Source organism: Aquarana catesbeiana, linkage group LG04 (genome assembly GCF_042186555.1).
Source record: "Aquarana catesbeiana isolate 2022-GZ linkage group LG04, ASM4218655v1, whole genome shotgun sequence".
In the NCBI taxonomy this organism is placed as follows: Eukaryota; Metazoa; Chordata; class Amphibia; order Anura; family Ranidae; genus Aquarana; species Aquarana catesbeiana.
Window position 1 is genome coordinate 458,518,207 of NC_133327.1, and position 288,358 is coordinate 458,806,564.

Sequence of the window (288,358 nt, forward strand, 5' to 3'; positions counted from 1 at the left end):
TAGTGATAATTGTAGACATGCACCCACACTCTCTCAGGTTAAACTGGATGGACTGGTGTCTTTATTCAACCTTACTAACTATGTAACTATCTAGAAGGAGTAAATGCACATACCTTGGTACATTGCTCACAGTCAGCTCAGTGTCCAGCTAAAACAGCATGTCTGTGGTCTCAGCAGCCAGGAGGGATTCTTAGTTCAACAAAGTTGGCATGTTCCTCCTCCTCCCCCCCCGGGGGAACTAAGGGGCTGGGGGTACTGCAGCAGTTTGTACACTCTCTCTCCCCCCCCCCTCCCGGGGGGGCGCGGTGGCAGCTCCTTGTGTTGTATTTACTTACAGCTTGGCATACCTAAACAGAGTCAATGAAAGATTCCCCACATAGCCATGTCAGTGTTAGATATTGTCCTGTCATCGCCACAGCCCTTGTCCCCCTATTCAGTCATACTTTCTTTTTTCTTGATGATCAGGCAATCACAGAGCCTCCCCTTCTACGGGCCTGCACTGGCAGACCCGAATGCCATCCGCGGGTGCGAACTGCTGTTCATTTGAAACAAGGGGGGGGGGTTAGTGGTGAAGGGGCCTGGCTTAGGCGCTGCGCTATGTGCGGGACGTAGCGCCCACGTGGAGCACATGGCGTAGGCGCTAGGGACGCTGAGCAGAGCTCACACCTGAAGCATTTAAACAGACACTTCTCATTAACTGCAGAAGATCTCTATCAGCAACTGAAGACATGGAAGTGTGACGCACTGGGGCATGTAAGGGATGCATGCAGGCATTTCCAGTACAGGAAATACATTGTTACTTAGCTGAACTTTATTGCGGCATTGTATTGCTAGACTATTGCTCAGCAAATAGTGCATTTACTTAGTGCCTCTGCTTTTGTGCTTAGCACTGTGACTTCCAAAAAAGACACCACAAAAAAGGTACTAAAAATTCCACCCTAGGCACTGGGAACTCCAGTTGTGTCATTGGAACTAATTGGTGGTGCAACTGCTTCTCACATATCAGCCCCTGTATACGTGACTGAAGATGCATTTTCCTCTACGCTGCAGGGCCTAGAAGGAAGATTAGCGGCTTTAATCACATCCTCCATCCAAAAGGATAGGAAGCATGTTAGCTCCCCCCCCCCCACCTCAGACCCCTTACAAGGGAACAGTGGGTACAGGATGAGGTGATACCCTCAGGAGATCAGGGGGAAAAACAAACCGATTACTCCTCTGTGGAGGAAACACTGGTAGATGAACCCTTTTCAGCCTCGCAATCTGCGAAATTGCTGGTACAATCTCTTACAGAGAGATGGTTCTCAAATTTACAGTTATACAAGCTGTACACTTACTACTTTACATTGTAGCAAAGTGTCATTTTTTCATTATTGTCACATAAGATATAATAAAATATTTACAAAAATGTGAGGAGTGTACTCACTTTTGTGAGATACTGTATTTGTTTGTAGATTTATATTACTTAACATTTCTAAATGAGTCTTCATTCTAATTGTTATGATAAGGATAACATTCCTCTTCACCTAACACAACAATCCAATAGAAATTGAATTCCTTGATCTATTATTGTATTTAAAGGTGCTTTTGAGAATAATATTAGACTCACTTTAAATACTTTAATATTAGACTCACTTTAAATCTGTAGATATCAAAAATTACCTATTGTACAAGTGTCCAATTCTCATTACAAACCTTATCGCCATAATGTGCCTTATTGTCAATTTTAAAGAATTAGGCGTAATTGTACACGTAATTTTGAAGAACAAACTAACATACTGTGTAAGAGATTTAATGAAAGGCAATATCCTTTGAATTTGTTCACAGAAGCATTAAATCTGACTCAAAAAACTCACTGAGAATGAAAGTTTACAATTTAAACCTATTGGGTCTAATACAACTAATAGCAATAGAAGGAAATCTTTTAGCACTTTTATTAATTTAAACTCTCAACATAATGAAATTAAATAGATATTGTTATATACTACAGCAGGACAGAGAAGACAATGTCATCCTAACTATATGTAACTTCTTAAGATAGATTACCTTTAGATCCAAAAGTCTAGTGAACCACATTACACTTAGCAAAAGTATAATAAAATAGCATAAAAAATATCCAAATTAAATAATAAAAATAAGCCATTTTAAGTGTGGCCAAAGCAGATGTCTCTGTGTGACTGTGTTACACAGTCATTTCTAGGTCTAATGGCACCATGGCCAATTGATTTGCACCTGCATTGTAGTTCCCAGTTTATAATCTAGAATTTAGAATGCGCATACTAGATTTGACATTTTGGAAGTGCACTGCATAAACATCTAAATAAATATGGATTCAACATATAAACTCATTTTCAGCACCATGGTGTAGAGGGTAGCATTTTTCTGTATACCACAACAATAATTTCTCTGATTTTAATAATTAACCCTAATCAACCAAAAAATCCAGATTCTAACAAATAATAGACTCTATTGAATCTTATTGCCAAAATAATGTGGATATATAAATTGATTACTTTATTTCCTGAAAGGGTAAATTAAATTATAGAGGTGTTCCACAAAACAGATGGGATCATTTTGGTAACCTAAATTAGGTCAATACATACCACTAGATGTCGTACCCATCTTAAATAGATATATCTTGTTAATGGTAAAATGAGAGAAAAGTCAGTTTTTGTGGTGTAGATATTGGTGTATTTTCTGTACCCGAAATGAACAATGGTGGTTTTGTACCACCCACACCAAATACCAAAGCATGTTAAAAGTGCTTTGCAACTGTTTCTATAAATGTCTGATCTCATGTGCCAATAAAAGTCGTGCACCAAATTTATAATTTAAAAAGTGTTCCAAAACATACACCATTACCAGTGGGGTTGTATATACTGTAGTGAAAAAACTTTAGAATTCATTTTGAATATTGAACAAAATACATATTCAGACTCTAAACGTGTCTGGCTATATCTGTTAAGTTAATTATGATTCCTGAAACCCCTTAAAAGAACTCTTGGGGGATTACTGAGGAATGCGTGAATGTTTTATGGCAATGATTGACTATCTGATAAGCATATGTCAAAGGTTATCGTGTATCTGGCTTGTTTAAATTTAGTACGATATCTGATCTTTGGCAATCTGTATAGATTAGCTATGCTGTCAAGCTTTCCTGATGTCTGGAAATATTTTTCACCAATTTTATGTTTGCTACACTATATAAATACTTCTGTTACAAAACATGTCCCACACGTGTCAATAAACTTTCTTGTATTATCACAATTGGGCAAGTAGTCTGGGCTGAATTCAACAAAATTAGAAAGCAAACAGAACAGATTCTCACAATGGAAAATTTCCCCTTCTGGCAATCAAAAATTCAAATTTACCACTCAGTTAAACAATGGCCACCAGGTCCAGGGAAAATGTAAGGGTGACTATTCCCAGTGGGCAATAAAAACCCGGCAGAGGTTCTAACCATTTCCTACACTAAAAAGTGTTGTCTTTAGATACTCTTTAATATCCTATGATCTAACTGTTACAGTGCAGAAAGCCAGGGACATATTAGGACATTCTGATAGTGAGCATTTGTGGCATAGCTCAGTGATCATTGTGTGGGCCAATTTACTATACATTTGCAGCTTCCAATCAATTGTAGAGGTTGCAACAGCAGGCTGATGGTCACAGGAGACTTCTGGATCTGATGTGGGCAGAGGAGATAGGTCCTGTGGACCAGGTCACAGCTAAGACTCCACAAAAGCAGCAAGGCCACAACAGGGAACACAGGAGAAGTCTCTGCTTTTCTGGTATTTAAACTAGGATGTGACACTGTGGTCAGGCAACCTGATGCTTGGCATTGGGATGCCCTGGTGACAAGCTTGGCTCCCTTCCCTATGGAGTTTGGGGGTGTGCTGGGGATAATTAGGGACAGTGTTGTCCATAACATACTAAATCACAAGGGAGAGTAACTGCATCATTTGACAAAGTCACTGTTCTCTAATATCACCAGAATGCATGCACTTTTAGAAGAACAAAAATGTCTTTAGAGTAGTCATGGTTTACTTCACCTTGATTTATATATACAAAGTCTAACTAATGACACAAAGTATGAAAACCATACTCCTTTTGCTGTTCCACCTTGGTAATAGATAGGTGCTTGTAGCGATGTAGCAGATGGCACCATGTAAAACAAGGAAACATCACCAGCATTCCAACTGAAATCATATACACTCATTTATTAGTACGATGTCATTTTAAATAAGCCGATGTTTTGGGTCGCAAAGGTCCTTTTCTCAAGGTGAAATAGTGACTGTAGGCCTTTGAATGCAGCCAGTTACACTTCCAGAAACAAATTTACCCACATTTTTGCTCATGATAATTTAACAAACTGCTTTAGAACAAACCTTCCTTCAGACATCAACTTGTTTGACATCATTTTTTCTCAAATCTAGAACAATTTCAGGAATGCCATAAATCTATAGCTAGCATGTAAATAAAGGGTTTTGATTTTTATTTGGTCTGACTGTCCACAGCTCAAGTATACTGTATATATTTGTGTATCCATCTTAACTGAGATGTTATGGGAACAATTGGTTATGGCCCAGTGATGCAAAATTCAAAATAAGCAGCTGGCTGCCACTGATTATCCTATTTCAGGAGTCTGAATCAAAACCATTAAAAGGCATTGAAACATGAACTAACAAATCCATTTCTTACTAGTAAATCATGATAATTCAATTCTCTGTAACACTTGCATGCGCATTTGTCTATTCTGCACAGAATTATGCAAAATGTATTGCCTGCAAAACCTGCATGTAGGAAAATTAAAAAGAGATTTGCAGCAAATGATCTGATTTACCAACCTCTGTTTAGAAACATGTTCAACGCCAATATTTATTTTGTATAGTATGCAGTGTGATATACAATAAAGAAAAATCTGATTTTTAAAAGAAAACCTATGAATAATTCTAGGAATGAACAATATTTACAAAATTTGACAGGAACAGTTAAAATTATAGAAGCATGAAATAGTAACAATGACTGAAAATTTTCTATTTTTAGCTATTATTAAAACACAAAGCAAAAAAAAATAAAAATCACTCAGAATCCTAAATATGCTTTTATTTTTGTTACAAAAACTCCTTTCATGGAAAGGGGAGACATACAAGTCATACAAACAGGCAGTGTAGGAAGTAGTCATCATAAATCCATAAACATCGGCTGATACAAAGCAGTATGAAATAAGGCAGATATATTTGTTTTTGTACCAGTGTATTGCAACATTAACATTTTTATAATCAATTTGCAACATGCTGCAATACTTGAGCGATTATTTGTTTTTAATTTATCATATTCCAAAACAATGCATACACTGTGTTAACTATTCATTTTCTTAAACATGGGCAGAAAAAAATTCTTTAAAAGTTCCACAACTTAGCCTGCATTCACTCCTAAGCAGTGCATACGCATAATGTATTCCTAATTGTTTTAAGGCATTTTTGAAGAATTTGACAAGTTTTTCTTGGCTGGGCAAGGGGCGTACAAGTATGAACAGGGACAATTAGAAAGAACAGGAATCTGCATGAGGAGCATAATCAGGTGTAGGGAAACAAGCTGAAGAGTGAATGGGGGCTAAACGATAGGTACAGTACATCATTGGCTTCTGAGATACAGTACATCAGTCTATGCAGGATGGGTGCAGTTCTCATCTAAGATACACGGCAGCACTAACTTACAATCCATGGGAAAGATTTCACGCAAATTCAGTCTATGCAAACGTTTGTGGAAATGCTGAACTGGGCAGTGTATAATAATTAATTAAAACTAAGGACAACAAAATTTTAGTTTTTTTTTTTTTTTACAGGGAACCTAATCAGAATTCTTGTTTTATTTTTCAAAAATATTGGTTGCCATGAGAAACAACTCTAGTTTGTGCTTATTTACTTTACTTCAGTGTTATTCAGGAAGTCCTATACAAAGGTGATCATTGTCCATCCTGGATGTGTTAATTCAAAACCAAGCTAATCGAGGTATCAAGCTGCATCTCTTATAAATCAATCAAATTCCAGTGTTCACATGTTGGGGTAGTAACATAATCAGCTGGGAAAATTGGATTGATTCTCAGGCTGTTACCTGTATTTGTTAATCCAATTGCTCGTGTTCAATAAGATAAGTTAAAGTATTGTGATTGGTGCGTCTATACCTACTGTTGGCACAGCTGTCCCCAGGGTAGCAAGCAAACTTTGTGCAATTCCCATGCAAAAGATCCTTTGTGACCCTATATAACAAGAGGCCCAAAAAAGGTTGCAAGACAAAAGTGCTTTTACAGCTTTACTTTACAATACCAAAAACAAAAGGTTGTTAGGATTGTGATGTTATACTGATATAAAGTATAAGTAAAGGAAAGGGGGTTTGATGCACCTGCCCGATTTTTATTGTCTACATATAATCCAATGAGAGCACCAAAAAAACAAAAAAAAAAAAAACTTCTTTTAAGAGAACGTTTATTCACAACAGAAAATAAACACTAGTTGAGGGAGTTCAGATAATCTGATCGTGTGTACCAGGCTTAACAGTTACTGCATCCTATCACATGCAGTCACTGTTCAGGTATTCAGAGAGCGGCTGGTGCCTGAGTACAATAGCCAGCAGTGCAGATTCCTTCATCCACATGTTTGAGTCCATTTCTCAGCCGTGGGGCTGAATGAGAATATACAAGTGTGTGGCTAGCATATGTGAAGTTATTATTATTATAGTTATTAGAAAACCTTTATACACTTTAGCTGACACGATACATCATGTAATAATGTTTATCGGTAAATAATTGCAAAAATAGTTTATAAACCTGTGAACAGAATACAAAATTAAATAAAATTGACCAAAAAACATTATACATTTTCCTTTAAATGGGAAACTATTAATGTACAAGTCATTAAGATACCAATAACATGGAGAACTGAGGAAGCGCAACATTTATTGTAACCTGATTGAACAAGACAGTTTTCCTTATCTTCATTGGTGACTGATCGCTGAAAAGGAGTCTGGCAGACCGTGGTATAAAAACAGAAAAGTTTCTCATGCCGGTACTTCTCAAGATCATTAGAGGAGTTTACACTATTCCCATTTAGTTATATACAAATAAGGACAAGCAGACTGCAGTCCCTAACCCTGTAATCACCAAAAAGTCCTTAATATTGCTGTTCAGAGTTTCCATTTAAAGTGTAACCACCTTGCCATCGCAATATCAACTCTCTACATGTTTGGCCCAATGTTCAGTTGCACTTTAAAGCTATAGCTTAGGTATGCATATTATTGTTCCATTACCATGGAAGCTGGAAATCACAGTTGTAAGCCCCTGCTACTACAGTGATCACTGCTACCTTCTGGATCCCGTGCAGAGCAGCTGCCCTGTTGCATAGTGAATGCAGAAGATTGCTTGCTTGGCACAGGCACTATTTAGAGAACACTTTCACTTACGCGTTATCCGATTAGACAAAGTGAAAATCGTGAAAATCTCCATCTCATCCAATCAGAGAACACTTTGCATTCCCTCCAGTATTCACCAAGAAGCAGGGCAGCCACTCAGCACAGAACATGGAAGCTGGCGAAGGTCAATGCAGTGCCTACTACAGTGATTTCCAGCTTTGACAGGGATCTTCCATGTATGGAACATGCATACTTATATTGGTCCAAGTTGGACCAATGTAACTAAGCAAAAATATGCATACCTAAAATTTGTTGGAAGGACAACAGCATGTAATGTAAAGTACTGTAAAATATATACAATATACTTATCTATGCAGCAGGTGGCGCTGTAGTGTTATAGTATGTATTCTATGATATAACAGGATGCATTGTCTATGTTCAATGCACTTGTTTGTTCTCTTCCTGTTTCCATGATATAAAGATATGTGCTGCAATCCTCCATGAAAGTAAAGCATATCGCTGTATACAAGAAGCTTCCAGTGCATAATTCAATACCCTGCCAATAAAATTCAGCTTTAAAGGGAAAATGTCTGGCTTTCTTAAACATTCAACATTCTGTCAGGAAAATTCACATATTCTCTCATTACAATGCGTGATTTTCTCATAAGCTTTGTTTTTAAATAACTTGCATATACTTTATAAACAAACCTACACCCCTCAGTTGTGTTATAGGTTTGTGTTCTTTTTCTGCATTGATAAATATCCAGATATAAAGTAACAAGGTAAAGCCAAACCTTGAAAAAAAAATAGTGTTATAATCCGCATCAACACGCCCTAATTTGAACGTTAAAAAAAAAATACCTTATGGAATGGACATATACATATGAAGGACAACTGAACACCTTTACTTCAGTTCAAGACTGTGTATACGATAATAACCTTTTTAGATATATGCAGTTTGTTTCGTTTCAAATTAATATTCAGACACATTTTTCAATATACAGAGATTCGGATGTATCTGAATACCTGAATTACAATATAAACAAATTTTACTGAATGCTCCGAATAACGAAACAAAATTCAGACTGAAATTCAAATTTGACATCGAACTCCAGTCGAATTCTAACTGTACACATATTGCTGAAATCAAAGACTGTGTGTGTTATTAGAGTACGAAATAATGCCGTTTTAATTAAGCCAACAAGGTGATTAAGAGAGTCATTGTAATCATTTGATGAATTTTTTTGTTTGTTCACTTTGCCACATTCTTCAAAATGTATTGATTCGAATGTTTCAAATTGAAAAAAAAAAAATAAATAAAAAAAATAAAATTCGGTAGGTTCGAAGAAAAATTCCGAAAACTAATTCCGAATACAAACTGAACTAATTAACCAAATTTAACGAAACAAAATAACTGGATTAACAAATCTAAGCAATTTTTTTCGTCATGCATGTCTTAACCCTTTCTATTTGTGCAGAAAAGGATACCGTTATACAGGGTTTTTTTTCCTCAGAGAATAGGTGCAGGAACTCAACCATGCCTGCCACACTCACATACCTGCCAAATAGCATCAAATAGTAGCTCCTCTGCATACAACCCCCTCCCTCCACTGCCCTCACCCCCCCTCCTTAAAAGCTCCACCATCTGTCATATATCTTACCTTCATTGCTATATTAAGCTGAAACACCTATCCGGCTGTAGTACCTCCCAGCATACTATACTATACTTCAGTCACTTGCAAGGGAGATCATGCAGTAGGAGCATCAACAAATGGTCACCAGGGAAAAAATGGAGACCACAGAGGGTGCTACCTACCACGCACCCTCTCCTGCCCATGACTGCACTGAACCCTGGGCACCTGTTCTGTATTTCCCTTGTCCCTGTCCGGCACTCAGTGGGATCTGCGCAGGAGATCTGACCTGTGGGAGCTACTGGGAGATAAGCTATCACTTGTAAACGCAGAAGCTGGACTTCAGTGTTACCAAGTGATAGTGGTGAGCAGGGAGCAGAAGACCTGAGCCAGAGGTGGTGGAACTGAGTTCCCCCTAGTTCCTGCTGAAAAAAAGCCCTGCCGTTATACCTGCTTGCATGGAATGTTTTGGAAGTGTAAGAGGTCAAGTATTCCTGTTTTTGTAAACAAGACAAACATACAACACAGAGGGTGGGTGTCATATCATAATTATATTTTTAGAATTCTAAGAAGCAGCTATACTCCTTTAACCCCTGATTTTTAACTGATCTATCCCATATTACAAGCACACATTTTCTGCCTTGCATGTTCTATTTCTATTTAATTAACTCAAAATCAACTTGTATATGCAATTAGGTCATTATTGCATCTATGGTTTTCCTGTGAAAATATTGCAACAAAGCTGCTGGATAACCCAATTTATTCTCCAAATACCTGGGTATGCAGGAATCTGGATTGCTTAATGTACATATTGTAACAGTAAGAAATGTCTCATCTCCCAGGCTAGCAGTTTGTGCTTAATAAGGAACCAGCCATGCAAAGATTAAAATAGACCTATATGCAAAACTTTTCTTTCTGGATAGAGCAAGGGCTAGTTATGATCCCGGTCAGATGTGACATTTTTCTGTCATCTGTGTCACATTGTGGAGATTTCCCTTCTCTTTCTGTCCCATAGCCAAACAGGAAGTGAGAGGAAATCCCTGCACATTAAGAGAATTCCTTGGGGACCCCGAGGTCACCAGAACTAGTGTCCCCAATAGAAGATATCCCCTCTATTACTTTTCTGGGGACAACTCAAAATTTGGGGTTCTCTTTTACTTTCACGTTCAATGATAATGGTAAACAGGAGAAATAGAGAGGGTAAATCTCCTGAACAGGGGCACAGACAGCATTAAAAACGGACAAGCATTCTAATTCCTCTCCACTCTATCCAAAACTAGAAAAAAATGTTTTGCATTCAGTTGTACTTTAAGCCTTATATTAAAAAAGACCCCTGTCAGTAATAAAATGGTTTGCCTCAACACTAACTGCTACATTTGTTGGGGAGCTTATTCTGTTGAAAGATAAGAGGCTTACTGGCGAGAGCACTTTGTGAAAATAATGTAAAGAAAGCCTAAAATAGGAAACTAATACCGCCATCTAAGATTGTAAGATGCAATATAATAAAGGTTTGCTTCTGGGTTTAATACCGCTTTAGGGATGATTTGGAGCATGTGTTTATACCCCCTTACTGAACTGTGTTTATAGTAATTTACTATATAAAAAAAAAAAAAAAAAAAAAAAAAAAAAAAAAAGTAAAAATATTTAGTGGTCATGTATTGTATAGTGCATTGTTCATAACTAAATACCAGTACTTTTTCCCAACTGCTTTCTCTTTGCTGTCAATAAGCTGTGCAAATGCTAGAACAGTTATGTGCAGCTAGAACACTTCAATTACTTTTTTTCCCTTTAAACTAAGTACTTTGCACATCTGCCTTTTTCCTGGAAACAAAAAGTGAAAAAAAAGTAAAACCAGTAAATTAACTTACATGACTCTTAATTATTCAAACAAAATATTTACAGCACATTCTGCAACATTCACAAAGGCATTTGCAAGGCATAATCAGTAACAGTGCACATATGCATATTTAACCCATTACTATCTTGTTATACTTAATACCAGCTAAAGATGTGCAACATTTCTGGTGCATGACTAAGTACAACAGTTCATGATGCCTTACATTTTCAATACAACTTACAGTTCAAAAGATAGGTCATCAAATAGTACAATAAAGTATAATGCCGTGTACACACTTTTCGACTGACTCTACGACGGACTTTCGAATGAACGGACTTGCCTACACACGATCAACCAAAGTCCGACAGATTCGTACGTGATGACGTAAGACCGGACTAAAATAAGGAAGTTCACAGCCAATAGCTGCCCTAGCGTTGGTTTTTGTCCGTCGGACTAGCATACAGACGAGCGGACTTTTCGACCAGACTTGAGTCCGTCGGAAAGATTTGAAACATGTTTAATTTCTAGGTCCGTCGAACTTTTGGGGAAAAAAAGTCAGCTGGAGCCCACACACGATCGAATTATCAGACGGAGTCCGGTCTGCCAGACCAAGTCTGCCGTAAAGTCCGCTCGTGTGTACGCAGCATAAGGATACCCAAAAATGATATTTTACCATTGAGCACAGGCTAGACAACAGTCACCTACGGCATTCTTATATCTCAGGGATGGCTGCTATTAGAGTTCCAAGCTCTGCCCAATATTGTGGTCTCCAACTCCTGCCAGTGAAATTCTTGTTTTATTCATTTCAGAGAAAACGACAAGAGCAGTAACTGTAACACTTGTTTTGCAGATGCCACAAATATCTAAAAATGTCTGTGTGGTGATTTCAACACTGAAATCCCCAAGAAGTATAAGAAAAACAAAATTTTTATACACTTATACGCTTGCCTTTATTACCACTAACATTCTGTTCAAGTATGTATTCCTAAATCAAAAAGTACTATCTATTGCTCTCAGCCTCCCCCAAATGCTTAGTTTTTCTTCCTATTAAAGGATGACTACATTTGTTCTTAAAAATTCCACTGTATACAGGAACATAGCCATCCTCCCTTGCTCGCTCTTGAGATTTGTAGTATGCATAGATTTGTGCACATGACTGCAATGTGCACTGCTCATTCCAAACAAATGGAAATGAGGGTGAAAGGGATAGGTTCTGAATGTGGGAAATATGTCAAACTATGTTTGTAGTTCTGAAACTTTACTTAAAATGGTTATTTATTGCATTATAACACTGGTTTCTTTGTGTGACAAAACAAGTTAGGGGAACACCCATTTTATCTACTCAGAAAGTCAATGTTACTGCATAGATTTGTTGATAAGGTAAATACGTTATACAATTATCAATGTAACCATAACAAAGAATAACACTTTAGAAACAACAGCAACACCCCAAAGTTATAAAACAATAGTCTGGTGGGGTTCACATATGTTATAGTGTATGGCTTGTAAATGGGGGTTGACTGTTGTCATAGTTCTCCAACTTAATACTTAAGCCTCTCTATGATGATTAGACTTTCAGAGAATAAACTCCAGAAGTTGGTTCTCTCCTAGTAGATCCAATGATAAGCAATTCATGGACCTCTTTCCCAGTAACGTGGACTTGACCCTGCAGTCTGATGTTGTATACGTACAACTATAGTCTATTTCTTCTATTGCACAGCCAAATGTGTAGCTTTGGGATGTGTCAGAAGTAAGCACAGAGGTAGAAAAAGGTGGATGAGTCTCCTGGTAAATGCGCACATCATCCAAGCTTTGACTGTAGCGATCAGCGGAGTTTCGGGATTTTGAGTTATTCACCTGTGAAAGTGTAGCATTAAATTGCAAATAAATAATACGAAAGAAAATATTTAAAACATTTTTAAGCAGTTATTCTAGATCTGTAAACATCATAATATAAAATATTTGTTTTAATCTATGATCAATACAAAAGCATTCATTAAACAGAACAATCACTTATACCTCACCACCGTGGTTTTGGAGGTACATGGGATTTGCACAAAACATTTTAAAATGTTCACCAAAATGTAATAATGTTATTGTGGTAATGAGGATACATGTGCACTTTCTTATGCAACATAAGCGTTATAGAGCCCATGGGTTTTCAGAGTGGCAAGTAATGGAAACACAGGAAAGAATGATGGCCAAAAGTCTGAAATGGCTCACACTTTGCCATTTTTGTGTATTGTATTAACATGTTGTGTCAAGTGTTAATGTGCATCAGTGGTTCTCAACCCTGTCCTCAAGTAACCCCAACAGGCCATGTTTGCAGATTTTCCTTTATCTTGCATGGGTACTTTAAATTCTATGGCTTGGTATTTTAAACAGCTATTTTATCTAAGAGAAATTCCCAAAACACGGCCTGTTGGGGGTACCTGAGGACATGGTTGAGAACCACTCAATTACATTAAGGCAACCCATTGATTTTGAATGGGCTTCCAATGCACAAGAGCAGAGAAAAAATAAGTACACAACATTTTTTTCTGATGCAGTGCATTACAATGCACAGTCCTGCATTACAGAGTGTTGTGGTGCGCTGCATTGGAGTGCCATTCAAAATGAACAGCACTACAACATGTTAGCCCATACCTAATGTATATAGTTTAGCTGGCATAGTGAGACTATATTTGTCAAAGGAACATTGTCACAAATTATTACTGTATATAAAGATTTTTTTAATGTAAATTTCTGCTGTGCTACAACCACCACTACTGTTCTCCAAGGCTTGTAACAAACCCAATGCCATAAAGTACACGTGGTTCTTAGCAAAAACATGTATTTGAATATAATTTACACCCTATTATTTATTGCATTTAAAATACCTTATGAAAAGGATCCACTCTTTGTCCTCTCAACTTCACAGCTGAAAATAAAAAACAAAGACGTGCTTAAGTAAAATATTGCTTGATGCAGAGTTTAACTGTTGCAAACATTGTTCTTATACTAGGAATAGTCTTAAAGTGGTATTAAACCCCAAACCAAAAATGTAATATATTGCAGCTTACCAATCATTAGATGTGGTGGCTGCATCAGTTTTCATTTTCAGGTTATTTTCCCCTCTGTTTTCACCTGGTGATCTGGCCAGTAACCAACCTCCTGTATTAGAGTGCCTACATTCTGGATGAATGAGCACAAGGTGCACATCTAGACAACAGCATAGTCAGTCTGGGGGCAGGAGTGTTAGATGTACCATCAGATTTAAATACACTAACAAACTGAAGCCAAACTCCATCTAAAGCTTTAAAGGCAGAATAAAAATAAAAATACACCTCATACTTACCTGCTCTGTGCAGTGGTTTTGCACAGAACAGCCCTGATCCTCCTCTTCTAGGGTCCCCCGTCGGAGGTTCTTGTGCACATTGCTGGATGGACATTGGGTTCAGGTAAGTAATGGGGGGGGGGGGGGGGGCTGCTGCACACAAGGTTTTTTTACTTTCATGCAAAGAATGTTGCCGGATATAGCTGGAGGCACCGATCGTTTGTGAAAAACCTGACAGGCTGGTTGCACACTGCCCACTGCTGGACCAGTCAAATTTTGTTCTATGTATGGCGAGCTGCAATACAATATATGTTTACTTTTGGGTTTAATGCCACTTTGAGTCACTGCCAACAGTAAAGCTACAAAACATTAAAAAAAAAAAAATGGATCAATTGCCATTCAAATTGATTGAACCTGTTCCTGCACAGAAAATTATTTTCCACTAAGGGTTAGTCAAAAGACTTCCTTTAGGCAGAACAATTTTCAGTTATACGTGTACAGTTCATGTACAGCCTGCATTTTTCTGTGCATAATACCATGAGGCACGTGTGCCCTGGTGACTTCTATGGCTTATTTAAAAGCTGCATGCATAAAGTTACATTTGCAATTGCATGTACAGTATTATAGGCATCTTGTGTTTCTGTATCTACTGAATTGGTCTCATTGTAAACCTGAAGCTGTTTTTCTGTTTCAATATGTTTATTGAGTTTTTGGGTAAACAGGAGAATCAAACTAGCTCGTTGATCGCCCATGCAGGGGCTAGAAACATGTAAAAATGACCAATGATCAATATCGTTCACAATTATCCTAGGACATAGTGAAAATAGGGGAAGGTATCAATAAATGAATACTGCATAAAATGCCATGTCCCCAAAATCGTCGCCGAAGGGGAGGCTCTTCTCCAGGCAACCCCCCCCCATAGAAGGCAACGGCAGGAACCAGGACAGTGAGAAACCAGAAAGAAAGCGAGAAGAGCGAAAAGGCAGAGAGAGGGGGGCATAGATAGGAGAGGGGGGAAACTGAAGCCATTTTTCAAGTTATGTGTGTGTCACTGGTATCTGAAATGATGACGTGAGATGCACTTATTAACAAACATCATAGTTATGACATCTACTGCATTTGAGAAGCTTGAATATTTTTGTCAATTCTTTCACACTTCAGGGTGCAATAAACCTTTTAGAAACTGTGCAAGATTCCTGAAAGCAGTGTGGTGAAGGATATGGGATGGTTACTGGAAATCTGCTGTTATCTAGGGAGATGAACACCGTTTTAACCTACTTTGCCAGCTGTAATTATCCATTATGGGAGAATCCACACATTGTTCTTCAGTTTCCAAAACAGATGTGTCTGATGATTTTGGGACAGTAACTTCGGCATCAAGAGGCTTATCCACCGACAGCTCAACCTCTGTTGAAATACGCAAGTAGTATAATTATTCAACATGATTTTAGAGCAAACATTTTTTCAGCAACAGATGACTTCATTTTAGTATGAAAAAAAAAAAAACTTGAAATAGCAATTTCAATAAGGATAGCTGATGAGCAGAAAAAGTTAGGCAAATCACAAATCATCGATCACTGATATAACGTTTTCAGAAAATAATCGTGGGACCTCAAATCCCTTAAAGAGACTGCATTGCTAGGTGCCTACCTGCCACACAGCTACCATCTGAGCAAATTCCCTGTAACACACATTTTGTATATCATCACAAAACCCAACTTGGGATTTAGAATTACTAATCAAAAAGCAATTATTACCATCATCTTGAGAATCTCCATCTGTTCTTCCTTTGCTTTCATGTTCAATTCCAGAGGTGCTTTGACTGATGGTAGAGCTATAAGAATTCTTATTAAGATGAACAACCTCGAGACCAAAGGGATCATCTACAGACATCTCCTCTGACATCCTGTGGTGTGAATCAGCTTCAATCCCAGAGGTATGTGAGCTACTGTGACTGACAGTTGACTGTCTAGAAAGGCGATTGTTCTTGGCACTTTCCCTGCTGCTTCCACGAGAATATTTATCGGATGGATCTAAATCCATTTCCATGTTGTCACTTACATAGGATTCCCTGTAGAACTTTTTTTCTAGAGAACAAACAAAAGCATTATTAGTAGATATTCATAACCTCCATAAAACATATTGTTTTGAAGTTGAGATGTAATAAACACTCTTTAAAGTTGTCAAGTTTCCAAAAGCTAGGCACACATGGGCCAAAAATGGTCGGTTCGGCAGTTACGGGCCGAGTTTTGGCCCGTATGTACAGCTCCATGTGTGACAGAAGCTGGCCTCACAACCAGAATACGATAGCTCAGCAGGGAGATCGCCGCACTAACATTGAATGTGAATGGCGAACTGTACTTTTTTTTTGTTCAGCCTGCTGGGTTGAAAGAAACAAAAATTTCCGCGTGTACCCAGCAAAAGACATGGAACCCATTTGGGCAGAAGAGGACTCACCATGACAAATCTAACAAGTTCATTGTAAAAAGGTTAAGGCTTTGCAAGATTTTTTAATAAATCGTGTAAACTGGAGCCGGTTTATGAAAATGAACTTTAAAGTATATATGTCATCTCAAAATTAAATTCTTCGCATTTCGGTTTTTACTTCTTGTCAATGTAGTATATTTTGTTTTCTTAATTTCTGGTGATCCTGCCAGTTCCCCTTCATCCTGACCATGCCAAGCGCGGTATCACATCTGTGCTGGTCATGTTTAATACCAATGCATTTTTCTAGGCGACACAAGAAGCTGTGTATACGGATGGCATGTCTGTTTTCCTGTGGTCAGTTTAGCTGGCACATCCTATGTTGCAGCTGGAGTAAGGCAGGTGAAAGTGACTGAGTACCACTTTTGCAGCTGCAGCCTATAGCTATTTGAAACTTAAAGCAGAGCGAAGCTCTGCTTATCTGCGCCCCCCCCCCCGTGCCACATTTGGCACCTTTCAGGGAGGGGGAGTGGGTACCTGACTTTGACAGGTACCCGTTCCCACTTCTGGGTGATCTCGTCGCAGTGAGATCACCCGTAAGTTCGGCCCCTCTCCACCTTCCCTGCCACCGGGCCATTCACAAAGCACAGCGGTCTTAACGCATGCGCAGTAGGGAACCAGTTGTGAAGCCGCAAGGCTTCACTGCCGGTTTTCCCTATAAGCAATGGCAGCAGCAGCACCTGAGGGCTGATGAAAAAATCAGCTGGAGTAAAGACACCGCGGGATCCCTGGGCAGGTAAGTGTCCTAATATTAAAAGTCAGCAGCTACAGTATTTGTAGCTGCTGACTTTTATTTATTTTTTTAAGGAGGTTGGACCAGAAGAACTTCTGAAACACAGTGCACACAAACAGAGAAGGCACTTGCCTGCCATGTGAGAAAGACACTCCCAGATAGGGGGAAGAGGAGCTGAATAGAGCTGTGTGGTCACATGACAATTTACAGGCAGTCCCCGACTTACCAACACCCGACTTACGAACGGACTCCTACTTACAAACGGCCTCAATGCTGGCTGCTTTGTATCTGTGTGTTCACAACTACTTTTATTCTTTCAAATGAAACATGAAGCTTGTCATAGTATAACAGCTCCACACTAATTCCAGGTTTAATGCATCAGTACCAAGTTTGTCCTTTAAAGCCTAGTACATTGGCCGGTTCAATGCAGTCGGTCCGATAGAAGCTGGCCATTTGGCTGGCTTCTGTCGAAGGGGCATGGCTGAAAAAGGTCAATGAGCGTTCTCAGCCAATGGCTGAGAGAGCTGACAGGAGTGTCTTAGTGGGGGGGGATCCCCCTGTCGGAACACAATAGAGCATCAGGGGAGATCACTGTACTAACATTGGATACTTAGTACAGTGGCTCCTCCTGAGCTGTCAGTTTTTTTCGTTTAGCTCTGTTTGGTTGAACGAAAAAAAAAACTACCAGTGTGTACTAGGCTTAACACGTATATGAAGCAGGGTCGTTCTAAGCCTCCCCAAGCATTATCAGCTGCCTTAAATATATAGGGGGAGCAGAGCATTGTAGGTTGTGCTGCTATGCAGATAACTGACTTTTAAAAATGATTTTGCACCTAATCTGTAAGAGGCCTGTCATGTTGAGTTTAAAACTGTAACTCAAATAACATGGAACAGGACACATTATGGATTCAACTACATACCCCCAAATTTGGTGTTGGATTGAGTATAAAATATTTATATATATTGATACAAGTTAACACATACCTTCTGCTTCTTCCACTTTCTTAATTTCTTTTAGCACAGGTTGTATATTTAGATACAGTCTATGACTATTACTGAGCAGATGCAAAAGGTGTTGTGATCGGAAGGGACAGCCTGTGTAGTAAACCAGTTTCCGTGCTGACGGCAATCCATCAGGTTGAATCTCAAATTTCTTACCCTTCAAACAAAATTACATGTATTTTAGAAACTCCAGAAAATAAACAGAAGTAACTATACAAAACTATTTCTTAGCAAATGTAATGTCTGATAGAAAAGCCTTATATTCTAGGAATAGTTTATTTAAAGTCTTGCATACTGTACACACCAAAATACAAAAACAGAAATAACAAAGAAAATGTTCACTCAATAGTGTAAAACGTTAATAGTCAAGAACTATGTGTTATGTACATAGACTTAATGTGGGTCCAATATTCCTTTACTTTAACCATGAATAATGTTGACATGAACAATATAGTTAAAAACCATTAATGGTTTGGAATCCGTGAAAGCAAGAAAAAAAAAAAAAAAAAAAAAAAAACTAATATTGTATAGATACAAATCATCAGTTTAAGAAATTGGTATTTTCCTAAAAAAAATTAGCAAACTTAAAAAAATATATAAAATATATTAATGTTTAAATAAAAGGGAAAACTACTAACAAAATGCAACACATTAGACCTGGGTCATTAAGAGCAAGTAAAATCCACAAATCTAAAATAAGAATAAACTATAAGTTTCATCTACTTACAAGAAATGTAAGCTTCCCCACATTTGACCACGGGAAATCATAGAGAAGTTGACGAATATGATCAATTTCCTGCATAAAAATAAATAAAATAAAAAGCATTCACAACTTCAATACTTGACAATAAAAACCAATATACTACATATTCCCATATAACGTAAGGGCCCTAATTAAAAAATTGTCTGTGAGAATGTCTCATGCATTTGCACAGCCATCATGAATAATCCTTTTTATTTGCCCAATTTATTTCCTATCACTGATCGCTAGCCCCATCTACTATGATATTTTCCTGATTAAGGTATTTCAGGAAAATACCTGGCCACTACATGGAGGTGAAGCCCAAACTATAGACAAAACAATTTAAAATTTTGGATTTAGAGGTGTTTAACCACTTCAGCCCCGAAAGGATTTGCCACCTTAAAGCAGTTGTATACCCAGTTTTTTTTTTTTTTTCCCTACAGATAAGCCTATAATAAGGCTTACCTGTAGGTAAAATGAATATCTCCTAAACCTGTAAGGTTTAGGAGATATTCACTGTGCATGCAGCCACTGACATCAGCGGCATATGTGCTGTGAAGCCTCGGCTGAAGGTCCGGCAGGCGCTACCGAAACTTGCCGGAAAAAATATTCCCGCATGCATGCGCAAGAGTGACGTCATTGCGGCTCGGGCCACTCACAGCGCCGAAGCCGTGAACCCGGAAGAAACGCAGAGGGCAAGATGTCAGCTCCCTCGGCGTGGACCGGGATGTGATACAGAGAACTCGCGGCGCATACTAGCTCATTATGCCTTTGCCTTACAGGGGTTTGTGTTTTTTTTTTCCATGTGCGGGTATGCAACCACTTTAATGACCAAGCCATTTTTTGCGATACGGCACCGCGTCGCTTTGACAATTGCGCAGTCGTGCGACACTGTACCCAAGCAAAATTTACGTCCTTTTTTCCCATAAATAGAGCTTTGTTTTGCTGGTATTTGATCACCTCTACGGTTTTTATTTTTTGCTATAAACAAAAAAAAAAATTCTATATTTTTTACGATAATAAATATCCCAATTTTTTAATCTATTCATCAGTTTAGGGCAATATGTATTCATATATATTATATATATATATATTTTTTTTTTTTAACCAAAATCGCAATAAGCGTATATTGATTGGTTTGCGCAAAATTTATAGCATCTACAAAATAGGAGATCGATTTATGGCATTTTTATCATTTATTTTTTACTAGTAACGGCGGCGATCTGCGATTTTTAGCGGGACTGCGACATTACGGCGGACAGATCGGACACTTTTGGCACTTTTTTGGGACCACTGACATTTATACAGCGATCAGTGCTATAAAAATGCACTGATTACTGTGTAAATGTCACTAGCAGGGAAGGGGTTAACAAGGGGGGCGCTCAAGGGGTTAAATGTGTTCCCTGCTAGGTGTTTCTAATGTGGGGGTATGGGACTCACTGGAGGAGATCGATCGCTGTTCCTAACCTTTAGGAGCAGACAATCTGTCTCTCCTCCCCTGACAGAACAGGGATTTGTGTGTTCACACACACAGATCCCTGATCTGGCTCTCGTGCCCACGATCACAGGTGGCCAGTAGGCATCGGAAACGCCAGGCCACACGGATCGGGTCCCCCACTGTGCAGCGCGCATGCATGCCTGCTAAGGCTCTTAAAGGAGTCGATGTACCTGTACGTCGGTTCGCGCAGGGCTGCCCCGTGAGCTGGTTGGGAAGTGGTTAAACCTTACACTTTCCTGTTTGTCTCCTTTACCCAATTGTCAGGACATAAGAGAAGAGAGACAAGAAAATGCGGCACCAAATCCAAGGTCCAGCACCTGTTGGTGTTGTGAGATGCTACTGAAATCTTGAACAGTGGAGGGGCCTAAAAGGAGTCAGTCTGCTGTGCTGAGCAACAGTGGATTGACTGGAGAGGGACTAAAAATAGGTGAGAACAAAGAACCGTTCTTTGCTCCCATCTGTTTTTGTCCTGTCCTGCTGCAGGATGCTGCACAGTGAAGTAATTAACAGGACTCGGTATTCTGCACTAGGCAATGGAGGAGCAGCTGGAAAGGTAATAAATTAGGCAGGGGCGGACCCAAGAATGAGAGGGGTTCTGCTAGGCTGGGAAAAGCAGACTAAACTCCACCAGCATCCCAGCTTTGGATCTTTCCACTTCAGGCAGCACTGACGTGATGACATCAGCACTGTCTGATAGATCTACAGTAGGGCACCAAGGCAGTTTTATAATATACAGATATGCAACAATGTTTTGGATAAGCGTTCATATGGAATGGCATAGCTGATCTATTGCTCTTCCCTATCTAGCCCTGCCTGCCTCATTGGAGATGTGCTGCTCATAGCAAGAAACAGCAATGGTTTTGGCATTTACTTGTGGGCCCCTAGGACTGGGGGGCTAAGAAAATATTGGACAGAACGATTATGAAATCATTCTAAAGTTACATAATTTTGGTTTGAAATAGCAGATTTAAATTTAAACACCTTTCTTATTTCCGAATATATGCAATCACAGTATATGTTTTCTTGGTATTGCCAATGATGTAATTTCACAAAAACCTGGTTCTAAAACAGAATTACCATTCACTAAATGAACTTGTTGCACCAGATACGCACCACTCAGGATACACAAACTTCTGGTCAAAAAAGAAAAATAATAACTCCTCCAAGATATAAAAAACATATACCACATTTATTTAAAAGTCTGCTGGTTAAAGGCAAGATTGCTTGTAATGGATACTGTGTATTTTTAACAAATGTGACTAGCCCACCATACCTTTGTCCCTTTATCAATGTAGGAGATGAGGTTACAGACCTCAGGTTTTGACAAACAGTATGCTGACTGGCTAAGGCCCTGTGGCTTTGTTTACATCCTCTGCTGCCCCAAGCATGTGCTGGCACCTGCCATACAGCTATAGCATTGACTCAAGTCATTTAGGTTTTTAATATATAGCCGAAGGTAGTGGGCAGGGCTTTTTTTCCCCTTATAGTACATTTATCCTTTATTAGATACCTAAAGCTGATGTGATTTTGCTATTTCTAATTCCAGTGCAACTTAGAAAATGAAATTTTCCTTTTTACTGTATGGAAAGAGGTCTTATAACTGCCATTCTGAAAAAAAAAATGTATTACCTGGTAAATATGAATTCCTCGAAGAGTTACACCAAGAATAATAGAAGGTCTGTCTTCTTTCTTGTCCTATAAAAAAAAAAAAAAAAAAAAAGTCCATTTTAATGATTTAGCAACATGCATATCTATGTATAGATTCAACAGTTTTTCAGATATTGCTGGCAGAAACTAGAGGAGTCTCTAGATTGACAAACAGTCTGCGTAGATTTATAGCCATAGACTTCTGAGGCATAAATACCACTTGGTCCGTATGTATTATGGATGATATTACCTTGTTCAATCTTAGGGCCAAAACTTTAGGCAGTATTTTCATGTCAGATTGCAAAAGACATATCGGCCTATAGGAGCCAGGATCTAAGGGGTCCTTTCCGGGTTTCAAACTAGAGGAGTTTACACAATAGATTTGCCTGTTGCTCCAGGATGAACATGAAAATCCTTGCGCAAGTTGGCAGGATCCCCTTTTTGTCTTCAGACAAGTGTAATCAATTAGTGTGCTGCTACTGCTGTTTAGAAGACATTCAAATCAGAAAGTCAGCTCAAAATATACTGTAGGTAAGTGGAAGTAGGCCTTGTCTAGCTCCTCAATAATAGCAAGAACTAAGATAACAGAGGGAGAGAAGGCTACAGAAGTACAGGAAAACCAAGAAGTGGCAAGTACAGGGATGCTGGCATAGATTGAGGGGGGGGCGCATCACTGGTCCATATACAGCATGGGAAAAGTGAATTGAGAAAAATATGGTGCGGAGAGTTAGGCATACCCATTGGTTATTTAAATATACAAAGTATTTCCACACTAGATATGGAGAAACAAATATTTTAAGCAGCTGGGTGGCCTGGTGTAAAAAAAACAAAAAACAAAAAAAAAAAACAAAAAAAGAAACAGGAGCCCTGGGCAGGTAGGCTATACATCAAGTATGCATTTCATGAGATTTTACTGCAGTATACCTTTTAGCGGGTAAAGTAATTTTCTCCTAAAGAGGTCATTTTCCAGTGGAACAGCACCATCACAAATTTTTCAGTGCTCTACCACTGTATAGAATTAAGTTACATTTATTCTGTTGGTTTTAATTATTTGTTTTGTTTGCTCATAAAAAATGGAAGACAACATTTTCTATGCTTGTGTCTTAGAGTACCTCTTTATATATTCATAGCCATTCAGGCACGTTGTGAGGATCCAACTCTTTTGTCTTGCACATAATACCAAGTAGACAAGTTACTTTCCTTTCATTATCTATATAAGATTATGTTCCCCTAGGGAAAACATTTACTAACAAAGCACACTTTTACAATTCATGTCATGTGTGCAGTTCTATAATGCTGTCAGAATACATTTCAAATGTGTTAATGCTGAATGAAGTATAATATATTTTCATCGCTATTTGTTCTGGTGCCCGTTGTCATCAGGAGTAATGAAAAATCCAACATTTTGGAGTTGTCACCAGAAGTATGTCGAGCAAATCCTCCAATGTTTTGTAGATTAACTATTGGATTTCCCTCTCTCTTGGAAGAGATTTCCTTACTTTCTAATGAGTTTCAACGACAGGAAATGAAAAGAGATTTCCCCAATGAGTCAGACAGAAAAAAAAAACACCTGACGGGGTCTTAAATATTCATTACTCCCTCCAACATAAAAAAAGCAATGGTTTAGCCATAGGTTAATGTGTAACATGTTAACATCTAGTAAACGTAAAGGCTAAGTCCACCTTTAGGAACATGTTACACCTGTATTTACGGGTTAGGCAGCTACCCCTAGAGTCCCCCCTCCTGTGACAGCATGGTGGGGAAATATAGGCAGACAGCTGGAGGAAGAGTTTACAGGAGCCTGTGATTGCACATGTGGGTGCAATGCTTTCCAGGCTCCTGTGAAAAAGTTCAAGAAAAATATTTTACTGTAACTGCAAAAACCTTGGCTTTGTTGTCCATTGACGGACGTAGGACTTGTAGAGATCCTGGAACAGCTGGGACATTCAAAAGCAGTCCAACTGAGGCAGGGGAGTACCTAGAGCATTTGGCACCCGGGGCAGATCCTATATCTGGCACCCCCCCCACCTCGAAGCACTCAGCCCCCCAACACACCCGTAGACACTCAGATGCCCCCCCCCCCACACACACACCTGTAGGCACTCAGCCCCCCCTCACACCCGTACACAACCCCTTCGTCACACCCCTACGCACTCAGCCCCCCTCACACCTCTACGCACTCAGCCCCCAACACACCCGTAGACACTCAGCTGCCCCCACACCTGTACACACTCAGCCCCCCCCATACTATACCTGTACACACTCAGTCCCCCCCCACGCACACACCTCTACCTGTACACACTCAGCTGCTCCCACCCCCCCCACACACACACACCTGTACACGCTCAGTCCCCCCCCCCCCCCCCCCCACACACACACACCTCTACCTGCACACACTCAGCTGCCCTCCCCCTGTACACAAACAGCCTCCTACCTTCACTTGTACTCACAGCCCCCAGGTAAGGTGGTCTTCCTAGTCCCAGGTCCTGTTTCTATATGTCCCTCTGAGACAAGAGAGGAGCTGCAATCCAAAATATAGTACACACGAGGGGGCACATGCAGGAAGCAGCCAGAGGTGGCAGTAAAGAGCCTGACTGTGAGCTGAATAACATAGAGGAGCAGCCGCTGCTTACACGCACAAATATAGAGCCAGCACAGCTACAGTGCACCCGCCCTGCCTTGTCCCATCCCCGATAGCTGGCCTGACACCCCCCCCCTCCCCAATGTGTGCCCGCAACTCCAAACCCCCCCCCCGGGTGGGCCACTGAACTGAGGGGTGGGCAAAAGCCACTAAGAAAAGCAACACAGTGTACATCATACTGCAACAGTGCCTAAATGAAGGCCAAATGATAAACAAGCCCATCAATTTGCAAATTGCCATGACCAAGGCGAGAACAACCTGGTGCTCCAGACCACTGCAGATAAGTACTACTAAGTGGAGGAAAGTGCTATCAGAAGGAGCCATGGGTCTCAATCAGCAAACGTAGCAATGATCAAACAATCCATCAAAAGACAAATGAAACAGCACACCAACCTGAACAGGGGACAAAAAACTATGTGGTAGCATAAGTAACTTGGTCAACAAAAAACATTGTTTAACTGCTTCAATACTGGACACTTCCTGCCCAGGCCAATTTCTAGCTTTCAGCGCTGTCACACATTGAATGATAATTGCGCAGTCATGCAACGCTGTCCCCAAATGAAATTTTTATCATTTTTTCACACAAATAGAGCTTTATTTTGGCGCTATTTAATCACCGCTGGATTTTATTTGTTGCTTAATGGAGCTCTTGGCCCCTCCCGCCTGTTCAGTGCCCCCACAGCAAGCAGTTTGTTATGTGGGCACCCAAGCCGAGTCACAGCTCCATGTGTCCATTCAGACACAGAGCCCCGCCCCCTCTCTCCCCTGATTGGCTAGCTGAGTTTGATTGACAGCAGCGAGAAGCAATAGCACCACTGCTGTGTCTCAATCAGAAAGGAGAATTATGGATGGCTGAGACACTGGTGGACCATGCTGGACAGAGAGGGACCTCAGGTAAGTATTATTAGGGGGGCTGCTGCACACAGAAGGTTTTTCATCTTCATGCATGAAGATAAAAAACCTTCTGCCTTTACAACTCCTTTAATGCATTCTATGCATGAAGATAAAAAGCCTTCTGTGTGCAGCAGCCCCCCTAATACTTACCTGACTAGATCCAGCGATGTTGCAGGAGTGTCTCGGCTTCCTGGGACTCTCCTCCTCATTGACTGAGACGGCAAGGCAGTACAATTGGCTCCCGCTGCTGTCAAAGTCAGTTAGCCAATGAGGAGAGAAAGGGGACGGGACGGGGACGGGGACGGGGCCGAGGCTCAGTATCTAAATGGACACAGGGAGCTGTGGCTCGGCTTGGGTGCCCCCATAGTAAGCTGCTTGCTGTGGGGGCACTGGACAGGAGGAAGGGGCCAGGAGCACTGAAGAGGGACCCAAGAAGAGGAGTATCTTGACTGCTCTGTGCAAAACCATTACACAGAGGAGGTAAGTTGGGACCCTTACTGTTTAATATATTTATAAATGATATAGGGTCTGGGATTAAAAGTACCATTTCAGTGTTTACAGAGGACACCAAACTATGCAGTGGAATAACAGCCTTTACAGAATCTCCAACTTACAAGACAACCTCAATGCACTGTTTAATTGGGCGACTATGTGGCAGATGAGGCTTAATGTAGATAAATGTAAAGTTATGCACTTGGGGGCTAAGAATTTGCATGCCTCATACATACTAAGGGGAGTACACTTGGGGGAATCCATTTAATAGCATGCAATGCCAAACTGTGGTTTCCAAAGCGAGCAAAGTCTTTTCTTGTATTAGGAGAGGTATAGACTCCAGAGAGAGATATCATTTTGCCCCTGTTCAAATCATTAGTAAGACCTCATCTTGAATTTGCAGTTCAGTTTTGGGCACCAGTTCTCAAAAAGTATATCGGATAACTGGAGAAAGTGCAGAAAAGGGCAACCAAACTGATAAGAGGTATGGAGGAGCTCAGCTATGAGGGAAGATTAGAGGAACTGAATGTATTCTCTCTTGAGAAGAGGAGATAAGGGGGGATATGATCAACATGTACAAATATATAAGGGGTCCATATAGTTAACTTGGTGTGGAGTTATTCATATTACCGTCAACACAGAGGACAAGGGGACAATCTTTACACCTAGGAGGAAAAGAGATTTCATCTCCAAATACAGAAAAGGTTCCTTCTTATACCGCATCCTAATACCGACCATCCACATGATGTAAAAGAAAACATGATACATCAGACCAAGGCCACCTTCTTCCATTGCTCTGTTGTCCAGTTCTGATGTTCATGTGACCATTGCAGAAGCTTTTGTCTGTGTACATAGGTCACCATGGGCTTTACAGGCCCATTCACAACAAACTGCAATGCCCATTTTTTTTCTGCTTTCACCACATCAACTTCATGGACAACATGTTAACTTTCTGCCTAATATATCCCACAAATTTTCAGATGCCAGTGTAACAAAATATTACCTGTCAGTGGTCATAATGTTATGGCTAATAGGTGTATAATACATATACAGTTCTCAAGAGTCTGTACCTTCCATATTCTCCAGTTTTGCCTGCTTAACACATTTTCTGGCAGGTCAATCTACTCCTATTCAAACTTACAAAAAAGTATCCCTTTAAATCACCTGATTTGCGTCTTGAGTCCCCTTCTTAAAGGCCTGTACAAATGGATGTAAAAACATACTCAGCATATTCTAACAGCAACACTGCTTAATAGTACAGAAAAGGAAAAAACATCTCCCCACCATTCAAGCATGTGCTATACTTTCATAATGAATTAATAAAACGCATTTAAACCTTAAAGTGATTGTAAAGTCTCATTTTTTTTTTCTATGAAAATAACATGTTATACTTACCTGCTCTGTTGCAGTGGATTTGCACAGAGCAGCCCAGATCCTCCTCTTCTCGGGTGCCTCCTCTGTGCTCCTGGCCCCTCCCTCCTGTTGAGTGCCCCCACAGCAAGCAGCTTGCTATGGGGGCACCCAAGCCGAGCTGAGGCTCTGTGTGTTCATTCAGACACGGAGCTGTGGTTCGACCCCGCCCCTCTCTCTCCTGACTGGCTGACTTTGATTGACAGCAGCAGGAGCCAAAGGCGCCGCTGCTGTGTCTCAGCCAATCAGGAGGGAGAGTCCCAGATGGCCAAGACACTCGTGGACATCACTGGACAGAGATGGGGCTCGGGTATTAGGGGGGCCGAGGGGGCTGCTGCGCACAGACGGCTTTTTATCTTAATGCATTAAGATAAAAAAATCTTCTGACTTAACAACCCCTTTAACCACTAGAATCCATAATACAGAGACACCATCAAATATGGTAACTCGCTATACGAGTGCTTACACAGCACCTGGGATTCCCAGGTATGGAAAATATGTTGGAATTTGAGTTGCACTGCTAAAACACCAATTCACAACATCCCTTAATCTGGAGACCTTACTTTGACCAGACCTTCCTAACTCCCTCTGCTATTCCCTCTCATAAAAACCCCTTCTTTCCAAGTTATTCATCCACAGAACAAACTTCTTCAACCTCTCACTAATTCTTGTTACACTCAGACTTATTTTTTTTTTTTTTTTTTTAGCACCAGACAAATTATAGTTACATAGTTAGTCTGGTTGAAAAAAGACGCAAGTCCATCCAGTTCAACCCACAGAGCAAAACACGAAAAAAAACACACACACTAATAGAAAACCTCCATATGCAGAATCCTATATCCACAGTTGATCCAGAGAAAGGCAAAAAAAAAAAAAAAGAAAGCAGAATCCAATTTGCTTCAGCAGTGTAAAAAACTCCTTCCTGAGGAATATTTCATGGAACAACTTTATCTATAAATATTAGCATCTAGTTATATTTTTTTGTGCAGGAAAGAACGCAGGATTTAAAAAAAAAAAACAAAACAAAAAAACAAAAAACAAACAAGCTGGCCAGTACAGCTCTTGTGGGAGTCTATTCCACATCTTCGCAGCTCTTATTATGAAGAAGTCTTTCCATATTTGGAAGTTAAACCTCTTTTTCCCTACAGATGTAAAGAGTACCCACTTGTCCTCTGTGATTACCTTTTTGATCATATCCCCCTAATTTCTTCTCAAGAGAGAATAAATTCAGTTCCTCTAATCTTTCCGCTTTCCTTACCTGAGATCCTCCATACCTCTTATCAGTTTGGTTGCCCTTCTCTGCGCACTCTCCAGTTTCTGAATATAATTTTTGTGAACTGGTACCCAAAACTGAACTGCATATTCCAGATGAGCTCTTACCAAATGATTTGTACAGGGGCAAAAATAGGATTTTTTCATCATACTTACCTGTAAAATCCTTTTCTTTGAGTATATCATGGGACAGAGTTAGGCTAATATTCATTACCTGCTAAGTTATACTTCAATATCACATCACTATCACAAGGTGAATGGACACTGGTAGACCAAAGATCTTTAGACAGGAAGTGATCCCTATATAACCTCTCCCATACAGAAAGTACTTCAGTTTTGTAGCAAACACTGAATCCTCAAAAAAGAGGGGAGGGACTTGTGTCCCATGATATACTCAAAGAAAAGGATTTTACAGGCATGTATGATAAAATCCTATTTTCTTTTTCATACATCATGGGACACAGAGTTAGGCTAATATTCATTACCTGCTGGGACGTCCCAGAGCAATAGCCTTGAGGGGAAAGAGACACCCTGCCAAACAATAGCCATCAGAACTTATACGGCAGCCTGCAGTACATTGCGGCCAAAAGTTGAATCCTCGGCTGCTCAAACATCCACTTGATAACATTTTGTGAACGAATGCACTGAAGACCAGGTAGCAGCCTTACAAATCTGAGCCACAGATAACTGATGGCAAAAAGCCCAGGAGGTTCCTACACCCCTGGTAGAATGAGCTCTCACCCTAAAGGGAGGAGCTTTATGTTTCAGACCATAGGCCTGAATGACCAACTGACGGACCCAATTGGCAATGGAAGCTTTGGAAGCTGCCTGTCCCTCCTTGGGTCCTTTTGGTAAAACAAAAAAGGAAAATATGAAAGAATGGGAATCCCATCAGGATAGGAATATAGTAGTACTCACCACATATATTAAAGGGGGTGTGATCAAAAAACTATATATGAAAAGGAAAAATAAAAATAAAAAAACTAAAATGACCAAGGCACACCAAACAGAGTAAACTACAAAAAAAGTTTATTAAGCTATGCAAAGCTGAACACAGAAAAAAAATAGTACACAACCACCCCTAAAAGACATTTATGGTGGGAATACCGGTAGGGGATCCCACCAATCTATCTGTACCCTCCCTGTAAACAGTATATAATCCCTCCTAGAAAAGCTTTTAGGGGTGGTTGTGTACTATTTTTTTTCTGTGTTCAGCTTTGCATAGCTTAATAAACTTTTTTGTAGTTTACTCTGTTTGGTGTGTCATGGTCATTTAGTTTTTTATTTTTATTTTTCCTTTTCAAAACAAAAAAGGAGTCTGATCCGCAGATCTAGACAAATAATTTGACTTGCATTCCTTGACTGCCCAGGCAACGTCCAAGGAATGCAGTCATCTCTCTTCCACCGAGCGAGGCAGAGAGAAAAAAAGAAGGCAAAATAATTTCCTGATTTAAATGAAAGGCTGATACCACTTTTGGCAAAAAGGATGGAACAGGTTGTAACATGACCCTGTCATGGTGAAGGATCAAGTATGGTTCCCTGCACGAAAGGGCCGCCAACTCCGACACCCTTGTAGCTGAGGTGATGGCCATCAGGAAGGCTAGCTTGTGTGACAGCAAGTCTAATGGAATTTCCTTGATAGGCTCAAATGGTTGTTTCTGTAACACAGACAGCACCAAATTCAAGTCCCAAGGACACATAGGCGAAATAATGGGGGGAAGCAAACGAGTTGCCCCCTGCAAAAAGTTTTGGACCAGCGAGTGGGAGGCTAAAGGCCTTTGGAAGAATACCGACAGGGCCGAAATCTGACCTCTGATTGTACTCAAAGCCAATCTGATTTCCACAGCCAACTGTAGAAAAGAGAGAATTCTCCCTACATGTATTTCCGAGGATGACATTTTTTGGCTTCACACCAAGCAATATAAGTCTTCCAGACCTTATTATAGATCTTCCTAGCGACAGCTTTTCTAGCATTAACTAGCGTAGACACCACTGGTCCCGAGATGCCACGGTCCTTTAACACCCTGGCTTCAATAGCCATGCCGCCAAATGTAATGACTGTAAATTGGGGTGGAATATAGGACCTTGAGACAGTAGATCGGGGTGACGTGGAAGCGTCTATGGCCCATCTATTGTCAGTCTCACAATCTCCGGGAACCAGGGCCTTCTGGGTCAGGCTGGTGCCACCAGAATGACTGGAACCCCCTCTCTCCGAATCCTTGCCAGAGGATCTCTTGTTCGGGACACAAACGGCTGTAGCTTGTTGTTGAACCTGGATGCCAGTAGGTCAACCTCTGGCCATCCCAAAGGCTAGCAAACTTCCTGGAACACCCCTGGGTGTAGGGACCATTCCCCCGGGCAGATCTGCTGGCGGCTGAGATAATCTGCCTTTCAGTTTTCTACTCCCGAGATATGGGCTGCCGATAGAATCGGCACCTGTTCCTCTGCCCAGGCTAGTATGTGGTTCACCTCCTTCAGAGCTGAACGACTCCTGGTACCGCCTTGGTGGTTTATATAGGCCACTGCAGTGACATTGTCGCACTGAACCCTGATAGGGCAGTCCTGAAGCTTCACCGTCCAGAACCGTAGGGCCAGACATACTGCCCGTAATTCCAGGATGTTGATGGGCAGGATTTGTTCTGTCCTTGACCATTTCCCCTGATCTGTGAGCCCCTTTAGGGTCACTCCCCAGCCTGAGAGACTGGCATCTGTAAGCAGTACTCTCCAAGTTATCGGGAGGAAGGATTTTCCCTTTCACAGGTTCTGATCCTGCAACCACCAGTTTAGGCTTAAGCATGCCCGAGGAGATAAGAACATTGGATAATCCAGGGCTTGTCCTTTTCTGTTCCAAGCCAACAAGAAGTCTTGTTATAAAGGCCTGGAATGGAACTGGGCATAGGGCACTGCCTCGAAGGAGGACACCATCCTCCCTAGAAGACTTATGCCGCATACACAAGAGCGGACTTTACGGCAGACTTGGTCCGGCGTACCGGATCTGGTCGGACAATTCGATCGTGTGTGGGCTCCAGCGGACTTTGTTTTCTCAAAAGTTGGACTGACTTAGATTTGAAACATGTTTCAAATCTATCCGACGGACTTTGCTTTCTAGCGGACAAACCGGTCGTGTGTGTGCTAGTCCAACGGACCAAAACTCACGCATGCTCTGAAGTAAGTACAAGACGGAAGCGCTCGGTCTGGTAAAACTAGCCTTCATATTGAAGCTAGCACATTCCTCTTCTGTGATCTTTTAACACAGCGCTTTTTTTTCTTTACAATGCGAGAGGAATGAAGTTGTTTTGCTGCTTTATATTCACACAGAGTTCTCACAAACTACTTTCTTCATGATTTATCCTCATGCCATGACTAATATGATATTTTAATAAAGCCAGATCTCCATAAATAAAGTATTAAATTAGATTTTGGACTCATCTTTCTTTTTTTAGATTTAAACACTATCTATTTTACAATGTTTGCTAAATTATTCAAAATTTTTTTTTTTTTTTTTTTTTACTTTTGGAGGTTCAAGTTACCACAATAACCTTAATATTTTGTGTTGTTTTAATGAACCTTAATGAGGTTGGTGTCCCTTGTTAATTAGACATAGGGGGGTTTATTTTCCAAAGGCAAATTCATTTTTCACTACAAGTGCAAATTGTACTTGGAATTGCACAGAAAGAGCATTTGGAAGTGCATTCGCTGTGGATCCGAGGGGCACATGCAAGGAACCACAAAAAAAAAAACAACAACCTTTTTCTTGCACATGATTGTATGATAAAATCAGCAGAGCTTCCCCTCATTTCAGCTCTTCCCCTCAGATTTACAGCGACTGCACTTCCAACAAGTGCACTTGCAGTGCAATTTCTAAATTGCACTTTTCACTAGTACTTTGCACTTGATTTTCTAAATGATTTAGCCTTTTTGAAAAAACACACATAGTCTTTTTGAACTGTACTTGCCTACTCCCAAACCAAATGTCGTTTTGAAATCCAAACACATAGTCAATAATGTAAGGTAAATAAAAAATCCATTTATTTTTGGCCAAAAAAATGAGGAAGGCAACACTGGAGACACTTTTGGAATCTGTGAAGCCTTTCGTCCCCCAGGACACACATCAAGTTTTAGGACAAGAAAATTGGTATCTTGCGACTAGGGAGCACAGTCAGACCAGACAGAAGCCAGGCGATCACTTTCGACTCTTCCGTGGAGCCTTCCCTGCATGCTTCTCTGCAGCCTTCCTTCCACGCTTCTCTGCAGCCTTCCTCGGAGGCTGTGCCTCTGGTGGTGTACTTGGGGCAGGAGGAGGAGGAGTGGCTTCATCTGCTAGATGTGTTTTAGCAGTAAGCTCCCCTCTCAAGCCCTTCTGATAGGCCTGAAAAATCAAATCCTCACAGAGGAGGCTTTGCCCCTTTTCCAGTTCCAGCAATCTGCTGGCCAAATATGTCCCATACACCTCCTCTGCATTGGGTGGTGTGCTTATGATTTTGCTCGCTTCACGAATGAGGGCTAGGGATTCCTCCTCAGTTTGTGTCATTTTTCTTGGCCTTTTGGTGGTAATGCGGAGGGGAGGCACCTGACACTCCGTGCGACTTCTACTGGGCCCAGCCACAGCCTCCTCCTCTCTCCCACTGAGCAAGGCCTCCTCCTCTCTCCCACTGGGCAAGGCCTCCTCCTCTCTCCCACTGGGCAAGGCCTCCTCCTCTCTCCCACTGGGCAAGGCCTCCTCCTGGCTGAGCTCATCCTGGGTAAAAAAAAAGGGACATAGTTGTAATTTTGGGTTACGCAGTCACACACAATTTTAAACTCATGACTTGCAAATATAATTCTAAACAAATAGTAAAGGCTATCTATTTGACCCCACCATTATTCCAGCACCAATATCTGAAGTTAGTATATTTTTGGCCACTACTGTCTAGTGATATGTCTACGTATTAATATTTGTGATGAAGTCATTTTTTATGAAGCACTTAAAAATTTGAGACGTTTACATCATTAATATTTACACAATCACAAATTCAACAAAAAAGGATACCTGGCTGAAGCTGGGCGCATCCACTTCATCAAGGATGAAAAGGGCCCAGTTCTTCCTGGGACTCCCCAGCTGGGGTGGAGGTGGAGGGAAGGGTCGAAAGTGACTGCCTTGTTTCTGTCTGGTCATCTAGAAATCACAGTTTTTGGTAGTACAACAGCTTGGGTACATAAACTTGGTCGGCTGCTGCTCCGGATCTGAGCGACTCCTGGATCTTATTGTGTTCCCGCTTGTACATGTTGCGCAAGATACCAATTTTCTTGTCCACAAACTTGAGGTCTGCCTGGGGGACTCGAGTCTTTACAAATTCCAAAAGTGTGCCCAGTGTTGCCTTCCTCACATCTCTATTGAAATATAATGGGTGTTTGACCTCCCACAGGTTTTTGTTTTCCTGATACAAATCAATGAATCTTGACAAAAAAATCAGCCTCCTTAAAGGGATTCATTTTTGCTGAAAGACAAGACACAAGATAAAAACTGTAATGTCAGTCAGAACTCCCAGGATTATTTTTGGCAGAATCTAGGGGACACATATATACACACACACACACACAAAAACATTCAACACACACACACACACCCATGTTTAATCTTACCTTCGTTTCTGACGTTCGCTACTTCCGCACGGACATACGTAGGCCATTGTAATATATACACTGCGCATGTGTCATGCTCCGCCTGCGTCACCCGCCCCCGACGTTCTTTAGTACGGATTTGTCCCCGCCCCTTCACTCTTCATTGCGCAGTGGGAGTATATAGAGAAAGATGGCGGAGAGATTAAGTGGAAATAGCGCGGAGGAAAGCCCTGAGCCACAACCATCCACATCCAGGAGGAGATATAAGGCCACCAACATGGCTTTTGAAGAGATGGTGGAGATGGTGTCCATATTGAGAAGGGAGGACTACGATGGGAAAAAGGGACCGTACACACGCCCGAACATGCGGAAGGACAAAATAATGGCCTCAGTTGTCACCGCTCTAGAAGCAAAATTTGGCACTAAACGGTCGAAAGAACAATTGAGGAAATGGTGGTCTGACATCAAAAGTAGTGAGCCAGAACAATATTGGCGAATAAAGAAGCTGCTTAAAAAAAGTAAGTACTTGTGTGTTCCTACTGAGATACTTAACTTGCATGCTGATCCATATTTTTGTCGTTTATACAGCATCGTTCGTAAAGACCATTCTTTGTAAAATACATACGATACTATGAAAATGATGTATTTTTTTCGCCAAAAACGATGGTACAGGGTTGGACGTACATTTAGGTCTTGAGAATTTGTCGGATTCCAAAAATGTGGTGATGTGGTGTAGATGTGTTTGAAAATATAATGCTTCTTCAAAAATGATTCAGTGTAACGTAAGGACAGGACACAGCAGCTGGTTCCACATCTGGACTCACGAGCACTGTGTACTATGTGACCATAAAGAAATTTTTGAGGGGTAATACACATAGGATATCATTGAGGTGTCTGCATCTGTGAAACTTGCATGAAAATGTGTATTGTTTTTAATTGTTGTTCAGAGAGAATTTTCATCCTGTCTTCTAAATTTTTGTGGCCAAAAAATGTCAATTGTCCCCAACTCATAACCAACGTTTCATAATAATTTTTTGAAAAATAAATCTCACTGTGTTTTAACTATACCTTTTGTTTAATTATCATAGGGGAGAAAAGACTCAAACAGTCCAAGGATCCCAGGACCCCCCCAAGTCACCAGCCTGAAGCTGACATTACCCCAAGCCCCAGCCCAAGACCATGCCCACCCGACGAGCTGGAGGAAGGAGAGGTGGAGGAAGTGTGCGACATTTCAACCCCACCAAGTGAGTGGCTGACACCCCAGCTTAAGGAAATCTATTTATGCGTCCATATTTTAACCCATTTTTTTTTGCAACACATTTTAGGTGAGGTTCTGGTTGTGAAAGGCCAAGCGGAAGAGCAATTTAGCACAGACAGTGCACAAAGACTTATTGGCCAGATAATGTTGTGGAATGGCCAAATTGATCGAATGCGTGACCAAATTGACAGCATGAGGAATCGGCTGGACACCATGCAACAGGAAATGAAGAACATGATTGATGTTTTGGGCAGAATATAATAACGTTTAGCCTAAAAACATCAATCATGTTCTTCATTTTATTGTCAAGTTTGTGTATAGTTAAATTTTTGAAGTTTTTTCCTAAAAAAAGATAAAATTTGCAGATGCACACGGTGCTATCTTCCATCAGGCGATATCAATGTACTTGTTTTGTGTTTGCAACCCCTTCATCATGAAAATGTTTGTTTGTGAGAGGAACAAATGGATTGCACACACAAAACACGTACATTGCGCCCCCATGATGGGAGATAGCACATGTTGACTTGAACCTTTTTTAATACCCAATTTTGAGCAGCTTCAAATTGTCGGCTTTACAAGGGGGACATCAGCAGCACCGTTAACATGTTGAACATTGTAAGTTCTTTTGTTTTTTTTGTATGTTTTTAAAAACACTGTTGTCAATTATAATTTTGTACAAAAGGTCTATTTTTGAGGAAATATGCCTAAAATAACCAAAAAAAAAAAAAAAATAAATTTTACCAAAAAAAAAAAAAAAAAAAAAAAAAAAAAAACACCTTTTCAAAAAATGCACCTTTCAATGTGCACACAGTAAAATGTTTTTACTACTACAATGTGTGTGGCTGATTATCAATAAGATGTTTTGCTAATTTTTGTGTGGTTACAGTGACAAAGGGCCTTATTAACTAAAGGGAAATGCACTTGCCACTACAAATGCACTAGGAGACAGACAAAACTAAATGCAAACAAGAATAAAATCAAGATATTTTTGTAAAAATACATTTTCTTTATTTTTTAAAGAAATTAGAGCTCTTGTTGAATAGCAATGGCCCCCCGACCATTAAAATAATTCACATATCGGTCACGCACTTGACGTGTGGTTTGGGGGGCCAAGCCAATACGGCCAATTTCCAGGCCTGTGAGTGTTTGGTCAACTACAAGTCCGGCCTCAGGCCCAACAGAGGTCATATATGTAGCTGAATGTCTTCTCAAAAAATTATGGAGAATGCAGCAAGCCAGTATGACATGATTTATTTTATAGTCCGCCAGATTTATGGCCGAGAGGAACAAACGGAACGGGCTGGCCAGAATCCCAAAGGCATTCTCCACAACTCTTCTTGCTCTGGCCAGCCGGTAATTAAATACCCTCCTCTCAGGGGTGAGTGTCCTTTGGGGGAACAGCCTCATTAAGTGCTCGCCAAGAGCAAACGCTTCATCAGTGATAAAAACTGAGGGGAGTCCATCAACATTCTGGTCATCAGGTGGCAATCCCAGGCCACCAGTCTAGAGACGCTGGCACAGCTTGGTCTGTGCAAAGACTCCTCCGTCAGACATCTGGCCATTCTTCCCCACGTCCACGAACATAAATTCCAATTGTGCCGAGACCACCGCCATCAAAACTACACTATGGAACCCCTTATAGTTGTAGAAATAAGACCCCGAATGGGGTGGTGGCACAATGCGGACATGCTTCCCATGGATCACCCCGACACAGTTGGGAAAGTCCCAATGGTCAGCGAACTGGGAGGCCACAGTCTGCCATTCCTGTGTACTGGAAGGAAACTGTGGAGTGAAACAAGAAAAAAAATAATATAAAAGTACTTTTAAACATAACTTGGATATCAGATTACACAAAAACATTCTTGAACAACAGCAGTCGAACATTATTATGTGTTTTTTTGCTTTTAATTCTAAAAAACATAAGGCCCACTTATAAGATTACTCACCCCCTCTGATGGCCCATTGATCAATTTGAATGTGGGGGAAGGGGTTCTAATTATGTAAAAAAACACACCTGACAGTTGCTAACATTTGAGGGGGTGGGGGAGGGGTTCTAATTATGTTAAAAAACACACCTGACAGTTGCAAACATTTGAGGGGGTGGGGGAGGGGTTCTAATTTGGGTAAAAAAAACACACCTGACAGTTGCTAACATTTGAGAGGGTGGGGGAGGGTAAAACAGTACAATGGAGCTGACAATATACATTGTTCAAGGGACTATAGGCTAGAGATATAAATGGACCCAGGATTGCATGGTGGGGAGGTTAGTGAAGGTAAATATGCATGTAGGGCAAAAAATGATTAATGTAAAAAAACAGGCATGCATGAAGATAAAGGGGACATTCACAGCATATTCAAAGCATGGTAATTAGGTAACGAGGACATTTAGACAATACGTTAGCAAACATTAATACATATCATGTAATGTTAAAGGATAAAACTTACCTTCATATAGTCCTTCTGCAGGACCTGAATGATGGCAGAACAGGTCTCTGGGATTATGATCCACAGAGCCTGGGGGGAGATGCCTGTCGGGAACTTCAAGTCCTGAAGACTTCTCCCAGTTGCCAAGTAACGTAAAGTGGCAACTAGCCTCTGCTCCGCAGTGATGGCTTGCCTCATGCAGGTATCCTGCTGATATAGGGGGTCAGCATAGCCAGCAGACGTTCAAAAACGGGGTCCGTCATCCTGAGATAATTCCTGAAATCCTCAGGATTATTCTCACGGATTTCACGGAGCAAAGGCATGTGCGAGAATTGTTCACGCTGGCGCAACCAATTCTTCATCCATGAACTCCTCCTCGCCCTGTTCATGGACTGGACTCGGGTCAAAGTATTAACCCCAACACCAAGTCCCCACGCAGCACGAACTCGAGAACGAGTACGTCCATGCGACATGGCTTCAAAACGGTCGGCTGGTCAAACAAACTTATAACAAACGCACTGAGGAACAGCAAGGCCTATGAAGAGCGACCTGAAAATCAGGAACGAGCGGACCAGAACGGCCTGCTAGGCAGGTTACGAACTGACCAACACGCACTGAAAAGCAGATACAAACCTCACAAGCACAAACTGAACCTCAGAAAACGATCGAAATAAGCTGAAGTGTGAAAAGCGTGAATCGTCTCTAACCAAACTTCTACTAACACGAGATAAACATGAGATTAGTAGAAGGAGCCCAAAGGGTGCCGTGGTGGGGCTTGAACTTCCTTTTTCTAGTCCCGTCGTTTGTGCTGTACGTCACCACGTTCAAAACCATCGGACTTTTAGAGTGATCGTGTGTGTCCAAGTCCGTCCGTTTTTAAGTCCGACGCACCTAGCGGACAAAGTCCGGCGAAAAGTCTGCCGTAAAGTCCGCTCGTGTGTACGCGGCATTATACAGAGCCAAATGGAGGGTTGTCTGGTGCCCTTTATCTGACGCCCTGATCCTTCGGGGCATAGATCTTTACGGGTGGCAAAAATACCCTTGCTTGGACCGTATCTAAGATCAGACCTAAATACTTTAGACTTTGAGCTGGTCTCCAGGTTCATTTTTCGGTATTTATGATCCAGCCTAAGCTTTCCAAATACTGCCCTGTGCAAGTTATGCTCTGTTCTAGAGCCTGTAGTGAGTGATCTCTGAGCTGGAGCTCATCCAGATACCCAAGCACCAAGATCCCCGGGGTCCTTAAAAGACCCAGTACTGGTGCTAGGACCTTTGTAGCAAGCCCAAAGGGTAGAGCCACAAACTGAAAATGACGTTCCTCTACTGCAAATCGAAGGAACCTCTGATGAGGCTGAAAGATAGGTACGTGTAAATACACGTCTTTTATATCGATGGAGGCTAGAAAGTCTCCCATCTGGAGTGAGGCTACTACTGAGCGGACAGACTCCATCCGAAAGGACTGGATCAGTAGATACTGGTTCTGGGATCTTAGGTCCAAAATGGGCCTTGTGTCCCCGTTTGGTTTTTGAACCGAGTAAAACCCTGCGCCCCTTTCGGATATAGGAACCCCTACAATCACTCCTTGATTCATTAAATTATGTAGTGCCTGAAGCAATAAGTCTCTTTTTGAAGGATCCAAGGGAACGCTGGATCTTAGAAACCTCTGGAGGGGGAACTCCCCCCCCGCAACTCCAGCTTGTAACCGCGGGATATAGTTGAGGTGACCCACTCGTCCTGAACTATTGTTCTCCAAATGTCCGCAAAGTGCAGCAGCCCACCCGATACAATGGGGGCATTTCCCCTCAAAAGGAGGGCTTGATGCTGGGTTTAGAAGAGTTTTGGACCCAGGGCTTTTACTGGCCCTGGCCTTGCGGCTTTCCCCTGGCTCTAGTGCCCTGTTGGCGGCAGAACTGCCTTGGCGCTGAGACACTTGAGGAAGCAGTCCCTGAGGTTTTAAACGAGGGACGTCTGGTGCTTTTCTTCGTAAAGAACTCTTCCCTCCTGAAATCTTTTGGATATACTTGTCCAAATGATCACCAAATAAACGTTCCCCATAAAAGGGGAACCTGCCAATAACTTTTTAAAAGGAAGATCGGCTGACCAGTTCTTAAGCCACAAAAGTCTGCGCATATGTACAGACAAGAGAGCCAAACGAGAAACCTGCTGTATTGAATCCTTTAAGGCGTGAACAGCAAAACACAGCGCTCAAGAAATATCTGTCTTATTTTCAGGCAGATCATCCTCCCGGTTAGGCCTGTCAGGCCGTCTAACCTGATCCTTTATGGACTGGCAGGTACCAATTGCTGCAACAGCTGGCTGAATAGCTGAACTGGCCACTGAAAAGGAAGCTTTTAATTATGACTCAGATTTCTTGTCAACAGGGTCTTTCAAGCCCTGTGCGTTATCTACCGGACAAATTAAGTTTTTGTTTAAGGAAGAGACTACTGCATCTATGGCTGGCATACTCCACTTCTTAATGAACTTTTCATCCATGGGATATAAAAGGGAAAACCTCTTAGGAGGAACAAAAGTCCTGTCAGGATGTTCCCAATCAGTATACACCGCCTGTTCGAACAGAGGATGTAAGGGGAAATCCTGTGCGGTCTGAAGAGGCCTCAGGCACCCCAAAGAGGACCAGGGAGGCTCAGTAAACTCTGTAAGAGGCAACTTAAAGGCAGAACAAACCATCTCGGTAAGAGTCTCTATCAAAAGCCTCTGCGACTGAGAGGCAGACATCAATTGGATATCTTCTTGTCCAGATTGCTCAGAAGCCAGGCTCTCCACAGAATCCTGAGATTTTTAGCTCTTCCCCATCCTCAAACCATTCCTGCTAGGAGGCTCCGGGGAGGGGGATCTGTCACGCTTCTTGCCGCCCTGCAGGATGGAGGCAATCATGCCCGCAATTCTGTGCTCTAACCTGGCTATGGCCGAGGACAGTTCATCCTTGGTGATAAAGGGTGAAGCAGCAGCATTGACTGTACGCACAATACCAGATAGGTGCAGCGGCTCAGATTGCCCAGAAGCCTCTGGTACTTCAAGGGATACAAAACTAGGGATACGACTAGGTTCATCAGGAACTACTGACAACATAGGCGTGCCCTTCCCTCTAGTGTTAGTCCCGCTCCTCTTTTTTTGAGGACATTTACAAGCCACAAAAAGAGTACCTGGTTGTAGTATTAACACACCTCAGAAGGGAGATCCTTTAAATCGGGCTCACCAAGCCCCTATGCAACAATCCTGCTAAGCACCTTTAGTCTGCCAAGCAACACCTAGTGACTTATGTGACCTGGGAAAGGAGAAATGAACCGCTGCAAATGCTTGGTTCAGAGCCTGTTCTGTATCCCACAACTGCCTTCTGGAAGCACCACATGCTTGGCATACACAGCTTAAATAAGCTGGCTGTGCGTCGGAATGTTCTGAATGTTTCCAATGCAATGATTCTGCTTGCATTGGAAACCACAGCTTGGCACTGCATGCTGTTATGAAAAGTGGTTCAGAGATGCACGATTCCCCAGCCCCCCCCATTCTTACCTGAGCTTGATCCATTCCAGCGATGTGTATGAGAGCAGTGCCTCTCGGTGGGCCGAGTCGCCGGGTCTGTGTATATAGCCGCTTTCCTTGGGGGCACTCACCGAAGAAGAGGGGTCTGGAGCACCGGCGGGGGACCCCAGAAGAGAAGGATTGGGGCTGCTCTGTGAAAAACCATTGGCCCAAGCAGGTAAGTATATCATGTTTGTTATTTTAATCAAAAAGACGAAGGTTTAATGTTACTTTAACCACTTAAGCCATAGAAGGATTTACCCACTTCCTGACCAGGCCATTTTTTGCGATACGGCACTGCGCCGCTTTAACTGACAATTGCTCGGTCATGCGACACTGTAACCAAACAAAATTGATGTCCTTTTTTTTAGAGGTTTCTTTTGGTGGTATTTGATCTCCTCTGCAGTTTTTATTTTTTGCGCTATAAATATAAAAAGAGCGACAATTTTGAAGAAAAAAATGCTTTTATTACTTTCTGCTATAAAAAAATTTCAACAAAAAAAATGTAAAAAAAAACTAATGTATTAATCATTTTAGGCCGATATGTATTCTGCTACATATTTTTGGTAACAAAAATCGCAATAAGTGTATATTGATTGGTTTGCTCAAAAGTTAAAATAGGGCACAGATTTATGGCATTTTTATTATTTCTTTTTTTTACTAGTAATGGCTGCAATCAGTGATTATTAGCGGGACTGTGACATTGAGGCAGACAGATCGGACACCTAACTGACATATTTGACACTTTTTTGGGAACCAGTGACAATATTACAGTAATCAGTGCTAAAAATATAGTGGCTATAAAAAGTCTACACACCCCTTGTTAAAATGTCAGGTTTCTGTGATGTATAAAAAAAAAAAAATGAGAGAAAGATAAACCATTTCAGAATTTTTTCCACATTTTATGTGGCCTATAAACTGTACAAATCAACTGAAAAACAAACTGAGATTTTTTAGGTGGAGGGAAGTAACATTAAAAAACTAAAATAATGTGGTTGCATAAGTGTGCACACACTCTTAAAACTGGGGATGTAGCTGTGTTCAGAATTAAGCAATCACATTCAAACTCATGTTAAATAGGAGTCAGTACATACCTGCCATCATTTAAAGTGCCACTGATTAACCAAGTTCAGCTGTTCTAGTAGCTTTTTCCTGACATTTTCTTAGACGCATCCTACAGCAAAATCCATGGTCTGCAGAGAGCTTTCAAAGCATCCGAGGGATCTCATTGTTAAAAGGTATCGGTCAGGAGAAGGTTACAAAAGGGTTTCCAAGGCATTACATATGCCATGGAACACAGTGAAGACATTCATCATCAAGTGGAGAAAATATGGCAGTGACATTACCAAGAACTGGACGTCCCTCCAAAATTGATAAAAAGACAAAAAGAAAACTGGCCAGGGAGGCTGCCAAGAGGCCTACAGCAACATTAAAGGAGGTGCAGGAATATCTGGCAAGTACTGGCTGTGTGGTACATGTGAGAACAATCTCCCGTATTCTTCATATGTCTGGGCTATGGGGTAGTGTGGCAAGATGGAAGCCTTTTCTTACGAAGAAAAGCAACCAAGCCCGGCTAAACTTGGCAAAAACACATCTGAAGTCTACCAAAAGCATGTGGGTAAATGTGTTATGGTCTGATGAAACCAAGGTTGAACTTTTTGGCCATAATTCCAAAATGACATGTTTGGTGCAAAAACAACACTGCACATCACCAAAAGAACACCATACCCACAGTGAAGTAGGGTGGTGGCAGCATCATGCTTTGGGGCAGTTTTTCTTCAGCTGGAACATGGACCTTAGTCAAGGTAGAGGGAATTATGAACAGTTCCAAATACCAGTCAATATTGGCACAAAACCTTCAGGCTTCTGCTAGAAAGGTGAACATGAAGAGGAACTTCGTCTTTCAGCATGACAACGACCCAAAGCATACATCCAAATCAACAAAGGAATGGCTTCACCAGAAGAAGATTGAAGTTTTGGAATGGCCCACCCTGAGCCCAGACCTGAATCCGATTGAAAATTTGTGGGGTGATCTGAAGAGGGCTGTGCACAGGAGATGCCCCCGCAATCTGACAGATTTGGGGTGTTTTTCCAAAGAAGAGTGGGCAAATATTCCCAAATCAAGATGTGCCATGCTGATAGACTCATACCCAAAAAGACTGAGTGCTGTAATAAAATCAGAAGGTGCTTCAACAAAGTATTTGTTTAAGGGTGTGTACACTTATGCAACCAGATTATTTTAGGTTTTTATTTTTACTTCCCCCCACCTAAAAGATTTCAGTTTGTTGTTCAACAGTTCAAAAGGTGTAAAAAGTTTTGAAAGGATCTATCTTTGGCTCATTTTTTTTACATCACAGAAACCTGACATTTTAACAGGGGTGTGTAGACTTTTTATAGCCACTGTATGCACAGTTATTGTATCAATCACACTGGCAGGGAAGGGGTTAACATCAGGGGCAATCAAGGGGTTAAATGTGTTCCCTGTTTGTGATTTCTAACTGTATGGGGGACTGTGTGATTGGAGAAAAACACAGATCCATCTTCCTGCTTAGCAGAAAGACCAGATCTGTGTGATCACCCCTGTCAGAATGGAGATCTGCCTTGTTTACACAGGCAGATCCCTGTTCTGTCACTGCGGGGAACGATCACGGGTGGCTGGCGGACATGGAGTCTGACAGACCCACTGATTGGCTCCCCCGCTGGCCAATGGGAGCATACGCACCCACCCACAAAATTGAGTTCACAAGCCGACTTACACCTATGACGATTCGCGGGTGGTATAATGATGGCGGCTGGTCGGCAAGCGGTTAAGCTTATGATCCACAGGAACACCCAGATCCTTCTCCACCATTGATTCCCCCTGTTGCACTCCAGTATGTATGATGCATGCATATTCTTAGCCCCCACGTGCATAACTTTACATTTATTAACATTAAACCTCATTTACCACATATGCACCCAATTAAACAATACACGTAGGTCGACTTGTAAGTTGGTCACACCTTGTAAGGATGTTATTCCACTGCATAGCTTGGTGTCATTTGCAAAGACAGAAATGGTACTTTTAATCCCAGAATCTATCTCTTTTAAAAACATATTTAAAATAAGGATCCCAACACTGAACCTTGGGGTACACCACTAACAACCCTAGACCATTCAGAGTATGAATAATTAGCCACTACTCTCTGAATACGGTCTTTTAGCCAGTTTTCCATACATTTACAAACTGATTTTTTCAAGCCAGTAGACTAACTTCACATTAGCCGTGTGTGGGGAACGGTTTCAAAAAAACTTTTGCAAGATCCAAGCATACCATATCCACAGCCACCCCTCTGTCTAAGGTTTTGCATACCTCCTCATAAAAAGAAATAAGATTTGTTTGACAATTTCTGTCTTTCATGACTTTATACCATCTATTGCTTAAAAAATAAATAATTTCAAGCAAAAACGTATCTATGTGGTCTTTTATTAACCACTTGCCGACCGTCCACCGCAGTCAGGAACAAGCGTGATTTTGTGCGCGCTCTGCGACACGCAGTAACCTGAACCAAGCCTTAGACTGGGATGCCTTGAGACTAAATACTTTTCAAGGGCGCCCTGACTGCAAAAAGGTTGAGAAACATTGATTTAATACATTCAAGAGTAAACATACCTTCATAAGCAACACATGACATACAGTATATAGCATTTTTTTAATCTCTTACCTTTAGAAGTCTATAATAATGAACAGGTACATCTTCCAGGACACATGATTCCCTAATGAAATTTAGAACAGCTTCCTTCACAGACATTCCTTGAAGTTCCTTGTGCACCTCAGGAGCATGCTTCAATATATAATCAGCTCCTCTTTTTGCAATGATCTGTGAAAAATAAGAATATAGTCTACTTGCAAACATCTTTATTTTTACACTAAAACATCTCTCATGCAAACGACTAAACATACACTTGTTCGAGGAACCTATAGTGCCTTGAAAAAGGATTCATACCCCTTGAAATTTTCCACATTTTGTCATGTTGCAACCAAAAACGTACATGTATTTTATTGGGATTTTATGTGACATTTTTTTACAAATAAATGTCTGAAAAGTGTGGCATGCATTTGTATTCAGCCCTCGAGTCAATATTTTGTATAATCACTTTTTGCTGCAATTACAGCTGCAAGTCTTTTTGGGTATGTCTCTAACAGCTTTGCACAGCTAGAGAGTGACATTTTTTCCCATTCTTCTTTGCAAAATAGCTCAAGCGCTGTCAGATTGGATGGAGAGCATCTGTGAACAGCAATTTTCAAGTCTTGCCACAGATTCTCAATTGGATTTAGGTCTGTACTTTGACTGGGCCATTCTAACACATGAATATGCTTTGATCTAAACCATTCCATTGTAGCTCTGGCTGCATGTTTAGGGTCGTTGTCCTGCTAGAAGGTGAACCTCCGCCCCAGTCTCAAGTCTTTTGCAAACTAACAGGTTTTCTTTTAAGATTGCCCTGTATTTGGCTCCATCCATCTTCCCATCAACTCTGACCAGCTTCCCTGTCCATGCTGAAGAAAAGCACCTGCACAACATGATGCTGCCACCACCATGTTTCACGATGGGGATGGTGTGTTCAGGGTGATGTTCAGTGTTAGTTTTCCACCACACATAGTATTTTGCTTTTTGGCCAAAGAGTTAAATTTTGGTCTCATCTGACCAGAGCACCTTCTTCCACATGTTTGCTGAGCCCGCACATGGCTTTTGGCAAAAGGGACTTCTTTTAGCATTATTCTTGCCAAACTTCCATAAAGGCCAGATTTGTGGAGGGCACGACTATTAGTTGTCCTGTGGACAGATTCTCCCACCTGAGCTGTGGATCTCTGCAGAGTTACCATGGGCCTCTTGGCTGCTTCTCTAATTAATGCTCTCCTTGCCCGGCCTGTCAGTTTAGGTGGACGGCCATGTCTTGGTAGGTTTGCAGTTGTGCCATACTCTTTCCATTTTCCGATGATGGATTGAACAAGGCTCCGTGAGATGTTCACAGCTTGGGATATATTTTTTTTAAAACCTAACCCTGCTTTAAACTTCTCCATAACTTTATCCCTGACCAGTCTGGTGTGTTCCTTGGCCTTATCAATGCTGTTTGTTCACAAAGGTCCTCTAACAAACCTCTGAGGGCTTCACAGAACAGCTGTATTTATATTGAAATTAAATTACACACAGGAGGACTTTATTTACTAATTCGGTGATGTCTGAAGACAAATGGCTCCACTAGATTTTAGTTAGAAGTATTAGAGTAAAAGGGGCTGAATACAAGTGCACACCACATTTTCAGATTCTTGTAAAAAAAAACTGAAAACCATTTATCATTGTTCTTCCACTTGACAATTATGTGCCACTTTGTGTTGGTCTATCACATAAAATACATTTACGTTTTGGGTTGTAACATTACAAAATGTGAACAATTTCAAGGGGTATGAATACTTTTTCAAGGCACTGTAGTTAGGCCTGTTGCACACGGGAGTAAAAAATGCTTCTTTTTTACTGATCTGAAATGAGATGCATTGTTGTCTATGGAACACACTGCACACAGTAAAGATCAGTAATATAGTGTTGAGTACAGAGCAGTAAAATAAAAATAGAAAATTTTACATTTGAGTGCAGTAATTTACTCATGTTTTTACTCGTTTAATGTTTACGCGAGTATAAGTGAGTATAATAAAATACTGACCATGAAGAAGAAATTTACTCGTCAATACGTTTGCACAAATTTACTCGCCTATACTCAACATTACTCTTTACACACAGTTTTTGGCCCCTTGCACATGGGCTTCATAAGTTCCTGAGTAAACATCAGTGATGGTTGTGTGAAAGGGGCCTTTGTATATGCTCTAGTGACACCAGCTCATGTGGATATATATATTTTACATAGTTACATAGTAGGTGAGGTTGAAAAAAGACACAAGTCTATCAAGTCCAACCTATGTGTGTGATTATATGTCAGTATTTTATATAGATTTATATGCACTTTGTGGTCACATGCTCTTCCCATACATTGGTTAGACACCATCCAGTGGCTTGTTTCTCTCAGCAGCACTGATCTGTGTATTCTGACAGTGAGGCAGCCTCAATGCTGTCAGAATACAATAGTGCAACAGAGAATCAGTTTAGTTTTGGCTGAAAAAAAATAGAACCACGTATGGCTAACTTAAAGCGGAGCTCCACCCAAAATGGGAAGTTTAGCTGGTTTGCACCTTCTCCCCTCAGCTGCCATATTTGGCACCTTTTTTTTAGGGGGGGAGTACCCACTCCTATTTCCACGTAAGATCGCTGCAGCAACCTCTGAGTATTTCCAGCCCCTTTTCCCTGCTGCCATCTGGGGCACACACAGGTCCCAGAAGATGGTGGGACCATCTGGAAAGTGCAGCGCGACTCGTGCATGCGCAGTAGAAAACAGGCTATCAAGCCTGAAAGCTTCACTGCAGGTTTCCCTTAGTGAAGGGGCCTGCTTTTGAAGCCAATTGACAAATCGGCTTGCGTGCCGACTTCGCTGGATCCCTGGAGGGGTAAGTGTCTTTCTATTGAAAGTCAGCAGCTACAGTATTTGTAGCTGCTGACGTAATTTTTCCTTGCCCAGACTAGAGTTCATTGCCAAGTCCACCAATTTGGACTGAATTTAGATATTTTTTTGGGGTAAATAAGCAACATAGTGTGAATGCTAAACACATATTCTGGGGGAATAGGCTTCCCAGACCCAACACTATGTTATAGAGCTGTGCACATGTCTAGGTTTATTGCCTGAAGCAAATACGCCATTACAAAATTATGGGTTCAACCAGAACAGAACCAGTTAAATATACCACTACGGGACCTACTTTGGTTACCACACTCACAGAGCAATGGCGAAAGAAGACTCCTTGATAGGGGTAACCCTTCAAACCTTGATCCAAGAGGAGAGTCAAATAACACACACCTCCCAATTACACCCCAATTCTTGGTCTTCCCTCTTTTTCAGCAGGCAGCTCAGATCGAGGTTTTCAACCATTTTCACAAGCAGATTCAAAATCCAAAATTTTTTTAACCTAGGTGGCTGGACGACTATATTAAAAATACAGACTTTGACTGATCCCCTCTATTACTATAAAGACTTGTCCATATTAGAAATTTTCTCTCGTTACCCAAATCAAAAGAGCAAAAGAAGTCCGTTATGCCACATACACCCATGTCTGCTCCAATGTAACAACTATGTCCCACTATACCTTTTTAAATGGGAATGGGATCTTCGACTCTCACTGTCAAAAGATCAATGGAATAATATCCTTTATTCTGCCCACAAATCATCAGTAGCAAATAAGATACAAGAATCAGGTTTTAAAATCTCATTGAGATGGTACAGTGGGGACAGAAAGTATTCAGACCCCCTTAAATTTTTCACTCTTTGTTATATTGCAGCCATTTGCTAAAATCATTTAAGTTCATTTTTTTCCTCATTATTGTACACACAGCACCCCATATTGACAGAAAAACACGGAATTGTTGACATTTTTGCAGATTTATTAGAAAAGAAAAACTGAAATATCACATGGTCCTAAGTATTCAGATCCTTTGCTCAGTATTTAGTAGAAGCACCCTTTTGATCTAATACAGCCATGAGTCTTTTTGGGAAAGATGCAACAAGTTTTTCACACCTGGATTTGGGGATCCTCTGCCATTCCTCCTTGCAGATCCTTTCCAGTTCTGTCAGGTTGGATTATAAACATTGGTGGACAGGCATTTTTAGGTCTCTCCAGAGATGCTCAAGTCGGGTTTAAGTCGGGCTCTGGCTGGGCCATTCAAGAACAGTCACGGAGTTGTTGTAAAGCCACTCCTTCGTTATTTTAGCTGTGTGCTTAGAGTCATTATCTTGTTGGAAGGTAAACCTTCGGCCCAGTCTGAGGTCCTGAGCACTCTGGAGAAAGTCTTCGTCCAGGATATCCCTGTACTTGGTCGCATTCATCTTTCCCTCGATTGCAACCAGTTGTCTTGTCCCTGCAGCTGAAAAACACCCCCACAGCATGATGCTGCCACCCCCATGCTTCACTGTTGGGACTGTATAGGACAGGTGATGAGCAGTGCCTGGTTTTCTCCATACATACCGCTTAGAATTAAGGCCAAAAAGTTCTATCTTGGTCTCATCAGACCAGAGAATCCTATTTCTCACTATCTTGGAGTCTTTCAGGTGTTTTTTTTAGCAAACTCCATGCCGGCTTTCATGTGTCTTGCACTGAGGAGAGGCTTCCGTCGGGCCACTATGCCATAAAGCCCCGACTGGTGGAGGGCCGCAGTGATGGTTGACTTTCTACAACTTTCTCCCAACTGCATCTCTGGAGCTCAGCCACAGTGATCTTTGGGTTCTTCTTTATTTGTAACCTTGGCCAGATCTGTGCCTTGCCACAATTCTGTCTCTGAGCTCTTCAGGCAGTTCCTTTGACCTCATGATTCTCATTTGCACTGTGAGCTGTAATGTCTTATATAGACAAGTGTGTGGCTTTCTTAATCAAGTCTAATCAGTATAATCAAACACAGCTGGACTCAAATGAAGGTGTAGAACCATCTCAAGGATAATCAGAAGAAATAGACAGCACCTGAGTTAAATATATGAGTGTCACAGCAAAGGGTCTGAATACTTAGGACCATGTGATATTTCAGTTTTTCTTTTTTAATAAATCTGCAAACGTGTCAACAATTCCGTGTTTTTCTGTCAATATGGGGTGCTGTGTGTACATTAATGAGGAAAAAAAAATGAACTTAAATGATTTTAGCAAATGGCTGCAATATAACAAAGAGTGAAAAATTTAAGGGGGTCTGAAAACTTTCCGTCCCCACTGTACAGTCAACCCTACCCTCTATTTGTGGGTCTCTCAGCTATGCTGGTAATGTCAGAAGGAACCAGGTACAATACTACATATCTTCTGGGACTGCTCAATTCTTAGAGGGATCTAGGATGAGCTACAAACCTATTACAAGAGACTCCCAGACACTGACTTGGGGAAAAGTAAAACACAGCATATTTGCTGCATCTAAAACATTTGTCTAAACATACGTGCAAACACTCACTGTTGATTCACTTAAGGCCAAATTATACTAGTGTGGTGACTGGCATTTTTCCTTACTGGAAAACGCAGGTCACTGCTAGGGCACATAGAAAACATTTGTTTTCTATGTGTCCTCTTCGCACTGAAACGCAGCTCAGAGCTGCGCTGCAGTGATAAAATGCACAGTGCACTGGACAGAATCATGATGCGCTCCCCCACCTCCACCACTTTCCTAACTCCCTCTTACTTACCCCACATGCCTCATTTTGCTATCCCAATCCCATGAACCCTATATTAGTTTTTTTTTTTTTTAATGTTCAAACATGGAAGCAGCGGAGAGTAAAATTCGAAAGAACCATGAACATTTTGCTTAAGATTAGTACATAAACTGGTAAATCGATAGAGGAAAATGTTTAGTTGCAATGTAATACACTAAAAAGACATGAACCAGATACTGTATATCCAATGTGATACATACTCTTGTGCTTCTCTGCCTTCTTAAAAGTAGTACTAAAGGCAAAACTTTTTATTTATTTTAGATAGAACAAGGGAGGGTTATAACCCCTGGGAACTTTTTTTGCCATCTGTGTCCCATTTTGCAAATTACCCTTTATTTCCTGTATCATGGCCAAAACAGGAAATTAGAGGAAATTCCTTCAAAGCAGAGGAAATTCCTTCAAAGTAAAATAATCCTTCACTGTCACCAAGCTCACCAAAACTAGTGTCCCCATTGGAAGATTTCCCCTGTATTCCTGTTCTGGGGACAATCCAAAATGTGGTACCTTCTTTTACTTTTAATGATAACAAACAAAGAGGATGAATCTCTAGCCTGACAGGTGTTCAGGTGTTTTAATTCCTCTCCACTTTAATCTAAAGTTACCAAAAAAAAAGTTTTGCCTTTAGATATACTTTAAACAAAATAAAGAATTAAAAAAAAGCTGTTTGCCTTTCGCAAACAAGTAGAAATGCAGCAACACTGAATTTATGATCAATGTGCAGGCTTTACCTTTTTCCGTTGAAGCCTGCAAAGCATTGCACCTGCAATCAGTATGTAACAGTTGCAAAGCGCAGGCTTTACAAACTATTCCCCCAGCATACGGAGGTATGGGCCTGGCTGGAAAAGTGCAGGTGAAATACATTGCTAGCTGTTCTGCACAGGTCTCTTCTAATGTGGTGCTGTATGTTACCATGCTTCATGTTACACCCCAAATAAGGGTGTATTATGAAAATATAGTCACAAAAATGGGACTTGACCTTTAACAAAATTTTAATAAATAGGCTCTGAGACTTCATACTATACATCATCCTTGTAGATCTTGTAATTTATGCTGACATTTTCACAAAATGTTACCATGTGTAAGCAAACACTCCCTTTGTAATCGTTCACGTAACTTATTAAAAACTTAAAGTATTTCACAAGAACAAATATATTTAGAAAAAGTAAATTAAATAAGTTATTTAATTTGTTAATGGCCAACAAAATCTAAAATTATATAAATTGTATATATTATGGAATTATTGCTTAAAATCTCTAGATTTTCCTATCTCCCCTGACACAAGAAACATTTTTAAGCAATAATTAAATTAGATCCTGAAAATAACAGATGGTTTACGATGGGGTGGCATATTTACTGTACAACAAGGGCAATCCATGCAGATTAACTAGTTGCGTTATAAAGAATAGAATGATGCTTGTTTTTTTCTGGAAAATGTGTGATGAACATTGTCATTTAGGCTAAATGCACACAGATGGTGAAAGACTGAAAATATGCCCAGCATAGAATTCAAGGTATTTTCCCGCACTTGCGGCACACAGTCCGTCATGCAAGTTACCTGGACATACTTGTGTAAACACAAACTCTTCTTTGCATTGGCGTTTACCTGCGCATACATATACAATGTATTTCCTAAACATGGAAGTTTTGTGCTCGGGAAATACATCATACACACGTAAATTGCTGGTTTACTAATGAGATGTTTGTGCTCTGCAAATGAGCCACCTGCACAGAGGAGTAGAACAACAACTACTGCAGGAGAATCATAGACAGTAATGTGAAAGTGCTGAAAAACCTAAATACATATAGACCACTTTAGTCTGGCAAATAAGCAAAACAATAGCAAACATGGACTTCACAGATCACATTTATAGTGAATACTACCATAGCACCATGAAGAGCAGAGGATGGCAAATGCTTACAACAATGCTTCATTGAATAACATAAAACAACAATTTAACAGACATCTGGTGTAGATTTGACTGTTCCTTTAATAACTTTAAGTCTCAAGTTAAATGTTCATACCCAGTGTGGAAAGTAGGCCTCGGGTTCGAAGTAATTTTTAATAGGAGTTCTTTGGTTTCCACAATCAGCTTGAAGTGCATATGCTGCCAGCAAAAAATAAATCTCCTCTGTGTGAGTGCAGTGGGATCTCAAGACTTGTTCTTTCAGGTGGTAATAATACAATTTTCTGGCTATTTTATCACTGTGGTGAAGTAAAAAAAAAAACACAATGAATTAGAATAAAATGATCTTTAGAAAACCACCAACCAGATAACACCTCACCAGCAGGGCCTTCTTAATGGCATGGGCACCCCTGGGTGCGTGGGTTCCCCATGATAATCTTGCATTACATTGCACTTGCCAACTGTCGCAGATTTGCCGGGATAGTCACAATTTTTACTAAGTTTTCCTGGGAAGACCATGTCCCAGGCAGCATCCTGGAACCTGTACTGTGTCACTTCTGATCCCAGTATTGTGCCCTCCTGACCCCCCACCTGTACTGTACCCTTGATGTTGATTAGTCTTTGATTTATGGCATGTTTTCTTATTGTTAAAAATGTATTTTACTAAAAGCATTTATAAATATATATGTTTTAATTCTATCAACTATTTATACTTTAATTGTTGAGAGTAGGTGTGTAAATTGGGGAGGCTGGTAGGGGCCCCAGTGCATTACTTTGCTTAGGGGTCCATGATGCTGTTGAGGCGGCCCTGCTCACCAGGCTTTACCTAGACATAATGGGGTTGAATTAACAAAACTTGAGAGTGCAAAGTCTGGTGCAGCTCTGCATAAAAACCAATCAGCTTCCAGGTTTTATTGCCAAAGCTTAATTGAACATGCTGAAGTTAGAAGCCGATTGGCTACCATGCACAGCTGCACCAGATTTCACACTCTCCGCTTTTAGTATATCAAACCCTGAGTGTCTAGGTAAACGCTCAATAATCATACACATCCATGTATCTGTTTCTGCTCTCGTTGGCTCTCCTAACTAAAATGAATGAGCAAACAATCCTTACAGCTGTTTGTTTATTGAGGTTATGGTTTTTTTTCTTGCACACTATACAAAAATGCTCAATTTCATAAAGATTCAATGTAAAGAGCGTTTAACCAACAGCTGTAGCTTTAATAATAAAAAACAAAAAACAAATATCAATGGCAGTCATTCTGCTAAGGGTGCACATTGGTAGGGCAATAAAGTAAGGCTGTGAGAAAGAATAATATAGCAGCCAGCTGGCACTCTGCATTTTTGGACTACATATGATTTTATCCAGCGGATTGACACTCTGTACTTATTTCAGTGCTTACATTCAGAGAGCGAAAGTGCAATATTTGTGGTTATTTTATTAATAAAATATAGCAGTCAGCACTATGAGGTCGATTTACAAAAGGCAAAAAACTGTGCACTCTGCAAGTGCAGTTGCTCCATAGCTTAGTAAGTGAGGTAAAGCTTCACTTTGCAAAGAATACTTAATCATAAGCAAGGAAAATACAAAAAAACAGCATTGCTTGCTCCTGATTAGATGATGGAAGTTTTGGAACAACTGCTCTTACAGAGTGCAACTGCACTTTGCAAAGTGCACAGTCTATTTGCCTTTAGTAAATGCACCCCTATAGTCTTCATTTTGTCTTCCTTGAGCCTGACTTGTGTGAATGACTGAGCTTGACCTTGCCATCTACTAATCCTGTCACTACAAACTGGGAGGTCCGTGTGGAGCGGAATCCCTCCCTTCTGGAGGTTTTTGGTGTGGAACCCTAGTGCCGGGTTCATAATTTAAAGGCACAGGTTATCTAACCTTTGTAATGAGGGTCAGATATTGAAGGTGAGAGTAAACCCAGGAGGGAAAGTGAAGGGCCAGCATTTAGAGACAACTTAAAAATGTGTCTGCACAGGGGAATATGGACTGCATTTTTGCACTTTGGACAAATCCCTCTGGTACCTCATTCCTCCTCAGTTTTTCCTCTTTTTGATCTGACATATAGACTTCTATAATAAAATGCTATTTAAAAAGGACAAAAGGCAGCATTACTTTACCAAGGTCAGACTAATCTGATTGAATTTACTATATTACAGATGCTTTGGAACAGGGTGGTGTTGGGGACATAGCCTATTTTAATTTCGGCAGAGCATTTGATACAATTCCACATAGTGATCAAATTAAAAAAGGTTGTACAAGCTAAAAACTTGGTTCAGTGGATATGCAGTTAGCTAAAAAACAGATATCCGTCTGTGGCTGTAAATTTCAATGAGTTTCAATCAGAACAGACACCAGTCACTAGTGGTGTACCACAAGGCTCACTAGGTCCTATTCTATTTAATCTATATGTAAGTGATATAATGGAAGGCTTTCTGTTTTTAAGTGATATAACTGAATGTTTAGTGGGTAAGGTATCTATTTTTGCTGATGACACAAAAGTGTGCAAGAGGGTTGATGTTCATGGAGATTGGCATTGATGGAAGATAGTTCAAAGCAATAGAAATAGAAGCTAAACATTTCTAAATGCAAAATAATGCACTCGGTAAATAGAGTACAATATTGGGGGTACAGTGTTGCCTAGAAGTACAGAGGGAAAAATATTTAGGGGTGCTTATTTCAGATGATCCCAAAATGAGCAAATGGTGTGGCCTGGTAGTAGGGAAAGCAAATAAAATTCTGGGGTGCATCACTAGAGGGATCTTTAGTTAGACCTCATTTAATTATTGTATAAAAGAAAACACTCTTTTTAAAGTGATAAGTTAGAATGAATCCAGAGACAAGCAACACAAATGGTAAAGGTCTGAATGATAAAACATCATGAGATACTGCAGGAATTTTCAGCACAGCTAGCGAGTCAGTTGACAGTAAGTGAATTTAACCACTTGACAACTGCCCACAGTACATTTTTCATAATGACTGACGCCAGGGGCGGACTGACCATTCGGGCACTGCCCGAGGGCCCCATGCCACTAAGGGGCCCCATCAGGGTTGCCAGCCTCAATAAAACCAGGGACAGTATGTAAAAATCCCTAGATTATAGCTGCCCTGCCTCTCCAGTACCTTTTCAGTGTGTGTATGTGTATTCTGTGTGTATTCTGTGTGTATACTGTGTGTGTATACTGTGTGGCCCCATAATCTATTGCCTGGGGGCCCTATGATCTCCTATTGCCTGGGGGCCCCATAATCTCCTATTGCCCGGCGGCCCCATAATCTTCTCCTATTACCCGGGGGCCCCATGAGTTGTCAGTCCACCCCTGACTGACGCTAAATACCATTGCTATGGAAGCAGCTAGCTGCCATAATCCCGGTATTCTCTTGTTCTGCGGGCGATTGTCTACAAAATAAAAGTGGTATCAGCGGCAGATTCACTGCATGATAATTTTTAGATATTTGATGTCTTTTTGACCCCAGATCTCTCAATAAAGAAGACCTGTCATGCTTATTTCTATTACAAGGGAATGCTAAAAAAATAAATGTAAAAAAGGAACAGTGTAAATAAATAAAGAATAAAAAAAATTAAAGCGCCCCGTCCCTCCGTGCTCAGAAGCAAACGCATACGCAAGTCGCACTCACATATGTAAACGGTGTTCAAACCACACCTGAGGTATTGCTGAGATCCTTGCAGCAAGAGAGATTACGCCAAGTAAATAGATACCTAATTGTGCATGCTCATGGATTGGCGACAAACTATGGAACTTAAAAATCTCCACAGTCGACTACTGTGTGTAGATTTTTAAGTTCCATAGTTTGTCACCAATTTACTTGGCGTAAAATAAATCAATCTCTCTCTCTCAATCTCTCTCTCTCGTGACTTCAATCCGACCTTATATTCTTTAAGTCGCACTAATTTGATTTCATGCGACTTTGATGTCCAAGTGTGAATGGAGCCTTAAAGCTTTTATCCAAGTTATAAATGATTGTAGTTATGTTTTTTAATTTTTTTTTTTTCCTTCAAGCTTGTTTAAGGGAAAAGTAACAGTGAAAAAGCATTTGTGGTTCGAACAAATCATTTTTAGATCCCTTCTTTGTGGTCCCTGTAACTGGGGCGGTAAGTGTTCACTGCCTACACACTCTGTACTTAAAGATGTCCCTCCTCTCCATTTCACAGATTTGGAATTATGAGGATGCAAAGTGCACTCATATTTTAATACTTCTTCCTCTTTCACACTTGTAGACGTCTTTGATGAATATATGAGTTAAAAATAAAATAATAGGATTTTTATAACAGCTTACCTGTAAAATCCTTTTCTTGGAGTACATCATGGGACACAGAGCCCCAAGTAATTACTTAATGGGTTATGGGCCACCTTCAGGTGTTGACACTGGTATACCCAATACAGGAAGTTGACTCCCCTATATAACCCCTCCTCCTTCCAGGAGTACCTCAGTTTTTGTAGCCAAGCAATATACATAAACCCCATAAAAAGGGGGGCAGGACCTCTGTGTCCCATGATGTACTCCAAGAAAGGGATTTTACAGGTAAGCGGTTATAAAAATTCTATTTTCTTTATCGTACATCATGGGACACAGAGCCCCAAGTAATTACTTGATGGGACGTCCCATAGCAATGCTACTTGAGGGGAGGGAGACACAACCCATAGGGCACCCCCAGACCTGAGGACTTATACTGCTGCTTGCAGCACACTGCACCCGAAGGCGATATCCTTATTCCTCCTTGCCTCCACTTGATAAAATTTTGTGAATGTATGTACTGAAGACCAAGTTGCAGCCTTACAGATCTTAGCCATGGAGGCCTGGTGACTCACTGCCCAAGTAGCACCAACCGCTCTGGTAGAGTACGCCTCAACTTGAAACGGGGGAATTTTACCCTTTAAATCATAAGCTTGAATTATCACCTGTTGAATCTACTTAGCGACAGTGGATTTCGACGCTGCTTGTCCTTTCTTAGGACCTGATTGACTCCATGCGAAAGGAGCGGATCTTCAGGAACTGATTTAGATTCCTTAGATCTAGAATGGGTCTGATATCACCATTTGGTTTTGGTACCATAAACAGGTTTGAATAAAACCCCAAACCTCGCTCTTCTGTGGGGATCTGTATGATCACCCCCTGAGCCAATAATCGGTCTAATGCTTGAAACAGGGATTGCCTTTTCCCTGGGTCTTTGGGAACGTTTGATCTCAGAAAACAAGACAGTGGGAGCTCTCGAAATTCTAGTTTGTATCCTAGAGACACCATGGAGATTACCCATCTGTCCTGAATTACCCTTTACCAGACTGAGTATTTCAGAAGTCTTTTCCCACTCTGGTGAGGGGGGACGCCTCTTCATGATAAGGCTTTAGCATTCTGCTTTGTAGATTTGTGGCCCCAGGTCTTCTTTTGTGCCTGGGTCTGACTCTGAGGTTTTCATCTAGAGTCTGATGGCGGAGACCGTCGCCACTGCCTAGAGGCGGATGCTCCTGGCGCAGGAGAAAAAGTCAGTTTAAATGAAGGACGTTTATTACTTTCTTTTGACTGGCAAAAGGAGTACTCTTTCCACTAGAAATCGTCTTGATGTATTTATCCAAATCGATGCCAAATAGTTGCTCCCCATGAAAAGGGAAACTAGTCAAAAGCTTTTTGCAAGGTGCTTCGACTTACCAATCTTTTAAACAAAGGGCCCTAAGCATGTGTACTAGCACAAGCGCAAGGCGAGACGCCTGGTGAATAGAATCCTTCATAGCGTCTATGGCAAAACATAATGCTTTTGGTAGTTCGGCCAACTCACTGGCCTGTTGTGCAGGGAGCTCTTTAAGAGCCTCTGTGAATTGGTCCTTTAAGGACTGACAGATGCCTATTGCTGCGACTGCAGGCTGAGTAACGGTCCCTGCTAAGAAAAAAGGGGATTTTAAACAGGAATTCCAACTTCTTATTTGTTGGATCCTTAAGCATTTGTGCATTGTCTACTGGACAAGTTAGACTTTTATTCACACTGGAAATCGCAGCATCAATTGCTGGAACCTTCCATTTTTTGGGGAATTTTTCCTCCATGGGATAGAGAACTGAGAATCTCTTTGGAGGGAGAAAATGCTTATCTGGATAATCCCATTCAGCATAAATAAGCTTTTCTAATAATGCATGGACCGGAAACGCATGCAAAGGTTTCAATGAACCCAAGGAGGAAACCGGACTTTCAGCTAACTCTGTTAGGGGTAGCCTGAAAGTGGAACGAACCATCTCTGTAAGGATTTGTACCTTAGATTGTGAAGCAGATTCGTCAACTGTTGTGTCCTCCGCAGAGGAATAATCAGCTTGTTTTTCCTCTTGATCGTCTGAGGGTAATACCTCATCTTGTCCCCACTGTTCCCTTGGTAAAGGGTTTGGAGTGGGAGAGAGGGATCTAGCATGCTTCCTATCCCCTTGGATGGAGGATGAGATTAAAGCCGCTAATCTTCCTTCTAAGCCCTGCAGGGCGGAGGAAAATGCATCTTCAGTCACGTACACAGGGGCTGAAGTGTGAGAAGCAGTTGCACCACCAATCGGTTCCAAAGACTCACCCTGGCATGCCATATCTGGTATCTCCAGAGAGGATGACAGTGTGGAGGCATGGCTGGAGTTCCCAGCACCTGGGGGTGGAACCTTTGGTGCCTTAGTAGTAACCTTGGAAGCCATAGTGCTAGGCACAAAGCAGAGGCACTCTAAGAACTGTTCTACTTGCTGAGCAATAGTAGGAAAACCAATGGCAGCACAGATTAATCTGATGCTAAACAATAATGTCTTTTCCTGTACTGAAAATGCCTGTGTACACCCCTCACGTGCTCCAGCACTCCTGTGTCCTGTGGCAGCCTTGTTTCAGCTGCTCTGGTAGACACCTTTTGTTCTCAGAGAATCAGCTTAAGCCTCTCAGGTGTAAACCTGATTGTCTGTGTGCTTTCACAAGGACACTGAGTCCGCACACGGCGCCTGACCGCTTAAGCCACACCCCTTCCCCAACCCTCCCTCCTCCTTCTTCTTTCAAATGTAAAAACCTCAGCCTGTGCGCGTCGACGGCTTCAGGTCTGAGACACAGACCAGAAGGAGGAGAGGAGGCTGCAGCCATCATGCGGCAATACGGTCTCCTGTGCGTACACTTTGTGGCAAGTAAATGTTTTTTAGCTAAGAAGCCACCCTGCACCCCTCAAGGGGGGGCAGGGGGGCAGATGGGCACTTTAGCAGTTTGCCAGCCTTTAGTGTTTGTCACACAGTATCATAGCATTTCACAAAACTGTTACAAATGTAATGTACACGTACCCCCAGCCACTCAGTTTCCCCAATTGAGGGGAGAGGAGAACCCCCTCCAGCTGCTAGGACACACGCTGTTGTAGCACAGATTGACAGGATATATGCTTTCTTACTCCCTCTAGAGGAGCTTTAATTAAGGCATTACAATATTACATATTGAAAGAAAAGTGGACTTTGCAGTTCCTAAGCTTTTCACTTACCTTTTCCTTGCTGCAGGATACTGCTGAAAACAGACAGATCCAAACTTCACCCATCACGGCGGGCAGGGTAGTTAAACCTTCAAAGACCGGGTCCCTTTTAATAGGGGTTCCACTCCTTTGGACCTGTATAGCACCCCTCAGGACAACTTTAGGTAATGTAGCAAGACCAAAAAGAGTCCTGGTTCCAGCCAAAACCTCTTTCTTCTATGCGAGGCCCGGGTACCATCCTGTGGCTGCAGTGGCGTGGATGGATCCGGTTGTGGAGGTTTTTTTAAATCCAGCGTGGATCCCTCCTGGAGCTCCTCAGAGCACATCTTCACTCGTGCCCAACACCTTAGACACTGTTGAAAAAACTGAGGTAGTCCTGGAACCAGGAGGGGTTATATAGGGGAGTCAACTTCCTGTATTGGGTATACCAGTGTCAATACTTGAAGGTGGCCCATAACCCATTAAGTAATTACTTGGGGCTCTGTGTCCCATGATGTACAATAAAGAAATTGTAGTTTTTTTAGGACGCATCTCCTACATTCATAATCCTAAAGAGGTTAACTTTAATATTTGAAGATTACAGTGGCATTAAACCAAAAACTAAAAATGTAATACATTGCAGCTTACCAATCAGATGTCGTGGCGGCATTCATTTTCTTCTTTTGAGGCTTTTTTCTGTTTTCACCTGGTGATCTGGCCAGAAACACACCTCCAGTATTAGAGTGCTTACACTCTGGATGAAGGAGCAACAGAGCTACCTTTGGACAGTGGCATTGTCAGTCTGGTGGGAGGGGAGTGTGCCACTAGCACATTTAAATACACTAACAAATTGAAGCCAAAACTCCAGCTAACACTTTATAAACCGTTACAGCAAACAATTTTTAACCTTTTGGGATAAAGGTCTTACAAAAATACACAAAAGCTGATCATTGTAAGCTACCTCTATCAGTGATAAATGGTTTGTCTCTTCCTTGTAACTGCTTGTGCTTTTGAAAAAAAACAGACTTAGGCTGGATCACCAGGTGAGAATTAATGATAGAAAGCCTAGAAAAGAAAAAAATACAGCCACCACATCTAAGAATTGTTAACACGCAATATAATAAAGGTTTGATTTTGGGTTTAACACTGCTTTAAACTGTATGCATATTTAGTCCTCAATGCAGTGATATCCTACAAATATTGCTGCTTACATTTTTGTCTGATCAATTCGGTAGAATGGAAGCTTGAACTTTTGACTTTGTGGTTTCTAGTTAAAAACGTGCAAACAAAACATACTGTATATAACACACAATTAAAACAACAGCATAAAAGAAAGTGTCTTAACACTAAATGGTAATGATTAAGCACAAGATGTATGTGTGAAACGCGTCTACGTGACAACAATTTGGTGTCTTTGGTGTTATCAAAATATTATTTTTGGTGAAACAAAATAAAAGGCAATCAGAAGTTCTGGATGTGCAGCAATTTCTTTCTTCTGTCCTAACACTAAACCAAAGCATATTATAAAATAAAATAAAATTATTGTAATCGTGCAGTCACACACACATTTGTATTATAGTACAAGGTTCCTTATGAGTCAGCAGCTCTTCAAACTATTTTATATCCTAATCGCACTACAACTGACCAGTAATACATGGCAATATAAATATATCACTGTTCACATCTTTCCCATTCCTACTTCTCTGCCTCTACCATACTTTCCCAGAGGCAGTAAAAACAGTTTGAGCATTCCTGAAAGTCAGCAAGACCATAATAAATACCCCAGGGCAAAGCCCGATGACTAAAAAAAACAAAGCATTATGCAGCCATTATGAGTGGATTAATAGTAAGAAGAAAAAAAAACACACCTATTCAATATACATGTCACCAACAGATAGAGATCCAGATAATATAAAGGAAACACAATTTATTCTCTTACCTTATTATTTTTCCAGTTTCTACATAAAATTGAACTCTAAAAAAGGCAACGCATGGTGGACTAAATTTTTCAGTTGTCTGGAAAAAAAAATAAAAAAAAAATAATGTAAGCACATTAGTAATCAGAATCAAGAAACATATACCATTTTCAATGTAATTGTATCAAACGTCACAGCTATGGCCATGCACACTTTGAACCTAAACATTCCACATCTCAAGCAAAGCAAGCGATCATGATCCTGCATTCACTCCTATGTGCTTTTTGCAGCAGATTGCAGTTTTCTGGTAACAGACTTCAATGGAGTCACACCAAAAATGCAAGTGTTGAGTTTTTGATGCGTTTTGTGGTTTTTTTTACCCTTTAACCGCTTCAGCCCCGGAAGAATTTACCCCCTTCCTGACCAGAGCACTTTTTGCGATTCGGCACTGCGTCGCTTTAACTGACAATTGCGCGGTCATGCAATGTGGCTCCCAAACAAAATTGACGTCCTTTTTTTCCCACAAATAGAGCTTTCTTTTGGTGGTATTTGATCACCTCTGCGGTTTTTATTTTTTGAGCTAGCAACAAAAAAATAGCGACAATTTTGAAAAAAGTGCATTTTGTACTTTTTGCTATAATAAATATCCCCAAAAAATAATTAAAAAAACATTTTTTTCCTCAGTTTAGGCCGATACGTATTCTTCTACATATTTTTGGTAAAAAAAAAAAAAAATCGCAATAAGCGATTATTGATTGGTTTGCGCAAGTTATAGCGTTTACAAAATAGGGGTTAGTTTTATGGCATTTTTATTAATAATTTTTTTTTTACTAGTAATGGCAGCGATCAGCGATTTTTATTGTGACTGCGACATTATGGCGGACACATCGGACATTTTTGGGGCCATTGTCATTTATACAGCAATCAGTGCTATAAAAATGCACTGATTCCTGTGTAAATGGCAGTGAAGGGGTTAACCACTAGGGGGCGGGGAGGGGTTAAGTCAGTACTAGGGAGCGATTTCTAACTGTAGGAGGGATGGGCTAGCTGTGGCACGTCACTGATCTCTGCTCCCGATGACAGGGAGCAGAGATCAGTGACACGGTCACTAGACAGAACGGGGAGACGCTTGTTTACATCAGCATCTCCCCGTTCGTCCTCTCCGTGAGGCGATCGTGGGTATCCCCTCGGCGATCGAGTCCGCGGGACCCGCGACCCGACTCACGGGGCTCCCGGCCGGTGCGCGCGCCGCCAGCGGCGCGCACGCAATGGCACAGAGGGAAATTCAAATGGGACTTACAGGTACGCCCATTTGCCCAGCCGTGCCATTCTGCTGACGTACATACGTACGCCCCGTGCATGCTGGGGTGATGACGTCAGAAGAGGCGGGGCCACCCGGTGATGTGTGGAGCTTTTCTTTTTTTGGCCCGGTGGATGGCGTGATTGACAATGGATCTACATCAGGGGACAATATTTTTGGTTTTTAATAAAGGAATTGTCAACAACCGTGTTTGTGTTTTTTTTTTTTCCTAAGTGACACTGAACCCCATTACTCATTCATATAGGGGGGCAGTATTTAGGGACCCCCTTGTTAAAAAGGGGCTTCCAGATTCTGATAAGCCCCCGGCCACAGATCCTCACAACCACAGCCCAGGGTTGTGGGGAAGAGGCCCTTGTCCCCATCAACATGGGGACAAGGTGCTTGGTGTTTTGGGGTGGCAGAGCACCCCACCTCCCATGTTAAGGGCATGCAGCCTGGTATGGTTCAGGAGGGGCAGGGGCTCGCTCGTCCCCTCCTATTCCTGACCTGCATGCTCAGAAAGTGGTCTGTATGGATTTGAAGGGGGGCCCATGGCATTTTTTTTCACCAATTTTTTTGCCTGCAATTCTTTTTTTTTTTTTTTACATTCAGTGGTCACCTGAGAACAGGTTGTTAAGGAAGCGGCGGCCAGCTTCCCAGCCCGCAACCAGCTATAAAATACAGTGTTTTTAAAGAAAAAAAAAAAAACGCAGAACGCTAAATGCATGAAAATTGCATGCAAAAATGCATCAAAAACGCAGGTTTAAAAACCGCAAAACGCACCGCAAAACACGGCTGAAAATGCATCAACCGCAACTGCATAGATGTGAACCTAGACTGAGATTAAATCAAAGATAATGATTTAGTATTTGCTCACTATAGTAATAAAATCCCTAGTCAAGACTCCTGTTGCCCTTCAATCAAATCATACTGCAGCCTTGTCTGTCTTCAGTCCCAGGTGTTCCAAAGATGTGTATCATGTAGAAATGTAATTTTACTGTAATAGTGTTCAACAGGCTTTATACTATCTAGTGGTTTTGGTTATTACTACTAGCTTGGAAATTCCACTTTTGCAGTCAAATTTAAGTAAACCCACTACATGTTTGTTTTATTTTCCTGTTGACACAGAATACCTACAAATTATTTTAAACAATATTTCCTTTTTTTCTAGATTTTTTTTTTTTTTTTTTGGAGCAGGCTTTTGGGCAGACTGCAAAGCTATTCTGAACAATTCAAGTCCAGAGATCCCTGCTGAGCGGGCAGATGACAGGTCCGTGACTACTATGCAGAGCCTGTTGTTCTCTATGGGGCGGTTGGGTGGAAACCGATCAATCGAAGGACAGGGAACAGATCCCCAGCCATCTGTTTTTGGTGGCCTGGATCAGATGCAGGTAGGTGTAAGCAGACACATGTCCGTTTACATCCGCCTCCCTATAGAGAATCTTAGGTGGTAAGATTGGTCCGCTGGTGTGAAAGGGGCCAAAGTGAAAGTGGAGGTGGTCAAAGTGGGGACAGCTTTTAAGTACTGCTAGTAGTCTTATGCAAAAGTGGGGACAGCCATTGACAACGCTTCGTTTGGCAGTAGTCACAACCTCTAAATATTTATTTAGCTGATATACGAATGCATTGAGGTGAAAAACGCTGAGGGTTTACCACCCCTTTAAACACACGGCTAATAGTATTTTCAAAATTTCCATTTGGTACACCTCTAGCAGACAAGATACAGGAAATGGTCAGAGCCTGCAGACACGATACAAGAGATCAGATGCAGCCTCTCCAGTGCCCGTCAGATGCAGCCTCACCAGTGCCCAGATGAAAGCAGCGATCTCCCGCTGGGTCATGAAACTGGATTTGAATTTCCCGGGCCGGGCGGCCGCAGTAACAATGTGCCGCACACTGATTCGATGTCCCAGCTTTGGATCAGTGTACCATCTAGCACAAGAAGCGGGACATTGTTCCTATGCCCCTCGGACAATTTTGCTCTGTGACACAGGAAGATCGCTGCTTCTGCTTGAGGAGGAGGGGGGGGGGGTACTTCGACTGAGCCGCCAGGATGACACCCCCACAATGCACTTTTTTTCTTTCGGCCAAATGCAGAAAACACGGTTTTCCAGGCCGATCTGTTTTGGCGGCCGAAATTTCTGTGCACCTCTAAATGAAAACGCTGTCAGTTGTTTTTCTCCCATGTGTCTTATTGGGGAGATTTACCTTCACTTCCTGTCCACAATAATCACTGGATATAGCACAAACATGACTGGTCATCCTTAACCTGTCTCAGCCTGTGGCTGGACAATAAAAGAAGAAGCAGCACAGTGATCAGCTCATCTCTCTCTCTGCTTTCACTTCCTATCAGCATACAGTGCATCCGGAAAGTATACACAGCGCTTCACTTTTTCCACATTTTGTTATGTTACAGCCTTATTCCAAAATTGATTAAATTCATTAATTTTCTCCAAATTTCTACATACAATACCCAATAATGACAACGTGAAAGAAGATTGTTTGAAATCTTTTAAAAATAAAAAGGAAAAAAAAAAAAATCACATGTACGTAAAGTATACACCACCTTTGCTCAATACTTTGTTGAAGCACCTTTGGCGCCAGTTACAGCCTCAAGTCTTTTTGAGTATGATGCTACAAGCTTGGCACACCTATTTTTGGGCAGCTTCTCCCATTCTTCTTTGCAGGACCTCTCAAGCTCCACCAGGTTGAATGGGGAGCGTTGATGCACAGCAATTTTCGTATTTTTCCAGAGATGTTTAAGTGAAGGGCTCTGGCTGGGCCACTCAAGGACATTCATAGAGCTGTCCCGTAGCCACTCTTTTGTTATCTTGGCTGCGTGGTTAGGGTCGTTGTCTTGTTGGAAGAGGAACCTTCGCCTCAGTCTGAGGTCCAGAGTGCTCTGGAGCAGGTTTTCATCAAGGATGTCTGTGTACTGTTCTACGCCAGAAGGGAGATAATGTTACACTGGAAATCGGCCATCCCACCCACCCCTGAATCCTGGAAAAAAGCGGTTAACTCGGTATTACCCTTGTACCAACTCACATAAGAGAGCAGGCAATGTCCGGGCAAATTTGATAGACGCATGTGGGGGAGGGAATGTGGTTGGGTGATCCGAGGTGTATGGTTGAGGCATTTTCCTGTGGGCATTGAGGGCCCCTCTCTCTCGCGCTATAAGCCTACAGTGTCCCACAGGGCGTCACCCTCATTTGGTGACACGAAGTCGACACAAAGTCGACACCTGGTGTGGTCTCAGGGTAAGTTACTGAATATGGGTCCAGATAGCCATCCTTCCTGAGTGAGCCAGACTCGGAACGCTCCCCTGCAGGATTGACTATTATATGCGCTGTCGTTGACATTCTTTTACTGTGGTTTAACTCTGTTGAAGATATCTATGTTGAATGGAATTTATGCCTATAGCTGACTATGCTGTACTGCTGAATTGTTTAATAAAACACTTTTCTGTCAAAAAAAGGATCTCTGTGTACATTGCTGCATTCATCTTTACCTCGATCCTGAACTAGTCTCCCAGTTCTTGTCCTCGAAAAACATCCCTGCAGCATGATGCTGCCACCACCTTGCTTCATTGTAGGGATGGTATTGGCCAGGTGATGAGCGGTGCCTGGTTTCCTCCAGACACAATGCTTGCCATTCAGGCCAAAGAGTTCAAACTTTGCTTCATCAGACCAGAGAATTTTGTTTCTCATGGTCTGGGAGTCCTTCAGGTGCCTTTTGGCAAACTCCAGGTGGGCTGTCATGTGCCTTTTACAGAGGAGTGGCTTCCGTCTGGCTACTCTATCATACAGGCATGATTGGTGGAGTGCTGCAGAGATGGTTGTTCTTCTGGAAAGTTCTCTCTCTAAAGAAAAACACTGGAGCTCTGTCAGAGTGACCATCAGGTTCTTGGTCACCTCCCTGACTAAGGCCCTTCTACCCGGATTGCTCAGTTTGGCCAGGCGGCCTGGTCTAGGAAGGAGTCCTGGGGGTTCAAAACTTCTTCCATTTATGGATGATGGAGGCCACGGTGCTCATTGGGACCTTCAAATGCTGCAGAAATTTTTCTGTACCCTTCCCCAGATCTGTGCCTCGAGACAATCCGGTCTTGGAGGTCTACAGACAATTCCTTGGACTTAATGGCTTGGTTTGTGCTCTGACATGCACTGTTAACTGTGGGGCTCCAATCAAGTTGTACAAACAGCTCAAGGATAATCAGTGGAAACAGGATGCACCTGAGCTCAATTGTGAGTGTCATGGCAAAGGCTCTGAATACTTATGTACATGTGATTTTTTTTTTCGTTTTTTATTTTTAATAAATTTGCAAAGATTTCAAACAAACATCTTTCACATTGTCATTATGGGGTATCGTCTGTAGAATTTTGAGCAAAATAATTAAATTTAATCAATTTTGGAACACGGCTAGAACAGAACAAAATGTGGAAAAAGTGAAGCGCTGTGAATACTTTCCAGATGCCACTTTTCTCTATCACACTTCAGGGACCGCTAGACACTGATACCAGGTCAAATTCAGGTACTTCCCTCCTAATGATATATAAATGATTATAGAGCTGTATCTTTTAGATCTGCTAGAGTTCAACTTTAAAATTCTTTCTAGGGACAGTTTTCTTGTGTATGTCAAGGCAAAAAAAAAAAAAGAAGAAAACCACCATATGTTGTACATCTCAGGAATAAATGCATATTTCCCATTGTTTCATCCATTTAAAGCCCTCACAGTACAGAAAAATACCTATTGATCTACCAAAAACACACTCCGCTCCTAAAGTGCTTGTAAACCTCAGGCATGAAATATGAACAAAACATATCCATTTATAGTGTGTATTTGTCTCAACTCAGAGTACTAAGCGCCATTTCTGTCTGCTGACAAGTTTTACCAAGAGGTAAAAAAGGTGACGGGGGATGGATCTCCAGCACACAGCCCATGACTGACAGCCTGAGCTCTGTTTCTGTGTGAAAGAGGGGGGCATGTTCCTTCCCTTCAATCAGCTCCCACTGAGATCTGCAGAGTGTATGAAAGCTCAGACAAGTTCTATCAATTCTGGACTTTGAACAGACAGAGAAGAGCATACTGCAGATAAACAGGTACAACTTATGTAGGTGGATTGGTTGCATCTCTGCGTATCACATGAGGGTTTGCAACCACTTTTAAGCCCTGTTGTGGGGAGGCAACACACAGTGAGAAACAAGTGTTGTCAGCTTAGACTCTGCCCAGTTTCTTTTTGCTAATTTATTCAACCACTCCTATTCCTAGATCTCTACAACATAGACTAATAATTATGTAGTCCAAATAAATATAATAAGTAGGCGGACTAAATACTACAACAGAGGCCAATCCTATTTTTTTAAATATTGACCAGATATAACAACATGTGTCCAATATATTGAACAGACTAAAAAAGGGATCAAAATAAGAGAAGCTTATTGTTGGGGTTTACATACTGTACATATCTCACTGCTCTTCTTTTGTTCAAATGGGAAGATTTGCATCTGTTTTAGCAACCTAACTAACCTAAATAAGGGTTCATTTTGTCATGTGTGGCAAACTGTAGGTACAAACACATCTTAATCCTTTACATAAAGATTTAATAAGTCTTTAAGCACAGATCACAGTAAAAATAAATCCGGATGTGTGGTTTGGAGCCGAATTTACATGTATGTGTACACAAATTTCTTTTGGACAAGTTTTCACCTGCATAAGTGTGTATATACCCTTAACATATTTGAGTTAGTAAATAAATCTGAAGGCTCATGTTTCAAAGAAAAGCTTATACATCATGACTATCAATCCAAAACATTCCGCAGCCAAGCGGATTCCAGTATAACCAGTATATTGCTGTTATTTTATTTCAAACACTATTCTCAACTGACAAACATGCATGATAAGGTTTTAAAAAAAAACTAATTAGAAAAAGTCTACTGAATTTGATTTAACAGTTTTTTTCAATTTTTTAAATATTACAGAATAGAGCTTAAAATGTATTTCTTAGGTCCTGAATCTATCTTTTTTGAGAGACAAGCTAAAAATTACATACTGTATATACTGTGACAAACTGCAGCTCTAGAACCAAAACAGAACCAGACTCTGTGCCTGACTAGAACCAAAACAGAACCCGACTCTGTGCCTGGCCAGAACCAAAACAGAACCCGACTCTGTGCCTGGCCAGAACCAAAACAGAACCCGACTCTGTGCCTGGCCAGAACCAAAACAGAACCCGACTCTGTGCCTGGCCAGAACCAAAACAGAACCAGACTCTGTGCCTGGCCAGAACCAAAACAGAACCAGACTCTGTGCCTGGCCAGAACCAAAACAGAACCAGACTCTGTGCCTGGCCAGAACCAAAACAGAACCAGACTCTGTGCCTGGCCAGAACCAAAACAGAACCAGACTCTGTGCCTGGCCAGAACCAAAACAGAACCCGACTCTGTGCCTGGCCAGAACCAAAACAGAACCAGACGCTGTGCCTGGCCAGAACCAAAACAGAACCAGACTCTGTGCCTGGCCAGAACCAAAACAGAACCAGACTCTGTGCCTGGCCAGAACCAAAACAGAACCAGACTCTGTGCCTGACTAGAACCAAAACAGAACCAGACACTGTGCCTGACTAGAACCAAAACAGAACCAGACTGTCCCTGACTAGAACCAAAACAGAACCAGACTGTCCCTGACTAGAACCAAAACAGAACCAGACTGTCCCTGACAAGAACCAAAACAGAACTAGACACTGTGCCTGGCCAGAACCAAAACAGAACCAGACTGTCCCTGACTAGAACCAAAACAGAACCAGACTGTCCCTGACTAGAACCAAAACAGAACCAGACTGTCCCTGACCAGAGAGTAAAGGTGGTCCCACTGGCAGCCGTCCCCTTACCAGGTTTCCCACCTGCTGTGGAAATAAATTCCTATTTAGAGAGGCCTGATATAAGATGCAGTATGTGAAGCTAAAAGACTGAGGACTGAGCGAAAAGAATGGTTTTGGATGTACAAGATGTTTTTGCTGATCTTACCTCTGCAAGAGAAAGTTTGTATTACCTGCATCACTGAAGAATAAAAGTGAGCCGAGTTGCCCTAAACTTGGCTGCTGAGTGAACAATGCATATACAAAACTACAGTTTTAACTAGTACAGTTTAGATCAGGGTTTCTCAACCTTTTATTTTGGCAGAAGCCTTGGCAAAAAGTTTGAGATCCTAGGGAATCCCTGTAATAATGATCTACAGCTCACAGAACATTGGTGTGGTGTGATCAGTGAGCTGTTGATATCACAATTATTTTTTATAAATACTATTAACCCCTTGGAGCCAGTGCCTCCTGGCCCTTTAAGGGGTTTCAGATGCCGGGAGCTCTGATCATGTGACCGCTGTGATTGGCTGTCACATGATTGGAAAGCTCCCGAAAGCTTTCCGTTAGCCACCGGTAACTGTGCCAGGGGCGCGCACTCTCAGCACAGCTGTGTTTGCAATGTGGCACCCAAATATGCAGCTGCTCGGCGCCAAGAGTCCACAAATTTGTGTGCCATTGGCGTAAAGAGGTTAACGAATGGAATTAGTATTAAAATGTACCTATTTAGAAATCAATACTTCAAGTGTAAGTAACCCCCCTCTATCGTTTTCAGCCAAGGAAGCTGCCATCTTTGCCTCTGTTTAATCTACAACTGCCATGATGCTGCACATGTGATCAGTTATGACACCAGCCATTGACTGGTTTGACAGTTTGGTTGAGAGCATAAACAATGGGAGTGTTCCACTTCCGGCACGTGCTGGAAATGAAGCTGTTTTATGGATGGCTTTACTGTCGCTTTAATGCCACCAAAGCCTGTTGTGCAGGAAGGACCCTGACCCTCCTTCCATTGTCATGTGGCTCAACAAAGTCAGGAGTATAATCACTTTGGAGGACCTAGTACTTATCGCCCAAAACAGGAGAGAGCAATATACTAAAACATGGTCATAATGGAACATTTAAATATATTCAGACGAGGGCCCTTCTGAAGGATTGTTCTGGGGATTGAGGTCTTCTCGCCATTGTTGATGACACATGGATGCGTCCCACCACCCTCCGTCCCCAATCTTAGTGGAGGTGAGTGGGGGGGGTCCCCCTTTTTTTTTTCCTCCCACCCCCCTTTCTTTCCTCAACAGTTTCTCACTTCTCTGGTGCTCCTAGGCATCCTTCTCCCCCGTCTCTCTTTTCCCCTACTTTCTTGAACAAAAATTTTTGGAAAATTGGAGTGTCCATCTGAGTGATTTCCGCAACATTTGTTAGGGATTTTAGATGAGAGTTTTCATTTGTCTTCTCTGTGCGCCCGATGTTTTGAATATTCTAGATCTTCCACTGAGATAATGTTATCTTTGTATTTAGCGAGATACAGCTCTCATTATATGAATATGTTTGTATTGCTCTGCTCTAATGGATACTTTATCCTATAAAGAATTAAAAAAAAAATGTACCTATTTAAATGTGAAAGTTGTGCTTGTATTTTCTGTAGAGATGCTCAATTCTAGGTCCAATTTGAGATAAATAGTGTACATGGGATCAGGAGGGCTGGGCACATTGCATGGGGGCTGGGCACATTACACGGGACAGATTATGGGGCACACAGCATGGCACACTACAGCACTGTTTTCCTATGGAGGGCAAGGCAGGGAAGCGGCTGCAATCAGGCATCTTGTGGCACGCTGTTCCTCGCCGGCCCCTCCTATCCATCCCAGGTGATGTCTCATACAAGCACCTGGGATGGACAGGAGGAGAGGAGGGGCCAGCGGGGAACCCTGGAGAAACGCCTTGCTTGCCTGCACCGCTCTGCATGTGAGATGCAAACTACTCATCTGCTGCCAGCAACTGACGGGTAGAGCCTGCCGGAACCCCTAGGGACCTCTTGCAGAACCCTGGTTGAGAAACCCTGGTTTAGAATATAAATAAAAGTAGACAAATATAAATGGGTAGCTTTTTCTCTAGTTACTTGCAAAGATCCAACAACTGCTTGCTATTCTAAGGCCTCATACACACTGGGCATTTAGCCCAGTGCATAGGGCTCCAATGTTTAGGTGCAGGTGGCTGGTACAGGCGCACCCGTCCAGCCCTGCTGCTGGCTCCTGGAAACATTTATCCCTGCATGCATACTGCAAAAAACCTAAGTACCTATTGATGCACCACCCAGCCCCATCCAGCAACATTGATCAGCCTTTCATAGAGTTTTATGGGCTACCGGCAGCTGGGCTGGACGGTGTGCCTGTATCTGCCACCTGCACCTACATGGTGGAACCTCATGCACTAGGGGCAATAGCCCAGTGTATATGAGGCCCAATAGGTCACTTCTGAACTGAACAAATTACATGCTGTTAAGAGAATTGGCTCCTGACCATATTGGCCTTAAAGTGAGTGCAAGTCCAGCCTAACCCTAAAATCCCTACATCTACAGACATCCACGATCTAACACTAACCTATCTAGCCCTGCAAAGAAAAATCAGTATAGATACCTTTTTTGAAGCCGATCCAATCCAGTATCCAGTGGCAGAAGCTCTGCTGAGGACACAGCCGACAACGGCTGTGAAATGAATGGGAAGTGACGTCACCCATAGACCTAATATGGGGCTTCAGTTGTCGGATGTATCCTCTGCATCCACCTCCACAGCGATACTGCAGCTAACAGCTCAGCATGGGATCCGATCGAATAGGCTTCAGAAAAGGTACTGTATGTATACTGATTTTTTTCTTTACAGGGCTAGATAGGTTAGTGTTAGAATGTGGATGTCTGTAGATGCAGGGATTTTAGTTTTAGGCTGGACTTCTGCTTTAAGCTGCTTTACACTAGTAGAGTTTTAAAAAATAATTCCTTTTAAGAATGTTCAATTTTCTAATTGTTATGGAGGTCAAATCGATGTTAGTTTTTAAGTGCAATAAAAAGGATTTCAGAAGAAGCGGGATGGAAAATTTTTCTCAAACAAATTTCAAAGAGTGTATGTGGTTTTCATTCAATAGAGTCCATTTGTTCCAAAATCCCACCTACGCTGCGCTGTTATTTGCAGCAATATATCATTCCTGGTTCCACAATACTTATATAACCAATAACTAAAACTTGGTACAACCCTCTGTGTGATTATGCACCTATACCAGACTGCCATGTTGCTTTGCATTTTACATTTTTTCCCCTTACGCAAATATTTATATACATACAGTATTGTTTTGTTTCTGTTTTGACGTACTTTGAGAGGGTCTCTCTTCCATTCCTTAGGAAAATACTTGTTCAGCTTTTGCTCTAGGTCCATAAAAATATATTCATTGTCTACAAGACACAAAATAGACTGGTTGAAATAAAAAGTGCCCACGAAAGAAAAGACAACTGATTTAGAGTTGTATTACAGGAACACACACACACACACACAATTCACAACAATTGTATGCCGTATCTGTATAGTTTGTGCAGCTTTTTGAAACTTAGGCAGCATACTGTAATATTAAACCTATTTTATTGCGAATATCAAAAAAAAAAAAAAAAAAAAGGAGAGACATAGAAACAGGGAACAGATGATCACACATTAGCATTTCGAACATTATGACTGAGTTCACAGAGGTGGTCCATGATAATATGGCCTATTTCCACGTGCGGTAGACTCCATTTGATCAGAGGGCAATCTGTCTGCTGATCAGGTGGATGACAAGTCTGTGTCCGCTCCGCTGTTCTCTATGGGGCGGTTTGATGGAAAAGGACTGGCTGTCCATTTCCATCCATTTACTAGACGGATGGGGAACGGATCCTCACGCGTCTGTTTTTGGCGGAATGGATCAGATGCAGGCGGGTGACAACAGACACATGTCCGTTTACATCCGCCTCCCCATAAGGAACAATGGATGGTCCAATCGGGTCTGCCTGAAAAGTGGACAGGTGGACCCGATCAATCCGCTTGTATGAAAGAGACCTTATACTTTCAGAATATATATGGTAAGCGTGAGTGTACAACCAACATAAACATTTGTCAAAATCAAGTACTACAAAAGAAAGAAAAACAATGGAAACCCCACAGTCTTACTTCTGCAGAGGAGTGTTGAACTACATTCCTGCTTTAATGAAATCAATATAGCTGGAATGTTAGTGTAATCCTGCATCTGCAAAAACAAAGAGCTTTGTGTTTTCTTTTTCCTCCCTCTTGTAAGTGATTTGGATTAATAGTGAGACCAACAATGTCAGATGGTCAGCCACATTCTCCTTTAATTCAGTAATCTGCACCTCAACAAAGTACTACAGGTTAGATAATGCTGGAGCACTAAAAAGTAAGGTTATTTTTTGTTGGATGAGACCTGCCATTAAAAAAATACCTACGCTATAATAATTGCTGTTAGCTATATCAGCAAGGACAACACGAACCTGTCCAAATCCAAGCAATTCAAGACAAAAATTTATGACAGAAGAATACATATACTGAGATTTTTAGTAAAAGCCATATGTCAAAACAATAAAAACATTTACCATCCCCATACATGAAAACTATTTAATGAAACCTTAGAAAGGAAAAAAAAAAAAAAAAAAAAAAAAAAACACAACTTACTTTTAACAATGCTAAGGCCAAAAAAATGTGCTTGTTTAATATCCAGTGCTTCACAAACTTTGTTAAATAGTTCCTGTCCTGTGGCTTTTGTCTGTATAAAAACATTTTACAACAATAGTAAAAACAATATATTACAATTAGTAATTGACAATAACACAACTAGCAACTGCAATAATTATAATATACTGTACTACTGTATATTAACAGTTTTTCTTTTTTTACCATGTTTGTTCCAATAGTTCAAATACACCAACATAGGTGTCTTTTACACACAGCTGTGAATTTAACATATGTCTAAAACGTGTACAATACTAGAAAATCAAGTCCTAAGGACCAGTTCATACCAAAACGCAGTGCGGGAAAGGCGCATTTCATGCAGGTTTCCCACAACACGGTCAAAACACACTGCCTTTGCGATCTGCTGCGGGTGTTAATACATTACTAATGGCACCCCAAATGCAGATCTCAGACGCAGTGCATTTCCCCACACCAGATAGGATGGTACTACAGTACCGTGCAAGTTGGTGCGATACGTTTTTGAAAAGTAGTGCATGCACAACATTTTGTGCGATCTGGTGTGATTTCAAATGAATGGGCTGCAAAATCGCACAGGAACGCAAGTCAGGCTTGAACTGGCCCTAAAAGTTATTGGGATCAGTATGCTACTACATATTATATTTGGACAGTTTTTCTAGAATCTGTATAAATTAGGAGGTCCCTAAATGGTCTAAACAAAGATACAGTTCACTGTGTGTCCCACTGTTTGGAGGCCAAACTGTAGTCAGAAGTAAAAAAACAAATGCACTAACATGAGAGGTCAGTGGGAGTACAAAATGGCTTAGCTTCGGAAGACAACAAGAGTAAAGGAGGGGGTTGGAGTGGGTCTCTCAGGATCCAGAAGTGGAGTCTGCAAAGGTGGCTTCAGCGTGACAGTAGTTTTGGGGACCAGTCAGCATGGGCACATGTGCACCAGGGAACAGAGTTGGTAAAAGTACCGGACAGACAACTTAGATAAGTAAATCTGGCTGCTTCCAACTCCAAGGTAAGAAAAAGAGGATGGGTTTCCTCAGAGATGAGCTTTAAACTAAATGGAAACAAACTGGAAACTCTGGAACTTTTGTGCAAAAATAAAAATAAAAAATTTGTCCTCATTGGTCTTAACCACTTGACAACTGGGCACTTAAACCCCCCTCGTGACCAGACCAATTTTCAGCTTTCAGCGCTCTCACACTTTGAATGACAATTACTCAGTCATGTAATACTGTACCCAAATGAATTTTTTGTCCTTTTTTTCATACAAATAGAGCTTTCTTTTGGTGGTATTTGATCACCTCTGGGTTTTTTATTTTTTGCGCTATAAATGAAAAAAGACCGCATATTTTGAAAAAAAACGCATTTTTCTTAGTTTCTGTGATAAAATTTTGCAAATTAGTAATTTTGCTTCATAAATTTTGGCCACAATTTATACTGCTACATATCTTTGGTAAAAATAACCCAAATTAGTGGATATTATTTGGTCTTTGTGAAAGTTAGAGAGTCTACAAGTTATGGTGCAAATCATAAAAAATTGATCACACCTGATGTACTGACGGCCTATCTCATTTCTTGCGACCCGAACAAGTCAGGAAAGTACAAATACCCCCCAAATGACCCCTTTTTTGAAAGTAGACAATCCAAGGTATTTAGTAAGATGCATGTTGAGGTTTTTGATGTTGTCATTTTTTCCCACAATTCTTTGCAAAATGAAGATTTTTTTTTTTTTTTTTTTACCCCCACAAAATTGTCATTGTAATGGTTATTTCTCTCACATGCCATGTATATACCACAAATGACGCCCCAAAATACATTCTGCTACTCCTCCTGAGTATTACGATACCACATGTGTGGGACTTTTTCACAGCCTGGCCACATAGAGAGGCCCAACATGCAGGGAGCACCATCAGGTGTTCTAGGAGCATAAATTACACATCTAATTTGTTGACTACCTCTTACACTTTTGAAGGCCCTGGAGAACCAGGACAATGACATGTGACACTGACGTGGCACTGATGACAAATGGCACTGATACGTGGCACTGATGACAGATGGCACTGATACCTGGCACTGACACTGATGTGGCACTGATGACAGATGGCACTAATGACAGATGGCACTAATACATGGCACTGACAGATGGCACTAATACGTGGCACTGACAGATGGCACTAATATGTGGCACTGATGACATGTGGCGCTGATGACAAATGGCACTGATATGTGGCACTGATGACACGTGGCACTGATGAAAGATGGCACTAATACGTGGCCCTGATGACAGATGGCACTAATACGTGGCACTGATGACACTGATGACAGATGGCACTGATACGTGGCACTGATGACACTGATGACAGGTGGCACTGATACGTGGCACTGATGACACGTGACACTGATGACAGATGGCACGTGACACTGACAGATGGCACTGATGACAGATGGCACTATGTGGCACTGATGACAGATGGCACTTATACGTGGCAGTGGGGACAGATGGCACTGGGGACAGATGGCACTGGGGACAGATGGCAGGGGCAGGGCAGATGGCAGGGACAGATGGCAGGGACAGATGGCAGGGCAGGGCAGATGGCAGGGGCAGATGGCAGGGGCAGATGGCAGGGGCAGATGGCAGGGCAGATGGCAGGGACAGATGGCAGGGGCAGATGGCAGGGGCAGATGGCAGGGCAGATGGCAGGGGCAGATGGCAGGGCAGATGGCAGGGGCAGATAGCAGGGCAGATGGCAGGGGCAGATGGCAGGGGCAGATGGCAGGGGCAGATGGCAGGGCAGGGGCAGATGGCAGGGCAGATAGCAGGGCAGATAGCAGGGCAGATGGCAGGGGCAGATGGCAGGGGCAGATGGCAGGGCAGATGGCAGGGGCAGATAGCAGGGCAGATGGCAGGGGCAGATAGCAGGGCAGATAGCAGGGCAGATGGCAGGGGCAGATGGCAGGGGCAGATGGCAGGGGCTGATGGCAGGGGCTGATGGCAGGGCAGATGGCAGGGCAGATGGCAGGGGCAGATGGCAGGGGCAGATGGCAGGGGCAGATGGCAGGGGCAGATAGCAGGGCAGATGGCAGGGGCAGATGGCAGGGCAGATGGCAGGGACCGTTAACAGCGGGACACCTTTTTTTCCTTTTTTTTTTTTCTTTTACACTCACCGCCGCAGCGGTTCCGCTCTCCCTCCTCACACGCTGTCTCTGTGTGAGGAGGGAGAGCCGGCGATGAGAGATGATCTCATATGTTTACATATGAGATCCTCCCTCATTGGCACCGCCGATCGCACTGTAAACGGCCGCTGTCATTGGCCGTTTACGGTGATCTGTGACTGGCTGTGTCCGAGGGACACGGCCAGCACAAAACTTCCGCGATGCGCGCCCGCGGGAGCGCGCAATGCGGAAGTAAACAGGAGGACGTCCAGGGACGCCCTCCCGGCAATTGAAGTCCGCGCTGTAGCCGTCTTTCGGCTATAGCGCGGACGCCTAGTGGTTAAGCAAGAAGTAACAACAAAAAGAGTAAACGTTTTTTTTTTCCGGCTTTTCCTTTGTTCTTAACCCTTACTTGAGGAAAATATGGGAGAAGTTCAAACTAAGAACCCATACACACTATTAGATTTTCTGCAGATTTTTGTCTTCAGATTTACCAAAACCATATAATATGAGGTCAAACTTTAGGAGTTTCAATTTGTATGCAATCAGGCAGGCCCTTGCACTATATAGTTTTGGTAAATCTGAAGACAAAAACCTGCAGAAAAAATAATAGTGTGTATGGTGTCTAAAGCCTTGTACACACGGTCAGATTATTGGACAAATTTTCATCAGTTTTTTGTTTGATGCTAGTCCCAAATCGAAAGTGAAGAGGGTACTCACCATCAGAAAATTTTCTAATGACAGAATTCAATGTCAGAAGTGAAGTAATGTGTTCAATTGTTTTGTATGTGTTCTTTCATTTCTGAGCATGCATAGTCTTGCTCTTCATATTTTTTTTTTTGTCAGAAAACAGTACTATGAAAAGAATATCGGATGTCGTGGTCACATCAGACAAAAATTTTCAAGCCTGCACATCCAGTTTGTCTGCTGAAAATGTGTAAATCGGCTGTCAAAAGCAGCATACTAACGATCAGAAAATCGGCAGATCGTTCATCGGATGAAGTGTATCTTCAGTTATTCTGACCGTGTGTACGGGCCTTTAGCCTATTCTAAGTGTCATGGATAATTGTATTTGTTCACACAGCCAAAACATGAATCTGGATAACATGCAGTGTAGATGATAAATGACTGTATATGAAAGTGCAAAAATACCCCAACTTAATTTTTTTTTTCTTACTTACCCCAACAGTGATATCTAGTTGCTCTCTGTTGGGCAACCAAACACAGACATTCCGATAATCTTGCTCTGGCATACTGGCTTGAAATAATGGTCTGCTCATGATGAAATTACATTGAATTATGCAGCATTATCACTGTGACTGACCTGAGGGAAAAAAAAAAAATAAAAATGTAAAAAAAAAAATTCTAATATATTTTTTTACTACTGCTAAATGTGCTATTTAAGTGATCCACACTATCGCGCTACGACCATGGTTCTCAACCTCAGTCTTCAAGTACCCCCAACAGGCCATGTTTGCAGGTTTTCCTTTATCTTGCACAGGTGCTTTAAACGGGTTGTAAACCCTCGTGTTTTTTCCCCTTAATGTATCCTATGCATTAAAGGTGAAAAAACTTCTGACACTGACCAGCCCCCCAGTTTTACTCCCCTGAGCCCGTTTGTTCCCTCGGCGGAGATGCGCTCTATCTCTCTACCCGTTGTTTCGGCTCTTGATTGGATAGATTGATAGCAGCACAGCCATTGGCTCCAGCTGCTGTCAATCAAATCCAATGACAATGTCCACAGAAGCAGGACTCGGGAACGCGCCCGCACGGGTGGCCACCTTAGGAGAGCCTTCTCCAACGTGGGCACTCGATGTGGGAGGAGCTACCAGCGTCGCCGGGGGACCCCAGAAGTCGAGGATCGGGGCCACTCTGTGCAAAACGAACTGCACAGTGGAGGTAAGTATGACCGACTTGTTTGTTATTTAAAAAAAAGAAAAAAAAAAAAAACAGAAAACAAAAAACAAGGCTTTACAACCCTTCTAAGTCAGAGTCAATGGCTTTGTATTTTGGACAGCTATTTTATCTAAGAGAAATTCCCAAAACACGGCCTGTTGGGGGTACTTGAGGACTGAACCACTGCGCTATGATAATGCAAGTATTTCAGCAGTGCACAGTGACACACGTTGGCGGACATGTGGTGCGATTCATTCTGGCATAATGCAGCTACACAAACACTGCACAATACCGCCAATGGAAACTTTGTGCTTTAAAGATGAACAGTCGTTCCATTGTTTACAAAGTTGTGCCCCCATGTGAGAAATTACATGTAGTACTTTATACCCATGTTTCTAGGCGTTTCCTAAGTTTTGATATGAGATCTGACCTGTCCCCCTCCCCCTCGCAGCAAATCTGACAACAGCTAGGAAAGAGATGGACTCATCATAACTGTCACAACTTGTATTAGCTCTGAACGCTTTACCGAGGCAAGAAGAATGCAGAGGGAGGGGGATGTGTCAGTCTCTTGTCTCTCTGAGTAGTGCTCAGAGCCAAGACAAGCTGCAATTAGGAGTCTGCCTCCTTCCTTACAGCAGTTAGAATTGCTGTGTGGGCAGTTTGGACCACATAACTGGACTTAAGCTAGCTATACCTGGGTCCGTTTTTTCACTAAGCCAGTTCGTTGAATGAAGAAAAAAAAAACAAAAAAAAAAAAAAAAAAAACCACAAACTGACCTGATTCCCCCATCCTCACGTTGGATGTGGATGCAGGAATCCTCCCTGCTGCGTCATTGTATTCTGACAGTGGGACACTGTATTGTAATGGACGGCCATACACGGTTCAAACTGGCCGAGATATGAACCATTAATGGGTAGGCTGAATGTACCAAGTTGATCGATCAATCAATCAACTTGGGTATAACCAGATTGCCAGATTTTCTTACGATTATCGCTTCGGGAGCAGACAATTGCTTAGCAGGAAGGATTCCCCTGTCAGCACTGTCTGCGTTGATGGGGGAATCATGTGAATTATGGCCTGCCTGAACACACTCACGCATAAAAAAAAACAACTCATTGCAGGGGATGCTTGTAATTTGAACACTAAAAACAAAAAACCAGGCACACAGACCAGAGGCCAAGTGAAAAGTCAAAAAGAAAAATTAAATGTAGCTGTGGCCGCCCCTGTCCAAAAATCATAGACAAATGAGGACAGAAGATATAATCAAAGTGGTGAACAGCACTGAACATAAATAGGACCCTCAGAGGCAAAAGTAAAAACTTTTTATTATTGTTAAAAAAATAAATAAATTTAAAAAAAAAATGTTTCCCAAGGCATACAGCAGTAATTGATGGTCATGCAGAGACTTGGATTAAAAAACTGACAGTACCTGGAGGCTGGAGCCGCATGGATGACACAGGGGCTTAGGGAAACCCAGCACAAAGCCGTTGGACAAAGAACACAGGAGCACCGCTGGTGGGGGGCCCGTCCAGGACCGTAAGGGTCCGATGAAGGGGGAACCAAACTGCAGGCACAGGAACTGTTGGGGCCAGTATACAGCGGCCGCTTGTACTGTGCACGAAGCCTGGAAGTGATGGCACGCCCCTTCTTCAGGTTATTTGATACATACACTTAGGCTACTTTCACACTGAGGCGCTTTACAGGCGCTACAGTGCTAAAAATAGCACCTGTAAAGAGCCTCTCCTGTCACTCCCGTGTCAAGCCCGAGTGCTTTCACACTGGATCGGTGCGCTTGCAGGACAATTAAAAAAATCCTGCAAGCAGCATCTTTGCAGCGCTTTAGGAGCGGTGTATACACCGCTCCTAAAGTGCCCCTGCCCATTAAAATCAATGGGGCAGCTTTGCGGGCGGTTTTAACCCTTTTTTGGCCGCTACCCAAAATAGCGCCGCTTTACCGCTGACGCCGTCCACCCCAGTCTGAAAGTAGCCTTATACTTCCAGGTCATTTTCCCTATTTAATCTTTACACTCAGCTGACTAATCAAAAAACCTGAAGAAAGGACGTGTCCCCGAAAAATGTAGTGTCTCCAGTCAGCGATGTGTGACTCTCTTTGCTCCCTTGGCATCGGCAGTTTCTAATTGGCCCCAACAGCAGGGTTTGCCCATACTCTTTGGATTCCTTTGGCTGACTTCCGCCAGGCTGCAACATTACTTCCGGGCTTCGTACACAGTGCGAATACTGGCCCCAACAGGACACCGTCTCTCTGCGCCATACTGGCCCCAACAGTTCCTGTGCCTGCAGTTTGGTTCCCCCTTCATCGGACCCTTACGGTCCTGGATGGGCCCCCCACCAGCAGTGCTCCAGTGTTCTTTGTCCAACGGCTTTGTGCTGGATTTCCCCAAGCCCATGTGTCATAAATGCGGCTCCAGCCTCCAGGTACTGTCAGTTTTTTTAATACAAGTCTCTGCATAACCATCAATTGACTGTGAACATTTTATTATTTTTTTTAACAATAATAAATAAAAAGTTTTTACTTTGCCTCTGAGGGTCCTATTTATGTCTGCTGATCAGCGCTGTTCACCCCTTTGATCATATCTTGTAATTTGAAGTCGAGTTCTGTCCAGACATTTGAAGAAAAACAGTAGCCCAAACATAGGAGCAGGAAATTCTTGGACGTGTTCCACACACAAACAGAATGCTACTATCAGCCCTGGGTGATATTTAAATTTTCTGTGAATTTCAGAAAAACACTGCTGGCTGCAGACTGACATAAACAGGTGTTATTTAAGGATCTCATTACCTGAACGCCAGCCCTGAAACGCAGGTGACATGAAGATTAGGCTGTCATGAAGCAAACATCTGACATCTTGTGTAGAATTTTACACATCACAATTTGCTTGCATAAAAAATGTATAAAAAAAGAGTGTGCTTGTAAGGCCCCTTTCACACAGTTGGTCAGGTCCGCCTGTCAGTTTTGACGGCGGACCTGAACGGGCGCTCCATGCTAGCCTATGGAGCGACGGATGTCACCGTAGACATGTCCGCTGACATCTGACCCGGCCCGATCCGCTAAAAGCAGACAGATGCCTCTACGTTCGGATTCATCGCTGGCGGATCGGGACATGCTGCCCGTTTTCGTCCGATCTCTTCATAGGCAGCAGCGGTGCTTGACAAGCCCCTCCCCACTCAGTGAGCAGAGAGGGACCTGTCATCCGCCGGCTCAGCGGAGATCAACGGACAGATCTCCCACTGAGCCGGCGGACCGAGGCGGACCCTGTGGAAGCGGAGCTAATGGATAGCTAATTGCTTATATAAAGGCAACATGTTGTCCTTTATTTACATGGATAGTAAATAAAGGGCAACATTTGTTTTTAAAAATTCTAGTTCAAGATTCTCACCACTCTTATACTACATCCATACAAGCCTCCTGCAATAGGTTTATTTAGGCCTCTTGCACACAGAGCCTGAGCCCATGTAAACTCTAATACAGGGGTAGGCAACCTTTTGAGCACAGTGTGCTAAAAAATGTTTTTAAAGAAATTGAGCGTGCTGATTTTATAACAAATAAATTTCAACTTCACACTCTCAATCACGAAAAGGATTTTTTATAAAGTAAATGCTGTAAACTACTTGAGTAATAGTGAGAAATTAACATCCTGCACGCTCACACCTCAGATCACTGTCCCCCCCCCCCCCCCCCTGCACATCTGCCCCACCCCTGTAACCCCCCTGCTCATCTGCTCCACCCCTGTAACCCCCCTGCTCATCTGCCCCACCACTGTAACCCCCTTGCTCATCTGTCCCACCACTGTAACCCCCTGCGCATCTGCCCCACCACTGTACTACCCTGACCATCTGCCCCAGCACTGTACTACCCTGACCATCTGCCCCACCCCTGTACCACCCTGACCATCTGCCCCACCACTGTACTACCCTGCTCATCTGCCCCACCACTGTACTACCCTGCTCATCTGTCCCACCACTGTAACCTCCTGTACATCTGCCCCACCTCTGTAACCCCCTGCTCTTCTGTCCCACCACTGTAACACCTGCTCATCTGCCCCACCACTTTACCCCCCTGCACATCTGCCCCACCACTGTACCCCCTGCACATCTGCCCCACCACTGTACCCCCTGCACATCTGCCCCACCACTACCACCCTGCACATCTGCCCCACCACTACCACCCTGCACATCTGCCCCACCACCACCACCCTGCACATCTGCCCCACCACCACCACCCTGCACATCTGCCCCACCACTACCACCCTGCACATCTGCCATCTGCCCCACCACTATACCACCCTGCGCTACTTCCCCACCACTGTACTACCCTGCACATCTGCCCCACCACTGTACCACCCTGCACATCTGTCCCACCACTGTAACCCCCTGCACATCTGTCCCACCTCTGTTCTCCCTGCTCTTCTGCCCCACCACTGTAACCCCCTGCTGATGTGTTCCACCGATGTACCTCCTTTCTCCTCTGCACCCCTCAGCACATCTGCCCCACCTCTGTACCCCCTGCTCCTCTGCCCCACCGCTGTAACCCCTTACTCATCTGTCCCACCAATGTACCTCCTTTCTCCTTTGCCCCGCCACTGTACCCCCTGTACATCTGCCCCACCTCTGTACCCCCTACTCTTCTGCCCAACCACTGTAACCCCCTGCTCTTATGCCCAACCACTGTAACCCCCTGCTCATCTGTTCCACCAATGCACCTCCTTTTACACTGAACCCCCCTGCTCATCTTTCCCACCATTGTAACCCCCTGCTCATTTGCCCCATCGCTGTAACCCCCTGCTTTTCTGTCCCACCACTGTAACTCCCTGCACATCTGCTCCACCACCGTATCCCCATGCTCTTCTGTCCCACTACTGAATCACCTTCTCATCTGTCCTAACACTGAACTCATCTGCCCCACCACTGTAACCCGCTTTCTCATCTGCCCCACCACTGTAACCTGCTTTCTGAATGTATTAATAATTTGTAAAGCGCTGCAAATGCGCACTGAATCGCCTCAAGGCGCTGAATGCGTTTGTGTTGTCAGCATCTTAGAAGAGGTAGGTCTTGAGTTTTTTCCTGAAGGCCAGATGGTTTTCTTCCATGCGGATGTGAGTCGGAAGAGCGTTCCATAGCCGAGGTCCTTGGACTGCGAACCTTCGTTCTCCCTTTGCTTTCTGATATGCCCCACCAATGTACCTCCTGCACATCTGTCTCACCTCTGTTTCCCCTGCTCTCCTGCCCCACCACTGTAACCCTCTGCTCACCTGTCCCACCAATACACCTCCTTTCACATCTGCCCCACCACTAAACCCCCTTCTCATCTGACCCAACACTGAACCCCCCTGCTCGTCTGGCCCACCACTGAACCCCCTTCTCATCTGACCCACCACTGAACCCCCCTGTTCATCCGTCCCACCGATGTAACCCCCTTTCTCATCTGCCCCATCACTGTACCCCCCTGCTTTTCTGTCCCACTGCTGAACCCCCTTCTCATCTCTTCCACCATTGTACCTCCTGCTCTTCTGTTCCACCTCCGAACCCCTCCTGCTTATTTTCCCCACCGCTGTACCCTCCTGCCCATATGCTCCACTGTTGTACCCTCTTCTCATCTATGATATGCATTAAATGCAGACTGGTGAAAGGAAGCAGAGATGAGACACATCTATCTGTCCTCGCACACTCATCCTGCTGGTCCACCTTTCACATCCAGCCCATGTGCTTGTATGTGATGTCACATACAAGCATCTGGAATAGATGTGCAATGATGAGCTCAGGTCAGGTGCATTTTCTGAAAGCAGTGGGCCTGTGTGCAGGATCATAAGTTGGACCCCCGCAGCTGAAGAAAAGTGTGTCGCTCTGCGCCGCAGCAAAAGTTGGGTGTGATTTTCATTGCGCTAAATACTGGCTCTGGCTTAAAGGGACACAGAGTTCAGGTGTTCAGTAGTAAGTGACACAAAGGTTCAGGAATAATTTCAACAAAGTTTCCAGAACCTCAACAGTAATTCCACAAACTGTCATCTGATTGGGGTTTTCATTAGTGTCTCACTGACACTTCCCTGCTGATGGGGGGGGGGGGGGAGCCCAGTGTCGGGTAAGGAGGATTTGCCTGCCGCTTGCGGCACCAGTGCCGGGGGTTGCCTACCCCTGCTCTAGCGCAATTCCCCCACCCATGGGTGCAAGAGGCCTTAAAGTAGAATTCCAGGATAAACCTAACGAGTCTTAAAAATGTTCCCTCCCCCTCTTAACACATGTGTTGACTGACTTGTGCAAGGAAAAAAGAAAATTTATATTTATATATTATATATCACACACACACACTTACCGCATCATGATCCGGCTCCCCAGTGTCAATCAATGAAAGCTGCCAGGGAGAGGAGGGAGCACTGACAACAGATATAGGAGCCTATGAATTTTGTCACTGCTCCAGGATTTACTAGCCATTGTCTAGCGCTCTCTCATCTCCCTTGCAGCCGTCGCTGGCTGACAGAGGATCACATGACTATGACGGAGCAGGCTGAAAACTTAAATATATACATCTTTCAGTATAACTGTTAGGATGAGGAAGGGGATTTTTGTAAGACTAGTTAGGTTTATCCAGGAATTCTACCTTAAACTCAGGAGAAATTATCCGGGCAATATAAAACAACTATAGGTTTCTCAGATCAAGTTCTTATGTGTTAAAATGGAGAATTAATTAAGACACGTTCAGAGTATCTAATCTGCCCCTGGACTCACGGAATAATTTTTTCTCTAAATACAGCTAAACTGAACACAGGAAAACCCACAGTGTGAATTATACCATTTATTGTAAAATCATGACATGCACTTTTATGCATTTAGAAATGTCCAATAAATACATATAATAAAATACAGGCACAACATTGATAGTATAAATGAGGCCTAACAATTATGAAACATGATGTCTCAAGCGATAAAGAGGCTTAATTAACCTTTATATGCTCAAGAAGAATTTCTTTTAGTGACACCTTTTATGACAGATGTACTTTAAAGTGAAATGCCATGAAAACCTCAATAATAAGCAAACTTTAAATATTAACCATAGTGTGTACATTTTTCTTTCTCTGTAAAATTTTATTTGTTTTTTTTTTTATGACCATCACTCTAGCACATGGATGTTGTACGTGACCAATTAGGAACGGAAACACTAACCTCTTTGTAAGCATATATCTTGAAGATGTACTGTATTACTAACTAAACCAAGGCATATGGTAGATAATAGAAGTTGTCATTTATATTGGATTAGTCCAATTAGGAGTACTTAGAGCTTCTAAAGTGCCACTACTGGTTCCAAGACGATTCTTATCTAAAAAACGGAACTTGATAAAAATAAATGTAATTTTTTTTTTTTTTTTGTGAAATATTAAAGAGGAACTTTGCAGAGTATTTTTTTATCCCCTTTATTCATTTTGGTGGGCTATCCTCAAAATACATGCTTACAGGTCTAGTGGATCCAGCATTGTCCTGTTGCAATCTGACAATTATCAGGTCATGCAAAAACATCCTTTTTAGCAAGGTTATCATGGAGCTGCTGTACTCTGTGGCTTCTCACTGAGGACGCATGCCTTTGGCAGAACAGCAGGGAGCTTGCTGCAAGATCCAGAAGTGCCAGCTGGCCCCCCAATAATGTGCATTGGCACCTGCACAGTACAGTAACCTGATGCCACCTTGGATCTATGACATGGGTATCCCACAAGGCTGCAGGTGAGGGACAAATCATTCTTGCCTAGGCAAGAATCCCAGAAGCTCTGGGAGATATTGCCGCCCCCCCCAAAAAAAACACACATATTGGGAGGACTTTTATGCTTGTATGTGTTACATTTTATTAGGGCCGAAACAACTAATTGATTAATCGACTACTAGTCGATTACGAAAATAGTTTTCGAAAAAGGTTTTTCATGATCGATTAATCGGCCAGCCGATTATTTGGCCTGCATACAGAATGCATTATTTGTTTACATGTCAGGAAATACAGCGCAGCACACATACAGCTCAGTACACCATCCATACATGTCAGTAAGTGCCTGAGAACTTGTGAATGTGAGAGAAGCAATGCCTCATGGGACATGTAGTTCTGGGCAGAAAGTGAGTGGTTCTAAAGGCAGAGTTTTTTTACCTTACTATAGGGGCACTCTATACTATATTTTGCAGCTTGCTATTGGGGCACAAAAACGCACGCACAGCTGTGAACCGAGCCTTATGCTGGCCATACACGTATCGATTTTCGGATTAGGATATTCATTACGAAAAATCTTTGTACATTCACAGAAAGAAAGAATATTGTTTGAAAACTTCTCATGCTTTAACCATTCAGTTTTAAAATGAATGCAATACATCTTCTGAAAATTCCTTTGACCAAAAAGTTTTCTATTCTGCTTCTTCGAATTTTCCCATCACTGTGGTTAAAAACTAACAGCAATTTTACCCCACTAACAATTAGAAAATCGAACAAACGTTCTTAAAATGAACATTGTTTTTTTTATGGCCAGCATAAGTGACAGCAGGCACAGGTAGCTTAAGCCACCTGCCTATGACAAGGGGGTCTGTCTTACATAATATATTACAGTTCTGTCTGAAAATCGGCAAAGGGTCTCTTTAATTTTTTTAAATAAAAAAATTGATCTCGGAGTCTGATGATATTTACCAGATTCAACCTCTAATATTATATACAGTATATCTCTTCTGTCTGTTATTCTCAGCGTGAATAGAATAAGAGGTTTCGCTTTACATATATATACATATACACACACACTATATATATATATATATATATATATATATATATATATATATATATACACACACACACACATATACACACACACACATACTGTATATATACACATTAACTAAATTATACACCACAGTTTTTTTAAGGTTAATATCCAATTAATCGAAACAATAATCGGCCAACTAAGCGATTATTAATCGTATTAATATTATCGTAATTAAAGATTAATAATCTTTAGTTGCAGCCCTACATTTTATGCCACATAAAATATCCCTATGACATTTACAGTGATAAAATATATTTTCCTGCCATGTAATTTTTGTTGAACAGTAACCTTCTCTCCACAATGTAGCAAATAGGCATGCACACATCACAAATTTAAAGGGGTTGTAAAGGTAAAAGTTTTTTCACCTTAGGGCTCTTTCACACGGGGCGGATCAGTGATGATCCGCCCCGTGAACACCCGCTGGCTCAGCGGGGATCGCTCCGCCGATCCCCGCTGAGCAGAAAGATGACAGGTCCATCGCTGCACGCTGTGCAGCTACGGACCTGTCAGAGCGCCGCTCTCCCCTATGGGGGATCGGATGATGACGGACCGTAGTGTCCGTCGTCACCCGATCCGATCCGAAAACGGATGGAAAAGTAGGTTTTTCCTCCGTTACACTTTTCGGATCGGAGCGGCGTCGGATGTCAGCGGACATGTCACCGCTGACATCCGACGCTCCATAGGGATACATGTATGTCCGTTTTCCATCCGAAAACGGAAGGATGAAAAACGGACATACGGATCCCCCGTGTGAAAGAGCCCTTAATGAAGTTTTTGCATTAAGGTGAAAAAACATAAGACAATTGCTGCCCCCCCCCCCGTTTTCTTTACCAGACCCCTCGAAAGTCCCGCACTCGCCCCCGGCATCCTCTTTGCCGCTCAGCCTGGCCATTGATTGGTTACAGTGGATGGATTGAAAGCAGCACAGCCATTTGCTCATGCTGCTGTCAATCACATCCAATGACGCTGCGTGACGGGGGGCGCGCGGGCCGAGTGATAGAGTGAGCGGCTATGGCCGCCGGCTGTATCACGGGAGCGCCCACAAGCACTCAACACCATGCGAGGGAGCTCGCATGAAGGTGTTGAGTGCTTGTGGAGGGGGAGCCGAGACAGCCGCCGAGGGACCCCAGAAGACCAGGTTCGGGGCCACTCTGTGCAAAACGAGCTGCACAGTGGAGGCAAGTATAACATGTTTGTTATTTAAAAAAAAAAAAAAAATTATCTTTAGTGATCATTTAAGGCAAATTTAAGGCCTCATGCACACTGAGCTTAAAAAACATCACTGTTACATGCGTTTCACTTTTTTCAGCCTGTAAATGAGCTTAATTTTAGCCTATATGGCCATGCACACATAAGCTTTTGCAGGAATTTTAGAAGAGCAGCATTGAAGCCTGGTTCACACCTATGAATTTTTTAGTGCGTTTTCAGTTTTGCAGAAACACACTATAGTCTATTTAACATGTGCGCGTATTCAAAAACGCAAAATGCACCTGCAATATGCAAACTGCAACCTGCAACCTGCAAAGGTGTGAACCTGGCCTTAGAGGCTGGAAAAAAAAAAAAAATCACTTGTCATGATCAGGAGAGCTTTTGGCCTGAAAAGAAAATGCTAAAAACACACATAATTAGTGCTTGAGAGTTCATTCATTCCAATGGCCAGAATAGATTAAAGTGGTTGTATACCCCTTTCGTAAATTTTTACCTACAGAGAAGGCTTACCTGTAGGTAAAATTAATATCTCCTAAACCTGTGCGGTTTAGGAGATATTCACTTTGCATGCAGCCGCTGACGTCAGCGACGCATGCGCTCTGAAGGTCTGGTGGATGCTGCAGGACCTTGGCGGAACGGAGGACTCCCGCACCTGGAAGTGACGTCATAAGGGCTCCGGCCACTCAAAGCACTGGAGCCGCAAACCTGGAAGAAACACCAAGGGAAAAATATCAGCTCCCTCGTCGGTGACCGGGATGGGATGGGATGGGATGCGATGCCAATGCTTCGTTTTAAGGTAAGCATTTCATAATGAACTAGTATGCGGTGCATACTAGTTCATTATGCCTTTGCCTTACAGGCTTTTTATTTTCTTCCCTGCGGGTATACAACCACTTTAATATTGCTTGACGCATCTAAACGCGCCTAAACATGTGTGCAAAACACAGCTTTAGGCACGTTTTTTAAGCAGTTTTTCTCCTGCCAGAAAAAAGGCGTTACATATAGATAGTCTGGCTGAAAAAAAAGACACAAGTCCATCTAGTTCAACCAATAAAAGGGAAAAGAAAAAAAAAACCAAAACAATCATACAATCTTATATACCCAATCCCATACCTACAATTGATCCAGAGGGAGGACCCCCCCCCCCCCAAGCAAAGCATGATCCATTTTGCTCCAGTGTTTTGGGGAGCTGAGCTCAGTGTTCATGAGGCCTAAGAAACCCAAACCTCTGTTGTTCTATCACGCTTTACAAAACACAGTTGATATACTAAATATATACTTTCAGGGTCCCTGAACAGCAGTCCTTGTTCATTCCCATTAAAAGATTTCTACTCAGTGTGGACACATGCATGCAGGTTTTTAAAAAAAGGCTCAATCTAGCCACCTACAAGGCATGCAGTATATTCAAACAGATAAAGCTAAGAAAGAGTAACTACTACTGGTGGAACTTAATAAGGAGAACTTGAACTGAACTCAAAAACAAAAATGCAGAGTAGCAGACTAAAAAATATTTTTTAATGGTTAAATCTGAACTGGAATGATACAAAATCTACCTTTGCAGTAGAACAAGCCCCTACTCCCACACATTGCTAAGCAAAGGTACATGCTCATTAGGTCTAGGGATGCAGGGATCAAGTGTATTACCTACTCTATTCCTCAGTCCTGCTGGCTCCGGAGTGGTCCTTAAACTGCGAGCTATGTATGGGGCATCAGTGTCATCCCACATAGTACAGGGCTATTAACCCTGCACTGTAACTGAGGAGGTAAGCATGCAACTGTGACCCACAGCTGTTTAGCGAGGACATTGTGGGGGACTGGTCCCCTGGATTGAGGAAGCCTGCCGAAGCCACAAATAACATGAGTAATACACTTTATCCCTGACTAAACGAGCATTTAAATCATAAATTATAGTTCTTTTTTTTTTAAATCAGGACTATGAACTGTACTTACATTCAATGAAAAGTGTCCCTTGCGTTGGTGGCTGTTATGTTTGTTGAAACCTTCATTCCTCGACCTCCCTAAATACCCCCACAGCTGTGATCCTCCTGTGCTACAGTGATTCTTATACACCGCTGGACCCTTTATAGTCACTCATCAAAAGTACTGGCTATACCTGCCCTTTCTGCCCCCCTTCTCCATTCATAAAAACTGTGCTATTGCTTCCAGCAATAAAAAGAACAGGTCAATGATGAAAGGTCCGTCTCCTCAATCCATAGAGTGCTTTTCATTGTGGGAAGCTCTTTATGAATGGAGCAGGGGGCAGAAAGGGCAGGCATTGTTGGCACTTATGACCAGTGGTCCAGTGGCTTGTATAAAACCCCCCTCCCCCAATACCAGAAGATAACAGCTGTCCAAGCATCCAGAGGGGGGCATTGAAATTAAGATGTTAACGTACATAACAGCCACCATCACCTTTGCAGTGATTGGGCTTGAGATTTTGTCTCATTCTCAGGGTTCAGTTTAAAAAATAACCAAAAGAAGAAACAAAAAAATAAAAAACAATGAGGCCAATCTAGCTGTCAGATTTGGAAGTGGACTTCAACAAGTATAAAATGCATTCACTCATAAAGACAAGTGATAAATTGAATCAGTGCTGATGGTTTCTACATGTACTTAGGCAGCTTTTGGTGCTTAATTAAGGTTAAGAGGTTAAAAATCCATAAACTCTGTTTAACAGATGGACAGCTTTAAAAGCTCTGGATAAGTTTGAAGGTCTTTGTCTTGCTGGGTGTTTTTGTGATTTGCTGGTCAATGCCATAAATCTATAAAATAGTTATATGCTCAAAATAAAAAAACAGATTTCTAGGATTTTACCAATACTTACACACTCACAGAGTTCTACATTTTATTAGCCATGTTAAATCTGAATCCATAATTCATTTCAAACTGCCAAAGTAACTCATTCTATAAAGCTTTGGGAAACAGTTAAAGAGGAACCCATGAGACAGTTAATGACAATAAGCTGAAGGAAGCATTCAAATCAGTGATCCGTCTGTGAAACTAACCTGCTGTCTTTACTTCACCTCCTGCTGATCCATTCTGTAAGCCGCATTCCACATTTCCCATCAGGATGTGGATTTGGCACAATGGGGTGTTGGAGCACGGATTACAGAACAGATCAAAGACTTTGATTAACTGATTTTCCTAAGCAAATCATTCATTCCTGCACCATAATAAAATAGACTTCTAAGATATCTTCTGGTGTGCAATACTTTCCTGATTCTGCTGGCATCACTCTCCAGGATGTTAGGAAGGTCCTAGGCAAAGTGCACTTGGTATCACTCTGCCTGGGACAGGAGCCGGAGCTACAGAGGGAGCATCTGCTCCGTCCGCGGCCACCTGCTTCCTTCACTGCCAGCGCAATGCACTCTAATTCTCTGAGATGACAGGTTGGCAACCCCTTGATCACGATCAAGGCTTGCTGACCCACCATCCCAGAGCATAGGCATGCGTTTCCCTGGTTTGAGGTTGAGGGCCACATCATTAGGGACTTTGTGGGCCACAGGTTGAGCACCCCTGGCCTACAGCATACTTGGCAACCAGTGACAAGTGCGGAGGGATTAAACATGCCACTGTAATATAGTGCAGCTTACCAATAGATGTGGTGGCTACATCGGTTTTCTTTTCTCAGGCTTTTTTCAACAGATTGAAGCCAAACTCCAGCGCGCACTTTATCAGTTACAGCAAACAGTTTTTTTTCTTTTGGAATAAAGGTTTTACATAAATAAAAGTTGATCTTTTAAGCACCTCTGTCAGTGTTAAATGGTTTGTCTCATGCATGTAAACTGATTCATTCTGCTGGAGAGCCTATCCTTTTACAAAACGAACTTACTGGCTGGATAACCAGAAAATAGAAGAAAGCAAGCTCAAAAAGAAAATAAAACCAGCCATCATATCCAAGAAATGGTAAGCTGCAATATAGAAAATGTTTGCTTTCAGATTTAATAGCACTTTAACTGCTTGCCGACCAGCCGCCGTCATTCTACTGCGGCAGGTTGGCATGGCTGCGCGAATCGCCGTAGGTGTACGCCAGCCGCTTTAAGAGTGATAGGGGGCATGCGTGGAGTGCCACCTGCGATCGCTCCCCAGAGAGCCAGAACGGGGATCTGTCAATGTAAACAGACTGATCCCGTTCTGACAGAGGAGTAGCGAGAGATCTGCTGTTCCTAGTGATCATAAACAGCGATCCTCCTCCAGACAGTCCACCCCCCCCAGTTAGAAACACCTCCCTAGGGAACACTTAACCCCTTGATCGCCCCCCCCTGTTAACCCCTTCCCTGCCAGTGACATTTGTACAGTAATCAGTGGCTACTTTTAGCTCTGATCGCTGTATAAATCTAACTAGTCCCACAAAGTGTCAAAAGTGTCCAACCTGTCCACCACAGTGTCGCAGTCCCGAAAAAAAAAAAAAAAAAATAGCAGATCGCTGCCATTACTAGTAAAAAATAAATAAATAATAAAAATGCCATAAATCTATCCCCTATTTTGTAGATGCTATACCTTTTGCGCAAACCAACAGATGAAGAAATGTGTTTTTTTTTTGGATATTTATTATAGCAAAAAGTAAAAAACATTGTTTTTCTTCAAAATTGTTGCTCTTTTTTGTTTATAGCACAAAAAATAAAAACCACAGAGGTGATCAAATACCACCAAAAGAAAGCTCTATTTGTGGGAAAAAAAGGACATAAATTTTATTTGGGTACAATGTCGCAGGACCACACAATTGTCAGTTAAAGCGACGCAGTGCCGTATCGCAAAAAATGGCCTGGTCATTAAAGGGGCATATCCTTTCGGTCCTTAAGTGGTTAATTATCTCCAGTTTTGTTATCTATGAACTGGAAGGAATTCTTTTTGAGATTGGTGCAGCCAGAGGGACACTTTTTAAAACTGGTGCTATTAGTAACTACAGTCCCTGACACTGATGCACATTATGATAAAGCTATCGAAACTGGTGGAAGGGCTTATTGATACTGGCACTGGACATTTTAAAAGGGCTATACTGCCAGAGCAGACACTTTATTGAATTCCCCCTGGGGATACGGCTGGTAAATCTCACTAAGGGCTATTGTTTCTTTAAAAGCCGTGCTTTACAAGGGTTGACCGAAACCTTGCAACTTTTGCTTTACTTTTAGACAAGCTGAGGGATGTCTTCAAGACAAAAAAAAAAAAAAAAAGAAGAAGAACAAAAAGGAGAGGGAAGTTGTTGCATACCAACAGAGCATCAGCTCAGGAGTTGGCTGTTGCCATGGCAAAAGTACACGAATTAAGCTTCCACATTTCCCTTAAGTGGCTCCCTCCCACCATTACCTACTCCCAGAACTGATTAACCTCAAATGGTGACATCATGTGAAGGTCTGTTAGAGATGCAGGAAAAAGGTTCTACTATGGAAGGAACAGAAAATTGCACCATAGTTGGACAAACTATATGGTGGTCAAGAAAATAATTGTAACCATACTGCTCTCTTCTTCCCTTCATGGTGTGACTTACAACTTTTCAACTGATCCTTGTATGTAGTTACACTGTGCAATTCTCAAAAGGAATACCAATTGTCGATGTATTGGTAAATATTAAAAAAAAATATATATATATATACATACATACATACATACATATATATATATATATATATTGTATAATATATATATTTTATTAATAATAATATTATAGGTCTAGGCTTGTAGTGGCCAAATATAGGATGTGGGTAATAGAAAATAAAACTGTTAAAGCCAAAATTAAACCCCAAAACAAGAATTTAGCATGCCATTTATTAATCCTTACATGTGGTGATTGCATCAGGTTTTTTATTTTTTATCTTTACCTGATGATCTAGGCAGTAACATACTTCCTAGCTTAAGCCTTGTACACACGGGGTGACAATTGGCTGAAATCAGCCAGTTCAGTAGGAATCGAAGGACTTTTGGCCCGTGTGAACAGCTGTCTGTTCTACAGAAGTTGATCTCCTGATTGGCTTCTGTTGAACGGACATTCTGGAAAACCAGCCTTCGGTCCCGCATCCGATCAGCGCTGGCAGCCATGCAGTGTGATCAGTGTGTTCTGGAGGAGAAGGGGGTGGACTTCCCCTGTCAGCACACAAGGGTGCAGCGGGGGAGATTGCCATACTAACATTACTTGTGTTAGTACAGCGATCTCTTATTTTTTATTTCATTCAGCCCGCTGGTTGTGTGTGTACCGGGCTTTAGGATTTCTTCACTCTGTACGGAGACACCTTTGGACAGGAGCATCGTCAGTCTGGAGGAAGGGTAGTGTTAAGCTGGCCATACATTGGTAGAATTTTGTTGTTAAAACCATTCATTTGATTTTCTAATCATTAGTAAAGGTCAAGTCAACACTCATTTTCGACCGCAGTGATGAGAAAATTCAAAAGGAGCAAGATGGAAATTTTTTCTCTCGAACCAGCGAATTTCTGACAGTAAATATGTTTTTTGTTACAGTCATTGCAAAATCAAATATTACAAGGAAACTAAAAGAAAAAAGTACTTTCAACCGACATTCATTAAGAAAAATTCAAAAATCTACTAGTGTATGGCCAGCCCTGGATGCATTAGTAGATTTAGATGGACATGACCAACAAGTTGAAGCGGAACTCCCGAATTGCATTCCGAAGTCACCAAAAGTATTATGCCCCGTACACACGGTCGGATTTTCCGACGGAAAATGTGTGATAGGACCTTGTTGTCGGAAATTCCGGCCGTGTGTGGGCTCCATCACACATTTTCCATCGGATTTTCCGACACACAAAGTTTAAGAGCAGGATATAAAATTTTCCGACAACAAAATCTGTTGTCGGAAATTCCGATCGTGTGTACACAAATCCGACGAACAAAGTGCCACGCATGCTCAGAATAAATAAAGAGATGAAAGCTATTGGCCACTGCCCCGTTTATAGTCCCGACGTACGTGTTTTACGTCACCGCGTTCAGAACGATCAGATTTTCCGATAACTTTGTGTGACCGTGTGTATGCAAGACAAGTTTGAGCCAACATCCATCGGAAAAAATCCTAGGATTTTGTTGTCGAAATGTCCGAACAAAGTCCGACCGTGTGTACGGGGCATTACAGAAAATACTTTTGGGAATCCATGCGGCGTCGCACCAATTCAGGCTGAATTGCCAGCAATTGCCGCCGATTTGGCATGCGATTTGACATGTCAAATCGCATGCCAAATCGCTTCAGTGTGAACCAGGGCCTAAACCTATAGCTTTCTTTCAAATATTTCATTGTAAAAGGCATGATGAATATGTGAAAAAACCAGCACACTCAGAAAACTGGGACACACAGGAGTAGAAGAAAGAATGCACTTTGCAGCACCAAAACATGACAGGCAGCTGAGCATTCACATTCCACACATGTGAACATCCCTCCCACCCATGGAATTCTACAGTGGATAGGAGTAGAATGAATGTGTGAATGTCTGAGGAAGTTGAAAAAAATAAGTCATCGGATTATTATTAACATGTGCCTTCATTTACTTTCTAGCTGTAGTCCTGCTTCAACAAAAGCTTTCGAAAATTGCATTTGCTTTTGGTTCAACATGTATTTAACGGATTGTACTCTTAAACTATCCATACACCAGTAGAATTTTTAAAGAAAAGATTCATTTTTGGAGTGTTTGTTCAGTTTTCTAGTCGTAAAGTGAGGTTAAATCGACGTTTATTTTCAACTATGGTGATGAGAAAATGCAGAGGAGCAGGAAGGAAAATGTTTCTCGAACAAAAAAATATATAATAATCTGCACATATTGTAATGAAACCTGTTTGTTACAGTAGGTCTGAGATCCCATTCAAGTAGCAGGTCTGGATAAAATTTGAAGGGCTCTCAAAATTAGTTAAAGTGATTGTAAAACTTTGCATTTTAGTTTTTTTAAAACAACAAGCATGTTATATTTACCTGCTCTGTTCAATGATTTTGCAGCCCCGATCCTCCTCTTCTCAGGTCCCCCGCTGGCACTGTCTACTTCGCTCCCCTGCCAAGTGTCCCGTGCTCGCTCCCGAACCAGATCTGCGTGTTCATTGACGCAGAGAGTACGGTTTGGCCCTGCCCTCTCCTCACTCGCTGTGATTGACAGCAGGAGCCAATGTCTCCCACTTCTGCCTGTATGTCCAATCAGAAGAGAGAGAGAGCCAAGCGAGCCGCTGCTCTAATGCACATAGTTAGATTGAGATCAGGCTCAAGTAAGTATAAGGCAGGGTCTGGGGGAGCAGCACACTGAAGGCCTTTTACCTTAATGCAGAGAATGCATTAAGGTAAAAAACCTTCAGGCTTTAGAACCACTTTAACCCAACGATGTCAGGAAAGAACATTCTGACAAATTATTATACAGGTTTTATATAGCGCCAACAGTTTGCGCAGTGCTTAACAAAATAAAGGCAGACATTACAGTTACATTACAATTTGGTACAAGAGGAGTCAGAGGGTCCTGCTCATTAGAGCTTACAATCTAGGAGGGAGGGTCAATTGATACAAAAGGTAATAGCTGTGAGGGATGAGCTGATGGAGGAAGTAAAACAGTATTAGTTAGAAGCAGGATAGGCTTCTTTAAAGAGAAGGATTTTCAGGGATCGTCTAAAGATGGATAGATTGGGGTAGGGAGTTCCAAAGGATGTGAGAAGCTCTGGAGAAATCCTGAAGGCATGCGTGAGAGGAGGTGACAATGGAGCTAGAGAGCAGGAGGTCTTGGGAGGAACGAAGAGAGCGGCTTGTTTGGTATTTTGGGTCTAGGTTAGTGATGTAGCTGGGGGCAGAGTTATGGATGGCTTTGTAAATTATTGTTAGTACTTTGAATTTTATTCATTGGGTGAGTGGAAGCCAGTGGAGGGATTAGCAGAGAGGGGTGGAGGACACTGAATGGTTGGTAAGGTGGATGAGTCTTGGAGCAGCATTCATTACGGACTGAAGGGGGGGATAGTCTATGTAAAGGTAATCCAATGAGGAGGGAGTTGCATCATTCGAGGTGAGAGATAACCAGGGAGTGAATTAGAAGCTTGGTGGTGTCACTAGTTAAAAAGGGGCATATTCTGGAAATGTTGGAGGCTAAGGCGGCATGATTTGGGTAGGGATTGGATGTGGGCCTGAAAGGACAGTTCAGAGTCTAAGGTTACCCCTAGCACCCTGGCATGTGGGGACAGATTGATAGATGTGCCATTGATCTTGACAGATAAGTCAGGGGAAGGGGCACGTGGGGGAGGAAATATTAAGAGCTCGGTATTAAGAGCTCAGACAAATATTATCTTGACATTTCAAAAATCCATCTTTTTCTTTTTTGTTATTTCAAATGTTTTTTCTACAACAATTTGCATGAAAATCTAACGTGTATGGTCAGCTTTAGTCAAAACTAGTCCTCAAAAAAAATGGTTTGCACACTAACCATGGTCAGTAAGTGGTCACACGCAGAAAATACTGTATGGCATGTATTCAAATAACAAGACAAAATAAACAATTTAGCCCAAAATGTACTCCGCGCAGATCTTGTTCTACGAAAACATAAACCTGCTTTAAGGGAAGGTATACATAAATCCGAACCAATGCAACTTCCTCTGGCAATATGTGCAGCTTTTGTAGCACAGGTTTGCAGATGAAAGACTTTGATCCAACGTTCAAAGTTACAAAGATAAGGCTTTCCATATAAGACACTGATAGCTTGTCAGCAATTACAATTACATGTGTTAAAAAAAGACAACTTAATTTCTTTGAGCACGTCAGTAATTAAAATGTGTAGATGTACACAGCTGAGGGCTTTTTCAGATTTTCCCATCCACGACTTGCTTCAAAGATCAAAAAGACACCTGGAGTAATCTTCCTTTTGTACAATAAAGACTTTTCTCTATTATGTTACAGTCACTGTGCATGTATACAAACCCACCTTTCTGGAAAACTATTAAATCAAATCTGTAAATCCTTTAATGGTCTAATGCTTCCCAGATAAAAGTAGAAGAACAACAGAACCCATTACTACATTTTTTTTTGTGTAGGTCTCTAGTTTAAAGTGGAATTGAGATTACAATCCATTTCCTTCCACACAACCCCCCCCGCACCATCCTCACCACAAAGGAATGTAAATAGAAGACCTCAGACATTATTTAGGCCAGCCATGTACTGATCGAAATTCAGCAGGTTCAGCAGGGACCGGCCAATTTCCATCAGTATGTGGCCATCCCTGCTCGACCTCTGTCAGAAGGACTTGTTGGTAAATTCTGCAGCTGTCAAAATACAATGTCCCGGCAGGAAAAAATTCCTCCATCCACCTCGCTTGTGTTGAGGATGGAACCCGTTCATTTTTTTTCCCTTCAGCTTGCTGGGTAAAAAAAAAAAAAAGGGAGATCCTGTTCCCTTAAAAGCAGTGGTCTCCAAACTGCGGCCCTTTGCCTGCCTTTATCTGGCCCTTGGGGTACTATTCCTTCCTCAGATATTCAGCACAATTTTTCACACTGACACCAAAAATGGGACACTATAAATGGGGCTACTGACAACAATGCGGCACTATTCCTCCCACCAAAACCAATGATGGGGCATGGTTTACTCTCACTGTCCAGCCCCCCTAAAGCATAGTAAATTGGCCCATTGGTAGGAAAGTTTGGAGACCCCTGCTTTAAAGCATGAATAACAGCACAGTGCTGTGTAATTTCTCCTTTTGTATCATCTAAAATACCTGGCTAATCCTGCCTGGTGTTGCCCTCCCCTCTGTAAACTGACCACGTTTCGCATGGCTGCTGATCCCTGATACCGTGGTCAGTTTACGTGTCTCAGTCAGCCTGCTGTCTCTCCTCTCTCCCCCTCCCTGCCCGTCAGCTAGTGCCAGTGCCAGCCCCTCCCCTCCTGCCGGTATAATTACTGTGCTTTGTTAATGGAACCCCTTTGTTACATTTAGTTATGTTCCTCACTGTATGTGCTTTATAAAAAATATGTAGCTGAATACCATATTTCAGAGCGCCGCTCGCTGCTCACGTGACCACCCGCCGCTCTCCTCTTGGCTGACGTCAGCAGGGGATTCTCAGCCCCTCCCACTATAGTTCTCAGATCAGGAAAGACAGCGACGGGCAGTCACATGAGTGCCACTCTGAAATAAGGTATACATTTACATATTTTTTAAAGGACATACAGTGGGGCACAACTCAATTTGTTAAGTAAACAAAGTGGCTTTACAACCAATTTAAAAAGGGGTTGTAAATTCTATGCATTAAGGTGAAAAACCTCCTGTCAAGCAGCAGCCCCCCTTTTACTTACCTGAGCCCTGAAATTTCCGCAATGGGAATGAGCACACCAGCTCCGGCCAGTGTCTCATGTCCTGATTGGATAGATTGATAGCAGCACAGCCATTGGCTCCCGAAGCCGTCAATCAAATCCAACGAGGCGGGGCCGAATCCTGTCTGTGTCAACAGATGCAGCAGCAGGACTCAGGAGCATGTCTGCATGGGTGTCCCGAAGAAGGAACCCCAGAAGAGGAGGATCGGGTCCACTCTGTGCAAAACCACTGCAACAGAGGAGGGAAGTATGATATGTTTGTCATATCAAAAAAAAAAAAAAAAAAACACACAAAACAATCAGCCTCCTCACTAATGGTTTGAATCTCACATGGTCTGCATTACACCAATAATTGGACATTTTTTTACCCACACTTTCCTTTTAGTGTACCCCAGGCCATATTTTGTCTCAAACATAGCATAGCATTGGAGGGTTGCAGCTATAGAAGCCACTGTGAAGCCATGCTCACTTTATTGGCTGCTCCCCTCCTTTTGGTCATCCCCCATATTCCTGGCTCAAAGTGTACCTCCCAATCATTTTCAAATGTTGGCAACTATGGCATGCATCTGATGCATGCCATAGTTATGAAGTTTAACAATTGGCTTTCTGTCTAATTGACTAATGACCCTTAAACATGAAGCGAACTCCATTGGAGTCTGCCTGCTCAGCGGGGAATCTGCCCACTGATCCCTGCTGAGCAGGCGGATGGCTTGTCCGTGTCCGCTCATGCAGAGGAGACAGAGACACGGCCCGCTCTCCTCTATGGGTGGTCGGATGTTAATGGACTGCCTGTCTGTTTATATCCGACTGCCATCCAATCTGTACAAAACAGATTACAGCGCACACATTCAAGAATTACATTTATCCTGCAAGGCTAGTTAAAAACACCTGAACATATTCAAAAAAAAAAAAAATATGGGGGCAGGATCTTTCATTCTATTACTAGGGTCGGACCCACTAATCGGGGTACTTTGACGCAGTAAGTGGGCTTAGCACTATATGACCATATAGTGTGGCCAAACCCCTGTATTTTTTGGCAGATGTTCAGGTGTTTTTAACTAGCCTTGCAGGAAATGTCATTCTTGAATGTGTGCGCTGTAATTTGTTTTGTACTGTTTGTTGGTCTTATAGCAGCACCATCTTGAAGTTAAATGCATTTTAGGGTGTGCCCCCCAAATATGTTTTTTGCCATGGATCCCCATCTGTCTGTTTTTAGCAGATAGAATGGGATCAGATGTTGGCAGGTGTCAATGAACACATGTCCACTGACACCCGCCACTCCATAGAGAAGATTGGAGGGTCTGATTGGGTCCACCTGAAAAACTGACAGGCAGATAAAATCAGTCCGCTAGTGTGAAAGGGGCCTATCGATTGACTATCAAACAAGCACAGCCACACATGGATTGAAATTTGTCTGACCCCTGCTAAACTGGCCTAATTTCAACCCATTTATGGTCACCTTTAGATGGGTAATTATTGCCCAGAATGCTTGAGCAGGCTCCACCTACTCTTCCTCATTAATTCAAACAGAAAATGTTCAGACTTTGAATAATTTCTGTGCTGAAGCACACAGACAGTTTTCTGTGAAATGCTTGCATAGTCACCACGATCCAAGCTTCTACATTACAATCCACCTCCACCATCACTGCCAACAAACATATCTTTTAGCATATTTTGTTGTTGCTTGAAGTTTTTAGACAAACTTGTCAAACAACATGGAATCAAAACCTCCACTTGAAAAATGTAAAGAGATGGTAACCGAATCATGCACGCAGTGCAAAACTTGCTATTTTGTTACTATTAACCACATGCCGACCGCCCGCCGTTGTTTGACAGTGGCAGAATGGATCCCCTATGCAAATCGCCGTAGCTGTACGGTAGTCGCGTCATTAGGAGCCAATGCGTTAATGCCAATGATGTCCATCAGGCACCTGTGATCGCTCGTGACAGAGCAGGAATGTGGATCTGTGTGTGTGTAAACAAATCCATGTCTTGTGTCAAAAGTGTCCGATCTGTCCGCCGCAATGCAGATCGCCACCAATACTAGTAAAAAAAAAAATAATAATAATAAAAATGCCATAAATAAATAACATATTTTGTAGGCGCTATAACTTTTGCGCAAACCAATCAATATACGCTTATTAAGATTTTTTTACCAAAAATATGTAGAACATTACATATCGGCCTAAACTGAGGAAAAACATTTGTGTTTTTTTTTTTTTTTAGTCACTTTGATGTTTACAAGTTAAAAACATTTTTTTTTTTGCTAGAAAATTACTTAATTCTTAATTCTACAGGTTGCATGTTTTGAGTTACAGAGGAGGTCTAGGGCTAGAATTATCGCTCTCGCTCTACGGATCATGTTGATACCTCACATGTGTGGTTTGAACACTATTTTCATATGCGGGCCAATTACGTATGCGTTCGCTTCTGCACGCGAGCTCATCGGGACAGGACACGTTTAAAAATTTGTATTTTTTTTCTTATTTACTTTACCATTTATTTTTACACTGTTCTTTAAAAAAAAAAAAAAAAAAAAAAAAAAATTGTGTCACTTTTATTCCTGTTACAAGGAATGTAAACATCCCTTGTAATAGAAAAAAAGCATGACAGGACATCTTAAATATGAGATCTGGGGTAAAAAAGATCTCATATTTACACTAAAATGCAATAAAAAAAAAAAAAAAGGCCCTTTAAGAGCTATGGGTGGAAGTGACGTTTTGATGTCGCTTCCACCCTGCAATGATATGGAGGTGGGTGGGGGCCATAAAGGCTCCGCTAAGTGGCAGAGGGCACCAGAGCCTGGCGGGGGCACTCTCCCGTCGCCGATAAAAGTGATCTTGCGACAAATCCGCTGCAGAGACCACTTTTATCTTGAAGCGGACTGCCTGCTGAAGAAGAGAATATTGGGGTTATGGCAGCTAGTTGCTGCAATAACAACTATATTCCTCTTCAAAGTACCGACGTATAACGACAAAAAGTAAAAAATAGTGTTTTTTTCAAAATTGTCACTCTTTTTTTGTTTATAGAGCAAAAAGTAAAACCGTAGAGGTGATCAAATAGCACCAAAAGAAAGCTCTATTTGTGGGAAAAAAAGGACATCAATTTTGTTTGAGTACAACATTGCACGACCGCACACAATTGTCAGTTAAAGCGACGCAGTGCCATATCACAAAAATTGGCCCATTTAGGAAGGGGGTAAATTCTTCCGGGGCTGAAGTGGTTAAAAAAAAAAAAGAGAGAAAGAAAAAAAAAAAAAAGGAAGAAACGGGGACAAAAAAAAAAAAAAAACCCTTTTGTGGGGTATTTTTATTTATTTCTTTACTACATTATGGGGTATTGGTTAGTAATAATGTTGACACATGTGGTTCTGAAAAATATACAAACCCCCACCCCCCAATAAAAAAAAAAAAAAAAAAAAAAAAAAAAAACCACCAATGTGGGTGCTTCTTTCCTGGGTTTTTGGGGTGTATTTAGTTTTTAAAATCCCTGTTCTGTGTTCTAGTGCATTAGGTTAACGTGTGTTGTGTCACTAACCTGCATTGCATTAGAAAGGAACCAACTTGTGAACGTTTGCTATGTTGTTGGGAAAATTTTGAAATGTTAAGTGTATCCAAGCAGTAAGTGCCTGTTCACACTGGTGCGATGCGAGAACACTGCGAATCCACTGCGTATTCCCGCATCGCATGTCAGTTCACACTGCCATATGCGAATCGCTGGGGAGTGTCAATACATTGTTAACGACACCCCCAGTTCAGCTCGCATATCGCACTGCGAACTGACAGTTCGGACATGAATCGGATCGCATATGTGTGAACACATGCGATCCGATTCTGGTCCGAACAGAAAAAAGGGTCCTGTGTGTGTTTGCACCGAATGCGGTGCGATATCAGCCATACTATCTCTATGGCTGATATTGCACCACACAGACATCGCATGTAATGTGAACGGCAGTGCGCTGCGAATTACATGCGATGTCTGTGCAATGTTTGGCATCGCACCAGTGTGAACCGGCACTTAAAATCTTACATTTTGTCTTGTCTCGGCATAGCTTCCAGAGTTCAGCTTTTCTTTAGGGCAGCCCAGTGAAATGAATGGGCTGCCAGCAGACCAGAATGGACAAAAAAATGGACACATAGTGTCAAAGTAATTTTACCCCCAACGCAGCACACCACAATACATAGTAGTATATTACCATGCATTGTGGTGTGCTACAACGCATGTGCATCAGAGCCGCACTGCCTTTGTGCACTGGGGTGTCATTCAAAACGAATGGTGCCAGAGCATACTAATGCATGTAACATGAGTTAAGGTAATATACAGTTATCACAACACACCACAGAGCAGAAGCATACATAAAAAAAAAAAAAAAAAAAAAAAAAAAAAAAAAGTACGTGAAGCGTGTAAAGAGTTTAAAAAAGCTTTACAACTTTTTTTTTTTTTTTTTTTAGGAAAAGAAAAAAAAAAGTCTATTATTATTATTTATATAGCGCCAACAGTTTGCGCAACGCTTTACAACATGGGGCAGACAGTAGTTACAATATAATTCAATACAGGAGGAATCCGAGATCCCTGCTCATTAGGGCTTACAAGTCTAAATAGCAACCTGAAACATTGAATGGGATAAGTACACTTTTGTTTTTGCATTTGTGGTGGATTTTTCTGTTATATGTTAAGGATCAACAGAAAAAAACAGTACAATGTACTGTCTCTTAAACATTGTCATGGTGCTATTTTTATCCCCATTGTCCGAACTAAAAACAAACTGAAAGCAGACAGTTTCACTCATGCCTGCTGACCTCTCCTTTTGGGAATGTTAAGGGTCTGACCGGCATGCTGAGTAGTCACTGACCCAGAAATAAGGAATTGGGAGGCTTTTGTCACACTCACTTACAGCAAGCTTGTTCTGGATCTGGGACTCAAAAATATTGCAGCCACACACAGCCAGGCAAATAGTCTTTTTCAGAAGGTGGCAGACACCACTCTTTTTATGAAATGCCCAAACGTCCCCTCCTAACCCATGTACACTATTGTAGCACAAGGACAGGCATTGTACATATGTGCATTTTTTTCACATTTTTCCACACACAGCTGCACATGGAGCAGCATGTTCATTTCAAATTATATATATATATAATAATATATATATACAAAGCTTAGCAGGTAAACCGGCCAGGCTTGTTCTGTCAGCTTTATATGTGTAGCCTTACAGCAATGAATGGCTAAATCATTTCTGAAGTCTGTTATTGCCTCACGTTTTCTTGATCTTAATAGTTGGATTACCTGTCTGTTTACTGCAGCAGTGTCTGTTGTCTGTGTTATGCATATTATTTTTTTTTTAATTACATAAATGTAGTATCTGTACATACAGAAGACCATATGCTCAAGTCACAAAAAGCTTTAAAACACAACGGTAAGTATCTTTTTAAATGAGGTTACCATAATTTGCAGACATCATTGGCTCTTGGCTTTTAAAGTAAGGCTCCTTAACCTGGTGTGTAAGCTTTGTGAATTGAGCCTAATCTTATATTTTGGGGGCAGATAAAGCCCAATTGTTTAATATTTGTTTATTTTTGGTAGGTAAAGATCTGAGGTCATGCTACTTACATTAAACAATGACAGAAAACAATTTACTTCAGTTTTTTTTTCTAATTTTATCCCCTAGTTAAGATATAAAAAAATATATAGTATTTATTTTGCTACAAAATATAAAATCCTTGTGTTCAGTTCACAAAGCTTTAAAGTGGTACTAAAGTCTTAATTTTTTTCTTTAAAAATAACAAACGTGTTATACAGTACTTACCTGCTCTGTGCAAAACCACTGCCCAGGTTCTCCTCTTCTTGGGTCCCCCCGCTGGTGCTCCTGTCTGTTGCCTCAGCCAATGTGGAGGGAGAGTCCCAGGAAGCAGAGACTGTCCTGCAACATCGCTGGATTGAGATGGACTCAGGTAAGTATTTGGTGGGCTGAGGAGGGCATTAAGAATGCATTACGATAAAAACCCTTCTGACTTTATAACCACTTTAAAGTGATTGTAAAGTCTCGTTTTTTTCCTTTCTCTAAAAATAACAAACATGTTAAAAACTTACCTGCTCGGTGCAGTGGTTTTGCAAAGAGCAGCTCGGGTCCCTCTTCGGCTCTCCTGGCCCCTCCGTCCTGTCGAGTGCCCCCACAGCAAGCAGCTTGCTATGGGGGCACCCAAGCTGAGTCACAGCTCCCTTTGTCCATTCAGACACGGAGCTCCGTTTTGGCCCTGCCCCCTCTCTCTCTTGATTGGCTAACTGACTTTGATTGACAGCACTGGGAGCCAATGGTGCCGCTGCTGTGTCTCAGCCAATCAGGAGGAGAGTCCCGAACGGCCGAGGCACTCGTGGACATCGCTGGAGAGAGATGGGGCTTGGGTAAGTATTAGGGGGTGCTGGGGCGGCTGCTGCACACAGAACATTTTTTATCCTTATGCAAAGAATGCATTAAGATATAAAACCTTCTGACTTTACTACCCCTTTAACTAAAGCCCCGTACACACACACACACACACACACAGGTCAAATTCAATGAAAACTGGCCGACATTCAGCCCCTGTGCATGCCAGCTGGTCTGACAGAAGCCGGACGTTTGGCCAGCTTCTGTCGGACGAGCATGCTGAAAAACCAGCAGCTGACCAGCTCCTAATCAGTGCCTTCAGCCAATGGCTATGAGCACTGATCAGAGTGGCCATCCCCCTGTCAGAACACAACAGCACTGAGCTGGAGATCGCTGTACTAATGTTGGATTGTTAGTACAACAGCTCTGACCAGAGCTGAGAGAGTTTTTTGGGTTTTTTTCAATTAACTGGGTTGAATGGAAAAAACGAATAGTGTGTACCAGGCTTAAGTATCTTTCATTTTGCCATGTGACTCATATTCGAATCTTGTTGGACTCGTTGTGAATTGAGGCTCTTATCAGCAATAAAAAAAGTAGAATATGTTAAAATGGAGGAATACTTTGCGCTAAACTGACATATGTAAAATAAAACAAAGTTCTGGTCCCACTGGAAGGGATAGGCTGTTCTCCTGAATCTTTATACTAACGTTCTTTGTAATGCAACAGGGAATAAAATGATGATCTGTGTCTTTTTATGCATTTGAGCATGCATGCAATCAGTGGGATTGATAACCATGCTGCACAATGGCTATTCCTTAGAGAGCGCTGTAATGCTATAGGTTTTTTTTCCTAACATTGTGCACTGTGCATTTTCAGCCAAAATATTCTGTAGACAAATAAACTTTCTAATATTGTATGGCCTCATGCACATGGGACATTTTTACAGCTGCTTTTGGCAGCGTCAGACTTTTTTTTTTGCAACTTAGAAACACCTCTCCATGTTATTCTATGGTCTTATGCGCACACAGGTTTTTAGGAGCTGTAAGTCGCATAGGTGTTTTCAAGCTGCAAAAAAAAAAAAAAAAAAAAAAAAACAGAACCAGCGCGTTCTGAGGCGCGATGTAAGATCTGTAAAACCGCCCGACGCTGGTAAAAGCGTTAAGCCTCGTCAAGCGTTTCTCATGCCTCTATTCAAAATCAATGGTTCCCTATGGGAGCCCATTGATTTGAATAAAAGTCACATCAGAAGTTGGTTCATGGACTTGGGGCGCAGCTTGTGTGCTGAGAATCTTGAAGGGGAACCCCTCACTAAAAAAAAACAAAAACAACCAACTGGTGCGGGGTTCCACCCCAAGGCGATACCAGACCCTTCGGTCTGGTATGGATTTTAAGGGGAACCCAATGCCAAAAAAATATGGCATGGGGTCACCACCAAGATCCATACCAGACCCTTATCTGAGCATGAGTGAGGATGAGTGAGCACCCACCCATGGACCATACCAGGCCACATGCGCTCAACATGGACAGTGACATCACAAGGGGGCGGGGCCCCCAGATGATCTGACCGGGTGGCCCTGCCCCATGTCTATACAAGTAATAGCAATGGTGACAGGATCTCTTTAATGAGACATCCAGGATCTAAAAGACCCTGCCGTGTCTACCCTGTGCTCCACTGAATGTAATGCACATCGCACTGCATTACATTCTATCCCAGCCTTGATGGCCAGGGAAACTGTCAACGGGACCTTGAAGTGAGGTCACACATCACTTCCGGGTCAAAAACTAGAAGGGGAGGAGAGGGGATGTGTGTCCATTCTCCTCCCTCCCCCCCCCACCCCTTCTACCTGGCGGCAAAACTTCTTGTTGCCATGGCGACCTGCCGCCTGGGGTTTGTCGAGCCCTGGCATAGACATATGCTCTGATCGCACATGCAGGTTTATTTACTAAAGTGGAGAATGCAAAATCAGGCTCACTTCTGCATAGAAACCAATTAACTTCTAGGTTTTAGTGCTGGTTCACACTAGTGTGATGTGAGAACCTTGCAAATCCGGTGCGGGTTCCCACATCGCACCTGAATTGCACAGTGGTTCACCCTGAGATCTGCGAACCGCCGCGGGTGTCAATGTTAAGCTAACGACACCACCAGATTGGTCAGCAGATTGCAGTGCGAACTATGAAATGGTACAGAAATCGGATCGCATAAGTGTTAACACCCATGCGATCCGATTCCAGTGCGGACCAAAAAAAGGGTCCTGCACCATTTTGGTGCGAATGTGATGCGATTTCAGTCATACAATTTGTATGGCTGAAATCGCATCACACAGACATCGCATGTGATCTGAACAGCAATGCAAATCACATACAATGTCTGGCATCGCACTAGTGTGAACCAGGCCTTAGGCCTGATTCACACCTAGGCAGGTTGCAGTTTGCATATTCCAGGTGCATTTTGCGTTTTTCCACACACGTTTTTGATCCATTGAAGTCTATAGAACCAGAAAAAAGTCACTGGCCCTTCCTATAAAATGCACAGACGTGAACATGATCATAGGAAACCATGTTAAATGGACTGTAGTGCGTTTCTGCAAAACTGAAAACGTGCTAAAAAATGCATAGGTGCGAACCAGGTCTTATTGCCAAATTGAACAAGCTGAAGTTAGAAGCTGATCAGCTACAGTGCACAGCTGCACCAGATTCTGAGTGCTCCAGTTTTAGTAAGGGCCCGCTTTCACACTGCTGTGTTGCAAAATCTTTACCGCAATTTTGCTGTGTTTCTGATGCGTTTTTGGGTTGCTTGCACCTCTGAAAAATGGGCATGCCACTCAAAAACGCAAATCGTGGTGCGTTCTTGACGCAATTTCTATTTATTGCAATGGGAGGCTGCATTAAAGATGCAGCATGCAATACTTTTAAAAAACGCACAGAACCTGTAACGCAGTGGTGTGAAGCATCCCATAGGATTAAAAGGGAAACACAAAACGTATCAGTGTTAAAAGGGCCCTAAATCTACCCCACTATGTAGAGCAACTGTGGGTCCCAGGAGAGGGATTATGCAGGCTCTGTGCACTACAAGGTCATGTGCATGAAGCCTAAACACATCTATGCGCATTTAGGGCTGGTTCACACCACAATTTCTGCGTCCCGAATACGTTTCTGCATGCGCAGTTTTTATGCGTTTTTGATGCCATCCCAGGTTTTTGCCCCCTCTTTTGTTATTCATCTCAATTGAGGATGTGTGGCCTGATGCGTTTTGCCTCGTTCCAGATGTGTTCTATACAGAAAAAATGCAGCATGTTCTACTTTTGTTGACTGGTGTGAACTAGGGCCATTAGAATCTATATTCAACACACCACAAGACTTTAGCCTGGGTTAACACTATTGCAATGCGGGAACCAGCACGATTCCAGTGCCAGTTCCCGCATCACATCGCGCTCGCAGGCAGTTCACACTGCCCTCTGTGAACCGCTGTGGGTGTCACTACAATGTTATTGACACCCCCCAGATCAGATCACAGTGCGAACTTTGAATTCGGACAAGAATCGGATCGCATAGTTGTGAACACCCATGCGATCAAATTCTAGTGCGAGGGGAAAAAAAAAAAAAAAAAAAAGAAGAAAAAAAAAAAAAAAAGGTTCCTGCTCCTTTTTTGTGCAAATCAAATACGACTGTATGGCTGAATTTGCATTGCACAGACATTGCATGTGATCTGCACAGCAATGCGGTGCAAATCACATGCGATGTCTGTTCCATTTCATAATAATGGAATAGAGGAAGAACTTTATGCATCTAAACACTGTGCAGAGGTTTACATAAGAGACGCATGTAAACAGAAGCACTTTCTTATCCCCTTCCCACCAACCATATGCACATATGCGGCCTCGGCTTTAAGGGGTTATACCGGGTTGATGCGTACCATCCATAAGGATCCATAAAGAGTACCTGTCACCACTTATTACTGTCACAAGGGATGTCTACATTCCGTGACAGCAATAAAAGTTTTCAATTTTTTTTTTTAAAGTGACAATGTAAAAAAAAATAAATAAATAAAAGAATAAAAAAATTTTTTTAAAGCGCCCTGTCCAGCAAAGAAAACGCACACGCAAGTCGCGCCCTCATATGTAAACAGTGTTCAAATCACACATGTGAGGTATCGCCACCATAATCAGTGAGAGCAATAATTCTAGCACAAGACCTCCTCTGTACCTCTAACATGGTAACAGTTTTTTTTTTTTTTTTAAAGCGCCGCCTATGGAGATTTTTGTCATCATTCCACGAGTGTGTGCCATTTTAAAGCATGACATGTTGGGTATCTATTTACTCGGTGTAACATCATCTTTCACATTATACAAAAAAATTGGGCTAATTTTACTGGTTAGTTTTTTTTTTTAACCACTTCAGCCCCGGTAGATTTGGCTGCTGAATGACAGGGCCATTTTTTGCGATTCGGCACTGCGTCGATTTAACTAACAATTGCGCGGTCGTGCGATGCTGCACCCAAATAAAATTGATGCCCTTTTTTTCCCACAAATAGAGCTTTCTTTTGGTGGTATTTGATTGCCTCTGCGGTTTTTATTTTTTGCGCTATAAACAAAAAAAGAGTGACAATTTTGAAAAAAAAAACAAAAAACAAACACAATATATTGTACTTTTTGCTATAATAAACATCCCCATTTTTTTTTTTAAAAAAAAAAGCTCATTTTTTTTTCTCAGTTTAGGCCGATATGTATTCTTCTACTTTTTTTGGTAAAAAAAAAAAAAAAAAGGTCGCAATCGGCATATACTGATTGGTTTGCGCAAAAGTTATAGCGTCTACAAAATAGGGGATAGATTTATAGCATTTTTATTATTACTATTTTTTTTTTTTTACTAGTAATCGCGGCGATATGCAATTTTTATCAGGACTGCGACATTATGGCGGACACATCGGACACTTTTGACACATTTTTGGGACCATTGGCATTTATACAGCGATCAGTGCTATAAAAATTCACGGATTACTGTAAAAATGTCACTGGCAGGGAAGGGGTGAACACTAGGGGGCGATCAAGGGGTTAACTGTGTTCCCTGTGTGTGTTTCTAACTGTAGGGGGAGGGGACTGACCTAGAGGAAGTGACGGATCGTGGTTCCTAGCTATTAGGAACACATGATCTGTCACTTCTCACAGAACAGAACAGGGATTTGTGTGTGGACACACACACACGTCCCTGTTCTACCTCTTGTGCCCGCGATCGCTCATGGCCGGCGGTCATCGCGACCGTCGGCAACGAGCATCAGCACCCCCGAAGTGCAGCGGGCGCGTGTGCCTGCTATCCCGATCCCACATATAGCTACGACAGTTCACGGGATCATGCCCACCTGCCGCCGTAAAATGATGGCGGCTGGTCGTCAAGCGGTTAATTCATGAAAGTTTCTTTTTTCCTAAAATTGCATTTCAAAGACCGCTGCGTAAATATAGTGTGAAATAAAATATTGCAACGATCGTCATTTTATTCTCCGAGAGAGAGTTATAGAATAAATATATTATATATATTTATATATTATATAAAACGTTTGGGGGTTCTAAGTAATTTTAATTCTCTAGCAAAAAATATGGATCTTAACGTGCAAGCATATACAACATACTGTATAACAATAGATTGTAAGCTCGAACGAGCAGGGCCCTCTGATTCCTCCTGTATTGAATTGTATTGTACTTGTACTGTCTGCCCTAATGTTGTAAAGCGCTGCGTAAACTGTCGGCGCTATATAAATCCTGAATAATAATAATAATAATAAGACAATCTCCACAGGTATACAACCCATTTCCTATCTCTGGTCACATTGTAACAATTATATTGTATATATTTCTGTACACTAGTTCAGTCCATGTAACATTTATGTTGACATCTCAACACATGCTTCATCAGCATTTGTACTTATTTAAAAATATTTCAAACAGTTCTAAAATATTATAAATAAAATGTTGCATTCTCCACTTAGCTTCATCTACAAAAAAGGAATGAGACCAGCATTTCCTCCGAGATTCCTCAGAAATATAACAGAATTCACACTTGGGTGTATTCAGGAGCCTTTTTTTGTCTACAGCAGCTTATTTGGGGCAGGATAATGCAATTTTGGCCCCACAGACCTCAATTATGGGAGCACCTGAAAAGCGCACGCTCCCATCAGCCTGCATTCACGCCTAAGCAAAGAATTTGCCTAGCGATTTTGAATCTTTTATTTTGGGTATTTTACAATCACGTGTATCAGGCTTCAGACGTTCGTTTCCTGGGCTGGGCAAAGGGAGCAGTTCTAGAGAAGAAGAAGAGTTTACAGGCACACCCATTAAAGTCTATGGGGACAAAAACACAAACACACAAAAAAAAAAAAAAAAAAAGGAAAAGGAGAGAAGCTCATGGAGCTTTTTGATCGTAGGGCATCTGATCATACAAGTGTATGCGGCCATAATTAGAAAGAATGGGATTCTGTGTGTTTATGTGTAGCCAAGCATAGGGAACAAGCTGAAACAAGTGGGGGCTCGAAGTCTATGGAGCCAAACACACTCGATATTGCCTGAGATTTTTTTTTTTTGAGGAACAGGTGGCATTGGAGCTTCAAGTGGTTGAGCGCTCAGATGTGTACGGGCACCATGTAAAACAATAGGAGTGTGGATGATGAGCATTGTTGCACGACAAGGCATTGTGGTGTGATTGGGGCCTGTATGCACAATCCAACAACAGTAAAAGCACCAAACACCATCCATAGGCAGGGTCCAATCAGTGTAGTACAGTGAGCAGTCTGGAGATATTTACACTCACCAGCTACTTTATCAGGTATACCTGTTCAATTGCTTGGTAATAAGGATGAGCTCCAGCGTGTTTGCACAGCCCACGTGCAGAGCCCGCCAGGAAGTCGGCACGGCGCTGTGCTAATCACAGGCAGTGAGACATTTCCTGATCTCTGCAGCCGCATATCGGGACAATGTCTCACTGCCTGTGATTAGCGCAGCGCCGTGCCGACTTCCTGGCGGGCTCTGCACGTGGGCTGTGTGAACACGCTGGAGCTCATCCTTACTTGGTAACACAAATTGCTAATCAGCCAATTGCATGGCAGTAACTCAATGCATCTAGACATGGTGAAGACAACTTGCTGTTCAAATTCAGCATCAAAATGGGGGAAGAAATGGGATTTAAGTGACTTTGAACTGGGCATGGTTGTTGGTGCCAGATGGGCTGGTCTGAGTATTTCAAAACTACTACTGGGATTTTCACACACCACTATATTTAGGGTTTACAGAGAATGTTCCAAAAAAGAGAAAATATCCAGTGACCGGCAGTTGTGTGGAGGAAAATGCCTTGTTGATGTCAGAGGAGAATGGGCAGACTGGTTCGAGGTGATAGAAAGGCAACATTAACTCAAATAACCACCTGTTACAATTAAGGTATGCAGAATACCATCTCTGAACGCACAATACATCAAACCTTGAAGCAGATGGGCTACAGCAGAAGACCACACCGAGTGCCACTCCTGTCAGTTAAGAACAGGAATGTGAGGCTACAATTTGCACAGGCTCACCAAAATTGGACAATAGAAGATTGGAAAAATGTTGCCTGGTCTGTGGAGTCTCGATTTCAGCTGTGAAATTTTGATGGTAGGGTCAGAATTTGGCATAAACAACATGAAAGCATGGATCCACCCTGCCTTGTATCAACGGTTCAGGCTGATGGTGTAATGGTGTTGGGATATTTGCTTGGCACACTTTGGGCCCCTTAATACCAATTGAGTATCGTTTAAACACCACGGCCTACCTGAGTATTGTTGCTGACCACGTCCATCCCTTTATGATTACAGTGTACCCATCTTCTGATGGTTCCTTCCAGCAGAATAATGCACCATGTCGCAAAGCTAAAATTATCTAAAAACTGGTTTCTTGAAGATGACAATGAGGTCATTTTATTCCAATAGCCTCCACAGTCACCAGATCTCAATCCAAAAGATCACTTTTGGGATGTGGTGGAGTTAGCATCATAGATGTGCAGCCGACAAATCTACAGAAACTGTGTGATACTATCATGTCAATATGGACCAAAATCTCTGAGGAATGTTTCCAACACATTATTGAATCTATGCCACCAAGAATGAAGCTGGGTTCACAGCACAGCTCGGACTGGCTCACAGCAGGGATCTGGTGCGTCCCTGTTCATCATTTCAGCCTGAATTTTTGGCTGAATTTGGACCTGAAAATGGAGCCAAAGACGCACAAGACTCCTGAGCAATTCGCACCGGGGATGTTTGAACCGGTTCCATAGAAAACTGGTCACAATCTCCTGAAATGCGAATTGGATGCGGAAAAACCGCATTCAATTTGCAATAGTGTGAACCCAGCCTAAAGGCAGTTCTGAAAGCAAATGGGGGCCCAACCTGATACTGGCAAAGTACCTAATAAGGTAATATATATATATATATATATATATATATATATATATATATACATACATACATACATACATATATATATATATATATAAATTATATTATGTTATTGTTAATGTTGGCAGGGACTTTTTTCTTTTTTTTTAACATGCAGCACACTGAATTTTTGGCTTTACAGACTTCAAAAATGCATGTACGTGCATTGTGGTGCGTTTTCCTGTATAATAACAGACACTTCCTTTTCCAGGCAACATCAACACTTCCCAAAAAATTCAAAAGGTATTAAAAGCGCACATGACAATGCAAAAAACACATCAACCACACATAATCTGATCAATTGAAAAACAATCGCGTTCAGGAAGAAAGTATCTTAGCCATCATCAACATGCAACACAATCAACAATTATACATTCCACCTGACTGTCTCAGTTTGTATGAATCCAATTTAAATTGAACTTAATCGAAAGGGAAATTATGGATATCCGATTGTTTGCGGATTTATTTGTTTTGATGGAATCCTACATCTATTAGAATAAAATAATTGAAGCCCCATGCATCAAAAACGATTCAATCCGCAAACAATGGAATATCCATAACTTCCCATTCGATCAATTTAGGCTCAATTTAAATTGGATCATACACTATACAATCTGATTATACAATCTCCTTTAGATCTACCATAATCTATGTAATGCAAGATCCTGCCTGATTGGATAGATAGGTGTGTCCTCCTATTATATCGTTTTGGTAAATCTAGAGGATATTGTATTATGACATGCTATCCAATCACTCTTCGGCTCTTGCAGTACTGAGTGGATGACAGATGTAAATCAGACTGTATGGTCAGTGTTAGTCCTTCCCCCACACGACTCTAATGAATGATACTATAAGCAGAGCACTTACCACAGTAGTGCAGACAGGTAGTTCTCCCGAGTCATAGTACTCTACATCCTCTATTCCCGGAGTATCTACACTCCGCACAGCTCCGCTCATCCCAACTTCTCTCTACATGGGACAACACACACCTCACCATCAGGACATCCCATTCTATCTGTGGGGGGGTGCACTTATGTCTTCCACATTGCTTCACAGATCTAACTGCGCTCAGTAAGACCCACTATGATTATTGCACTAGTACTCATTACAAACAAGTAGTTTTGTGTTTAGTATGAGTATATATGACCGCTCCTGTTCACTTGTCTCCCCCCACTGCTGTGAGGTAGATGAGCCGACCCGGACCGGCAGCTTGTAAACACATTGGAAGGGGAGGACTCTGAGCTGTTGTATCAATGGAACCACGTGCAGTGGGCGGGGCATAGTATTACGGCCTCGAGCGGCCATTGGTGGAGAGGAATTCTACTGGACTTGCCTTATCTTTCTTTAGTCCAGTCAGCTATGTTGTGCACGAAAAGATGTATACCTGAGAGGGGGATGTATGAGGAGATGTATACCTGAGGGGAAGATGTATTACTAAGGAGATGTATACCTGAGGAGGAGATGTATACCTGAGGGGGAGATGTATACCTGAGAGGAGATACCTGAGGGGGAGATGTATACCTGAAGAGGAGATACCTGAGGGGGAGATGTATACCTGAGGGGGAGATGTATACCTGAGAGGAGATACCTGAGGGGGAGATGTATACCTGAGGGGGAGATGTATACCTGAGAGGAGATACCTGAGGGGGAGATGTATAACTGAGAGGAGATACCTGAGGGGGAGATGTATACCTGAGAGGAGATACCTGAGGGGGAGATGTATACCTGAGGGGGAGATGTATACCTGAGAGGAGATACCTGAGGGGGAGATGTATAACTGAGAGGAGATACCTGAGGGGGAGATGTATACCTGAGAGGAGATACCTGAGGGGGAGATGTATACCTGAGAGGAGATACCTGAGGGGGAGATGTATACCTGAGAGGAGATACCTGAGGGGGAGATGTATACCTGAGAGGAGATACCTGAGGGGGAGATGTATACCTGAAGAGGAGATACCTGAGGGGGAGATGTATACCTGAGGGGGAGATGTATACCTGAGAGGAGATACCTGAGGGGGAGATGTATACCTGAGGGGGAGATGTATACCTGAGGGGGAGATGTATACCTGAGAGGAGATACCAGAGGGGGAGATGTATACCTGAGAGGAGATGTATACCTGAGAGGAGATACCTGAGGGGGAGATGTATATCTGAAGAGGAGATACCTGAGGGGGAGATGTACAGGTATACCTGAAGAGGAGATGTACAGTTGCAGTAAAAAGTATGTGAACCCTTTTGGAATGATATGGATTTCTGCACAAATTGGTCATAAAATGTGATCTGATCTTCATCTAAGTCACAACAATAGACAATCACAGTCTGCTTAAACTAATAACACAAAGAATTAAATGTTACCATGTTTTTATTGAACACGCCATGTAAACATTCACAGTGCAGGTGGAAAAAGTATGTGAACCCCTAGACTAATGAGATCTCCCAGAGCTAATTGGAGTGAGGTGTCAGCCAACTGGAGTCCAATCAATGAGATGAGATTGGAGGTGTTGGTTACAGCTGCCCTGCCCTATAAAAAACACTCACCCACATCTGGGTTTGCTTTTCACAAGAAGCATTGCCTGATGTGAATGATGCCTCGCACAAAAGAGCTCTCAGAAGACCTACGATTAAGAATTGTTGACTTGCATAAAGCTGAAAAGGGTTATAAAAGTATCTCCAAAATCTTGCTGTTCATCAGTCCACGGTAAGACAAATTGTCTATAAATGGAGAAAGTTCAGCACTGCTGCTACTCTCCCTAGGAGTGGGCGTCCTGTAAAGATGACTGCAAGAGCACAGCGCAGACTGCTCAATGAGGTGAAGAAGAATCCTAGAGTGTCAGCTAAAGACTTACAAAAGTCTCTGGCATATGCTAAAATCCCTGTTAGCGAATCTACGATACGTAAAACACTAAACAAGAATGGATTTCATGGGAGGATACCACAGAGGAAGCCACTGCTGTCAAAAAAAAAAAACATTGCTGCACGTTTACAGTTTGCACAAGAGAACCTGGATGTTCCACAGCAGTACTGGCAAAATATTCTGTGGACAGATGAAACCAAAGTTGAGTTGTTTGGAAGAAACACACAACACTTTGTGTGGAGAAAAAGAGGCACAGCACACCAACATCAAAACCTCATCCCAGCTGTGAAGTATGGTGGTGGGGGCATCATGGTTTGGGGCTGCTTTGCTGCGTCAGGGCCTGGACGGATTGCTATCATCAAAGGAAAAATGAATTCCCAAGTTTATCAAGACATTTTGCAGGAGAACTTAAGGCCATCTGTCCACCAACTGAAGCTCAACAGAATATGGGTGTTGCAACAGGACAACGACCCAAAGCATAGAAGTAAATCAACAACAGAATGGCTTAAACAGAAGAAAATATGCCTTCTGGAGTGGCCCAGTCAGAGTCCTGACCTCAACCCGATTGAGATGCTGTAGCATGACCTCAAGAAAGCGATTCACACCAACATCCCAAAAATATTGCTGAACTGAAACACTTCTGTAAACAGGAATGGTCAAGAATTACTCCTGACCATTGTGCACGTCTGATCTGCAACTACAGGAAACGTTTGGTTAAAGTTATTGCTGCCAAAAGGAGGTTCAACCAGTTATTAAATCCAAGGGTTCACATACTTTTTCCACCTGCACTGTGAATGTTTACATGGTGTGTTCAATAAAAATATGGTAACATTTAATTCTTTGTGTTTTATTAGTTTTAGCAGACTGTGATTGTCTATTGTTGTGACTTAGATGAAGATCAGATACATTTTATGACCAATTTGTGCAGAAATCCATATCATTCCAAAAGGGTTCACATACTTTTTATTGCAACTGTATACCTGAGTACCTGAGGGGGAGATGTATACCTGAGGGGGAGATGTATACCTGAAGAGGAGATGTATACCTGAGGGGGAGATGTATACCTGAAGAGTAGATGTATACCCAAAGAGGAGATGTATACCTGAAGAGGGGATGTATACCTGAGGGGGAGATGTATACCTGAAGAGGAGATGTATACCTGAGGGGGATATGTATACCTGAAGAAGAGATGTATACCTGAAGAGGACATGTATACCTGAGGAGGAGATGTATACTTGAGGAGAAGATGTATACCTAAGGGGGAGATGTACACTTGTGCTCATAAGTTTACATACCCTGGCAGAACTTATGATTTCTTGGCCTTTTTTCAGAGAATATGAATGATAACACAAAATGTTTTCTTTAACTCACGATTAGTGTTTGGCTGAAGCCATTTATTATCAATTGACTGTGTTTACTCTTTTTAAATCCTAATCACAACAGAAACTACCCAAACGACCCTGATGAAAAGTTTACATACCCTGGTTATTTTGGTCTTATGACATGCGCACAATTTGAAACAAAGGGGTTTGAATGGCTATTAAAGGTAACCATCCTCACCTGTGATTTGTTTGCTTGTAATTAGTGTGTGTTTATAAAAGGTCAGTGAGTTTCTGGACTCCTGACAGACCCTTGCATCTTTCATCCAGTGCTGCACTGACGTTTCTGGATTATGAGTCATGGGGAAAGCAAAATAATTGTCAAAGGATTTGCAGGAAAAGATAGTTGAACTGTTAAAACCAGTAAAGGGATGTAAAAAGATATCCAAGGAATTGAGAATGCCAATCAGCAGTGTTCAAACTCTAATCAAGAAGTGGAAAATGAGGGGTTCTGTTAAAACCAAACCACGGTCAGGTAGACCAACTACAATTTCAGCCACAACTGCCAGAAAAATTGTTTGGGATGCAAAGAAAAATGCACAAATAACTTCAGATGAAATACAGGACTCTCTGAAAGCATGTGGTGTGGCTGTTTCAAGATGCACAATAAGAAGGCACTTGAAGAGCGATGGGCTGCATGGTCGAGTCGCCAGAAGAAAGCCATTACTACGCAAATGCCACAAAGTATCCAGCTCTAGTATGCCAAACAGCACAGAGACAAGCCCCAAACCTTCTGGCACAAAGTCATTTGGAGTGATGAGACCAAAATTGAGCTTTTTGGCCACAACCATAAACACTTCATGTGGAGAGGAGTCAACAAGGCCTTTTTATGAAAGGTACACCATTCCTACTGTGAAACACAGAGGTGGATCAATGATGTTTTGGGGATGTGTGAGCTACAAAGGTACAGGAAATTTGGTGAAAATTGATGGCAAGATGAATGCAGCATGTTATCAAAAGTACTGGAGGAACATTTGCATTCATCATCCAGGAAGCTGCGCATGGGATGTACTTGGACATTCCAACATGACAATGATCCAAAACAAGTCGACCTATCATTGGCTACAGCAGAATAAAGTGAAGGTTCTGGAGTGGCCATCTCAGTCTCCTGACCTCAATATCATTGAGCCACTCTGGGGAGATCTTAAATGTGCAGTTCATACAAGACAGCCCAGGAACTGGAGGCTTTTTGCCAAGAGGGTATGGACGGCTTTACTATCTGAGAAGATAAAGAACCTCATCCACAAATACCACAAAAGACTTCAAGCTATCGTTGATGTTAAAGGGGGCAATTTTACTGGGGTTTGTAAACTTTTGATCAGGGTCATTTGGGTAGTTTCTGTTGTGATTATGATTTAAAAAGAGTAAACACAGTTGATTGATAATAAATAGCTTCAGCCAAACACTAACCATGAATGAAAGAAAAGTTTTTGTGTGATCATTCATATTCTCTGAAAAATGGCCAAGAAATCATAAATTCTGCCAGGGTATGCAAACGTATGATTACAACTGTATACCTGAGGGGGAAATGTATACCTGTGGAGGAGATGTATACCTGAGGGGGAGATGTATACCTGAGGGGGGATGTATACCTGAGGGGGAGATGTATACATAGTTACATAGTAGGTGAGGTTGAATAAAGACACAAGTCCATCAAGTCCAACCTATGTGTGTGATTATATGTCAGTATTACATTGTATATCCCTGTATGTTGTGGTCATTCAGGTGCTTATCTAATAGTTTTTTTAAACTATTGATGCTCCCAGCTGAAACCACCACCCGTGGAAAGGAATTCCACATTCTTACTGCTCTTACAGTAAAGAACCCTCTATGCAGTTTAAGGTAAACCTCTTTACTTCTAATTTTGATGAGTGGCCATGTGTCTTATTAAACTCGCTTTTGTGGAAAAGTTTTATCCCTGTTGTGGGGTCACCAGTATGGTATTTGTAAATTTAAATCATATCCCCTCTCAAGCTTCTCTTCTCCAGAGAGAATAAGTTTAGTGCTTGTAACCTTTCTTCATAACTAATGTCCTCCAGTCCCCTCATTCGTTGTGTTGCCCTTCTCTGTACTCAATCTATTTCCAGTACATCCTTCCTGAGGACTGGTGTCCAGAACTGGACAGCATACTCCAGGTGTGGCTGGACCAGAATCTTGTAGAGTGGGAGAATTATCGTTTTATCTCTGGCGTTGATCCCCTTTTTAATGCATGCCAATATTCTGTTTGCTTTGTTTGCAGCAGCTTGGCATTGCATGCCATTGCTGAGTCTATCATCTACTAGGACCCCCAGGTCCTTTTCCATCCTTGATTCCCCCAGAGGTTCTCCCCCCAGTGTGTAGATTGCATTCATATTTTTTCCATCCAAATGCATTATTTTACATTTTTCCACATTAAACCTCATTTGCCATGTAGTTGCCCACCCCAATCATTTGTTCAGATCTTCTTGCAAGGTTTCCACATCCTGCGGAGAAGTTATTGCCCTGCTTAGCTTAGTATCATCCGCAAATACAGAGATTGAACTGCTTACCCCATCCTTCAGGTCATTTATGAACAAATTAAATAGGATTGGTCCCAGGACAGAACCCTGGGGGACCCCACTTTCCACCCCTTAGAGGGAGATGTATACCTGAGGGGGAGATGTATACCTGAGGAAGAGATGTTTCCTGGCCCATACTCACATCAGCACACAACAGGTTAACACCTCTTCCGGAGCCCCACATGACCACCTGTTCCAAGTGGAATAAAAGTCAGCACCTCCCTCAACTAAGATATTCTTTTTTGGTCTGCTCCAGGCCACCTGTTGATTGCAGTTGGTAAGTAATTTGTTTGCTGCATCCCCCCCCCCCCCGCCGAACTTACCCCCCCATGTTCAGTCTCTCATGGAGTTGGAAGACCCTGAATGCTGAAGGTAAATCCTTCTAAAAACTGGGTGCTCTTTTTGTGCACGGGCAGCGGGCAAAATGATTCTTAAACAGCACTGATATTGTACAGGTGTGGTATTATAAAGGCTCTGCAATGTCATCATTGATTCTTCCTTTGTTTTTTTTCTCTGCCTTTTTATATGCAGCCCACCGCACTGCTCTCCTGGCTTTATTGTTAGTCTGAGAGCGGCTGTGAATCAGGTCACAGCGAGATGGGCAGCACAGGATGGGCAAATCACCATGCAATGGTATAAATGGTCTTGGAGGTCTGCAGTTGTGAGGGCTTCTCTCCCTCTCTCTCTCTGCAGTCCTGCCAGGTAAAGGACTTACCTCAGATTCTGACTGAGTCTCCTGTCTGCCTCTGAATGTCCTGTCCTGGCTCCCCTGCCATGCTGTGTACTTCTGTGGGTTTGATGGTCTGACTGGTTTTTGTCTCAGACTTTAACCGTGTCTGCTGTCTGCCTTTGGAAATGCTGTCTGAGCTCACCTGTGGCTGCTCTGCTTCTGAAGTGAGTTCAGTAGAGGAAGGCAGATGGCTCTTAAAGAGACAGGGTACCATGTTTTTTTGTGAGGTAATATGCTTTTTTCCATATATTTTGTGCAAATATGAGCTTGTCACACCTGTTAGTGGTTTTTAAAAAAGTGCTCAAGGAAATTATGCAAATTAAGGTATTTTGCCTCATTTTAGGAGCAGAAACCCTGAATGCAATGCTCCAAAAAACATAAGACCTGCCAATGATCATCTTATCCTGACCAGGACAACGACACCTAACAGGTTGTCACATTCATTAAGTATTTGTTCAATACCACAAGGAGTTTTTTCTACTTAGCCTGTGAAGGGATAGGATAGGATCCAGGAAATTGGCACATGCGTTTATGCCAGCATGATAGAAGATGCCTTGCCAAGCTCAGGGTGCATTTTGGGCCTGCATGCAGTCTGCAGTGGCAGAGAAATGAAATTGCACAGGTTGCCTCACAAGGATGAGTTTGTGCAAAATTCTAAACCCTATTAAGGCGGCTATAGCAAAAAGGATGCTGCAAATATCCACGCCACAAGCAACACCCATAATGATAGAGCGTAAATCGCTCATTGATGAAGGCTGGTCTTTTCCCATAATGGCAGAGCGTAAATCGCTCGTTGATGAAGGATGACAGAGACCTCTTTAGAAGACCAGTTTACAGTAACAGGTTCTCTAAGCTTTATCCAACTGGGATAGCTGATGTATGTTTACGCACTGCACTTCCAGGGGTGGATGCTGCCCTCTAGCAGCAAGTGTTTTTGCCTTTTTATAACTCGGTTGCCTATGGATGAGAAGGTGGACATGTTCAGACCAGATGCAGTCCAGTGCATTTTTATTCTGCATGAAGAACGCATGGACAGTGTCTTTGATTCCAATTACCTAGTTCACACCAGTACAGCGCAATCTAGTGCAGTCAACAAAAGTAGAATGTTGCATTGTTTCTGTATGGAACACATCTGGAAAGTGGCAAAACGCACTGAGAATGCATCAAAAACACTCATACAGAAACACATCTGGAACACAGAAATTGTGGTGATCTGGCCATCAGGCTTGCACAGAATCTATACAGTGACAGATTTTGCCTGCCAATCAGCAATAGAGTTAACTTTGCTATATAAACTTCAGAAATGGCATTACATTCAACACTGGAAACTACAAAATTTTGCACAGTTTCTGGAAAGAGTGGAACCTAGCAACTGACATTTGGTTAATGCTTTTGATAGACCTAGTACAAGCGCTGGCACACTCAGTCACTGCTATGAGAACTTTGTGGTTACGCCACTGGAGGGCAGGCGGAACTTCTACACAAGCCTTCGACATTTCCTATAATGGGAGGTTGTTTGGCCAAACACTGAACAACGCAATTAAGCGAATGACAAGAGGAAAAGTCTGGACTGTGGCCACAGACAGGTAAAAGGAAGCCGCCATCCTTCACTCAAGCCTACTGAACTTCAGAAGGTGCAGGAGGCCAAATCTTATAGGACAGGCTGCAGATTTAACAGGTCACAGTGGAAGTGTCTCAAATTTACTTTTGACATGAAATTCAAGTCCAGAGCAGATGTCTGGAAAGTCTTTTTGAAGGTGCGGCCAACTAGTCTCTTCCAGTTGGGGACAGGGGGCCTGAGTGAAAATGATTGTGGCCTCCTTCTGGAGGTTTGAACGACAATCATCAAAGACCAGTTAGTCAGGTGGGAGTACAAGGGAGAATTCCAAAGTTGACCACTGAATTGATTTAATTTATGTTCAACAGATCTCGGAAGAGAAAATGTTTGTAAGATTTTTATACTGCTACAAGGCCATCATGCCAGAGATGCCAGAAACAGAATCATCTGGGGTCCTTTCTCCCCAGTTTTTCTAGTACTTAAGGCAGGAGCCTTCTGGCCTGTTTCAGTTCGAAGGAATCAAATGTGTTCATACAAACCAAGAGGTTCAAGATGGAGTCCATGCAGACAGTCACAGGGAAGGTTCAGCAGGAGGACCAGCTAGTATCAATCGACCGCCTGACTCGTACATCCATGTACCAATCAATGCCGAGCACCAGAGGCATGTGAGAGTTGCGGTGGCCAGATGTCACTTCCAGTTCAGGTGTCTGTCTTTTACAGAATTGGCACAGCCCCAGGAATCTTTTTGAAGATCTTATTTGCAGTGGTGGTACCTTGGGCCAGGTGGCACATGAGGGCGTTTCAACTTGCCTTCTTTAGCCTATGAGCTGGGCTGTCTATGGATCAGAAAATCTTTATGCCTATACAAATTCAACAAGAACTGGAATTTTGGACATCGCCATTGTGCTTCGTTCTGAGGCATGCCTCTCAGCCCAGGAGATAGGATTATTTTGATGCCAGTCTCCGGGGCTGGGGAGTCCACAATCTGAAGAAACAAGTGCAAGGCCATTGGAGCGTGGTGAAGCGCAGACTCCCCAAGTATCCTGAATGGAAGGAAGCCTTTTTCTAGCATTGCAAGCCTTTCAGGATCTGCACCTATTCTGAAACATCCGGACCCTGCTTTGCCATACGTTCTCGAAATTGACGCCTCTGAGATTGCTGTTGGGAGCAATACTGTCTCAACGACAAGGGACAAGATCCCTACTTCACCCATCAGTTTTTTCTCCAGGAAGCTAAGTGCCCCAGAGAACAAACTACAATGTTGGTGATCGGGAGTTACTTGCCATTAAATCAGCCCTGGAGGAATGGCATTATCTGCTTGAAGGAGCGGCACATCCTATTCTTGTGTTCACTGATCATAATAATCTAGAATATTTGAGAGCAGCAATACTATTAAGACCCCCCCAGGCCAGATGGGCCCTCTTTTTCGCAGGATTTTGCTTCCTCATTACCTATCGGCCTGGATCTAAGAACCGGAAGCCTGATGCTCTTTCTCATATGTTTCAAGATACTGAGGTGCCCCCTGAACCTGATACCATTTTAACTGCTAAAAACTTTCTGTTATTACAGACTGATCTCATCTCCCAAATCAAGACAGCAGTCCTGGATCATCCTCCATCTCAGGAACTTCACCTTCTGCTGAAGGTCTCTATTTCCATGGTGAGCAGATTTTTGTTCCAGAGTAGTTGCGGACAGCAGTCCTTTACATGTGCCACGACCTTCTCCTGGCAGGACATTTTGGAGTACATAACACTTCAAATCTAGTTCTTTGCTCCTTCTGGTGGCCATACCTGGTACAGAATTGCAGAGACTATGTTAAATTTTGCACAGCATGTTTATGAAACAAGTCTAATAAAGCTAAAAATTGGGGTCTCTTAGAACCTCCCCCTGTACCTGAAACATTATGGAGCATGATCTCTATGGACTTTATTGTTGAATTACCCCCGTCTAAAGGATTTACACCATTTTCGTGATTGTGGATCGTTTGTCTAAGATGGCCCACTTTGTGCCCATGAAAGGTACCCCTTCCGCTACAGAAACTGCTTCTTCTTTCAACAGGGAAGTAGTACATCTACCTGGTATTCCTGTCAACAGCAATTCAGACCATGGGGTACAATTTACTTCCAGATTCTGGAAGTCCTTATGTGAAATTTTGGGCATTAAACACTGTTTATCGTCAGCCTATCACCCACAAACAAACACTCAGACAGAGAGAATGAACCAGATCTTGGAACAATATTTACGTTGTTTTTCTTCTTTTTGCACAAGATGATTGGGCATCTCTTTTGCCGAGTTTGCTTATAACAACTCAATACATTCTGCTATCAAACACCTTTCTTTGAAAACAATGGATTTCACCTGTCCTTCTTGCCTGATGTTCCCCAAGAATCTTCGGTACCTGCAGTACAGGATCGTCTGGAGTTCTGGAGATCCAATAATCAGTTCTTGCAAGAAGCTATTACCAAATCTCAGGCAAGTAATAAAAGGTTCTATGATAAGAAGAGGAGCGGTAATCTAGACCTGAAACCTGGGGATAAGGTATGGCTATCTACTGCAAACTTAAAGCTGGCTTGCCCCTCAAAGAAATTAGGACCAAGAGACATTGGCCCATTTCCAGTAAAGAAGAAGATTAATGCTGTAGCCTTTGAGCTAAGCTTGCCGGAGAGTAAGTGCCGGTTCACACTACCGCAACTTGGGATCCGACTTGTCAGACCTCAAGTCGCCCCAAGTCGCTTGACATCTGAAAGTCCATGTAAGTGAATGAGAGCCGTCTATATGTATGCTACTGAAGTCGCTCCGACTTCAGAAAAGGTCCCTGTACTACTTCAAGGCGACTTGTAGGCGACTTGTACCCATTGATTTCAATGTAAGTCGCCTACAAGTCGGATCGCGATCTATACTGAAGCGACTTCACAGGAAGAGAAGATGTTTTTTTCAAGCAAACCCTTCCCTCCCCCAGAGCGGATTGTAGTTTGATTGGCCACTGGAAAGTCGCCTGTCCTGGAGGCGACTTGAAGTCGCCTTGTAAGTCGCCCCAAGTCGCTCCAAGTCGCGCTGTGGTGTCGCCCTCAGGTCGTGTCCAGGTCGCCTTGCAAAGTCGCGGCCAGAGTCGTGTTGCCCCTGTGTGAACCGAGCCTTAGAGAATTCATCCGGTGTTTCATGTGTCCCTCTTAAAACGGTCTGTTGTTGATCTCCTGCTCCACTGCTTGTCGAAGGGAATGAAGAATTTGAGGTTGAAACTATCCTGGATTGCAGGAAGAGAAGGGGCCAAACTCAGTTCCTCATTAAGTGGAAGGGCTATGGCCTTGAAGATAATTCACGGGAGCCTTCCTCCAATGTTCATGCTCCACGACTGATTCAAGCCTATCTTCATCTTCACCCTGAGAAGAGTTCCTTAGGGGGCATCCGGAGGCTGCCCATAAGGGGGGGCAATGTAAAAGAACTATTGCAATGTGACCGGGCCGCACACGTGCACATGCGTGCAATCACGGGCAACTGCAGATTCCTATAGGCATCAATGCGCATGCGCGACGAACTGCGAGTGCGTCTCTAGTCCCAATTGGCGCCAGACAGCCTATTTAAAGGGTGCCCTGACTCCTGGTCAATGCTGACTGGTCTTCAGCTGTTTCCTGATACCCTGAATCCTGCTGATATCCTGCTTAATACCTGTTGCTGAACTTGGTTATCTTTGACCCTGCTTTTGGACTCTGTTACATTCCTGATTACTGGTTCTTGATCCCGGTTTCCTACTGACCTTGCTTCTGCCTAATGCTTTGGTACCTTGCTGCCTGCCTGCTACCGAACCCGGCTATCCTAGTGACCTAGCTCCTGTTCCCTGCTTGGCTCAACGCTGTCATCCGAGTGTCTGCGATTACGGTCCTGCGACCTGCTGCGAGTTCCTGCTGCAAGCCTGCCAGAAACCCTACTTTGCCAGATGTTCCAGTTCCGCAGTACAAGCAGAGTGCCTCTTTAACCCCAGCTGAACTACGGTGCATGGCTGCCCCTCCTGATCTGATGGTTCTTCTGCCTCCCCAAAGTCGCATCTCCTGCTGCAACTTTCCGGGTCTATACCTGCAGGCACTCATGTTCCTCCTGTCTCTCGGCTCCCTCTGTTTCACTCTCAGTGGGACCTGGGTTGGAGATACAAGAGAGGCCGACCTCATCATCTCAGTCTCCCTTCAGGTACGTGACAGTACATCAGGTGTGATCAATTTTTAATGATTTGCACCATAGCTTGTAGACACCGTATCTTTTACGCAGACTAAATAATATCCACTAATTTGGGTTATTTTCACCAAAGATATGTAACAGTATACATTTTGGCCCAAATTTATGAACAAAAACCACTTATTTGCAAAATTTTATATATAATCTAAAAAAAAGTGATGTGCTGGGGGTTGGAGGTGGAGTGGCTACAGAGCACAGATGTGTTAGGCCCCTTTCACACTGGCAGACTTATCAGGTCCACCTGCCCGTTATTCAGGCAGACCCGCCACTATCCTATCGATCCGCTATAAACAGATAAATGGGAGATCCATTCCCCATCCATCTGACAGATCGGATTGGATGACAGTCGGATGGAAATGGACAGGCAGTCCATCCAACAGCCCCATAGAGAGCAGCGGTCTGTGTCCATATTCGCTCTGCATCAGCGTAGTACACAGACATATTCGTTTGCTCAGCAGTAATCAGCGGAAAGATCCCCCACTGAGAAAGTGGATTCTCGCTGACGGGTCTGCCCCGTGTGAAAGGGGCCTTAGGGGTGTGCGGGGTGCCAAGTTTACTTGCTGTGGTGTAAAATGGTGTGCTGGAGGGATACAGAGGTGCAGATGTATGTGTGGGGGTGGGTACAGAGGTGTGGGGGTGCAGCAGTGTGCATAGATGAGCTGGGGTGTGTTGAGGTGTGCTGGTGAATGCAGGGGTGTGGGGGGGGGGGGGGGGGGTGCGGAGGTGTGCTGGGGGTTAACATGGCTTGCTGGGCTTATGGAGGCATACTGAGGGATAAAGAGTATTCTAGGAGGTGCAGAGGTGTGTGGGGGTGCAGAGGTGTGCTGGGGGGGTGGAAGATGCTGGGAGCTGCAGAGGTATTTGTAGGAGGTGCAGCGATGTGCAAAAGGGTACAAAAGTGTGCTGGGGGTATGGAGGTGTGCTAGGGGTACAGGGGTTATTTTGGACTTACAGAGATGTGCAGGGGGTATAGAGGCATGCTGAGGGGTACGGAGGCATTCTGGGGGGTGTAGAGATGTGCTAAGGGGTATGGCATTAGATGGTTCTTGTAGAACGAAGCACATTTTCCCACCCCTAATTAAGATACATTCACAATATGGGAAGGTCTCCCCCAATAAGGTTTTTTCGCAGCAAAAATACAATTTGTTGGAAAAGTAGTTAAAAAGAATTATTTATTGAAAAATGTCAATGTAACATGGACACATAGGAGTTTAAAATATGATCTCTGGTCGGGGGATGTAACACCTTTCAAAAATTCTACAAGAATAAGCAAACATACAATAGTACACAATATTATATCAAAATATCTGGTATGCAAATTCCCAACACGTTTTGACCTGCATGGTCAATGTCTTCCTCAGGGGATTAATTTGCTGTCAAAAAATATATATATTGTTTACACTTATTGACATAATTTCATAGAGTATACAAACCAGTTTTCCTTGTATTATCAAGAAAGAGTAGAATTTACATGAGATATAGTTACCAATGAAGGGTGTAGATAAACAATCTCCTGACCAGAGTTCCAATCGATCAGATATTCCCGTGTGTTCATACCATGCACATTCCAAGGGAGAACACTTCCGCCCCTGATGTGACTTACAAGGAGTCACACTAAGGAGCAGCCAACAGGGGAGCTGATGGGTAGGGGGGTCCGTCACCTGCAGCAAAACCCCAATGAGTGTCATCCAATTGTATCATAAATTTCAATTCAAATTTGATCTAAATAGGAATTGCCCATTTATTATATATAATGTTAAAGATTACCATATATTAACCACTTCAATACAGGACATTTTCACCCCCTTCCTGCCCAGGCCAATTTTCAGTTTTCTGCGCTGTCGCAATTTGAATAACAATTGAGCGGACAAGCAACACTGCACCCAAATGAAATTTTTATATTTTTTTCCCCACAAATAGAGCTTTCTTTTGGTGGTATTTGATCACCTCTGCGGTTTTTATCATGACTGGGACATTGCAGCGGACACATCGGACACTTTTTTGGGACCATTCACATTTATACAACGATCAGTGCTATAAAAATGCACTGATTACTGTATAAATGTCGCTGGCAGGGAAGGAGTTAACACTGGGGGGCAATCAAGGGGTTAAATGTGTTACCTAGGGAGTGATTCTAACTGTGCGGGAGGGGACTCACAAGGGGGGGGGGAGACCGTGCAACAGTGTTCCTCTGTACTGGGAACACACGATTGGTCTCCTCTCCCCTGATAGGGCGTGGATCTGTGTGTTTACACATACAGATCCACGGTCCTGCTCTGTTATCAGGCAATCGGGGATGGGCATCAGCTCCCAAGTGACACGGATTTGTTTCCACATTTTGTCTCTCATAGTTGAGGTATACCTATGATGACAATTACAGGCCTCTCTCATCTTTTTAAGTGGGAGAACTTGCACAATCGGTGGCTGACTAAATACTTTTTTGCCCCACTGTATATATATTATTGGTGATGAAATGATGACAAAGTGGTAAGTGGCTAATGTCTATAGCTATGTGAGAGAATCAAAAAATGTGTTACTGAATGCTGGTGAATGTGCAGGTGTGGTTGAATGGATACAAATTGTGTTGGGTGTGAATGGGTGGGTAACATAGTGTTGGAAAAATAATGAAACACAAACCAACACACAGACAAATTGTGGAAAAACTGGAATAAGATTTTGCTCCAGCACAAGCAGAGGTGGATCTTCAGACTTCAGGCTACTACGCCTCCAGGTCTGAATGATTCCATTTCCTTTGCACCCTTCCTAAAGGGTTTTTCATCGTGCAAGACCCAGTGATAACCCCACACTACAATATACTTACTTGATATTGTAGCTCCTTATATTATTAAGGCCTGGTTTATAGCACAATTACTTTCCAGCCAAATAAAACACAATGCATTGGATTAAAAACTACCAATATCTCTGTATATTATGAATATAATAAATAGATTGATAATTATATAAGTATTTTGCTTGTTTTGGCACATTGTTATTACATTTGATGAAATTGAATCATGTTTGGCACCATAAAATGTATTTCTTTCTTCTTTCTCTCTCTAATTTTCAAACTCCTGTGTCTTCCAAGTCACCGTGTCCTTCTTTGTGGAGATCCCTGCCCATGTGCCTTCCCGGCAAGGGGGGCGTCCAGCACTCCCTGCATGCTCCAGCTGAAGGGGCGGATTCTTTTCTGTCCGCCAGGGGGAGCCGTCTACCTGCCGGCGGCATCCTGGATCACTTCTGGAAGTCTGGATGCCACGCATGTGCGCAATGTCTTACGCATACACGTTACGTCATTGCGTCTCGCTTGTGCAGCAGAAGTGATGTCGGCGGCCGGGGTCTTCAACCTTCTGGAATGCCGAGGGAGCCACGCGCACAGCCATTGCGGCAGAAGTACCTGGCAGGGGGGCAGAAGGGAGTGGTCATTCGGCACCCGTGGCTCATTGCACCCAATCTGTCATTCACCCACAATAATATACAAATCCCAAACGTCTGAGGATCTTTCATTGATCCCCAGCGTTTGGAGGAGGAGGGTCGTATACAAACTTGATGCATCAAACATTTTGACACATGTTAGTCTAAGCGTATTATATGGTTTGGATAGCTGAACTTTTGCATTTACATACATCTTTCCCTGCCTGTTTAAAATCAGGCAGTGATATCTATTCAATTAATTTTGACTGATATATGCATTTAAACTTTTTAATTAGACATTTTCAATACCAGCCGGGCAATCACAGGGCCGTAAAAGGACTGTGGTAATCTCAACTTGGTACTGACCAATACGCCTTCAATATTGGTCGATACCATCCTCACCATCAAGGTATAATTAATTATTTATTGATTTTTGGAATGATAGCCATATGTTTTTTTAGCACATCAGGTACACATAATATGATTTACCATAACAAACAACACTTTTTCACATTTTTTATTTTCTTTTACTCACACCATTTTAATACACCATTATTCAGCATGAATTATTTGTTATTGATACATGGCCCATCACGGTGTCCTCCATTTTTCCACGATTTGTCTGTGTGTTGGTTTGTGTTTCATTATCTTTCCAACACTATTTTACCCACCCATTCACATCCATACCCAACACAATTTGTATCCATTCAACCACACCTGCACATTCACCAGCATTCAGTAACACATTTTTTGATTCTCTCACATAGCTATAGACATTAGCCACTTACCACTTTGTCATCATTTCATCACCAATAATTTATAGAATATTTTTTTTTTCATCCACACCATTCACCTTCACATCTCATCACATATTTAATTCATCATATTTAACAACACATGATATTCTTGATTTATTATATGGTAATCTTTAGCATTATATATAATAAATAGTAAATCCTATTTAGATCAAATTTGAATTGAAATTCATGATACAATTGGATGACACTCATTAGGCTTTTGCTGCAGGGGCCGGACCCCCGTACCCATTACCTCCCCTGTTGGCTGCTCTTTAGTGTGACTCCTTGTAAGTCACAGCAGGGGCGGAAGGGTTCTCCCTTGGAATACGCATGGTATGAACACACGGGAATATCTAATCGATTTTAGAGGAACTCTGGTCAGGAGATTTTTTATCTACACCCCTCATTGGTAACTATATCCCATGTAAATTCTACTGTTTCTTGATAATACAAGGAAATCTGTTTTTGTATACTCTATGAATTATGTCAATAAGTGTAAACAATATATATATTTTTGACAGAAAGTCAACCCCTGAGGAAGACTTTGACCACGCAGGTCAAAACATGTTGGGAATTTGCATACCAGATATTTTGATATAATATTGCGTACTATTGTATGTTCGCTTATTCTTGTAGAATTTTGAATAGTGTTACATCCCCCGACCAGAGCTCATATTTTAAACGCCTATGTGTCCATGTTACGTTGCCATTTTTCAATAAAGAATTATTCTTAACTACTTTTCCAACACATTGTATTTTTGCTGCAAAAAAAACCCATTGGGGGAGACCATCCCATGTTGTAATTCATTTGGGGCGGCAGCATCGGTATCACTCTTGTCATGTGTCCTTCCCATGCTAATTAAGATACATTCTCCCCCCTACAATGGCTGGTTGAACACATAAAAAAAAAAAGTGTACCTGACTTGTTTTGGATAGGTAATCAACCCTGCAGGAAAGGGTCCCGCTGCAGAACACATGAAAGGGTCCTGCTGTGGGACCACAATAAAGGGTTCTAGTTACGTCTCTACTCTTGGGCCTATTCATTCAACCAGCTCCTGGCATTAATGGGTTAGACGTTGCAGGATACCATCACAAACTGGATATGTTTGCAGACAACATTGTCCTGTTCCTGACCAATCTAGTCATTTTCATTATCAAATTCCAAATTTATTTAATGTTTTACAATGCTTTGCTTCAATGTCAAGGCTCCAGTTTAATTAACAAAAAGCCATGATATTGGATATTATTTATTTTATTTTATTTATTAGTGGTATTTACATAGCCCCGACAATTAATGCAGCTCATAACATATACAGGCAGTCCCAGAGTTATGAACATCCAACTTGCGAACGACTCCTACTTACAAACGGGGCGTCTCTGCCGTTCATGCGCATGCGCGGCCACTTTTCGATGGCGGGCACATTGGGAAACGACGTCTGCGCATGCGCGGCTACTTGACATACTCCTTGAAATTTTATTTTATTGGGATTTTATGTGATAGACCAACACAAACTGGCACATAATTGTAAAGTGTAAAGAAAATGATAAATGGTTTTCAATTTTTTTTTTTTCAAATATCTGAAAAGTGTGGCGTGCATTTGTATTCAGTCCCCCCGAGTCAATACTTTGTAGAACCACCTTTCACCTTACAGCTGCAAGTCTTTTTGAGGATGTCTTTGCCAGATTTACACATCTAGAGAGTGACATTTTTGCCCATTCTTCTTTGCAAAATAGCGCAAGCTCTGTCAGATTGGATGGAGAGTGTCTGTGAACAGCAATTTTCAAGTCTTGCTACAGATTCTCAATTGGATTTAGGTCTGGACTTTGGGCCATTATAAAACATGAATATGCTTTGATCTATACCATTCCATTGTAGCTCTTGCTGTATGTTTAGGGTCGTTGTACTGCTGTAAGGTGAGCCTCCGTCCCAGGCTCAAGTCTTTTGCAGACTCTAACGGGTTTTCTTCTAAGATTGCTCCATCAATCTATTTGGCTCCATCCATCTTCCCATCAACTCTGACCAGCTTCCCTGTCCTTGCTGAAGAAAAGCATCCCCACAACATGATGCTGCTACCGCCATGTTTCACGGTGGTGTGTCCAGGGTGATGTGCAGCGTTAGATTTCCGTCACACATAGCGTTTTGCTTTTAGGCCAAAAGTTCAATTTTGGTCTCATCTGATCAAAGCACCTTCTTCCACATGTTTGCTGTGTCCCCCACATTGCTTCTCGCAAACTGCAAACGGAACTTCTTATGGCTTTTTTCAACAATGACTTTCTTCTTGCCACTCTTCCATAAAGGCCAGATTTGTGGAGTGCACGACTAATAGTTGTTCCGTGGACAGATTCTCCCACCCGAGCTGAGGATTTCTGCAGCTCCTCCAGAGTTACCATGGGCCTCTTGGCTGCTTCTCTGATTAATGCTCTCCTTGCCTGGCCTAGGTGGATGGCCATGTCTTCGTAGGTTTGCAGTTGTGCCATACTCTTTCCATTTTCAGATGATGGATTGAACAGTGTTCCGTGGGATGTTCAAAGCTTGGGATATTTTTTTTATAACCTAACCCTGCTTTAAACTTCTCCACAATTTTACTCCTGACCTGTCTGTTGTGTTCCTCGGCCTTCATGATGCTGTTTATTCACTAAGGTTCTCTGACAAACCTCTGAGGGCTTCAAAGAACAGCTGTATTTATACTGAGATTAAATTACTCACAGGTGGACTATTTACTAATTAGGTGACTTCTGAAGGCTGGGCTGAATACAAATGCACGCCACACTTTTCAGATATTTATTTGTAAACAAAATTGAAAAACATTTATCATTTTCCTTCCACTTCACAATTATGTGCCACTTTGTGTTGGTCTATCGCATAAAATCCCAATAAAATACATTTATGTTTTTGGATGTAACATGACAAAATGTGTAAAATTTCAAGGGGTATGAATACTTTTTCAAGGCACTGTACACTTACTAAAAAAGATGTGTGTACTCCGCGCCTGTTTACAAAAAACTACTAAAATAACAATTGAAGCTGCTCTCCTTAATTGGTTATTGGTATTACTCAAGAATGTGATCATAAAAAGTGAAGAGGGTGCAATATAATAATACATGATGGTCTGAACGTGTTTAAACCAATAAAAATAAAAATAGCATTCAATAGTAAGCTAAAAATGCAATATACTAAATACAATTAAACTACATTTGTCTGATATGAACATGTGCTCATAACAATATATTGGCAAATAAGCCAGGAAAATATATATATAAATAGTCCCAAACAAAATGAATTTAGTGATCCAAGAGAATCTTCTGTGCAGATAGTCTTCCAGAAAAATAGTAATCCTTCACCACAAACTGTATAATCACCCCACGTGCTCTGTGTAAATATTCTGCTTACCAGAAGGATTTGATTACTTTAATAAAAAACAAGTACGCTTCCTAAAGACGCAATCACGAAATGTACGTCGAGGCAGTACTTGGTCACGCTACTCAACTCATTTCCGGTCTCTTTGGTTATTCCGGTCGGGTTGGTGGAACGCATGCCAGCCACGGAGGTTGGACACGAGGCACCATCCAACACAGACAAGCTAGCAGCCCCAGTGTCGGGTTAAGGCACTCACACATGTAAGCGGCCACTTGGCTCTTGTATTTTTTACTATTTCAAATAAATAGAATTACGCTATGGGTTTCCACTTTTTTTTCTTATATATCCCATGTATAATCTCCGCTGAGGAAGAGTTCTATACATCTCCAGCATACACCAATGTAGCAGGTATTATGCTGCCAAAGCTTCTTTTGACTCACTTTTTAATTAAAGGAGTCAAACCCTTCTGGTAAGCAGACTCAGAGCATGTGGGGTGTTTATACAGTTTGTGGTGAAGGATTACTCACTATTTTTCTGGAAGACTATCTGCACAGAAGATTCTCTTGGATCACTAAATTAATTTTGTTTGAGACTATTTATATATATACATTTTCCTGGCATATTGCCCAATATATTGTTATGAGCACGTGTTCATATCACATGAATGTAGTTTAATTGTATTTAGTATATTGCATTTTAGCTCACTATTGAATGCTATTTTTATATTTATTGGTTTAAACACGTTTAGACCATCACGTATTATTATATAGCGCCCTCTTCACTTTTTATGATCACTGTACACCTACTAGAAGCCAATTTACCTACGAGCAGGAAACTCACACAAGCACAGGGAGAAAATTCAGAGGCGTATCTAGTGAAAATGGTGCCTATGGCAAGCACTGAAAATGTACCCCTGTCAAAACATTTGAAAGCCATCTTTTAGATAACCTTAACAAAAAAAAACAGCTAACAAAACTACAAGTCAAGCTCTTTAATCTATTAATTAACAAATTATGGATTGGCAAATAATATAACTCCCACAATGTCCTGCCAGTATCCGGGGGAGAACTATAATCCCCAGCCTGTCCTGCCAGTCTCTGGAGGAGAACTATAACCCCCAGCATGTCCTGCCAGTCTCTGGAGGAGAACTATAACCCCCAGCATGTCCTGCCAGTCTCTGGGGGAGAACTATAACCCCCAGCATGTCCTGCCAGTCTCTGGAAGGGAAAACTATAACTCCCAGCATATCCTGCCAGTCTGTGGGAGGGAGAACCATAACTCCCAGTTTATCCTGCCAGTCTGTGTGAGGGAGAACCATAACTCCCAGCATGTCCTGCCAGTCTCTAGAGGAGAACCATAACTCCCAGCATGTCCTGCCAGGCTCTGGGGGAGAACTATAACTCCCAGCATGTCCTGCCAGTCTCTGGAAGGGAGAACTATAACTCCCAGCAAATCCTGCCAGTCTGTGAGAGGGAGAACTATAACTCCCAGCATGTTCTGCCAGGCTCTAGGGGAGAACTATAACTCCCAGAATGTCCTGCCAGTCTCTGGAGGGGAGAACTATAACTCCCAGCATGTCCTGCCAGTCTCTAGGAGGAATAACCATAACTCCCAGCATATCCTGCCAGTCTCTGGGGGAGAACTATTACTCCCAGCATATCCTGCCAGTCTGTGGGAGGGAGAACCATAACTCCCAGCATGTCCTGCCAGGCTCTGGGGGGAGAACTATAACTCTCAGCATGTCCGGCCAGTCTGTGGGAGGGAGAACCATAACTCTCAGCATGGCCTGCCAGGCTCTGGGGGAGAACTATAACTCCCAGCATGTCCTGCCAGTCTCTTGGAAGGAGAACCATAACTCCCAGCATGTCCTGCCAGTCTCTGGAAGGGAGAACTAAAACTCCCAGCATATCCTGCCAGTCTATGGGAGGGAGAACCATAACTCCCAGGATATCCTGCCAGGCTCTGGGGGGAGAACCTTTAACTTCCAGCATGTACTGCCAGTCTCTGGAGGGGAGATCTATAGCTCCCAGCATGTCTGGCCAGTCTGTGGGAGGGAGAACCATAACTCCCAACATATCCTGCCAGTCTGTGGGAGGGAGAACCATAATTCCCAGCACGGCCTGCCAGGCTCTGGGTGGAGAACTAAAGCTCCCAGCAAGTCCTGCCAGTCTCTAGGAGGGAGAACCATAACTCCCAGCATATCCTGCCAGTCTCTGGGGGAGAACTATAACTCCCAGCATTTCCTGCCAGTCTCTGGAAGGGAGAACTATAACTCCCAGCATATCCTGCCAGTCTGTGGGAGGGAGAACCATAACTCCCAGCATGTCCTGCCAGCCTCTGGGGGGAGAACCTTTAACTTCCAGCATGTACTGCCAGTCTCTGGAGGGGAGAACCATAACACCCAGCATATCCTGCCAATCTCTGGGGGGAGAACTATAACTCCCAGCATATCCTGCCAGTCTGTGGGAGGGAGAACCATAACTCCCAGCATGTCCTGCCATGCTCTGGGGGAGAACTATAACTCCCAGCATGTCCTGCCAGTCTCTGGAAGGGGAACTATAACTCCCAGCATGCCCTGCCAGTCTGTGTAAGGAAGAACCATAACTCCCAGCATGTCCTGCCAGGCTCTGGGGCAGTGGCGGCTGGTGCTCAAAATTTTTTGGGGGCGCAAAGAAACTGAAAAATACTGAAACCCCCCCATCAATTGCAGCCTCACTGTGCCCATCATATGCAGCCATTGTGCCCATCAAACGCAGCCACTGTGCCCATCATATGCAGCCACTTGTGCCCATTAAATGCAGCCACTTGTGCCCATCAAATGCAGCAACTTGTGCCCATCATATGCAGCCACTTGTGCTCATCATATGCAGCCACTTGTGCCCATCAAATGCAGCCACTTGTGCCTGTCAAATGCAGCCACTTGTGCCCATCATATGTAGCCACTTGTGCCCATCATATGCAGCCACTGTGCCCATCATGTGCAACAACTTGTGCCCATCAAATGCAGCCACTGTCCCCATCAACTGCAGCCACATGTGCCCATCAAATGCAGCCACATGTGCCCATCAAATGCAGCCACTTGTGCCCAGTATATGCAGCCACCTCTGCCCATCAAATGCAGCCACTTGTGCCCATCATATGCAGCCACTTGTGCCCATCATATACAGCCACTGTGCCCAGTATATGCAGCCACTTATGCCCATCATATGCAGCCACTTGTGCCCATCATATGCAGCCACTCGTGCCCATCAAATGCAGCCACTTGTGCCCATCATATTCAGCCACTGTGCCCAGCATATTCAGCCACTTGTGCCCATCATATGCAGCCACTTTTGCCCATCATATGCAGCCACTTGTGCCCATCAAATGCAGCCACTTGTGCCCATAAAATGCAGCAACTTGTGCCCAGTATATGCAGCCACTTGTGCCCATCAAATGCAGCCACTTGAGTCCAGTATATGCAGCCACTTGTGCCCATCATATGTAGCCACTGTGCCCATCAAATGCAGCCACTTGTGCCCATCATATGCAGCCACTTGTGCCCATCATATGCAGCCACTGTGCCCATCATATGCAGCCACTTATGCCCATAATATGCAGCCACTGTGCCCATCATATGCAGCCACTTTTGCCCATCATATGCAGCCACTTGTGCCCATCAAATGCAGCCACTTGTGCCAATCAAATGCAGCCACTTGTGCCCAGTATATGCAGCCACTTGTGCCCATCTTATGCAGCCACTGTGCCCACCATATGCAGCCACTTGTACCCATTATATGATGCCACTTGTGCCCATCAAATGCAGCCACTTGTGCCCATCATATGCAGCCACTGTGCCCAGTATATGCAGCCACTTGTGCCCATCATATGTAGCCACTGTGCCCAGTATATGCAGCCACTTGTGCCCATCAAATGCAGCCACTTGTGCCCATCATATGCAGCCACTTGTGCCCATCAAATGCAGCCACTTGTGCCCAGTATATGCAGCCACTTGTGCCCATCAAATGCAGCCACTTGTGCACACCGACCCCCCCCCCCCACTCGCCGGGCTCGCGGCTCTGGCAGTGCATCCAACCCCCGGCACGGCTCTGGCAGTGCATCCAACCCCCCCCCGGTGCGGCTCTGGCAGTGCTTCCAACACCCCCCCCCCCTGCGCGCGGCTCTGGCAGACCCCTCTGACACTTACCAGGCAGCAGCTCCTCTCCAGCGCGTTTCTCTCCTCGGCTCTTCTTCCTAAGCGCCAGGCATCCAATAGGGTGGCCTGGCGATTTGGCCAATCAGGAAACAGGTCTGACGCCCTGCCTCCTGATTGGCGGGGAGGAAGGCTAGTGTGAAAATAGCAAAAATTAATTTGCTATCGTCACACAATTGGGTGGGATCAGGGCGCACTCTCTGTGCCCGAGCCCACCCTATTTTGAAGCCTATTAGAGCCTCTGGCTCTAATCAGGTGCTTCAAAAAATATCCGGCATCCTGAAAGGGGCCCACTGCTCTGGGGGGAGAACTATAACTCCCAGCATGTCATGTCAGTCTCTAGGGGGAGAACCATAACTCCCAGCATGTCCTGCCAGTCTCTGGGGGAAAACTATAACTCCCAGCATGTCCTGACAGTCTCTGGAAGGGAGAACTATAACTCCCAACATGTCCTGCCAGTCTTTGGGGGAGAACTATAACCCCCGCATGTCCTGCCAGTCTCTGAGGGAGAACTATAACTCCCAGCATGTCCTTTCAGTCTCTGGTAGAGGGGGACTATAACTCCCAGCATGCCCTCTCAGTCTCCTATGGCTGGCCATGTCAGGGGAGTCACACTCACAAACTGGTTGGCTTCTCTCCTCCTGAACGGGAAGGACATGGCCCTGCGATCTCTCAGGGTCCCCCCTTCTCACAGACTGCTCTCTCTCCGTCCTCCTCAGCCGCGCTTCCTCCTTCAGTTACTACAACCACTGAATTCTACTGCCACGTGAGTGGCCACCGACGTTCAATCTGATCAATCGCTAGCCGCGCTCCCACCAATCGGCGCTCACCCCCTCCTGTCGCCCCTGGTAACCCTGTGCGTCTTCCACAGAAGGAATCCGGCCATGGGGGAAGTCCCTCCCCGGGGATAAGAAAGTGGCTCTCATTGGGTCACAGGAGTTGAGCTACAGCTGCTGATCCTCCAACCAGTGATGTGGGGAGAAAAAGCTGCGCGTGGAGGAGCGCGAGGAATGGGAGAGTCCAGGCGGGGAAGAGGAATCCTGGCAAGAGCCTTGCTGCCCAGCCAATCACGAGCGCCTCCTTCATATAGAGCCCATGGCACTTGCCATATCTGCCATACCTTGGATACTTCACTGCATCCATTACTCTTCCTCCCCCAAGAACTCACAGAATGTCTGGGAAAATTTGGACTTTTGCTGGACCCATAATAATAAATTACTTGGAATCAACTGACCTATATTTCAAAATTAAAAATGTCAAACTAGCTTCCCTGCTCTCATAAATCACTTACAGGACCTCTTACCAGACTGGAAACAGCATCCTTTATTATAGCTAGGGAGAATTGCAGCAGTTAAGATGACCATCTTACCGAAACTTCTATATTTTTTCTGTAGTCATCTAATACAGAATCACTTGCATATTCTCCATTCTCTCCAAACAATAATACTCAAATTATTAGTGGAACCAACCAGATCTAGGATTGCCTAACAAACACACTTCAAGACCAAACCTCAGGTAGGCTTTGGGGGTCTTTCATCTCACCAGTTACTGGCAAACAGCACACATTTCTCTACTGGTCCTTTTACATGTACAATCCAATGTACCCCTATATTGGTAAGCATTGAGGCTTACATCTATTTCCACTCAAGCCATTTTATTGGCTATACCCACTTACATAGCCTTGTCACACATATTCCTTTAAAGTGTGGAACATTGTCAAATACAGTGGAACCTTGGTTTACGAGTAACGCGGTTAACGAACGTTTTGAAAGACAAACAACTTTTTTTTTTAAATTCTGACTTGGTTTGTGAGTGTTGTCTCGCAAAACGAGCAGAATTCAAGCTAATTGGGGTGTGCAGTACCGCATTTGGCCAGAGGTGCGGGGGCGCCGGGGACACTCGGAACGGTTCGGAGCCGTTCAGAGCCGTTCGGAAATACTCGGAATCACTCGGAAACACTCAGAAATACTCAGTCCCCAAATGTTTCCGAGCCTTTCTGAGTTCAGCCAAGCTGTCCCCGAGTATTTCCAAGACTATCCGGCGCCCCCCCACCTCTGACCACATGTGGTATTGCATGTAATAGACGTCAATGCGGAACAAATTATCTTCGTTTCCATTGACTTCTATGGAGAAACTCGCTTTGATATGGGAGTGCTTTGGATTACAAGCATTCTCCTGGAACGGATTATGATCGTAATCCAAGGTTCCACTGTATCACAGAATGTTAATATCCCTTCTCAAACCCCTTTCCACCTTTTTAGGAAACCCCCTCTTTAACTCCTGGATGGGACTTTCCCATGAGCTTTTCATGGGGGTGTTAGGCCATTTTACTCTGCATTTAAGATCTACCCAGATCCTCAGATCTTGTATCCTGTGTATCTATTATGCTGTGTACACACGAGCGGACTTTACGGCAGACTTTGTCCGGTGGACTTTTCGACGGACTCTCCGATGGACTTTCTGAATGAACGGACTTGCCTACACACGATCAACCAAAGTTCGACGGATTCGTACGTGATGACGTATGACCGGACTAAAACAAGAAAGTTCATAGCCAGTAGCCAATAGTTGCCCTAGCGTCAGTTTTTGTCCATCGGTCTAGCATACAGACGAGCGGACTTTTCGACCAGACTCGAGTCCGTCGAAAAGATTTGAAACATGTTTCATTTCTAGGTCCGTCGAACTTTTGGGGAAAAAAAGTCAGCTGGGGCCCACACACGATCGAACTGTCCGACGGACTCCGGTCCGCCGAACCAAGTATGCCGTAAAGTCCGGTCATGTGTACGCGGCATTAGGGACTCGCACATCATCCACGCAGCAGTAATTTTCTGATATGTGCAACATCACATATAAAAAATCAGCTTCTAGTTTTTTTTTGTCAAAGCTTAAAAGCTGAAGTTGGATGCTGATTGGCTACTGTGCACAGCTGCACCAGATTTTGCATTCTCCACTTTTAGTAAATCAGCCCCACGGTGTCAGCTCTCTATTATGTGTGTGCAAAAATGCATATGTAGTGGAAGAGTTTCATTTAAAAAAAAATGATTGTGCTGCGGTTCATATAAACTATATTGCCAAAAGTATTGGACACCTGCCTTTATATGCGCATGAAATTTAATGGGCATCCTAGTCTTAGTCCGTAGGGTTCAATATTGAGTTGGCCCACCCGTGCGTCTATGGGAATGTTTGATCATTCTTCCAGAAGCGCATTTGTGAGGTTAGACACTGATGTTGGATGAGAAGGCCTGGCCCCCCAGTCTCCGCTCTCATTCATCCCAAAGGTGTTCTATTGGGTTGAGGTGCAGGACAGTCAAGTTCCTCCACCCCAAACTCGCTCATCCATGTCTTTATAGACCTTGCTTGTTGGAGAGGCACTGTTGTTGGAGAGGAAGTTAAAGAGAAAGTAAACCCTGATAAAATAAAAGCATGCGCATGGGAGCCACCAGTCATGGCATGAGCTCCTTAGAAAAGACATGATCGTGCCCTTTCTTTAGTGCGCATGCGCTGATGACGTCGGCGCCAGCGTATATGGTCAATATCTCCTACACTGTGCTTTTCCAGTAACTACAGGTAAGCTTTATTATAGGCTTACTTGTAGGTAAAAGCGGTGTAACTAGGTTTACAACCACTTTAAGGGGAACGGTTTTCGTTGCCTACTGGGGACAGTATTAGAGGTAGAGAAAGGTTACCGCGAGGAGGGAAGGCCTAGGGCCTGCTACTCTTTTAGACATCTTCCCGATTAGGCACAAGCCGGCCAGGCCACATTGTGCCCTCTTTACAGGCGCTGTCAGTCCAGCTGAACATCGTTCATTTGCATTGCCAAAATCTGTGAGTATACCTGGTTGGACGGTCCTCCCTCTGGGCTTTGTTGTGAACTGTTACTGCATTACGACTAATTCTCTACTGCACCCAACTATGTAAATTAGTGCCGCTGTACCACGCTGCACACCACCTACAGACAGATCACACATATGTCTTTCAATCGTGTTTTTAGCCATTTGACAAGAGTCCAACTTTAATATTTGTATTCTATGTTATTATTATGTTTATAATAGTATGAAAACGACTAAGTGTTTGTGCTATATGAGATTGTAGGCCACACACATTCAAACCATCACTTACTCCAGATACAACCAAATAAATATATTCAACCAAAAGTTTGGCATATAATGGCTGTGGCACTTTATTGGTTTAACATGAAAATAAAATAACCATATATTCTTTTTTATTGTCCATCAAAACAGCATAACTTCAATGAAACCAAAATGTGTAACTGCTTAGTTTTCAGAACTCAAGCAGCATTACCTCATTTTAACATGGAAATAAAACGTCCCCTCTAGACATCCAGGGTGACCCAACCACACAATAGTGCACACGACTAGGGAGGGAGGGAGCTCTTCAGCTGGTGCTTCTTGCAGAAAAAAGGGAAATTCCCAGCCCAGCAGTTCCCTTTAAAGGCTTCCCAGATTCCAGCACATTCCGCAGCTTCCCATTGGCTAGCTGCTGTTCCTGGATTTAAAGCGGCAGTACCCTTTTTAAACCTGCCTTTTAACACAAGCAATAACCTTATTATTAACCCTATTTACACTATAGTGAACTCAAGCAGCATTACCTCATTTTAACATGGATAGTGGACCACGCTATCTCTACCCGAATGAAAATAAATCACCCAGTGGAGAAAAGAAGAAAATGCTTCGAAATAGGAGCACCACACCGAACACCCCATGGGGAGACATTTGTCAAAAAAATAGGCCTCTTCAAAATAAAACCCTGAAGAATTAAAAGCCAAAGGCGATATTGGCAAAAGCCTAAAAGACGATTTTATATCGGCCTTGACCAACAACGCACCAGGCCCAAACTCCCGAATCCTAATAATCGCCTCCTCGAACGACTGAGCATAGCGCCTCGTCAATTTCATCATTAGGTGAATCCCCTTTAGGGAAAGACAAATTAAGAATAATGTGATACGCATTCTGCTCCTTTTTGGGTACCACTCCCAAAGGTGATATACGGAAGCTACCAAAAGGATGGCGTTCAAAAGGACCAGCAATCTGCCCTTCTTCAATTTCCTTGAAAACCTTCTCCCTAACTATTTGCAGAAAATGCTTTACCAATTTTAAATTTCTTGTGCACCCTTCTCCTAAAAAGGACGGGAGAGGAAAACCAAAAGAAAAACTGTTAATGAGAAAATGCGCCTTCTCCCGGTCTGGACTCCTGTCCAGCCATGGGCGCATGTTTTCCAGCCTCACTGTTGTATAGACTTTCTTGAAAAATATCCCTTTGACTTTGACTAGCCCCAGCGCTCGCAGTCTTTTTAAAGCACTTAACCACAGGGTGTGCTCCAGCACAATAGGCACATTCGTGCCTATGCTTGCAAGCCGCATTCCAGCGACACTGGCTTTCATTAAAAGCGAAGCAGCAGCCTTTTCTGTATGCAGCGCTTAAAGGGTTAACTGCAGCTTGCTTAGGCGCAACTTGTCTCTGGGGGGCAAGCAGATTGGGCCATAGCCCTACGTCCTTCATACCCCAACTCAACGAGGGGTGGACTGACAACTTCTGCCATTCGAGCCCCCCAAAACTTTTGTTGCTCAGCCTTACCCCGCCTGCCGCCTCTTCTACCCAACGACCTGAAACATGTCCTTTTCCTTCTGAAGGTGCGGCGCGCACCCGCTGTCCCTCCCATGTTATCTACGGCGGCCGCTCACCGCCACCCCTGCTCCGCCTCTGACTCCTCCTCAGCTAGTGTGCTCCGTTCAGGAGGCTGGCTTTGCCGTGTTCTCACATGCTGCACCCGAACCGCTGCCCCTCGCTCCATGTCACGCTGCTGCGCTCCCGGAACCCATACCGTCTTCCATGCCCTTTTCCTGCTGTCCTCCATTCACAGCTTCACCCAGTGACAGGCAGCGCTGCAGCCATTCTTCACCTCCCTCGCTGTCAGATTTCTCCAGGAGTTAAAGAGAGACTCCATGCCTTTAGTGGGCGGCAGAGCACTTCAGCTGGTGCTTCTTGCAGAAAAAGGGGAAATTCCCAGCCCAGCAGTTCCCTTTAAAGGCTTCCCAGATTCCAGCACATTCCGCAGCATCCCATTGGCTAGCTGCTGTTCCTGGATTTAAAGAGGCAGTACCCTTTTTAAACCTGCCTTTTAACACAAGGAATAACCTTATTATTAACCCTATTTACACTATAGTGAATGCGGTGGCCACAATCCCAAGTAAGTGGGCTCATATTGGGCCCCCTTTTCCATGAGATTGTAGGCCACACACATTCAAATCATCACTTACTCCAGATACAACCAAATAAATATACCCAACCAAAAGTTTGGCAAATAATGCCTGCGGCACTTTATTGGTTTAACCACTTGCCGACCGCCTCACGCATATATACGTGAGCAGAATGGCACGGGCAGGCAAAATCACGTACCCATACGTGATTGCATTCCCGCGGGCGAGGGGTCCGATCGGACCCCCCCCCGGTGCCAGCGGCGGTCGGCATTTGGCTAGGAGCGATGAGAGATGAGGGGGAGACCATCCGATCGTGGCCCCCCCCTCGCGATCACTCCCAGCCAATGAGGAACATCCCCTGCCTGTGTATAGTACACACAAGCAGAGGATGTGATGTCATCTCTCCTCGGCTCGGCAGTTTCCGTTCTACCGCCGAGGAGAGAAGACATGTAGGTGCACCAACACACACACACACACACACAGTAGAACATGCCAGGCACACAAAACACCCCCGATCCCCCCCCGATCGCCCCCCGATCCCCCCCAATCACCCCCCCTCCCTGTAACACTGACACCAAGCAGTATTTTTTTTTTTTTTCTGATTACTGCAGGGTGTCAGTTAGTGACAGTTACTGTGGTAGGACAGTGAGTATTAGCCCCCTGTAGGTCTAGGGTACCCCCCTAACCCCCCCTAATAAAGTTTTAACCCCTTGATCACCCCCTGTCACCAGTGTCACTAAGCGATCATTTTTCTGATCGCTGTATTAGTGTCGCTGGTGACGCTAGTTAGGAACATAAATATTTAGGTTCGCCGTCAGCATTTTATAGCGACAGGGACCCCCATATACTATCTAATAAATGTTTTAACCCCTTGATTGCCCCCTAGTTAACCCTTTCACCACTGATCACCGTATAACCGTTACGGGTGACGCTGGTTAGTTGGTTTATTTTTCATAGTGTCAGGGCACCCGCCGTTTATTACCGAATAAAGGTTTAGCCCCCTGATCGCCCGGCAGTGATATGCGTCGCCCCGGGCAGCGTCAGATTAGCGCCAGTACCGCTAACACCCACGCACGCAGCATACGCCTCCCTTAGTGGTATAGTATCTGAACGGATCAATATCTGATCCGATCAGATCTATACTAGCGTCCCCAGCAGTTTAGGGTTCCCAAAAACGCAGTGTTAGCGGGATCAGCCCAGATACCCGCTAGCACCTGCGTTTTGCCCCTCCGCCCGGCCCAGCCCAGCCCACCCAAGTGCAGTATCGATCGATCACTGTCACTTACAAAACGCTAAACGCATAACTGCAGCATTCGGAGAGTCAGGCCTGATCCCTGCGATCGCTAACAGTTTTTTTGGTAGCGTTTTGGTGAACTGGCAAGCACCAGCCCCAGGCAGCGTCAGGTTAGCGCCAGTCGCGCTAACACCCACGCACGCACCGTACACCTTCCTTAGTGGTATAGTATCTGAACGCATCAATATCTGATCCGATCAGATCTATACTAGCGTCCCCAGCAGTTTAGGGTTCCCAAAAACGCAGTGTTAGCGGGATCAGCCCAGATACCTGCTAGCACCTGCGTTTTGCCCCTCCGCCCAGCCCAGCCCACCCAAGTGCAGTATCGATCGATCACTATCACTTACAAAACGCTAAACACATAACTGCAGACATAACTGCAGCGTTCGCAGAGTCAGGCCTGATCCCTGCGATCGCTAACAGTTTTTTTGGTAACGTTTTGGTGAACTGGCAAGCACCAGCCCCAGGCAGCGTCAGGTTAGCGCCAGTCGCGCTAACACCCACGCACGCACTGTACACCTCCCTTAGTGGTATAGTATCTGAACGGATCAATATCTGATCCGATCAGATCTATACTAGCGTCCCCAGCAGTTTAGGGTTCCCAAAAACGCAGTGTTAGTGGGATCAGCCCAGATACCTGCTAGCACCTGCGTTTTGCCCCTCCGCCCAGCCCGGCCCAGCCCACCCAAGTGCAGTATCAATCGATCACTGTCACTTACAAAACACTAAACGCATAACTGCAGCGTTCGCAGAGTCAGGCCTGATCCCTGCGATCGCTAACAGTTTTTTTGGTAGCGTTTTGGGGAACTGGCAAGCACCAGCGGCCTAGTACACCCCGGTCATAGTCAAACCAGCACTGCAGTAACACTTGGTGACGTGGCGAGTCCCATAAATGCAGTTCAAGCTGGTGAGGTGGCAAGCACAAGTAGTGTCCCGCTGCCACCAAAAAGACAAACACAGGCCCGTCGTGCCCATAATGCCCTTCCTGCTGCATTCGCCAATCCTAATTGGGAACCCACCACTTCTGCAGCGCCCGTACTTCCCCCATTCACATCCCCAACCAAATGCAGTCGGCTGCATGAGAGGCATTTTCTTTATGTCCTCCCGAGTACCCCTACCCAACGAACCCCCCCAAAAAAGATGTCATGTCTGCAGCAAGCGCGGATATAGGCGTGACACCCGCTATTATTGTCCCTCCTGTCCTGACAATCCTGGTCTTTGCATTGGTGAATGTTTTGAATGCTACCATTCACTAGTTGAGTATTAGCGTAGGGTACAGCATTGCACAGGCTAGGCACACTTTCACAGGGTCTCCCAAGATGCCATCACATTTTGAGAGACCCGAACCTGGAACTGGTTACAGTTATAAAAGTTAGTTACAAAAAAAAGTGTAAAAAAAAAAAAACAAAAAAAAAAAAACACATACAAAAATATAAAATAAAAAAAAATAGTTGTCGTTTTATTGTTCTCTCTCTCTCTATTCTCTCTCTATTGTTCTGCTCTTTTTTACTGTATTCTATTCTGCAATGTTTTATTGTTATGTTTTATCATGTTTGTTTTTCAGGTCTGCAATTTTTTATACTTTACCGTTTACTGTGCTTTATTGTTAACCATTTTTTTGTCTTCAGGTACGCCATTCACGACTTTGAGTGGTTATACCAGAATGATGCCTGCAGGTTTAGGTATCATCTCGGTATCATTCTTTTCAGCCAGCGGTCGGCTTTCATGTAAAAGCAATCCTAGCGGCTAATTAGCCTCTAGACTGCTTTTACAAGCAGTGGGAGGGAATGCCCCCCCCCCATCGTCTTCCGTGTTTTTCTCTGGCTCTCCTGTCTCAACAGGGAACCTGAGAATGCAGCCGGTGATTCAGCCAGCTGACCATAGAGCTGATCAGAGACCAGAGTGGCTCCAAACATCTCTATGGCCTAAGAAACCAGAAGCTACGAGCATTTTATGACTTAGATTTTGCCGGATGTAAACAGTGCCATTGGGAAATTGGGAAAGCATTTTATCACGCCGATCTTGGTGTGGTCAGATGCTTTGAGGGCAGAGGAGAAATCTAGGGTCTAATAGACCCCAATTTTTTCAAAAAAGAGTACCTGTCACCACCTATTGCTATGATAGGGGATATTTACATTCCCTGAGATAACAATAAAAATGATTTAAAAAAAAAAAAAATATGAAAGGAACAGTTATATAAGATAAAAAAAGCAAAAAAATAATAAAGAAAAAAAAAAAAAAAAAAAAGCACCCCTGTCCCCCCTGCTCTCGCGCTAAGGCGAACGCAAGCGTCGGTCTGGCGTCAAATGTAAACAGCAATTGCACCATGCATGTGAGGTATCACCGCGAAGGTCAGATCGAGGGCAGTAATTTTAGCAGTAGACCTCCTCTGTAAATCTAAAGTGGTAACCTGTAAAGGCTTTTAAAGGCTTTTAAAAATGTATTTAGTTTGTCGCCACTGCACGTTTGTGCGCAATTTTAAAGCATGTCATGTTTGGTATCCATGTACTCGACCTAAGATCATCTTTTTTATTTCATCAAACATTTGGGCAATATAGTGTGTTTTAGTGCATTAAAATTTTAAAAAGTGTGTTTTTTCCCCAAAAAATGTGTTTGAAAAATCGCTGCGCAAATACTGTGTGAAAAAAAAAAATGAAACACCCACCATTTTAATCTGTAGGGCATTTGCTTTAAAAAAATATATAATGTGTGGGGGTTCAAAGTAATTTTCTTGCAAAAAAACATAATTTTTTCATGTAATCAAAAAGTGTCAGAAAGGGCTTTGTATTCAAGTGGTTAGAAGAGTGGGTTATGTGTGACATAAGCTTCTAAATGTTGTGCATAAAATGCCAGGACAGTTCAAAACCCCCCCAAATGACCCCATTTTGGAAAGTAGACACCCCAAGCTATTTGCTGAGAGGCATGTCGAGTCCATGGAATATTTTATATTGTGACACAAGTTGCGGGAAAGAGACAATTTTTTTTTTTTTTTTTTTTTTTTGCACAAAGTTGTCACTAAATGATATATTGCTCAAACATGCCATGGGAATATGTAAAATTACACCCCAAAATACATTCTGTTGCTTCTCCTGAGTACGGGGGTTCCACATGTGTGGGACTTTTTGGGAGCCTAGCCGCGCACGGGACCCCGAAAACCAAGCACCGCCTTCAGGCTTTCTAAGGGCGTAAATTTTTGATTTCACTCTTCACTGCCTATCACAGTTTCGGAGGCCATGGAATGCCCAGGTGTAAAAAAAAAAAAACCCCAAATGACCCCATTTTGGAAAGTAGACATCCCAAGCTATTTGCTGAGAGGTATAGTGAGTATTTTGCAGACCTCACTTTTTGTCACAAAGTTTTGAAAATTGAAAAAAGAAAAAAAAAAATTTTTTTTCTTGTCTTTCTTTATTTTCAAAAACAAATGAGAGCTGCAAAATACTCACCATGCCTCTCAGCAAATAGCTTGGGGTGTCTACTTTCCAAAATGGGGTCATTTGGGGGGGTTTGTGCCACCTGGGCATTCCATGGCCTCCGAAACTGTGATAGGCAGTGAAGAGTGAAATCAAAAATTCACGCCCTTAGAAATCCTGAAGGCGGTGATTGGTTTTCGGGGCCCCGTACGCGGCTAGGCTCCTAAAAAGTCCCACACATGTGGTATCCCCATACTCAGGAGAAGCAGCTAAATGTATTTTCGGGTGCAATTCCACATATGCCCATGGCCTTTGTGAGCAATATATCATTAAGTGACAACTTTGTGCAAAAAAAAAAAATTTTTTACTTTCCCGCAACTTGTGTCAAAATATAAAACATTTCATGGACTCAACATGCCTCAAAGCAAATAGCTTGGGGTGTCTACTTTCCAAAATGGTGTCATTTGGGGGGGGGGTTATGCCATCTGGGCATTTTATGGCATTCAAAACTGTGATAGGTAGTGAGGAGTAAAATCAAAAATGTACGCCCTTAGAAATCCTGAAGGCAGTGATTGGTTTTCGGGGCCCCGTACGCGGCTAGGCTCCCAAAAAGTCCCACACATGTGGTATCCCCATACTCAGGAGAAGCAGCTAAATGTATTTTGGGGTGCAATTCCACATATGCCCATGGCCTGTGTGAGCAATATATCATTTAGTGACAACTTTTTGTAATTTTTTTTTTTTTTTTTTTGTCATTATTCAATCACTTGGGACAAAAAAAATTAATATTCAATGGGCTCAACATGCCTCTCAGCAATTTCCTTGGGGTGTCTACTTTCCAAAATGGGGTCATTTGGGGGGGTTTTGTACTGCCCTGCCATTTTAGCACCTCAAGAAACGACATAGGCAGTCATAAATTAAAGGCTGTGTAAATTCCAGAAAATGTACCCTAGTTTGTAGGCGCTATAACTTTTGCGCAAACCAATAAATATACACTTATTGACATTTTTTTTACCAAAGACATGTGGCCAAATACATTTTGGCCTAAATGTATGACTAAAATTGAGTTTATTGGATTTTTTTTAGAACAAAAAGTAGAAAATATCAATTTTTTTCAAAATTTTCGGTCTTTTTCCGTTTATAGCGCAAAAAATAAAAACGGCAGAGGTGATCAAATACCATCAAAAGAAAGCTCTATTTGTGGGAAGAAAAGGACGCAAATTTCGTTCGGGTACAGCATTGCATGACCGCGCAATTAGCAGTTAAAGCGACGCAGTGCCAAATTGTAAAAAGTGCTCTGGTCAGGAAGGGGGTAAATCTCTCCGGGGCTGAAGTGGTTAACATATGAAAATAAAATAACCATATATTGTTTTTTTTGACCATCAAAACAGCATAACTTTAATGAAACCAAAATGTGTAACTGCTTAGTTTTGAGAATTTAAGCAGCATTACCTCATTTTAACATAGAAATAAAACGCTCCACAAGTCGGGCTTGAGCATCCTGTTCAATCCCATACTGCAATCCTAGGTTGAAAATATCGAGACCCACATCTGAGAGGTGGACTCCATCTTGCCTATACAACCCTTGAATACCACCTTCCAGATCTATGTGTCGGTATGACAGCCCACCAATTCTAGGCATGAACTTTTCCATAGACCTATTTATACATTTTCTAATTTTTTACACTATAGTGAATGCGGTGGCCACAACCCCAAGTAAGTGGGCTCATATTGTGCCCCCTTTTCCATTCTCCTTTTCCATTACTTCTCAACATTCTGCATTTTTTTTCCATCGTTATTAAAATCCCAATAAAATTATTTTGATTATTTTAAAGAACCAAAATTATTGGTATTATTATGAATTTTTATGCTTATTGTTTTTCCTTAATGCATAGGAAGGCACCTGTGGTAAGATGGTTAATGGCATCCAAGAATTTGCTTCTATATATGAATTAAAGAATCAGTCTAGTCAGGTTAGGATATAGATTATCAAAACATTTTCCAATGCTATGGGGTGTTCAACAGAAAAGTTCATTTTTTTCCTCGACAATGTAGATTGACTAATATAAGTTCTGCATATCCCTCAAATGTTATGCTTTGGTGCCACCTAGTGTATGGACTTATTTATTATTACTTATTTATGTATTAATTAAGCCATGATTCATTTATGATGAGTAGGACAGGTCTCTACTTTCTCTTGGGAATTGCAGTCGCAAATTCTCCCTAACATAGCTTTGTTCCTTCCTGTCTGTAGACTTCAGATGTTCTAATTTCTCCTGTTGCACTCTCAGCAAAGCTTACATAAGAACATTTAATAGAGAGGGGAGGGAATTAGAGTAGAGATAGGAGAGAACAGTGATCAGGACTTACACATTTTTTATTACTAACCACTTAAGGACCAGAAGGTTTTACCCCCCTTCCTGACCAGACCATTTTTTGCGATACAGCACTGCATTACTTTACCTGACAATTGGTCGTACAATGCTGTACCCAAATAAATTTGATGTCCTTTTTTCCCACAAATAGAGCTTTCTTTTGGTGGTATTTGATCACCTCTGCAGTTTTTATTTTTTGCACTATAAACAAAAAAAGACCGACAATTTTGAAAAATATATGTATATTTTTTACTTTCTGCTAATATCCAAAAAATATATATATAAAAAAACGAATGTATTCATCAGTTTAGGCCAATATGTATTCTGCTACATATTTTTGGTAAACAAAAATCGCAATAAGCGTATATTGATTGGTTTGCGCAAAAGTTATAGCGTCTACAAAATAACTTTTTATTGTTTTTACTAGTAATGGCGGGGATCAGCAATTTTTAGTGGACTGCTACAGATCTGACCCTAAGTGACACTTTTTGGTGACCAGTGACACCAATACAGTGATCAGTACTATAAAAATGCACTGATCACTGTATAAATGGCACTGGTAGGGAAGGGGTTAACACTAGGGGGGCGATCAAGGTGTTCAGTGTTCCCTAGGGAGGTGTTTCTAACTGTCAGGGGGACAGACTGACTGGGAGTAGAGAGAGATCGCTGTTCCTGATCACTAGGAACAGCTGATCTCTCTCTCCTCCCCTGTTTACAAAGGCAGATCCCCTGTGCTGCCCCAACAGGGCATAGAATTTATATAGATTGCTTTCCTAACCATTTCTATGGATGTTTTATATTTTTTTAGTTCACATGCTGCCATCTAGTGACCTTTTGTGGTAATGCACTTGTTTTCTTATGTTCCCTTTCCTGATGTTATGACACACGTCCTTTGTATGTAATGCTTCACCCTTCCTCCTGAGATTGTACTTCCTGTGTCATGGGTGCAGCTAACAGACCACAAGTAGCAGGGCACCTGTGTTCTGCATAGTAAGCTACAGACAATATCATCTTTTTACCGCCTAAATACTACAACCTATTCATCTGTTTGTATCCTGTCATCTGCACCTTTGTGGATGGAATTGGTATTTGGTGAGTTCAAGCTATCTGATGAGGATTGTCCACAGTGATTACATCTTATACGGGCCAGGCATAGAGGTCTCACAAGGGTTAAATCGCTTAACAACAATCAGAGTCAGAATAGTCAAAAGAGTTTTTTTTTTTTGCACATGACACGTGGGAGCGGGACGTGATGACGTAGAGCGCATCACGGAGGGAGTGAGGTGAGAGTGCCAGCAGGGGAAGCGGGCTCTCCTAGGAACCCCCGAGGAGCGCACTCTCGGACGCCGCTGCACAGGGGATTACACTGACTTACGAAGGGGAAAGGAAGACCCCCGCATGCCGCAAGGGTAGCCCCAGTGGGGACCGGAAAAAGAGCTCCATATGCCGCTGTAGAGCGGATCGAGGAAAACGAAACCGAAAGTAAGGAGTGTGGCCGTAGGTGGAGATGACAGCGTGCATAAGAGGTTTGGATGGCGCTCCCCTCCCCCTCTATTCCCCCCCCCCGCATTTCTCCTTGAAATACTGAGGATCAGGAACGAATCCCACTGACGCCCAGAAGATGGTAATGTAGAATTTGATTGATTTCTCTCTGGCTCTTTTTCTTCGCCATTTCTCCCTGTGATATCCCAGTATATGGCTTAATTCAAATAACCAGGAGGCAAAAGAGGACGGTAATTAAAGGTATTGGAACATCTGAAGGGTTAAGCTGTGCAGAGGGGATTTACCTGCTAGCATTTGTAAGGGGGAAACAAGAGAACGCCATCCACTGTATAAGGGGAAAGGAGATATACAGAGGAAGTGAACACAAAGTGGTTATACTACGGGTATTGATCAAATAAATAAGAGACTAAATATATAAAAAAAAAAAAAGAGACAACAAACTGCAAATTAAAGGGCATGAATAAAAAGATATAAAGAGGACGGGGATACCATAAAAGCCGGGAAAATAATTAGAAGAGCCCAAAGTGGAAGACTTGGATTGGGACTCCCCAGAGGTGCGGGTGATGTGGAGGGATCAGGAGTCAGGACACCCGACACAGAGCGGCAACCCCCCCCCCGTTAATCAGTGCGGGAAGAACAACGCCTTGCTTGGTCGTACACCCCAGTAAGAGGTTTGACCCTTAGGGGAAGGGCGAAGCCAGATTCAAAACTGGGGAAACCAACAGGAGGGTCAAGAAAGAAGGGAGCGATGAGTAAAGCTGCATCCAAAACAGGAAAAGGGGGAGCACCTAAAACCCCCAAGGATAAGGTCGCAGGAAGCATGATAAAACAGTTTATGTCCCAAGGTGGGAGCCCAAGAAGTGGAGAGCAAGGGGCCCAGGGAGGACCGAAGATGGAGGGAAAAGGGGGAACCCCAAATAAAACTGGGGATAAAAAGGCCCAACCCAGGGAGAACTCTATAATGGAAGGTGAAGCGGAAATAAGCCAGGTGGAGGAAATAAGAACAAGCAGCCAGATGCTCTTAAAAGAAGAACTGAGTGAGATGTTTAAAAAGCTTGAGAATTCAATCAAATTAGAAATAGGCCTGGTGAGAGCAGACCTGGGAAGTCTCCTAGAAAGAGTAGAAATGACGGAAAGGAAAACAGAGGAATCTGAAAGGGAAATAATGAACATAGTTACATAGTTACATAGTTAGTCAGGTTGAAAAAAGACACAAGTCCATCCAGTCCAACCACAAAAAAAAAAAAAAAAAAACGTACAATCCAATATACCCAATACTATACCCACAGTTGATCCAGAGGAAGGCAAAAAACCCCAGCAGAGCATGCTCCAATTTGCTACAGCAGGGGAAAAAATTCCTTCCTGATCCCAGAGAGGCAATCGGATTTTCCCTGGATCAACTTTACCTATAAATGTCAGTACCCAGTTATATTATGTACATTTAGGAAAGTATCCAGGCCTTTCTTAAAGCAATCTACTGAGCTGGCCAGAACCACCTCTGGAGGGAGTCTATTCCACATTTTCACAGCTCTTACTGTGAAGAAACCTTTCCGTATTTGGAGATGAAATCTCTTTTCCTCCAGTCGTAAAGAGTGCCCCCTTGTCCTCTGTGTTGACCGTAAAGTGAATAACTCAACACCAAGTTCACTATATGGACCCCTTATATATTTAAACATGTTGATCATATCCCCCAACCTCAAAGAACAAATAAAAAGCGCCAGGCAAAATCAAAGGGAAATTTTATATAAGATCAAGGACCAGGAAAATAGGGATAGAAGACAGAATATAAGACTCCGTTTTGTACCGGAAAAGAAAGGAGAGGATCTGAGGAGTGTGATCTCCTCAATACTTGGCCCAATATTAGGAGATGAGGTAATGGAATTCCCCAAAACAGAAAGGATCCATCGAGTAGGAAGGTTATACAACTCAGAGCACCAAAGGCCGAGGGATGTAATAATAAGGTTCAGGTATTATGAAGACAAGGAGACAATTATATCTAAAATGAGAAATAAACCCCCATTAAAATTTGAAGGGTCAGAGATCCAAGTGTTTACAGACCTCGCTCCGGAAACTCTGGCAAGGAGAAGGCTCCTGAGACCTCTACTAGACCAGATGAGAGATTTAAATATAAAATATAGTTGGGGGTTCCCAGCGTGTCTGATAGGCTTTAAAAATGGAAGATCAGCAAGACTGAGGTTCCCAGAAGAATTGAAGGACTTTTGTAGGAAACTGGAAATGAAAGAGCCAGAATTGCCGGGTTGGATAGAAGAATGATCTGGAGCGTGGGGAAGACGGGGGGAGTCTTGGACTTAGGGGGGGGAGGGGAGACTGGAGGAGGGGGAGGAGAGAACGTGGACACTGGACTACCCCTTTTCGGCTTAAAATACCATGCACGAAGGGGGTAGGGGGCACACTCAGACTTGCACCTCAACAAAAGATTTGTCAGATCCATGGTATCCATGGTACCTGGCGAATGGGGAGCCAAGGAATGGCTGAGGGGAGGGGGGGGGGGGGGAGGGGAGGGGAGAAAGGGGGGAGGGAGAAGAGGAACTCTGTGCACAAGGAAGAGAAAAGGGAAGAAAAAAGGATAAAGAAAAAAGAAGGGAAAGGAAATCTAGTTTTAGTTCAGTAATGCAGTTCCAACAAAAAATATTGAGGAGATGAGGAAGTTGAATTTTTTGACATACAATGTAAAGGGCCTTAATAATCCTACGAAGAGTCATAAGATCTTGGGGGAATTGGAGAGATACAAAGCTGAGGTTGTGTTCCTCCAAGAAACCCATTTAACGTGTTACTCAAAGATCAAGTTATGGTCAAAAGTTTTTCCAAACTGGTTTTATGGGGATTCAATAACAACAAGAGGGAGAGGAGTGGCAATTGGAATAGCTAATGGGGTGAATTTTAAAATAAAGGAGAGATTGGTGGATCCGGGAGGGAGGTACATTTTTTTGAAGGGCACTCTGGAGGGTTGGAAGTGTACCCTGGCCAATGTATATGCGCCAAACATAGAGACTAGTGGATTCCTGGTGAAAACACTGGAAAGACTAATGGAGTTTAAAGAAGGGGGTCTGATTGTGATGGGAGACTTCAATCTATGTATGGTACCAGAAGTAGACAGTATGTCCCGTGCGCCGGGGACAATGAACGAGAGGTTGAGAAATTTGAAACGTAACCTACATTCCTGTCAATTGGTAGACATTTGGAGGATTATGAACCCAAATAAGAAAGATTTCTCGTTCTACTCCCCGGTGCATGGGACGTACTCTAGGATTGATTATATATGGATCGAACATTCGCTCTTAGACAGAGTGGTGGAATCTAAGATTGAGGCCACTACTTTGTCGGACCACGCTCCTGTTAGGATGGCTATGCATGTCTCAGAAACCCAGAGAAGGCGAGCAGGTTGGAGATTAGAGGAAGATCTCTTACAAGAGGCAATAAATGTTAAGATAATAGAACAGGAACTTAATCACTATTTTCAAATAAATGATACCGGAGAAATATTGGGGTCCTCCTTGTGGGAAGCCCATAAGGTTTATATTAGGGGGATATTTATGAAAATGGGAGCTAGAAGGAAAAGAGAAGCAAAAGAGCAAATCAATAAACTAACGGTAGAGACATATAATTTGGAACAGGAGCATAAGGAAGGATTAGGTCAAGATAAGGGAATATATCAAAAATTGGTCCTAAAAAGGGAGGAGCTGAAAGACCGTATGGATATAGAAACAAAAAAAGCACTTTTTAAGGTAGGAAGGGAAAACTATCAAGGAAGAAATAAGAGCAGTAGATTTCTGGCAAAAGTCTTGAGAAAGAAAAAAAACAGAAATTATATAGAAAAAATCCAAAATAGCAAAGGAGAAATGGTCCATACAACGAGGGAAATAGGGGAATCCTTCAGAGAATACTACAAGGACCTATATTCAGTAGGCAAAGATACAAAGCAGGACGGGGTACAGGAAAAGAAGATAGTAGATTTCCTAACGAAAGCTAACCTCCCCAAATTAACAGAAAATGATAAAGAGAATCTAGATAGCCCAATAACAGTAGATGAGGTAAATAGAGCATTAACTGAATCAGCAGTAGGGAAGAGCCCTGGTCCAGATGGATTTACTAATGTTTATTACAAAAAATTTAAAGATATTTTAGTCCCGAGACTCTGCGAATACATGAACGGCTTAGGGATAGATTTTGAGCTAGGCAGAGAGGCCCTTAAAGCTGAGATCACGGTCATCCCAAAAGAGGGAAAAAATGTCACGATCTGTTCGAGTTATAGACCTATATCACTCATAAACACAGACGTAAAATTGTATGCTAGAGTATTAGCGAATCGCCTGAAAGAAAGAATGAGTGAATGGATTCATCCAGATCAGGTGGGGTTCACCCCTAAGAGAGAGGGGAGGGATAATGGGGTTCGAACACTCCTTCTGCTGCAGCATATCAGGGACAGGGGACCCCCAGGTCTACTCTTGTCTATAGATGCTGAAAAAGCATTTGACAGAGTGGACTGGGGGTTCATGTTCCAAACCCTCAAATACATCGGAATGGGCCAGAAAATGATAAGTAGGATAAGAGCTTTGTATAGTCATCCCACGGCCGCAATAAAAATCAATGGCTCCCTTTCGGAGACATTTGTTATGGTAAATGGGACGAGACAGGGGTGTCCCCTGTCCCCTTTGCTCTTCGTCCTCTCCCTGGAGCCTCTGCTGTCAGTGATAAGAGGAGACCCGGATATTGGGGGTTTCAGGGTAGGGGACGAGGAGCATAAGGTGGCGGCATTTGCCGATGATATTTTGCTCTTCATATCCAAGCCAAGAATTACTATGCCAAACATACTTAAAGTACTGAGAAAGTATGGGGAAGTGTCAAATTTCAAGATAAACTTGGCAAAATCAGAAATTCTAAATATTAACTTGGACAAAGAGGAGGAAAGTAAGTTAAAAAAGGAATTTAATTTTATATGGAAAAAAGAAATAAAATATTTGGGCATAAAGCTAGCAAATTCATTGGGGAAGATATATAAAGCAAATTTCATTCCATTGCTAGAGGAAATAAAAGCTGAAAGTAAAAGGATAATGAACAAACCATTTTCGTGGCTTGGACGCATAAACGCCATAAAGATGATACTATTACCTAAGATCATATATAAGCTACAGATGCTCCCACTAGATATCCCTCAATATTATTTTAGAAAACTTAAATCAATTATTATGAAAACAGTTTGGAAAAATAGAAGGGCGAGAGTGGCGTTTGATATCTTAAAACAGGAAAAAAAGAATGGAGGCCTGGCGTTGCCGGATATACAGGGCTATTATAAAGCGATATTGGTGTCTAGAGCGATCGAATGGAACAGAGAAAATAAACAGAAAAGATGGGTGAAAATAGAAAAGAGTTTGAGTAAAGCACATTTAGGACATATGATTTGGAATCCCCCACATTATAGAGTATTAGATAGCAACACACATGCACTGACAAAAGTAGTTCTGAGAACCTGGGACAGGGTATATACACAAATAAATAAGGAATATAATTCCCCCTTAATCTCACTGTGGGAAAATGATTATTTTGAGAAAATTGGTGGGGGTTGGATCCTACGTCAAGCTTCCTCGATTGCCGTATAGCCACGCCCCGACATGTTTCGTCACACCGGACTTATTCATGGGATCCCATGAATAAGTCCGGTGTGACGAAACATGTCGGGGCGTGGCTATACGGCAATCGAGGAAGCTTGACGTAGGACGCTGCGACAGGCGGCGCCATACGAGTGAGCGGGGAAGTGGCTACGGAGGGCTCTAAGGGACGGGTGAGAGTGTTCACGTTCACCGAGCACCTGGGTCCGCCGTGACCACCATACGTCCAGGTTACCGTTTGAAGTGCTGTTGGTGATAACCAAGTTTTGCTGTGCTGTTTTGCGTTATTGAAAATTGGAAAATGTGAGTTGTATGGTGAAGGAGAGTGTTACTTTTATTAAAGTGTGTTGCGTTACTGCACTATTGGTTCGCTTTTCCTTTCTTTCATGTGGAGAGAGCATTTGCTTATATACTGCGGTTTACCATACGGATATTGATTGGAGGTGATCACTTTACCCCCACTGTGTGGGAAAAGCCTACAAGCCAAACACGAGAGTGTAAGGCAAAAAAAGCTGGTGAGTTTGCTCGCTGAAGGGGAGTGGAATCACATTCACAGCGGTGTGGTGGAAGATATCATCATTGAAGATTATAATTCTGATATTGTCACTACTACTTTATTATGTCACTATTTATGTTTGGACTTTTTTATTGATTTTTTTTGATTTTTTGCTGTTATACACCAATTAATTGCATGAGGAGTGTTCATTAGAAACACTGTTTGGTTCTTTATTATGGACACATAATATTATCACTTTTAGTTATCACATTGAGCAATCACTGTATATACAATTTTTTTGAATTAGGGTATGTTTTAGGTATTCAGCGCTGCTATTTTGATCACACTATTGGTGAGGGCGATTATATAGTGTATCATTTATTTTATATCTCATCAGTGATCAAGCCTGAATGAGAAACGATTTCAGCTTCAGTGAACCCAACTTGCCTGCTTCATCATCATCATCTTCATCAAGGTACGATAACATAGCAGCTAAACATAGAGACATTAGTAGAGCAATATCTGTTAAAAGGACAGACATCTCACCACCCGTATCCTCTCCTGCTCACCAGAACGATTCGGGTGACAGAGATAAAGACCCTAATCGTCAGTGCCCTATTCACAAGAAGCCTCACCCCCTAAAGAAATGTTGTAGGCTTAGGGCAAAGACTTTACAAGAGCGCAGGGAGATTTTTCAGAAACTTGAAATATGCTGTGCATGTTATGGACATTTTGCTAAAGACTGTAAAGTTGTCATCAAGTGCACAGAATGCAGTAGCGACAGACATGTTACAGCTATGCATCCGGGCCCACCCTCAGACAATTCACAGCAACCTCCTACCACCAGTCCTGTCTCAAGTCATGGTGGGGAGCAACAAGGTCATGCTCCAGCCACAGCTAACGTTTCTTCTTCATGCACAGAAGTCTGTGGAGAAGGCTTAGATCACAAATGCTGTGCTAGGATATGCCTAGTCAAGATATACCCAAAGGGTCAACCTGAGGAAGCTATTAGGATGTATGCCATAATAGATGAACAGAGCAACAGGTCCCTAATTAAGCCTAAATTCTTTGAGATCCTTGGTATAGAGGGACACGCATCACCGTATACTTTCAATACCTGTTCTGGTCGTGAAGAGACCTTCGGTAGAAGGGCCTATGGGTTCATGGCCTCTCATATCAATAAGGGAGAGGGCACACCCCTACCAACATTAGTCGAGTGTGACCAGATACCAGACGAAAGGGAAGAAATTCCTACTCCAGAGGCTGCATATCACCATCCTCACTTGAGGCACCTTGTTAATGAAATTCCTGCAATGGACATGAATGCTGAAATCTTGATGTTGCTAGGAAGAGACATTCTCAGAGTACACAAAGTAGGCAAGCAGTGCAATGGACCTGATGATGCCCTTACACACAAAAACTTGATCTAGGCTGGGTAATCGTGGGCGACGTATGCTTGGATAGAATGCGTACGTCAATCCCTTAACGCTCCTTGCACAGAAGCAGAAATAGCCAAAATTATTAAATCTCTCAAAACATCTACCGCCCCAGGCCCAGATGGCTTCTCATCTTCATACTATAAAAAATATTCCTCTCTCTTAACCCCATATCTATCCAAACTTTTCAATCATATTCTTAATGGTAACCATTTCCCAGATGAAATGCTCCTAGCAAACCTTTCCCTTATCCCCAAACCACTTAAAGATCATTCTCTACCTCAAAACTACCGACCTATATCGGTCCTTAACAACGACCTCAAAATCTTTGGTAGGTTACTCTCGGACAGACTAGCAGCAGTCATTACTAATTTAATACATATAGACCAAACTGGTTTTATCCCCGGTCGACAGATAGTTGATAATGTTAGACTAGTCACCAAAATTATTCAAGATGCCAACCTAACCTCCCACCAATTATGCCTTCTCAGTTTAGATATTCATAAGGCGTTTGACAGCGTTAGCTGGTCATATCTAAATTATCTATTACCCAAATACGGAATTTCAGAAAAATTTTTACAAGGTTTCAATGCACTTTACCACAACCCTCAAACTAGAATTAGACTCCCCGGACACAACTCTGACTTTTTCCCCCTCAGTAGAGGTACCAGACAGGGCTGCCCCTTATCACCACTACTGTTTGCTTTGGCAATTGAACCCTTAGCCCACAAGATTAGGAATAGTATTGATATAAAAGGTTACACTAAGGGTGATAGAGAATTCAAACTCAGCTTATACGCAGATGATGCTCTTCTGTTCCTCACAGATCCCCTCACTTCTATTCCATCCCTCCTAAAAGAACTTAAATCTTTCCAAACTATTTCAGGCCTCAAAATTAACACCAATAAATGTTCCGCTTTACCAATTAATTATACCCAAAATCTCCAATCCCTACTATCAAAAAATTTTCCCTTTTGATTGGTGTTCTAATTCATTCAAATAATCTCCTCATCCCACAACCTTCTGTATAAATTTAATTATATTCCACTATTCTCGCATATCACATCCCTCTTGAAATCATGGTCTTCCTTTCATATTTCCTTCCTTGGTAGAATGCGCTATCAAAATGACGATTCTTCCTAAACTTCTATACTATTTCCGTGCCCTACCTATCAATGTTCCCAAATCTAAACTGACTTCCCTTCAAAGAGAAATCAACAAATTTATATGGGCAGATAAAAAACCGAGATGCAGCTATGCCCTAATGCATAGACCACCAGCTACGGGCGGCTTAGGCCTTCCAAATTTATGGCTTTATTACCTAGCCACAAGACTTACGCAACTTACCCAATGGTTCACTCCCTCAATAAACACCCCATGGAAATTATTTAAATCTATCTCAATCCTTCCACTCCATTTACAGGGAATCCTATGGTCCAATTCTACCTCATATAGCAAGCTTATGAAACAAAACATTATAATAGCTCAATTTTATCAGTTATGGATTAAATATAAAGATATTTACAAACTCTCCTCAGACACGCCACCTTTGGCCTCCTTTTTAGGAGATCCTAGATTTATATGTGCCTATAATAACAGACAATCTTTCTCCACTTGGATTGACAAAAATTTAATTACACTGAGATCCCTTCAACAAAAGTGGGAATTTATCTCATTCCCGGCACTACAAGCCACACACAATCTATCTATGAGCTCCAACGTTACCAGCAAATCAAATCCTTCTACGCTAACGATTTTACACTAAACACTCGCCCTTCATACACAACTTTTGAACATATATGTATTTTATCCTCTAGAGACAGAGGCCTTATCTCTAGGTTGTATTGTTATGTTAATAGTGTTGGAAAATCTTCGCAAATGCAATAGAGCTATCACCTTTAGAGAAACTCCAATTAAGATTTATTCTAGATGGTACCTTACCCCTTCAAAACTCCACACTTTCTACCCATCCATCTCTCCTGATTGTTTTAGGGGATGCTCGGATTCCGGCACCCTCTTACACATATTTTGGAGCTGCAGCCATATTAACCATATATGGCACAAAGCAACTGATTTAATAGAACAATCCTCTAGACAAAAAATTACCCTCTCCCCTCAGATATGCTTGCTATATGCTAATATATCGGGCATACCTACCCCCTGTTTGAGACTGTTCCACTCCCTATGCAGTTCAATACACTGGATGACAGCCTATAATTGGAAATCCACTAATCTATCATGGCAACAAGTAATAAATAGAATGGAACTCCTCAGACTCTCTGAGTGGATTTATCACACCCTTAATGACACTATCCACATTCACAAAAAGAAATGGGCCTATTGGAACCCATCCTAACTATAATTTATATATTATTACCATCTTTTCTTACTACCTTATGATGATACTATGTTATGCTCTACTTCACTCATATATAAACCTACGTTCATTGTCTATGACCACTTCTGTTACACAATGTTAAATAACCTCTTTCTTTGTGTACAATCTATTGTATCAATGTTAAATATTAATGACAAATTATACCTAATGTCTGTTCATCTAAACTTCCAAATAAAACTTTTGTAAACAAAAAAGAATGCGTACGTCATCCGAGATCCACTCCTTCAAAACTTACATGTTAGGAAACGGACGTGCATCCCACTTAAAACAGTGCCCTCGCCATTATGAAGTAAAAGAGAAGCCTCTTGACATTATCCAAGTACCTGATGCCACTCCTAACCTTTGCGATGACAACCTAGGTACCACAGTGTTTTGTACTACAAGCGATGACAACAAAATAGCCTTGTCAGTCGAAGACAGAGAGTTCATAAAAATAATGGACAAACAATTCTTCCAGGATGAGTCTAACAGCTGGGTTGCACCATTACCTCTTCAATGGATTAAACTCCCAACCAATCATGAACAGGCTCTATCCAGATTCAACTCACTTCAATGAACACTAAAGAACAGGCCTGAAATGAAGGACCATTTCATCGTCTTTATGTAAAGGATCTTTGACAATGATCACGCCGAACCAACTCCACTACCAATAGACCAGCTTTCAAAGTGGGAGTCCTGGAAACAATCTCTACATGCCTTAGATGGAATCCGTATACCGTGCTGCTACACTTCTGCCTCCCTTGCCACAAGTCAGAGGTAAGAGCTTTACATCTTTTTAGATGCATCTACTGAGGCCATAGCAGCTGTCGCTTACCTCAAGGTAAGAGATTCTTCTAATCAAGCCCACGTAGGGTTTCTGTTTGGGAAAGCTAATTTAGCACCTAAGCCTGAACACACAATTCCTAGGCTTGAACTTTGTGGGACTGTGCTAGCTGTAGAAATAGCAGATTTCATACTGCATGAGCTAGACATTCGGATAGATGACGTCAGATTCTACACATACAGCAAAGTTGTTCTGGGCTACATATACAACCAGACTAAACGTTTCTACGTCTATGTCAGCAACTGTGTAGAAAGAATCAGGAAATCATCTAAACCTGAACAATGGCATGTTCCATCTGAAATGAACCCTGCAGATCATGCCACCAGACCAGTGTCTTCAAGTGTCTTTGCAAATTCTTCTTGGTAACAGGTCCTGAATTCCAGCTGGATCATCCAGAAGAAACCACAGCTGAGGTCTTCAGTCTTCTAGAACCTAACAAGGATGCAGAGATACGTCCTGAAGTTAAAACCCTCATCACCAGAACTGAACCAAGACTCGTCTTGGGCTGTCAACGCTTTGAACATTTCTCCAAGTGGAGAAGGCTTGTACGCACCACCGCAAGGTTAGTTCATATTGCAGATTGCTTCCACACAAAGCCCACAGATGCTCACTGTCAAGGTTAGCACATGTGCCAAAAGCTTCTTTCTGCAAAAGACCTTGCTGAAGGTGAACTGATCATAATGCGCAGTGTACAACAGAGTGTTTTTGGCTCAGAAATAAATGTATCCGTGACAAGTGGGACATTGCAAAAAAGAGTCTAATTGCCAACCCGAATCCATTCATTGACAATCATGGCATGTTAGGGGTTCGTGGACATTTAAACAAGGCTGAGTTGAGTGAACAGAATCCTCTCATTATACCTGCTCGCCATCACATCACCACTTTGCTCATACAGCACTAACATGACGGGGTTAAGCACCAAGGTAGACACTTCACAGAGGGTGCCATAAGAGCTGCAGATGTTTGGATCATAGGAGCAAAAAGACAGATCACAGCTACACTGCACAGCTGTGTTCAGTGCCGCAAATTGAGAGGGAAACACCAGCAACAGCAAATGTCAGATTTGCCAGCTGACAGGTTAAGTACTGACCCACCTTTCACTCATGTTGGTCTGGATGTCTTTGGGCCATGGATGGTGACAGCTCGCAGAACTCGAGGTGGCCAAGCAAATAGCAAACGATGGGCAGTGATGTTCACTTGCATGCGTGTGCGTGCAGTACACATTGAAGTAATAGAATCTATGGATGCCTCAAGTTTCATCAATGCTCTAATGCCGCGTACACACGAGCGGACTTTTCGACCAGACTGGTCCGACGGACCGAGTCCGGCGGACAATTCCACCGTGTGTGGGCTTCATCGGACCTGCAGCGGACTTTTTCGAAATTCTGACGGACTTTAGATTTGGAACATGTTTCAAATCTTTCAGACGGGCTCCAGTCCGGTCGAAAAGTCCGCTCGTCTGTATGTTAGTCCGACGGATAGGGCAGCCATTGGCTACTGGCTATCAACTTCCTTATTTTAGTCCAGTCGTACGTCATCACGTACGAATCCGCCGAACTTTGGTGTGATCGTGTGTAGGCAAGTCCGTTTGTTTGGAAAGTCCGTCGGGAGTCCGCCGAAAGTCCATCGGATAGACCGTCGGACCAGTCCAGTCGAAAAGTCTGCTCGTGTGTACGCGGCATTAGGCGATTCCTAGCCATCAGAGGACCAGTCAAGACACTAAGATCTGACTGTGGAACTAATTTCATTGGAGCCTGTCGAGAGTTACAGCTCAACCCTAGGCCAATCCAAGACTTTTTAGCTGAAAAAGGCTGTACATGGATTTTCAAACCTCCTCATTCTTCCCACATGGGTCGCTCATGGGAGAGAATGATAGGCATCACACGTATAATATTGGACTCTATGCTTATGGACTTTAATTCCACAAGAAATAAATAATAAATATACCACGCTAAATGCTATATGCAATATATTGCTACATACAGAAAAATAAATGTAAAATACTGAAAACAATCAATAAATAAATACAACAGTCCCCAGTGAAAAGTGCTGGTGCTTATGAAACAATGATGAAAAACTCATATACAGTGCTGTGACTTGATAAGTAGTTCTGTGCTCCTTATGTGCTTAAATAGGGTGCCCCCCTAGTAGATGTGCACTCACCCTTGGGATTGGACCAACTATTGCTAGTTAGGTCAAATGCGTGTATGGGGCAACCCCTGTAGATATCCTCTGGACCGTTGGTTAACTATGATGAATGTTCCTCATATAGATGGATACAATAAAGAAAACCTCATTGCGCAGTACCGTTTAAAAAGAACTTTTATTCCAAAGAATTAAAAGATATTCAACTCATATGTATGAGTGCCTAATATCCTGGCACCCGGAGTAAACAGCAGGTAAAAATATCATCCATCATCATCAATATCATCATCATAATCATCAGACCAATGTACAGGTACGTCGGTTTGCGCAGCCGAGCCACCTTGCCTCAGTATATATGTGGAAGGCGGTCAGCAAGTGGTTAAAGAAGACTTCCAGGTATGGATGATTTATACATGTTTACACTGATCCAGCTTGGGCCATTGTAACTATGTATATATCATACCTGACTGATGGGCCTCCAAGCTGGAAATTACTGATGTAGACACCACTACTCCAGTTATATCCACTTGCTTACAGGTCCCGTGATGATGGGACATACAAAGGTGACACCACCACATGTGTACAGCCGCGACAAAAGGGAAGGGGGTGTAGGGGAACACCACAGCTCAGCTCTTCTGAGGTGATTGAGCCTAACGGGACGGAACCCCCTTTTTATAGCCCCCACGGGGGCCGGATAAGCCCAGTTTAAACTGGATTTTAAACTGGATTTTCCAGGGCATTCACACGAGACCCAGGAGAGGTCACTTGTAGCCCTCTCCCAAGCCACGTGCGCACCAGAATATCCCCCTGAGAGCACAAGCTCCCAGTGGGAACTGGAAACTGCCTATTCCCACTGCTCTCCCATGAGGAAAAGGAGAATTGAAACAGCCTTCCCCTTTTTATATCATTCTGAGCACAGGAGGTTACCCTCTTGACACAGACACCATTCAGAGAATCCTTTGTATTTTCTGAATGAATGCAAAACATTCACTCATTCTCTGATTAGACATTATGGAGAGTGTGACGTCACCACCCCGCCCCCCCATCTCATCCACAGCTTTGCTACGCCAATCAGTTGGTACCATTTCAATCAGTAAGGTGTGTGTAAACATTATAAATAACTCATATATAAAAACTGCACACTTGTGCACAAAACCAGGGCAAGATAAAATATGTGAGTAAAGCAGCTAACACAAAAAACATATCCCTTCTTGCTGTTTTGTTATTATTATTTCTCGTATTTAAAGAATATCATTTTGAGTCAGCGGGTGTGAATAAGAGTGTGAATATCGTTTTTTAAGCCATAAAAGTTGAAAGCAAGTTTTTTTTTTTACGCTTTCAATGATTAGATTCTTCAGTATGTTATAGTATTGGTCAAATGTCCTCATTTCTTTCTAAAAAGTAAATCCTGTCACACAACAATGCTTCATTTGCATTTAATAGATGAATAAGGGTAAGTCATTATTTAAGAGGGAAGCGTACGTTTTGCAGTAAGCACCTTATTTAATAAATAAGTGGTTTAACTTGTTGTATGTTGGGATCAATTCATTTAGTTGATTACTGTAAGTGACTATGCCTGATAGGTCTGATGGATCTGTCATTTATTTTTTTATAAAACAAATGATCTATCAATGTTGAAGTCACAGTAGGTAAAAGCACATTATATAGTATGTAAATAGAAAACACAAACAGATAGAATATGGGCTCGTTTACACCTGCGTTGCTCTGGGAAGGGGAGGAAGTAGTTTGAATTGCATTAGAAAGAGTTACTGTACCAGTATACCCATAGCACAAAAACTTTATTTTGGAGTGTCTTCTGGTTTGAAGGTCAGTTTTGCATACAACAAATGTGGTAGTGATGGGGGGAAGGTTTTAGCCCAGCTTGGCCAATCTGTATATGGATGCATGGGAGAAAGATTCGGGATGGTGGCCACAGATGAAAGTTTATAAATGGTTTATTGATGATATCCTGATAATCTGGAGGGGTAGTGAGGAGTCTTTGATTCTTTTTGGAAGAAGTTCAGAAGAATGATATGGGGAATATAATTAAAAAAACAAACAGTTCTTTTTGAGATTTAAATTTATATTTTTTGGGGAACAAAACATATTCTGTAACACATATTAAAAAAAAATCGATCAAAATGGTTATATCCCTATTAAAAGCTGTCCTCATCGAAGATGGTTGCCTAACATATCAAGGGGACAGTTTATACAAATTAAACAGAACTACGCTGATGAAGAGGACTTTATTAAACAATTTTTCTAAGTGATAGAACTTTATGCCCTCTTTTACCCAAAAGACCACAGATTATTTACAGAAAGGCACCAATATTAAAGTGGTTGTAAACCCTTGCATATACCAGTGAAGTGTCTGGCCTCAGGTGATACAGAGAAATGAAACAAATCCTTCTACATAAGTTATACCTGTTTATCTGCAGCCTTCACTTCTCTACATCCCTTCAAACTGCTGAATTATAAAGCTTGCCTGAGAGTTCAGTAAACAGGGGGTGAAGTGCAGAGCTCAGTGAGGAGAGCTCTGAGAGCTGATTGGAGGGAGGAGACCTGCCGCCTTCACACAGCACACAGGAGAAGAGCTGAGGCTGTCAGTCTAATGGAACTCCCTTCTCTTGCACCATTTTTCTCATGGTGTCAGGAAAACTTGGCAAATTGATCCATGCTGATAGCAGAGGAATGAAACAGCAAACAGAAATTACACTTAGTGCTCTTAATTGAGACAAGTACACACTATAGAGGGATATGCTTTGTGAGTGCAATTGTTTGTAGTTCTTTTTAATAAATGTTGTTAAACATTATCTGTTCTTGGTTTGGGTGACATTGTTTACTGGGAAATTGCATATGAGGATACACACAAAAGGTTTGTTTATGGGAGGACAGGCTTTTTATGACCTTATTATAAATACGTTTTGGATCCCTGGTGAGTTAGTCCAATATACACCTGGTGGGTAGATGACACTAAGGCCCCTATCAGCTGGATGGATGGCAAACGCATCGCCATCCGTCTGTTTTGAGAAAAAGACAATCTTCCACCCCATCGGTCTTATGACTGTCCAATCGAATTGCTACCAGGGACCAAAATTCCTTTTGGCCGAATATTCCCTCAACCAGAGATTCCGAACTGCTCGGATCTTTACTAAGCTGGATCTATGTGGAGCCTATAATCTTGTTTGGATTCATGAGGGAGATGAGTGGAAGACGACTTTCAGATCACGGTTTGGTCATTTTGAGCACCTTGTTATGCCATTCGGATTATGCAACGTTCCAGCTACTTTCCAAAATCTGGTAAATTACCTTTTTCGAGAATTCCTTGATAACTTTGTCATTGTCTACTTAGACGACATTCTCATTTTTACTGCCACATTGGAACTCCATCAAACCCATGTAAAGAAGGTGCTCGCAACTCTCCGAGAACATGGACTTACGTCAAGCAGAAAACTGTGACTTTGAGAAAGCAGTCATTCCGTTTTTGGGACTTATTATCTTGACTGAAAGAATCGCAGTGGACCCAAAAAAAGTAAAGGCAATTCTGGAATGGCCAGCCCCTGTAGACAGGAAAGGTGTCCAGCAATTTGTGGGCTTTGCTAATTTCTATCAGAGGTTCGTGAAGGGGTTTTCCACAATCATTTCACCCATTACCCAGTTGACTCGCCAGCAGGAAAAATCTGTTCACCTCCGCTCCAATACTGCAGCACCCAGACCTGGCCTTGCCCTATGTGTTGGAAGTGGATGCCTCGGAGATAGCTTTGGGAGCAATCTTATCCCAAGGCCAAGAACCTAAGGCTTTCCTCCAACCTGTAGCCTTTGCCTCTCAGAAGATGAGTCCTTCAGAGAGGAATTATGACGTGGGCGATCGAGAATTATTGGCCATAAAATTCGCTTTGGAAGAATGGAGATACTTTTTTGGAGAGGGCTGCTCATCCTATTATGATTTTCACAGATCATAAGAACCTGTACCTCAGAACAGCGAAACGTCTAAGACCCTGACAAGCTTTATGGGCATTATTTTTCTCCAGGGTCAACTTTTATATTTCATATCGACCAGGCTCTAAGAATGGGAAAGCTGATGACCTTTCCCGAATGTTTCCAGTTGCTCCTGAAACAACTGAATCCGGTACCATTCTATCTGCACAAAATTTTTTGCTCATCCGACCTGATCTAAAGACAGCAATCAGACAAGCTTCCAGCCAGTGCACTGAACCTGAAGTGTCTTCCCTGAGGACTCAAGATAGATTGCTCTGGTTCCAGGACAAAATTTTCATTCCTCGACAAGTGAGACTCCAAGTCTTAAGAAATTTCCATGACCAGAAGCTTGCAGGACATTTTGGGTACAGAAGACATCTGACCTTATACAGCTCTCCTTTTGGTGGCCCAGTTGAAAGCAAGATTGTAAAAATTATGTCAGTTCCTGTACCACGTGCCAACGCAACAAAGGGTCCAATACCAAGTCCTGGGGTCTATTAAGGCCATTGCCCATTCCAGAACAGCCCTGGAGGAAGATCTCCATGGATTTCATTGTTGACTTACAACGTTGACATCAGCAAACCGCTCACCCACACAACGCTATACACGCAGTATGCCAACTGCTCTGTACAGTGAAAACTGGGATTCATCTATGAAGAGAACACCTCTCCAAAGTGTCAGACGCCATTGAATGTGAGCATTTGCCCACTCAGGTTGGTTACAAAGACAAACTGCGGTCAGGTTGAGGCCCCAGTGAGGACGAGGAGCATGCAGATGAGCTTCCCTGAGACGGTTTCTGACAGTTTGTGCAGAAATTCTTTGGTTATGCAAACCAATTGTTGCAGCAGCTGTCCGGATGGCTGGTCTCAGGCGATCTTTGGAGGTGAAGATGCTGGATGTGGAGGTCCTGGGCTGGTGTGGTTACACGTGGTCTGCGGTTGTGAGTCCGGTTAGATCTACTGCCAAATTCTCTAAAATGCCTTTGGAGATGACTCATGGTAGAGAAATGAGCATTTAATTCAAGGGCAACAGCTCTGGTGGACATTCCTGCAGTCAGCATGCCAATTGCATGCTCCCTCAAAACTTGCGACATCTGTGTCATTGTGCTGTGTGATAAAACTGCACATTTTAGAGTAGCCTTTTATTGTGGCCAGCCTAATGCCCTGTACACACGGTCGGACTTTGTTCGGACATTCCGACAACAAAATCCTAGGATTTTTTCCGACGGATGTTGGCTCAAACTTGTCTTGCATACACACGGTCACACAAAGTTGTCGGAAAATCCGATCGTTCTAAACGCGGTGACGTAAAACACGTACATCAGGACTATAAACGGGGCAGTGGCCAATAGCTTTCATCTCTTTATTTATTCTGAGCATGCGTGGCACTTTGTCTGTCGAATTTGTGTACACACGATCGGAATTTCCGACAACGGATTTTGTTGTCGGAAAATTTTATATCCTGCTCTCAAACTTTGTGTGTCAGAAAATCCGATGGAAAATGTGTGATGGAGCCCACACACGGTCGGAATTTCCGACAACAAGGTCCTATCACACATTTTCCATTGGAAAATCCGACCGTGTGTACGGGGCATAAGGCACAACTGTGCAATAATCATACTGTCTAATCAGCATCTTGATATGCCACACCTGTGAGGTGGATGGATTATCTCGGCAAAGGAGAAGTGCTCACTAACATAGAAAAATGTGTACATAAAAAAAGTTGTAGATCTTTAAGTTCAGCTCATGATAAATAGGGGCAAACACAAAAGTGTTGCGTTTATAATTTTTCTCAGTGTATATATAATACAAATGATGTACAAAAATCTCTATCGATGTTGAAGACACAGTAGGTAACGGCACATATAATATGGAAATAAGACACAAACTGATAGATCAAAAAGGCTTATTTACATCTGTGTTGCTCTGTGAAGAGCAATCCATGGTGGATCATTTTTCCCAGAGTGGTGCAGACGTGGCTGACAGACATTCAGGAGGTAATACTGCTGCCTCCTGAATGTCTGCTTTTTTTTTGTGACAGCTGAACGGCTTTTCAAATTGGAATACCACACTAAGAACCACAAGCCTAGCATTTGGCTCACAGTTACAGCACTGCCACATTTACTTGAATGTACTGCCACCAAACACGACAGGTGGGATCATTTTTGCCATGCCACAAAGCAAATCCTCATGCCATGTGTACACCCCCATGCAGTTGGCTTTGCAGTTGAAAGGTGAGGGGGTGTAGGTGGAGGGTGGAAAAAACACCGCTCATCTGCTTATTTTTACAACTCCCTAACCTCAAGTATAAACTAAGCTTAAAATTATCATTACGAGAAATGTAACAACATGTCAAAAATCATAAATAACTTTCTTCAGAATTAGCAGTGCATATAACTATTTGTGAACCATTCTAAATCAGCAGCCCTATATCACTAGATAAACTGCTATTATAGCATAAAATAAGTAATAATAAGTACCTAGAATGTAAGGTTAGCCACACATAGTGGATGGAGGAATCTTCACTGGTGGCTATTGCATCCAAGTCATAACACCTGCAGCTACTTGAATACCCGAACAATGACTGCGTTTGATAGAATGCAGTCACTAATATTACCTTAACCACTTGCCGACCGGCTAACGCCGATATACGTCGGCAAAATGGCACGGACGGGCACATTAACGTACCTGTACGTTGCCCTTTGAGACGCGGCATTGTGGGCACACGAGCACCTGCCGCGAGCTCCGTGAGTGTGATCGGGGGTCCCGCGGACTCGATGTCCGTTGGGATACCAACAGTCGTCCCATGGAGAGGAAGAACGGGGAAATGCTGATGTAAACAAGCATTTCCCCATTCTTCCTAGTGACAGGACACTGATCAGAGCTCCCTGTGATCGGGAGCGGTGATTAGTGTCGTGAAACATGTAGCCCATCCCCCCTACAGTTAGAACACATCCCTAGGACACACTTAACCCCTTCAGTGCCCCCTCCTGGTTAACTCCTTCACTGCCAGTCACATTTACACAGTAATCAATGCATTTTTAATTACACTGATTGCTGTATAAATGTGAATGGTCCCAAAATAGCACCAAAAGTGTCCGATCTGTCCGACATAATGTCGCAGTCATGATAAAAATTGCTGATCGCTGCCATTACTAGTAAAAAAAAAATATTAATAAAAATGCCATAAAACTATCCCCTATTTTGAAGACGCTATAAATTTTGCGCAAACCAAATAATAAATGCTTATTGCGATTTTTTTTTTTACCAAAAACATGTAGAAGAATACATATCGGCCTAAACTGAGGAAAAAAAATTTTTTTTTTATATATATTTGGGGGGTATTTATTTGTATTTATTTAAAAAGTAAAAAATATTGCAATTGTCGCTCTTTTTTTGTTTATAGCGCAAAAAATAAAAACCACAGAGGTGATCAAATACCACCAAAAGAAGCTCTATTTGTGGGGAAAAAAGGACGTCATTTTGTTTGGGAGCCACTTCACACAACCGCGCAATTGTCAGTTAAAGCAACGCTGTGCCGAATCGCAAAAAGTGCTCTGGTCTTTGGCCAGCCAAATGGTCCGGGGCTGAAGTGGTTAAAGCTGGTCATACACTGGCAGATTTTCAAATTAACATTTGTACGATAAATCTAGTGGGCAAATTTAATCATGGCAAAAAGACTTGAAGTGTATATATATATATATATAAGGTGACTAAAGGTGCTCCAATCCAAAGTGAAGGAAATATAAGGTGCTTCAGACAAATTCAGGTGTGCAACATCCCCTCATGTATCCCCACTTACCAGATCAGAACGACCCTCAGCTTTTCAGTCTGGTGGGTCACTTAAAGCTTAGTAAAGATATCCAGGGATGGCGGATACGGTGATAGGTCATCAGGTTCAGAGTTCCTTTATGAAGTTGCTCAATCAGAAAAAACAGGTACCCAGAAGTAAAAAAGAAGGGAACTGATAGTGAAGTACCATTAAAAAGGTTTTATTGTAAAAGGGAGTGGGTACTTACAAGTAAGATAAAACAAGTCTCAAACATGGAGCTGTGGGTGTAAAAACGCTGCTCCGTTTGAGGCTTGTTATATCTTATTTGTTGTAAGTACCCACCCCCTTTTACAATAAAACCTTTTTTAATGGTACTTCACTATCAGTTCCCTTCTTTTTTTACTTCTGGGTAGCTGTTTTTTCTAGCTGGAAACTCTGGACCTGATGACCTATCACCATATTCGCCATCCCTGGATATCTTTACCAAGCTTTAAGTGACCCACCAGACTGAAAAGCTGGGGGTCGTTCTGATCTGGTGAGTGGGGATACATGAGAATGTGTTGCACACCTGAATTTGTCTGAAGCACCTTATAGTTCCTTCACTTTGGATTGGAGCACCTTTAGTCACCTTATTTGGACTTTGTTTCTTTTATATTCATTATATTTTCACTCATTTTGTTTGCGAGCGCTATATTTATATTTATATATTTTTTAAACATTTGTTTGTTAATATTACTCTTGTTTTTACTATTTAAATAAATGTTATCTTTGGTAATGTACAAGGTCGGTGCTCCCTCCGTCTCTTTCTATATATGACATTGGTCCAGCCAGATGTTTAGGGTCTGTTTTCTGTGACAGGGTAGACATGGGTGATATGAACGTGTACATTTTGTGGGAAATGTATATATTTCACTTTGTGTTTATCTGTAGTTTACCTTCAAGTAGACACATGACCTAGTTTAATAAACAACAAAAAAGATGAAAGTGGTTTTATTAGCTGGATATGGATACTGACAAGGTGTCCCCGATGAATAGTATACAATGAAATACACTATTTCTTTCAGAACACAGAGATCTAAAAGAGTACCAAAGCTCCAAGTAGAGAAAATCGACCAATTGAGCAAACGTCTGCTTTGTTTCTGTTCTATCATGTTTGTCATTTTTTTATCTATATTCTTTTAAAGAGTATCTGTAGATAATACCTTTTTTTCAGCTATGGATATTTCCGAAATGATTAGAATCCCTACCAGAGTTTTACTGCAGCTCAGTTTGAGAGATTGGTCCTCATTTCCTGCCTAGAGACACCCTTTGTACTAGATGGGAAGTGAAGGAAAGCGGAAGAAAGCTAGAGCCCCTGACAACTTTACTAATATTTTCCCCTTAGCTTCATCCCTTTGGAGCTCTACCCATAAGGATTCCACCTCCTCCCTAGCTCCCTTAGTAATGTCATCTCTCACATTCACTTGTACATTATTCTTGATATATAGGCATACCCCTCCCCCCTTTTTACTCTCTCTATCCCTGCGATAAAGGGTATACCCTTGAATGGTTGCCAGCCAATCATGAGAGCTGTTGAACCAGGTCTCTGAAATTCCCACAAAATCCAAATCCTCCTTGTACAACAGTATCTCTAGTTTACCCATCTTGTCCGCCAGGCTCCTGGCATTGGTGAACATACCATGTAGTTTAGACCGGTCGCATACTATCCTCTTATTGGGTGTTCCGAGATTGCAGCTAGGACTTATTACTATACTTACCTTGGGTTTATGTGCTTTAGTCAACCTACCACTAATGACCCCAATACTACCCTCTGGAATATGTTCCACGCTGACTATCTCTACCTCTGCCCCCCCCCCCCCGTCGCCTAGTTTAAAAACCCCTCTAACTTTTTAGCCATCTTTACTCCCAGCTGATATGCACCCTCCCCATTTAGGTGCAGTCCGTCACTTCTATAGTACTGGTGGCTGACTGAGAAGTCCGCCAGGAACCCAAACCCCTCCTTACTACACCAGCTCTTCAGCCACTTGTTTACTTCCCTAATCTCCCTCTGCCTTGCTGGTGTGGCTCGATGTACCAGTAGTATACCTGAGAATATTACCTTGGAGGTCCTTTTCCTCAATTTAGCTCCCAAGTCCCTAAAATCGTTCTTTAGGACACTCCATCTGCCTCTGACTTTGTCATTGGTGCCAATGTGCACCATGACAGCCGGGTCTTCCCCAGCCCCTCCCAGTAATCTGTCCACCAGATCTGTGATGTGCCGAACCCGAGCGCCTGGTAGACAACATACAGTTCGGCGCTTCAGGTCTTTGTTACAGATTGCCCTCTGTCCTTCTAAGAATTGAGTCCCCTACCACCAGAATCTGTCTTTCCTTTCCCTTCGCTTCCCCCCCACTCTCACTGCAGGAGTTCTTCCCCCGGCAGCTAGGAGTGTCCATCAGCTCCAGCAGTGCTGGTCCCTGACTGGTTTCACCAATCAATGGAGCATATTGGGACATATTGGGATGTTCCAGCCCTGGATCAGCCTCCCTGGCACTTCACCCTTTACCCTTCCTGACGGTCACCCATCTAATCCTTCCTAGTGCCTGCACCTCCTTGTCTTCACCCGCCTCTTTGCTGGCCCCTGGCTCTCCTTTAGTATGGAGGGACTTCTCAGTGCTGACAGTTGCTTCCCCAGATTCAGAACCTGGGCTTCCAGGGAAACAATGTGCTAACATTTTGCACAGCAGTATTCGCCCTCGATCAGATAATCAAGGAACACATACATGCAGCAACATGTACACACGGTCGCACCTCCACACCCACCAGGCATCGTACCAAGTAATTTAATGAGGATTGGGGATATACCCTGTCCAAATTACCTAACAACTAGCTTCCTGACACTAATACTCAACAAGACAATACACAGGTACTCAACAAGACAATACACAGGAACTTAACAAGACGATACACAGGAACTTAACAAGACGATACACAGGTACTCAACAAGACAATACACAGGTACTCGACAATACGCAGGTACTCGCTGACCAACGTGCACTCGATGACCAATGTGCACTCGCAGACCAAGGTGCCCTCGCAGACCAACGTGCACTTGCTGACCCACGCACACACACACACACAATACACAAATACTAACGATCCACACACACTAGTTAGACAACACTCAAGTACTCACAATACACAGGTATTACCTGACACTAATACTCAATACAGCCCATGTGCACTCGCAGCACTCATGTGTATAGAAGTCTCGGAGTTTGCCATTAGAAATTGCAACTACTTAAGGGTGTCCTGGCTCTAACCCTCTTTACCCTACAAAATATAAAAAAGGACTGTCTAAGAAATAAACATTGAATTTACATCCAAGAAGTGCCTGGCGCCCAATGACTTTTACCACTTTTGCACCCACTATGCCTCACAACCCACCACTTATTGAAGGATGTCAGCTAACTTTGGCCTTGAAGGTTCCCATTAGACTGGAAGAGGTCAGAGATTATGCTACAAAACATAAAAAACAAAGCAAAGGGACTGACATCTTGTGTCTGGGTGCAAGCGGAGAATGCATTTTTCCTGGCTGTGCAGGAGTAGGAGAGCCAGTTACCAGCATCTTCTGGGGGAGTAGTGCTACACAACTTTACCCAAAATTAAGAATAAAAAAAGTTTTGCTACAGATATACTTTAAGCAGGAACAGATGTGATCAGCCCAGTTGTTAGTTTAACTTGAGAGCAGCCTGCTTTCCGGCATGCTTAGGTGATATTGAAATAAATAGCCAGATGAGGCCACTAGCATCTCATCGTTTTGAAGTACCCTTTAGCTGGGTATACACTAATTGATTTTCATTTGTAAATTTTAGTTTAAGAACGTTTGTTCGATTTTCTAATTCTTAGGGGGGTGAAATGGATGCTTGTTTTTACATTAACAAGAAGCAGGGCTTTTTTTCAGCGGGAACGCGGGGGAATGCAGTTCCGGCACCTCCAGCACTGAATGTATGTAATAGCATGGGGTGTGGGGTGTGCTGGAGGGTCTATTGATGTTGGCTGCTGGGGGATCTATGTCACTGGTGGGGATCAGATTTTGTGTGAGGGTCTATTGTTGCTGTTGGGGAATCTATTGTTGCTGGGGGGACTTATGTTGCTGGAAGGGATCTACTGTTGAGAGAGAGGTCTGTTTTTACTGGCTGCTGGAGGATCTATTGATGCTGGCTGCTGGGAGATCTGTTGTTGCTGCTAGGGGGGGGTCTAATGTTGCTTGGGTGGATATTTTGTTACTGGGTGTGATATTTTGTTGTGGATAGTTCACTGTTGCTGCAGGGAATCTATTGTTGTTGGGGTGGAGTCCATTGTTGCTGGGGGAGTCTATTGTTGAGTGGGGATCTATTGCTGGGATTCTATTGTTGCTGGCTGCAGGGGATCTATTTTATTGCTTTTCTTTTTATCATCAACATGTTCCATACAAATGATTTAGCACCACAAAATGATACTTGGTTCTGTATTCTCTAAAAGGGGCAGTACTGGTAGGTGGGTAGGGGGTGGAATCAAGGGACGGTGGTCAGAGGTGGGTAGGGGGCAGAGACAAGGGGTGACTCAGATGGGGGGAGTTCCTGCACCTATTCTCTGAGAAAAAAAGCCCTGACAAGAAGAGAGGAGAGAATTTGAAAAAGCAGGATGGAATTTTTTTCTCAAATGAACAAGTACAGCTTGCAGCGCTAATCAAGCGGGGAAAAGCAGACAGGGTGGCTGTACAGAAATTGATACGTAGATCAACTTCTTACAACCTTCATGCCCATAAATGGATCGAAATTCAGCTGGTCCCTTTTGAACCAGCTGAATTCCAATCCATGTATGGCCAGGTTAAGGTTTGTCACCCGAGCAAGAGATGAGGGAAATTCCTGTTTCTGAGACAGCCCTCTAAGATGGGAATTTAGCTCACTTTAGAGTGAAATCCTCTCATTTCCTGTGGTATCTCTAGGACAGGAAGTAGTGGAATATCAGACTGCAAAAGATAACTTGATAATGGTCTAGGTCCCATTCACACCAGAACATGGTGTGGGAAACCCACATTCCATGCGCGTTTCCTGTTCAAAACGCACTGCAGTTGCAATCTGCAGTGGGTGTCAATATTAATTGGGTGCCAATATCAAGTTAAGACACCCCAAGCACAGGTCACAAACGCAGAGCATTTGCCTGTACCGGATCGCATTGTACAGAAGTAAGTGAGCTACTTTTGGTGCAGTGCAGTGCGATTTAAGCTCATTCAAAATGCATGGGCTGCAATTGCACTGCACAGAACTGCGTGTGAATCTCACAGGAGCGAACAGTGAGTTTCTGTGCAATTCTCAATCTGAACCAGCCCTTAAACCTTTTACTAGTCTATCCAAAACTGGGAATAAATGGTTTGTTTTTACATACCCTTTAAAGGGCTCTTTCACACTATGACGCTGCCGTTGTTATGGCAACCAGAGACAAAATTGTGCACTTTGCCTTGTGTCTTATGTGTACGCGGGAGATCCGAAGGTGCATGCTGGGTAACCAGCAGCACGATTCACGGAAGAAAACACTTGTGGGCTTCACATGCCCACAACTAAGATGGGAGCGCACTGCAGGCAGAATATAAAGGTTTGTTTTTTCAAAAGTTATGCTATAATACAGCGTTCAGTCATATATTGATCATTTGTAACATTAGGCTAAATAAACATCTCGGGTGTCTTAAAAAAAAAATAAATTACATCTGGAACTTTGCTTTAACACACCTATAGAGTTATTGAGCATTTAGGAAGTGTTTTACAAGCATTGATGTTGCATCAGGCAACACTTTTCAAATGGCCCGTGTGTTTTTTTTTTTTTTACAAGGCTAAAATGGAAAATTATCATTTTTGATGCTTTGCAACCGCACTGTAAACGCACTGTAAACACCATAGGTGCGTTTATAGTGCATTTAAGGTGCAGTTGTGGTGCATTCAACAAAGTGAATGGAGGCAGTTGGAAAGCGTCAACACCTGCCAAACTCTACAGGCAGCAGTATTTTTGCCTCTCAGCAATGATATCGCTGCAATGTGAACACCTTCATCTGCTCCCTATTGTAACAATTCTGTGTGGCATTGACAGGCATTTGGGAATGTTAAAAACACGACCCAGCTGCCTATTTTAAACTCCTGTGTGAAAGAGCCCTTAGGAGGGCAAAAGATTAAGGCTACTTTCACACTGAGTCGCTTTACAGGCGCTACAGGGCTAAAACTTGCGCCTGTAAAACGCCTCTCCTGCCACTCCAGTGTGAAAGGGCTTTCACACTGGAGCGATGCGCTTGCGGGACATTAAAAAAAGTCCTGCAAGCAGCATCTTTGAGGGGCTTTAGCAGCGGTGTATACACCGCTGCTAAAGCGCACCTGCCCATTGAAATCAATAGGCAGCGCCGCTGAAGCTTTGTGGGTGCTATTAACCATTTATTGGGCTGCTAGCGGGGGTTAAAAGCACCCCACTAGCGACCGAAAAGCGACTCTAAAATGTTGATAAAGCGCTTTGCCACCGACGCCCCCGCGCCTCAGTGTGAAAGTGCCCTAGGACCCATGTACATTTTTGTGGTACGTTAATGCAGTGTTTCTCAACTCCAATCCTCAAGGTGCTTCAACAGGTCATGTTTTCAGGATTTTCCTCAGATGAAACAGCTGTGGTAATTACTAAGGCAGTGAAACTGATCAAATCACCTGTGCAAAATAATCGTAAGCCTGAAAACGTGACCTTTTGGGGAGCCTTGAGGACTGGAGATGAGAAACACTGCGTTAATGTACATGGCATTACCAACGTACCAAAAAAATTGGATATGCCAGAAGATTTGAAACACAACACACTATGACGCATTGCCCCGCTGTGCTGTGTGCTGAAACACATGTGTTACCTTAGTGTGTTGGGGTACCCATCAAAATGAATGGCAACACAAGTAACATGCACTTTACTGCAACACAAAGATAGAATTGCTAGAGAGGTTTTTATTTTTTATTCTTGGAAGGGTGGATGTGATCAGCACAGGGCCAATCAGCACTGTCCAGACAGAGAGTCAGGAGCCCTGCAGCCTCATAGGACAGCTCAGTGCAGTACGAAAACTCCTCTTACAAGCTTCACCAGGAACTGATATAAAATAACAAGACTGCTCTATACTGCTGATCAGAAAAGGTATTTAGCAGTTCATATTTTCTAAAATAATTGCATTTCCATGTTCTGTGTACTTTGGGAGACCAGATATAGTGAATGCAGGGTCCTGGGTTTAGTAACACTTTAAAGGGTTAGTTCACCTTTTAAGAAAAAAAAGAAGGTGAACTATCACCCTACATCCCCCCAACCCCAGTCCGCTCTGTATTCACCCTTGTAGGTAATAAGCTTTCAGTGATGCTTGGCGCCAGCGCTGACCAATCAGAATTGCTCTGATCTGTCAATTCCCGTACCGCTGCACCTGCTGCATGGGCACTGACAGCTCATCGCCCACAGAGGTAAATACAGCGGGGAATAGGGAGAAAGAGGGTGTACGATGTTAGTTCACCTTTTCATTTTTTCTGAAAAGATGAACTTATACTTTAAAGCGATCAAATCCATACACAAGTGAATAGCCATAACTTCCCTTCTGACTGATTTGGACTCGGTTTCAGTCAAATCCAATCTGAGTTGATCAGGCAGGGCAGAATATTGATCGTTTTCCATCAATTAGCAGGACTGAGGTACTTTGTTCATGAATACAACCAAATGTTGATGGATAAGCCTATGAGAATACACAGTACAAATGTGATCGATAACTTATGATTGCATCTTAGCTATTGATCGAAATCGACTTCCCCTGTGTGTGTCATATCGATTGAATGGGTTGTCAAATATGGACCGATTATTCCTATATACCTGTATATCAGTTTCAATCGAACTGAGTTGATCCATCACGCTGGAAAATTACTGATTGTGTTGCATCGATCAGTGATACTGAGATACTTTGTTTATGAATGTGATTGTATCCCCATGGATCAGATTGTGAGATTTATGGGGCAAACAGACCTGTGATTGATAAATTACGATTTTTCTAATAGTATCTTAAATAGCAATTGAACTCCACTTCCCAGTGTGTGGCATATGGGTTGAATAGCTTGTTGACTATAGCTCATTTATTCCTATCAGAAGAGATCAATCAAAAAATGAATGGATCATTAAAGTGCGTATGACCACCCCAAGGCTGCATGCACCCGTGTGTGTCCTCCAAACGTGCAACAAAACACACAAAATGTGTGTTTAGGAAATGCACTACACACGTGCTGCCAGCGGCGGCCTGTCTATACAGGGCGCAGGGGTGCCACCCCCCTAATCCATGTGCCTGGCCCTTAATCCACATGCAGAGTGCCGTATGCATGGATTCCAATGGGGTTTTTTTTTTTTCAGAAGCTCATGATTAGAGCCTGGGGCTCTAATTGGCTTCAAAAAAAGGGAGGACTCGCAGCGCAGAGCACTACGCCCTGAGCCCACCCAGTTGTGTGACAATAGCGATTAATATTCGCTATTGTCTTTCTGATTCTCCTGCCAGCCAATCAGGGAGTGGGTCCTGAGACCCGTTATCCGATTGGCCAAGAGGAGAAGCGATCCTATCTAGGAGGAGGAGATGCACTGCGGAAGCCGCCGTGGTGCCAAAGAGCAGGAGACGCAGGAGAAGCCGCCACCTCCCGCCCAGAGGAAGCACTCCCCCTGACCTAGATGGACGGGGGGGGGGGTTTACCAACCTGAGGGGGTTGGCTGTGGTTGCATTGTTTGCCGCTCCCCAAAAAATATACCACCAGCCGCCACTGCGCTTGTGGTGCCAATAGGCTGTATTCACCCCTGAGCGTTGTGTTTTTGCACTTTTCTTAAGGCCACTTGAAAAAGAAAACACACAAAGAGCAAATTCAAAGGGAGATTCCCTCCACAGATATGAAACATTGAGCAATATTCATAGGTAAGTGACCGGTCTGTACAATGTTGAAATGTTGGGTAATCACATAGAAAAGCGATGCTTGAAGTATTTTTGCACTTTTTGGGGTCATTTTGTTGTGCGTTTATGAGCGTTTTTGTACAGTGTTTTTCCAAGCGTTGTGGAACTTTGGTGTTTTTGTGTCTATTATCTGCTACATCCTTTCTTGCTATGCGTTTTCTATTTTCAGCTGCTTCAAAAATGCACCAATCTGCCTGAATCACGCTACAAAAGTAGCTCCAAAACTTTTTGAAGCTTCAGGCGTTTTGGAGTGGAGATGTGAACCAACTTTGTAGACAATAATTGATTTTTTTTCTCCCTGAGCATTTTAGAGCTTCATGCTACAAAGCACTGAGGTGTGAATGGAGCCCTAATTGTTGATAGCACCCCAAGCACCCATAGCAGACGTGCGCTTTGCCGGGCGACATAACATGTTACAAACGCAACAAAATGCCACGAAGATCCACGACTGAAAGGGTTCTAGAGCTACTTTTGGGGCATTTGTCACTTAGGGCAGCCCAAGGTGACGCGCACATTAATGCGTGAAAGGTTACGCTACGCTCAAGTGTGAATGGAAGTTGTACAATCAGATTGTAAGCAGTGTGTTGATCTATAGTTTTGTGTCATTTCTCTTGTTTCCAGTCCAATCAGTCCAGACACGTTGTCTTTATCCTTGCTATTGTCGGAGGTGATTGCAGTGACTTGGAGCCATAAAGGAGGACTATTGTGGAACTGGTGGGGTGTGCTTGTAGAGCTCAGTGGGGGGTGCTCAGGGACTAGAATAGGAAGAAAGGAGAGGGAGGGATCACAGCAGTTTCGTCCAGGAAGGTGTCAAACATTAACACAAAAGTGACCCGACCAGTCCGGAGTGCAGACTGAAGTCCTCCGGTCATTCTAATAGACATGACATCCTGCTCCAGCCTCCTGCTGGGGGGTCCTTCTTCTTGTGTCCTTCATAGCGGACTATAGGGACTCACTAAGGAAGGGACACCATGGCTGTCAGCTCCTGGGATCGCTGCAGGGTCAGGGAGAGGATACAAGCCGCACTGGCCGGACTACAGGAACTCCGCACCTTAAGGGAGACACAGGGCAGGAGGGTGGCCGCAGTGCTGCACCTACCGCACACTCCACTACTGGGCCACAAGGTAGGTTCACACCATGAGTATATTGGGAGAATGGCTGCGGGGCTCATACTAGTCTTTCTGATTTGAAGTAGACCTAAAGGCAATTGTTTACACTAGCCAAAATGTGAAAAGATATTCACAGTGGATCGCTATTCAGAGTGCAGCTAAGCAGCTGCTGTCAGGTGTTCAGGAGGGCTCCTAAACGCCTGTTTTTTGTTTTTTATCTGCCAAACAGAACTTTATAAAGAGGCAAATGATTAGTATGACATGCTAATGACTAGCTTTGTTATAAAGTGCTGTTTGTCAGGAAAAAAACATAAAAAACCCCAGATGTTTAGGAGCCGTCCTGAACACCTGACAGCGGCTGCTTAGCTGCACCCTGAACAGTGCCAACCATTTGTTGGCACTGTAAATCCTGTATAGTAACGTGGCTCTATATAAATCCTGTATAATAACTGCTGGCGCTATATAAATCCTGTATAATAACTGTTGGCGCTATATAAGTCCTGTATAATAACGTGGCTCTATATAAATCCTGTATAATAATTGTTGGCGCTATATAAATCCTGTATAATAACTGTTGGCGCTATATAAATCCTGTATAATAACTGTTGGCGCTATATAAATCCTGTATAATAACTTTGCTCTATATAAATCCTGTGTAATAATTGTTGGCACTGTCAAATCCTGTATAATAACCATTGGCACTATATAAATCCTGTAAAATAACTTGGCTCTATATAAATCCTGTATAATAACTGTTGGCACTATACAAATCCTGTATAATAATTATAATAATACACTGCAACCGTGAGCCAAGCGTTTGACTTGCAGTTGCAGCATAGCCTGATTGACTTTAATGGCCGTTTGGGAAGCGGTGCCGCCTGTCAGCTCGGCATGTTGCATTAGATTTATGGCACATTTAGCTGTGCAAATAAGTTTGAGTGTCCATTAATGCACCTAATGCATTAAGACGTGTTAATGGCGCATTTTTGATGCATTGCCTCACATTGAGGCTGGGTTCACACTAAGATCGCATGCGGCTCACGGCAGGGGTCCAGTGCTTCCCTGTTCTCCATTTCAGGATGAATCAGTCCTGAATTTTTGCCTGAATTTGGACCTAAAACGGAGCCAAAGACAAACAGGACCCTTTTGCAGTGCGCTCCGCAGCCGCCCCGTAGATGTGTGAACCAGTTCCATTGAGAGACGGTCACAGTCTCCTATCATGCAAATTGGATGCTGTGAAATCCGCATCCAATTCACATAAGTGTGAACCCAGCCTAAGGCTGAGCTCACACTTGCTGCAGTCACGGCTCACAGCAGGGGTCCGAGGCATCGCTGTCAGGGTGGATTTGATTTAAATCAACTTTATTTAAATCATAATTTTTAAAGAGCAACTGTCATCTCTGTCCTGCATCGGCTCCTCCTCTGACCTGCTGTTGACTCACCGACAGTCCCATTCACTTTAATGGGATGGCTGGTGATGCGGCAGTGACACAACAAGGCGAGGAATGTGGCGGCAGCAGGTGAGTGGATGCCCACTAACAGGCGCTGTCATGATGGATCTGAAATGACAGGTGCTCTTTAAATGTAAGGACTTATTCCTGCTGGTAGTTAGAATCTAAATGAAAAATGAAGGTTTCCTATTTAGAATAATAAGCTGTCAGGTTAGTGAAACAGTGATATCAGAACCAATATAATCATACAGTTTGTAGTGTACATAGATTTTCAAAATAATGGGATAAAGGAATATTCCTGAACTTTGTTTTATCTCATTGGGGGGGTAGGTGGGACTCTAAATGAGGCGGTGACTGGGTAATGTCATATGCTTCCATCCCTGGTACAAATAAAATAGAGAGGAAATTTGGGACTTTAAATGAAGCACACGGCTATGCGGTGATGAAAAAAAATCTATATATAGTATCATGTTTATTGGTACATATACACATATGTACCAATAAACATGAAACATATGTCATAACAAAATACAGTGAATCAATAGTATTGCTCATTAGTAACACATGGTACATATTTTTTCACTGTATTTTGTTGTGACTATGTACAAATAAACATGATATTAAATATCGATTTTTTTCATCACCGCCTAGTCATATGCTTCATTGCAAGTCCCAAATTCCCCCTCTTGTTTATTTGTTTTATCTCATTGTTACTGTGAAATTGTGTGAATGCATCAATGCAGTGCATGTTATCTCAGCTTGCTTGGATGCATTGAATGAGTTTACCAAAAATGTAAATATTGCAGAATATACAGCCTCATGCTATATAACAAAGCTCCATTTCATGCTGAATAATCTAAATTTTTAATGTATCTTAAATAGAAAACTATCTTTAGATAGATTTTTACTCCAAAAGCATTTATTAAAATAAATTTGATAAAAAACAAAAAGATCCGATTGAAAAAAAAAAAATATAATTTTTAAATTTTTTTTTAAAAAACATCATTGATTTTTATCCACCCTGAACCCTGTATAATAATTCAGCTGCGAATCAGGTTGTTTTTTTATTGTATGTATATTTGTATTATCATCTAACGCTTTCTAAATGCATCCCAAACACAATGTAAACGCCATAAGGGCATGTTGTGACGTGTTTGCGGTGTGTTTGCAGAACATTTACATCGATATCAATGGAAGTGTTTGGGGAACGGCAAAGCCTGGCAAACAACACACGTTGGGTCAATCTTGATGCGATGAGACGCTAACGCAACTATGTGAACATCACTGGGCGCCACAATGCACACAATTTTGACAGGCGCTTCAAAAACACTCATGAAATGCCTGTTTTAAGGGCTCTTTTACACTGGCGCTGAAAATAGGCGGTAAGGGTTGTGTTTTTAGTGCTTCCTGAACACCCATCAATGCCACTCAAAATTGTTTAATAGGGAGCGGATGGAAGTGTTCACACTGCAGAATTAGCATTGCTTCCTCTTGCAGTGAGGCAAAAAAACAGTTTGGCAGTCATTGATGCTTTTGCAGCTGCCTCCATTCACTGCTATCAAAACGCACCACATCACCCCCCCCCCCCCCACCGCGCGGGTGGTCCGGCACTTACCTGCTCGTGTGGCGGGGCTGTGGTGTCCTCCTCCTCTCCCGGTGTGTGGGTGCTCTATTGTCCCCTCCTCAAGCTTCCTCCGCCATGTGTCTCCCCTTTCGCCAAAGCGATAGGCATCCAATAGGATCGCCTGATTCTTTTGTCAGTCGGGAAAAAGGTCTCACGACATGACTCCTGATTGGCAGGGAGAAACTTTAGTGCGAGAATTCATTCGCTATCGTCACACAACTGGGTGGGCTCAGAGCGCAATACTCTGCACTCCAAACCCACCCTTTTTTGAAGCCTATTAGAGCCTCTGGCTCTAACCAGGTGCTTCAAAAAACACCCCCGCATTGGAATCAATGATCCAGTGCCACTATGTAGATAAGGGGGCCATGCGCATGCATAGGGGAGGCGGCGCCCGTGCGTCCCTCTATGGACGGGCCACCACTGGTTATACAGTAAACTTTGTCAGATTGTGCTTTTTTTGCCATCTGTGTCCCATAAGAGAGATTTCCCTTCACTTCCTTTCCCACAGCCACAACAGGAAGTGAGTGGATATCTCTGGTAGTCACCAGGGTCACCAGAAGGTTTGAGAAGGTTTCCCTTTTATTCTTGTTCTGGTGGAGTTTTTTTCTAAATTTTAACTTCTGGTGATAATGGTAAACAGGACAAATACAGAGTAAGGGCCTTTTTACTCTGATCAGTTTTTCTTTCCCTTTTACTTTACTTGTGAAAGAAAACTGCATGATCATTAACCACTTCAGCCCCGGAAGATTTGGCTGAATGACCGGGCCATCTTTTGCGATTCGGCACTGCGTCGCTTTAACTGACAATTGCGCGGTTGTGGGACGTGGCACCCAAACAAAATTGACGTCCTTTTTTCCCCAACAAATAGAGCTTTCTTTTGGTGGTATTTGATTGCCTCTGCGTTTTTTATTTTTTGCGCTATAAACAAAGAAAGAGCGCCAATTTTGAAAAAACACAATGCAGGTTATTTACAAAAGGCAAATCCACTTTGCACTGCAAGTGAACTTGGAAGTGCAGTCGCTCTAAATCTAAGGGGTAGATCTGAAATGAGGGGAAGCTCTGCTGATTTTACCATCCAATCATGTACAAGCTAAAATGATGTTTTTTATTTTCCTTGCATGTCCCCCTCGGATCTACAGCGACTGCACTTCCAAGTGCACTTTCAGTGCAAAGTGGATTTGCCTTTAGTAAATAACCCCCAATATTTTTTACTTTTTGCTATAACAAATATCCCCATTTTTTTTTTTAAAAACAAATTTTTTCTCAGTTTAGGCCGATATGTATTCTTCTACATATTTTTGGTAAAAAAAAATCGCAATAAGTGTATATTGATTGGTTTGTGCAAAAGTTATAGTGTCTACAAAACAGAGGATAGGTTTATAGCATTTTTATTATTATTTTTTTTTTTTACTAGTAATGGCGGCCATCTGCGATTTTTATCGGGACTGCGACATTATGGCGGACACATCGAACACTTTTGACACATTTTTGGGACCATTGGCATTTATACAGCGATCAGTGATATAAAAATGCACTGATTACTGTAAAAATGTCACTGGCAGGGAAGGGGTTAACACTAGGGGGAAAACAAGGAGTTAACTGTGTTCACTGTGTGTGTTTCTAACTGAAGGGGGAGGGGACTGACCTAGAGGAAGTGACAGATCGTGGTTCCTAGCTATTAGGAACTCATGATCTGTCATTCCTCTCAGAACAGAACAGGGATGTGTGTGTTCACACACACACACATCCCTGTTCTGTCTCTCGTGCCCACGATCACTCGTGGCCGGCGGTCATCGCGAACGTCGCCCACGACCATCGGCACCCCCGCAGTGCAGTGGGCGCTCGCACGCCTGCTATCCTGCGAGCTGACGTATAGCTACGACGGCTCGCGGGATCGTGCTGACCTGCCACAGTGGTTAAATTCTACGGAGCAAAAAAATGCACCAAAAACACACCTCCCCATTGCAATAAATAAAAAACGCATCAAAAGCATGGCAAAAATGCATCAAAAACACATCTGCTATTGCGTTTTTAGTGCGGTTTTTGATTCACATGTCCTTTTTTCACCGGTGCAAAATGCATCGGAAACGCAGCAAAGACGCATGTGTTTTTGCAGGGGGGCAATTTGAAAAAAGCCTATATTTCCCTAAAGGGGACATATATAGCAATAAAAGCATGCCATAGATGATGCAATTTCCTTTTCTACATCCACGAGTACAGTCAGTGTTGATGGGGAAATCACTCCCATAGAGCTATTGTGTTCTCCTGATGGGGGGAGGCACCCTGCCGGTAGAACACAGTGACTATAAACGCTGGTAATAATCGCATGCTAAAAATCCGACATGGTGGTTGTACACAAGTTAATCGATGGATCGACTTGGGTACAATCAGCCTGCCTATAGATGGATTGTGATTCGATCCATCTATGGCTGGCTTAATCCCTCTCCACTCTATCTTTATTTCCACTTTTGGAGGTAGAAGGAATAATCTCTGCTTCTTCGGGAATGTCCTAAATGATAACTATAGCCTTTTTAATGAGATGTTTGTTTTCTTTCAATGGGTGTTCTAATCCCTCTCCACTCTAAAAATCTAAAGCTAAAATAAAAGTTTTGCCTTCAGTTATACTTAAGCTCCATGCACACTAGCTCTTAGAAGCTGTTAGCATTTTTTTCTCTGTTCCTCCAAGCCAAACAGTGGAATTCTATGTGTCCATGCACACGACTTTAGGCTATTAGCATTTTTTGAGCTTCAGCGTCTATAGGAGCAGAAAAAAAAATGTTTTTGTAGAGTTTCTTGGAGCATTTTTACAGCAGAATTGCTCCTAAACATTTTTTTTTAGCTTTTTTTTCCTTTTAATGCAAAAATGCTAATAAAATGCTAATGCTCCTAAACGCTCCTGAACACTCTTAAAACACTACTACAAACATCTATTACCAGTGTTTTTTTTTTTTTTTCCAAAGATTTTATTAACTTTAAGGAAACATTACAGACATACAGATACATCAATAGTGGGAAAGTATAATACCATTACAGTAGTATATAACCAGTACATAAAGAATAAACCAACAGCAAACTAATAATCTAAACCAGGATTAAATTGACACTTTTGACACTTTTGATGACATAATGTGAAGGAGTTGGGAGTATAGAATATTAATCTGATATTTGTTGGGAAGTGAGGGATTACGTTTCACAGACTAAGAACTTATAACGGGAGGAGTGTTGGCAATGATGGTTTGACTTTTTGTGATACCAAGTTGTTGGTGAGTCCGCATCGGTTGTGATATAGGTAAGTTAAGGAGTTTAGTTCTCTTGTGTGCGTGTTGGTTCATGTGCGCGTGTGTGTGTCCAGCACACTCTGTACTTTTAGCCTGGTTTGTGGATTAATTGTGAGGGGGGGGGGGGGGGGGATGGGAGAATGACAATGGGTAACAAGAGTTGAGGGGGTAATGGGTTTGTGTTGTTGTCAGAAGACATTGGGAAAATGTTTTGGTTTTAATTTGTAACTATTAGTTTAGATATGTGTGTATGTGATTTTGTAGGGAGAGTCAATTAGGTTCTCTCCTGTGAGGTTTTGGCGTACCGTAGCCGTCTCCAGGATATTGGCCAGTTTGAGCATGTCGAATTTTTTTTTTGGATTAGATTTAGGGTTTAGTGGTTCTCGTGCTTAAAGGGTCATGTGTTTAGATATGCATCTTTTGCAGGTATTCTGTAGTTGTTTTAAAGTAAATCCAGCAGGCCCAGAGCGTGGTGAACTTATGTGGTATGTTTTGTGAAGTGTTTTTTATCCAGCGTTTGCTTAGCTTAAAAGAAACGCTAGTGTGCACGGAGCCTGAATCTTTATTGTACATACTTACATTGGTCCAGCTTGGCACGATGTAAGTATGCTTATCGCATACCTAAAGGGCCGCTGGGGAAGCTGACAGTCACAGCTGCCCTCTGAATTCTGACCACAACAGGGATTCATAAAATACCTTGTACTTTTTCCATCAATACAAGGCATTTTCTGATTTGACAGGATGCAGATTGCGGCATCACTGCCCCTCCTTTCCACCACAACAATCAGAGAATGCCGCTGTTTACCAATACTTTGGGTGGCTTCACACTGATCGGCTGCGTTTTGGCCGCAGCGCAGTGTACCCACAGTTTATGTGCAGGTTAACTGTGCTTTCCCATAGAATTCTATTATGTCCCACAGTTTTGATGTGTCTTCTGAAAGCGCACTAAAAGTCCTGCATGCAGGACGTTTGGTGCACTTTGAAAAAGTGTTTAAAGAGTACGGGACATAATAGAAGTCTATGGGAAAGTGCAGCTAACATGCACAAAAAAACACAGGTAGTGTAGTGGGGCAGTGTGAAAGCACCCTTACTGTAAATTTTCTTTCCTGACCTTTCTATAGAGGTGAAAATAATCACACTCAATTTACTTTTGAAAAATTGTGTTTTTCCAAGACTTTTTACAGTTTTTTCTATTTTTTAGATATGGGGAAGTTGTAGGTGGCATGGTTATTATTATTATTATTTTTTTTACTTCTTATCATGGATTACAGAACACAGGTAGTGTTTTTATGCTGTGGATATCCGAGAGTAGGTGTGGTTGAGTAGTTTAGCAAAAGACACTGGGCAGGGCTGACACCATTTAGTCCACAATGATGCTTTATATTTTTAGCCCTCAGCAGAACTTATGAGCTGAGTGCATTTTTTGATTTTTAAATGTTTTTTTTGTATTTTCCTGTTCTTGTATGGATGGATAAAACATGGGAAATGTGCATGTATTGCAAATTTGCAATATTTTTTTTTTAAAAATGTATACCTTGACATACACTTTAAGTGACAATCTTTATAATTCCTCTTCCCTCCTCCCCTGGCTGTTGTGCTAGAGAACTGGCTAGTCAATTTTTCTAGTGAGGTTATAGTTACTTAAAAGATTTATGGAATACATATATAATACTGCAAGTAAGCATTTAAAATACTTGTTTTTACTGTATTTTTACCTGCAGTTTTTTTAAGTTAGTGATAGGGTCTCTTGAAAGAAATAGAGGATTGCATAGGAATACGTGTTAAGGTGAGACTTTCATCCACTGGTCCTGAAAACAAATATTTTCTTACAGATATTCTGTAAGAGCCAAGTTTGGAGTTTAGTGTGTGCTTGCATGGGAGTCATTTATTTTGCTTGCACTAATGTTGACCATGCTTTCTCTTGAACAAGCAGTGCTTTCACCAACATGCCACTCAGTATGTTACTCATTACTTCTTAATGGTTAACTCAAGTAGAACTGAAGAGTTACTTGAAGTTAAACTACTCATCTTTTTCTGTTTAACTGAACTGCAGGCAGTTATTTAAAACACCACATCAAGTTAAAGATTTACTAAAGGCTAAAGCCAGCCATACATGGATCGAATTTCGGACGCTTCTGCAGGGACTGGCCAAATTTCAATCCATGTATGGGCAACCTGGTTGTACAAAAGTTGATCTATTGGCCGACTTCTGTACAGCCAGCCTGTCAGATAAATGCCACAGTGCTGTCAGCTATAGCCAGCATCACTGATCACTCAGTATGTTCTGATGGAGGGGAAGTCTCCCCACTGTCAGAACACAATAGCTCAGAGTGGGTAATTCCCCTATTCAAGTCCAATGTGTGGATGGAGGAATTGGGTCTTTTTTTTTTTTTTTTTTACGTTCAATCCCCTGGTTGAATGAATAATAAAAAAAAAAGAATCATCCACGGGCTACCACTTTCTGAAAAAAAAGTATCAAATGCACCTGTATTTACTGAAAAAAAAGTGCATCGCAGCCTGGGTCAGTGGATCGCGGCTGCAGTGTGCAAGTTTTGTTGCCAAAGCTTAAAGTGATACTAAAGTCTCCTTATTTTTTTTTAGTTAAAAATAACAAACATGTTCTACTTACCCGCTCTGTTGTAGCGGTTTTGCACAGAGCAGCCCAGATCCTCCTCTTCTCAGGTCCCTCATCGGCGCTCCTGGCCCCTCCCTCCCGTTGAGTGCCCCCACAGCAAGCGGCTTGCTATTGGGGCACCCAAGCCGAGCCGCAGCTCCGTGTGTCCATTCAGACACAGAGCCGTGGTTCGGCCCGCCCCTTCTCTCCCTTGATTGGCTAACTGACTTTGATTGACAGAAGCGGGAGCCAAAGGCACCGCTGCTGTGTCTCAGCCAATCAGGTGGGAGAGTTCCGGACAGCCCAGGCACTCGTGCACATCGCTGAATAGAAATGGGCTCAGGTAAGTTTTAGGGGGGCTGCTATACAAAGAAGGTTTTTTTAATTTTTATCTCATTGCATTAAAGCGGAGTTCCACACAAAAATGGAACTTCCGCTTTTCGGAAACCCCCCCCCGTGTCACATTTGGCACCTTTCAGGGGGGAGGGGAGTGCAGATACCTGTATAATACAGGTATTTGCACCTACTTCCGGCATAGACTCCCACGGGGGTCTACGCCACTTCCCATCCCCCCCGCTATCTGCTGGGAGACACACAGGTCCCAGAGACAGCAGGGACCATTCGGATTGCGCAGCGCAACTCACGCATGCGCAGTAGGGAACCAAGAAGATTACCTTACTGAAGATGGCAGCAGCAGCACCAGAGGACTGAGGGACAGTTCAGCCTCGGGTGCCGACATCGCGGGCGCCCTAGACAGGTAAGTGTCCTTATTTTAAAAGTCAGCAGCTGCAGTATTTGTAACTGCTGACTTTAAAAAAAAAAATTTCGGCGGACCTCCGCTTTAAGATAAAAAACCTTCTGCCTTTAAAATAACTTTAACTGAGCAAGCTGAAGTTAGAAGCTGATTGGTTACTGTGCACATCTGCATGAGATTCTGTATGCACCAGTTTTAGTAAATCTCCCCTTATGTTACATGTTACACTCTAAATATGGGTGTAACAGGTAACATGGTAAGAAAGGTGGAATTGCATACTTATATAGTTCTCAGGTTGAAACAGTCCACCCAGTTCAACCAATAGAAAAAATAAATGAATAGAAAACCTCCATATATATATATATATATATATATATATATATATATATATATATATACACAAGATATTATACCCACAGTTAAGCCAGATGAAGGAAAAAAAAAAACCCAACAAAGCATGATTCAATCTGCTCCAGCATGGAATAAAATCCTTCCTGATCCCCAGAAGGCAATCAGATATTCTCTGGATCAACTAACCCTGGTATTATTACTTATAAATTACGTACGATACCAGATCATATGTTTTAACATTTTTGTTTAATCAATACAGTTTTCATCCGAAAATACAATACAAACAGAATACAATACATTATATCACTTCTGAATTTTTATTCTGTCGTAGGAGAATTTTCATCAAACCTGGTATACACGATAAGATTATCAGACGAATAATCTTTCGTATTTTTTTGCATGCTAGTGTCCATATTGAAAATGAAGATGTTACTTAACTTCCAAAAACTCTTGTACAACAGAATAAAGATTTGGAAGTGATGTGATGTACTGTATTTGTATTGTATTTTCAGACGAATGCTGTACTTATTAAACAAAATTGTATTATACCAAAAAATTTATTGTTTGTCTCTCTGGATAATTTCGGATGAACTGTCATAATTGGATCTCGAAAGCTGTGTACTAACGATCAGATTAGCGCACGATCGATTCGAAAGATGTATTTTTTTGTACGATTTTCCAATTGTGTGTATGGGCCCTTAAGTTTAGTATCCTCTTCATTTTTGATGTAGACTAGCATGCAAAAACAAATAAAAAAAAATGGACAATCATTCGTCCGATAATCTCATTGTGTGTACCAGGCTTTAGCCTAGAGGAGGCTGTCAATGAAAAAATCAGGGTCCAGGTATAGAGGGTATGTGTCAGAGTAGCAAGGAAAAGGTTTATAGTAACTTTGAAGGAGACACAGATTTTTTTAAACAAGAAGAACTTTCTTTTTTTTAACCCTAATTCATCAAACCTTTGCGTTAAAAAAGAATATATACAAAATGCTGAACACCCCCAAGATCAGTTAATCCCATTAACAGCTAAATACACAGCAAACAGCTAAATACACAGAACATTACTTCGTATGTTAAAGCAACTGTTTTAGCTTCTGAGGAATTTGTATTTTTGTCCACCAGTCCTGAGATAAACTGACTTGTGTTCAACCAGCTAGCCCAGGCATGGTTTTAAATTCAGCCAGTCCCTGCTGAACTGGCTGCATTTGGATCAATGTGTGGCTGGTGTTTTGTCAGATTGGGCGACCTGTCAGATTTTGTAAGAGAAGTGACGTTCCGTCGCCGCCATCTTGCTACACCCCGCAGTCACCCACAGTAAGGATACAGTGAGAAGGCGGCAAGTGGACAACTTGTTACACCCACCAGAGTCTTACATTTCACACTTATTTTTAACAGTAAACTCAGCTTATATAGTGAAATACAGGATTTTGAAATCTGTCAGACTATTTTGATGTTGATTGTTCAAAGCAGCGGTGTTCTGACAGATTAACAAACCTGTGAGAACAGCAGGTTTGACGCTGCTTTTAAAATCCAACATCTAAACAGTCAGATGGATTTTTAAATACTGTATTTCACTATATAAGCTGAGTTTAATGTTAAAAATAAGTGTGAAATGTAAGACTCCGGTGGATGTAACAAGATGTCCGCGTGCCGCCTTCTCACTGTATCCTTGCTGTGGGCGGCTGCAGGGTGTAGCAAGATGGCGGCGACGGAACGTCACTTCCTTTACAAAATCTGACGGGTTGCTTAATTTGACGAAACACCAACTTCACAGCATGCCCCTTGTTATCATATAAACACTGCAGCACAACTGATTGGCTCATCGTGCTGCTTCTCCCTATGTCTGAGCTCTGCTGTACACGCTAAAATTTTAGCAGTGTATGGCTCTGCCTGCTCAATTCTGTTTGACAAAAGTTGATTGTTCAGTCAACTTTTGAATGTGTGTGTATGTAGGGATAGGTGGCGCTGCCTTTCCACCTAGAGAGTAACCCCTGGTGGTGACTAGCAGTGATAGAGGTAAAACTTAATTGGACTTCTGGGTGGTGTGGGCTAGGATAATGAATGCCACTGAAGGAGACAAGAAGTCAAAATTCCAGCAAGCTGAGAGAGAAACAAGGAGAGGTTTCCCAAACCACCATTTAAGGGATGTTGTATATAACTGTGTCATAAAAATTCCAGCTGACTTGTTTTTTGTTTGTTTTAGTCTCACTTGAGGAATTGCCTTGATCAGCAAATAAGTGCACGCAAACTAGATGGAGATAAATCATCAACAGAACATCTGGAAAGTGATAGCAGGCCAAGCTCAGGTAAGAAAACAGACCAGTAGGCCAAAAGTTTACTTTTGTGGTTGATAACACAATTGTAAATTAGGGATTGACTTTAGTTAACCTCCCTGGCAGTATGATTATGTCAGATTTTTGATGCTCAAAGCTGTATATTGTTTTGCATAGAAATTTGACTTTTTATACTGTGGGCCTGTAATTCTTAGGAATAACACACTTAAATCTGTCCAAACAAGAGTCTAGTAGACATCCCGGGTATGATAAAGTTTGAAACATGAAATCATAAATTATAATATAATAAATAACTATAAATACTTATAACAAATAATAATATTATAATAATAACATTTATTTAGTAATGTAATTGAATCAAAAACACTGACATTTGCTCAGTTGCAGAATTGTCGCTGTCGTTACTTTCAGTGTTTGATGACGAATTTCCCCACAAATCACTATCTCTCAATTCTTACATAGATAGTAAGGTTGAATAAAGACACCAGTCCATTCAGTTCAACCTGCAAGTGATTCTAATTTACTATCGCTGTATTCTAGCTGATCTAAAACCGCTTTTGACGTAAAGGGACACTTTTTGGTTGCTATGGACAATCTCAAGTTTTCAGGAAGAAAGAACAGTATTGATAATATAAAAACTGCATGCAGGGCACTGGACAAAGCACAAATTACAGTGTACTGTATGTGTTGTGTGTTTTTCACTTTTTGAATTTGGCGCCACTCTCCGTCCTTGTGCGTCGCGACGCTCGCAGGCAACGGAGCTCGGCACTGTAATAGATCCGGCAGAGGACGTCTCGCACACACAGTGGGCGGACATCGCAGGATCCTGGGGACAAGGTAAGTAACTTTGCCTGGATCCTGCGATGCGATCCCAAGTGTGGCTCGGGGTTACCGCTTTTGGTTCTGAAAATTCACCCCGAGCCACACTCAGGAATACCGCCAGAGAGGTTAAGCCTAATACACACAATCAGAAAGTTGGACATAAAATACAGCTTTTGAAGCGATCATATGATAGTCTGATTGTTAGTGCACAGCTTTCGAGAGATGATATCGACAGTTTGTGCTAAATTATCCAAAGGGACAAACATGAAAATTTTTCTCGTACGATACCAGAACATATGACTTTTGTTGAATCAGTACAGTATTCCTCCGGAAAAAATAGGAAGACCAAGACCATGCATGCTCAGAAATGACAGAATACATTACAATACAACACATTACAACACTTCCGAGACTGTATTCTGTCATACGAGAGTTTTCATACCTTTAATAACCTCTTAATTTTTTATATGAGACTAGCAGGAAAAAAACGGATGATCATTTCGTCCGATATTCTCATTGTGTGTACGAGGGTTTAGTCTGGATAGAAGATCCTGAAGGAAAAAAATGACTTATCAGTGTCCAAGTAATGCTGCTCCTTTATCTTCTTTCTCTTTTCTAATATTTTTCCATTTTCACTGCTCAGTGAACTTCTAAAGCAGGGAGGATGTTGTGAAGCAGTTACCTGATCCTCCCCTCCTCTGTGCTGATAGACTGGTCCCCCTGGTCCCTGCAGTGTCAGAATACAATACAAAGGCTCAGCAGGAGGATTCCCCCATACCGCATTGAGTGTGTGGATGGGGGAATCTGGTCTTTTTTTATGTTCAACCTGCTGGTTAAACCAACAAACAAACAAAAAAAAGAATAATGTATGGACTGCACTAGTTCAACCCACTGGTTAAACAAAAAAAAAAAGAAGGTTTCACTGTTCTAAGGTGCTGACATCATCAAGAGTCCATAGCCCTGCATTGGATGTGATGACGCCGAGGGACAATGCACTCAGAGGAGTGGAGGATTAAAGTGCTTTTACTGTCCCCTAGACCAGTGTTTCTCAACCTTATTTCGGTCAAGGCACCCTTTTAAAATTATAATATAATAATAAATGTTGTACTTTTTTATACATACCTCTCTACTTCTATATCTGGTTTCAACGCTTGCCCATGAAATCCCTGGGGCACCCTCTTTCGTCTTCTCTTTTAAAATTATGGACAATATCAAGGCACCTTATTCTAAAATGTAAACAACAAAACTATACTAATAGTTACTAATAGTTTTACATATTGCAGCAACATCCACACACGTAGGACACCCAACATTGGCAGTACTTTATTCCTACAAAACAAATCCATCTTTGCATACTGGTACCAACTAGTAATCCAATGTTTCTCTTCTTCCTCAGCTTCTCTCCTTCAAGAGGGAGTCCCGCGAAAATTTTTTTTTAAAAAGTCAGCAGCTACAAATACTGCAGCTGCTGACTTTTAAAATAAGGACACTTACCTGTCACAGGGTCCAGCGATGTCGGCACCCGTGGCCGAATCGACCCTCGGTCCTCGGATGCTGCCGCCGCCATCTTCGGTATGGGAATCAGGAAATGAAGCCTTGCGGCTTCACTTCCTGGTTCCCTACTGAGCATGCGCGAGTCGTGCATCGCAATCTGAATGGTCTGTGCTGTCTCTGGGACCCGTGCGGAACGGGAAGAGGCATAGACTCCCGTGGGAGTCTATGCCCGGAAGTGGGTGCAAATACCTGTCTTAGACAGGTATCTGCACCCCTCTCCCCCCTGTAAGGTGCCAAATGTGACACCGGAGGGGGGGAGGGGGGAGGGTTCCAAAAAGCAATTTTTGTGTGAACCTCCACTTTCACTCAGCCGATGTTACCTCAGTGCCTGCTGCTTTGTCTCCAGTGTGAAAACCCTCGGGGCTTTCACACTGGAGCGGTGCGCTAGCAGGACGGGAAAAAAAGTCCTGCTAGCAGCATCTTTGGAGCGGTGAAGGAGCGGAGTGTATACCACTCCTTCACCGCTCCTGCCCATTGAAATCAATTGTACAGAGCGGCTATACCGCCGGCAAAGCGCCTCTGCAGAGGCGCTTTGCGGTGGTTTTTAACCCTTTCTCGGCCGATGGTGGGGGGGGTAAAACCACCCCGCTAGCGGCCGAATACCGTCAGTAAAGCGCCGCTTACTTTACCGCCGACGACGCCCCCGCCCCAGTGTGAAAGGGCCCTAATATCACTTTACCTGACCTATAGTGCATATCAGGTCATTTCTACTAGAAGCATGTTTTACGAATTGAGTAATGTCGCTAAACAGAACTATCGGTGTTTGGAATCTAATCTGAGAAAACTTATTTTCAGTTTCAGTTTTTTTTTTCTGTTGCAATATAAAGAAAAAGTTTTTCATTGTAATCACATTTATCAATAACGATAATATTTCTTCTGATAACTATAGACTGAATTTAGGTTATGTATGTGTATTGGTTAATTTACTAAAACTGGAGAGTGTCAAATCTGGTGCAGCTCTGCATAGAAACCGCTAATGGTACCGCTAATGGTACTGAAATTTAACCCCGAGACACACTCTGGAATACTGCCAGGGAGGTTAATTGAACAAATTGAAATTAGAAGCTGATTAGCTACCATGCACAGCTGTACCAGATTTTGCACTCTCCAGTTTTGGTAAATCAAATTTATTGTGTTTTGATTGAAAAGTGAAACCATAATAAATGTAGAGCTGTTCTTGTTTGTTTGCTTTTACGATATCCAGCCCATATAAACCTGCCGGCTAAAATTCTTGAGGTCTAATGCACACGGGACAAAAAAATGCTGCCTATACAGGCACCTCGTGGTATATTTTTTCAGCTTGTATAAGCAACTCTATGTTAGCCTATGTGTCCATGCACATTTTGGCATTTACAGGCATATTTGTAAGAAGAGTGATTTCCAGGGTGAATTAAAAAAAACCTATCGCAAGCGAAGAAGAGCTTTCTGGCAGAAAAAAAAAATGTTTTTGGAAAAAAACGATTTGAAACGCAAATGCACATAAACACACGTGCAATAGGAGCCGCTATGACCGTTTTTTATGCTGCTTTTTTCAGTCAGAGGTTCTAACATTTTTTCAAGAGTCTAGTGTTTGTGGACCCTGATTGCAAAGACAGCACAATGTAGCTGTGCCATAAGCTTCCAGTAATATTCAAATATATGCACTCACTTTATTTGAGTTTTGTTTGTATGAACCAGGGTGCAACATACAAGCCATCACTTCCTCCACATACAGGCTTTGTAAGCCATTGTTGACCTCCATGATGTTATGTGTGCTAGAAATCCTGCTGCAGTTGGTACATGTTTCAAGTTGATATTACTACTGTGAACCTTTTGCTGTGTCACCTATTTATTTTATAATATATATATATATATATATATATATATATATATATATATATATATATATATATATATATATATATATATATATATATAAATATATATATTATATATAATTATTGTATCAAAACAATTACTACTAAATATCTATTATTTTTCAACAGGTTTTTATGATCTGAGTGATTTGAGCTCCTGTTCTATATCCAATTCTTGCACATCTGTATATAGTGAATGTTTGCCATCAGCCTGTAAGGGTGTAAAGCCTTGTTCTCAAAAATGTGGAAACAATTTCAAAATCTCCCGACCAAGATCAACAGATGAAAAATCTATGTGCGTGTCGCCTGATGTTTCTACTAGAGATACCCATGAGAAAAGAACAAATTCTGGTCCCTCAAATATCCAAGGGAAAGGGAGCCAAAGACCTGTCTCAACTGGTAAGAAAATTAGTGAATACTAACGTTATCCAAGTGAATTAAGAGTACTCCACAATATGAATAAACTTTAAATTTCACAAGTGAATTAAAAATATTCCACACGATAAATGCCGTGTATCATCACATATATATGTACAAGATGACAACTATAAATTAATTCATGCAATTGATGTGCTCAAAGAATTCCATAAAACAACTTAATAAATGTTAATTAAGTAAAGCGCAGTCCATATAGTGAATCCGGTGACAAGTTTGCTGATTGTTGCTATATAGCCATCCACTAATCACACCTGTGATATTATTACTCCATCTGCTGCTTGAAATATGCCAGTGTATCACCACACTTGTGCTCCCCCTTTTGGATGTATTCTCACCTTGCTAAATGTGACCTCAAAATTAAGTTTGGTCAAATCACGCTTTATAGTCTCTCCAGGGCTGACATAAAAGCAATCTAGATCTCCTTCTCCTTATTGCTGCTGTCTCCGAGTATGTCAGTCTCATCAGAATACATGTATAAAGGGAAAAAATGCAAATAGTGCTTATATCATAAATACACATCTTTGTTAGAAATGCATGAGAAATCCACTCACATATTTCAGGTGCTTCCAGCGCACCACTCTATAACACACTTGTAGCTTTTATTTTATATATCCGTGACACCACACAAGTCGCAATGCAAGTATCTCTACACTGGGTACAGGCGCCATGCTGTCTTACTGCCCCTTCCCTACGTGTTACGCCACAGGGACACGTGGCTTCCTCAGGGGGATTCCTATTGGATGGGTTGACGTTCACTCTATATATCCATCTGGGCCATCAACATTTTTTTGGTGTCCAAGATTAATAAAGCTCATATATATATATATATATATATATATATATACCCTATGGGAGCAAAATAAATAATATTAATATATTAAAAACCTTAATTTTATATAAAAATCAATATTGTTTAAGAACAATACTATTAATAATAAAATATTGCACCTACCCATTAACTGTATCCTCCAGAGCAGGGGTCTTCAAACTATGGCCCTCCAGTTGTTAAGGAACTACAATTCCCATCATGCCTAGTCATGTCTGTGAATGTCAGACATTCACAGGCAGTTTTCCAATGCCTCATGGGACGTGTAGTTCTGCAACAGCTGGAGGGCCGTAGTTTGAAGATCCCTGCTCTACAGCACAAGTGTCAAACTGGCGGCCTTCCAGCTGTTGCACAACTACAAGTCCCATGAGGCATTGCAAGGCTGACAGTTACAAGAATGACTCCCACAGGCAGAGGTATAATGGGACTTGAAGTTCTGCAACAGCTGGAGGGCCGCCAGTTTGACACCCCTGTGAGAAATTCCCCATATTAGTAATTACTCAGAAAACATCCCAAATCAAACTCTTTCTTCAAACCACCTAGCGCTAATGATCCTAATTTGTATATCCACCATAATTCCTTTTTACTAAGTTCTCTCACAAAATTATTCCCCCTCCAATGATTTTTAGGGGCTTCTAGACCCCAAAATTGCAGACCTCTATAATCCCTATTGTTTTTATCCTTAAAGTGCACAGACAAGTAATGTTTATCATATCCTATACTTATATTATGTATGTGCTCCTTCATTCTTTGCCTCAGGTGTCTTTTTGTTATGCCTATGTATAATAAATTACATGGGCATTTCAGGGCGACAACTTAATTGTGAGGTCACATTTAGCAAGATGAGAATACACCCAAAGGGGGGGAGCACGAGTGTGGTGCCATATTTCAAGCAACAGATGGAGTAATAATATCACAGGTGTGATTGGTGGATGGCTATAGAGCAACATTCAACAGACTTGTCACCCGATTCACTATATGGACTGCACTTTACTTGATTGAGATTTATTTAAGTTGTTTTAAGTTGTTTTATGGAATTCTTCGAGCACATCAATTGCATATATTTTTCACTTTGGACTTATAACTGTATGTGATGATACACATTATTTATCTTGTGGAAAGTTTTTAATTCACTTATGACATTTTAAGTTTGTTTATATTGTGGAATACTCTTAAATCACTTGTGTACCTAAAGTTAGTATAAAGATTCTAATTTATTTGGGGAGCACAGTGCTGCACAGTGATTTATTTTTAATATTATGCACACGACACGCTTATGGGAATGTGAAAAGTGCTAGCAGCTGCTTTTTTTTTTTAGCTTTTGATGAATGCACATAGTTGCTTGCGATAATTTATAACTGATTTACTAATGTTATCATGTTTAAAGACAATGGGGCTAATCTACTAAAGACAAATAGGCTGCTCACTTTGCAAGGGAAATTTCCCTTGGCCTAATGAATAAGATGAAGGTCTGCTGACTTCAATCATCCAATTATGTGCAAACAAAATACTGTTTTTTAATTACTCTTGCAAAGTGAACAGCCTATTTGATTTTAGTAAATCAACCCCATAGTTTCAATGTATTATTTTTATTATTTCTAAATTCTGGTATGCTTTTTATAAAAAAACACTGAAAATAAATACACTTGCTCTCTTGAGGTATTTATGAGCCATTTATAATGCTATGTTGGTAAATCTATCAAAAATATTTTCTTCTTATTGACTCCATGTAAACTTTCAGGGCTGCTCCTTAAGAACAGGTTTAAACCTTTATGATTAATGTAAAACATTCACTACTGTTTGAAATAGCAATATAACAAACCCTGTCAAACGATTGAAAGCCTATCTGTAAAAGAATGCCTTGCTGCCTTGTCAGTGCCACCGAATGCCTCTCGGATCCTGAGAAAACTTTTGCTGAAATCCACAAGGAAACTGACATTTGTGTCGATCTCCTGGGTCCCCCTGCTGACATATACAGTACGTATGTCATTACAGGACTCTGCAGGAGGTCATGGAGGTCAGCAGGACAAACCAGCAAAAGCTGTGGGGGACCCAGGAAATTTAGACTCCCAGAAGGTGTGCTTCACCAGAAGATTTCTCAGAATCGGAGATGCATTTTGTGGCGTGAGCAGCGGTAAAGGAGAGTAAATACAGTTTTCTTTTACAGGTATGTCTAGTTTCTGTTACAGTTTGTGCAGGGAATGGGTCACTTCACGTTGAATTTAAAGGTATTCTACATAGTTGCATATTTACATAGTTGGTGAGGTTAAAAAAAAGACACAAGTCCATCCAGTCCAACCAGTGTGTGTGCTTATATGTTAATAGTACAATAGTACCCCTGTATGTTGTGGTCGTTAAGGTGCCCATCTAATAGTTTTTTTAAATTATCGATGCTCCCCTCTGAAACCACTGCTTGTGGAAGAGAATTCCACATCCTTACCGCTCTTACAGTAAAGAACCCTCTGTGCAGTTTAAGGTTAAAACGCTTCTCTTCTAATTTTTGTGAATGGCCGCATTTCTTTTTAACCACTTGGGCCCCGAACCATTTGGCTGGCCAAAGACCAGAACACTTTTTGCGATTCGGCACTGCGTTGCTTTAACTGACAATTGCACTGTCCTGTGACGTGGCTCCCAAACAAAATTGTCGTCTTTTTTTCCCACAAATAGAGATTTCTTTTGGTGGTATTTGATCACCTCTGCGGTTTTTATTTTTTGCTCTATAAACAAAAAAATAGCGACAATTTTGAAAAAAACGCATTATTTTTTACTCTTAGCTATAATAAATATCCCAAATATCCCATTTTTTTTCCTCAGTTTAGGCCGATACGTATTCTTCTACATATTTTTGGTAAAAAAAATCGCAATAAGCGTTTATTGATTGGTTTTGCAAAAGTTATAGCGTCTACAAAATAGGGGATAGTTTTATGGCATTTTTATTGATCTTTTTTTTTTTTTACTAGTAATGGCGGTGATCAGCGATTTTTATCATGACTGCGACATTATGGCGGACATGTCGGACAATTTTGGCGCAATTTTGGAACCATTCACATTTATACAGCGATCAGTGCGATTAAAAATGCATTGATTACTGTGTAAATGTGACTGGCAGTGAAGGGGTTAACCACTAGGGGACGCTGTAGGGGTTAAGTGTGTCCTAGGGAGTGATTCTAACTGTGGGGGGGAGGGGCTGTGTGTGACACTACACTTTTCACCGCTCCCGATTACAGGGAGCTATGATCAGTGTACTGTCATTAGGCAGAACATTCTTCCTCACCGTGAGACGATCGTGGGTATCCCCGAGTCCGCGGGACCTGCAATCATGATCACAGAGCTCCTGTCGCGCACGCCCGCAAGCCGCCTCTTAAAGGGCAACGTGCAGGTACGTTAATCTGCCTGCACGTGCCCTTCTGCCGCAGTATATCTGCGCGAGGCGGTCGGGAATCGGTTAAATTCCCTTTCGCTGAAACGTTTTTTTCCCTATGCTAGGGTCACTAGTACGGTGTTTATACATTGCTATCATATCCCCTCTCAAGCGTCTCTTCTCCAGAGAGAATAAGTTCAATGCTTGCAGTCTTTCCCCATAGCTGAGATCCTCCAGTCCCTTTATTAGCTTTGTTGCCCTTCTCTGGACTCTCTCCAGTTCCAACACATCCCTCCTGAGGACTGGTGCCCAGAATTGGACAGAATACTCCAGGTGTGGCCGCACCAGAGTCTTGTAGAGTGGGAGAATTATTGTTTTATCTCTGGAGTGAATCCCCTTTTTAATGCATGCCAATATTCTGTTGGCTTTGCTTGCAGCAACTTGGCGTTGCATGCTGTTGCTGAGACTGTCATCTACTAGGCCCCCAGGTTCTTTTTCATCCTAGATTTCCCCAGAGGTTCTTCCCCTAGCGAGTTAAATGCATTCATATTTTTGGCACCTAAATGCATTCCTGCCATGAGAGTTTACAAACTGTATATAAATCCTGTATAATAATAATAATATTTTGGCTTTAATATTGTCTGAACTGAATCTGACATTTTTCTTACAGCGACTTACAGCATGTTTACTCCAGGATAGTTACTTACAGTTACTCATAACTTCAGAAATACTCCCTGCTTTTTTTAAGCAATCTTGCTGGTTGTTGTTGCAGCTATAGGAAATTAGGCCTGCAGAGGTGAAAAAAAGAGAAAGATTAGGCTTAAAGCGGAGCTTCACGACTAAGGGAAAATTCCACTTTATGTACTCCTTCCCCCCACCTCTAACACATTTGGCACATGTTCATTTTTTTGGGGTGAGCAGGTACCTAGTTTAGATAGGTACCCACTTCCACTAGGATTGCCTAAGTGATCCGAGTGGAAGTTTGCCCCCTTCTCCCTTTTTGTCCACAGCCTTCTGGAACACATCACAGGTCCCAGAAGGCTGCAGCAGCATTCATTTGCACATACGCAGTGGGAAGAAGGCTGTGAAGCCACAAGGAGTCACAGCCACCTGCCCACAGTAAACATGCTAACGCCAGGCAATCAAAGACCATCGAAGAGCCGGCCCGGGAGAGGGTGGCGTCGGATTCCTGAATGAGTGTCCTTTGATTAAAAGTAATTTTCATTTTTTCTTTCTAGGGTGAAGATCTTCTTTAAAGCGACTTTGTCAATATTTAAAAATAATAAATGTTCTGTACTGACTGCAGCACCGATCATCGGTGTCTTGAAAAGCTAAGGTTGCTAAAGAATCTATAGTGTCCGGCACACTCCCAGATGTGTCGAATGCTTGGTCTCCAGCTAAGTGCTGTGGTTCCTCTCACCAATCCCATGTCACTACTTTCTCCTGAAGTGACATAAGGTCCACTAAAGGAAACCACGGTGTGTGGAGGGAGACCGGGCATCCGGCACAACCAGAAGTGTTGGTTGTTTAAGATTCTTCAGCAAGCCTATCTTTTCTAGAGAGCAACAATTAAAAATGTAATTTTTGTTTTCTTTGCAGGCAGGGCTTGTGTTTTTTTTTTAAATAGTGACATTGTTGCTTTTAATCACTACCTGTCCAGCTGCATACCCATGGTGGTTATACCCGGATGATGCTTGCAGCAGGCATCACCCTGGTATAGTTTTTTAGAGCTGGCGGTCAGCTCTCTTGTAATAGCAATTGGAGTGGCTAACCAGCTGCTCAATCGCTATTACAAGCAGATGCCCCCCCCCCTTGCCACCAACTGCACCAGTGTAATTATGCAAATAAGATCATACTTGAAGTTCAGATTTAATGGATTGTAATGTAATTAAAACAAGCAAAATAGCACAGCCAGAAAGCTAACTACACTGGGATGGATGTGCGCTTATGTCCAGTGTGGTCAGTTTGAAGTAGGAAAGCAGGGGGACTGGCAGGATCACCAGGTATTTCACACAGAGAAAGAAATACAAAGTAAAAATTAACACAAGTACATGGCACAATAGACACATATCAGGAATATGAAATGTTGGGGTAACAACACTTGAAAGCAAGAGACACAAAGTTCGATTTTTCTTATTTAGTGATTCATAGCATTTTTATGTTTTGACAACCTTCTGTGTTTATATTGCAGGAGACCTTGAAAGATTCATACAAATGTACCATGCATTTCAAATCAATAGTGACCATAAAAGCAAGTCAACATTTGACATCAAAAATGATATAAACTTTCAATGCATGGATCCAAAATATCAGACTGACCTTGTTTCCAAAAACAGAAATGAAGTCTACACATATCCAAGTCCTCTCCATGCTGTTGCTTTACAGAGTCCTTTATTTCCACTGTCCACAGGGTCACAAAAGTATTCTACAGAGAACAACAACTCTAAAAATATGTTTGAGCTGTCACCAGGATCTGGTCTGTCTGCAGAAATGGAACTGAAAGGCAATATAAACAAATTGCTGGAAGTAATAAAGTGCCAAGAAACTGAGAAACTTGATTTTTTTCAAGAAACCATCAAAAGGGCTCTACCAGCTCTACCACACAAGGAACTTATCTCACAATGTTGCCTTACCAGCATAAATAATAGCATCTTCCAAAGACAAAAGCAGGTTTCTTCAATAGAAGGGGACATGAAAGATCAGGAACACACCAGGGAAATAGAATTGAAGTCAAATGCCAAACAAAATCCTATTATTAGTGAGAATCTGAAAATCACCCTCCCAGTTCCAAATCCATCTCTCTCTACTAGTCATCTAAGTACAATATATGAGAACAAGTTAATAAGCTTAAATCATTTTGCAAAGAAAGCATTGCAAGCTTCTGATCAAACTATATCACATACATCACCCAAAGTGCACAGTCCTCAAAAAGGAGTATGTGCAACTAAGAATTTTGAACCATGTGAGTTTGTTCAAGCTAAGTTCATTCCTGCAGAATCCCGCCAAGTTAAAATAACAGTTTCTACTTCTAAAAATATATTGATAAATGGAAAAAGAAGAAACCATGAAAAAACACCAAGCCCTGTACATATAGTAGAACAGCCAAAACTAAAAGCAGGCATAAGGTTAAAAGATGAATGTATTGAGCATTGTAAATCAAAGGCAGGCAGAAAACGATCCATAAAAAGACCCACTTTTCTTGTTTCTGCAGCGCATAGGTCCTATTCAAAAGACAGTTTATATCCTGATCAGTGTAGAAATCCATCCACATCTCAGGCTGATGTTTCCTCTAAGATTTTATATTCCTCCAGGATAATGGAGCATCAGAACCACATGGTACACAGTTGGAAGTCAGCAGTAGATAATTCTGATAAAAAACACAATTGTAATTTTTACAGAAGTCCTCAAACTGTGTGGGTCAAAAACAGGAAACCAATGAAAAAGGCTGGGGCTTACAGGTACATGGACTTAAATGATCAAAGTGAGTCTGAATATTCAGGAGAGTGTGCCTCTCTTTTCCACTCCACTGTTATAGACACAAGCAATGAGGTATCCAGTGAGTACAACGCCAATCGATTTGGAGACTTAGGATCCAGTGATAGTGACTCAACGATTACTACTAGTGATAGTAGCCTTTCTTTGAAATGTGAGAGCTTGAATGTGATTGAACTGAAGTGGGCTGGTAATACCTCTAAAACACCAGCAGCTCCCAAATTGAACAGACATTCACAGCCAGAACCTATGGTTTGTCGCATCAAAGCTTCACAAGCATTAAAGAAAAAAATCAGGAGGTTTCATCCAGCATCTTTAAAAATTATTACTATGATTTGAAAATGTTTGCCAAACTTGTCTTCAAGTACCCAAAACAAAGCTCGCTTTCTACCTGACTTTACAAACTTCAGATTTGTATCCCTGTATTTTTTTACCTTCCGGTTGCATTACAGTGTTTTTTTTATTTTTTACTATTCGTTCAATCATTCCAATAAAATATATGATTAAATATTGCACCAAAACCTTTTATTTTTTTTTTTTTATGTACCACAATTAAACATACAAAGGAAAATAATCTTACATATAAAATATTAAACAATTCTCCTAAATTGTTAAAAGTATTATTCAGTGGTAGATGTCGAAACTGTAAACCACTTGACAATGTCTTATATATTTGTTCTTGAGTTCTAGGATCTGTATGCTTACTTTTACCATTATGAGGAGGTTCCCATTCTCTATTCTCAAAAATAACTTGTAACATGAAGAGTTGGATGGGAACACCGATATAGCAAACCAGAGGCTAACTGAACCCACCTAGAAATAAAATATTGTTTTTGGGAGAATTGATCTATTAACAACACATAATGCATATGAAAAATACAACCCTTTACTGGAACCATAAAACTAGTAAAAACCCTAATATAAAACAACCAAACATTTTGTAATGGACTTATTTTTTTTACTTTTCCGTTGCATTTTTAGGAGAAACTCTAGATTGAATTTTACATATTTCAGAATAGAAAGTAGAAGTAATTCCACCTTGTTGGAAAAAGATACAACTACAAACACTTATTTACATAGTCACATAGTAGGTGAGGTTAAAAAAAGACACAAGGGCATCAAGTCCAACCTATGTGCGTGATTATATGTCAGTATTACACTGTATATCCCTGTATGTTGCGGTTGTTCAGGTGCTTATCCAATAGTTTCTTGAAACTATCAGTGCCCCCCGCTGAGACCACCGCCTGTGGAAGGGAATTCCACATCCTTGCCGCTCTTACAGTAAGAGAACCCTCTACATAGTTTAAGGTTAAACCTCTTTTCTTCTAATTTTAATGAGTGGCCACGAGTCTTGTTAAACTCCCTTCTGCGAAAAAGTTTTAGCCTTATTGTGGGGTCACCAGTATGGTATTTATGGTATTTGTAGATTTAAATCGTATCCCCTCTCAAGTGTCTCTTCTCCAGAGAGAATAAGTTTAGTGCTCGCAACCTTTCCTCATAACTAATATCCTCCAGACCCTTTATTAGCTTTGTTGCCCTTCTTTGTACGCGCTCCATTTCCAGTACATCCTTCCTGAGGACTGGTGCCCAGAACTGAACAGCATACTCCTAGGTGTGGTCGGACCAGAGTCTTGTAGAGTGGGAGAATTATTGCTTTATCTCTGGAGTTGATCCCCTTTTTAAAGCATGCCAATATTCTGTTTACTTTGTTAGCAGCAGCTTGGCATTGCATGCCATTGCTGAGCCTATCATCTACCAGGACCCCCAGGTCCTTTTCCATCCTAGATTCCCCCAGAGGTTCTCCCCCAGTGTATAGATTGCATTCATATTTTTACCACCCAAATGCATTATTTTACATTTTTCTACATTAAACCTCATTTGCCATGTAAGTTGCCTACCCCATTCATTTGTTCAGATCTTTTTGCAAGGTTTCCACATCCTGCAGAGAAGTGATTGCCCTGCTTAGCTTAGTATCGCCTGCAAATACAGAGATTGAACTGTTTACCCCATCCTCTGGGTCGTTTATGAACAAATTAAATAGGATTGGTCCCAGCACAGAACCCTGGGGGACCCCACTACCCACCCCTGACCATTCCGAGTACTCCCCATTTATCACCACCCTCTGAACTCGCCCTTGTATCCAGTTTTCAATCCATGTACTCACCCTATGGTCCATGCCAACGGAACTTATTTTGCACAGTAAACGTTTATGGGGAACTGTGTCAAATGCTTTTGAACAATCCAAATACACCATATCTACGGGCCTTCCCTTATCTAGATGGCAACTCACCTCCTCATAGAAGGTTAATAGATTGGTTATTTCACATAATCTTTCATAATACATGAGCATTTCTGTGTTTCCTATGCTTCCTAAAAAAAATTAAAACGGTACAAGCATCAACACACGTCAACGTGTGTTGTCATGTGTTGCAGTGCACTTTGTATTGAATGTCAAGGTTCATTGTGATGCCTTGATGTGCATTACAATGTGTTGATGTGCCCCAGGACATGGGTGTATGTACATTTAAACGCATGCCTTTTGGCACATTTCTATTCATTTCAATAGAAATTAGTTTAGGGAATACAGTGAAAAATAACTTTGCAAAAAACACCCAGTCACAAGCAAGGGAAATGAAAAAAGTGTTTTTGCTTGCATATGATTATCTTGCAAAGTAAAAATTCACCGTGCATAGTAAACAGCCTATTCACCTTTAGTAAATGTCCCCAGTGTGTCAAATCCCAATTATGCCCTGTACACACGGTCAGACATTAATCGGACATTTCCGACAACAAAATCCATGGATTTTTTTGGGCGGATGTTGGCTCAAACTTGTCTTGCATACACACGGTCACACAAAGTTGTGGGAAAATCCGGTCGTTCTGAACGCGGTGACATAAAAAAACACGTACTTGGGGCTATAAACGGGGCAGTAGCCAATAGCTTTCGTCTCTTGATTTATTCTGAGCATGCGTGGCACTTTGTGCGTCGGATTTGTGTACACACGATCTGAATTTCCAACAACGGATTTTGTTGTCGGAAAATTTTATAGCAAGCTCTCAAACTTTGTGTGTCGGAAATTCCGATGGAAAATGTGTGATGGAGCCCACACACGGTCGGAATTTCTGACAAGGTCCTATCACACATTTTCCATTGGAAAATCCGACCGTGTGTACAGGGCGTAAGTCTGGAATGCCTCATATACCCATTCAGCATAACTCATGCTGTAAAGGAAAAGGATACCAAGAACACTACTGTACAGCATGTACCCCTAGTAGACTTCTACATTGAAGGGACACTAAAGTTGGAAATGTTCCATACATTCCACCACCACTTCACGCTCCATATGACTGAACAATATCGTGTACAGAGTTCAGAAATCTGGGGTCTAAAGAATAGTACTTCAGGTTCCCCTTCACAAAGAGACTTTCCTTAAAGATGAGCCAAGACAGATCGATGTATTTCAGTAGGAACCTCTCCAAATTTAACACACAAAACCACTCCTTTATAACCCTAGAGTGTCTAGAGTTATGACTGTACACACTTTGTGTGTGGGGAATGCAATATATAGCACAGTATACATAGTCCAATTCCTTTATTATGTTTGCTGTTGTTACCTCATATGGTAGAGTATTCCACAGTTTAACTACAGTGATCATTACTGTTACTACTCTTGAAAAATGTTTTTTTACATGTGATATTACTACTTTGAAAATATACAGTGGAAAGTATTCAGACCCCCTAAAATTTTTCACTCTTTGTTATATTGCAGCCATTTGCTAAAATAATTTAAGTTCATTTTTTCCTGATTAATGTACACACAGCACCCCATATTGACAGAAAAACACAGAATTGTTGACATTTTTGCAGATTTATTAACCTCCCTGACGGTATGATTATTTCGGATTTTAGGTGCTGAAAGCGGTACAATTATTTTGCATGGAAATTTGGCGTTTTATATTGTAGGCCTGTAATTCTTAACAATAACACACTTAAATCTGTCCAAACAAGAGTCTAGAAGATATCCCAGGTATGATGAAGTTTGAAACACAAAAACATAAATTATAATATAATAAATAAATATAATTAATTAAAAAAAATAATAATATAATAATAATAAAATACATTTCCCCACGATTCACTATCGCTCAATTCTGCAAGTGTTCTAATTTACTATCGCTGCTTTCTAGCTGGTCTAAAGCCACTTTTGACATAAAGGGACACTTTTTGGTTGCTATGGACAATCTCCAGTTTCCAGGCAAAAAGAACAGTATATATAACATAAAACTGCATGCAGGGCATGGGCCAAAGCACTGGGGACAAAAGGGGTGTGAAATAATTTCATACAGTACTGTAATCTGTAAGATTACAGTACTGTATGTGTTATGGTTTGTAAATTTTTTTAATTTGCCGCCAGGCTCCACCCCCGTGCGTCGCGACGCTCGCAGGGAACGGAGCCTGGCACGGAGAGGCTTCGGAGGAGACAGAGCCCGCAGACACAGCGGGGGACATCGCAGGATCCTGGGGACAAGGTAAGTAACACCGCACCAGGATCCTGCAATGTAATCCCGAGTGTGGCTCGGGGTTACCGCTAATGGGACTGAAATTTAACCCCGAGCCACACTCGGGATTACCGTCAGGGAGGCTACAAAAGAAAAACTGAATTACCACATGGTCCTAAGTATTCAGACCCTTTGCTGTGACACTCATATATTTAACTCAGGTGCTGTCCATTTCTTCTGATCATCCTTGAGATGGTTCTACACCTTCATTCGAGTCCAGCTGTGTTGGATTATACTGATTGGACTTGATTAGGAAAGCCACACACCTGTCTATATAAGACCTTACAGCTCACAGTGCATGTCAGAGCAAATGAGAATCATGAGGTCAAAGGAACTGCCTGAAGAGCTTAGAGACATAATTGTGGCAAGGCACAGATCTGCCTAAGGTTACAAAAAAAATTCCGCTGCACTTAAAGTTCCTAAGAGCACAGTGGCCTCCATAATCCTTAAATGGAAGACGTTTGAGACGACCAGAACCCTTCCTAGAGCTGGCCGTCAGGCCAAACTGAGCTATCGGAGAAGAGCCTTGGTGAGAGAGGTAAAGAAGAACCCAAAGATCACTGTGGCTGAGCTCCAGAGATGCAGTCGGGAGATGGGAGAAAGTTGGAGAAAGTCAACCATCAATACAGCCCTCCACCAGTCGGGGCTTTATGGCAGGGTGGCCCGACGGAAGCCTCTCCTCAGTGCAAGATACATGAAAGCCCACATGGAGTTTGCTAAAAAAAACACCTGAAGGGCTCCAAGATGGTGAGAAATAAGATTCTTTGGTCTGATGAGACCAAGATAGAACTTTTTGGCCTTAATTCTAAGCGGTATGTGTGGAGAAAACCAGGCACTGCTCATCACCTGTCCAATACAGTCCCAACAGTGAAGCATGGTGGTGGCAGCATCATGTTGTGGGGGTGTTTTTCAGCTGCAGGGATAGGACGACTGGTTGCAATCGAGGGAAAGATGAATGCGGCCGAGTACAGGGATATTCTGGACGAAAACCTTCTCCAGAGTGCTCAGGACCTCAGACTGGGCCGAAGGTTTACCTTCCAACAAGACAATGACCCTAAGCACACAGCTAAAATAACGAAGGAGTGGCTTTACAACTCCATGACTGTTCTTGAATGGCCCAGCCAGAGCCCTGACTTAAACCCAATTGAGCATCTCTGGAGAGACCTAAAAATGGCTGTCCACCAGTGTTTACCATCCAACCTGACAGAACTGGAGAGGATCTGCAAGGAGGAATGGCAGAGGATCTCCAAATTCAGGTGTGAAAAACTTGTTGCATCTTTCCCAAAAAGACTCATGGCTGTATTAGATCAAAAGGGTGCTTCTACAAAATACTGAGCAAAGGGTCTGAATACTTAGGACCATGTAATATTTCAGTTTTAATTTTTTAATAAATCTGCAAAAATTTCAACAATTCTGTGTTTTTCTGTCAATATGGGGTGCTGTGTGTACATTAATGAGGAAAAAATGATTTTAGCAAATGGCTGCAATATAACAAAGAGTGAAAAATTGAAGGGGGTCTGAATACTTTCCGTTCCAACTGTATATGCCCACCTCAGAAACATTTTTAGATTAACGCCACTTGTTTTTTATACATTAATTTTTATCTTAATATATTGCCTAAAGTGTTTAAATATACTATATATTGATAATCTTTATGACAAAAGCTTTTTATACCACTTCTTTGTGCCCAAAATAAAAGTGTTTAAATATAGCTATTAATTAGTTAATTTAAATGTTAATGCATTTACTATATGTCTCTGTTGTTTTAATATTATTAGCCAATTTAAATCTATCACATTTGAATACCATGAGAATGGTTCCCTTTGTCAATTCAAAGATGGTTCTTACATTTACTTTTGCCCAGTTTGATTTTTTTATCTATTTGTGTGTGTTAATTATTGTGTATGTACTTAAAATTCCATTTTAAGACTATTAATTTAATAGAATATATATGTTTTACATTTTTTTTATTTTGTATTATTTTTACTGTGTTTTTATTTTAAGTTTTACATTTAAATTGAGCTATGCAATAAAAAATATAAACTATTATGCTCATTGTGTTTGTTATCAATATAAACTATTGTATTGTATTTATTAGCAGGGTGAACTAATTTAGTTTTCTTCTTCAAATAATTTCCTGATATTTTTACTTAGAACTTACCCTGCAAAGATCTCCAAGGCTGTCTCTTGAATGTTTTTTTTAATCAGTCATTGACTGATGACATGGCATCTACTCCCTCTTTCAGAAATGTGTAATAAATGTGGTCAACTTTATAAAGTAAATGCATTAGCTGACCCTGAATGGTGAAAGCTTTATCTCATTTATTTTTATACATTTTTACAAAAACATATACCACTGATCGAGAGGCACCTTGTATACATACTATTTTAACATCTTTACAATGTCGTGTATAAATTCACACTTAAATAACCTTCAATACATTAATATACCCAGTTCGTATTTACTTCCTTTAAAAGGGAAGAAAAAAAAAAAGAACATTTAGAAAATACACAACTACTACCAATACCTCAGCCCCCTCTCCTCTATGGTTCTCTAACCTTTTGTGACCCCTCTATCCCTTTAAAACCCCTCCCCACCCTTTAAAATAGAAAACCAAAACATCTCTGGGAAAAAAAAACCCTGAACCAATTAATTGCTTTGTGCTTCACTTACCTGCTGCCCTCTTCAGCAGCTTATAATCTCAGCTTATTCCCCAACTGTTCAATTCAGCATATAGAAGTGAAAGAAGAAGTACAGTAATGTGTAAGCAACAAGTCACGACTTAGCAAAGGAATGAGGCATTGTGTATAACTTATAAAGAACTGCTTGTAATAAGGTATTGAAATATTGAGTATTACACAGAGGTATGAGGCATTTCATGTAACAGAGAGACGTGAGATAACGCATATAATAGAGAGGCAGAAATCACCCATGGCCAGTTATATGCTATAAAAAACATACTACAGTGAGAGAATTTAGAGGTGCAGTATTTGTTGTTGTGAATTAGTGATCTTCTTATGGCCAGAAAGAAACCCAACTGCACATACTCTTATTATGTGGGAAGAAGGAGGTAACATCTGAGTCATAAGGATTTCTGTTTCATAGTGCTTATTAAGTTCTGGGTCCTGGAGCTGGGAGGCTTTGTAGTGCATTTATAGCTCCCTTGTTACCACCTCCCATGCTCGCCTTCAGGACTTCTCCAGAGCCTCTCCCATTCTCTGGAACTCCCTGCCCCAGTATGTCCGATCAGCCCCTACCCTGTCCACCTTTAGAAGATCCCTGAAAACTAATTTATTCAGGGAAGCTTATCCCACACCCACCTAACAACTGTCCCTGAGCCACCCCCATCAAATAATTCTCTGCAGCTATTACCTTTTGTACCATCACCCCTCCCTTAGAATGTAAGCTCTACGAGCAGGGCCCTCCTGTGCCTTTTGTATTGAACTGTACTGTAATTGTGTTGTCCCCCTATACATTGTAAAGCGCTGCGTAAACTGTTGGCGCTATATAAATTGTGAATAATAATAATAATAAAGCCTCTAAGCCCTAGGTCCATGTTGGTCCTGTTGCCACCCTCATTATGCACCTGTACATAGATGTTTTCGATGTGAGCTTACTAAGGCTCAGGGATCCTTCCCCAGGAGTCTGTCATGCTGTAAGGCAGCAGCAGCTGTGTACAAAGAGTGTGTGTCTGTGTTCTGGCCTGAAAGGTAGGCGATCTGACCAAGCTGGTGCCTAAAGAGAAAGAATGTGTCTGTGCTGAAACCATTGGAGGGTGTAAGGTAAACCGGACCTCCACCACCAAAAGGCCAGTGCAGATACCTGCTCATGCTCGCACACATTGCACCCGTGCTAATATTCATGAGCAAAGGACCAACAGAATGCCCGCAATGCCAGTTCGTCACGCACGGGTATGTGCGCATGCACACATTGGTGCGCAAATGAGTGTGCGGGTGCGCGCGGGTGCACACACCAATTAGCACTTGGCACCCAGTGGCCTATTTAAACTGCTCTGTTACTGCAAACAAGTTCTGGATGATCTTCAGCTCCATCCTGAACTGCCAAGTCCTGATCCTGTGTTCCTGTTTATTCGTGTATGACCCAGCTCGTCTTTGGACTTCCCCTCTGCTTGCTCCTTTACTTGTTACCTGGCATCCTGACTTCTGCCTGTTTATTGGACTTGATCTGCCTGCTGACTTGGTACCGCTTTGCCTGGCTGTTACCCGACCTTGGCCTGCCCTCTGGACTTCCTTTTGCATGCTGATTCGGTGCCCTGCTGCCCGGTTGTTGCTGACTGCTGCTCTTCTCCTGGTTCTGCTCCTGTCCACGCTCTGGTGCCCAGCTGCTTCCGCTTCCTGCTCCAAGGATCATGACTTCCAGCTCTACCCATCTTCGGAGGGGACATTACCAGCCAGCTACTCGGTACTCATGCCACTCCTTGCCTTTACACTTTCTGTTCCCACCTTCAGGAGTGTAGGCGGGAGGAGCAAGGGAGGCCTCCATCACATTCCAGTCTCCACCAGGTACGTGATAGTATCATCCAGCCATGACTGAGACTGGAGGAGGTACCTCCTTGCCCGAAGCACTATGCCAGCAAATCACAACTTTAACCCAAGCGGTGTCCGGACTTCAGGAGGCCTATGTCCAGCTTGAAAACTGTTTTATCTTCTGCATCTCAAGATCCTCTACCTGGGGAACCTGCTCCTGCACCCACTGTAGTAGTTCATTTCCTGGAGCCTCGTGTACCTATCCCGGAGTGCTTTTCAGGAAATCGCTACAAGTTTCAAACTTTTGACAATGCCTGCCGGCTGTATTTCGAGTTACAACTGCAGACTTTCTCTGTTGAGTTCACCAGGGTGGGTTTTGTCATTTATCTCCTGCAGGAGGAACCACAGATATGGGCCCATCACCTTCGTGAACAGACTAGTCCAATCCTTGGATCAACTACCTCTTTCTTCACAGCCATGGCTGAGATCTATGATGATCCTCAAAGAATCTCCACAGCAGAGGCTAACTTACACACGCTTCGGCAGGGGTCTCAGCCCCTGGAGAACTATGTAGTTAAGTCTCGCCACTGAAGTTCCGACACTGCTTGGAATGATGCAGCCTTGCAATATCAGTTCCGCCTGGGACTTTCTGAAACTCTGAAAGATGAGCTTGCCAGACTAGATCCACCAGAGACGCTCTCGTATTTAATCCAGCTTTCCATTCGGCTTGATCGCAGATTCCGAGAGAGAATGACAGAAAAATCTGGCAATACCCAATCTACCTGGACCTCAGCGACACCTGCACTCACACCTCGCCACCCATCCTCCTTTACAAGGGGACCTGTTCACTTGGGACTTACCCGTTCACCACTGTCGCCCAAAGAAAGACTTAGATGCCAGCAAAATGACTTATGCCTTTACTGTGGGGGTGTTGGTCATTACCTCTGCAACTGCCCCGTAAGACCACAAAAAACTGCTCACGCGCCTGACGCTTCCAGCTGTCCTGTAAAGAACATTTCCTCTCATCTTCTGCTGACACTCTCTCTGCAGTTACCAGGGAGGAGCATCCAAACCCAAGCTATTATCGATTCCGGAGCCTGCAGTTGTTTTATGAACTACACCTTTGCTAAACAACATCAAGTTCCACTGCAAACTAAGACGCAACATTTAAAGATTAATCTAGCGGATGGCTCAAACCTCAAGTCAGGACCTGTCACGCAAGAAACTTGTCCCCTACTGGCAGTAACCTCTTTGGGTCATTCTGAATATTTAAACATGGACATCATCCCATCTACCTTGATCCCCATCATTCTGGGGATTCCATGTTTGCAGGCACACAACCCTCAAATAAACTGGGAATCTGGAACAGTGTCGCTCCCTACTACCTACTGCCAGACGCACTGCTTTCCCCAAGCGGTCACCACCACAGCGCCCCTAATGGAGCTGCAACCAGAGACTTCAGTTTCACATCTTGTACCACCTGTTTACTATGATTTTTTAGATGTGTTTGATAAGAAGAAGGTTGAAACTTTGCACCCCATCGGCCATACGATTGCCCGATCGAACTGCTACCCAGGGCCGAGATCCCATTTGTACGGATCTTTCCTTTATCAGAACCTGAGCTGGAGGTTGCGCCTATACATTGATGAGAACCTAGAAAGAGGATTTATTCATCAATCCACATCACCTGCTGGGGCTGGCATATTTTTTGTTGAAAAAAAAGATCACACCTTGAGACCTTGTGTGGACTATAGAGAAATAAACAAAATAACCATTAAAAACAGATACCCCCTTCCACTTGTTCCAGAACTTTTCCAGCGCTTCAGAGCAGCAAAAGTATTCACAAAACTTGACCTACGGGGTGCATATAACCTGGTGAGAATTCGGAAAGGGGATGAATGGAAGACGGCCTTCCGTACCTGTTTTGGGCACTTTGAATACTTAGTTATGCCATTTGGAGTATATAATGCCCCAGCTACTTTTCAGCATCTTGTCAATGATGTTTTTAGAGACTTTCTCGACCTCTTCATGATCGTGTATCTTGACGATACACTCATATTCTCCCCTTCCATAGAGGAACACCGGCTGCAAGTTAAAAAGGTCCTCAGCCATCTCCGAGAACACCAGTTATACGCAAAAGCAGAAAAATGCAAGTTTGAGAAAGAAACGATCCAGTTCTTGGGGCTTATTATATCAACATCAGGCATCGCAATGGACCCACAAAAAGTTAGTGCCATCCTTGAGTGGCCAGAGCCAACTGACCGAAAGAGAATCCAGAGATTTATTGGATTCGCTAACTTTTACCGTAAATTTATCAAAAAATTTCAGCCATCATCAGCCCCATCACTCAGCTTACTAAGCAGAACACTCAATTTCAGTGGAATTCAGCAGCACAACTCGCCTTTGACAAATTGAAACTTTTCTTCACATCAGCAGCAATTTTACAACATCCTGATCCTGCATTACCCTATGTTCTTGAGGTGGATGCTTCTGAGAATGCAGTTGGTGTCATCTTATCCCAACGACAAGGCCCTAAATCGTTCCTGCACCCCTTGGCCTTCTTCTCTAGGAAACTCAGCGTTTCAGAGAAAAATTACGATGTGGGAGATCATGAGTTACTTGCCATCAAGGCCGCTCTGGAGGAATGGCGCTATTTGCTTGAGGAAGCAAGTCACCCAATCCTTATTTTTACTGATCATAAAAATCTGGAATACCTCCGTACAGCCAGACGCCTAAAACCTCGTCAGGCCAGGTGGGCCTGGTTTTTCTCATGATTTACATTCCATATAACCTACAGACCAGGCTCTAAAAATGGGAAACCTGAAGCCCTGTCACGTATGTTTCCAGAAGCAAAAGAAATTACCCAACCTGATACCATTCTTTCTCCACAAAATTTTCTGTTACTACAAGGAGATCTGGTGTCACAGCTTAAACAAGCTTCTAGGGAGGAGGGGCCACCGCAGGACTTCCAGTTGCAGGAACAGGATGGATTGTTCTTCCATGAGCAAAGGGTTTTTGTACCTTCAAGTTTGCGCCAGTCAACCTTAAGACTATGTCATGACCAACCCTTGGCAGGGCATTTTGGGATCCGTAAGACTTTGGAACTGTTACAACGATCCTTCTGGTGGCCCGGCCTGAGACTTGATTGTCAGAAGTATGTGAGGAGTTGTGAGATCTGTATCCGGAGCAAAGGGGACAAAACCAAATCTCGGGGTTTGTTAAGGCCTTTTCCCATTCCTAGTAAGCCCTGGGAGATGATTAACATGGATTTCATTGTCGAACTCCCACCTTCTGAAAATGTTTCCACTATTTTTGTGATAGTTGATAGGCTATCCAAAATGGCCCATTTTATACCAATGATTTGAACACCAACTGCTTCAGCGACTGTACAAGCATTTATCAAGGAGATAGTACAGTTGCATGGGGTTCCTCGGAGTATAACTTCTGACCGAGGAGTGCAGTTTACATCCAAATTCTGGAAAGAACTTTGTAAAGCATTTAAAATTGAGTCATGGTTATCTTCAGCATATCCCCCCCAGACGAATGGTCAGACAGAACGTATAAATCAGACCTTAGAACAGTATCTTCGGTGTTTTTCTTTGTTTACACAGGATGACTGGGCTTCGCTTCTTCCACTAGCTGAATTCGCTTACAACGATTCTGTCCACTCAGCTACAGGTCAAACGCCATTCTTCGCAAACTTCGGATTCAACCCCTCTTTTTTGCCTGATGCAGTCTTTGATTCTTCTGTTCCAGCAGTCCAGGAGTGACTGTTGTTTCTACAAACCAACAATAAAATTCTACAAGAAGCTATTGCCAAGGCCCAACAGGATAACAATAAATTTTTTGATAGAAAGAGAAGAGGTGATCTGGATCTTAAACCCCGTGACAAAGTTTGGTTATCAACCACTAATCTGAAAATGACTTCCAAAAAACTTGCTCCCAAGTACATTGGCCCATTTGCTGTAAAGAGAAAAATAAATCCAACAGCTTATGAACCTTTGCTTCCACAAAAGTATAAGAATTATCCGGTCTTTCATGTATCTTTACTAAAACCTACTGTACCAGATCCCTTCCCTGGCCGTAATCCTGGCCCTCCAGCACCTGTTACTATTGATGACGAAGAAGAGTATGAAATTGAGGCCGTTATTGATTGTAGGAAGAGGGGTGGCTGTATTCAGTATTTGATCAAATGGAAAGGGTACAGTCCTGAGGAGAGTTCGTGGGAACCATAAGACAATGTCAATGCTCCAAGGCTAGTAAGGAAGTTTTTTCAAACCCATCCTGCAAAGATGCCTCAGATGGGTATCCGGAGGCTGCCCATTGGGGGGGCAATGTAAGGTAAACTGGACCTCCACCACCAAAAGGCCAGTGCAGATACCTGCTCATGCTCGCACACATTGCACCTATGCTAATATTCATGAGCAAAGGACCAACAGAATGCCCCCAATGCCAGTTCGTCGCGCACGGGTATGTGAGCATGCGCACATTGGTGCACGAACGAGTGTGCGGGAGCACCACCACAGTTAAAAAAAAAAAGCATATATGCCGAAGCATGGGAGCAGCAGGGGTGGAGGAGCGATTTGCTCCTAACTTTTGGGGCGGATGCCCCCATGCTTCGGCATATATATATATATTTTAGGCACAGATTGCGTTAAAAAATGTTTTACTATTTTTTTGTTTTTGCTTTGCAGGTATGGTATGTCTTACTGTTATACTGTAATGCTACTTTGTTTTATTGTTAACCATCATTTGCTTAGCAGGTTCGCAATTCAGTTGCAGCGCGGATTTATTTATCTTGACAGCAACAGTGTTTGCTTCCACGATACATAAAGCCGTGAGTCCAGTTCACCACCACAGTTAAAAACAAAATGGTGCATGTATGCCCATCATTAGAAGTGGGTGGATGAAGGGAGGTATTCTAATGGTGGGCATACCCACTGATCAATCTAATTTTTTCGTTCAGCCCACAGGCTGCATGAAAAAAAAGATTACAATATATGCCCAACAAGGACCAGCAACGTACTTGTATGTTGCTGGACTTTGAGTGGTTATACCAGAATGATGCCTGCAGGTTTAGGTATCATCTTGGTATCATTCTTTTCAGCCAGTGGTCAGCTTTCATGTAAAAGCAATCCTAGTGGCTAGACTGTTTTTACAAGCAGTGGGAGGGAACTCCCCCCTCCCCCTCCCACCGTCTTCCATGGTTTTCTCTGGCTCTCCTGTCCCAACAGGGAACCTGAGAATGCGGCCAGTGGTTCGGCCAGCTAACCATAGAGCTGATCAGAGACCAGAATAGCTCCAATCAACTCTATGGCCTAAGAAACCGGAAGCTACATGCATTTCATTACTTAGATTTTGCCGGATATAAACAGCGCCAGCGGAAATTGGAAAAGCATTTTATCACACCGATCTTGGTGTGGTCAGATGCTTTGGGGGCAGAGGAGAGATCTAGGGTCACTACCTATTGCTATCATAGGGGATATTTACATTCCCTGAGATAACAATAAAAATGATTAAAAAAAAATGAAAGGAACAGTTTAAAAATAAAATAAAAAAGCAAAATAAATAATTAAAAAAAAAAAAAAGCACCCCTGTCCCCCCTGCTCTTGCGCAAAGGCGAACGCATGCTTTGATCTGGTGTCGTATGTAAATAGCAATTGCACCATGCATGTGAGGTATCAACCACGAAAGTCAGATCGAGGGCAGTAATTTTAGCAGTAGACCTCCTCTGTAAATCTAAAGTGGTAACTTGTAAAGGCTTTTAAAGGCTTTTAAAAATGTATATAGTTTGTCGCCGCTGCACGTTTGTGCGCATTTTTAAAGCATGTCGTGTTTGGTATCCATGTACTCGGCCTAAGATTATCTTTTTTATTTTATCAAACATTTGCGCAATAAAGTGTGTTTTAGTGCATTAAAATTAAAAAAGTGTGTTTTTTCCACAAAAAATGTGTTTGAAAAATCTGCGCAAATACTGTGTGAAAAAAAAGGCAACACCCACCATTTGAATCTGTAGGGCATTTGCTTTAAAAAAATATAATGTTTGGGAGTTCAAAGTGATTTTCTTGCAAAAAAAAATATTTTTTCATGTAAACAAAAAGTGTCAGAAAGGGCTTTGTCTTCAAGTCGTTAGAAGAGTGGGTGATGTGTGACATAAGCTTCTAAATGTTGTGCATAAAATGCCAGGACAGTTCAAACCCCTCCCCCCCCCCAAATGACCCCATTTTGGAAAGTAGACACCCCAAGCTATTTGCTGAAAGGCATGTCGAGTCCATGGAATATTTTATATTTTGACACAAGTTATGGGAAAAAGACTTCTTTTTTTTGCACAAAGTTGTCACTAAATGATATATTGCTTAAACATGCCATGGGCATATGTGGAATTACACCCCAAAATACATTCTGCTGCTTCTCCTGAGTACAGGGATACCACATGTGTGAGACTTTTTGGGAGCCTAGCCGCATACAGGACCCCAAAAACCATTCATTCCTCACTGCCTATCACAGTTTCGGGGCCATGGAATGCCCAGATGGCACACACCCCCCTAAATGACCCCATTTTGGAAAGTAGACACCCCAAGCTATTTTCTAAGAGGTATGGTGAGTATTTTGCAGATCTCGCTTTTTGTCACAAAGTTTTGAAAATTGAAAAAAGAAAAAAAAATACATTTTTCTTTCCTTTCTTCATTTTCAAAAACAAATGAGAGCTGCAAAATTGGGGTCATTTGGGGGGGTTTTGTGCTATCTTGGCATTTTATGGCCTTCGAAACTGTGATAGGTAGTGAGGAGTGAAATCAAAAATTTACGCCCTTAGAAAGCCTGAAGGAGGTGCTTGGTTTTTGGGGTCCTGTACGCGGCTAGGCTCCCAAAAAGTGTCACACGTGTGGTATCCCCGTGCTCAGGAGAAGCAGCAGAATGTATTTTGGGGTGTAATTCCACATATGCCCATGGCATGTTTGAGCAATATATCATTTAGTGACAACTTTGTAAAAGAAAAAAAAAGTTTGTAATTTTCCTGCAACCTGTGGCAAAATATAAAATATTCCATGGACTCAACATGCCTCTCAGAAAATAGCTTGGGGTGTCTACTTTCCAAAATGGGGTCATTTGGGGGGGGGGGGGGGGGGTTGTGCTATCTGGGAATTTTCTGGCATTCAAAACTGTGATAGGTAGTGAGGAGTGAAATAAAAAATTTGCGCCCTTAGAAATCCTGAAGGCTGTGCTTGGTTTTTGGGGTCCCGTATGCAGCTAGGCTCCCAAAAAGTCTCACACATGTGGTATCCCCGTACTCAGGAGAAGCAGTAGAATGTATTTTGGGGTGTAATTCCACATATAACCAGTGTCTATAATTATTTCCCATATCCCTGTATGCTGTGTTCTTTAAGATGCACATCCAAGAGTCTTTTAAAAATATTAATACTCCCTGCTAACACCACCAGTTGTGGAAGAGCATCAACTGATCATTTAAAGAAAAAATTCTAGTCAATATATCTGGATTAGCAAATCATATCCAACTAAAAGGTTCATCCCCAGCATATAGGCTTTAGTGGTGGATATTATGTGGATATTATCTATAATATGTAATTTAAAAACCTGCATTGCCATTCAAATATTTAGTGTATATAGCAAGACATTTTAATTCCCCAATTGGTGTAACTCTACTTCCAAGACGATTTACAAAAAGAGGTTAAACTGAATAGCACCATTTATCCCTGGTTCTTCAAATGCCTTTAATTAATGAATCTGTATACACTTTCTTTGTAAAAGGCGTTTATCCTAATCTCTTTCCCCTCTTCTTCCTTGTCTGCTCCTGTGTATTCTATCTAAAGCAAAGAAAAGGAATCCATCAATTCTCCCATTGTGTTTTTGTAAACTATTTGATGTGCTACAGGTGACATAAGGTTCCATGACCCCATGTTATACAAGTGTCTTGAGATTTTATCTTTCCAGATTTTTTGGTCCTACCAACATAATGCAGGTTGTATTCTCAAAATTATAGATAACATACTGAGTTTCACAGTTAGCAAAAGGTCTACTTTGTACTGTGTAACGTTAAGGTGCAGCTATTCTCTCCCTACTTTAATATACCAAATGTATGTTCATTTTTGGATTCTTTGGAAAGTTCTCATATATTTGCAACAGTTTACATTTTTCTTACTATCATATACACTAGATACCAATTTATCTTTCAAAGACCTGACCAAATAAACCCTTTGATTTATTTGGTCTAAATTTGTTTGACTGACCAATGTTTCTGCAGTATCTCAAAAACCATCTGATGTTGGTTACAATTACAAGTAGTAATAATTCTTACTCATCTCCAGTCCCCCCCCCCCCTTTTTTTATTTTATATTAATGTTGGTATTTCAGATTTGGCCCTTTTATAGGACTTACATAGTACGAGGAGTCTCAAGCAACTTTGTCAATATAAGTGGGTAGAACCTGAGTAGAGATGGGCTGAACACTCCCCAGTTCAGTTTGTACCAGAACTCTCGAGCATCAGACCCGAACGACGAACCCAACGAAGTCTATGGGACTCGAACAGGAAAAATCCCCATTTTGAAGGCTTATATGCAAGTCATTTCACATAAAAAGGGCATAGGGGCCCAGGTACTGCCCTGGGGGGACATGTACCAATGCAATAAAAACTTCTAAAAAAGAACCTTTTTAAAGGAGCAGTGATTTTAATGATGCTTAAAGTGAAACAATAAAAAAAAAACCTTTAAATATAGTGCCTGGGAGGTCCCCTTAGTCTGCCTGTAAAGTGGCACATCTGTACCGTGTATAGAACCTGCTGCAGCAAAACTGACATTTGTAAAGAATAAAAATGAAATTTAAATTGATTTTCCCTGTAAGCTTTCCGATGAGGCCACAGTTTAGTGCACTTGGAACAGGATTGAGATTTTGTGGATAAATTCTGGTGTCTCTTTGGCAGACTTTGGATGGAAATTACAAAGTTTTGCACCACAGTAAGCAAGCCTTATGTGAAGAAGCCAAATTATAGTACACTCTGGCCAAGATTAACAATTTTTTTTTTAGATAAAGTCTGGTGTCTCTTTCTCAGACTTTGGATAGAAGTAACAGGTGTGAAAAATTGGGCCTTGGGTGTTGGTGGTGCCTTTACACCGTAACCCTATAGAGGTATTCTTGATGAAAACAAGAATTGGCCTTGCTGTAAAAAATTGAAATTTGATACCCTTGTCACAAAGTTGTGAAAAAAATGGTCTTGGGTGTTGGTAGTGCCTTCAGCCGTAACCTTCTAGACTTGATGATAGCAAGAGTTGGCCTTGCTGTGAAAAAATTGGTCTTTGGGTGTTGGTGGTGCCAACCTTCTAACCTTTCCTCTCAAGGCCCACTTTATACAGACACCATTTTTGTGATGCCACAGAAAACACAAGAGGAGAGGGAGGAGGAGGATTCTGGCAGTTTTGGAGGCAATGGATGCATGGAAGCAGAGGAAGACATACGTCAAACCTTAAGAAATGGTTTTCAGTCCCCAGAAACCTTGGAAGTAGTACGTCGCTGGGAGGAGGCAGTTCCAGATACTGTAATCCTCAGTGACCCAGAGGACTGTGCTTCTCATGCCTCTGCAAACTTGTGGTGCATGGGCTCCCTTATTCTTCAAAGCCTGCGAAAGGACCCGAGAATTTGTGGCATCAAGGATAAGGATCATTATTGGTTGGCAACCCTCCTTAACCACTTTTACAAGGGGAAAATCTTGAAACGTATCCTGCCCTCGCAGAGGGAGCACAGTATGAAATAGCTTGAGGACACCTTAAAGAGGAGTTTATGTAACGCCTTTCCAGACTCATAGAAAAGCTAGTTTTGAGGCTTCTTTTGGCCAAAGGAGGAGTGGTGGAGAAGAGGGCCGCCTCAGTGATGCATTTCAATTTTTTTTTAGTCCTTGGTGCCCAGGGCTATCAGCTTCCACATCCCATCAGCAGCATCTGCATCATATGGTGGAAGACTATCTAGGGGCGAAAACAGACATGGAGAGCTTTCCACTAGACAATCCACTGGATTTCTGGATCATGAGAATAGACTACTGGCCAGAACTTGCTCAGTATACAATTGAGCTGCTTGGCTGCCCTGCATCCAGCATGCTTTCCTAATGATCATTCAGTGCTGCCGGAGGTTTTTGTGACAGACAAAAGAGCACGTCTGTCCACAGACTCTGTTGACCGGCTGACATATGTCAAAATTAATCAGTCCTGGATTAGCAGCAGTTATTAAGCCCCTGATGCCAATGTCGCTGATTAAGTGTTATTGGGTTCTTAAATCTCTGCAAGACTGTCTAGGCTGCCTAGGTTTGTGGATGTTGATGTTATCTTGAAATAATTTGTGGTATAGGTTTCATGAGCATAGAACCTATACCTAGAAGGATGAGGGTGGTTTAGTAAGCCAGTGGCATGGGAACGTTTGCCTCTCCTTGTTGGCCTCCCAGACATGATGGGTGGGAGGGCTTATTACCCAAATTTAAAAGAAACTGGGAAATGTGTGATTGGATGCACTTTTTTGAATGAAAAGTGGTGTTTGGTGCACTTTAAATTGAGACTGACGCTCACAGAAATGGGGGAACACGAGTGTCGCAGTCAGAAAAACTGAGGCTGACAATTTTTAAAAAAGGGGGGCAGGCAGGGGACGAAACAAAAAACAGCAAAAAAAAAACATGCAGCAACTAAAAAATAAAAAAAGGGTATGCAGCACTGTATACAGCACTAAATGTCATATTATGCAGTTTTAAACACTGCACTACACTAAAACACTACACTATACTGACACACTATACTCACACACTACTACTAACACTACTCTAACACTCTACACTCAGAGTCACAATAAGTGAACACATTAACTTGCTAGTAGCAAACTAAGCCCTGATCTATCTATCTCCATTCCAAAACACTGCAAAAGCTTTCTATGGACTGGTACCTTTTATATTGTGGGGTGGGACTATGAGCACTGATTGGAGAAAGTCATCACTTTGTCCAATCAGGGCTCTGACATTGCTACTGTGAAGAAACATATCCGTATTTGGTGATGAAATCTTTTTTTCCTCTAGATGTAAAGCGTGCTCCCTTGTCCTCTGTGTTGATGGTAAAGTGAATAACTCAACACCAAATTCACTATATGGACCACTTATGTATTTGTACATATTGATCATATCCCGCCTTAATCTCCTCTTGTCAAGAGGGAATAGATACAGTTCCTCTAATCTTTCCACATAGCTGAGCTCCTCCATGCCTCTTATCAGTTTGGTTGCCCTTCTCTGCACTTTTCTCCCGTTCCCCGATATCCTTTTTAGGAACTGGTGCCCAAAACTGAACTGCATATTCCAGATGAGGTCTTACTAATGATTTGTACAGGGGCAAAATGATATCTCGCTCTCTGGAGTCCATATCTTGCATTGGATGCTATTGGCATTGCATGCTATTATTGAGTTTATGATTCACCAAAACCCCCAGATTCTTCTCCACCATTGATTCCCTCAGTTGTACTCCCCCTAGTATGTATGATGCATGCATATTCTTAGCCCCCAAGTGCATAACTTTACAGTTATCAACATTAAACCCCATTTGCCACTTAGTTGCCCAATAAGACAGTGCATTGAGGTCTACTTGTAAATTGGAGACATCCTGTAAGGATGTTATTCCACTGCATAGCTTAGTGCCATCTGCAAAGACAGACCCTATATCATTTAGTCATTTAATCATAAGATATTAAAAAGTAGTCCCAGCTCTGAACCTTGGGGTACACCACTGATAACCTTAGACCAGGCATAACCAAAGTCCGGCCCACAGGCAAATTGCGGCCCGCGTTCTGGTTTCGAACGGCCTGTCTGGTAATTTGGACATATAAATCTTTTGTGACCCCCAACGAATCTCCGAGCGCCAGAGCCACAAAAGATATATATTCTGGCTGTCTCGGAGGGGACAGGGAGGGGGGCTGGACGAGTGCCATACATACAGGAGAATTTCCTGTTTACGCGGCGGCCTCTGTAATAGGAAGTCCCATCTCCTGCGCTGCCATTGGACGACTGTTCTGTCCATCATAGGAGGTGGGACTTTGTATTAAATAGGCCACCGAGAAAACAGGAGTTTCTCCTGTATGTAATCTGTTGGTGCTTGTCCCGCCCCCCTCCCTGTCCCCTCCAAGGCTGCAGATAGGCATCTATCAGGCTGCACCGATGGCAATGGTGAGTCTGCATTCATGACAATGGGGTTGCTGCATTCATGGCAATGGGGGTGCTGCATTCACGGCAAAGTGGGTGCTGCATTCATGGCAATGGTGGGGCTACATTTATGGCAATGGTGGGGCTGCATTCATGGCAATGGTGAGGCTGCATTCATGGCAATGGTGGAACTGCATTCATGGCAATGGGGTTGCTGCATTCATGGCAATGGGGGTGCTGCATTAATGTCAATAGGGGTGCTGCATTCATGGCAATGGTGGGGCTGCATTCATGGCAATGGTGGGGCTGCATTCATGGCAATGGTGAGGCTGCATTCACGGCAAAGGGGTGCTGCATTCATGGCGATGGAGATTCTGCATTCATGGCAGTGAGAGTTCTGCATTCATGGCAGTGGTGAGGCTGCATTCATGACAGTGGTGAGGCTGCATTCATGGCAGTGGTGGGGCTGCATTCATGGCAATAGGGGTGCTGCATTCATGGCACTTGTGAGGCTGCAGATGGGCACTGATTAGGCTGCATTGATGGGCACTGACCCTTATTTTGCTTCACAGTTATTTATTTAAAAATGTATTTTTTATCCTGAAACTTTCCTCTTAAAGTGAAGGTGCGTGTTATATGTCGATAAATACGGTATATCCAAATAACACGCCCAAGCTCATCTCTTCACCACACACACAGCCACAAAGGCAGGAGAATTCTTGTTGGGCAGTGTATTAGTGCTCGGACAAACACACTTAGACCAAATTTTAATGGTTCAAAGAATGTCAGGCAAAATGGTCGGCCCTCACGCATGTTCATTTCATCAAATCTGGTTCCCTTTGAAAAAATTTGGACACCCCTGGCTTATACCATTCAGAGTAAGAATCATTAACCAATACTCTCTGAATTCTGTCTTTTAGCCAGTTTTCTATCAATTTACAAATTGATCTTTCTAAGCCTATAGACTTTACCTTACACATGAGCCGTGTGTGGGGAACTGTGTCAAATGCTTTTGCAAAATCCCGGTATACCTCGTCCACAGCAACCTCTCTGTGCAAGATTTTACTTACCTCCTCATAAAAAGAAATCAGGCTTGTTTGACAACTTCTGTCTTTCATGAATCCATGCTGTCTGTTGCTTAAAATATTTCCAGCAAGAACTCGTCTATGTTACATAGTTACATAGTAGGTGAGGTTGAATATATAAATTATATATATATATATATATATATATATATATATATATATATATATATATATATATATATATATATATACAGTCGCATGCAAAAGTTTAGGAATCCCTGACAATTTCCATGATTGTCATTTATAAATATTTGGGTGTTTGGATCAGCAATTTCATTTTGATCTATCAAATAACTGAAGGACACAGTAATATTTCAGTAGTGAAATGAGGTTTATTGGATTAACAGGAAATGCGCAATATGTATCAAAACGAAATTAAACAGGTGCATAAATTTGGGCACCCCAACAGAAAAATCACATCAATATTTAGTAGAGCCTCCTTTAGCAGAAATAACAGCCTCTAGACGCTTCCTATAGCCTGTAATAAGTGTCTGGATTCTGGCTGAATGTATGTTGGACCATTCCTCCTTACAAAACATCTCCAGTTCAGTTAGGTTTGATGGTTGCCGAGCATGGACAGCCCGCTTCAAATCACCCCACAGATGTTCAATGAAATTCAGGTCTGGGGACTGCCTGGGATGGCCATTCCAGAACATTGTACTTGTTCCTCTGCATAAATGCCCGAGTAGATTTTGAGCAGTGTTTTGGGTCGTTGTCTTGTTGAAATATCCAGCCCCGGCGTAACGTCAACTTTGTGACTGATGCCTCAACATTATTCTCAAGAATCTGCTGATATTGAGTGGAATCCATGCGACCCTCAACTTCAACTAGATTCCCAGTACCGGCACTGGCCACACAGCCCCACAGCATGATGGAACCTCCACCAAATTTTACTGTGGGTAGCAAGTGTTTTTCTTGGAATAATGTGTTCTTTTGCCGCCATGCATAACGCTACTTGTTATGACCAAATAACTCAATCTTTGTTTCATCAGTCCACAGCACCTTACTCCAAAATAAAGCTGGCTTGTCCAACTGTGCGTTTGCATACCTCAACCAACTCCGTTTGTGGCATGTGTGCAGAAAAGGCTTCTTTCGCATCACTCTCCCATACAGCTTCTCCCTGTGCAAAGTGCGCTGAATTGTTGAAGGATACACAGTGACACCATCTGCAGCAAGTTGATGTTGTAGGTCTCTGGAGGTGGTCCGTGGGCTGGTTTTGACAGTTCTCACCATCATTCGCCTCTGCCTCTCCAATATTTTATGTGGCCTGCCACTTCTGGCATTAACAAGAACTGTGCCTGCAGTCTTCCATTTCCTCACTATGTTCCTCACAGTGGACACTGACAGCTTATATCTCTGCAATAACTTTTCGTAGCCTTCTCCTAAACCATAATGTAGAACAATCTTTGTTTTCAGGTCATTTGAGAGTTGTTTTGATGCCACTCTTCAGAGGAGAGTCAAAGAGAACAACAACTTGCAGTTGGCCACCTTAAATACCTTTTCTCATGATTGGATGCACCTGTCTATGAAGTTCAAGGCTTAATGAGCTCACCAAACCAATTGTGTGTTCCAATTAATCAGTGCTAAGTAGTTACAGGTATTCAAATCAACAAAATGACAAGGGTGCCCAAATTTATGCACCTGTCTAATTTCGTTTTGATGCATATTGCGCATTTTCTGTTAATCCAATAAACCTCATTTCACTACTGAAATATTACTGTGTCCTCCAGGTTTTTGATAGATCAAAATGAAATTGCTGAGCCAAACACCCAAATATTTATAAATGACAATCATGGAAATTGTCAGGGGTTCCTAAACGTTTGCATATGACTGTATGTATATATATATATATATATATATATATATATATATATATATATATATATATATATATTTTTTTTTTTTTCAATTATATATATATATTTTTTGTCAATCCAAGACTGTTAACCCCTGCATCACCTTGCCCCTTGCTATAATTTATTGTTTACTGATTGTTCTGCTGGAAGTTCTAGTTCCACGCCCACACCCACATGCTCTCCATTGTGTATATATAGCTGGCAGCAGGCCAGCAGGCCAATAGAAGGAGCAGTCAGCTCCAAAGCGCATAGCCTTTCATCACTGCAGCCCTGACTGACAAGATTCCAGCCCTGCCTAGGTCCAATCAGACGCCGGTGACATCACTTCCTGTTCCACGGTCCATGCTGGTCTGTATGGAGCTGCTTGGTTCTTTTGCTCCTGGAGAAACACTGTGATCCATTCCAGCCAGCTGCTCAATCCTTTCCAGCTATCCGGAACAGTGGTGGGACCCACAGAGCCATGTGGAATGCCAGGACTGCACTTTATTTTGACGAGCATGCATCTTCTATCATCTTGTAAGTGTTTTTAATCTTATCCTTTTAAAGTCATCATTTTAATACTACACTCAGGTTGATGCCTCCCCCTCCCTGTTTTTTCCTTACATGTCTTGCAGAGTTCTGGACACACTCTGAAGGATGGCTACCTTCCTTTTTAACCCTTAATACCCCTTTCAAATGGATACATCACCATCCAGCTATTACAGCCACAGACCATACCCCTAAGGATTACTCCATCTGGAGCGCCAGATAATCACTGACTATACTGCAAACACTGCAGTTTTGGTTACTGAAGCCCCTCGATTCCCTCGTGAAGACTGAGGAGAAGAATAAATTCAATACCTTCGCCATCTCACCATCATTTGTAACCAGATGTCCTTCCTCATTCATATGCCAATATGTTCTGTCCTCCCTTTTTTAATGTTTATATACTTAACCACTTGCCGCTGTCGGCCAGGTGGCACGGCTCTCGTTCTGGGAGGGTGTCATATGACACTCTCGCCTTCCCGGCCCACCAGGGGGCGTACGCCCGCTGTGTCACTGGGGACCCGATGCGCGATTGCGATTGCCTGTTAACACAGCAGGACCGTGGAACTGTGTGTGTAAACACACAGATCCACGTCCTGTCAGGGGAGAGTCAACCGATGGTGTGTTTTCAGTACATAGGAACACCGATCGGTCTCCTCCCCTTGTGAGTCCCCGCCCCCTACAGTTAGAATCACTCCCTAGGAAACATAATCAACCCCTCGATCACCCCCTAGTGTTAACCCCTTCTCTGCCAGTCACATTTATACAGTAATCAGTGTAATTTTATAACACGGATCGCTGTATAAATGTGAATGGTCCCAAAAATGTGTCAAAAGTGTCCAATATGTCTGCCGCAATATCGCAGTCACAATAAAAATCACAGATCGCTGCCATTACTAGTAAAAAAAAAATAATAATAATAATAATAAAAATGCTATAAATCTATCCCCTATTTTGTAGACGCTATAACTTTTGCGCAAACCAATCAATATACCCTTTTTGCGATTTTTGTTTTACCAAAAATATGTAGAAGAATACATATCGGCCTAAACTGAGGAAAAAATTTGTTTTAAAAAAAAATTGGATATTTATTATAACAAAAAGTAAAAAATATTGTGTTTTTTTTCAAATTTTTCACTTTTCTTTTGTTTATAGCGCAAAAAATAGAAACCACAGAGGTGATCAAATACCACCAAAGGAAAGCTCTATTTGTGGGGAAAAAAATGATAACAATTTCATCTGGGTACAGTGTTGCATGACCGCGCAATTGTCATTCAAAGTGTGACAGCGCTGAAAGCTGTAAAATGGCTTGGGCAGGAAGGGGGTGAAAGTGCACTGTATTGAGGTGGTTAAAAAATTTCTTGGGATTTTTTTTTGCTCTCCGCTATGTGTCTTTAGTGTTTTATCTTATCCGCCCTAATTGCACCCTTACATACAGTCTGGTCCATAAATATTGGGACATTGACACAATTCTAATCTTTTTGGCTCTATACACCACCATAATGGATTTGAAATGAAATGAACAAGATGTGCTCTAACTGCAGACTTTCAGATTTAATTTGAGGGTATTTACATCCAAATCAGGTGAACGGTGTAGGAATTACAACAGTTTGTATATGTGCTTCCCACTTTTTAACCACTTGAGCCCCGGACCATTATGCTGCCTAAGGACCAGAGGTCTTTTTCCAATTTGGCACTGCGTCGCTTTAACTTTTAATTGCGCGATCATGCAATGCTGTACCCAAACGAAATTTGCGTCCTTTTCTTCCCACAAATAGAGCTTTCTTTTGATGATATTTGATCACCTCTGCAGTTTTTATTTTTTGCGCTACAAACGGAAAAAGACCGAAAATTTTGAAAAAAAATGATATTTTCTACTTTTTGTTATAAAAAAAATCCAATAAACTCAATTTTAGTCATACATTTAGGCCAAAATGTATTCGGCCACATGTCTCTGGTAAAAAAAATGTCAATAAGCGTATATTTATTGGTTTGCGCAAAAGTTATAGCGTCTACAAACTAGGGTACATTTTCTGGAATTTACACAGCTTTTAGTTTATGACTGCCTATGTCATTTCTTGAGGTGCTAAAATGGCAGGGCAGTACAAAACCCCCACAAATGACCCCATTTTGGAAAGTAGACACCCCAAGGAAATTGCTGATAGGCATGTTGAACCCATTGAATATTTATTTTTTTTGTCCCAAGTGATTGAATAATGACAAAAAAAAAAAAATATTTACAAAAAGTTGTCACTAAATGATATATTGCTCACACAGGCCATGGGCCTATGTGGAATTGCACCCCAAAATACATTCAGCTGCTTCTCCTGAGTACGGGGATACCACATGTGTGGGACTTTTTGGGAGCCTAGGCGCGTACGGGACCCCGAAAACCAATCACCGCCTTCAGGATTTCTAAGGGTGTAAATTTTTGATTTCACTCTTCACTGCCTATCACAGTTTCGGAGGCCATAAAATGCCCAGGTGGCACAAACCCCCCCAAATGACCCCATTTTGGAAAGTAGACACCCCAAGCTATTTGCTGAGAGGCATATTGAGTCCATGGAATATTTTATATTTTGACACAAGTTGCGGGAATGTGACACTTTTTTTTTTTTGCACAAAGTTGTCACTAAATGATATATTGCTCACACAGGCCATGGGCATATGTGGAATTGCACCCCAAAATACATTTAGCTGCTTCTCCTGAGTATGGGGATACCACATGTGTGGGACTTTTTGGGAGCCTAGCCGCGTACGGGGCCCCGAAAACCAATCACCGCCTTCAGGATTTCTAAGGGCGTGAATTTTTGATTTTACTCTTCACTGCCTATCACTGTTTCGGAGGCCATGGAATGCCCAGTTGGCACAAAACCCCCCCAAATGACCCCATTTTGGAAAGTAGACACCCCAAGCTATTTGCTGAGAGGCATGGTGAGTATTTTGCAGCTCTCATTTGTTTTTGAAAATGAAGAAAGACAAGAAAAAACATTTTTTTTTTTCTTTTTTCAAATTTCAAAACTTTGTGACAAAAAGTGAGGTCTGCAAAATACTCACTATACCTCTCAGCAAATAGCTTTGGGTGTCTACTTTCCAAAATGGGGTCATTTGGGGGGGTTTTGTGCCACCTGGGCTTTCCATGGCCTCCGAAACTGTGATAGGCAGTGAAGAGTGAAATCAAAAATTCACGCCCTTAGAAATCCTGAAGGCGGTGCTTGGTTTCGGGGTCCCGTACGCGGCTAGGCTCCCAAAAAGTCTCACACATGTGGTATCCCCGTACTCAGGAGAAGCAGCAGAATGTATTTTGGGGTGTAATTTCACATATTCCCATGGCATGTTTGAGCAATATATCATTTAGTGACAACTTTGTGCAAAAAAAAAAAAAATTTGTCTCTTTCCCGCAACTTGTGTCGCAATATAAAATATTCCATGGACTCGACATGCCTCTCAGCAAATAGCTTGGGATGTCTACTTTCCAAAATGGGGTCATTTGGGGGGGTTTTGAACTGTCCTGGCATTTTATGCACAACATTTAGAAGCGTATGTCACACATCACCCACTCTTCTAACCACTTGAAGACAAAGCCCTTTCTGACACTTATTGTTTACATGAAAAAGTTATTTTTTTTTGCAAGAAAATAACTTTGAACCCCCAAACATTATATATTTTTTTAAAGCAAATGCCCTACAGATTAAAATGGTGGGTGTTTCATTTTTTTTTTCGCACAGTATTTGCGCAGCGATTTTTCAAACGCATTTTTTGGGGAAAAAACACACTTTTTTAAATTTTAATGCACTAAAACACACTATATTGCCCAAATGTTTCATGAAATAAAAAAGATGATCTTAGGCCGAGTACATGGATACCAAACATGACATGCTTTACAATTGCGCACAAACGTGCAGTGGCAACAAAATAAATACATTTTTAAAAGCCTTTAAAAGCCTTTACAGGTTACCACTTTAGATTTACAGAGGAGGTCTACTGCTAAAATTACTGCCCTCGATCTGACCTTCGCGGTGATACCTCACATGCATGGTGCAATTGCTGTTTACGTTTGACGACAGACCGCCGCTTGCGTTCGCCTTAGCGCAAGAGCAGGGGGCGACAGGGGTGCTTTTTTTTTTTTTTTTTTTTTTTCTTTATTATTTTTTTGCTTTTTTATCTTATTTTTAAACTGTTCCTTTCATTTTTTTTTTTATCATTTTTATTGTTATCTCGGGGAATGTAAATATCCCCTATGATAGCAATAGGTAGTGACAGGTACTCTTTTTTGAAAAAATTGGGGTCTATTAGACCCTACATCTCTCCTCTGCCCTCAAAGCATCTGACCACACCAAGATCGGTGTGATAAAATGCTTCCCCAATTTCCCAATGGCGCTATTTACATCCGGCGAAATCTAAGTCATAAAATGCTCGTAGCTTCCGGTTTCTTAGGCCATAGAGATGTTTGGAGCCACTCTGGTCTCTGATCAGCTCTATGGTCAGCTGGCTGAATCACCGGCTGCATTCTCAGGTTCCCTGTTGAGACAGGAGAGCCAGAGAAAAACACGGAAGACGGTGGGGGGGGGGGCATTCCCTCCCACGGCTTGTAAAGGCAGTCTAGAGGCTAATTAGCCGCTAGGATTGCTTTTACATGAAAGCCGACCGCTGGCTGAAAAGAATGATACCAAGATGATACCTAAACCTGCAGGCATCATTCTGGTATAACCACTCAAAGTCGTGAATGGCGTACCTGAAGACAAAAAAATGGTTAACAATAAAGCACAGTAAACGGTAAAGTATAAATAATTACATACCTGAAAAACAAACATGATAAAACATAATAACAATAAAACATTGCAGAATAGAATACAGTAAAAAAGAGCAGAACAATAGAGAGAGAGAATAGAGAGAGAGAACAATAAAACGACAACAATTTTTTTTTTATTTTATATATATTTTTTTTTTTACACTTTTTTTGTAACTAACTTTTATAACGGTAACCGGTTCCAGGTTCGGGTCTCTCAAAATGCGATGGCATCTTGGGAGACCCTGTGAAAGTGTGCCTAGTCTGTGGAATGCTGTACCCTACGCTAATACTCAACTAGTGAATGGTAGCGTTCAAAACATTCACCAATGCAAAGACCAGGATTGTCAGGACAGGAGGGACAATGATAGCGGGTGTCACGCCTATATCCGCGCTTGCTGCAGACACGACATCTTTTTTGGGGGGGTTCGTTGGGTAGGGGTACTCGGGAGGACATAAAGAAAATGCCTCTCATGCAGCCGACTGCATTTGGTTGGGGATGTGAATGGGGGAAGTACGGGCGCTGCAGAAGCGGTGGGTTCCCAATTAGGATTGGCGAATGCAGCAGGAAGGGCACTATGGGCACGACGGGCCTGTGTTTGTCTTCTTGGTGGCAGCGGGACACTACTTGTGCTTGCCACCTCACCAGCTTGAACTGCACTTATGGGACTCGCCACGTCACCAAGTGTTACTGCAGTGCTGGTTTGACTACGACCGGGGTGTACTAGGCCGCTGGTGCTTGCCAGTTCACCAAAACGCTACAAAAAAAACTGTTAGCGATCGCAGGGATCAGGCCTGACTCTGCGAACGCTGCAGTTATGCGTTTAGTGTTTTGTAAGTGACAGTGATCGATACTGCACTTGGGTGGGCTGGGCTGGGCCGGGCGGAGGGGCAAAACGCAGGTGCTAGCAGGTATCTGGGCTGATCCCGCTAACACTGCGTTTTTGGGAACACTAAACTGCTGGGGACGCTAGTATAGATCTGATCGGATCAGATATTGATCCGATCAGATACTATACCACTAAGGGAGGTGTACGGTGCGTGCGTGGGTGTTAGCGGTACTGGTGCTAACCTGACGCTGCCTGGGGCTGGTGCTTGCCAGTTCACCAAAATGCTACCAAAAAAACTGTTAGCAATCGCAGGGATCAGGCCTGACTCTGCGAACGCTGCAGTTATGCGTTTAGTGCCTTGTAAGTGACAGTGATCGATCGATACTGCACTTGGGTGGGCTGGGCGGAGGGGCAAAACGCAGGTGCTAGCAGGTATCTGGGCTGATCCCGCTAACACTGCGTTTTTGGGAACCCTAAACTGCTGGGGACGCTAGTATAGATCTGATCGGATCAGATATTGATCCGTTCAGATACTATACCACTAAGGGAGGCGCATGCTGCGTGCGTGGGTGTTAGCGGTACTGGCGCTAATCTGACGCTGCCTGGGGCGACGCATATCACCGCCGGGCGATCGGGGGGCTAAACCTTTATTCGGTAATAAACGGCGGGTTCCCTGACACTATAAAAAATAAACGAACTAACCAGCGTCACCCGTAACGGTTATACGGTGATCAGTGGTGAAAGGGTTAACTAGGGGGCAATCAAGGGGTTAAAACATTTATTAGATAGTATATGGGGGTCCCTGTCGCTATAAAACGCTGACGGCGAACCTAAATATTTACCTCACTAACTAGCGTCACCAGCGACACTAATACAGCGATCAGAAAAATGATCGCTTAGCAACACTGGTGACAGGGGGTGATCAAGGGGTTAAAACTTTATTAGGGGGGGTTAGGGGGGTATCCTAGACCTAAAGGGGGGTAATACTCACTGTTCCAACACTGTAACTGTCACAAACTGACACCAATGCAGTAATCAGAAAAAAAAAACAAAAAAAACAAAAAACTGCTGGTGTCAGTTTGTGACAGGGAGGGGGGGGTGATTGGGGGGGGATCGGGGGGCGATCGGGGGGGGGATCGGGGTGTTTTGTATGCCTGGCATGTTCTACTGTGTTGTGTAGTGTTGGTGCACTCACATTGATGTCTTCTCTCCTCGGCGCTGCAACGGAATACCGAGCCGAGGAGAGATGACATCATTTCCTTTGCTGCTGTTTAGCATACAGCAGCAAAGGAAGTGATCTGATTGGCCGGCGGCGATCGCGAGGGGGGGGGCCACGAACGGATGGCCTCCCCCTCATCTCCGATAGCCGGGGGACCAAACGGGACCACCTCGGGCGGCGGGGGGGGTCCGATCGGACCCCCCACCCGCGGGAGGCAAATCACGTACATGTACGTGATTTTTGCCTGCCCGTGCCGCCTTGCCGACGTACATCGGCGTGAGGCGGTCCTTAAGTGGTTAAGGGACCAAAAGTAATGGGACAATTGGCTGCTCAGCTGTTCCATGGCCAGGTGTGTGTTATTTCCTCATTATCCCATTTACAAGGAGCAGATAAAAAGCCCAGAGTTCATTTCAAGTGTTCTATTTGCATTTGGAATCTGTTGCTGTCAACTCTCACAATGAGATCCAAAGAGCTGTCACTATCAGTGAAGCAACCCATCATTAGGCTGAAAAAACAAAACAAACCCATCAGAGAGATAGCAAAAACATTAGGTGTGGCCAAATCAACTGTTTGGAACATCCTTAAAAAGAAAGAATGCACCAGTGAGCTCAGCAACACCAAAAGACCCGGAAGACCACGGAAAACAAGAGTGGTGGATGACCAAAGAATTCTTTCCCTGGTGAAGAAAACACCCTTCACAACAGTTGGCCAGATCAAGAACACTCTCCAGGAGATAGCTGCATGTGTGTCAAAGTCAACAATCAAGAGAAGACTTCACCAGAGTGAATACAGAGGATTCACCACAAGATGTAAACCATTGGTAAGCTCAAAAACAGGAAGGCCAGATTAGAGTTTGCCAAACAACATCTAAAAAAGCCTTCACAGTTCTGGAACAACACCCTATGGACAGATGAGACCAAGATCAACTTGTACCAAAGTGATGGGAAGAGAAGAGCATGGAGAAGGAAAGGAACTGCTCATGATCCAAAGCATACCACCTCATCAGTGAAGCATGGCATGGGCATGTATGGCTGCCAATTGAACTGGTCCTCTTGTATTTATTGATGATGTGACTGCTGACAAAAGCAGCAGGATGAATTCTGAAGTGTTTCGGGCAATATTTTCTGCTCATATTCAGCAAAATGCTTCAGAACTCATTGGACGGCTCTTCATAGTGCAGATGGACAATGACCCGAAGCATACTGCGAAAGCAACCAAAGAGTTTTTAAGGGAAAGAAGTGGAATGTTATGCAATGGCCAAGTCAATCACCTGACCTGAATCCGATTGAGCATGCATTTCACTTGCTGAAGACAAAACTGAAGGGAAAATGCCCCAAGAACAAGCAGGAACTGAAGACAGTTGCAGTAGAGGCCTGGCAGAGCATCACCAGGGATGAAACCCAGCATCTGGTGATGTCTATGCGTTGCAAAGGATTTGCAACCAAGTATTAAAAAGTGAAAGTTTCATGGATGATTGTTAATCTGTCCCATTACTTTTGGTCCCTTAAAAAGTGTGAGGCACATATACAAACTGTTGTAATTCCTACACCGTTCACCTGATTTGGATGTAAATACCCTCAAATTAAAGCTGAAAATCTGAAGTTAAAGCACATCTTGTTCGTTTCATTTCAAATCCATTCTGGTGGTCTAAAGAGCCAAAAAGATTAGAATTGTCGATGTCCCAATATTTATGGACCTGACTGTATCTTGTTGCATTCTTTGTGAAGTCTGAATGCTGATGATGATCCCTCAGCCTTGTATTTTTTGAAGGCCTTCTCCTTTGCTTTTATATGCAGTTAAGCCATCCAGGACTTTTGTTCGCTCTTTTTAATTTATTTCCCAATGGGATGCACTGGCTAATGCCCTTATTTAATATGCTATTAAAGCAAACCCATCTCTGCTCCGTGTTCTTTGTTTCTAAGATTTTATCCCAATTTATATCTTATAGCAAGGTTCATAGTTTAGGAAAGTTGGGTCTTTTGAAATTCAGTGTCTTTGTGTTCCCCTTGTGTTTCCTATTTGTGTGGTTTATACTGAAGCCAATTGACCTGTGATCGCTGTTTCCTAAATTGCCCCGTATTTCCACATCCGTGATCAGGTCTGTATTGTTGGTAATAAGTAGATCTAGTAACGCCTTGTTTGTAGTTGGTGCGTCTACCATCTGACCCATGAAATTGTCCTACAAGATATTTAGGAACTGGCGAGCCTTAGACAAATGCGTGGTTCCCTCTGCCCAATCTATGTCTGGATAATTAAAATCCCCCATTATGATAACACTTCCCATCCTTGCTGCTAATCCAAATTGTGATAGCAGGCCTGTCTCCCCCTCCTCCCCCTCCTCCCTCAGGTTAGGGGGCCTATAGCATACTCCCAGTATTATTTTTCCCTTAGCTTCATCCCTTTTGAGATCTACCCATAAGTATTCCACCTCCTCCCTAGCTCCCTTATTGATGTCACCTCTCACATTCACTTGTACATTATTCTTGATATATAGGCATACCCTTCCCCCTTTTTTCCCCTCTCTATCCCTGTGATAAAGGGAATACCCTTGAATGGTTGCCAGCCAATCATGAGAGCTGTTGAACCTGGTCTCTAAAATTCCCACAAAATCTAAACCTCCTCATACAACAGTATCTCTAGTTCACCCATCTTGTCTGTCAGGCTCCTGGCATTGGTGAACATGCCACGTAGTTTAGACCGGTTGCATACTGTCCTCTTATTGGGTGTTCTGAGATTGCAAATAGGACTGGTTACTATACTTACCTCAGGTTTATGTGCTTTGGTCAACCTACCACTAATGCCCCCAATACTACCCCCTGGAATATGTTCCAGAGGATAGTATTGACTATGACTATCTGGTCTTTTATTAAACTCTCCAGTATCTTCCCGAATATAGAAGTTAAACTAACAGGTCTATAGTTACTTGGTAAAGAATTTGCTCCCCTTTTAAATATGGGCACCACATTGGCCCTGTGACGATCCATTGTGGATCATTTGGGGCTGTGTCACTACCAGCCCCATTATTGGACATGAGCTCCCCCATGCTCCTTTGTATACACAGAGCTGAAGAAAGTATTTAATAAATTTGCCTTCTCTTTGTCCCCAGTCACCCACTCTAGATTATTTTGTAAAGGGCCTACATGCTCAGACCTGACCTTTTTACTATTAATATATCTGAATAATTTTTTGGGGGGTTTGTCCTACTATCTTTTGCAATCTGTCGTTCGTTTTTTTATTTTTGCATCCTTAATTTCCCTATATATGATCATTACATGTATCGTTTAGTGCTGAACTTATGTGATTTATAGTGTTATTGTGGTGTCAGCAGCTTTATTTTCACCCATTAGCGTGATAATTTTCTCTTTTGATTGCTCATTATATAAGTACGATTTATGGTTGCTGGCACCAAAGGCATAGAATCTAAAAAATATGTAGATCAGAATGCCTTCCATGTCATTGTCTTCAGTTACAGTAGTGCAGATGCAGATTAGTTAAAAGTATACAATAGAATGTTTGAACTGGCCTGAGTTTGTTTTGACAGCTCAACACACAAAGTAAAAAGCAGTGATAAGGGGTTATATTTAAAAATGCTGGGTCCTAAAAGTATAGTGTCCTTTAAAAATCATGAATGCAATACTTTGTTAAATGGAAAATGTAAATTAAATTAATGATAAAGGCACACACTAATGAACTCTATGCAGGGCTTTTTTTTCTCAAACAATAGGTGCTGGAACTCAACCACGACCCTCCAACCGTCCCCCCCCCCCCCACACACACACACCCTCCAAATCACATCAAATAGTGTGTGTGGTCATATTTCACAAACAGTAGAAGGTTCTTAAAGGGGCATTAAATATCAGGATTGCATTACATACACAGTGCAGAGTTCATGTAGAGTTGTCACTTGTAAACACAGAAACCGGACTTCTGTGTTTACAAGTGATAGTGGTGAGCAGGCACCAAAGGGTCTGAGCCAAAGGTGGAGGAACTGAGTTCCACCAAGTTCCCCCTGCAAAAAAGCCCTGACTATATGTCATTTGATGACAGGATAGCTAATCGTCCGTAATTTTTCTTTACATCTGTCTGTGAATGACCGTTACGGATATCCACTTTTCGTAAAAATGTTGAACCTACAGTAGCCCTGCTTCTGCGCTGCCTCCTCAGCCAATAGGAACAAACTGTACCCGCCCCCTTTATTTGCATTACCAACAGTAGGTGCTGGCAGCTGGAGCATTTGTGTGTGTGTGTGTGTGTGTGTGTGTGTGTATGCTCCATGTGTTCTCACTACCGTTCAACAGAAGTCGATCTTGACATTCTGTTGAATAGACTTGTGGGAAAAAAGCCGCTCGATCAGTGGCTGTATTGCCAACTACTCATCAATGTCCGAAGACAGGAGAAAACTACTCGTAAAAAATCCATTTGTAGTCAGCTCTTAAGGGCGACTTCACACTGCCTGAATGTGGTCCTGCTGCGCTTTGGGCCAAGCTAACCTGGGGTTTAGTGCAGGCTAGCTGCGCTTTCCCATAGACTTCTATGATTTCCTGCGGTTTTGGTACGATTTCTGAAACTGCACCAAAACCGCCAAGTCTATGGGAAAGTGCAGCTAACCATGGGTTAGCTGCGGTTTAGCAAAAGCACAGCGGAGCTTTTGCAGTTACGGAGCCAGATGAATAGTGAACTGCTAAGTTCATCCCTGAATCGGGCAGCGTGGTCAGTCTAGGTGCGTGTCTGTAATTTGACTTCATGGTACACATCAGGTGTGGCTTTTATTCACATGCCCCACTGCCCAATGTGAGGCCAAGCCCAGCCGTTCATCATTTGACTGGCTCCGGGATTGTGCATGCACGGTTCAGAGCCAGCAACAATCGGATTATTTTAAAAAGCTTTTTCCGCCAGCCATCTACCACACCAAGAACCAAGGTGCAAACATGAATGTAATGGAGCACAGCTGTAAGGTGACACTCTGGGGACACTGATGTAAGGCATAGCTCCAAAATGTCCCTGATTTGGAGGGACTGTCCCTGATTTGGAACAACGTCCCTCTGTCACTCTTCCCTCCTCATTTGTCCCTCATTTTGGTCTGATCTATATAGTTGTATATAAAATGCACTATTTATCTTCTAAAAAGTGTTTCCCCGTGCTAAACCTTTCATCAGTTTTTTAAATTGTGCATTGACAAAAGCCAATAAAGGAATAGTAATAATTAAAAAAAAGCACTGATGGGTTTAACTAATCATTTTTTTTTTGCATAATTTCCCTTTAAGGGTTGTGGCAGGGGGCATGTCCTAAGCCTACACACTTTTGCTGATAGGTGTCCCTCATTCCCACTCTAAAATTTGGGAGGTATGTGTAAGGTGGCACTCTGGCGGGGCTGATGTAAGGTGGGGCTCTGATGTAAGGAGGGACTCTGCAGACTCTGAAGCACAGGGAGAATGTTGGGGACTATGATGTAAGGTAAGATGCTGATGTGCTGTGGCGCTCATCCTGACTGCTGCACACCATATGTTTTTTTTGTTTATTACCTATTCCTGACCATGCATTCTAAACATTATGCTGTTCATAGATCTGACCAAGGTGTTCACTGTCAGACATCCCAAGTCTCCCACGAGTTGTGGGAGTCTCCCGCATTTTGGCTGCGGCTCTCGGACACCCGCGAGTGCCGCATGAAATCCTGGCTGTCAGCCGCAGCAGCCTGAGCCGCCCCCTCCTCCCAGCCAGGGGAGGCAGTGGCATCACTATGGGGATCAATTGCACCAAAGCAGGTGCAACACGCGACTTCCTATGTGTCCCAGACTGTTACTCCGCTCTCCTCTTGTAACCCTCCAGCTCCCCCAATCACTGAGTGCCCCGCCCTCTGCCAGTCCAGCTCAGAGAGAGTTAGGAAGCCGAGACAGCAAACGGGAGGTGAGCAGCAGCTGTGTGGAGGGAGCTGGTGTCGGATTCAAACAGATGGAGTAGTGAGTCCAGGAGCGAGTGAGAGAGACCTGGTGAGGACGGCATTCATTACTGTTATACACTGCATAGAGCTATAGAGGAGTGCTGGTACCTGGGATGCAGGTGAAATAATTTGGTGGGAAATCCTGACTGGTCAATTATTCTCCCAGGTGACCTTGTCTGGGGGCAGGGGGGGACACTGATCAAAGGGGGAGTACAGAATTCAGGTGATTTCCCCATTTCTATCTATGCATCCAGATCACTCTGACTCTCCCCAATGTCTGTTGGCAGGTTGGCTGAGGCCATTTGCTGTGTTTCCACTGCCCTGATGTAAAGGGAAATTCTTCAGACACTGACGGTGGAGCACCACGCCACCTCCCCGAAATGAGTTTTGCACGTTGGGATGTCTGCATTGTTACCTTCTTTAAGGTACGCTCAGTACCAAAAAAATATCCTTTTTAATCTTCTATCAGTTTGTGATCCCAGTATATTATAATATTTTAATCTAATATGGTTGCTGGCACCAAAGGCATAGAATCTAAAATATATGTGGATTAGAATGCCTTCCATGTAATGGTCTGCAGTTACAGTGCAGATGAACTCATACACATGGGCGCTGTGGCCTGTACGGTATAAATCAGTGGTTTGTTTATGTGGCTGGAGCTATGTGTAGGCAGCCTATGCTACACTACGGGGACACAGCAGCTGTATGAATACAGCCACAGGTCACAATTCGACAGGTGTGTGGGTGCAGGTGTACGAATTTGAAAACAGACAGTGTGGATTTAGAGCCACTCTCCCACACCTGCACACCTGTTAAATTAGGACCTGCGGCTGCAGGAGCGTAACTAGAAATCACAGGGCCCCATAGCAAAATGTTGTATGGGGCCCCCCTGCAAACAGCCCCCCCCCCCACAGCCGCCCTAGTATCAATGCAGCGTGACCTGTGCCCCATACAGCGTGACCTGTGCCCAATGCAGCGTGACCTGTACCCCACACAGCCTGACCTGTGCCCCATACAGCGTGACCTGTGCTCCATACAGCATGACCTGTGCCCCATACAGCGTGACCTGTGCACAATGCAGCGTGACCTGTGCCCAATGCAGCATGACCTGTGCCCCATACAGCATGACCTGTGCCCAATGCAGCGTGACCTGTGCCCCATACAGCGTGACCTGTGCCCAATGCAGCATGACCTGTGCCCCATACAGCATGACCTGTGCACAATGCAGCATGACCTGTGCCCCATACAGCGTGACCTGTGCACAATGCAGCATGACCTGTGCCCCATACAGCGTGACCTGTGCCCCATACAGCGTGACCTGTGCACAATGCAGCGTGACCTGTGCCCCATACAGCGTGACCTGTGCCCAATGCAGCGTGACCTGTGCCCAATGCAGCGTGACCTGTGCCCAATGCAGCGTGACCTGTGCCCCATACAGCGTGACCTGTGCCCCATACAGCGTGACCTGTGCCCAATGCAGCGTGACCTGTGCCCCATACAGCGTGACCTCTGCCCAATGCAGCGTGACCTGTGCCCCATACAGCGTGACCTGTGCCCAATGCAGCGTGACCTGTGCCCAATGCAGCGTGACCTGTTCCCAATGCAGCGTGACCTGTGCCCCATACAGCGTGACCTCTGCCCAATGCAGCGTGACCTGTGCCCCATACAGCGTGACCTGTGCCCAATGCAGCGTGACCTGTGCCCAATGCAGCGTGACCTGTTCCCAATGCAGCATGACCTGTGCCCCATACAGTGTGACCTGTGCCCCATACAGTGTGACCTGTGCCCCATATAGTGTGACCTGTGCCCCATATAGTGTGACCTGTGCCCCATACAGTGTGACCTGTGCCCCATACAGTGTGAACTGTGCCCCATACAGTGTGAACTGTGCCCCATACAGCGTGCCCCATACAGTGTGACCTGTGCCCCATACAGCGTGTCCCATACAGCGTGACTTGCGCCCCATACATTGTGCCCCATACAGTGTGACCTGTGCACAATGCAGCGTGACCTGTGCCCAATGCAGCGTGACCTGTGCCCCATACAGCGTGACCTGTGCCCCATACAGCATGACCTGTGCCCAATGCAGCGTCACCTGTGCCCCATACAGCATGACCTGTGCACAATGCAGTGTGACCTGTGCCCCATACAGCGTGACCTGTGCCCCATACAGTGTGACCTGTTCCCAATGCAGCGTGACCTGTGCCCCACACAGCGTGACCTGTGCCCCACGCAGCGTGACCTGTGCCCCACGCAGCGTGACCTGTGCCCCACGCAGCGTGACCTGTGCCCCACGCAGCGTGACCTGTGCCCAATGCAGAATGACCTGTGCCCAATGCAGCGTGACCTGTGCCCAATGCAGCATGACCTGTGCCCCCTACAGCGTGACCTGTGCCCCATACAGCGTGACCTGTGCCCCATACAGTGTGACCTGTGCCCAATGCAGCGTGACCTGTGCCCCATACAGCGTGACCTGTGCCCCATACAGCCTCACCTGTGCAGAGGAAGAGGCAAGCCGCCCGGATCAGCAGAGAGCAGGATTGCCCGCTGTAATAGCCTTCATTTGAATTTCCATCGTCACATAGCCCCACCTCTTGGCCTGACGCCATTGATGACGTCACACTTCCAGCATTGGACCGGCATTCTGTCTATCAAAGGCGCCGGGCCAAAAGGTGGAGCTATGTGACGTGAGTCCCGAGAAAAATGGGAGTCCTTATGAAAGCTATTACAGCGAGCAAGCACACTCTCTACTGATACGGACAGCTCACCTCTTCCTCTCCTCTCTCTTCCCCTGGCTGCGGTGTGCACAGGTCACACTGTATGGGGCACAGCGGTGCTGTCATCCTCACCGGGCCCCATAGCGGCTGCGGGCCCCATAGCATTTGCATGGGTTGCTATGGCGGTAGTTCCACCACTGTGTGGCTGTATTTGTACAACTGCTGTGTCCCCATAGCTTTGCATACGACCTGTGTTTGTACAGCCGCTGTGTCCCCTTAGAGTAAGAGGCAGTTACAGCCGCATGAACAATCCACTCATTCACATGGCTGGAATAACTGTGTGAACGATCCCGAGGGCACATTTACACTTGAGGTTGGGGGGCAGTAAAACCCCATGGTTGAGCTGCTCTTTTACCAGCCACCAACTGCTATACCTTTTAGCACCTGAGGTAGTGGATAATGGTGTACCACAAAAAGGTGGGGAGGAAGAAAGCAATTCATCAAGGAGGAACAGGCAATTACAAAAAAATGGGAATTCACTTTAACACCAATCAAAAAATATGGTTCAAAAACAGGTACCACCACCGATTCTTAAAATTGACAACGTTGTCATATACAAACATAGATGGCCACCACACCCATAGACCATGCACACCTCCTAACATATAAATGCAAGATGATGTCTCCTAATGGGTCATCTAACATGAAGCTGATAGACCTTGTAGGTTTCAGAATACCAGCTAATAATGAGTGGGGAGAGGGTGGATGGTAATGCAGCCGTTTGGGAATCATGTCCTTTATGTAAATGTGAAAAAAAGGGGGGGGGGGGGCGACTGACAGTAACCAGCTTGCTGGTGGGGCAGTAGGTACTGCTGTCCTTGTTTGCAAAGTTCACCGTAGACATTCAGTACCGTGGGACACAGATAGCAAGGGAGGGAAGTTCCTGTGTGTAAAGAGCTATGAACCCTTGAGGATTAGCGTGGGCTTGAAAGTATAGCTGTGTCGGTAAACCATCAGTGCTCAAGGGTGGAATACAGCTTGCAAATTAAAGCAGCAATACCATGCAGGGAATAAGAAAGGTAAGTTCTCACCTGAGTGTAGGCACTGGAATGTGACAACGATCAAGTAGAGGAGCCACGTCTTGCTCATATCATCTCCGATTGACTGATCATGCTATCTTCCGTCCACATGCATGGTATAACCGGCGGGGTCCCAATGATGATGTTCGGGAAGCGTGGTATTTGACTTGGGAAGTGCAATGGGTAGTGCACTGCATTCAATCATCCCGTCATCTAGTTCCCGGGTTGGTACGAATGGCCTCGCCACGAATGGCCTCGCGGGGGTGCCAAGGCTGGTGGGTGGCTCTGTGAGTACGCTATGGGAAGCGCGATGGCGTCATGTTGACGCGTTTCATCCGTAACTCGGATTTCCTCAGAGCATGCGCGGTAGCCGAGACTGTCATCTTATATAACCCAGACGCTGACCTACGTGGGTACGTCAGTGTCTGGTTGTCTCGGCGACAGCGCAACTAGTTGACAGCCATACGTATATACAAAGTACAATACACACATAGCGGGCCGGTCCGCAGGTGCAGACATCCGCAGAGAAAAAATAAAGAACCAAGGAAGGCAGATGAATAAAAATAGATAGAAATAAGGCACTAGCAGTGAAAAACAAAAAGTTGGTTAAAAATAAATGATAAAGGTAAAAAGATTAAGTAAAGAAAATAAAGAAGAAAAGAAAAAGGGGAAAGAAAAAGAAAAGGAAAAAGGGAAGCAAAAAAAAAAAAGAAAAAAAGAGGGATAAGAAGAATGAATATGGACAAATAAATGAATGTAGAATAAAATAAAGTAAAATAAAATAAAATAAAATTACTGACATAAAGATAGATGAGGGCTCCGCACCGTGAGGGGGATGCCCCTCACGGCTGGTAAAGATTAAGGTGTAAGGAACATGGAGAGGTTGCATTCGTTGTTTATTTAACCCACGGGGGTGCATACTATTTAGATTGTATATCCACATTTTTTGGACGTGCTCACCGATTCTGACTTTAAGTTGCCTCTTATGCCCTGTACACACAATAGAATTTTCCGATGGAGAATGTGTGACAGGACCCTGTTGTCGGAAATTCTGACCGTGTGTAGGCTCCATCACACATTTTCCATAGGATTTTCCGACACACAAAGTTTGAGAGCTTGCTATAAAATTTTCCGACAACAAAATCCGTCGGAAATTCCGATCGTGTGTACACAAATCCGACGCACAAAGTGCCACGCATGCTCAGTATAAATTAAGAAACGAAAGCTATTGGCTACTGCCCCATTTATAGTCCCGGCGTACGTGTTTTACGTCAACTGCTATACCTTTTAGCAACTGAGGCAGTGGATAGTGGTGTACACATACCATGACCACGATGCTATGCTTAGCAGCCATGGCAGAAATTATACCCTGTGGAATAAGACCCATTCAAGTGAATAGTGCTGCTCTATGAGTGCCGCGTGATAGTACACGGTTAAAGCAGCGAGTGAGGAGACAATTTACAGTACACCCCTCACATTTTTGTAAATATTTTATTATTTATTTGCATGTGACAACACTGAAAAAATGACACTTTGCTACAATGTAAAGTAGTGAGTGTACAGCTTGTATAACACCTGTCCCAGATGTGGCTCAGATGATGCAGACTTTTATCATATTGTGTGGACATGTCCAAGGATAGTGGTTTTTTGGAAGACAGTCCTGGACGATATTAACTTGGTGGGCAAAATCAGGGTCCCTTACAGCCCTCTCCCCCCTCCTGTTGGGCATATGTGACTCTCTTGAGGCCCCCAAAAGGAAAAAATTGTTTGTTTTTTACACTGCAATGTATGCCAGAAAGGCGATTCTCCTTAACTGGAATCAGCCTCAATCACCCACTAAACAACTATGGCTCTGTCTCATCAATGCAGCCCTCCCCCTGTATAAACTAACGTATATGGGGAGGAACTGCCCGGTTAATATATAACTAAACTTGGAGGACCCCTGCTGGGCCTTCCTACACGCCCCCCCCCTACCCTCCCCCCCCCCTCACAGGGGCTTTTATAGCGACCTAGATTTGAAGTTTACAACTCTACTCTTGCCATTAATTGTGAGGTTGAACTATATTATCTGCAGTGTACCTATTGACTCGATATGCTATGGACGATCATTGTACAATATCTGTCTTGAGCTAATGTAACTTGCGTTGTATTATGTTTGTTTGAGATAAATAAATAAACTTTATGTTAAAAAAAAAAATTGCTGTCCCCTCAAAATAACTCAACAAACAGCCATTATTGTCTAAACCGCTGGCAACAAAAGTGAGTACACCCCTAAGTGAAAATGTCCAAATTGGGCCCAATTAGCCATTTTCTCTCCCCGGTGTCATGTGACTCGTTAGTGTTACAAGGTTCCAGGTGTGAATGGGGAGCAGGTGTGTTAAATTTGGTGTTATCTCTCTCACTCTCTCATACTGGTCACTGGAAGTTCAACGTGGGACCTCATGGCAAAGAACCCTCTGAGGATCTGAAAAAATTTTTTTTGCTCTACATAAAGATGGCCTAGGCTATTAGAAGATTGCCAAGACCTTGGAACTGAGCTTTAGCACGGTGGCCAAGACCATACCGCGGTTTAACAGGACAGGTTCTACTCAGAACAGGCCTCACAATGGTCAACCAAAGAAGTTGAGTGCACGTGCTTAGCCTCATATCCAGAGGTTGTCTTTGGGAAATAGACGTATGAGTGCAGCCAGCATTGCTGCAGAGGTTGAAGGGGTGGAGGGTCAGCTTGTCAGTGCTCAGACCATATGCCGCACACTGCATCAAATTGGTCTGCATGGCTGTTGTCCCAGAATAAAGCCTCTTCTAAAGATGGTGCACAAGTAAGCCCGCAAACAGTTTGCTGAAGACAAGCAGACTAAGGACATGGATTACTGGAACCATGTCCTGTGGTCCGATGAGACCAAGATAAACTTATTTGGTTCAGATGATGTAAAGCGTGTGTCGCGGCAACGAGGTGAGGAGGACAAAGACAAGTGTGTCTTGCCTACAGTCAAGCATGGTGGTGGGAGTGTCATGGTCTGGGGCTGCATGAGTGCTTCCGGCACTGGGGAGCTACAGTTCATTGAGGGAACCATGAATGCCAACATGTACTGTGACATACTGAAGCCGAGCATTATCCCCTCCCTTGGAGACTGGGCCACAGGGCAGTATTCCAATATGATAACGACCCCAAACACACCTCCAAAACGACCGCGGCCTTGCTAAAGAAGCTGAGGGTAAAGGTGATAGACTAGCCAAGCATGTCTCCAGACCTAAACCTTATTGAGCATCTGTGGGGCATCCTCAAATGGAAGATGGAGAAGTGCAAGGTCTCTAACATCCACCAGCTCTATGATGTCGTCATGGAGGAGTGGAAGAGGACCCCAGTGGCGACCTGTGAAGCTCTGGTGAACTCCATGCCCAAGAGGGTTAAGGCAGTGCTGAAAAATAATGGTGGCCTCACAAAATATTGACACTTTGGGCCCATATTTGGACATTTTCACTTAGGGGTGTACTCACTTTTACTGTCAGCGGTTTAGACATTAATGGCTGTGTGTTGAGTTATTTTGAGGGGACAGCAAATTTACACTGTTATACAAGCTGTACACTCACTACTTTACTTTGTAGCAAAGTGTCATTTCTTTAGTGTTATCACATGAAAAGATATAATAAAATATTTACAAAAATGTGAGAGGTGTACTTACTTTTGTGAGATACTGTACCCCCTCATCGCCTGTCAGATGCTCTCTTAAATACTGCCCGCTCTTTAGAGAGCAAAGCAGATGTGAATAATCCTTAATTTTTCTTTAATTATTTTTTAGATTTTCTTTAACTTTTTTATTTAGAATTTTTATTTATTTATGTACATTTTGTAACTGCCCTGTTGTGGGGTCTAAACAGACCCCTAATGTAATGCCACAGCCAGTGAGGTCGGGCAGCTGTAGCCAGGAGGGCTGGCAGGGCCTGAAGAGGACTTACTGGGAGCAGTAGTACACCATGGGGCAGCTAGCACTAAAAGACTTTTGATACATTAAAGGGACCCACGGTCCCTGCCTTCAAAAGGCAGTTGCTGAGGCCTGACGGAGTTAGAGTTGGGCCTAACCACGTGCTAGCTGTGCCTGGAGTTAAGTGATGTGCTGGAGAGAGAGGGAAAGAGTAATGCCCCGTACACACGGTCGGACTTTGTTCGGACATTCCGACAACAAAATCCTCTGATTTTTTCCGACGGATGTTGGCTCAAACTTGTTTTGCCTACACACGGTCGCACAAAGTTGTCGGAATTTCCGATCGACAACCACGCGGTCACGTACACCACGTACGACGAGACTAGAAAAGGCCGGTTCAGAACCAAGCGCGGCACCCTTTGGGCTCCTTTTGCTAATCTCGTGTTAGTAAAAGTTTGGTGAGAGACGATTCGCGCTTTTTCAGACTCGTGGCTTTCCGATCGTTTCCTGACGTTCAGTTTGTGCTTGTGGGTTTGTATCTGCTCTTCAGTGCGTGCAAGCAAGTTCTGCGTGACTTTAGTCACTGTATTCTTGTTCGTTCGTTACTGGTTTTCAGGTCGCTCTTCACAGGCCTTGCTGTTCTTCAGTGCTTTCTGTTACTTCGTTCTGAGCAGCCGACCGTTTTCTAGCCATGTTTCGTATGCGTACTCCTCGTAGAGTTCGTGCTGTGCGGGGGCTTGGTGTTGGGGTCCTGACCTTGACACAAGTCCAGTCCATGAACAGGGTGGGGAGGAGTTCATGGACCAAGAATTGGTTGCTTCAGCGTGACCAGTTCTGTCATATGCCTTTGCTCCGTGAGATCCGTGAGAATAATCCTGATGATTTCAGGAACTTTCTCAGGATGACGGACACGTGTTTCACCGTCTGTTGGCTTCGCTGACCCCCTATATCAGCAGGCAGGATACCTGCATGAGGCAAGCCATCACTCCGGAGCAGAGGTTGGTCGCTACCTTGCGGTATTTGGCCACAGGGAGAAGTCTGCAGGACTTGAAGTTCTCGACAGGCATCTCCCCCCAGGCTCTGGGGATCATTATCCCAGAGACCTGTTCTGCCATCATACAGGTCCTGCAGAAGGAGTATATGAAGGTAAGATTTTTATCCTTTTATATCATATTTTATTGTATTGAATGTTTGCTAATATCTTGTATTTCTTTCCTCATTCCCTAATTACCATGATTGGAATATGCTGTGAATGTCCCCTTTGTCCTCATGCATGCTGGATTTTTATGTAATTATTATTTTATGTCCTTCTTACATATTTGCCCTTCAATAACCTCTCCAGCATGGTGTCTCCTGCCCTATATTCACCTCATGTAGTCACTTAACAATGTATTTTATCAGCTCCATAGTAGTGCTTTACCCAAACACCCCCTAAAATGTTTGTTAATGTTATTTTAGCTTTAAATTCAGGCAGAGTGCCAGAGGCTTTTTTTGTGGTGTCCACAAATTTTTGGTAACCCTCCCTCCCCCAACTGCTAAGTCAGCTGATCCCAATTCTCTATCCTCAATCATCTATCTGCTGACTTTGCCAAACCCATACACACTATACCCATCTCTTTACTGGTCAGATTTATGGATGAATTCCCCAAAGCATGTAGTGCAAGGGCCTGCCTGTATACTTTCCAATGGAACTGTTTAAAGTTTTTGTATCCTATTATTATCTTGATAGGTAATAGCAGAATGTCCAAATGTCCTCCAATGTGTACAATGTGTATTTATATCTTTGTATTCAGACACTTCTTACCTGTCCAGTGGTCTGCTAATAGTGTAACTAAGGAGGGGCTGTTCCAAGTAATACCCTGTATTTAGGCATTCATCTCAAAATGAAGTGAAGAGGGTTACCTGTCCAAGAGTTCCCCCCCCTATAATGTTAGAAATGGCCCATGAGAGGGGGGAGGGGGAATATGATAGGTGTACCTTATACTTTGGCCTTGTTAAATTCCCCTTATTAAATGCTATCTGGAGGTTGCCCCATAATGTTTGTGTATAATCTGCTTGCCATGTTTCTGTGAAAAAATAGTAATGTTTATTGTTTTTTCCTCAACAGTTTCCTTCCACGCCACAGGAATGGCAGACTGTGGCCTCCCACTTTGCCCAGCGGTGGGACTTTCCTAACTGCGGAGGGGCAATTGATGGGAAACACGTCCACATCGTCCCACCACCCAACTCGGGGTCGTACTATTATAATTACAAGGGGTTTAATAGTATAGTGATGTTGGCGGTGGTGTCGGCTAATTACGACTTCTTGTATGTGGACGTGGGGAAGAATGGCCGGATGTCCGATGGTGGAGTGATCGCCCAGACGGAGTTCTACAGGCGTCTCCAGAATGGCAGCTTGGACTTGCCACCTCCAGAGGACAATGTTGAAGGTCTCCCATTTGTGTTCGTTGCTGATGAAGCATTTGCGCTGGGGGACCACCTGATGTGACCATTCCCGATGAGGACCCTCACCCCGGAACAGAGGGTTTTTAATTACCGGCTGGCCAGAGCCCGAAGAGTGGTGGAGAACACATTTGGAATCCTGGACAGCCGGTTCCGATTATTTCTGACACCCATCCATATGGCGGAGTATAAACTGAACCATATAATACTTGCCTGCTGTGTTCTCCATAATTTTTTAAGAAAACATTCAGCCAACTATGCTGGCTCAGTTGGGCCTGAGGCCGGAATCCCAAATCCATCAACACTGACGGCTCTTGAAAGTGGCCGTCCTGGCTTGCCCTCCCTGAATGCCCGTGATGTCCGGTTACGCTACCTGGAGTTCTTTGCGGGTAGGGGGGCTATCAATATGCCAGAGAATCTGTGACACCTTTGTAAAATAAAAAACAAACAAAAGAAATTCTTGGTGGACATTTACTGCTTGTGTTTGTTTTAGCTGACCCTGACAGAAATGTTTTGAGTGCAGAAAATGTGGTGATTGGGTAACCTTATAAAAAATAGTGTTGGCTGGTACTTCCTAAATGCCAAAACACATTTCACTACAAGTGCACTTGCAACTGCACTGAACCTGCACTTGTAGTGCAAAGTGTAATTGCCCTTAGGAAATAACCCCCATTTGTGCATAAAACAGCAATTACATCACCCCAAAAGTGTTGTAGTGTTGAGACAATAATCCACACATTCTTGAGTAAGGCACTTTTTTATAGCTGCACAATCACATGTGCATTTCCGCAAGGTTTTTAAAACAAACCAACATGTTTGTTGTATAACAATGTTTGCAGTAGCATTATCAAAAATCGAAATATCCATTTCAGATAAAACAGGCCTGTGTAAAACCAACAAGAAAGCCAAAAAACTTGAACTTACAAAGTTCACATATGGTAAAACCTGAAGGCTATATCAGACATGAGTATTTAGGAACTGTGTTTGATATAGCGTTCAGATGGGGGGAAATCACCCCTGGAAAAGCCAAATTTGGAAGATTCACACCAAGTTCAGAATGTCAACATGTGCTATCTGCCATCAGGGGGGATCAAGGGACGTGTTTTGGGGGAGCAAGCCCTTCCTCAATGCGACTTTATAATTGAGGAAGGGGTTGCACCCCCAAAACGCGTCCATTGATCTCCCGTGATGGTAGATAGCACATGTTGGCACACTGTGTGCATCCTCCAAATTTGGCTTTTCTAAACATTGTAAAAATTTTAGTAACATAAAACAGGTGATTTTGTGGGGTTTAAATTCGCCCCAAAACATCAATGATGTTATTATTTTTTTTAATAACATCAGTGATTTGTTGCTGGATGTTTTGCAATTGGAGATTACACCCCATGATCTCCCCGATGAGTATCTGGGCACTTTCAGATGTAAAGCGTTCTGGATCACGATCACCTAAAAAGAGATAAAGAACAAAAAAAAAGGTCTCAAAAATCTGCCACCATCCATCTCTTTTACCTGAGTCTGTGGTCGCAGACACTCACCTGTTGTGGTGCCAATCTCCACCACATCTTCTTCTTCCTCCTGCTCAGCTTCTTGGGTTGGTATTTCCCCTTCTTCCAGAGGGGGGGGTCTCTGGTCTCCTGGGATGAGGGGTGTCCGAGTCTTTTCTCCCCTATGTAAAACAAAAATGGTATAATTAGCACACAGATATTTGATGGCAGAACTAGAAATAGGAAACATTGCTTGGAAGTGGGGTACAATTATCTATTTTAGCCGAGTTCCAAGATGTATATTTTTTATTGCCCTTTGTCAAGCTGCAATACTTTACCTGTTTGGTACAAGCTTCACAGATGTAGCCCCCCCTATAGTATACACTGGAGCACCTGTGTGGCCCCCCTAATAAAAAGGGTGTTCTGGGGTTCCACACTAGTGCTCCAGTGTCCAGATGTGAAAACAGCTGCTCAGTGTCCTCTCCTTACACACAATCTAGTTTGCATTTCATTCTAGTAACAAACCCATCTACACAAACAAATATTTGGCATCCAAGTAGGCCCCCAAAAATGTGTGAAAATGCAATGGTGTTTTAGAGGCCGAAAGAAAAATGTTTGATACGAACGAATAATGGGCCCATGAACATTAAAGTTGACCTTTTGAAACGTTACAATTACTAAAAGCATATGGAGCAGAACGAACGGAATAAAGACAGAAAGAATAGGAACACAGCACAACTACTTACTTTTTTGCAGCACTCTCCGGATCTTTCGGTACTGCTCTGGCTCTCTCAACTTCAGGTCCGACCACCGCTTCCTGAGCTGATCTTTAGACCTTCGTACCCCGAAATTCCGCTCAAGACTCCTGACCACTTTCGCCATGATCTTGGCCTTTCTGATGTTGGGGTTGGGGTAAGGCCCATATTTTCCGTCATAGTCGGACTTCTTCATGATGTCGACCATCTCCAACATCTCCCCAAACGACATATTTGTGGCCTTAAAACGTCTCCTTCTGGATCGGGACGTGCCTGGATCCGGGCTTTCCTCCTCCTCCTCCTCGTTGTTCGAATTAGCACGCACCTGTTGTAACTCCGCCATGTGCTCTTCACCCACTGCGCCGAACGAAAAGGGGCGGGGAATAGACTAGAAAGAACGTCAGGGGCGGGCGGAGTTACACGCATGCGCAGTGTGTATAAAGCGTAACACGCGTGTGTATTACGTACGATCTGTGAGCGGAGGAAGGAGCATTGGACGCGCCGATCGTAAGAACGAAGGTAAGAGCCAAACTTGTGCCTATACTGCTTCTAGATTGAGGCCTATATTGTAACAAGATTAGGAGAGTTTTGTCTGACATTAGGCTTTGTCTTGTGTTGTGTCTTGCAGTGAACATGGATATCTTAATGAAAGATAATGACTTCATGTCAGTATTCATAGATATGCTAAGTGAGCTGCCCTGTCTGTGGGAGATTACCCACCTCCATTTCAAGAACCAAGCAAAGAGGAAGGCAGCACTGGAGCAATTGTGTGAAATTGTGAAGCAGGTGATCCCCACGGCAGACATCACTTATTTAAAGATTTTCATTGGTTGCCTGAGGAGCACATATCTGAGGGAGCGCAAGAAAGTCCTGGATTCACAGAGATCCGGAGCAGCAGATGACATCTATGTCCCCAGGATGTTGTACTACGACAGGCTGCACTTTCTGGCAGGCCAGACTGAACCCAGGTCATCCCTCTCCAGTCTTCCTTCCACGCTTCCTTCCCCCCCGGCTGAGGCTTCTGACGCCCAACCTGGGCCTTCCAGGCCACATGTGGAGGAGCCCAGATTGAGCCAGGTATAGCATTCCTCTAAATATTTCTGCTTGTCCAATCAATGATGATAACTAGATGTTAGTTGGGAGTACTAATTTAGGATTGTGATTGATGATGCAAAACATTACAACCATGTCCCTTTTTCATACACAGGGAAGTCTCAGCCAGGAGGTGGCTGGGCCGAGCCGGCTGGCTGATATCAAGGTCCCTCCCCTACACCTGAAAACAGAAAGTGGCAGTAGGACGAGTGCCCTAGAGGAGGCAGCTATAGCATTCTTTTGGAGGGCTACAGAGGTCCTGGGAGCACCACACACCAGGCAGGAGAACATTGCTGCATTCATAGCATATAAAATGCAGAGGATGGAGGAGGGCCAAAAAGCCATGTGTGAGGCCCTCATATCAGAGGCTCTGGAGAAAGGTATGAGGGGCCAAATTACACCTCACACACAGCTTTGGGATGGTCCTCCTCCTCCTCCTGCAGGTCCTCCTCCTCCTCCTCCCTCTCCTCCAGGTCCTCCCAGTCCTCCTCCAGGTCCTCCCAGTCCTCCTCCTCCTCCTCCTCCAGGTCCTACTCCTCCTCCTGCCACATCTCCAACTGCACAGCCACAGCCCGGAAGGAAGCGTGGAAGGAAGACCAGACAGTGATTGCCCTGGGTTCAGTCTGGTAGGCCAAAAGATGCAGCCTCTTGTGGTACCACAGCCTGGGGACACAGATGTCATCTGCTGCTATCCGGATCTCTGGGACTTCTGGACCAGACTGCCCTCCCTTACATATGGACTCCTCAGGCCACCAATTTGGATGTTGAAGAATTGATGTCTGCCGTGGGGGTCCCAGGCTTCGCTAATTTCTCATGTTGATCCAGTGTTGCCTTCCTCTTTGTTTGGTTCTGATCCCTTAATAAAGGATTTTTGTTTTGAATTATACTCTCCTATGTGTTTTACTTCAAAAATGACAGTTTGTTTGTGAGGATTCAGGTACATTTCAAATATACAATGTGAAATGAACAAGGGACACCAACACCAAACAATCTCCTGGAGATTAATTAATAAAAGATATCAATGGTGTTGGGGTAACTTGACACACAAAACACACACAAAAATATTCTGGAGTAAAAATAAAAATAACATTGAGCAAAGATCAGCCTTGGAAAAAATCCAAACATTAAAGAAAAAAAAAGGCTGAAAATCCAAAAAAAAAAAAAAAAAAAAAAAAAAAAAACTGTCAGATGTGACAACTAATAACAATATATTGAGGGAATCCCACTAAAAAAACACAAATAAAACTTTGTGAGAAGTGTGTGTGAATATGAGCAGCAAAACGACTTAATTCTTGTCACATTATAAAGAAGAAGAGAGTGCGCTGTAGTAAACCATTTTTAACATTGCAGCGTGACGAAAGTGCTGTATCCATTGCGAACGCTAAGTTTACCAGAACGAGCTGTCCCGTGTCGGAATTTCTTCTGAGCATGCGTGGCACTTTGTGCGTCGGAACAGGCCACACACGGTCGGAATTGACGTGATCGGATTTTGTTGTCGGAAAATTTTATCTCCTGCTGTCCAACTTTGTGTGTCGGAAAATCCGATGGAAAATGTCCGATGGCGCCCACACACGGTTGGAATTTCCGACAACACGCTCCGATCGGACATTGTCCATCGGAAAATCCGACCGTGTGTACGGGGCATAACAGTCTGGAAGCAAGTGATGTGCTGGAGGAGACTGGAGTAAGCCAAGTGAATATAGTTGTCCCAACTGATTGATATACAATCAACCAATTGCTTGTTCTACTGGGCATCCCATAGATTCCTATCCCTATCTAAGTTCAAATGCCTCAATAAAAATACACAATCACATGGACTGTTCATTGTCTCAAAAGTGACTGGGAAGTGAATGCTGGGCTTGACAGGGTGACAGGTGAGCAACAACTTTCAGCAGCCCCTACGGGGGTAACGCTACATTTGGGGGCTCATTCTGGGACCACCTGATCATGCATGACTGCCAGCCGTTGTCCCTAGCAACTGAGGAAGTGAGCCGGGGAACTGTTTGTTCCACCAGTATTGAGTAATTGAACCCTGGGAAGGATCTGTGTGCTTTGCCTGCTATTCAGAACTGTAAAAATAAGTGCCATTGCCCATAGCAACCAGCGGGAGCCATTATAAATCATTGCTACCTGTTTACCCAGCTGCTCCAATCAGTGCTGGGGCGGACACTTACATTTATTCAGCAATTCAGTGGCTTTCTACCATGTGCTGTCACCCGTGGCAATCACGCTCAGGTATTACAAATATGTCCAGCGGTCTGCATATGCTGGACATCTCTCACTGGATTACAAATGTGCCCAGCGCTCTGCAAATGCTCGGCATCTTGAACTTTTGCTCCAAACTCCTGCTGTATACAGTAAAGTGTGCCTGGGGTGCTATAGACAGTAAAGTGTCTACTGTTGCCTGGGGTGATCGGCGGGTAAACCTGTGGGTGCCTGCGGGTGGGACTGTGATGAGATAGTGCCCTTCAGTAGGACATCGGCTAAAATCTTTATTGTTGCCACCAGCAACCACCGGGAAAGTCAGCAGTCATCTGTCTTCAGTTGCTATGTAACATGCCTTGACAAGTCCTGCTAGCATCAGCATGCCTGCAAACTTCAGTTCGTCCAACAAGGGGTTTCAGCAGCGTGCCCAGGGAGGAGTCTGCCTTTCAGTTCCACAGGCGCCAGCCCATCTGGAAGCGAGCGTTGGTGCTACGCCCTGGAGGAGACCAAAAGTTTCCTGCTAGCAGCAGATACCACGAGGCAGAGGAAGATGGCAGAAAATAGCCGGCTGCTACCCACCTTAATGTTGTTTCCTTGAGAAGCAGGAGCGGGTTCTGGTAGATACTGGTGACCGACTGGAGCCTCGCGCTGTCTGCTGTGCCCGGAGTGCCGGATCCCGACCGTGGTAGTCACTGCCTGGGCCTGGTGTGGTCATTATGATGAACTGTTAACCCGGTTGGCAACCATGCAGCAGGAGTCACGCTAATACATGGTGGACCTGCAATCAGGACTCTGTTGCCTGCAGCCGTGGAAGTCCGGTGAGGGCCTGGAATCATAATCTAAAGGTGGAGCGGAGTTGCGGCCTAGCGATTCCCCTGTGAATAAAGAGGACATCGGAGGAGAAGAGACTGCTGCGACCTGTGGCCTGGCCAGGGACCTGGCAACTGTAATTACTGCCATGCAGGAGCCAGTTAAAGTCCCTGAAGAGCCAATACTAAGTCCCCAGCCATCCCAGTCCAGAGGGAGCCAATGTCAGAGGAAGGTGTGCCTTCAGGTGAGTTGGACGGGGAAAGTGAGGACCGGGTCATTGATTGGGATTCCCCCAGATTGCAGGCTGAGTTCGGATCTCTGGAGAGATTGGTGGAGTGGTCGTCACCCAGAGAGTATTCAGAAGAGGAGTGGGAGACCGGGGAATCCCAAGTCCTTGAAGGGGAACATGGGCCAGACCAGTTTTGAGATCTGAAGCAGCCGCAGGAACCCTGAACAGCAGCAGGCAGCTTTTCTTACGCAGGCCTTCCACTACCAGACCAAAGCACCCACCTACCGTCAGTGGGTCATGAGGGCTCCAGATGCCTGCGTTCTGCCGGGAAGAGGGAATCCCAGAGAGTTACCGAGATTCTCCCATTTCCATCGAGAAGTGCAGAGGAGGGTAGGCCTAGGGTGGGGCCTGGACTTTCCATATGTCCCTCCCCAGATTATGGACATCATGGAGAACTCCCAGGAAAGGTAGGAGGAAGACCGAATCTGGGACTTTTTGCATGTCCCTAAGCCGCTGCGGGTGTCAGATAGTGAGGTCTGGGCCCCTTTTAAAGACATTTGGGGTGAATGGTGCCTTTTTAAGATCGATCTACAGAGACCGAGTGCTTGTGGCCAGGGTGGGTCGGCCCACGCATAGCTACTCAGTGTCCAGAGAAGAAGAAGGAGGGAACCAGAAGAGGTTGCCTAAACCTCCCTTCTACGCCTGAAGGGACTGTGAGGAGCCACAGCATGTGTAGTGAGCCACATGAACTGCTGGAGGAGAAGCAGAGTGTGTCTTTTCTTTTCTTTCCCTAAATTTGCAGGAACAAACCAGCCTGCCACCCTGTGTGCCCAATAGAAGGACTTCCCATTGCAAGGACATCTGGGTGAGGTTTGTTCTCACTTAACTCTTTCAAGGAACCTGTTTGTTCGGGGACGGGCCCCTCCCATCAGGAATTCCAGAAGAGAACCGTTCACATTGTATATATGTTTTTCTTCTCTATTGTTTCTGTTAGCAGCTTATAACCCCCACCTGACAGAACAAGACAGGAGAAAAATGTGTATGCTGTTGTTTTATATTTCTGTTGGCAGGATGCTAAACCCCTCCCAACAGAAATAATGTTCGCTACGTAGTAGGTGTAAGTGTAGGATGTGTTTTTTTTGTCTTCTTTTTAGGATCTTCTGAGATGGGACGGCTGGAGACAAGAATTCTTGCGAACAGAGTATCTCTCTCGAGGGAGAGATGCTCTGGTCCAGATGTATATATACTGTTAGCTGCAGGAACCTGTAGTTAGAAGTGCCTTATCCATTCTGTACAAATGTAAATACCTATCAGAAATGTATACCTCTATTTTTGTACGTAATTTATTTGTACAGTTCCCCATTCAAGTTGTTTCCCTTTTCCCCTTCCATTTTATCTTATGGAATGCCCTTGCTCCTGGGCCCAGGAGCCATTTTTGTAAATTTTCTCAGCTGAGGGACCAGCTGGATTCTGGTGGGGGTGAATCTAGCACCCTATACTTAGGTAGATAGTTAAGATTTTTTTGGTGAGTGCAGATAAATTTAAGCAGGAAGCTAGGCCTGTTTGTTTTGATCTGTGTGGGCTGGGAGTGGCTCAGAGCAGCAGCTGTGACTCACAGACAACATTACTCCACGGTTACCTCCCTCCTGCTTCTAGAGGATTCAAGAAGAGGAGGAGGGGAAGTTGAGAGAAGCATCTGGGGTGTCTCAGAGAGACCTGACCAATCCCCAACTAGGATTAGCAGGGGGCAGGCCTCCTTGAAATACCCAGGGTCAGCCCAGCTGGGGAGGAGTTGTCGGGTGGAAGAACTGAGGATGGAGTGCTAGGCTGTGCTAGGGGCCTTGGAGGGAGCTCCCCAGTCTGGAGGGGGGGGTGACCTTGGGCCTGGGACTCGGGTGCAGGACAGATCCTTCCAAGAAAGCATGGAGGATCTGAACAGAAGGCACAGAGATGAGTCAGAGAGGACAGCAAGTGCTAGTACTACCGGGCAAGTCTTCAGGAGGAAACCAATGGTTTGCGGCCAGGAGGGCTGGTGAGTGACATGGGCATTCGGGAGGACAGGAGAGGCATGCCTGGGAGGACTGAGAGGAAACAGTCAGAGCTGGGTGTGGAGTCAGTGAGAATTGCAATGTCAGGGCAGCGAGTTCGGGCAGCTGCAGCCAGGAGGGCTGGCAGGGCCTGAAGAGGACTTACTGGGAGCAGTAGTCCGCCATAGGACAGCTAGCACTAAAAGACTTCCTATTCCTATTTTTGCTACATTAAAGGGACCCTCGGTCCCTGCCTGCAAAAGGCAGTTGCTGAGGCCTGACGGAGTTAGAGTTGGGCCTAACCACATGCTAGCTGTGCCTGGAGTTAAGTGATGTGCTGGAGAGAGAGTGAAAGAGTAATGCCGCGTACACACGATCGGACTTTCTGGCATACTTGGTCCGGCACACTTTCCAACGGACTTTGTCCGCTAGGTGCGCCGGACTTTAAAACGGACGGACTTGCCCACACACGACCAGAATTTCTGGCGGGCTAAATCCGCCCGTCTTTTTTGACAGACTTTCGCCGGAGTTACAGCGGACTTTCAGAATGAACGGACTTGCCCACACATGGACAAGTCCGTTCATTTTGAACGTGACTCAGGTGCGACGGGACTAGAAAAGGAAGTCAATCTTGCCGCTTTTATCTGTGAGATTGACACCTTGCGAGCCCCGTCGCGGGTCATACCGGGCCCTTTGGTCTGGTATGGGTTATAAAGGGAACCCCCTATGCCGAAAAAACGGCGTGGGGCCCCCCTAAAATCCATACCAGACCCCGATCCGAGCACGCGGCCCGGCCGGTCAGGAAAGGGGGTGGGGATGAGCGAGCGCCCCCCCTCCTGAACCGTACCAGGCCGCATGCCCTCAACATGGGGGGTGGGTGCTTTGGGGGAGCGGGGCCCTGCGGGGCCCCCCCAAAGCACCTTGTCCCTATGTTGATGAGGACAAGGACCTCTTCCCGACAACCCTGGCCATTGGTTGTCGCGGTCTGCGGGCGGGGGGCTTATCGGAATCCGGGAGCCCCCTATAATAAGAGGGCCCCCAGATCCCGACCCCCACCCTATGTAAATGAGTATGAGGTACTACACAGGTTTTTAAAATAATTTATTAGACAGCTCCGGGAGGGTCTACCTCCGGCTTCGGGGGTCTTCTTCCGGCTTCGGGGGTCTTCTTCTGGCTTCGGGGGTCCCTCCGGTTCCTCTTCTCCCAGCGCCCAGTTGGTTCTTCTCCGCTCTCTCCGGCCTCTTCTCCCAGTGTTCCAATTCTTTGGCCGGCTCCTCCGCTGTCTCCAGGCCGCTCTTTTGCCAGCGGAGGTCCGGACTTCTGGGATTCTTGTCTTCTTCCCTCTTCTCTTCTCCAGATGTTGACACGACGCTCTCTCCGGCTGGACTGCTCTCTGAGCGATCCGTTGTGACTTATATAGACGGAGACTTCGCCCCCTTATGATGTCACAGTCCCTGGGCATGCTGGGACTGTGACGTTCTAAGGGGTGTGGTCACCGGGTGATGTTGACCGCGCCCCCTAAAACGTCACAGTCCCAGCATGCCCGGGGACTGTGACATCATAAGGGGGCGGGTCTCCGCCTATATAAGTCACAACGGAGCGCTCAGAGAGCAGTCCAGCCGGAAAGAGCGTCGTGTCAACATCTGGAGAAGAGAAGAGGGAAGAAGACAAGAAGCCCAGAAGCCTAGAAGTCCGGACCTCCGCTGGCAAAAGAGTGGCCTGAAGACAGCGGAGGAGCCGGCCGAAGTACTGGAACACTGGGAGAAAAGGCTGGAGGGAGCGGAGAAGAACCAACCGGACGCCGGGAGAAGAGGAACTGGAGGGACCCCCGAAGCCGGAAGAAGACCCCCGAAGCCGGAAGAAGACCCCCAAAGCCGGAGGTAGACCCCCCCCGGAGCTGTTTAATAAACTATTTAAAAAACTTGTGTAGTGTGTTCTATTATTGACGCTTTTTCCCTAGGTGAATGGGTAGGGGTACCATGTACCCCATACTCATTCACATAGGGTGGGGGGACCTCTTATAATAGTGGGCTCCCGGATTCCAATAAGCCCCCCGCCCGCAGACCCCGACAACCAACGGCCAGGGTTGTCGGGAAGAGGCCCTTGTCCTCATCAACTGGCGGACAAGGTGCTTTGGGGGGGCACGCAGGGCCCCCCTGCCCCAAAGCACCCCCCCATGTTGAGGGCATGCGGCCCGGTATGATTCAGGAGGGGGGGGCGCTTGCTCGTCCCCACCCCCTTTCCTGACCGGCCGGGCTGCGTGCTCGGATCGGGGTCTGGTATGGGCTTTAGGGGGGCCCCACGCCGTTTTTTCGGCGTAGGGGGGTTCCCTTTATAACCCATACCAGACCTAAGGGCCTGGTATGCCCCGCGCTCGCCGCAATAGGAAAATTTGTTTTTCCTATTGCAGCGAGCGCGAAATGCAATACCCTGCCCTTGCGTTGTATCTGGTCCATTGGACCAGCATACAGATGAGCGGGCTTTCCGTCGGACCAGCACACAGACGAGCGGACTCTCCGCCAGAAACGGAGTCCGACGGAAAGATTTAAAACATGTTTCAAATCTAGGTCCGGCGGGCTTTTGGGAAAAAGTCCGCCGGAAAAGTCCGCCGGAGCCTACACACGGTCGGATTGTCCGGCGGACCAAGTATGCCGGAGAGTCCGCTCGTGTGTACGCGGCATAATAGTCTGCAAGCAAGTGATGTGCTGGAGGAGACTGGAGTAAGCCAAGTGTATATAGTTGTCCCAACTGATCGATATACTCTTAGCCCTATCCAAATTCAAATCCCTCAATAAAAATAGAAAACAATCACATGGACTGTTCATTGTCTCAAAAGTGACTGGGAAGTGAATGCCGGGCTGGGCAGGGTAATAGGTGGGCCACAACTTTCAGAAGCCCCTACTGGGGTACCGCTATAGTTGTTTCAACTGTATTAAGCCTGGACTGAAGTAATTAAAAGAGGTGCATGTTGGGGTCCTGGCATATCCCTAATCAACCTGGATCTGTAAAAACACAATAGGGTATGTGTAACACCACTACAAGGAGTTAACCTACAAGGCTAAGAACAGGAGGTAGTTTCAATGGATACCCGAAAGGAAGAACAGCTACAGTAACCAGTTGTTGGCGTGGGGGCATACTATCTAAGGCCTGATCACTAGGTACGAGAAGTAAAGAGTTAATGAGCATGCATGAAGCCTGCTATGTGCTAAGCGGGACTCCATTCAGTTACTGGGAGTGAGGTAACAGAGGTACACTGGACTGGTGGAGTGGGCAATGGCTCTGCATGTCTCTCTGAATGCAACAAATACATCAGTTCAAATGTTTAGTGACATGGAACAAATATCTTAAGGAGACACTGCACACATTTACTATAAACAAGTGGCTCGTCTCTGAGGCGGGGACAACCTTAATGTTTGATTCTTCTCATCAACGCAGCATCCGCCTGGTCCAGGGCTATGGTGAGCACACCCATTGCACGTGTTACCCAACGTGTAATAGGTGCAGCCAGACCCCACCCGAACACAGTTTACAATGCTTCACTATTGCAATTGTTACCAATCGCTTACTGTGTTCATTCAGAAAAGGAAGGGGCTGGTAAATATGACACTGTTCTCCACAGCAGCTTCCAGCGGGAGGGGAGAGGAGGAAAGCCGAAAGCGCTGCGGAAAGGCGGCGTACACAAAGGGGCGATTAGGGTGTGCCCGCCATTGGACCCTCTAGGATTTAGATTGTTTAAATTGATGATGAGAAGTTGCCACAGTAGTTATTATTATAGATTCAGGTACTTCAGAAACAGATACTGGAACTGATGGAGGAGAGCAGATACTGGAACGGTTAATGCACATGGGGTGATTAGGTTGTGCCCAGGCACACCCTGGGATTTGGATTGTCGAATCTGATGACCAGGAGTTGCCACAGTAGTCATTATTATAGATTCAGGTGCCACAGAAGCAGCTGGAACAGATACCATCTTAGAAATCAGCTTATTTACACAGACAGGTAGGGAGGCAGAATTTCTAGTAGTTGTATTTGGTCATGATTATCTTTTAGTACAGTGGTCTCCAAACTGCAGCCATTTGCTTGACTTGATCCATCCCTTGGAGCATTATTCCTTCCACTGACATTAACAGTAGGGCATAATTCCACACACTGACACCAACAGTGGCTCATAATTTCTCCCACTGACGCCAATGATCGGGCATAATTCCTCCCACTAATACCAACCATGGGGAACTATTTATTTCACTAATCCCATTGATAGGTTACTATTCCTTCCACTACTGGTAATAACAATGATGTGGTACTATTCCTTCCACTAACGCCAATTATTTAGTACTATTTCTTCCACTAATACCAATAATGGGTCTCTATTCCTTCCATTAATGCCAATGATGGAGTACTATTCCTTCCACTAATACCTATGATGGGGTACTATACTTTCCACTAATACCAATCATGTGGCACTATTCCTCCCCTTACTGACCACAGGCGCTATGTCATTTTTTTTACTCCCACTGATGCTAAGACATTTTCTACTCCCACTGACCACAATCCAGCCCCCATAATGTCCAAAGGACAGTAAACTAGCCCTTTGTTTAGAAAAATTGGAGCCCCCTGTTCTAGCACAACAAGCTTACAAAAGGGAGATAGCAAGTCCTCATGCAATGGACAGATGGCAAGATCAATGACCTAATGAAACTTAGCACCAGTGAGAAGATCCATGACCTAATGAAACTGTGGCAGAGATGGGTGAACTCACTGGGTTTAACTAATCTTTCATTTTTGGTTAATTCTCCTTTAAGGGGGCATGGCAGGGGCGTGTCCTATGCCTACATACTTTTGCTAGTAGGTGTCCCTCATTCCCATCTCAAAAAGTTGTAGACTGTGCACTTTGTAAAGTGCAATTGCCCCAGAGCTTAGTAAATGAGGTAAAGTTTCACTTTGCAATGAATACTCAATCACATGCAAGTAAAATAAAAAACTGCATTTTTTTCTTGCACATGATTGGATGATGGAAGTCAGCAGAGCTTCTGCACATTTACTAAGCTCTGGAGCAACTGCTCTTGCAGAGTGCAACTGCACTTTGCAACGTGCACAGTCTATTAGCCTTTAGTATATCAACCCCACAAGGGCTTTTTTTTTACCTCCTCTACTATCATTATTGGCTTTTGAAATGTACAAATGCAGCAATTTAGAAATTGGATGAAAGGTGTAGCACTGGGAAACACTTTTTGAAAGATAAATAGTGCCATTTATATACAACTATATAGATCAGAACAAAATGAGGGACAAATGAGGAGGAAAGAGGGACAGAGGGACAGTCCCTCTAAATCAGGGACAGTTGGGAGCTATGAGTCTAGTTGTCTTTAGTAAATCAACCACCTGTGTCACTAGGAGTGACAGGTGGTCAAAACAGGCACAGACAAATGGAACTGAGCAGAATTAATGTTCCAGACAGATTGATAGAGTACAAACTAGCGATAAAAGAGATAACAGGTCTATAAACAGGATAATTACGGAAAAAATGCAATCCAAACAATCTCAGGTCTAATCAAGAGCATGAAAACCTAGGCAGAAATCAGACAGACCTCAATCCAAGGGCATTATCATATTAACTAACCTGTTGATCAGGTCCAGCATGAATGTCCACCAGTTTCTTAAAGTATATTTAAAGTCACAACACACAACAATTTATATACAGCCCCGGGGGGGGGGGGGATTTACTAAAACCAATGCACACAGAATCTGGTATAGCTGCGCATAGTAACCAATCATCTTCTAACTTCAGCCTGGCCAATTAAGCTTTGACAATAAAACCTAGAAAGAGATTGGTAACAATGCACAGCTGCACCAGATTCTTTTTTTACCGGCTTTAGCAAATCTCCCCCACAGTGCATGAATATACTGTACATCTACAGAATCTGCATTGTGGTCAATATTGATGGCATTGCAAGGCACCTCAGTTTATGCTGAAAACGAATTCTGGTAATGAGCAATAAAATGCATATTTTACCCTATGCTACACCGGACATCTGTTTGATCTGCTCTAAATAGTGAGACACATTACATTTATTTGGGGTGCACCACAAGTAGAAAGTGTTCTCTTGCTCAGTACCTGCTGGTTTCTAACTATGTCTAGTATAGTGCTCCTTTAAGGTAGACTTTGCTATGTGTATAAAAGTATATGCAATGAAATCATCTCATTTTTAAAACAGATTCATTATCTTAGCATTTGTGAATGTGTAACTTCAGGATTATTATTATTATTATACAGTATTTATATAGCGCCAACAGTTTACATAGCGCTTTACAACTTGAGAGTAGACAGTACAAATACAATACACTTTGATACAGTAGGAATCAGAGGGCCCTGCTTCTTAGAGCTTACAATCTAAGAGGGAAGGTCAAGAGATACAAGCAGTAATAACTGTGGGTGATGTGCTGATTGAGAAGATAAATGTACAGTTGTTAGGTGGGGGCCAGATAGGCTTCTCTGAAGAGATGAGTTTTCAGGGATCGTCTGAAAGTGGATAAAGTAGGAGAAAATCGGACGGATTGGGGTAGAGCATTCCAGAGGATGGGGAAGGCTCTGGAGAAGTCCTGAAGGTGAGCATGGGATGAGGTGACAAGGGAGTTTGAGAGCAGGAGGTCTTGGGAGGAGTGAAGAGAACGATTAGGTTGGTATTTTGTGACTAGGTTACAGATGTAGCTGGGGGCCAGGTTGTGGATGGCTTTGTAAGTTATAGTTAGTATCTTGAATTTAATTCGGTGACTGAGTGGCAGCCAATGGAGGGTTTGGCAGAGGGGTGTAGCAGACGCTGAGCGGTTTGTGAGGTGGATGAGCCTGGCAGCAGCGTTCATGACGGACTGAAGTGGGGATAGCCTATTTAGAGGTAAACCAATGAGGAGGGAGTTGCAGTAGTCGAGGCGGGAGATGACCAGGGAGTGGATTAGAAGCTTTGTGGTGACATTGGTTAGGAAGGGGCGTATCTTGGAGATGTTGCGGAGATTGAGGCGGCAAGCTTTGGATAGTGATAGAATGTGGGGTCGAAAGGTTAGTTCAGAGTCCAGGATTACACCTAGGACCTTGGCGTGGGGAGATGGGTTGATAGTTGAGCCATTGATATTGACAGGGAAATCAGGGGAAGTGGCACTTGAGGGAGGAAATATCATGAGCTTGGTTTTGGATAGGTTGAGTTTGAGGAAGTGATGTGACATCCAGGCTGATACGTCTGCTAGTAAGTTGGTAATGCGTGAGGAGACAGATGGAGAGAGCTGGGGGGTGGAGAGATAGATTTGGGTGTCATCAGCGTAGAGATGATATTTAAAGCCGTGGGAGGCAATCAACTGACCCAAGGAGGTGGTGTAGATTGAGAAAAGGAGAGGTCCAAGAACAGAACCTTGGGGGACCCCAACGGAAAAAGGAAGAGGAGAGGAGGAAGTAGAGTTGTAAGTGACACTGAAGGAGCGGTGGGATATGTAGGATGAGAACCAGCGAAGAGTACAGTCATGGAGACCAAAGGAGTGGAGTTTTTTGAAGAGGAGGGGGTGGTCCACTGTGTCAAAGGCAGCAGAGAGATCCAGGAGAAGTAGTACAGAATAGTGTCCGTTGGCTTTAGCCATTAGTAGGTCATTTGAGAGTTTAAGGAGAGCAGTTTCTGTGGAGTGTTGAGGGCAAAAACCAGACTGAAGGGGATCAAGAAGTTTATTCATAGTCAGATGGTCGCTTAGTCGGTTGTAGACCAGTCTTTCAAGAAGTTTGGAGGAGAAGGAGAGTAAGGAGATGGGACGTAAGTTGTTGAGATTGGTGGGATCCAGTGAGGGCTTTTTTAGTATGGGGGTGACTAGCGCATGTTTTAGAGAGTTTGGGAAGATGCCACAAGAGAGGGAGAGGTTGAAAATGTGAGTTAGAGAGTGTAGAATCGAGTCAGAGGGTGAGCGTAGCATTTGCGAGGGAACAGGATCCAGGGGGCAGGTGGTTAGATGAGTGCTAGATAAAAGTTTAGCAACCTCAGTAATAGTAGCAAGCTTGAATGAGGGAAGTAATGATTGTGTCTGTGGACATGGGGTGTTGCATGGGGGGGGGGGGTTGCGCATTGGTGATCTCCTCATGAATTGTATCAATCTTAGTTTTGAAGTGATTGGCAATCTCCTGGGCAGTGAGTGAGTTGGTGGGTGGAGGCAGTGGAGGACAGAGTAGAGTGTTGAAGGTAGAGAAGAGTTGACGTGGGCTGGATGAGAAGGTGTTAATGAGTGTGATAAAGTAGGTCTGTTTGGCAGTGTGAAGGCAGGAGTAGTATTTTAGGAGGGCAGATTTATATTGTGTGAAGTCTTCCTGGGTCTTAGTCTTATGCCACAGGCGCTCAAGAGCGTGGCTACATTTTCTGAGACTTCTGGTGTCGTCTGTTTGCCAGGGTTGTAGCAGTCGGGGCCTAATTCTGCGTGTAGTGAGGGGGTAAGCTTGTCTAGGGAGGAAGACAGTGAGCTGTTGTAGATGAAAGTAGCTAGGTTGGGGCAGGACAGAGGTGAGATTTTGTCATGGAGGTGATCAGTAGCAGAGTAGAGAAGAGAAGGGTTGAGGTGGCGAAGGTTTCTACGTGTAACTGTTAGGCGGTTGGAGGGAGAAGAGGTGGAAGACAGGGAGAGAGCAAAACTAATAAGGTGGTGATCAGAGAGTGGGAGTGGATTGTTGGAAAGGTTGCACGGAGTGCACAGATAGGAGAAGACAAGGTCAAGGGTGTTGCCGTTGGAGTGGGTAGGAGCCTGTATCCATTGCTTCAGGTCAAGCGATGAGGTTAGACTGAGAAGTTTAGAAGTAATAGTAGTGTTAGTGTTAACAGGGATGTTGAAGTCTCCAAGAATAATTGTGGGGATTTCAGAAGAGAGAAAGTAGGGTAGCCAGGCAGAGAAGTCATCAAGAAAGGCTGATACTGGTCCAGGGGGCCGGTAGATGACAGCAATTCTTAGAGAAATGGGAGAGAATAGACGAATGCAATGTGCCTCAAAAGAGGAGAGTGTCAGAGAGGGAGGTGGGTGAAGTACCTGATAGGTGCTGCATGGGGCTAGAAGGATTCCCACTCCACCTCCCTTCCGTCCACTTGGTCTGGGGGAGTGAGTCCAGAGAAGGCCCCCATGGGAGAGGGAAGCAGGAGAAATAGTGTCTGATTCATGAAGCCAGGTTTCAGTAATGGCAAGTAGGTTAAAGGAATGTGTGATAAAGAGGTCGTGAAGGGTGGTGAGTTTGTTGCAGACAGAACGTGCATTCCACAGGGCACAGGAAAAGGGGGGGCTGCTTTTGGAAAGAGGAATAGAGACCAAGTTCTGTGGGTTGCGGCTCCTGCCAGAGGGTGTAGGGGGATGGGAGCATTGGGCAAAGACAGATGATGGTGGCCCAGGGTTTGGGGATATGTCACCAGAGATTAGGAGAAGCAGGAGGGTGAGGGAGGTAATGTGGGAATGTGATTTATGTGAAGGGGCATGTCTCAGAGTATTGGAGATTTTATCAGTATATGGATGTAGAATGAGCAAGAGTTGGTAGGAGCAGTAGTAGGGAGAAGACAGAAGGAAGGGTGATATGTATAAGCAGGCGGGTGGAGAGGGGGGGTGAAGGTAAGAGAGTTTGAGGAGAGAGGACAGGAGTGTCAGAAGCAGTGGTAGAGAGTGCATGTTACAGAGTGGAAGGAGAGCTTATTAGAAAGACAGGGTCACCTGCAGTCTGTTAGGTGCTTTCCAGTGCAGATTGCTGTATTTGTTTGCTTTGTGCAATCGCTGAAGTGCAGAGATTGAAGTGCATATCACTTGTAGAAAGAATCACTTAGAGATAGAAGCCTTAAGGATAGAAGCCATTGCAATGTGCTCCCCGAGCAATGTGCTCACCCCTTAAGGATGCTCAAATTTATACTGTTATAAGGGTGGGGTTGAAGTTCATTAATTAATCATGAGTGACTATAAGAATGCCTAACAATCAAAGTGGACTTTTTGCTTCTAAAGTCAGAATAGCAAGAGGCCAGAGGCCAAGATAAGATCAACACATAAAACTTAGGTAAGACAGTCCAGAGCAACAAATAACAACGTCATGGTTGTGTACACAGGGCAACAGATAGAGAAGGCCACATACCAAGACACACACACAGAGACAGCAGGCAAATCCCAATTTCATTTAACGGTGGAAGATGTGGTTGAGCTGACACATACCTGTAAAGAGACAGAAGGAATGATCAGGTGAGGATATAGAATGTCACTAAAATAGAGTTAAAGGCAAACTTTTTTTTTTCTCTCATTTTGGATAGAGTAAGGCAGGGTTACAACCCTTGTCAATTTCGATATTGCCTTCTATGTACCATTGGGAGATTTCCCGTAACTTCCTGCCCCATAGCCAAAACAGGATGCAAGAGAAAATATCTCCAAAGTAAGAGAATCCCGGTGTGTCACCATGGTCACCAAGGTCTCCTTTGGAAGATTTCCCCTCTAATCCGGTCTTGGTGACAACCCAAAATTTGGAATTTTCTTTCACTTTGATTCTCAGTCATAACAGTAAACAGGACAAATAGAAAGGGTCAGTCTACTAGAGGAACAGACAGTAATAGAAACCTGACAGACGTTCCAACCCCTCTCCACTCTATCCAAATCTAAAAAAAAGTTTTGCCTCTAGTTATGTGTGTATATGCAGTATGCAGTAACTGTAGCATTCTAGGATCGTTTGGGCTCTATTTACCCATTCTACACCAACACTATGGCTATGCCCATCTTGGCCTTTGTGCAACACACTACTTTTTTTCTTTTTAAGAAAAGCCCAGTGGTGTCCCAATTCTATTATATGCTACCAATGTCACTGATTAAAATGATTGAAAAATCATTCAATACATCCCCAATACATGAGAATGTGTATATATATGTTTATATATGTAATATATGTTTTTAAAAAACAAGTGTGAATATTTTTTTTTTCTAGTAATTCTAAACGTAAGCAAAATTGCATTCTCTCTGTACACAATGGCCACTAGATGGCATATGCTCTACACCACCTATACTGCAAGACCTGGATATAAAATAATTCTAAGGAACATAGAAAACAAGTGCTGGATCCACAATGTGCTTCATTTCCTATTCACACTCCAATTCATACTCCAGAGTGACGATCATTTACTCTATAACCACAGAACTTTATTGCAGCTGGTAAAACAGACATTCTTTTTTTGCAAATCTAAATTGGATTAAATATATCAACAGTAATAGATATGCAGAGTATCCTATTTTGCTTCTATTCAATCATTCTTTTCCTGTATGAATCATTTTATAAGCTCGTTTTCAGGTTACATACTGTGTATCACACATCATTTTCTGATAGAGAGATATACCGTATATGAGTATATATAATTTGTAAATGATGATCTCTGATGAAATGCATGTAGAAAAAGTAGGGGGTATTTCAATGTAATGTAAAACATCCAAGCAATTATCTAATTCGCAAGTATTAGGACCTTCTAAAAGTTATCGTGATTCTAAAGAATATATTTTTTTTTAATTTAAAATAGAAAAGATGCTATCCTCACCTGCTCTGTGAACAAAAAGGGCCTTTACCTCCTCTTCCGGAGTCCCCCACTGGCACTCCACTCTTCTTCTCCTTACAAGGGCCGCCTTAGCAAGCTGGCTGCTGTGGAGACACCCATGCAGGCATGCTCCTGAGCCAGGCTGTGTGCATTCATAGACACAGGCAGCGTGGCTCAGCCACTCCCTCACTCCCTCCTCACAGGATTGAACTGACAGTGGTGAGAGCCAATGGAAAAAAAAGCAGTGGTGCTGAAGATTGGCAGAGCACTGGATCAAGAGAGGAGGCAGGTAAATATTTGGAATGCATTAAAGTAAAAAACGCTTAGGCTTTACAACACCTTTATTTTAACTAGGTTGATTACATTAGCTCCTAAATTAATTAATTGTTTTTTTTTTTTAAATTCCTTTATTTTGACACTGAGCTAGTGCAGACAGTTACATAATCTGTTGTAAAACAATGTAAGAGACAGGCAAATGTGATACAGGTGAATGATTGCAAACAGTTATGTCAAAAAACAGCAAGACAGTTCTGGTTATTAAAACAAGCACCACAATCAAAGTTTGTGGGGATGGCTCCCCGAAATATCAATACTGTCAGTGAATGAGACCTGAGAGGCACTCTAGGTTCTGAGTTGTTTGGCTTATAACTAACTTCCTTGTCTATTAGTCGTTGTCACTCAGTGAGATACAATGTTTTCTATATTGTTGGTAAAATGGGGGCTAAAAGACTGTAAAACCCATACATGGGACACATTGAACAGGTAATGATTGACAAGATTTTCTTTATATCTGGGCCATGAAGGAACCCAAGTATGAGGATGCATAATATAAAGACTAATGTCCCCCGGGGTAGGAGAGAAATATAACGGGGTAGGGGGGAGCGGAGAAGTACAGAAGAAGGGGGGGAACAGGAGGGGAAGTAGAAGTGATAAGAGTGATTAAGTACAGAGGAAAGATAAAGACAGAATGTATAAGTGCAGTATAACAGGGTAAAGGGTGGTGCCCTCTGCCTGAGACATGGTACCAACCCGTTGAGTTAGCTAGATTGTGCCATTTCCTGAAGATAGGCTTCCGTGTATATAAAGTGCTGCCAGGGTCTCCAGGTCTCTCGAAAGGTCTCCTCTCTATTGTGCAGGGTGGCAGTAAGATCCTCCATATCCCTTAATTAGTTTACTTTAGCAAACCACAGGGATAACGCTGGTGGTCTCTCCGATCTCCAGCAAAGAGGAATGCAAGCCTTTGCGGCATTCAGAAGTTGGATGGTGAGAGAGGTCTTATATTTCTTAATGGGTCGTTCTGATAAATGGAGCAAGCAGGCTGCAGGATTAATTAATTGGTTTTAAAGTGGTTTTAAAGGCTCAAGGTTTTTTACCTTAATGCATTCTATACATCAAGATAAAAAACCTGCAGCGATGCCCCCAGCCCCCCTAATACTTTCCTCAGTGCCCTCTCGATCCAGGGATGTGCACAAGAGCTGAGCTTCTCCCGGGTCTCTCATTTCTCATTGGCTAAGACAGCAGGGGGAGCCATTGGCTCCTGCTACTGTCAATCACAGCCAGTGAGCCAATGAGGAGAGAGCGGGGGCTCTGTTTGTCTTATGAATGCATAGAACGGGGATAGGGAGCGAGCATGCACTGGTGCTCCCAGAGCAAGCGGCTTGCTATTGGGGTCACTGGCTGAAGAGAAGGACCCAGGAGCGCTGAGGGAGGACCCAAAAAAAAAAGAGGATCAGGACTGCTCTGTGCAAAACCACTGAACAGAGCAGATAAGTATAACATGTTTGTTTTTTTGTTTTTTAATGAACCTTTAATGTAACTTTAACTGTAATGAATATTTCTGCCTCTGTAGTTAGATGGAGTAGTGCATGGTGAACTTAAATGTTAAAAAGGGGAATTATCTACAATTTGTTATTGTTTACAGTGTGTATGATGTCTTACACTGTGGTCTAAACAGAGCCAACTACTGGAGGAAGAACTAATAGCTGAGACTATCACTGTATGTCATATACTGTTTGTGTAGTTACATAGTTTATAAGGTTGAACAAAAGACACAGGTCCAGTTCAACGTATGTGTGTATGATTCTGATTCTCTAACGATTCCCTGCTTCCTTAAAGCGGGGGTCCACCTACATCAACCTAAAAAAAAAAATATTAAAAGCCAGCAGCTACAAATACTGCAGCTGCTGACTTTTAAAACATGGCCACTTACCTGCACAAGGGTCCAGCGATGTCGGCAGCCGACGCCGAAAACCCGCTCGGTTCTCGGCAGCTGCCGCCGCCATCCTAGGTGAGGGAATCAGGAAGTGAAGCGTTGCGGCTTCACTTCCCGATTTCCTACTGCGCATGCGCGAGTCACGCTGCGCATCGTAACTGGTCCCCGCTATCTCCTGGGAGCTGTGTGTTTCCCAGGAGACAGCGCGGAGGGACAGGAAGAGGCATAGACTCCCGTGGGAGTCTATGCCGGAAGTGGATGCAAATACCTGTCTTAGACAGGTATCTGCACCCCCCTCCCCCCTGAAAGGTGCCAAATGTGACACCGGAGGGGGGGAGGGTTTCCAAAAAGCGGAAGTTCCATTTTTGTGTGGAACTCCGCTTTAAGAAGACATCTAAGATTTTTAAAGTTGTTGACACTCTCAGCTAGCACTACCTCCTAGGGAAGGAAGTTCTACATTGTTACTGCTGTAAAAGTAAAGAACTCATTATGGTACTGCACTTATAATATCAGTACTATATCTGTTGTTGCAGCCATACTTCTGTCTCCTGCAAAGCTATAACCACAGCTAGAATCTTCAGTCTTAGCAGATCTAATGGGATCCAATAACGATGTAATGGCCGGGGGTGGAGAAACAATGCGCAGCGGGCAGAGGGGGGCACCCGACACCCTACAGTGAAGTTCGGCTACAACAGAAGAGCTATTGATAAGCAGTGCTGGGACAAGGTATTTTAGCAATCAAAGCAAAGATGCCAAAGTGCATCCATCCTTTACAATTTCTATATTTTCATTGTATATTTTTTACAGAATCAGGATGGTGATTTACATGCTACTGTCTCCTTCTTCTGCCTTCCAGCCTGCTTTATAGACCCCATTCCACATTCTCTGTGCAGGCTGCAGATCAAGTTATGACCGGGTGATAAAGAGTTTACCCACTTCATCTATCACACCTGTATATTGGACCAGAGCAATTTTTACGTTTACATAGTATAATTTTTTTAAATAGAAAACATGTTATACTTACAGTACCTGCTCTGTGCAATAGAATTGCATAGAGTGACCCTGATCCTCCTCTTCTGGGATCCCCCGCTGGTGCTTCTGGCTCCTCCTCTTCTCGATGTGCCACCATAAGAAGCTGCTTCCTATTGTGGCACAATCCTGAGCCACGCTGCCTGCATCCATAGATACAGACAGCACAGCTCAGCCCCTCCCCGGTCACAGAGAGCAGGGAGAGCTGCTACAGACAGGCAGAGCTCTGGATCGAGTGAGGGTTTAGGTAAGTATAAAGGGAGGTAAGGGGTGTGGGCGGGGTATACAGAAACTGGAACCTTTTTATCCTTTTTACCTTATTACCTTAATGTAGGGAATGCATTAAGGTAAAACATGTTTTGGCTTTAAAACCACTGTAGAGTAGTAAATAAGAAAGTAATAGATACTTTATATTTGTCCCATTTGTAATGACTAAACTTACAAATCTGGTGTACAATGCATTGCAAAGTTATTTACAAATAAAACCTTTATTTTTTTATTTTTAATTCTGTGCTAATTTAATTGTAGCACCCTCTAGCTTGGTGCTATTGTAATTTGTATATAGTTGATAGTGTAGGAAAATTTGAAAGCCAGGCTTGGGCTGAACCTGATTCAGGGGTAAGTGACTCAGGGAGGCTGGAGGACTCATCAAGCAGCACCTCTGGTAACTCCCCTGCTCTCTGGAACCTTGGAGAAGCTTCCAGAAGTAGAGGGTGGGGTCTAGGAGGAGCTGCTTGGAATATTGATGAGGGCCCCAGCAAAGTGGGCTGGCAGGGGGCAGGCACTTCTTAAATACTTTTGGGTCATGCCAGCATGGGCAGTCGGGTGGAAGATGGAGAAGAAGTGCTGAGGTTGGTAGCCCTTGAGGGTGCCCCCCAGTCTCCCCCCGGGGGGGGGGTGACCTCATGCCTGGGGCTCAGTTGCTGGAGGGACCCTCTACAACACACAGGGGATAGAGGATATCCTTCCTGGAGGCACAGGAACAGGTGCGAGGACAGCAGGAGCAGGTCAGCATGTCCAGGAGTTCTCCAGGAGAAGTGTGCAGTCTGGGAGGACTGTGGGAAGAGTGTCAGTCTGGGAGGACTGAGGAGAAGTAGCCAGGAGGCCTAGTGAAAGGGGCAGCTGCAGCCAGGCGTGCTGGCAGTGCCTGAAGAGGTTGTGCTGGGACCAGTAGCCACAGAAATGTAAGCTGGACACTGGACTTTGCTACACAATCAAAGGGGCCCGGGGTCCCTGCCTGTAAAGGGCTCTTGCTTTGATATGCAAATTTACCAAAAGTGTCCCAGCTGAGTCTGTTTTTGCAAGCAAGTGAAGTGCTGGAGGATGAGAAAGGAGTGTATATAGACTGTATATAGGAGAGTTGTCTAAAGTTAAATGGGTATCCCATAATACCCCTACTCCCCATCCAAGTTTTATCCCTCAATAAAAATACAAAGACAAGCACTGGACTGTTTCCAGTCTCAAGTGTGCCTGTGGAAATTCAGTGTGCCTGGCTGTGCAGGGTAGGGGTCCCAGTTCACTTGCGGCTCCTACATGGGGTGCACTACATAATGAAACACAACGTTAAAAAATGAAAATAGTTGAAATAGTAATAATAAAATAGCAATAGAAAAATATTATCTAAAGGGAGAAGGGGAGGTAGAAGTTAATTAGGACTAATTAGGGTTAACAAAGAGTTTAGATAAAGTTAAAGAGTAAGAAAATACAACAGTAATTTTACATTGTATTTTTCAATAACCTTCCACAGCAGTGTTCATAAATGTTGATTGAAAAAGCAATGGCTGCAGCCATTGTGTGATACAGAGCATGTTTGGAATTTTGGTGGTAATAACGGCAAGGTGGGATAATAGGAACAGGGGATCTATTATGAGCAGAGAAACTCCCAATAACACCCTTCCCTTCCAGTAGGTGCTGTCAATTACTCATTCACAAGGGTGGGCCCGTATTGTACTGTTAAAGGGAGCATCCAGGTTCCAATAAGCCACCGCCCACAGACCCCCACAATCTCTGGGTCAGGGTTAGGGAAGAGGCCTCATAATGTTGAAGGCATGTGGCCTGGTATGGTTCAGTAGAGGAGGCGCACACTTTTCCTTCCACTTTTCTGTCCTGCCAGGCTGCATACTCAGATAAGCGTCTGGCATGGATTTTGGGGGAACCCCACATAATTTTTTTGTTTTATGGGCCCCTTTAAAATCCACCCCAGATAGCTTGGAACCCCCATGCTATTTTATTTTTACTGACAGGCTCCTTTGCTTACATGATGGCTGATAGCAGGGATGAGTCACTGGTTGCTAGGATGCAGGTGGGTGCCATTTCCTTAAAGAGGAAGTAAACCCTGATGGGTTTTACTTCCTTTTTTGCTCGCTGCAAAGCCTGCAAATAAAAAGCATAATGGGCTAGTATGCATACTAGCCCATTATGTGCCCCTTACCTGCAAAAGAATCCAGCGATGTCCCCTGTGTAGGCAGCGTCCATCTTCTGGCCCCTCTTCCTTCTGAGCCGCGGACTCCGGCTCTGTGATTTGCCAGAGCCGCGTGACATCACTCCCGCACATGCGTATGGGAGCCGCGGCTAACCGCACAGACTAGAGAAAAAGCGGCACTTAGTCTAGTTTCTTCCCCGCGCATGCGCCGTTGGAATTTTCGGTGGACTACAAGTGAAATATCTCCTAAACGTTTAGGAGATATTTCCACTACCTATAGGTAAGCCTTATTCTAGGCTTACCTATAGGTAGAAGTCCAAAAAGTGGGTTTACAACCACTTTAACAACCTACAAGAACACATCAGAATGCATGTATATGCGTTTTACATGTTTTTTTTTTTTGCTTTTGGTGTGATGCTATTTAAGTCTATGGAGCCAAAATGGTTCTGCAACCGCACCATTGCAGCAGCGGACCATTTTCCAAAAACAGTCCTTGCTGTGCTTTATTGATGTGAATGGGCACCATAGAGAATAATGTAATTTCCATTGTAATGCCATTCTGTGCGACTCAAGTCACATCTGAAATCGTACTAGTGTGAATGAGGCCTGGATAGGTTTTCACTGCTATCCAGAACCCAGTTGAAGAGATTTATACTCACTTTCTATCCTGCTGATATCAGATTCACAAAACAGGAAATTATGAAAAATCTGCAATGGAAAATTAGAAATAAAAATCTCACTGGATGTTTTAGCTTTCTTGTACTCTAATAAAGAAAAACATTTTTAGCTCTGTTAAAGAGTTCCAGTATACCAAACTGAAAATAATTGCTTTACATACACCTTTAAAATTATAATAAAGGATAACATTTTGGGGGGTTAAAATAAAAAAGATGTTATACTTATCTGTTCTGTGCAACGTTATTGCACAGAAAGGTCCCTTACCTCCTCTTTTGGCAGTTCCCCACTGCTTCTGTCTGCTCCTACCTCCTCCGGTTGCCTCCCTAGCAAGTCGGGTGCTATGGAGGCACTTGTGCACGCACACTCCTCAGCTGGGCTGTGTGCATCCATAGCCATACATGGCGCCGGTAAGCCATATCCCTGCTCCTTCCTCACAGGAGTTTGACTGACTATTTTATTCATAAACGACTTGGAGAATGGGGTAAACAGTTCAATCTCTGTATTTGCGGACGATGCTAAGCTATTCAGGGCAATAACTTCTCTGCAGGATGTGGAAACATTGCAAAAAGATCTGAACAAATTAATGGGGTGGGCAACTACATGGCAAATGAGGTTTAATGTAGAAAAATGTAAAATAATGCATTTGGGTGACAAAAATATGAATGCAATCTATACACTGGGGGGAGAACCTTTGGGGGAATCTAGTATGGAAAAGGACCTGGGGGTCCTAGTAGATTATAGGCTCAGCAATGGCATGCAATGCCAAGCTGTTGCTAACAAAGCAAACAGAATATTGGTATGCATTAAAAAAGGGGATCAACTCCAGAGATAAAACGATAATTCTCCCACTCTACAAGACTCTGGTCCGCACCTAGAGTATGCTGTCCAGTTCTGGGTACCAGTCCTCAGGAAGGATGTACTGGAAATTGAGCGAGTACAAAGAAGGGCAGCTAAGCTAATTAAGGCTCTGGAGGATATTAGTTATGAGGAAAGGTTGGGAGCACTGAACTTATTCTCTCTGGAGAAGAGATGCTTGAGAGGGGATATGATTTAAATTTATAAATACCGTACTGGTGACCCCACAATAGGGATAAAACTTTTTCGCGGAAAGGAGTTTAACAAGACACGTGGACACTCATTAAAATTAGAAGAAAAGAAGTTTAACTTTAAACTACGTAGAGGGTTCTTCACTGTCAGAGCAGCAAGGATGTGGAATTCCATTCCACAGGTGATGGTCTCAGTGGGGAGCATCGATAGTTTAAAAAAACTATTAGATAAGCACCTGAACGACCGCAACATACAGGGATATACAATGTAAAACTGACATATAATCACACACATAGGTTGGACTTGATGGACTTGTGTCTTTTTTTCAACTTCATCTACTATGTAACATACCCTGGTGATTTTGGCCTGATAAGATGCACACACGTTGACACAAAGGGGTTTGAATGGCTATTAAAGGTAACCATCCTCACCTGTGATCTGTTTGCTTGTAATTAGTGTGTGTATAAAAGGTCAATGCGTTTTTGGACTACTGACAGACCTCTGCATCTTTTATCCAGTGCTGCACTGATGTTTATGGATTCTGAGTCATGGGGAAAGCAAAAAAAATTGTCAATAGATCTGCAGAAAAAGGTAATTGAACTGTATAAAACAGGAAAGAGATATAAAAAGATATCCAAAGAATTGAGAATGCCAATCATCAGTGTTAAAACTCTAATCAAGAAGTGGAAAATAAGGGGTTCTGTGGAAACCAAACCACGGTCAGGAAGACCAACTAAAATTTCAGCCACAACTGCCAGGAAAATTGTTTGGGGTGCAAAGAAAAACACACAAATAACTTCAGGTGAAATACAGGACTCAAGGTGGTTGTTTCAAGGTGCACAATAAGGAGGCACTTGAAGAAAGACCCGGTGCATGGTCAAGTCCCCAGAAGAAAGCCATTACTACACAAATGCCACAAAGTATCCTGCTTACAATACGCCAAGCAGCACAGAGACAAGCCTCAAACCTTCTGGCACAGAGTCATTTGGAGCGATGAGACCAAAATTGAGCTTTTTGGCCACAACCACAAACGCTATATTTGGAGAGGAGTCAACAAGGCCTATGGTGATCGGTGATGTTTTGAGGATGTGTGAGCTACAAAGGCACAAGAAATTTGGTCGAAATTGTTGGCAAGATAAATGCAGTATGTTATCAAAAAATACTGGAGGAACATTTGCATTCATCAGCCAGGAAGCTGCGCATAGGACGAACTTGGACATTCCAACATGATAATGATCCAAAACACAAGGCCAAGTCGACCTGTCATTGGCTACAGCAGAATAAAGTGAAGGTTCTGGAGTGCCCATCTCAGACTCCTGACCTCAATATCATTGAGTCACTCTGGGGTGATCTCAAATGTGCAGTTCATGCAAGACAGCCCAAGAATTTACAGGAACTGGAGGCTTTTTGCCAAGAGGAATGGGC

At 43.0% G+C, this 288,358-nt stretch overlaps 2 protein-coding genes across 2 annotated transcripts; one reads left to right on the top strand and one right to left on the bottom strand.

Annotated features, from left to right (window-relative positions):
• Positions 1-5,085: 5,085 nt before the first annotated feature.
• FRMD1 (FERM domain containing 1) lies at positions 5,086-117,450 on the bottom strand. Its single transcript, XM_073627537.1, has 14 exons — positions 117,307-117,450; positions 79,644-79,786; positions 75,280-75,370; positions 73,939-74,018; positions 62,452-62,528; positions 53,170-53,350; positions 45,531-45,686; positions 22,277-22,342; positions 19,135-19,203; positions 18,390-18,564; positions 15,946-16,275; positions 15,467-15,595; positions 13,752-13,792; positions 5,086-12,729 (listed from the first exon to the last, which is right to left on the bottom strand). The coding sequence occupies exons 2-14, from the start codon at positions 79,740-79,742 to the stop codon at positions 12,448-12,450; spliced, it is 1,776 nt and encodes a 591-aa protein (XP_073483638.1). The 5' UTR covers positions 79,743-79,786; positions 117,307-117,450; the 3' UTR covers positions 5,086-12,447.
• An 84,306-nt stretch (positions 117,451-201,756) lies between these two features.
• On the top strand, positions 201,757-212,639 carry DACT2 (dishevelled binding antagonist of beta catenin 2). The gene is made up of 3 exons (XM_073628947.1): positions 201,757-201,787; positions 203,784-204,053; positions 210,471-212,639. The coding sequence occupies exons 1-3, from the start codon at positions 201,757-201,759 to the stop codon at positions 212,108-212,110; spliced, it is 1,941 nt and encodes a 646-aa protein (XP_073485048.1). The 3' UTR covers positions 212,111-212,639.
• Positions 212,640-288,358: the final 75,719 nt, after the last annotated feature.

Bases quoted from the DNA above. Each gene is read 5' to 3' on its own strand.
- FRMD1 (XM_073627537.1), bottom strand. From the start codon at position 79,742: ATGAGCAGACCATTATTTCAAGCCAGTATGCCAGAGCAAGATTATCGG. The intron at 62,529-73,938 runs GTACGTCAAAAC...TTTTTTTTCCAG, and splicing joins GGAAGAGAGACCCTCTCAAA to ACAACTGAAAAATTTAGTCC. The intron at 19,204-22,276 runs GTAATACATTTT...ATTTTTATGCAG, and splicing joins GAGGAATTCATATTTACCAG to GAAATTGATCATATTCGTCA.
- DACT2 (XM_073628947.1), top strand. From the start codon at position 201,757: ATGTCGGCACCCGTGGCCGAATCGACCCTCG. The intron at 201,788-203,783 runs GTCCTCGGATGC...ATTTTTCAACAG, and splicing joins CGTGGCCGAATCGACCCTCG to GTTTTTATGATCTGAGTGAT. The intron at 204,054-210,470 runs GTAAGAAAATTA...TTTATATTGCAG, and splicing joins CCAAAGACCTGTCTCAACTG to GAGACCTTGAAAGATTCATA.